Source organism: Canis lupus, chromosome 7 (genome assembly GCF_011100685.1).
Source record: "Canis lupus familiaris isolate Mischka breed German Shepherd chromosome 7, alternate assembly UU_Cfam_GSD_1.0, whole genome shotgun sequence".
NCBI classification, from domain to species: Eukaryota; Metazoa; Chordata; class Mammalia; order Carnivora; family Canidae; genus Canis; species Canis lupus.
In genome coordinates this window covers 11,597,154-11,856,620 of record NC_049228.1, presented here as the reverse complement: position 1 = coordinate 11,856,620, position 259,467 = coordinate 11,597,154, and the positions used below count along the sequence as shown (strand labels likewise).

General features: G+C 42.2%; 2 long non-coding RNA genes and 2 pseudogenes across 19 annotated transcripts; 2 read left to right on the top strand and 2 right to left on the bottom strand.

Moving 5' to 3' along the window:
- The first annotated feature begins 16,724 nt into the window (after positions 1–16,724).
- LOC119872500 lies at positions 16,725–146,548 on the top strand. Of its 5 annotated transcripts, XR_005361949.1 has the most exons (10): positions 16,725–17,237; positions 21,197–21,380; positions 30,218–30,329; positions 34,714–34,797; positions 103,472–103,546; positions 118,832–119,047; positions 119,161–119,266; positions 141,756–141,824; positions 142,805–142,988; positions 144,525–146,548. It is a non-coding gene; the product is annotated as an uncharacterized LOC119872500 (long non-coding RNA). The 5 variants fall into 5 exon arrangements; XR_005361952.1 differs by lacking the exon at positions 142,805–142,988; XR_005361948.1 differs by lacking the exon at positions 119,161–119,266 and having other exon boundaries at positions 16,727–17,237.
- Positions 106,025–106,590, bottom strand: LOC100856097 (annotated as a pseudogene).
- Positions 146,549–148,167: 1,619 nt separating the features above from the next.
- On the top strand, positions 148,168–174,754 carry LOC610143 (annotated as a pseudogene).
- Positions 174,755–225,208: 50,454 nt separating this feature from the next.
- Positions 225,209–259,213, bottom strand: LOC111096626. Of its 14 annotated transcripts, none has more exons than XR_005361598.1 (8): positions 259,077–259,194; positions 250,220–250,320; positions 242,622–242,730; positions 236,346–236,523; positions 233,447–233,597; positions 231,700–231,769; positions 229,786–229,943; positions 225,209–225,553 (listed from the first exon to the last, which is right to left on the bottom strand). It is a non-coding gene; the product is annotated as an uncharacterized LOC111096626 (long non-coding RNA). The 14 variants fall into 14 exon arrangements; XR_005361597.1 differs by having other exon boundaries at positions 233,497–233,597; XR_005361599.1 differs by lacking the exon at positions 250,220–250,320 and having other exon boundaries at positions 233,497–233,597; positions 259,077–259,213.
- Between the last annotated feature and the right edge of the window lie 254 nt (positions 259,214–259,467).

Genomic DNA, 259,467 nt, shown 5'->3' with positions numbered 1-259,467 from the left:
TAATGGGGCTCTTAAAGAGCTCCTTGGGGGTTTTGCAAGTTGCAAATGCTAAAGGGCATTTCTAGCCACAGCCACGACGTGTCTTTCACCGGGCACAGTAAACGGCTTTTAATAAAGCAACCGCGTTTATGACCTAAAGACCCTATAAAAGCCAGGACTTACAAGGTCTGCGAAGCAGAAACATTCATACCTAGTCGATTAGACACTCAGTTTTTAGGTAGGATGGGGACAAGTATCTTTCCTATGTTCCTCGAATTCAGGCAGATCAAAGGTTGAATGACGTTGGTTGGGACAACAGAGTGTTTGTGAGGTGTGTTACAAGTACACTGGCCGACAACTACCACCATCTTCTGCAATACATGCACGGGCGCACGCACGCACGCACGCGCGTGCACACACACACACACACACACCTTTCTTAGGACATTTACAATTTCAGCCTCACATTCGTCAAAATGTGAAGAAGTCTTCTCTTTGAATAAGAATAGAGATGATAACGTGCCTGAGACTAGACCCTGTAGGAAACTTTTGGCACGGAATTCAAACATTGAAAAGAAGAAAAAAAAAATCAAGCTGGCCAGGGTAGGTGTCAGGGATAAGAAAAGAGACTTGCTTGAGCATCCCCAGCCTTCATTCCTCCCTTTCCACCGCCCCCAGACACTCCCTCCACACCATCACGGAAACAACACAGAGGCATACAAACACACCACTCACACTTCCAGTGACCGGCTATTGTATCAAGTGTTATAATCGAGATGTGACAATTTAGGCTGGGAAGAGAAATAATCTAGCAACATGCCCATTAGATGCAGGATGGAATAATGCGTCTATTGGTTGGGTCCTTTCGAGGTAAGCGGGTGTATTGAGCGCAGAAATGTGGGTGCTGTTGAGAGGATCAAGGCTACTTCCTCTCTTCTTTCCCGTCCTATTATTTTCTTGAAGTAGCCTAGTTTGTACACATATTAGTGCCAGCCCACAGATGAACTGGTAGGAGGAAAGGATATATGCCCTCCACACCCTTAAACCATCTGCTCATTTTGACGTTTAAAAGGAAGGAGGGCAGGGAAGGACGAGGGGGACAAGGGGGCAGAAATGGAGCGAGAGAGCGAAAAGATTCAGAGTCTGGAAGGAAATGGCTTGAACTTTAAGCCCACAAGTTCTGTCAATTGCACCTAGCGCTCCGATGCACGTCTTGCACACTCTTCGCCCGGGAACTGGCGGCAGGAAAAGTTCCCTGCGAACCCCAGAAAGCCCTCTGTCACTCCCGGGGCGCGGTGGGGGTGGGGGGCGGGAAGGCAGGCCGGAGTGGAAGTCGGGGTAACCCGCTTGGCAGACAAGGAAGCTCCCCCACCCCCCACCCCCTCAGCCCCCCCAGCCAACGCAGCGGAGGCTCGCGGCTCGCCACGCTCTGCCGCGGCAGTTCGCAGCCCGCAATAGGGCGCAGGAGCGGCTGGTTGAAATAGGAGCGCGCGCGACGCCGGGCAGGCGAGCTCGGTCCGTAGTAGCCCAGCTCGGTGAGCTACGTACGCGGAGCCCTGTCCTGTCCCCTACTGTCGGGGACACGTACAGGCCGGGCTCCTGGCAACCTCTCTTGCCCAAGCCGCGGCGCTCTCCCAGGTCTCGGGCCGCCCTAGAGCCAGGCAGGAGGCCCGAGCCCCCTATCTCGGGCGACTCCCGGTTTGTTTTCTGATAGGGGAGAAGCGATCAGTCAGGTCGGAGCCGAGAAGTCGCCTAAGATATTGGCTCCATCTCTGAAACCAGCGGCCAAACCTAGGGTCAACCCCTTCTTCCGCCCATTGGCAACACAAGCCCTTTGGCAACATAACCCCAATAACTTAAAAGTTAACGCAAGTTCTGACCCGTCTTCCAACAAACCTCATCATCCATCCATGCAGACTTGCATGTACTTATTTATGGGAAGGGGGATCTGCTGTGAGTTCTTAGTCAAACTCTTGCAGATATCACTTATGCATCTGGTTCTGGGTTAAGCACACTTTGCTTTGACATCTCCTCGGTGTTATTTCAGGCCCCCTGCCCGCCCCGCCCCTCCACCGTTCTTTCTTAAAGCCCTTAGAGGAAGGTAGGAGGGAAGATTGCATGTAAGAAATCTAAAACCTTACAAAGAACCGTCGTCAGATCCGAAAACCAATTCTGGGAATTTCAACCAGATCCAGCAGACAGGCCAACATGGGCGTGGATTTCGGGAGAAAGATGCTGAAGATCCCTGCCTGGACACACAAACACACACAAAACCATGCACTCTCCACCACCACCACCACCACCACCCTGAAGAGGGGAAGAGAAAGAAATAAAAACCAACTCCAGGGTGCAGGCCGGCCTGCTTCCGGCTGTCTGGAGGCAGACTGACCGCCATTCTCTCATCCCCCACCCCCTACCCCCTGTGCCCAGTGTGACGCCAAGCCCAACCTGGATCTGTTCTGAAAAGGGGGGGGGGGGGGGTTGTGAAATGCCACAAGATCAGTAGCAAGTAGCAGCTGCGGCGTTTCTCTCCTGGGAACCCCACTGCTTAGAAGCCTCCCGAGTGATGTTTGTTTAACCAACAGCTTTCAAAGTAAACAGAGGCCAAGCGCTCCAAAGAAGTTGAAATATAACCCTTACAAGAATTTGGGGCCGCAGCGCTGGCGGAACAAGTAATTATTTTAAGCAATAAAGCTTCCATCCCCAATAAGGGTCCACCACGGTGCCCAAAGGAAACTAAAATCGCCCTAAAGATATAAATTCATCGAAAGGACTCATGACAATAAAGTGACCTCAAAGAGCATCACCCTTCGTCCACCCACACACCTGCGGGGTCGGTCGTCCGTGAGCGAAGGGGGCACACAACCGGCTCGATTTGTGGGAAGTGGGCGAAAACCATCGAAGGGAGGGTACATTCCCTGCCCCGGGAGTAGAAAAGAGTAGGCTGGGAGCTCTGCGCCGCCAACCCTGGCTTTGCCTCAGGCACCGAACTTTCCAATATCAAGATATTAACAGATGGCGGTGAGCACATGGAGGGCTGTTACTTACATAATCCAGCCACTCCGCCCGGCCGCGCCGAGCCCGGCAAGGCGTCCGCCAGGCCGCGCGCGCGCCTCCCGAGGGGGGCTCCTGCACCCCCCCACCCCAGATAACGTGTCCTTTCTCCATCCCCGCCCGGCTCTTCGGGGGCTTAGCATTTGGAGAGGTCGTGCTTTCAGAAAAACATTCGCATCGATCGGGTTGTGCTTTACCGTCTTCAGTGCACCGCGGTAAAGAAGCTGGGAGACCCAAGGGCAGAGGGGAGCGGAGCGAACGCTCTCGGGGAGAACCGGCCGCTCTCCCTCCGTATGGGGCGGGGTGGGGGGTGCCGGGCAGTGGAATGGATGTCCGCAGTTCCCATCCCTCCTTCTTTGGCTCGGAGGAGCAGGTCTTTCCCAGTCACTGAAATACAAAGGCCGGCTCGGGGCCGCGGCTGGGGGCGGAGGGGGGCGCGGGGCGGGGTGAGGGTGTGAGTGCGAGGGGACGCCTCTGCACGCGGGGGCGCAGTGGGCAAAGTTACGCGAAGCCTCCGGGCACCGCTCTGCTCCCGAGCTTCCGCGGGGCTTCAAGCACCGCTCCTCGCACGCGGGGAGTCCCTGGCGCGCGGCCTCCGCGGCCCCCGCCGCGCCCGCCCCGCCCCCGCGGCCCGGGCGCCCCCCGCCCCGCCACGCGGCGTGCCTGTGTACCTCCGCCCGCGTGTCGGGGGACGCGTGTGTTTGCAGAGCCTCTCCCTGACGGCGCCTCCGGCCGCCGAGACCCGTGAGGATACGCCTGCGTGGGGTGGAAAAGTTTCGGGTTGGGAGGGAAGGCTGGGAGTCGCCTCTCGGGGCCCCCGGCGGGAGCGGGGGCTGCCCGGCCGGCGGCTTCCTCCCGGTCTCCTTCCTCCTCGCTCCCGGCCCTTCCTTCCTCGCCGCGGCCCCGCGCTAGGTGTCGCGGCCTCTCGGCCCGGAGACCGCGGGCGCGAGATGCTGCGGCGGCGGCGGCGGCGGCGGCGGCGGCCCCGCGCTGCGAGCAGAGGGCACGCCCCTCCGGCCCGCGCGGCTCCCGGGGGTCCGGGTCGCCCCGCCGGGGCCCCACGGGCCTCGCCTCCTCCGGGGCCGCAGCCCTGCTCCACTGGCCCGCGCTGGGCACACGCCGCGCGCAGAGGGCAGCCACCTGCTCCCCGCGCTGCGCCGGCCCGGGGACCCCCGACGCCGCCGGGCCCTCGCCCCCGCCCTCGCGCACGCCCTCCCCGCCCCCCGCCCCCCGCCCCCCGCCCCCAGCCCGCCGCCCGCCTGTTGCTGCGGGGGCCTTTCCCGCGGCGGCGCGCCCGCACCCGGGACGCGCTCCACCTGCGCAAGGGGGGCCCTCCCCGGGGACCCGAGGGGGGCGTTGGAAGGGTTGCAAACCTCCCCTCCCCCTTCTTTTAATCTCAGGACATTTGGCCGTTACTCCAGCTTCTTTCTTTGGTCTTCCAAGTCCAGGGTGTGAATTCCCCTGGGGGGGGGGGGAGTGCTCCATGCGGGGTGGCTTTTGGTGATTTGGGGGTGATAGGACTTAAGTCATCCTTCCTGTCCTTCGTACTAGGGTTTTACTCGGGAGCGGGCTAGAGATAAATAGGTGTAGGCCTGGCAGCAGAGGAAAAAGAGAAGGAAACTCCCAGTTTGGATTTATTTGGTGGTGGTGGTGGTGGGGTGGTGGGGTGCGGGGGAGCGAGAGAGACTCTGGAAAGTTGCATTTTGTTTAAATTAGAGCAAGACAAAGTTGAAAGGCAGATTTCTGTAATTTTTCTGGTGATATTTCTTTTATGAAGTATCTAAGTGTCTGTTTGTCATCATTTTGAGATCAAAAGGAAAATCCATATGCTGCAGAGGTTTTTCGAAATTGCTATTTAAATATGTTTTAAATGTTTTATCCAACATGGAGAGGGCTGCTCAGCGGTAAGACCGGTGACAGGGATAGCAGGATGGTTTGATGTGGAGCTGTGGTTCCCGAGAGTGGCGAGTAATCAAGAATCACCAAGGGAGCTTTTAAAAAACAAAGATTTCTGGGCCCATCCCAGCCAGGCAATCCGTGGGAGGACCTGGGCATCTGGGGGTCATGCTGTGTTTCCAATTACTGCTCAGTGACTGACTTCTGGGACCTTAGGTGTGTTACTTAATCTGTTTGAGCCTCAGTTCTTTTCATCTGGTAAGTGGGGATAATATCCAACTTACAGAGTTGCAGCGAATTTTCTTTAAGTAAAATTGCTCAGCGCATGGCTGGTGCTCAGTGAACCTATTTTGTCTACAAGTATGTGCTCTACACACTCACACTGATCCATACTCCTTTTATACAAAACTCCCCCAAATATTTTGATGAAGCTAAAAGGATTGTCATTTGATATGTACACATATGCACATTTTAGCATATGCATAGGTGCTGCTTTGGGCTCTTTATGTATACACCTCTCACCTTTTAGGGTGCAAACCATAGGATTAGTGCCTGTTTGGCAGCTAGGCTCTGTGCTCTTGGACCTAGAACTGATCATCCTGGCAGACAGGAATCACTTACTGATCTGAAGTCTGCTTTTTTCTTTCTTTCTTGTTTTGGTCCTTTCACCTTCCCTGCTTTATAGATGGCAAACCTTTCCTCCAGAAGGAACCAATGAAACTGCAGGACAAAAAGTTCTATTCAAGAAGGGAACAAGAAGAAGGGGAAAAAAGATCAACAGTCCTAGGTAAAGCTAAAACAAATGTGTATCATCTGTGGTATATTTTTACATGTCTGAATGAACGACTGCCCCAAATCTCTGTAAACTACAACCCTTCATGAACTTCTGTTCAAACCAATGAACACAAGCACACCCCAACATCATTACGAGGGGGCCCAGCCAAAGACAGCTGTGAGAAGGCAAAGAAAGATAGGCGGGCAGGTGCCATCCCTGGCTGTGACTCTGCAGTAGTGTGAGAGGAAGAAAGCCAGAGAAAGGGAACACGCTCAACGAGCAGAGAAACATCAAGAAGGCTGACAGTTTTAGAACTGGAGATGGCTGTGAGTAGCTAATTATACATCCCCAAAAAGGTATTTGCTGGTACCCTCCACAAGCTTGAGATAAGTAATTAGGGTGTTTCTTGGGCCAGGATAAGGGACAGATTGCCAGCTTGGAGCATCTGCGGGACCAGTCCTTAGTGAATGAACCCAGGGGTTGGGAGGAGGCACTCCCTGAATGAGAGAGAGTTCAAGCATCGCCCCTCGATGCCTGTCCTCCTAGGGTTTGTGGATATCTTTGGGCAAGTGTGGAAGATTGCTGCTCTCTCCTGGGGGAAATGCCTGTGACTCTAGAGGACAAAACAAAAAACCTCAAGACAACAGTAGGGAAACATACATGTGGGGCCAAACTGTTGGGACACAGGTGACACTGACTTCTCACTCCCAGGGTAGAAGCAGCACTTTGGCCTATATTTGAGATCCAGATAGATAGATTGGGGGAGGTGGAAGGGTCGGCGGGGGTGGGGGGTGGGGGGTGGCAGAGGATGAGCAGGGTAGAATGGGGAGTGGAGGGCAGAGTTTGGAGCAGCAGGGGTTGGGTAGGAAGAGGTGTTGGTGGGGGTGGGAGTGGAGTGGGTGGGGGTGAGGAGAGAGTGTAGGTATATGCCCTGCAGAGTACAAGTCAGAGAGGCCCTGGGGTCCAAGGGAGCAGAATTAGGGAGAGACTGCAGTTGGGGGTGCCTGTGACTGGAAGGAGACCAGGAGCACCAGTTCCTCTGTGAGGTGGCTCACTGAGGGCTGACTGGGGGGTAGAAGTGTGTCTGGAGGGCCAACGGGGAGGCAACCGAAGAAAAGGTCATGAGGCTACATGGGACCTTTGCTCATGCCAGGTGAAGGGCGTAGTGACAAGACTTCCTCAGGCCCTCACTAGCCTGCTGAAACTTCGGAAGCCACTGGCTGGCTTGCTCCTCCTGGCTTGACAAGAAGGCCTGGGGCTGTACTTGGAAGCTGCTGCCTGGGCCCTGGGGCCATGAGGGCCAGCAGGTGTACAGCAGCAGCACCTGGCTCCCTGCTTCCCCCTCCCTCTGCAGACTGGGCTCTTCACCCCCAGCGGGGGCCTCCCCTGCAGGCCTCAATCCCTGCTCTAGGCCCTGTATGGCTCCCCTCACCCCAGGTCATCGGCCCTCTTCTTTTCCCTCAAAGCTAAGGCATCTCCTCTACGCTAATCTTCTGGTGGTGGTGCCTGGGAGCAGGTACCGGGCACGAGGGGGTGCGTAACCCAAAGTGGACTCAAAGAAAAACGGAATAATACAATTCAACAGATAACTAATGTTTGCAGCACATGGCTAAGAATGGCAGTGGGTGACCGTGTTGAGGGAGCAGAGCCAACTGGAAGACTTAGGGTCTTGGTCAGCACGAGTGGATAGTTATGTGTTTGATTTAGTTGGGTTTCTGAAACTTCAATTAGGAGCACAAGTGTGAAAGAATCCGGAGGAGGGGCAAAGTGTCCACACCTCCTCCTCTCAATATCCTGGTGTTCTTTCAGGGAGAATTGAGAAGGAGGCAAACGGACATAGCAACAAGCACTGATAGGTATTTCAGCACTTATTGAGCACCTCCAATGTGGTGACTGTGCCCCATGTGGGAGGCTCAGTGCCGCCATTTTCCTCATTCTAAAACGCCATTGATGATAGGACGCTCAGGCTATCTAAAAACGGCTTTTGACAGAAAAAGAAAACCTGAGGACTTTAAATGCACCATGGATTTATCTCAGTCTGAGAAAAAGTGAAACTTAGAAGTGAAGAAAGAAAGTATATTAAGTGTAGGTCTCTCCACAGCCCTGAGAAGAATCATCCCTACTGTACGGATGAGTAGACTGAGACGGGGGAAGGTTTCGCCACTTGCTCAAGGCCACAGAGCCAGGAAGTAGCAATCAGGATTGGCACCCAGGTTGGCCCTGCTCAGAGCTAGAACAGTTTCTCCTCGGGCACAAGACCCCTCCGCAAGACTGGGCTTTGTCAGCTTTCTCCTGGCCCCTGGTTCTGTCTCTACCCTTCGACCATCCACACCCCCTCCCCCACCCTCTAAGCTATGGAGATTTCCATGAGGAGAAAGTAATTCATGGGGGGAGAAAAGGTACAAAATAGTCAAATTACATTCTTCAGATTCAAATAGAGTCTTTAAAAGGGTAAAAACCATGCATGCCAGGTTTTGCTGTGCGCTGCAGGAAGTCGATGAATTCAAGGATCCCTGTATTGCTGAAAATAGAATTGTAAAAAATAAAAGGGGTGGGGGGAGAAAGTGAACGAAACTAATCCTATTAAACGTGGTAGCATGTTTTTGTGGCACGCAGGGAGAGATTAAGCACAGGAAAGGGGATAAGTGCGGCTTCAGTTTCACTAAACTAATGTGACAACTTGTCATTGGAAATCTTTGCAGCTTGTTAGTAGATGACTAGCTGATTCAGAAGTGTTTTCTATCATTCCCTTTGTGTCTCCCGTGAGGAGTTTTTTTTTTTTAAATTTTCTTTCTTTTCCTGTTTCTTTCTTACTCATGCTGCTCTATTTTGCTTTTTAATCCTTCGTGTCTCCTTCAAGTCAAAACATTTAGCTGGCTCTAATCAAGATTGGGTTTTGAAGATGCCCTTTGACCTCGAGTGGCCCGGAGAAGCCCCGGAGGGGGACTGCCCTCCAATCCCCAGCCCAGGGTCGGTCTTGCGGCTGGAAAACCCGAGCTTCTGGCTAACACTCGTATTTCAGATTTTATTTTTCAACGGCCCTTTCCCTTCCTCCCCCCTCCCCTTCCTTCTTATTCTAACCTCTTATTCTCTCCCATTTGCCTTGCATTTCCAGGCTTCTGGTTTGGTTTCCACCTAACCCCCTTGCTCACTTTCCCTTTCTTTTCTCTTTAGTAACTTCTTTCCCTCACCTGCTCACTTTCCCTCTTCTCTTTCATCTCTCTTAGAATTTCTTTTCCCTTTTCAGCGCACCCCAAAGAACTCTCTTAGTCTTTCTTTCCTTCTGGGAAGACAGCTGGATACGTAGAGAAACGTTGTGAATCCCTTACGGTAGTTTCCACGTTGAAGTAACCCCCACCGGAGGGGGCAGGATCCTGGGGGGCCCTCCTCCCCCAGGGCCTATCACAGATCTGCAGGGAACAAAAGGCTGATCTCAATCAAGAGGAAGCAAGAATTTTAGGCTCGGGCACTGTCTTTCCAAAGCAGGTGTCTAGCGTGTTTGGAAATACGGCTGACCGGCCCTCTGTCTCTGGCTTTGGCCTGGCTCCCTCCCCCGCTCTTACTTTCCCCACTGGCTGACCACCAGAGGCGAGATGTTGAGTCAATGGAAAAACAACATTCGCCAACATTAAAGGGAGACTGTTTGGAAAAGGAAGGCCCTGCAGAGGTGCAGAGGAAGCCTGTACATTAACACGGGCCACCTCTTATCTGGGGCAGCTGGGCCCAAGCCGCCCGTGCTGATTCCCTGGCTTTGCCAAGAGACCTTCAGCAGAGAGGCCAGGCCGCCTTGCAGGGGCGGGGTGGGGGGATGGGGGGGGGCTGATCCCTATCCAGAAGCAGAGCATCACCAGCACTTTTAGAGACAAAAAGGCCTTGCTTTTCTCCCAGGGGCTTAATGGGGGAAACCTGCATCAATAAGCAAAGTCTTGCAAAAGGCAGCAGTTCTCTGGGCCTTTGTCCCTGGATGCTGCTCACTGCTCCTCACCCGAAACCCAGCCCCTAGGCCCCTCTTCAGTCTTCAGTCCTTTTGAAGACTCTCAAGTGCTGTAAGGACCAACAATTCTGACCTGAATGTGAATTATAGGGAGAGACGAGCTAAAGTGACCCAAAGGAGAATTAGAAAGAGAGAGAGAGAGAAACAAACCAAAAACCACGTGGGTAGGTTCACCCTGGCTCTAAATTGCTTACCGTTAAGTCTTGAGCCAGCTCCTGATGGAAAGATAAGGTAAATCCTTAATCAGTCAATAATTAACCGAAGCTCCATTAATGGTCTAGTCAACCAAATCCTGCTGACACCTTCAGAACCCTGCTTCAGTGGGAGGGTTAGCTGGAACCTTTCAATAGACCCCACTCATAGATCACACATAGAAAGAGGTGTAAAGTTCTGTTTTTACCTGCCAGTGAAGTCTTTTCTTAGGCTCACTTCTTTGGATGACTTCTGCAGATTTCACTTTTGGAAATCTCGGTGTGTGTGTGTGTGTCTGTGTGTCTGTGTCTTGTCTGTGTTGTGTATGAAACAGCTTAGAGATCCATTCTGGTTCCAGGTCCGTTTGAGTCAAATCCCAGATGTGTTCTGATCGTTACTACCTCACTTTTCCTAGAGGACCATATTTTTTCTTTCCTGCTTTCCTCATCAGTTTGTAGTTTATTCCCACTGTCTGTGGATATTCCTATTCTTAGGTTCTCAATGTCAATGCCTCTTCAATTTGTGGTAAAAGCAGAAACGCATCTTAAGGGATAAACAACCACGTAGCCCTACCAAAGCATGAAAATAATTTTTTCGATTTTAAATAAGTAGAAGTTTAAGGGACTAATAAATATTGATTTTGGTCTTTCTGGTAGATCAAGTTATTTTTACTTCCTACAGAAGCAAAGTTTTAGGAAGAGGGGCTTAGGTCTTAAATTGTTTTTAATTTCATTTTTTTCTTTTGCTTTGCTTTGTTGTTCTGTACAGCATCTAGTGTGTTTTGATATGCTGTTAGTTATACTATTAGATGAGAAAAATCAGTATATTAAATGTGATTTGAATTTTTCCTAAGGTCAAGCTGTAGGTCACGACTGGATGCCAGTCCGTGAACTTTCTCTGTAATTTTGTCTACTTAAGGCATTTGAAAAACAAGTTCTTGGGGCTCCTGGGTGGCTCAGTTGGTTAAGTCCCTGCTTTCAGCTTAGGTCATGATCCTGGGGTCCCGGGATCGAGCCCCATGTCAGACTCCCTGCTCAGTGGGGAGTCTGCTCTCTCTCTCTCTCTCTCTCTCTCTCTCTCTCTCGTAGATAATAAAATCTTTCAAAAAAGAAAAAAGAAAAGAATAATATATTCTTTTAGATACTGAGGAAGTGGGGTACAAAAGTAGTGGTTTGATATGAACCCATCTCTGTCCCAGGAGAAAAATAACAAAAATTGAATGCTTGGTTACTAAGGTATCAGTGGTGTTATTCCTGCATGTCGGAGATGGTTCATCCATTTACACTTCTGTTGGTCCCACAGCTCAGCCTCTGTGATCACCAACACATCATTCTCCCCTCGTAATAGAACTCAGTAGTCTGGGTGCTCAATTAATCCTTGGCTGCTTGGGGGAGTTGCCAATGAGTGGAATTTCTGCCAATGATCTGTAACACCCTTTTCAACAAACATTAATTGAATGACATTTCTTTTTTCCTCAAACCATCCATCTGTCCTTTCTTATGCAACTTTTGAGTTTTAAAAGGGTAGAAGGCAAGCTTTCTTTTGGTCACAAGTTTGACTTAAGAAGATAATCTCTGAATTAAAAAATATGACCTACTACAGCCTTTTAAATAAGTCTAGAAGATTCACCAGCCCGAAGCAACATGTTAAATATAAAACTCATTAGATCCAGCCTTCTTTTTCTGTTTGCTCATTAAAACTTCCTGCTCCCATGAAGGAAGTTGGTAAATGGCTCGATTCAATGTTGCTATGATCATTTGGGGGTACAAGTGGGAATGGGAAAGGTAAAAAGAAAAACAGTGAGAAATTTTTAAAAAAACTAGTCATTTAATTTGCAGGTAAACAAATCTAGGACCCAGTTTTCTTGCGTTTTATGTTAACTTTCGATTGTTTTAAAATATCGAAAAGTATCTCACCTATAAGAGTGCTGTTAAGTAAAGCAGAGGACATACATCAACTTGTCTGTGTGGTCATGTTGCTTGGATATTAAAATGAGCTTTTTAAAAAATGGGACTAGAATCTATTTCCCAACAAGTTGAAAGGCTTCTATAATTACACTAATAATTTTTGGGTATCATATTAATGAGGATAGGGAGATGTAGACCTTGACATTGGCATGTTTAGTTACATTCACTATGAAAAAATGTTGTTTACCTCTCGAGAATTTCTTAAGAAAAAGAAAAATCAATCTCCATCAATGAGCAATATTTTTCTCCCCAAGGGATATTGATTTGAACATTGACTTCACAATGGGTGAGTTATTTCCCTCAGACCCCCTGTTATGAATTGTTAGGTGACATGTCTTTTATGAGCCAATAAACATGCTGTTTCTAGTATAGTAATCTTGTCGGGGAGATTCCAACTTCTGAGTTGTGGCTGGTTTGGAATATTTTGGCTTTTGTGTGTTTGCGTTAAGTATTTCTATGGGATGTAGTCCAAGTTTAAAAAGCAATATCTCTCATCTTCCTTCCTTTTTTAAATGGAATATAGCTTTTTTCGACATTCTGAGGGAAAATCAGATGCCAGTGAATAATTCTCTTTTTTGCTTGCTCCTCAACTACATGTCCTCTCAGCTTGTGCATGGCCCCGTGACTCATGTGTAGTCATAGAAATGTCTTCACGATTCCTTTTTCTCTCTTTATGTAATGGTACAATATTGGTATCTCTAATTTTGAAAATAAACCAGATTCTCAATTTACCAGAGAAACCAGTATGTAAAGGAACATTGTGGTGAATGGAAGCAGGGGAAAGGATAGGTGGGGTCAAATTTTTGTTAACATGAACGCTCATTCTTCAATTTATCTGTTAGGATTTGTGTATAATGTATTTCCTTAATGAGCTTCTTAAAGGGCGAATTTAGAATTTATATTAGATCGCCTTTGAGTTTATTCATCCATCCATTTATTCTTGAACAAATATTAATTTACACCCGTATCGTGTGCCAGACACCGTGCTCTGCATTGACAATAATGATAAGTAAGACCCATCTGAGGCAGTCACAGTGTGGTTGAGAAGACATTAGGTCTGATAGTTATGAATACATGTTGACAAAAAATACTTTAGGAGCCTCTAGACTTAGCTTCATGGAAGCTGGGAGTATCAAGGAAGCCTTCAGGGAGAAGGTGAGCATAAGCCTAGTTAATTAATCAGGCCACGGGCTTAGGAGAGGAACAGAAGTGCGGGTCCCTGTTGCATAGTGAGAGAAATCTTAAGCAAATCACTGTACCTCTCTGAGCCTTAGTTTCCTTGTCTGCCAACTGGGCATAATCACACTTGCCTAATGAGATTGTTGTAGAGATTAAATGAGAATGCATGGAAAGGCCTCAATACTGTGTACAAAGTAGGCACTCCATAAACGTTTGCTGCAGAGGTATAGTAAAGTGACATTATAGCACACCCTAATATCAATCCAACAGATATTTATTGGGCACTGACCTGGTGTCATGTCCTGGATGAGACACCAACAGCGTCAGGAGACACCATGAGGATGGAGTGAGGGATAGGAATGACAGGCAGCTCGTGTAGGGATGGGGGAGACACACTGCTTCTGTGCTTGGCAAGCCAGAGGAGGTCTCTTACTGTGGAGTTCAGAGTGCCAGAGGAGGCCTGGTGGAGGAAGAGGCAGCCAAAGTTTGTCCTGCTAGACCAGGAAGGGCCTGATGGAGCCATGATGGCCTCAACACAGGAAAGAGACAAGCAGAACTTGCTCATTTGTGATTTCTCAGTTTCCTTTAGGTTTTCCATGGGTAGTCATTGCCCTTCTGTAGCTAGATTACAATTTCTTAGGAACCCCCCCCCCCAAGATTCTCATCTGTTTGCTGTTGCCAGTTATAATGTGGTGCCTCTGGTATATGCCCAACAAACATGGCTAGATCTTTATACTTGCCTCTTCTCCACATGCTGCAATATTCTAGTCGGTTCTTACGCCCAGTCAGTTTCAGAATGCTCAGATTTAAAGGCTTGCTTTTGTGCTTATTAAAGAGATTCATGAATTGGGAATTGTGATCATGTCACTGCCTAAAACTCTTCATATTGCTCTTAGGATAAAGTCCAAAATCCTGAATGTGCCTGACAAGACTTTGCATAATCTGGCTCCTGTCCTGGGCTCCTGCCTCATCTCCTGGAACTGCCCATCCTCCCAGAATCTCTTGATCTTTTAGTGCCACTAGCGCCCTTATACGTATGTTGCTGCTGTGTGTGCAAGCTCTCCCCAAACCGCTCCTCCAGACGAGCTCCTTTCTTTAGGGTCCCACTTCAAAGTCCTTTGTGCAGGAAAGGCCTCCCTCATTTTTTAGGTTAGATGCTGGAAGAATACAGGCTCACATCACCTAAAGTTTTCTTTTATTCTGCTTACCACAAGTGAAATTAATTATTTGAATGTAAGACTTATTCATCCAACAGATATTCTCTGAGATCTTAATGTGGCCTACATGTTGGGACTACCACACAGGAAGACAGAGTCTCTGCCCATGGAACTTGTGAGTGAGGCAGTGAGCAAGAAGCAAATATAAGGATGCCTGGGTGGCTCAGCAGTTGAGCATCTGCCGTTGGCTCAGGGCGTGATCACGCGTTCCTGGGATCGAGTCCCACGTCAAGCTCCCTGCATGGGGCCTGCTTCTCCCTCTGCCTGTGTCTCTGCCTCTCTCTTTCTCTCTCTCATAAATAAGTGTCTCCCATGAATAAGTAAATAAAATCTCTTTTTATTTTTTTTATTTTTTTTATTTATTTTTTTTTTTACTTTCATTTTTTTTTATTGGTGTTCAATTTACTAACATACAGAAAATCTCTTTTTAAAAAAAGAAGGAAATATAGATGTGATATAATGTCAGACAGTGAGACTCGGGACAGTAGTTAAACTGGGTAAGGGGACAGAGAGGGCTGAAGATAAGTTGGGAATGATAAGAGGGAAAGCCTTTGGTCGTTTCATTTGGGGAGAATTCCTGATGCCCAACACAACGCCCCGCATCTACACAAGTACCTGACAAATATTTGCTGAATGAAAATCATGTTGGTTCAAGTAGATCTGAAGGAGCAAAGGGTTGAATAAGGCTAATCCAGTTATGCCTGCTTCTCCCCAAGTTCCCTGACTGTATCCAGGACAATGTCTGCCTGTGTGTTCACCCCACATTATGTAGGAATCCACGGCGAACCTAAGTCCCTGTTAGAGTTGACTATAATCACACCTTTTGTGTGGTAGTGTTGCACATTTTCTTCTTAATTGCCCTGGGCAAAAAGGCAACTGGTTGGTGAATGAAATACTTATGCTTTGAAGAATTGATGTTCTAATCAGTTCTATTTATACCAATGATCAACCATTTCTCAGTGAGGAGGAAGAGAAATTTTTCTGTGATCTCTGTGCGTCGAAGTGACTAATGAAGTCAATCTGGGCTTGGCAGATTTTGCCACAACTTGGACAGACATAGCCCTCATGATGTTGTGTTGCTTCTCAGCTTGCTGGTGCTCTGGTTCCCATTGCAATGATCTCATATTTTGGCATCTTCCTTTCAAAGTGTTATCTTCCCATTTTGCATGATGGCTCAGGCTTAAGGCACCACCTACCACTTTTCTTTCAACCAACCTTGTCTTCGTAACAAATATTCTGAAGACCAAACATACTCTATTAGTTTTATTGTTTCAATTTTGGTGGAATGGGGAAAGAGGGAAGTTCATGCTCTCACAATTTTCTTCTTTAGTCTGAATGTGAGAATTGGACATTGGGGCTCTGTGTGAATTGAGATTCAGACAAATCGGGTCCATTCTCTAGTCTTGGTTAAAAACAGTTTGCACAGCATGAAGGAGATGAGCAATAGGAATGGTTCCTATTCTCTTCTGTGGACCCTAGCACACCTTTCCTATTGGGCTGTCACCTGGCCCCACTTCTCCCATGAAGCAGTGTCTTTCCCTGCCCTGGGGGGGCCCTTTCTGGTTCTGCACTTTTATAGGAGTCTATTGCTTTGTTCACACCAGTCTTTGGACAGAAAAAAAAAAAAAACAATCAAAGTCCATACTCTAAGTTCATTTTGGCTCTAATCCCCGCTATTTTGTCTGTCCCACCCCTTTCTCTCTTATGTATCACACTGTTTATCTCCACAACCAGATCCCAGACTCCCCAACAGAAAATCACATAGTTTCTATCTACCCTTAACCAGCTCCCTCAACCACCTTGTGCACTAATCAGAGGTCTTCCAATCATTGCTGCTCAGGGCTTGGGTAAGAAAAAGATCAGAAAGAAACGGAATATATTTCCAGCTTCACACTCTTTCCTTCACTCTTACCAGTTTGTAATTATATATTTACTTATCTTTTTACATATTGACTGCTCTCCCTTCCCTCAAGCTATAAGCCTCATAAAGGCTGGAAAATGTGTCTGCTTTGTTGACCAAGGTATGCCTAATGCTGGCCAGAGTAAACATGTTTAATGAATCTCTGTGGAATATAGGAGTGAATATAGAGAAGAAGGAGTTCATTCAGGGTGGATTTTCATTTACCCTAAAGAAGTGAAATGAAAGCAAACTTTGGTGGTTTTGTTTAACTGTGGGCGAATTGGTATGGACCAAGAAATTCAATTAACTGTATTCATCAATTTTTGTTTCTGGGCTAGAATCATGAGACTAAAACTCCAGAATTCTTGGTTCTACCTCTTTTGTGGCATTAAAAAACAAAAACAAAAACAAAAAAACAACCCCCCAAGCCCAAACCTTGGCATATTACACCACCCAGATTTTTTTTCTTTGTCTCCAAGAAGGCTCAGCTGAACGGTAGATTCCTCACCCAGCGCAACAATCACAAACTCCGAAAACCTCAGCTGCCCCAGATGATGTCACAAAACCCTTAAGAATGCTCACTGCTGAGTTGGGCACAAGTCCAGCAAACACAATTCTTCCTGCCAGTTATTCAGGGTCTTTGACAGATTAGGTGGTCTTTTTTCTTCTTCTGCTGCGTCTTTTTTTTCCAACCTCTTAAAAGGCAGTTCAGTTTACCTCTAAGCAAGACATTAGCTCTGGCTGCCCCAAATAACATTTTAATTGAAGTCTCAGTCCAAACAAATGCCCAGCCTCTTTATTAACCCCAACAGTGTAATTTTTCAACCTAAGACTGATTCAGGGGCAAACTGTCTCACCGAGGCTGCCACGCAATGGGACATGGCAGTTTTCCTCAACCAGTCTCTTTTCTGACCTTGATTTGAACCTTAATCTCTTCTAACGATGTTTTCTTTATTAGCGTCTCACAGCCGTGGCACAAGACTAATTTTCCTGGTTTTAGACTATCAGTTTACAGAGGGATTTCATTCCCCTTTTTGCCCCACAAAGTAACCAAGATTTCACGGACCAATTTGGGAAAAGGAAGGTAATATCTATTCTTCACATTTGTTATGGTTTATTGGTTGGTTGGTTTTTTTTAGATATAGTCATTTAAGTGGCTGCTTTGCAAAACGTTCTGTAGAATTTTAGATTGTATTTTTGATGTACATTAAAGTTTAGGTACAAAGAAGTCATACCCTGAATTGTCAGAAAACCCCCCAAAAGAAACAAAACTCCTTTAAATGATTTCAAAAGAGTTTTCATCAATAGCCTGATCCACACTCATAAAGGTGAAAACTAATGCTATTATCTGAATAATTCAGGCAAAAACAATATGTTTTTATTAGAGACCTCTAATCTTTTAGGGGAGATCTGAATTATCCAGATAATTGCTGCAATTCCTTCCTTCATTTTTATGCTTAAACATAATCAATGAGTAATGACAGAGAAAATCATTTTTCTTCATTATACCTCCCCATTTTTTTGACATTGGTAAAATGATCCAAATTAGAAAGAAAAAATGCACATACTTTTCAATAACAGTGAAAAAAATGTGTTTCTCTATTTGGAGTATACCTTAATATAGCAGAACTATGTAGGTAGAAAAACAGTGCTTATGATCATGTGCTCAATTAGATTTATTATAGGTTTTTGTACTTTTTAGCATTAGCATGAAAGCATATTGGTTATTATTTTTTATAACCTAATTGGAGGCTTTGTATCTAGTTACCCCTCTGTTCTCAGCTTAATACAATAGTTTGTTGATTGCAAAAATTACATTTCTGTGACTTTAAAGTCCTAGAACTAGGATTGCCATTGAAAGTTGAGGATTCAGTCTGGTGTTTGGAGGGCAGGGACCATGTGCCCTCTGGGTGTGAGGAGGTAGGCAGCTGGGAACAATTGTCTGTCCCCTGCGGTGTTCAGTGGCATTAGCAGCATGTTGGCACGATAAACTTTGCCTTCATTTCACTGGCTCAAACAATTAGTGGGATTGAATCAGAGTTCTCCTAGATCATAGTTTATTATATGTTATTAAATTCCATTATTCAAGAAGTTGCTGCTATGATTATAAAACTTCCCAACATATCCTGCAAAGCCCTCATCTCCATTCCTGGTGCATTTCCTTTTACATTTATCTTTTGCTTCTCTGATAGACAAGTTTTTTTTTTTTTCTTTCCCCTTGGTGCTTATTTAAAGAGCTAAGAGCTAATTTGAAAATACATCTACGAAAGGACAACAGAAATGAGATGTGAAAAAAAACTGGACGAAGATTCTTAATTAGTCCATTATTTGACACGCACGATTTAACATGGTATGCTTAGCATTGTGCATTCCCCAAAAGAACAAGGCTCTTTTTTTTTTATCCCAAACTTTAACTCCCTCTCATTCATTATATCCCTTCTTGTCACTTTCCATTAGCTGATCATGACATCCTTTGCTGGAAGGGCGAGCAAGCAGATTACTTCCAAACTGGTGTAAGTGACACTCAAAAGACTGGCCTAAAGGGGCTTCTGTGGCAGCAACAAGCTCCTCAGCCCCTGGAGTTGGAGAATGTCATTTCAATAATATATTGGAGTCCGTTGTCACATCATTTCTGTAGCAACTTGGCAACTTCCCAGAAGTGGCAGGAATGGGTCTTCTACTGTGATAGAATCTGATGTTATCACGGTCACTGATGAGAGCAGTAATTTGTTAGTATAGTATAATAATATAATTAATAATTATTATTAATAGTATATACTATATATACTATATACCGTGTAATAATAATAATAATACTATATATACTATATACTATGTACTAATTATTATTAATAGCAAGTATACTGAATAATTAAAATTCATATTATTATTATGCTGAGCCAATCTAATCCTTCTAGCTAGTGTCTTGCATTTTACAGATGAGGAAACTGAGGACCATAGTAGTTAAATAAATTGTCCATGGTCACACAGCTGGTAAGTAGCAGAGCTAGGGTTTTAATCGAGGTCTGGCTGACTCCAAGCTATGCCTCTTTTTGTTAAAGCAAGTTATGCATAACACACCAACTTTTAGGAGACTTCACCTAATTTTATTGCAACTGAGAAATAACCCGTCATCAGGCACTTCTGAGCAGAGGTGGGGATAACTGAAAAAGACAGTCAGGGATTCAACACACGGGAACAAACAATGCCAAGGGAAGAAGTGCAGAATCTGACGCTCTGATCAGGTCAGCTCTGGGGGAGTGAACCATTCCCAGCTCATCATCCCTGCCTCCGTCCCCCCAGCCCACAAGCCCTCCTCTACTCTCAAAGGTCCAACCTCAGGAATCATCCTCAACCCTGGAAGGGCATCCACCTGGGAAGACCTGGATGGTTGCAGACAAAAGGTGTATCCTATTCATCCACAGCAGTGAAATCTGATCTGAACAGCCCTGGGACCAGTCCTGGCTGCCACTCAGACCCTCCTGCTGGCTTCTGGCCTCTCAAGCTCCTCTGTTCTTGAGAAAACAAGTCTTCTTCATTAACCAAATTTTACCTTTTTTCCTTCACATGAAGCACGTTTTAGCTTCTTTGCCCAGCAACCTTTGAAATATTTTGATTCTAGAGAACAGGGAAATACAGAGCAATCCATTAAGTACAAGTGACCTGCTTTTCTACTCCCAGGAGAAAATTCAAAGTCCCATGATATCTATCTTTTAGGTTTAAGCTACACATATATGCTGGGCTGTAAAACATGGTGGTAATAGGATAAACTCTGAAGTCGGACCACCCAGCTTTAAGTGTAGACACCCCCACCAACAGTGTGACCTAACCTCTCTGGATCCCAGTTTTCTCACGTGTCAAGTACCTCCGTCAGAGAGCTGTTGTGACAATGATCTAATGTGCATGAAGTAGCTGGCCCATGGGAATCACGTCCTGCATCTAGTTATCGTTCTGTATGTGCTGGTCAGTGTTCTCGTCTTAGCTGCTGTTTTTTTTTTTTTTAATTTTTATTTATTTATGATAGTCACAGAGAGAGAGAAGCAGAGACATAGGCAGAGGGAGAAGCAGGCTCCATGCACCGGGAGCCCGACGTGGGACTCGATCCCGGGTCTCCAGGATCGCGCCCTGGGCCAAAGGCAGGTGCTAAACCGCTGCGCCACCCAGGGATCCCTTAGCTGCTGTTTTTGATGATGCTCCAGACTCCTTGATTCCAAGCCTGTATTTAAGTTCATCCTCAGCCATACTTCTGTCCCTTCTCAGTCCGTGGGGCGTGATCAGCTTCCTGCTTACACCTCACTGGTGATTTTCCAGGTCTCAGTTCCTGTCCATTTAACCATAACTCTTAAGTAAGTGCCTCCAGCATCTTCTTTCCACGCCTGTGTGATGGACGCATTTCTGCCTGGATGCCCTGCTCGCCCTGCCTGAAACCGAGGCAAAGCCTGAGTGCAACCCTCCTTGTTCAAGGCTGGACGTCCTTGAAGTGAGTGCTGGTGGAGGCAGTATCACAAGGGTGTGATCATAAAGACAGCAGCAGTGTCACCCCACAATTTTGGGACCTCTGGAATGTCAATGAAAAACTAGCCTCCCGATATACAGATGTATACAATACCACAGCGAGTGCATTTGTTTAAATCATTTTAAATGTAAAAGAAATAATGATTAAAAAAGTCTTTTTAAAAAGCCCTCTGTCGTCAAGGCCACCTTCCCAATGATCTTTGTACCTCGGAGAAGGGGGGAAATTGTACATATGTATGTGTATTTTAACTGGGGGAGTGTGTGTGCTGGGAGAGTGGATGGCCAATGGCAGGAATGGGGAAGAGGGAATTATATTTAATGAAACTGGGAGTTCACATGGACCTTTCAGACTTAAAAAAAAAAAAAAATGTTGGTTTTACATGCCAAAGTCTTGAAAGGGACTTGACGGCTCACGGCTTTGGTGTATTTTTCCAGATGGCAGATGCCATTTTGTGTTTTGCATAAACTGACTAAATTTGCTTGCTCTTTGTACTTATTTCAGAGGCAACCATTCTTTTCTTTCAATAGGACAGAAGAGCTCCTTGGCACTGGAACCCTCCTGGTCTGGTGAGGGAGGGATGAGGGATGCTCTGAGGACACACAGCCATCATCCAAAACTTCCTGAGTTTGGAGCAAGGCAAGAGGTTGGACCAGAGCTTTGGATCCACGTTGCCTAAAGGATGGTTCAGACTGTGTGAGCGAGTCACAGAAGGTGAGCTATGCAAAGAACTTTCAAAAGTTATCTTTCCTGCCCATTTTTATCTCCACAGAGGACAAATAGGTTCGTGGCACTCTTATTTCAAGACCTCTACATCTTACTAATTGCCGGTTGTGTGATCCTGAAACTTAATCCCTCTGCACTTCAGTTTCTGAAAAAAAAAAATTAGGATGATAGGAATAAATAACACTCATCTCTTAGGATTGTTATGAGATTCCATGAGTTAATCCACATAAAGGATTTAGAACAGTGCCTGGCATCTAGCAAGTGTTCAAGAAATGTTGGTAATTATTATTTTTATGATTCATTTCTGTGGAAATTTGCATGTTTTCCCCTTATTTTCTGAGGATCGACCTGCCCGACTCCCGTTGTCATCATGCCAACTCTTTGGGTTGTTTTTATGGAAATAGACTGATAATAGAGTGGTTCAGCTGTCGGCTTTGCAGAACAGAATCAAGTTGAAGTTCTTGAAGGAACGATCAGTAGCTACATCTCAAGAGTGATTTAGTGTCTCCATGCCTCAGTTTCTCCATCTATAAAATAGGGATAATAATAACCATACCTGCTTCACAGCATTTTTGGGAAGAGTAAATGTGACAGTGCTTGCACAATATCTGGCAAGGATGTAAAGCATGTCAGTATTGTTATTGTTTTTGCTGCCCCAAATATACTGAATAGTGCTCTTATATTCAAAAGTACCCCTAGGAGCTTGTCAGGGCTCCAGGCCTCTAGCTTCATGTCAGCTACCTCACCAGAAAAGAGAGCAAACACAGAAATAGAAAGATGCTGTGAGGCCATGGCTTTACTGGGACTCTTTGCCAAATAATGACACAGAATTGACAGAGTTGAGTCTTGCTCAACATGGATGCCAATTAAAGTTAGAAAACTCAGATTTCTGAGCAGACCAATCCCCACTCATTACATTGGGGATTATTCCAAAGGACAGGAACTATTGGGATAGGAATTGTGGCCTTATTTTTCAGTCCTACACCCCCCAAAATACAGCATACAGTCAGGGAGGCTGTGAGGGAGCAATAGTCATCCGGGCTGGTCACCTCTCATGGAGGAATCTGGCATTTGCACATCATAAGTATTTACATTTCGCATTTTCAAAAACTGCTTATTTTTTTCCCCTTCAAACTGAAAATGGATAAAAGTTGCATCCGCGAGTGATAGAGGCCCCTCTCTGATCGTGTTATCGAACAGTTGAAAACTGTCTGTATCACATTCATCATTTTCATCCAGCGGTGATGAGTAGTCTCTATTAATAACTGAACAAAGAGGAAAAAAAGGAACTCTAGAAACTCTCACCCCAAAGCCAACACAAAACCTGAAAAAACCCCGAAGAACTTAGAAAAAGGGAGTGGGAAAAGGGGACACCTGGGTGGCTCAGTAGTTGAGTGGCTGCCTTTGGCTCAGGGCGTGATCCTGGGGTCCTGGAATTGAGTCCTGCATCCGGCTCCCTGCGGAGAGCCTGCTTCCCCTTCTGCCTATGTCTCTGCCTCTCTCTGTGTGTCTCTCATGAATAAATAAATACAATCTTTTCCAAAAAGGAAGTAGGAAAAGCATCACAAACCTTGCAGGTACCTTGTTTGCTCTGTTAGATCTTTCTGACCCCCCTTTCTTCTGCTGAGTTACTTCCCACAGTGAGAATAAGATGAGAATAAGACTTGAGTTGGGAGAAAAGATGCATCTTCTCCTTCTACCCTGGGATGCGAATGCTCAGCAGGAGACTACATTTCCCAGCCTCTCTTGCAGTGATGGGGGGGGCGGGGCACATGACTAGTTCTCATCAGAGGACCAGGAGCTGAATTGAAGAGATGTGTGTCACGTTGGGGCTCAGTTAAGACTGCACGTAGCCTGCTCCCTCTCTGTCTCTGTCTCTGTCTGTCCATCTTCTGGCTAGAAAATGCCTTGATATCATCCATGCATAGAAGACATAAAGTCATTACCTGGAAGGAACGTGAATTCCTGAATCACTCCTTGGAGAAGGGCAGCCCAGAACAGCTGCCCGACCAGGACTGTCCACATGAGACTGTTTCTGAGTGAAAAATAAATGTTCATTTGTTAAGCCCCTGAGTGTTGGGGAATTGCTTGTCTTATCCGCAGACATTACTTACTTTGACTGTTATAGAAATTGATAGCAGAAGGGAGCTCTAGAAGCAGTTACTTTTTCTTCTCACCTTCGCTTAAAAGGCAGTCAATTATTTCCTGATACCCTCTTCTTCTTCTATTATGTTGTCCAAAGCAGCCAATAATAACCAACACGTGCTACTTTTCACCTCTAAGCTCTAGAGTCACATGGTCTGATTTTCAAGTTACTGAAAGCAGCAGTTTTGCCAAGTATTTTTCCACTGCATGATATGGATCTCCAGCCATCCAGGGGAATGTATCTGCTTTTTGCCACTTGACCACGGAGTCAATGCCACATATTTTAGGGTTCTTTTGCAGGACACCGTACTGGTACTAAGTATAATAGTCGAGTTTAGTCAGAAAAATGTAAGCCTCTTGTGGCAGATGCAATGTAATGTGTTCACCAAAGGATCTATTTTCTATGGACACACGGGAAGATCATAATCCCCTCTCCTCTGCAATTTAATTGAGGCCATAGGACCAATTCTTTGTAACGAAGTGTAAACAGAAGTATTGTACTCACCTTTGATCCAGGGAGGTAAGAGTACGTGTATGTTTTCTTTTGCCCCCTCTTCCATGGAGATCTTGAAGGACACATGTTCCAGATGGTAGCCAGAAGATAGAAACCACTCAGCCCATGACCTGAACAAGAAATGACCTGTATTTTGTTATACTAGCCAGGGTTTGAGGGTTGTTTATTACTGATACATACTCATTCACATTCTGAAATACTCAGAGTATTTCATCAGGGAGGAATTCAGTGTAAGGAATTAGAAAATTATAAAACCAGAATCACTGGGATAGCCAGGGAATGAAGAGGAAGGGTGCTCTTGCTAACTTTCAGGATAGGTGAAAGTGAAGGCTCACCAGGACATCAAGTTGCCACCGATGATCTCAGCTGCCTACAGCACCGATGGGGGTGAGGCTAGGAGGATGCTCGGAAGCTGACACATAACCCCAGGTCTGCTTTCTGCCAATGCCCACACACCTGCTTGTAGCTACTGATAAGGAAAAATGGCTTTTTCCTTCCACTTTCCGATGATGGCAAGAGCATCTCTCAGTGGCACATGGTACCCAGAACCCCACTGCCAAAAGAACCTGGGAATTTGGTTGTCAGGCTTTCAGCCCTTATGGGACAGAAGGGAGCTTAGAAGGACAAAGATGGTACTTACTGAGTCTCGATGAAAGATGTCAGGCACAAATGCTTCTTGTCTTTCCCATAGGAAACCCAAACGGTCATCCCTCCATAACTCATTTCCTTTTCATTCTTGAGGACAGATGTTGATCAATTCTTTATTCCCGGGTACCAGACATTACCAGGAAAAAACCCGAGAAACTTGTGAATTGATTTGGATGGAATGACAACAGAATCAATAGCAAATAAGAAAGTTGTCCCCATATATTTAAGTTAGATTTCAAGGGTCCTGTTCATGGAATCTGATGATTCTCTCTAACGGCTGCCCTAGTTTCTTCCCCAGCTGAAGCGATTCTCCTTCCTCGTCTACTCAGAGTGACCATGTAGTGCTGCTACAAGTGACAAGTGACAAGCTTGAGCTCAGGTCCTGTCCACATAACCAAAAAGAGGAGGATTTGATAATGATCAAAGTATCATTTGATCATTAAATAACATCATTTAAATAACCATTATCACGGTTATTGGATCCATAGAGATTGCCAATAATGTGTGTGTGTGTGTGTATATAATGCAGTTTAAAACAAACATATATACATCAAATTGGTTGTGTAGAGTTAGTCAAAGTGTTTCTATATTTTATTCACTCGGCTTTGAGCATGGCTTTTGTGCTTTGGCAGAGCTGGGATTTCTTTGAGAAAATGGGGCTTATGAGTTCACATAGGGGCAGAGTGGGGAGTATTGTGTAAGTGAGGAGGGGATGAGGTAGACTCGGGTGTTAGAAAGGACCTGTTCAGCCAGAAGAAAAGGATACTCAGGAAAGGGAGGGCCAGACCCTGGTGTGGTTTCATCTAGAAAAGGCACAAAGTTAAAACCCCGTGGAAGATTAAAGACATCCTCTTGATATTTATTTTCCTCATCAAAAAAAGGTAAGACTATTGTGCCTATGGTAAAAATAATAGTAGAATGACTCAGACTTATTTACAACCATCAAAGAAATGAAAGATATGGATCATGTCACTAATTAATCTTATTATCATTATAAAGTGGTGACCATATCCAGCTGAAATGTTGTGTGCATAATAGCACAATTATGGGGGATGTGATGATGTAACAGTTGCCAGTGCCCAGTATTTAGCCTCTCTTTTCCATTCCCACCCACCCTGATCTATGGCTATATTTAGTTGTTTTACACAGTGTACCTGGACCAAAGTCTATTTTACAAAATTAAAAGAATAGAGAGAAGTTAGTCTTCATAGAAAAACCAAGCTCCCTAAAATCTATTTCCCTTGGTTACCCATGTTCCTTCTTGGTAAATGTATTTTCTCCTACTTTGCACCTAGAATCATGGATGGAACACAATCATGAGTTTATTTTGTGTAAAGGGAAGTAGAGCATTGAGCAATCATCTAATGAATGCAGTCAAGATGGTTAGTGAATCTGGAAAATTCCACTCTCAAAAAAAATTTACTTTCTCTACTCTGTAGCAGATTTCCTCTTGGCCTTAATTATCCACAGAGTTGTCCAATTTTCTGATAGTCTTTACCATTGTTGACATCACCTTAATAATTTATTTAATGGATTTCATGGGTTCATTTGGGAACCCTTTATTCTAAGGGCTGCTTTTATAAATTATTCAATAAGCATTGAACACTATTCCAGTTATCTGTTGCTGCGTAATAAACGACTCCAAAACCTAGTGACTTAGTGCAACAATTTATTATTATCACTCTTGGTTCTTAAGGTCGATGGCTTCTGCTGCTCTTACTTGAGTCCCTCATATGGTTGCAGTTCTATGGTAGCTGAGGCTGGAGCCAGTGAAAGGTTTCCTTATTCATATGTCTGGTGTGGGACTAGTCAGGAATCTTTTTCTCTTCACATAGTTAGCTTGGGCTCCCTCAGAGCCTGTTGCTCTCTTGGTAATCAGCCTTCTTGCATGGTGACCAGCTTCCCCCAGTGCAAATGCTCTAAAATCCACATACAAGTTGCAAAGCCTCTTAAGGCCTAGCCTTAGAAGTCATATAGGTCAGTTCTTCTACGTTTTGTTTCTCAAAGCAGTCACCAGCCAACCCAGATTCCAGGAGTTGGAGAAATAGAGTCCCTTTCACAGTAGGGGGATGGCTTGTGCATTTGAGGAAGGACAGAAATGATGGCGGCTAATGACAAGCTATTGAAAGTACCTACCATGTGACAGGCACTATGATAACGTGCCTGGGGAAACATGTTGAATTAAACAGGCATGGTCTCTGCCCTTGTGGGGATTAAAATCCATCTTAGCTTTAGTGTTTACTTGACAGTTTTCACAATCCACTGCTGAGCTAGATAAATCTCAAAAACAAGTATATTTGGCTATTAAACTGGTAAGCGGTAATATGATAATTTGTGGTCTAGTCATTTTGACTTCTTCAATAACCACATTGAATGAAATTTGTGATTATCTGATCCATAGCTTGTGTGATCCATTTGATGAGCTGATCGGTGCATGCATTCTCTAAAACACCTAAGCAAAACTGGGATGTCATCTGTTGCTTAACACATTGAGTTCCTGCTGTGAATGGAGGCTAAAACTAACATTTTAAACTTGTGGTGGGGAGTATCTAAGACACCGAAAAGGCAGATTTTTGTCCCTGGTGAGCTTCCATTCCTTTTGACCATGAGTAGGTGGAGCAAGCTGTGGCCATTACAAAGGAAAATGTGGAACCCAGAAAATGCAGAAGAAACGAGACAGGCCGTGTTTTCCATCTCCCTCTGGAGAATTCTCTTTTGGAGAGAGATAATAGACTATTCGCCTCAGTTTTCTTCCCTCCTATGTCATTAAAGGAAGGTGATCTAGGTTCGGTAAGTAAAAGGAGATTTCAGGACAGGAATGTTGACAGAAGAATTGGTGGTGCTCAGCAATCCTCAGGTCTTATCGTTTTTGGCATAGTTTAGGTCCATTTCACGGTAACAGCTCTGAGGGGCTGGGGGAGGGGGCTCATGATGACACAAGAGATCCCTTGACATTTCAGAAACAAAGGTCAAAGCCTGAAAAGGCCCCAAAGCAGGCAGAAATTCCTGCACACGCTTGTCAATTCCCTGCCATGAAGCTGGTATCATATTATGCCGCCTTAGATTACGTCTGTGCATCTATGTTATCTCACCTGCCATGAAAGGACATTACAGGGGATATTTTAGGTAAAACAACAACAATAATAATACATACTTTGCCTTAATTGCGTAGATATTTTGAGCAAAACTAAATTTTGGCTTAAGTGCCATATAACAAGGCTCCTCCATTAACTTTGACTTTGTGACTCGTACTTCATCAGATTGGATACTTTTCTCACACTACTGAATCTTGTGTCCCTTGGGTATCATTTGCTAAATTAAACTTCTTTCCACTTTTCATGCCAGTTTATTTATCTGTCTGAAATGCCTGTCCCTATGCCTCTGGAAATTCGTAATAAATTTTAATTATACCTTTCTCTTCATTTGGCCAGTGCATATTTATTTCAAGTGTTTTGGGCTATGTTGTTGTTGTGCGCCTGCTGATAGATGTATTGCTTTATAACTTTTTGTGGGCACCTGATTTGCCCACCTTCTTATCAGATGTTAAACTGAATGGCAGGAGCTTCCTTATATACAGAAGTATATGCACATGCGTATGTGTTGTATATGCATCCATACATGCAGAGGGCACAACATGCTCCATGCTCTACTTTCTTTCTGTTAAAATCAAGCATATTTTGTAATTACCTGATGAATTGGATTAATACATATGTGAAGTGGGATTATTCTGAGTTTTAAAGTACCTCAACTACATATTCACAAAGATGAAAATAATCTAAATTATTGCTCATCTTTTCTCTGGCGAAATTCTTTTCAGGAATTCACGATAAACCAAAGTACTTCAGCTATGTGAATAACTGTGATTGATTATTTGTGGCAAACATGATATTTTTTCTTGAATTATGGAAGTCTTACTCTTCAACTGAGGCTACCAAGCCTTTGACGTTTCATGTCAGCCTTATGGGAGTTTATCAAGGTTTTAAAAAATTGGAGAGGACTATGAGCATGACTTGGACGACTTAAACTCTTCCTTTATAATGTATAGCTATCTCCCTGTTCTGGCTCCTAAATGACATACAATATTTATTTATTTATTAGAGAGAGAGAGAGAGAGAGAGAGAGAGGCAAAGTCACAGGCAGAGGGAGAATGCCTGTCTCCATGCAGGGAGCCCGATGCAGGACCTGATCCTGGGACTCCAGGATCATGCACTGAGCTGAAGGCAGATGCTCAACTACTGAGCCACGCAGGCGTCCCAGTGACATACAGTTTAAGTAGAAACTTGTGCTTGGCCTCAGGAAAAATCTCCTAGCATGTGTCATCACCACTCTTCCCTTTTCTAACCAATTTGCTGTCCCTAAAACCTTTTCATATTACAAAGTTTGATGCTGCCACAGCCTATGTGCTAGGTCAGGGGCACTGCAAGTTGTCTGATTTTAGGGTCACCAAGAAGTATTTTCTATCCTTCAAAAATCATAAATTATCTTGACATCCCTGATATTACAGTAACATGAAATAAACCTTTCTTCTCCTAATTAGGCTTATACTGAAAATGCAAATCCTGCTGGAAGCATTCATATAATGATGGGTCCTCATTCACATAAGATGATCATGACTGATGGCAGATCTTTTTTTGAAAACAGGTTTTGATTAGGGCAAAGTAGTGATTGAGTTTGGGACAGTGGTAGGTCACTGCATTCTTAAAGCAGCTTGTTCAGAAGTAGAATATTGATACCCCGTGGAGAATCCAATATGATCCCTCGATGTGCAGAAAGGAGATATTAAGTCTTCTGTTTATTTTAAAATTTTCATCTTAGGGGGCACTTGGATGGCATAGTGGTTGAGCATCTGCCTTTGGCTCAGGGTATGATCCCTGTATCCTGGGATCAAGTCCCCCAGTGGGCTCCCCACGGGGAGCCTGCTTCTCCCTCTGTCTATATCTCTGCCTCTCCTCGGTGTCTCTCATGAATAAATAAATAAAATCTTTTTTAAAAAGATATATGTATCTTATATATATATAAGCTCACAGCCCAACATGGGGCTTGAACTCATGACCCTGAGATAGAGAGTTGCATGTATAGCAACTCTCTACCAACCAACCAGCCAACTGAGCCAGCCAGGTACCCCAGGGTTTGTATATTTTTGATGCACACAATAAAGTAATACACATGTAATTTATAAGTAAAAACAGACAAGTTGCATATACCTTAAGTATTTTTACTGATAGAACTGTGTGATCTGAAAGCTTAGCATCCACTGCTTATGCAGGGTAAATATGGGTAAGGTTATTGTGAATCTACATGGAAGAACAGGAAATAGTTACAGAACAAGTGTTTGCAACCTCAGAATCCTCACTGCAGTTATTAGTGATTTCAGTTATTGGATCAATAGGGAGTTTACTAACTCTCAACCTGACGCCAGTCCCTTTTAAGATGTCAAGAAATTGCTCAATTTTAGGATGTTGACCAAAGAAAGTAGATTTTAATCATGCTTTTTTCCCTCCTATTTTGTTTTCTCAAGGGTCTCATGGGAACAGAAAGTTTTGAGAGAGTTTACTGTTTGTGCAAGATGACTGGTTGGGTAAAGAAGTCCAAAGTTTATGATCTGCAGAACAAATAAAACCTGGGCAAAGGTAACTGAAACGAATGTCTCCCATCTTGTCCCTTCAGCCTGTCTAAGGGGATGTTTGCGCCAATGATTGCATAACTGAGAATCTAATCTATGTGTGTCAAATGGAGAGGAGGCACATTTTAGACTCCTACTGGTTAAAAATAGTCACTGCCAGTTATTCTTCTTGGTTTGATAGGCAATTGAATTGTGGTGTCTATACAGAAAGCATATGAAATATCTATTTGTTGATGGGATTATTTCTAAATATCCAGGTGTTGCTTGTCAGACAGCATCAGAGTAGCTAAAAATTCTAAAAAATTAGAATTTTTTTCTCCTTCTCCTAAAGTAGACACTGCAGAGCTCTTGGGAAATACTAAAGTAAGTTTACCAGTTCATGGCTACTCTGGACTTTTGTGGTGGTGATGATTAATGACATCAAGGACCATTGGCTTGTTCTTGTGATTACTCCACAATAATTATAAGTATTCGGACTGGATGACTTCCAGTCTAAAAGACTAGACAACTAGACAACTAGTCTTTTAGAAGATAACTTCCAATGCATAAATGTTGATGGAACAGTGGAAAGTTACTGAGTGGTTGAGGTTAAGAACTTACTATTGGAGAAAAAAAGAACAATGCTTTGGGTCTCAGAGATCCTTACTGATGAGATATTGACTGAAACATTTCTCTTTAGTTTGACTTTTCTGTTGTTGTTGCTTTTGTTGAAACTTGAAGTTTTTTAAGCCAAGTAAAGAGGCATTTTATATAGAACAATCATGAATTGTGATAAGGAATGAGCCAGAAGCCCGTTTTGGATAGAAGCTAAATAAATTAAAGAGGTGACCTCTAATTTTAAAATTAGGTACTGGAGAATTTTATAAACTTTTTACAAGTATATTTATCATTCAAGAATTACTTTCTCAAAGAAAATTTTAAGGAGGAGATTAAACATGAAGAACAAACCAATCAGAGTGAGATCCTCTGCCTAAATTTTGGATGGCTGAAGAAATCCTAATTGATTTGATAATGTGTTGCATGAAACCCACACAGAATTGTCTCTGCCTGTGTATGGTATACTGGTAGTTAAAACTAGTTAGTGTCCAGATTATCTGAATAACCATAAGTTTGTGGTTATAATTGTTTAAAAAGAAAAACCCCATAATTTTCCAGTGTGGAAAAGACAAATTCCAATTTCTAAGCCTAAGCCTTGCTATGACCTATTGTTTGGAATTTCACTCATGACCAACTATTCACATGGAAAAACTAATTACAGTATAAATTTAGCTTAGACATTTGGAGGTACTTCTGTAGACTGAGACACTGGGCTGAGTGGCAAATGGGTTGGTAGTTTCTGGACTCTTCCAAAGTCCAGAGTAGACAATTATCTTTTGGAGGTTATAAATTTGTCATTTTCCCCCCTGGAAATAATGACCTTTGGAGGGTCCATCAACTCTAGGATTTTCTCAGCTATCCATCCAGGGCTTACAACATCAAGTGTGTGAAATTATCTGTTCTGCCTTTAAGAGGAACTACTTACTGAGAAGCATTGGTGACTGGGGATAGGTGTATACTGAGATAATGTGAGTTGCAGGAGTAGAGATGATGGAACGGTTCATGATTCAAAAATGGGCTTTGATTACTGGGCATTTACCCCAAGGATAAAAATGTAGTGATCCAAAGGGACACCTGCACCCCAATGGTTATAGCAGCAATGTCCACAATAGCCAAACTATGGTAAGAGCCTAGATGTCCATTGACAGAAGAATGGATAAGGAAGATGTGGTATATATATATGTGTGTGTATATATATAACAGAATACTACTCAGCCATAAAAAAACGAAATTTTGCCATTTGCAATGACATGGAGGGAACTAGAGGATATTATGCTATGTGTAATAATCAATATGAGAAAGACAATTATCATTTGATCTCACTCAGATGTGGAATTTAAGAAACAAAATAGAGGATCATAGGGGAAGGGAGGGAAAGATAAAACAAGATGAAATCAGAGAGGAGACAAACCATAAGAGACTTAATCGAAGGAAACAAACTGAGGATTGCTGGAGGGGGTGGGGGGCAGGGGGATGGGGCAACTGGATGATGGGCATTAAGGAAGGCACGTGATGTGATGAGCACTGGGTGTTATATAACACTGACCTCTAGCTCTGAAACCAATACTACATTATATGTTAATTAATTGAATTTAAATCAAATTCAAAAAACAAAAATAGGCTTTGAAACCCATGGAGCCTATTAGATGGGTCAATGAATAATAATACAAACAGTACTTATAAACCCAAGAACGTGAAGGCATTTGATGAAGAAGATGACAGAATGGAAGAGGAAAAAAAAAAAAAAAGGGACAGCCAGAAGGACAGAGAGGGACAGGGACCAGAGGGCCCGAGCCCGAGCACGGCGGAGGCGCACGGCTGGCGGGCTGCACGCTCAGAGGGCCTGGTTTTCCAATCTGGCACTGGGCTTGATGAGTCTGTTTATTCAGCTATGGTATCAGACGTTCCCTTTTCCTGCCCGAAGAAGTCCCCTTTGAAGAACTGCTCTGCTGGGGAGTAGCTTCCCCTTGGACGGTGACTCCTGTTTGCAGACCTAAAGGGAAAGAACTGGAAAGGCCACGAGAATGTTCTTTAAAGCGATATTCCAGCGCCACGTGAGGGGAGGATGAAATGGCAGTAAAAGATTTATTTCCCGGTTGAGGTATTTTTTTCCCCTCTCAAGTGAATGTAGCACTGAACAAAGGTGTCACATGAATGCGACAGGGGTCAGATGTTCTTGGGGACCTCCGGGTCTGTGTAGTGGGGTGGGAGAGAGCACTGTGCGGAGCGGGAGCCCTTCCAGCTTCTGTAGGCCTGGAGAGAGTGGGGGGCACACCTGCTGGAGTCGAGAGAGAGTCGGAGCGAATTCAATAGGCCCCGACACCTAGTCTTGCAAGTCTGTCTCTGCAAAGGAATCGCTGGTGGTGACTTAATCAGAGCACCGGCCTATACTTTCAAAGCCAAGCAGCAGAGAGAACTTGAGTGAATTGGGAGACAATATTCATTACCAAATTGGGTAAATCAGAGGTCAAAAATTTCACTTGGGGGCTTTACTATTAATTTCTTACAGCTCAGCGGCACTTTTTACTTTTCAAAGTAGTTTTTCATCTAGCCCTCACATTAACCCTGTGAAGTAGCTCATGTTGATGTCAGGATCCTGAATTTTTTCTCTTTGGAAAAAGGATGGGGCCAAAGAAAAGGAGATGGTTCCCTAGCTCATCACTGACAGGGGCAGGACGACAACCCAGGTCTCCTGACTCCGGGACCAGGTCTCTTTTCTCTGTGTTCTTGCGACCTATACAAAGTGACGATGGGAGTTTCAGAAAAAAGGAAGGTGACATTCTCCATCTCCTCCCAGGCATGTAGAAAGTTGCTGTGACTTTGAAGCCACTGCTTTGCTGTGTCCAAATTCTCTCTCCGGGACTGGCCTTAGGGAGGAGATTCAAAGTGAAACCTTCAGAGGGGGAAGTCTCATTCTAGTCACTGTGGCTGCCCATGCCTCTGGTGGATTTGTTCAATCTTTGCCTGTACCACATAAAACAGGAGCTCTCCAGAATGAAAAGGGTTCTTTGTTCCATCTCTGAGATGAACCCTTTGAGTAAGAGATGCCACTTCACGGTGAGGCCTGGCTTTTCCAGGAGAGGGGATGGGACCCACATTCTCTTCTTGATTCCTGGCTGAGACTCGATGGCTCACATTGACTCTGGGGCCTGGAGGTAAGGTTCGTGCAAAAGGGAACTCGGGGCACCAGCAGTGCTTGCTTGAGGGGTCAGAGTGAACCAGAATTTCCTTCCAGGGAATACAGATTTATGTATGTCAGGGCTCCAGGGAGAAACTCAAAAGAGGTCTTACCTACTTGCTGCCTTTTCTGCTTTGACACACAGAGCCTTCTATTTTATCTATTTCTGGATGGTTGTCTTCTTTCTACATGTAGATCTGCAGTCGCCCAACATTAAGCTCTATCTTGTCATTATTTGTGTCCTCTAAGACTTCCTAGGGTTTAAAGTATCTGATGAATGAATGGGAAGCCATTTTCAGCCAAGTGCTTATTCCAGGCTCTCTCAGCCTATAGTTCAAATCCAAATCACCAGGGAAATAGGCATGTGTACTTTGAAATAAGTCTCAAGATGAATCTCATGTGCACCGAAGTTTGAGGATTATTGTTTTATCCCTTTTCTCCTTAGCTCGGACCCCTCTTGGTAATAGAACAACGCTATAAGCACAGTCTCAGATTTGTGTGATGTTTTCTAATTCACAAGGCTTTTTTCACACATTGGTCTAATTTAATACTAACGTGATGGGGCTGATTTAACAACAGCCCTCTGATTTGGATCCCTTTCCCATTCACTTTTCAGATGAGGAGACAGGAATGAGAGTCTTTGGATCACATGACAAGTTCCCGGCAAAGCCTGTGTTCATCCCAAGTTTTGTGATTCCAGGTACCATGCTTTTCCCCCCATTACCCCTGTGGCTCTATACCTTTGTGAGTGTTGCTGTTATTGGTGTGGGAAGTGTTATTCCTGATAATACTTACTGTCTACGTAGCTGGGGACAGCTACTGTGATACATGTATAAAGTCAGGAGGAGCTAACACTGTGTATTCCTAATGAAGTCTATGGTAGGATAAGTGGCTAAGACTAATAAGGAAGTGTCCTTTCACGCAGATATTACAGTATAACATTTTTGGTCAGTATCAACTTGGAAAAGCAGAATTGAGACCTAGTGAAGGATGAGGGTTCTTCGAGAGAAGGACATCTGGTTGTTCACCTGTGATTAAACCATATTCTCCTGACTTCATTTAACCAGGGATGGAGAAGGGATGGGACTCAGGCTGAGACCCTAGGAGTTGCTCTGTGACCTGGAGTCCCAGGGATGATCAGGCCAGCTCTACTGGCTGTAGAGGTTGGCTGTTTGAAATATCTGTGAGGTTCACAGCTAGGGCCAACCAAGACAATGAGGAAGTGGTGTGGACATACAGAATGTCATGAAGGGGAGTAGGTCTCATCTCATTTAATTCAAAATGTCCCGAATGCTCCAAAGTTCTAGAGAGCATGTAGTCATGCTTCAATGATGATTTAATGGTTGCTAGAATATTCTAAACAAAACTTTCTGGATGGCTGTTTACTCTCTGATTAGTTACAACATACAGACAGCCTTCAGAAATGGAGACTTGTCAACTAAAAGAAAAGGTGGGTCTGAAACTTCTGCTAGCACCCAATTCTCTCCCACTTAGCTGCGGAAGGACCTCTAATTTAATCATGGAGTAATAGATGATTGATATGACTGTACCCTGATTAAAAAAGGTTTCATTTTACTTGTGCATGGTACATGGAATTAGTTAAGGGTTGCATAGGAAAAGAAGTGATGGGCTATTGTTCACATTAAATTATAATGACAGCCTTCCTAACCACTGTGTATTTATTATGTAAGAAAAGAAAATGTCTAGTAAAATTCTGTATAGGTTAATAACACCTTCATAATATACTCCTTCTTTTCTATTGACTTGAATAGCCCTCCTACTGACTTTTAATGGATTATTAGAGTTAATTACATCAATTGCAATATAATTGATTCTTAAATACTATGTAGAAACCTCATACAATTATGGAAAAACAAAAGTTATCTAGACATCTCAGATCAAAAAAGATTTGGAATTCCTGCACATTTAATTTCTGATAATCACTAGTCAGTTTGGACATTAAGATTGCATGGTGTCCTGTTTTCCCTTTGCTAGGTTTTGACAGAATTGATAGTTTTAAAACATTTAACTCAATATGCATGGAAATATAAGATTAAAGCTGTGAATGCAATTTTTTTCTAAAAAAAAAAAAAGATCACTTCATGGCTTAAAAGCTGAAATGTGTTACCTGCCTAACATTGACAGAAACAAACTCAAGGGAAAATCAAAAGTGGATTTGATGTTGAGTTTTAGAAATCTCTTCTCCACGGGTGTAAAGATTCCTGTGGATCTTAGGGTTTGTTACCTGAGGGCTTTAAAATATGACAAGGGGATGAATTGTGCCTAAAGGGGCAAAAAACCCAAATTCCTTGCATTTTATTACCTAGTCACAGGCTATGTATTCTAATGTCAAAACCACTGGTTGAAAAGTGAAATATCATTAATATCTGCTATTTGATGTCATATATATCAAAAGACGTTCCTGTAATAGAGTTGTATGAATGTAACCTTTTCATTTTTAACTGATTTGGGGAAAGTAGTTTGTGGGTATTGACACAGTTATCAATGTGAGTTTTCTAAAAGACTCTGCTGCTTCACTGATACAGATTTCTAGATCATTCTAAAATGGTCAACAAAGAAATGTGTCAAAGCTTGATGCAGTGGGAAGGTCACTGGAATGGGAATCAGCAAACCTGATGTTTTCTGTTACTATTTAGCTTGATAATTTAACCTGAGTGGGCCTTAAAGTTCTCTTCCATAAGATGAGAGAGTGAGCAAGCCTCTAGGCTTTCCCTACTGTGAACTCTCTTGCCTTTGAACTCTTGGTAATCTTATTTTCTATAGTAATTCATTTGATTCTTAACATAAGCTAACTTATATCAATATGTATATTGTACAAATCAATATGCCCTATATATATATGGATATATGTCTCATCTGGTTAACTAGGGTATGCATTTCCAAGGACAGGGACCATGCCATATGTCATCTCTGTGTGCTTATCTTATAACATTTACTATGGTATCCTAGTAGAGAATGGCTACTGTTTGGTTGGCTGAGCGGCCAGTCAAAAGGAAGTATTTCCATTTTCCCCTGAAATTCTTGATATAAAAAGAATAATAACAAAATATCCTACTCATTATAATAGTTTAATTTTCAAAACTGTTGTAAAGTTTTATTTTATGAAATTTTCTGCTTTATTTTTTTAAAAGATTTTATTTATGTATTCATGAGAGACACCGAGAGAAAGGCAGAGACACAGGTGGAGGGAGAAGCAGGCTCCACACAGGGAGCCCCATGCGGGACCCAATCCCAGGACCCCAGGATTGCGCCCCAGGCCGAAGGCAGGCGCCAAACCGCTGAGCCACCCAGGGATTTCCAAATTTTGTGCTTTAAATCAGATGAATTTAAGATGTAAAATTTGATTTGCTGTTTTAAAAAATAAATTGCAATGCAATTCCAGTAATGGAACTTGAGCAGTCTATTCTAAAGTTCATCTGAAAGAGCGACGCATGACAATAGCTATGAAAAACAAACAAAAAATTTAAATGAGTGAGGACTTGCCCTGTAGTGGTGGTCAGAAGGAACTATTCATCTTAAGCAGTATACAGTTGTGATATAGTCCATGCACAAGTGTCATGATAGAGAAATCAAATAGTCAAAAAGATTACAATCCTAAGAATATAGGAGAGTTTAACAGATAATATGGAGGGATTTTGAATCAGTGGCTGAAGAGCGGACTGCTCAATAAATGGTGTTGGGACAACTGGCTCTCCATCTGGACTCCTACCATACACAAAAGTAAATTCCAGATGGAATAAAGCTCTAAACATAAAAATCAAATCTATACAAGTATTGGAAGAAAATATGAATGAACCTTTTTTCTTAAAAAAAAATCATCTTGGGTCAGACATTCTTTGTAAACAAGATGAGAAACCCAGGAGTCATTAAAGAAAACCTCACAGAGTTGACTTTATAAAAAAAAAAAAAAGTAATAAAGTTAAAAGAGAAATGACAGATTGGGACAAAACACTCGAATCATACATTACAGAATAAAGGGTGTTACAGTCCATTATTTAAAGAGTGCTCCCAAGTTAATGAGAAAAATAAATAACATACTTGAAAATGGCAAAAGATAAAATAAGCAATTCTCAGGCGAAATTGCAAGTGGCTAGCAAATGGCTGAAAAATATGTTCAACCTCATTAGTTGTAAAAAAAAAAGTACAATAAAAGGACATGAGCTGTCTTTTTTTTTTAACCTATCAGATTGGCAAAAAACTAAGGGACCTGATTTGCTATATCAGTTAAAATGAATGAATATACCATATAGGCCATGAAGGAGAGATGTCAGTAATATGTTGGTAGGTTAAAGAAGCAAGTTGTAGAAAATTGTACATTATATTATGTTACTTTCATAAAACTTCTTAAAAAACAAATTTAAGTAGAATTTATGTTAATAATTAATTATTTATGCATTACAAATACCCAACATTATCTTATATGGTAGCTATCTTTTGGAATAGCACTACAATGAGAGTAAGCATATATCTGTAATCTTTGGATTACTTTTTGGCTGGAAAACATTCCTTTTATTATGCTTTATTTAACACTCATCAGGCTGAATAACTGATCCTTAAGAGACAGTTACAAGTCATTAGTTCAGGGGTGTAATTGAATTGAGTATTTTATTAATACAGAGCAGTATTTTATGGCATTTCAGTCAGCTCTGATTAAATTCTTCAAATCAATCCTGTTGAATTGGGTCATTGAAAGAGGGTTCTGGCCCTAACCCATGGCTGGGGTTAGGATCTGGTCAGGACTCCTTTAATCTTTAGGTTCTTGGGTTTTGTGCAAGGACTGAGGTAGAACTGCGTCCTCTGTCAGCTGTGATTATCCTGTGTGACATCCAAGGACACTCCCCATCTGCCCCAGGAACATCCAGAGTGTTAACTAAATCACAATACCCTGGAACCCAGGCCATCAGCACTGTTGAACAAGTCAATGTAAATAAAGTCTTGTGATTAGTTTGAACTTGCTTTCAAGTTGTTTGTTAGCAAGGAGTTAACAAGTTCAGACCTTTGGCCATCTGGGTCTTTAAGGAAAGCTTTTTTCCCCATTCCAATGACTTCCTGTTCATGGGAAAATTAGAGGAAATGAACCTCTAACAGGAGGATGAACCCACCCTTTTCCAGTCGTGTGGCTTAATTTGTCAGGTGTAATATTGGCACCTGGTGGCTTGTATTGGCTTCCTGCCCACCCTTGCTGGGGAAGTATCCACATACTTGCAATAGGCGGTAGAAGACTTCAAAGCCATTTGTAAGAGAAAGGATATTGTCATTAAAGAACTTAATGGTGAATACTCCCATTTAGTGATGTCAAGATAAAAGGAAAATTTTAAAAACACATTATCTAGAATTTTTTTCTGATGTATCATATGACCTGTTAAAACAAAGTAATGTAGTTGATTTAGTAACAATACATTTTTAAGGATATGTATTTATTGACTGAGTGTTTAGCTTTCTTGCTTTTGAGAAATTAACAAAGGTGTCAATTATTTATAAGAAGATAATGAATTGCTTCTTTAAGGATATAATTCTCTTTGCTCAAATTCACCTTTAAATAGGTACTCTATTTGTGTTTACTAATGGAATTGTTTCTTTTGAGTCAAAAGGGAAGAACTACAACAATATCAAGTGGATCTGGTAAATGAAAAAGAATGATATGGGTTTTCAGAATTCATTAGGAATTTTGGATGGGTATAGCTGATTCAGTTCCATACCTCTCAATTTTCAGCTAGAAATAATTACTGCCTTTTGAACAATGGTATACTTAATTGTCCAGCAATTCAAGGTAAATTTATCTATGAAAGGGGATTAACCAAACTATAATCAGTGGTCATTAAACCATAATAAATTCTACATAACAAGGGAACTTATTTTAGTTTTTTTAATTAATGTAAACTATATTAGCTTAGTAGATCTAAAACTCCCATGGCAGAGTCAACATTCATAGATATGGACGACAATAATGGTTAATCCCCGTAAAGCATATGTTCATGGTGTCCTCATTGCAAACCTTAATCAGTAATTATCATCAAATGATTAACAAGTTTTTAGTGGCCTGACACAGTATCAAAAAAAGTTTTATAAATTATTAATTGAATAGATATTTGTTGAATATTTAGTCTTTGGAAAAGTGTAGAATTGGATTTGCTCTGGCAGAGGGGCAACACTAAGGACACATTACCAAGCCCCCTCAACCCTAAGCGTTGATGGCAACTTTCCACAGATCTTACCCTCTTTTACAATCTCCCTGGCTGGCAAACCTGAATGACATGAGCAATTAGAAATAATATGTTTTGTGATATAAACTGTAAAGGGGCTGGGGGTCCAGAAAGAGATCAATGTTGATTGAATAACCTTTGAGGAAGAGGTTAGTTTGCTAAATCTTAAGGATGAATAATGTTTAGATAACCAAATAGGAAAACAGTGGACATTTTAAAGTGAGTGGGGGCTAGGGATGAATGAGTAGGTCCTTTGAGCAAGTAAGGGCAGAGGACTCCAGCACTGGTTCCAGGTTCCTGTGTGGAAATAAGGGAGATGGGATTGGCAGCAATAATATGAAAGTTCTTGTAAGCTCAGCAGAGGAATTTGGGTTTTGAAGTATGAGATGGGGGTGGGGTAATGTGATTTGAATAGTAATTTAGGAAGATTTTTCTGGCAGTTATTTACAAGATGACTATAGCAGGGGACAGGCTGTCAGGAGGGAAGATTCGTAAGGGACTCTTGTGAGAGAGAGAGTTACAGGACAACTCCAGTTGGTGATGGTGGAAATGGAGAGAGAAACCAACTCAAGAGACATTTTGAAGGAGGGAAAGATGGGACAAGGTGGCATTGAACATTGATTATCTATATGGTTAAAGATAATCCCATAATTTCTACCCTAGAAGGCTGGATAATTGATAACACCACTGATCTCTGGATGAAGGAAAATGATGACTTCAATTTTTAGACAGATTATATCTGGGATTGATTGGGATGTTCCATAGAACCATCCTATAGGCAATTACAAACATGGGACTCACTCCCCAAGTATCTAATTATTAATGTCTTTCTGTGCATATCAAGACCAGCTCAGGCCTTTTCCATATGATGTTTTTCAAGAACTCCAATATACACTCTTCTTTCTCTTTGTCAAACTCCTGTAGCATTTGCAGCATGCACTATTTGTGAAGCACTCGATCATACACATATCTGTGTTCTTGTTTAATCAGGTCAAACATGAATACCTATCTTGTTTTGTCAGTAAAACTATAAATGCCTGGAGGGTAAGGATCAATGTTCCTCTTGCATCAGTTAGGAATTATATTGTACTGCTAAGAACAGAAGCTCCCAAACAGTGGCTTTAAAAAAATTAAGAGTTTGATTTTGCTCCTATATAAGAAGTATAAAGGCACGTAATCCCTTTTTAATAAAGATTTTATTTATTTATTCATGAGAGACACACAGAGAGATGCAAACACACAGGCAGAGGGAGAGGCAGGCTCCATGCAGGGAGCCTGATGTGGGACTCGATCCCAGGACCCTGGGATCACAACCTGAACCAGAGACAGACGCTCAACCACTGAGCCACCCAGGTGACCCTGAAGGCAGGTAATCCTAAAGTGATTTGGCAAATCTTGATAAAAACAAAGACCCAGCCTCCTCCTACCTTTCCACTGAGCCATCTTAGCATGGATTTGTCACTTCAGAATCACAAGCTGGCTGATCCTTTTCAAGTAAGGCATCAGTGTGCCGACAGGCAGAAGGGGAAAGGCAAAGAGCATATGGACTTTCCAACCTAATCAGCCCTCCTTTTTTTTTTTTAAAGATTTTTTATTTATTTATTAGAGAGAGGGAGAGGGAGAGGGAGAGGGAGAGAGAGAGAGAGAGAGAGAAACAGGCAGAGGGAGAAGCAGGCTCCATGCAGGGAGCCCGACGTGGAAACTGATCCGAGGTCTCCAGGATCACAACCTGGGCCGAAGGCAGCGCTAAACTGCTAAGTCCACCTGCGCTGCCCATCGTGTGTGTGTGTGTGTGTGTGTGTGTGTGTGTGTGTGTGTAGTGAAGTGGTTTGCATTCTTGCAAAACATTTATTTTTTTATTTTTTTAAATTTTTTTTATTGGAGTTCAATTTGCCAACATATAGCATAACACCCAGTGCTCATCCCACCAAGTACCCCCCTCAGTGACCATCATCCAGTCACCCCAACCCCCCACCCACCTCCCCTTCCACCACCCCCTTGTGCATTTCCCAGAGTTAGGTGTCTCTCATGTTTTGTCACCCTCACTGATATTTTCACTCCTTTCCCTGTATTCCCTTTCACTAATTTTTATATTCCCCAAATAAATGAGACCATATAATGTTTGTTCTTTTCTGATTGACTTATTTCACTCAGCATAATACCCTCCAGGTCCATCCACGTCGAAGCAAATGGTGGATATTTGTTGTTTCTACTGGCTGAGTAATATTCCATTGTATACATAGACCACATCTTCTTTATCCATTCATCTTTCGATGGACACTGAGGCTCCTTCCACAGTTTGACTATTGTGGACATTGCTGCTAGAAACATCGGGGTGCAGGTGTCCTGCTGTTTCACTGCATCTGTATCTTTGGGGTAAATCCCCAGCAGTGCAATTGCTGGGTCATAGGGTAGTTCTATTTTTAATTCTTTGAGGAACCTCCACACAGTTTTCCAGAGGGGCTGCACCAGTTCACATTCCCACCAACAGTGCAAGAGGGTTCCTCTTTCTCCACATCCTCTCCAACATTTGATGTTTCCTTCCTGTCTTGTTAATTTTCCCCATTCTCACTGGTGTGAGGTGGTATCTCATTGTGGTTTTGATTTGTATTTCCCTGATGGCCAGTGATGCAGAGCATTTTCTCATGTGCCTGTTGGCCATGTCTATGTCTTCCTCTTTGAGATTTCTCTTCATGTCTTTTGCCCATTTCATGACTGGATTGTTTGTTTCTTTGCTGTTGAGTTTAATAAGTTCTTTATAGATCTTGGATACTAGCCCTTTATCCAATAGGTCATTTGCAAATATCTTCTCCCATTCTGTAGGTTGTCTTTTAGTTTTGTTGACTGTTTCTTTTGCTGTACAGAAGCTTTATATCTTGATTAAGTTCCAATAATTCATTTTTGCTTTTGTTTCCCTTGCTTTCATAGATGTATCTTGCAAGAAGTTACTGTGGCCAAGTTCAAAAAGGGTGTTGCCTGTGTTCTCCTCTAGGATTTTGATGAAATCTTGTCTCACATTTAGATCTTTCATCCATTTTGAGTTTATCTTTGTGTATGGTGCAAGAGAGTGGTCTAGTTTCATTCTTCTGCATGTGGATGTCCAATTTTCCCAGCACCATCTATTGAAGAGACTGTCTTTCTTCCAGTGGATAGTCTTTCCTGCTTTGTCGAATATTAGTTGACCATAAAGTTGAGGGTCCACTTCTGGATTCTCTCTTCTGTTCCATTGATTTATGTGTTTGTTTTTGTGCCAGTACCACACTGTCTTGATGACCACAGCTTTGTAGTACAACCTGAAATCTGGCATTGTGATGCCCCCAGCTATGGTTTTCTTTTTTAATATTCCCCTGGCTATTTGGCTTCTTTTCTGATTCCACACAAATCTTAAGATGATTTGTTCCAACTCTCTGAAGAAAGCCCATGGTATTTTGATAGGGATTGTATTAAATGTGTAAATTGCCCTGGGTAACATTGACATTTTCACAATATTAATTCTTCCAATCCATGAGCATGGAATATTTTTCCATCTCTTTGGGTCTTCCTCAATTTCTTTCAGAAGTGTTCTATAGTTTTTAGGGTATAGATCCTTTACCTCTTTGGTTAGGTTTATTCCTAGGTATCTTATGCTTTTGGGTGCAATTGTAAATGGGATTGACTCCTTAATTTCTCTTTCTTCAGTCTCATTGTTAGTGTATAGAAATGCCACTGATTTCTGGATATTGATTTTCTATCCTGCCACACTGCCAAATTGCTGTATGAGTTCTAGCAATCTTGGGGTGGCGTCTTTTGGATTTTCTATGCACAGTATCACGTCATCTGCGAAGAGGGAGAGTTTGACTTCTTCTTTGCCAATCTGAATGCCTTTTATTTCTTTTTGTTGTCTGATTGCTGAGGCTAGGATTTCTAGTACTATGTTGAATAGTAGTGGTGAGAGTGGACATCCCTGTCATGTTTCTGATCTTAGGGGAAAGGATCCCAGTGCTTCCCCATTGAGAATGATATTTGCTGTGGGCTTTTCATAGATGGCTTTTAAGATCATCAGCCCTACTTTTAATGTGGTTCCCCGGATGCTCCAAGCCATTGTACTGCTTATATTTTGTTAGTCAACAGCTAGATATATAGCCATTCCTGTTTGCAAGTAATGCTACAAATACTGTTGTTTTTTTTCTTTTAGGTGAACATATTGCTTTCTCCAACAAAATCTGGGTTATTTTAATGAACAGAAGGGCTATTGACAACTTGTAGGCAACTAATTTTGTTTTCTGTCTTTGTCTGTCTGTCTGCCTGCTTTTCTCTTCCATTCTGTCTCTATCATTCTATATAAAATTTTGTTCAGACACACAGATGCACACATAAATGGAGGGAGAAAGATTATGCTCTATGTCTATATCTTTCTTTATATGTATTGGAACAATACAAATAAATGTATCTATATATAATAAATGTGCATATGTATATGCGTATACACACAGAGGCACATTTCATTTTATTGTGCTTTGGAGATATTGCATTTTTTACAAATTGAAAGTTTTTAGCAACTCCGTGTCAAAGAAGTCTACTGGCATCATTTTTCCAACAACATTTGTTGGCTTCATATCTCTGTGTCACATTTTTTTAAAAGATTTATTTATTTATTCATGAGAGACACACAGAGAGAGGCAGAGATGTAGACAAAGAGAGAAGCAGGCTCTGTGCAGGGAGCCTAATGCAGGACTCAATCCCAGAACCCCAGGATTACGACTTGAGCTGAAGGCAGATAGATGCTCAACCACTGAGCCACCCAGATGCCCTCTGAGTCACATTTTGGCAATTCTTGCAATAGGTCAAAATTGTTCATTATTATTATATTTGATATGGTGATTTGTGACTAGTGATCTTTAGTGTTACTATTCTAAGTATTTTGGGGCACCAGGAAACATGCCCATGTAAGTCAGTGAACTTGAGAAAAGTGTTTGTCTTCTGACTGCTCCACCAATTGGCTGTTCCTCATATCTCTCTCCTCTTGGGTCTGTTCCCTAGGACACAACAATACTGAAAATAGGCCAGTTAATAACCCTACAATGACCTCTAAGTGTTTAAATGAAAGGAAGAGTCACATATCTCTCACCTTAAATCAAAAGCTAGAAATGATTAAGCTCAGAGAAAAGCATGTCAAAAACCGAGAACAGTCAAAAGCTAGGGCTCTTGTGATGGTTAGCCAAGTTGTGAATGTGAAGGAAAAGGTCTTGGAGGAAATTAAAAGTGCTGCTCCAGTGAACACATGAATGAGAAGAAAGGGAAACAGCCTTATTGCTGATATGGAGAAAGTTCTAGTGGTCTGGAATGAAGATAAACCAGCCACAACCTTCCGTTAAGCCAAAGTCCCATCCAGGCCCTAACTTTCTTCGGTCCCACTCAGGCTGAGAGAGGTGAGGAAGCTTCAGAGGAAAAGTCTGAAGCTAGCAGAGATTGGTTCACGAGGTTTAAGGAGAGAAGCCATCTCCATGAAGTCAAAGTCCAGGGTGAAGTGACAAGTGCTGATGTAGAAGCTGCAAGAAGTCATTGAGAAGATCTAGTTAAGAGAATTCTTAAAGGTGGCCACGCTAAACAACAGATATTCAGTGTAGATGAAGAAGATGGAAGAAGTTGCCATCGCAGCTTTTACAGCTAGAGACAAGTCAGTGTCTGGCTTCAAAGCTTCAAAGGACAGGCTGACTCTCTTTGTTAGGAACTAATGCAGCTGATGGCTTTTTATTAAAGCCAATGTTTACTTACCATTCTAAAAATCCTGGGGCCCTTAAGAGTGATGCTAAACTGACTCTGCCCATGCTCTGGAAATCAAACAACAAATCCTGAGTGACGGTATATCTGTTTACAACATGGTTTACTGAATATTTTAAGTCCACTGTTGAGATCCACTGCTCAGGAAAAGATTCCTTTTAAAATATTACTGCTCATTGACAATGCACTTGCTCACCCAAGAGCTTTGATGGAGATGTACAACAAGATTAATGTTGTTTTCATGCCTGCTAACACAACATTTATTCTGCAGCCCATGGATCAAGGAGTTATTTGGACTTTCAAGTCTTATTATTCAAGAAATGCATTCTGTAAGGCTAGAGCTTCCATAGATAGCGATTCCTCTGATGGATCTGGGCAAAGTAAATTGAAAACCTTCTATACTTATTGGATCATATGGTATTTCTATTTTTAAGTTTTAGAGGAATTCTTCCATTCTGTTTTCCACAGTCAGTGGCTGCACTAATTTACATTCCCACCAACCGTGCGTGTCCCTTTTTCTCCACGTTCTTGTTATTTTTTTGTCTTTTTGATTTTAGCCATTCTGACAGGTGTGAGGTGATGGTTGAGGGGAGTAGGAGATACAGGCTTCCAATTATGGAATAAATAAGTCATGGGAATAAAAAGCACAGTACAAGGAATATAGTCAATGATATGTGATATAAATATACTTGTGGTGAGCATTCTATAGAGATACAGAATAATGCACTGTGCTGCACATCTAAAATTTTTTTTAAAAGATTTTATTTATTTATTCATGATAGACAGAGAGAGAGAGGCAGAGACACAGGCAGAGGGAGAAGCAGGCTCCACGCAGGGAGCCCAACACGGGACTCGATCCCGGGACTCCAGGATCACACCCTGGGCCAAAGGCAGGCGCTAAACCACTGAGCCACCCAGGGATCCCCCTGCACATCTAAAATTAATGTAACATCGTATGTCAACTATACTCATAAAAAATTTAAAAAAATATTAAATATCAGAAAAAATATATAAAAATATGAAAACCTTCTGGAGAGGATTCACCAATCTAGGTGCCATTAAGAACATTAATGATTCATGGGAAGAGGTAAATATATCAACATGAACTGGAGTTTGGAAGAAGTTGACTCCAACCTTCATGGATGACCTGAGGGGTTCTAGACTTTAGTAGAGGAAGTAACTGTGCATGTGGTAGAAATAGCAAGAGAACTAGCATGAGAAGTAGAGCTGAAGATGGGACTGAATTGCTGTGATCTGGTGATAAACTTTTAGTGGATGAGGAGCTGATTATTATGGAGGAGGAAAGAAAGTCGTTTCTTGATGGAATCTACTCCTGGTGAAGATGCTGTGAAGATGGTTGAAATGACAACCCAGGATTTAGAGTATTGCATAAAATTAGTTGATAAAGCCACAGCAGGGTTTGAGAGGATTGACTTCAATTTTGAAAGAAGTTCTTCTGTGGGTAAAATGCTGTCAAACAGCAGCACATGTTACAGAGAAATTATTCATGAAAGGAAGAGTCAATCAATGCAGCAAGCTCCATTGTTGTCTTGTTTTAAGAAATTGCCACAGCTGCCCTGACCTTCAGAAACCATTAGTCAGCAGCCATCAACACTGAAGCAGGACTCTCCACCAGCAAAGATTATAACTTAGTACTGTTTAGCAATAAAGTATTTTTAAAGGTATGTATATCGGGTTTTTTTTAGACATAACACTATAACACACTTAATAGACTAGAATGAAGTGCAAACATAACTCTTATATGTACTGGCAAAACAAAAAAAAATAATTTGACTTGTTTTGTTGTGATATTTGCTTTATTGCAGTAGTCCAGAGCCAAACCCGCAATATCTCTGAGGTGTGCCTGTTACATAGATCGATAGAGAGATTTGCTATATCTATCTCTATTTGAACATTCATACGTACACATTGTTAAAACTGTGCAAAATTGAATAGAAGTTACAATAAAAATAATCTGATATGTTAAATATGATGCTAATTACCATGCCTGTCGTAGTTACATACAAGTGGAGGTATTTTTATCTACTTATTGGTGTTATTTGTACAATAGTAAATTAAGTTATTTTCTGTTGTATGGCAGCTTTGATTAGTTTTGTTGTGCCTGTCAACAACATCACTGTTGATAAGAATGTCTCACCGACCATAGCCTCCCATTTCTTAGAAGTTAAATGTACTGATTTAGTAATGGCCCAGGGTTTAGTTTCTGCATTCTTATCTTTCCGCTTTTTTCTCTTCCACTTCTGTGATTTAACCAGTAGTTTTCAAACTGTGCAACATGTTTTTGAATCTTGTAAGTATCATCAGCACATAGGAAAAGATGAAGATTACACCAGATAACCTAAGAAGAAATCGGTGATAATTCCACACAGTTGTGGGCATCCTGGCAATGTCATAGAACCTATGGAAGTCTCCCCAAATTTTGGGTCTTCCAGTTGTCATAGCTCCTACTGTGTCACTCTTCACCACCCTGACTGTGCTCTCTTATATACTCCCAAGGCAATGACTTGATCATTTTATGAGCAGAGCTCTGACTAGGACTCAGGTCACAATTTCAGGTTCAAAGCTCTTTCTACTATGTTGTCCGTGACAACAGTAAAACAACGATGGCAATTTATGTTTTTGTAGAACTGTACAGAGTGCCTCACCAATCATGCATGGTAGACAGAGCAAATACTATTGATCACTTTTAGATAAGGATGCACTGTACAAAAATCATGACCAGTGGTGGATGATCGGTAATTGGGAGGCTGTCTCATACTCATTGGTCATTGGAGGAGCTTCCCCTCTCTGACTCAACTGGCAGCCATTAACCAGGCTAACAGATCAGAATGCCCCAACCTGAATCCCTTGTATTCATCAGTTGGGATAAGGTGACATTTACTTACAGTGCCATTTCCTAGCCACTTTCCCTATTTCCCTAGTCTTAGCTAGAGTAATTTTGTCTTGGTGGTGAAACAGCCAAATCAATAAGAAAAATAAAAATCCACTGTCCCCTCTTGTTACACATCATTGCTTTCAATATGGCACTTGAGATTTTAATTTTCTAAGACAACATTATCACTTAGGGTTTCGGCATCTCTTAATCTGCTGACTGATGGAGTGTGTGGCAGGCATTTTCACACCAGGACCATATGGGATATAATTACCTAAGCATTACAAAGGAGATAGATATAGGAGCAGTTGCGCATCTATTATGGGGACGACAACGCTTAGGATAAGAAGAGTGGTAGCTTAGATCGATGGCAGTGAAATAGTTAAAGGCAATCAGTATTAATTGAAACTCCCTTGTTTCCTTGTTTGTTTTCTTTTGAAACCTTAAAGTTATCCAAATGGAGTGTTAATTTAAAAAAAAACTGTTTTCTTGGGAGAAGACAATATTTTGAAATGTTTTTAATTTATGAGAGCCCGTTCCCTTCAGTCTCCCATTGCTGCACGAGGTTGAACAAATGTTAGCTGCAACTAATTAATTAAGTTTGCAGAAAGTAGCAGCAGGGGATTGGAAACTTGAAGTGGAAGTGAGCTTTTTGACTGTAAACATGTTGCCTGCCTAAGAGACAGTATCTGGACTGAGTGGTTGTTGAGTTATCCAAAGAAATGCAGTATCTCTGGGAAATTCAGGCTTGGCAAAGAGCAGCAAAGAACATTGGCTCTTACTGGTAAATCCATTCACTTCTGTCCTGGGTTCATCTCATGTGTTTTGCTGGGTTCTGGCCACACAGCATGACTATGCCATCCTCTCGGCGATGAAGGTGGCCCCACAGGACTTGTCCTCAGAAGAAAAGGAACTAATATTTGTGAGTACTTTTTCTCTGCCAGGCTCTTTATATATATTCTTTCCTTTCTTTCTGGAAAGCTGATCTAACTCTCTCATTTGACAGATAAGAAAAGTAAGATCAGAATTGAAGAACTCACTTGGGATCAGTTTATAGGCAATGAAACTGGGATTCGAACCCAGACTAAGCTGATGCTGGAGCTTTTTCACTGCCAGGATGCTCCACTGCAGGATAGGGTAGGCAAGGGCTGCAGGGAGCCCTAGCAGTCTCTTGCCTGGCTTCCCTTATGGCCGAGGGAAATGTAACTCAGGGGAAAGACATGGGGCCATGGAATGTGGAAGGGTGATTGTCTGACCTGAAGGTGATCTGTAGATCACACCGAAAAATACTGAGTTAGATTCCTGAGCAAGATTCCATGAACTTGGGTCCTCGTGGCCTTCAGATTACATTGAGCTAGTCACCTTCCTTCCCTCAAGAATTTGAACTCAGACATCATTTCGGAAAAGGTGAAGGGATTAAAGCTGAAAAGTGATGATACAGAGAGAGGGGCCATGGTGGTCATAATGGATTCTGAGAGATTTGAGCTTAGGATGGATTGGAATGAACATGATGAATCTACAGAAAGGGTTTTGTTTTTAATTAAAAACTCCATGCCCATCCTGGGGCTTGAACTCATGACCCTGAGATCAATAGTTGCTTGCTCTGCTAACTGAGCCAGCCAGGCACCCCTATAGGGAGCTTTTTGTAGAGAGGAGGCAAGAGCAGAGGCAGAGAGACAAGAAGGGACAAAACAAATTGACGTAGAGTCAACTCCCAGTCTTTGGAGCTGCTTCAGTTCCCAGGGTCTTCATGTTCCAATCATGATGCAAGGCATGGTGATCTCACCATTACCAGCCTACCTCTTCAATTTCATCATTTTGCTCTTTGAACTGCCAACACGGGGCACTATGACTATATAGATTAGAGACTTGTAGGAGAAATTTGTTAGAAATGCAATAGACCAATTCAGCATGATGAAAAATTTGTGGACTATCTGAGGAGAATTGCACATGGTTTTCTCAGAGATTAAATAATACTTAAATCATCAATCTTTTATTGAGTTTTTGATGGATAGTCCTGCTAAAAATAATCAATACAAAGTAAAAATTACACTACCTGGACCTGTACTTGGCAAAATCTATTAGAGTCTAAAGCATGCCTGAAAAAAAAAAAAAAAGGAATGTTCTTGACTAAGTTTAAACTGGCAAATTCTGAATGAGTGAAATTAAACTTGGTAGAAACTATGGTTGCAAGTGAAAACTCACAACAGCTGATGCTATGGATGATGTAATCTCATATGGACAAAAATATGGATCAAGAAATCAAATCTTGGTTGTAAATTTATGTGGAAAAATTGAACTAGGTAAAAATCATGTCAATAAATAAGAAAAATGGAAAATACTGGTAAAGCTTGCCTATTCTATATAGAAAATTATTTGTGGAATTAATTTGGGCTAATGGGAACTTCTGAGTAGTATGTTGTGGCAGGCTACTGGCTCCCACTGTAACAACTAAACAAAAATGGGATTAATTGCAAAATTATATTTTCAAAGACACTGGAGAACTAAGAAGCAAAAAGTGTTAGATAAATTGAAAACTCCAGAGGGAAGTTCCCTTCCTAGGTTAGCTGAGATTCCTGGCCATTTATTTTCCTGGGGACAATTGTACATATGGTCACAGGCTGAGGTCAGTGGGGCTTGGCCTAACAGAGGAATTCTGCAGGGCAGAAACAAACCTGCTGAGGAAGTTAACAAGCTAGGATCTAAAGGAGCACTAAATGTCTTAGTCGGTTTTCTTAAGGGACATCTGCTGAGTGCTGGAGTGGCTCAAGAGTCTGTGAGGCTAGGCTGGGAAAGCCAAGTCTTCATGCCTTAAAGCGCTTTGAAACTCGCTCCCATGATGGAAGGGCCTACAGCAAACAGTTGTCCTTGAGATTTTTGAAAACAGAGGTGGACTTTTTCTGATTGAAGCTTCAATCTGGCTCAAAGTCAGCTCAATTCCTCATTGGATGGAGGTGATCAGTTCCTCTCCCCATCTGCCTTTCAGAGGAATGCACAAACCCTCTGGGAGAAATAACAAAGACTTCAGTCTCTCAGGCTTTTTACACGTGATGCTGCCTATACAGTAAAATATTACGAGGCAGGTGAAGAAGCAGAAAAACAGGACTAGCAATTAAGAGAAAAGCAAGGAATAGAATTTAAACCCCAATAGATGATCCAGATATAGGAGTTCATTCAAAGGTTTTAAAATAGTGAATATATATATGCTAAAGAAAATGGAGGAAGTGATGTATGAAAGAGGTGAAAAGATGGGAGAAGAGCAAATGAGAGTTTGTATATAAAGGAATCAACCAGATGTTCTATAACCTAAAAATATTATGTCTGACACTAAGACTTCGCTGGGTGAGTCTAATAGCCAAGAGACAGCAGAAGACAGGATTGGTGTACTCAAAGGCAGGCCCCAAGATAATACCTTAACTTAATCACAAGAAAAAAAATGAAAATACTGAACAGAAGAGATAGATTAGTCATAGTGAAATATTTTCATACATATATAAATTGGTCCCAGGAGGGTAAGAGAGCGACAACGAGGAGAAATATTTGAAAAGATCATTGTCAAGTATTTTCCAAAAACTGGCAAAACACAGAAACCTATAGATTCAAGAGGCTCGGCAAACTCCAAGCAGGATAAAGTCCCCTACCTTTAGATACGCCATGGTGAGGATGGCAAACCAGAGATACACAGAACCCATGGAGTTTGCTCTAGAAAATAGCCTCTCAATGAAAATTCACTGATGTTGGTATTTCTTTGATTAAAATGTTTACATTTACAGATACAAAAGCAACATGGTCCTGTAGTCAGAATTGGAGGAGTAAGACTAAACGAAAACGAAAGGCAGGGTTAAGGAATTATCTTTTTCCTGGTATGAGTGAGTTTGTTCCTTGCAATCAAAGAGCCTGACTGAAATCCTTCTCTGAACATTTCTGCTTTACCAAGCCTCTTCTTCCCTTACATGATCATTTTAGCATTTTGGCTGCAGGCAGGGTTTTCAGTTTTGCTTTTTTGCTTAGTTGGCTCTCCTGAATCCTGGAATTCCTAGATTTTCAAAGTGGCATTTCTCTTGCTGTTGCTGTTTCACTGAGTGAGTGAGCAGCCTGGAGTGTTCTGGTGAGAGAACCGTCTTAGTCCCTGACCCTGAAAAGCAGTGTCCAGTAGTCAATCACTTTTGCCTTTGGGGTCTGTTTACTGTGGTTGGAGCAGACAGGCAGGAAGGAACAGTACAATGGATTGTACTTACTATTCTGGGTTTGCTCAAGTGATTTAAAAACTTTTTTTTAAAGATTTCATTCATTTATTTGACACAGACAGAGAGAGACCACAAGCAGGAGGAGCAGCAAGCAGAGGGAGAGGGACAAGCACACTCCCCCACTGAGTAGAGAGCCCAACATGGGGCTCAGTCCCAGGACCCTGGGATCATGACCTGAGACGAAGGCAAATGCTTAACCGACTGAGCCACCCAGGTGCTCCCTAAGGTGATTTTTAAAAACAGATACTACGTAAATATTACAAAACAAATACCCCTAACTTAGAGGCAGGTGGATAGGGGGAGCATACTTAAAACATCTGGAGAGAGATGGAGATCAACCAGTGTCCTATCTTCTGGTGCAGATGAAGAGATAGATGTGTCTTATGAATAATTGTCAGTGTTGACATATTTCCAGTTATGCCTTGCTGTAGGTCTTAAGGTGCCTTGCTTGCCTGCTTTCTTTTCCCTGTCCGGTCCTTTAGCTGATATTAGACAAAACTGGTACTAGATCGAGATCCTCATGACATAGCAAGTGCAGTCTAGAACTATGATCAGCTGCTCCAATCAAGAATCGAGTGTGCTCATATGTAGCCCTTGCACATAACCTCCCTCATTATTCCACTTCTCCCACAGATTCTGGGGGAGATTGTCAAGACTGTGGCCCTTTTATTTGGGTCCCAGATTTCCTTCCTAGCTCTTGCTATTCTCTCTCCCAAGAGATAGATCCTGGTCTGATGCTCCTGGCCGTTATCTGGGATTCATTTCCATGTACTCTGACTGTCATTCATTTGTTCATTATTTCCTTTAATGTTTTTATTGATCACTCACTATGTGTCTGCTACCCCACTAGGTGCTGAAAATGCAGTGGTGAACAAAATGGTGTAAACTTTGTTCTCAAAGTGTTTATTGTAGTGGGGAAGAAAGACATTAAATAAGTAACCAGACACATAAGTATCTGATTATACATTGTGATAAGCACTATGAAGGATGAGAACAAAATTCTGAAAGGAAATATCAAGCAGATCTAATGTAGATTGGGTTAGGGACCAGAGAAAACCTTCTGGAGTCAGCCAAGTGAAGATTATGAGGTAAAGTGCTCCAGATTGAGAAAAAGCAGGTGAGTGCCTCAGTGGTGGCACTGAGCTTGGCCTCTCTGATGGGCTTTCATAGTGGCCAGTGAGATTAGAGCAGTGGTCATCCAGCCAGGCTCTAGGAGTTTCCTGTGGCTGCCATAACTAATCCCCACAAACTTAGGGCTTCAAACAATAGAACTTATTTTCTCATAGATCTGGATGCCAGAAGTCCAAAATCAGGATCATTGAGCTGAAATCCAGGTGTCAGAAGGGCAGCATTCCTTCGAGAGGCTCTCCAAGGGATAATCCAGTCCTTACCTTTTTCAGTTTCTGATGGCTGCCAGCATTCTTGTGCTTGTGACCACATCACTCCAGTCTTCGATGCTGCAAGGCTCTAGATCTGCAAATCTCTCTGTCCCATCTTCATGTTACCTCTTCTGCTGTGTGTGTCCAATTTCCCTCTGCCTCTTTTTTTTTTTAAAGGCCACTCGTCATAGCATTTAGAGCCCACCTGAATAATATAGCGTTATCTCTTCATCTCAAGATTCTTAATCATATCTGCAAAATCCTCTTTTGGCATAGAGGGTATCATCTATGGGTTCCAGGGATTAGGACATGATACCTTTGGGGGCTGACATGCAGCCCACTACTCTAAAGTGTACTCGAATCTCTTTGGGAACTTTGAAATCTTCATTGCTTAGGCTCCACTTTAGACTAGTTTAGTCAGAATCTCTGGGTGAGGCTTAGGCATGGGTATTTTTTAAATGCTCCCCAGGTGACTCTAATGTGTAACTATGGCTGAGAGCTATGGATTAGAGTAGAACGAGGGAAGAGTGGTTAGGGTGGCAGGCAGGAAGCCATCACCGTTTGGCGAGCTCTGCTGCCCGTTAATAGGTAAGACCCCTTAGCTAGCAATGCTGTCTGAATGAAGCCCTCACTGGATGTGCCTTTTTGAAAGGTTTTGTGATTTACTTCCTAGTGGGTCTTGGTCCTGCCTCTTTCAGTTCTTCCTACTTTTGTCCATCAAGCTGACACCGAGTTTCTAGAGTGTATGACACCTGAATCAGTCCAAATTATGAAGAATATATAGAGCTAATAAACTGATGGAGATCGAATTTAGCTGGTCTCACACAAATGTAGAGTTAAGTGTGCTGGAGTTGTAAGTCCAAGTCTGGAAAGCACATACGGACGTACATTTGTAAATTTATAAAAACCATGTCAGTCTGCACTGCAAACCAGTGTTCAAGGCAGGCCCAGGATTGGGGAAACATACTGGGAGCCTGGGCCCTCCAGAGCTTACTACTTGTTTTAGTCATAAAAGAGAATTTTTTTCAGGCACTTGGGTGGCTCAGTTGGTTAAGTGTCTGCCTTCGACTCAGGTCATGATCTTGGGATCCTGGGATCGAGCCCCACATTGGGAGCCTGCTTCTCCCTCTCCCTCTGCCTACTGCTCTCCCTGCTTGTACTTGCCCTCTTTCTCTCTGTCAAATAAATAAATAAAATCTTTAAAAAAGAGGATTTTTTTAATTTCTCACTGTACTCACTTATCAACAAAAATATTCATTATTTTTCAATGAATATATTTGGGGGAAAATCAGAATTCGGCTTATGAAGATCCCCATAGCTATCACTAGCCTTGGCCCTAAGGACAAACCCAGTCTCACAAGCACATAGGCATGTCACTTGGGAGCTATGAGAATGTCCATGTAATCTGCTGAGAATTTGCTAATCTGAGAGAAAGGTCCAATTTAGGGAGTTCCTATAAAGCCTCCATAGCTATTTGCTGGTAGAGTGACATTTTCAAATGGCAGAGAGAAATTCCCAAGCCCAGCTCATTACTGGGCCACTGGGGATTAATCTGAGGGCAGCCATTTTTGCTTCTACAACCACTTAAATTGTCTCTGGGGAGGTAAAGATGCAATGATCTCACTTTGGAGGCTATGGTCTTTTCATGGTCAGATCTACTAATAGGCTTCATCCACAAGCAATGTTGGTCACGCCCGGAAAGCATGAGTTGCATTTTTAAGTACTGGGAATGTTTAACTGGAAATTCTTGGTGGACGAGTCCAAGGTCTATGTAGCATCATCCTCCTGACCCTGTGTCACACCATCTCTAGCACAGTGCCACCTTCAGTTTGTTCCTACTCGTTGGTGACAATCACCTTAACCAGAGCTGGACATCATGAAAAGATTCAATGAAAACATGGTGCTTCTTTTGGAAAGTCCATCTACCACCTTCTTCCTCCTAGCTACCCTCTCCTTGTTTCCATAACTATGTACACCAGATTATTTCATAACACTTGGTAAAGACATTAAAGTGTGTCTGTTTACTGGTGGGCTACTCTCTGGGTACTCTTTCAATTTAGGGGGACTGAGCGGTGTTGTTTTTTTTCCTGGATCCTTGGTGCTAAGCATGCTCAGTGTTCAATAAAAATATTTGAATTTCTGTTGGGCTCCCTTTCAGAGACCTTTCAAAACAATTTTTATTTAACATATCCTTCCTTTTCCCAAATGGCAGTTTTATGTCTTGTGAATATCTTGCCTTTTGTCTTGATTATCTCATCTAAGTGGAAACCTATGAGTCACATGTTAATCACAAAAAATTCTTTCCCACTAAGATCTGGCAGGTGGTCCCAGTAATACCTTTCTTATCTAGGAAGCAGTTCAATTATTTTCACCTATGACAAAATACTGAACTCACTCAGGAAGAGAGGATAGAGGGATTGAAATCGCTAGCTCCGCCACCCCCATGTGGGGTAAGGTGTCTGCAAACAGCCTTGCTCTCAAGCATAAATTCCCCTTTTCTCTGAAGAGGGGCACTGTCCGAGGCATTGGCATGCAAACACTTGCAAAGTGAAAATGGATACACTTCCACAGCTCCTCATCCCTGGCCTCCGGAGGACAGCTTGCCAACCGTGCATGCATGTTGGTTTGGCACCGAGACAAATGTTCCCTGGAGCATAGATTGAAACCACCAAGCTGATATCACATGGGACGCCAGCCAAATCCTGACCTTGTTCTCTGTAGGTGAGCGGCTGTGGAATTAACCTGTGATGGTCTCCTGCTCCCGCCCTGTCGGTGGCCTGGGTTTTTGTTTTTGGTTTTCTTTCTTTCTTTTTTTTTTTTTAATGACAATGTTTGAATCTTATTGCTCTCCTTGCTCCCCCGGGTATCTAGCAGCCACAAAAACACTCTCCTGGTCTTGGCTTGTGAACAGTGGGCAGCTTCTTGGCTCCAAGAAATGGGCAAAATGCACGATTTCTCCTTGCCCGGTGTCTTCTTGCCCTTTGAGAGAAAAAGGCCACTCATGGACTGTTCCAGAATCGTGCCTGGGTGGCAAGGCCTGTGGGCTGGCAGCGCGGGTGTCTGTGATTGGTGTCTGCTCCTTTCGCCTCCTCCTCCTCTGCATTTTCTCCCTCTGCTCCAACTCATCCCATCCCCTTTTTTTTTGTTTCCAACACTTATTTATTCAGAGCTTCCAATATTCTAAGTTTTTCATGAATTCAGGGCTTTAATTTAGCATGTGGGGTGCTGGCTCTTCCAGCAAGCTGCTTTGGTCATTATTTCCAACTTGAGGGAATAAAGAGGCAGCAGGGTGCAGTGGGAAGAGTGGGGGCTGGAAGCCAGCAGGCCCGGTACTAGTCCCAGCTCCACTGCTAACAGGCTGCGGGACCCTGGCCGGGACACACCCGGGCTGCTAGCCTCGGGGTCCTCTCTCCACAGTTGGGGTGAGGAGTTTGAACACACCGATTGCTGAGGCTCGTCCCATTTACTCCTCCTGGGGGGTTCACGGTCTATGTGAAACCCATATGGGGTTGTGCCAATCTCACTTCCTTCTTTCTTTTGAAAAACTTTATTGTTACATGAGTGAATGAAGAGATGTGAGCAGAGTCCCTAAGCTAGATTTCTCAAGTGTGGGATATGGTGGGGGGAATCTTTCTTTATATCAATGTCCAGAGGCTCAGAGCCTGGAAATGAAATTCAAGACGCTTCCTCTCTTGAAATGTGCAACTGTCTTTTCCACCCGGATAAGAAAAAGAGGTGAGCGGTATTTGCTGCTTTTCTTTTTTTAAAGAATCCAGTTTCCGTACTGTGGCATAAGCACATATAATTGTTCAAGAAAAATTGTACTTTTGGAAGGAAAAGGTTAAAGTTGGCTACTGATATTCATCAGGAGATGGATATTTAATCTTTAATCTCTTGTCCGAGGCCTCTACTTTGGATCAACTCATTATCCCGAATAAACGATGTGTCATTCCCATTATTTATGTTTCACTGCAGCCAAAGTATCTGGACCTCGTTTTAGTAAGCGCCATTCATTTCGACCCATTCAGTATTAATCTCCCTGCTAACATCTTTCCTGTCCTATGTGCTGTCCCCTATTTGCTTTTATGTTTTCTGCAGAGTGTTTATAAAAGGATAATCTTTTACAAAGCAGACAGAATTTTTGTGTATAAACTGCTCTGTTTGAATGCCTCATTGATATACCATCTAAAAACTGAAGTGTTCAGCAAGATTAGCAAAGCCCTGAGCTATTGAGCTCGGGAACACATGAGAACCAGTCCCTTCTCTACAGGAGGCAAAGGTGATGAAAGATGCCTTTGCTGTCGCGGTCGTAGCAAAAGCAGAGCCGTTGCCCATACAGGCCCTGATAGCCCTAGTTGCCCAGAAATTCAAGGCAAGCAGCTCAGAAGTCTCTCGGAAAGGGATAAAGAGTGCGGTGGTCCGATGACCTCTTTCCTGGAATTTTCTCGGCCAATGCCATGGCTGTACAATCGCTGAATTTGCATGGAGTCCCCACTTCAGTGAATCTCCTTTACCAATGTGCCTGTGCTATCTTCAGGCTGTTGCTCAAGTGCTCAGGGGGGTTTGATGATTTGTGTTCTTTGGGTCTACCTTGTAGAAAGGGCAGGAGGAGCTAAGCTAGGATCCGAAGTGGGGGGCGGTCTCTCCTGTCTCCTCCATCTTCTCTCTCCAGGGACTGGGATCTCATCCAAATGGCTCTCTTTTGCAGGGAGGAGAGAGAGATCACTGCATTTCACAATGGACAAAGAGGGTTCCTTTGTGGAATTTTGCATGGCATGGGGTCCCAAATATGCCACTGATAAAAAGACTTAACAGATGGACTCTGAGAATAGGAATATGTTCAAGAAAAAAAATTTTTTTTAAATCAGTGAAAGGGGGTTGTGAGTCTGGCCACTATGGGAGCCGAGCATGGGAAGCCGTACTGAGCACAAGCTTTGTACCTTAGATGGGGCAAGTGCTGCTGGTAGAGATGCATGCAAGCATCTGAAACACAGCCTGTGCTTGGGCTTTTTGTTGGCAATGCTATGGGGGGAAGAAACATCCCAAGATGCGCCATGCCAAAAAGTATACGTGCCTTCGAAGAGTAATTTTTCTAACAAATTGACCGCTTGCTCACTCAGTAGGAAGGTTTGTTATTTTCTAAGAAGCGTCCTTTGTAGACCTGAGATTTTTGCCTACCTTCCACATTTATTAGGGAAAAGTTCAAAACGGACATGTGGTCATGCCATTCTAATGGCATAAATGCTTAAATGCTAAGGGCCTGCCAAATGTCTTCTGAAGACCTGAGCTATTAAAAACACCCAGAGTGTATCCATCAAGACTCGGTCAACAGTTCAGCACTTTTTAGGATTTTGTTTTAGCTCACTACCACTCTGGTTGGCCACTGATCATGGCATTCACTGGGATGGCGCCCCTTGCCTTGATCTGCAATCCGCACCACAGGAGGGCTGACCGACACTTGGGGAAGATCTTGAAGCCTAGTTCTTTAGGGGCACTCTGCGTGGCCTGTGGGAAAACTGACTCCAAAGGACAGTTCTATCTCACCTTTGGCAAGAAAGCTCTGTATTTGGGGGTGATGGAGGGACTGGAGGAAATGGGAATTCTTACAGTGCGCCTGGCCACGTGTGATGACCAAGACAGTGATGAGGTTCTCCTGACAGGGACCGAAACTCTTGATGGTAGGGAAGCTCACTGTGTGGGCTTCTTTGGCTTTGAAGAGCCCCCTTAACAAGATACAAAGTGAGCTCCTCACACAGAGGGGCTGCTTCAGTTATTCAAAGCGTGGATCTCAATGGAGCATCGTTTGGAACTTCATTTCATCTACTTTCCATTCCTTTTTTTTTTTTTACACCACTCTTTTTCTTCTCTCCTTTTCTCTTTAATTTTCTTTGCTTCCTTCCCTCCTGCCCCCTCCCTCCCTTTCTTCCTCTTTCTCTCTGTCTTCTCCTGTCTCCATCTTGGAGCTACTGGGGATGATAGAGTTTAGAAACATGATCCTTGCTTTGAAAGGGTGACAGTTAAAATAGGTAAAACCAGCCAGCACAAAAAACGTCTCACATTAGGATGGCCAATCGAGCTCATTGGGCATTTTCACACCTGTCACTTATTAGCCGCTGCCTGGAGCCCTGTGCTGAGAAGATTCTGAGTTCAGAGCTGGGCTCAAAGGAAATGACTGTCCTGATCAACTGGATGTGACAGCAAAGGACATAAAGGGAGTGGGAAGGAGGAGCACTCATGGCAGACACTCGCCATCCTGGGTCTAGACCAGGGTTTATCAACCATGGCACCACTGATATTTGGACTGGGTAGTTCTTTGTTGTGGGGGCCTCCTGTGCACTGTAGGATGCTTGGCAGCATCCCTGTCGTCTATGCACTAGATGCCAGTGGCACCCCTATAGTCACGACAACTAAAACTGTCTCTAGGTATTGCCAGATGTCCCCTGGAGGGTAAAATTGCCCGTGCTGTAAAACCATGGGTCTAACTAATTACCACCGGACTAAATATAGGGAAGCAAATGAGAAAGGTAAAGGGTGCTGGAAGGATGTGGAGCCCTGTGGAGGCTGGCCGTGTGGGAGGTGTGGCATGTGTGTGCCGGCAGAGAACTTCTCACTCTTGTGGTCTGATCAGCTGTGTGCTGTATGCTGCATTTCCACAGTTCCAGGGTCGTATCCATGACTAGACCAGCACCTTGTGGAATAGAGCCTGAGATCACAGCAGTAAGGACTGAAGTCTACTCTAGATTATCAATCCTAAGATTGGTGGAACTCTGGATTCTACTCCTGCTGTCGGTGGAATGTTCTGTGCTAGAGATTTCAACAACTACTGATGTATTTGATACACCAAAGGCTTCAGGATTCATTCAAAGTGCCCAACTCGTTTCTAGACTCTGTTTCAATGTATGGCACTGAAATTTCAGCACGGGTCATTTCGGAGAATGTGATGCAGTAGAAAGGTCTGGGTTTGACTTTGAGTTCTGCTCATTGCTCAGAAGCTTGAGACAACAAGCAAGTCACCTCATCTCCCTGCCCCTCAGATTGGTATGTGTAAAGTGTGGATAGTATCTCCTGCGCAGCAAGGTTACCATGGGATGATGTAAACCAGAGGCTGTCTCAGGAATTGGCACAAATTAGAGAGTGAAAAAAAAAAGCATTAGTTGCCTTCCTTCTTGCCCTTCTTCCTCTGAATCTTGTCATTCTTCTAGGTTAAGATGGGGGAAAGGATAGGGACTTCTGGTTTCTGACAAAGGTTTCCTTGAAACTGCCTTGGAGCACATTCTACCCACTTTCAGAACACCAACTGATAATAAAACCTGTGTAAGCCTCAGATTGGACTGAAGGATTGAGTGAGTGTATGTATCCCTGTCCAGTATGCCCCCTGAGCATCGCTGGTACTTGAGAGCATCCTTCTTCATCCTGTGCAATGGGAGGGCGTGATGTGGGACCATTTCCCTAGCCCAGTAAGTTGTTGTTTGTTTGTTTTGGTAAATATTTTATTTATTTATTCATGAAAGACACAGAGAGGCAGAAACATAGGCAGAGGGAGAAGCAGGCCACTGCGGGGAGCCTGATGCAGGACTCGATCCTAGGGACCCGGGGTTCACAACCTGAGCCGAAGGCAGACGCTCAACCACTGAGCCACCCAGGTGCCCCCTACCTAGTCCAGTAAGTTTCTTAATAGTTAATAAAAAACAAAAGTCATCTCAAGGGACCAAAAGAGAGAATGTATCTATCATCCTAGACAGTTTCCTCCCAGAAGCCCATTGGATGGAACCATGAAATCCTCAGTATTTAGATGGGAAGGGACTTCTCCAAGGACGTGAAGCCCAGCTCGTTCTTTTCCCAGATGGGAAGGGACTTCTCCAAGGACGTGAAGCCCAGCTCGTTCTTTTCCCAGATGAGGTTTCCCAGATGAGGTTCCCCAGCAGGGGCTCACCTGACTAGCATGGCCATCTTATTAGAAGCAGTCTTGGGACCAAAGCTGGGGTCTCTTTGGATCTGAGAGCTTGGCCTGAGTTCACAGGGCCATCTTCTCTGCATTGAGCTGCTTGGCTTGTTCTGCCCTGTACCAAATGAAAGTTATTGATGGATTTCTGCCCTGCCTTATGGATTTAGTCCTTTATTCCTAAGCAGGCCAAGTTCACACATTTTTTTCAGTGCCGCTATGGTCATTTGCAGGTGTATTTACATCACAACCTTACCACTTACTGACTCTGAGGCACTGGGCAAGTTACTTAACCATATGAGCTTTGCATTAGTCAAAGTTCTCCAGAGAAACAGACCAATAGGAAACTATCTATCTACCATCTATTTATTCATCTATTTTTCTGTGAAATACATACATACGTATGTATGTATATATGTGTGTCTATATATATATATATATATATATATATAGGCACACATACATACGAAAAAGAATTGGCTCACAAGTCCCAAGATATGCAGTTGCCAAGCTAGAGACCCAGGAAGAACTAATGTTTTCATTTGAGTCTGAAGGCAGGAAAAAGCTGATGTTCCATTTTGAAGGCAGTGAGGCTCAGAGGAATTCCCCCTAACTCGAGGGAGAGTCAGCATTTTTGTTCTGTTCAGTACTTCAACTGATTGGATGAGGCCCACCCCATTAGGGAGGTTAGTCTGTTCAGTGTACCAATCAAACATTTCCTCCAGAAACACCTTCACAGACACCCCCAGAATAATGTTTAACCAAATATCTAGGCACCCTGTGGTATCTAGGCACCCTGTGGTCCAGTCAAGTTGACACGTAAGATTAACCATCACAAGCTTCTATCTCCTTCCTCATTTGAGGAATGTGGGCAATAATTACATTAATAAGGTTAATGAGGGAAACCTGGGTGGTGCAGTGGTTTAGCGTCTGCCTTTGGCCCAGGGCGTGATCCTGGAGACCCGGGATCGAATCCCATGTCGGGCTCCCGGTGCATGGAGCCTGCTTCTCCCTCTGCCTGTGTCTCTGCCTCTCTCTCTCTCTGTGTGACTATCATAAATAAATAAAAATTTAAAAAAATAACAAGGTTAATGATAACCTTTTCTTGATCTTATGAGTTAATAAAAATAAAAGTTAGTGAGTGCCTATTACAGTATTTCAGTAAATGCTATTGTTATTGCTATTGTTATTGGAAGCACTTATGGATAGGGACTAAGGTCCAGAGAGGAGATGCAGGTGCTGAGGGCTTCAGGACTCTTTGACCTGTGTCGTTGCACACATGGCCCATGCTTGGTTTAATGCACCATCATCACTGTCTCAAAATGCTTAATAATTGTAAATAAGGGGTCCTGCATTTTCCTTTTGCCCTAGACCTTGCAGATTATGTAGCTGGTCCTGGAGTGAGGGATAGGAAATCTTTAAAAAATGCCCAGTGAGATGTTAGGGAGCTATCTGGGCTTGGCCACATCCCGGATTCCTCTCCCTCCCCCGCTGAATTCTGCAGGCATGAAAACTGCCACAAGACATTCATTTTTAATGACTTGTTATGGGCTTCTTAGCAATATATCTTTGGGTATTAAGGTGTGGAGTCAGAGACTTAAAATGATTGATGTCTTTGCTCCACACAAGGGGTCTCCCACACTTACCTAGTGCCAGATATCCACTGGGGAAATTTATGGGAGCTCTTGGCAGCCTACGCGGCCATCAAATATTAATCAAAAATATGTAATAACTAATATATACTTAAAGAATTGAAGAAAATTAATATTCAAGGGAAGCATTCAGGGACCCATAAAAATAACAAATGCTAAAGAGACTCAGTCAAGGTTGGCAGGTTCAGAGCTCACCCTGTTCTCAGACTTGCTTGGAGACTCTGGGTTCGCTGGCTGATCCTCAGATGCTGAGATGGCAGGAAAGGGAACTTAGTGCTTATTCCATTGGATCTGGACTCTTACTAATGCAAGGAGTGAACTCCAACTTCAGGACACTGCATTTCTACCCCTACCTATCTTTTCTCTGTCCCTCTTTCACATAGCACCGACATACCATGGTGAATTCTCTATGGGATTCTCTTCCAGCAGGCCCTTGAGCATCGATGGACTGTGTCTCACCTCCTTATGCATTTTCAACACCTAGGGCAGTGGCTTGCACAAACTATTAAGTTGGACCATACGATATGTCCACTTGTGTGGGTCAAAAATGATACTTGTGTGGGCAAATGACAGTTTGACGTGTCTCAACTTTAAAAATCTTCAAACTAGGGACACTTCGGTGGCTCAGTCGGTTAGGTAGGTCCCACTCTTGGTTTTGGTTTAGGTCATGATCTCAGGGTTGTGAGAGCGAGCCTTGTGTCAGGCTCATGCTCAGGGCGGAGTCTGCTTGACCCTCTCCCTCTGCCTCTCCCCCTGCTCCTTCTCTCTCTCCGCCGCCTCTACATAAATAAATGAAATCTTTTTTTAAAGAAAGTTTTTAAAATTTATTTAAGAGAGAGAAAGAGAAAACATGAGCAGGGAGAAGAGGGAGAAGCAGGCTCCCTGCCGAAACCTGATGCGGGACTTGATCTCAGGACCCCGGGATCATGACCTGAGCTGAAGGCAGACGCTTAACTGACTGAGTCCCCCAAGTGCCCCTCATTTTTGTATGTCTAAATTAAGTTTTACAACTGGTGTGCACATTTAATGTGGTAGCAGAGGAGTTTTTTTTAATTCTCAAAAACCAATCAGTTTTTTAAACAGTAGTACCTTAGAACAGAGAACATGGTATAGGGATATGGGTGCGATGGAGTAGAAGGAGCACGTAACTGGCAGGCAGGGAACATGCTGTCATCTCGGCTCTGCCAGTACTGGCCACATGACCTCACGCAAGCCACTTGGCCTTCCTGAGCCTCCATCTCTTGTCTTAGAAAATGAGAGAATTGAGCTAAATGACACTGAAATGCCATGCATGTTCTACATCTCTACATGGAATCTACTGCAAGTAAATGTGTGCAGGATCATCCTCCACTAGCCTGGCTTGAGCCTCAGTAGCTCAGGGGAGATTAAAGGAGACACAGGCAAGACCTCAGCCCCAAGCATGCCGCACATCCCTCTCAATCCCAGACCCTCTCTGCAGCTCTCCAAAAACACAGACTGGATCCAAGGCGTCTGTTCCAACATCACTTCTGTTTACTCCACCATCAGGATGGTGTCATTTAGCCGGAGCCATCATTCATAGTCACACCAAATGGCCCATGGAAGAAAAGTTGGTTACACTCGAAGAACAGATGACAAGTGACAGGCTCCGCTCCTGATTTTCCATAATAACAGAAGAGACCAGCAACTGCCATGGTGGTCCAACACCCAAACCAACCACTCCCTTCCAAGCCGATGCGATCTGCCCATCTCTGCTCCTCTCTGGGAATAAAGAGTCTCCCTTGTCCCTGGTGAAGCGGGGCATCCTGTGTTTCCATGGACAATATTGGGAAAGCCACACACATGAGCAGCCCTGCTCATCTGAGTTCTGCTGCTAAATAAGGGGGTGAAGGGGCTGAAGACCAGAAACATGGGAGAGAAGAACGGACTGTAGAAGATCTCAACGAAAAGCAGCAATGGGAAACAGCTGAAATAACTTTGCCAGTGCCCAGGCAGATCTACTTTTACACCCCTTTATTTTGGCAGAAGGAAGGCAACATGAGACTTCCCCAGTAAATGACTGCAGAGTTGCTGCTGCCCATGGGATAATCAGAAGTTTCAGTCACTGAAACTGGGAATTAGGGGGACTCTCCCAGTATGCTCTGTGGAGGCCATTCAGTTCTAATAAAAGGTTCTCCTTAGGAAGGCCAGGTCCAGTTTGAGCATTTTTATTTTTTTATTTTTTAAGATATTATTTATTTCTGCAGGGAGCTTGCTTTTCCCTCTGCCTATATCTCTGCCTCTCTCTCTCTCTCTCTCATGAATAAATAAATAAAATCTTTAAAAAAAGAAATACTAAAATGAGAATGCAATGAGAGATAGTATGGAGTGGTGAGTAAAAATGTAAGTTGTGGATTTCAGAAATACTGGACTCCCTTTCTAGCTCCATCGCTTACCTCTGGTCTTGAGCAGGCTACTCTCTGCATCTCAGTTTTATCATCTTGGGGCTAAAAATAGTACCTACTTCCAACAGTTGGCACGATCTGTAGGTGAGATAATATATATAAAATGCTTGCCACAGTACCTGGCACATAGTCGGTGCATGATAAATTCGGACTCATCATTTGTATACGTGTTTGTGTACATATATTGTATCTGTGCGTGAAGGAGGTGGCGGAGGAGTACTTAAGAGATGATAGCAAATACAATTTTGGGGATGGCTGCTGGGTCTGTTTCAGTTTGCCTGTGAAGATATTTTCTGAGGCATGACATAGTGCCATACACCTTGGTTTCCAAAACCATTTTCTGTTAAGGCTCTAAGCAATGCTGAAATCTATCTATTAATAAGATATGCTGTTTCTCATGTTTTCTGTGTCCTTTTTAGCCTTCTCCCCCAGGGTTTAGTAAGAATTAAAGGAGATTATTCATGCAATGTGCTACAAAGTACATTTCATATATACATATTTGCTTTGCACATATCTGACATGTAGTAACTGCTCATTAAACATCCAGGCTATTGCTATGATATAGAGCCTACTGTGGAGTTGTATGAGAGAGGGGAGGACAAAATATAATTAATTTCACAAGCAACTTTTGGTTCATCTATCTGGATGGCATACAAATCTCCTAAGCATCCTCACAACCCATTTGGGAGAAATAGGATGTGTTCTTTCCATTGTACAGATGGAGTAACCGAGAGATTGAAAAGTGACATCACCAACAGGCGGTGACCTAAGGAGTCAGGGCCAGAACCAGGTCTGGAATACAGACTTCCTGGCTCCTGACCCAGGTTCCCTTCTGCCATCCAGCCTTCACCGGGAGGCTGGAGGGACCAGGGAAGTGTCTGTTTCAGGGCTCTCTCAGTTGCCCTTGGAAGTTTATCATCTATCAACTGAATGTTGACCAAAAACACACTAATTCCTGAGGAGACCTTACAGGATGTCCTGTTGAGACTTTTCCTCCTTTTTTGTCAGTGCTTTGCTGGCAGATTAAAATTCAGTGGACCCCATTTGTAGGAAGTCTGATAAAATATTCTCATCTCAATTGCAAACAATTTCTCCATCTGCCACTTGGCTGAAAGGATCAGACTCAAACACCCTCACGAGAGAGGAGTGATACCAACAGAGGAGGGTACAGGAAACAGCGAGGTTTTGTGTCTGAACACAATGTCTACCTGGTCTGTTGTCTGATGGAGCTGATTAGTCAGCTGTTCTGCAGCTGGTTTCTCTCTACCAAATTGACTGAATCTGCCTAAAATTACTTTTGTTTATTATTTAGTATCTTGTAGATGCAGCTCTATATATGCTGTGCATGGGTATTAAGAGAAAATAATAAATTTGGGGTTGGAGTATGGGCACGGATAGGCTAGGGGAGGAAAAGACTGGAGGACACATGAAGCAAGGTGAGCAAAGCTGGACTCCCCTTCTGATTTGGGACAGGTGATGCAGTTTGCAAAAGATATTGAAGGAAGTCAACATGATCCACTCAGGAAGGTATTCATAATACCTGCTATTTGCAAAAAAAAAGAAGAATGTTTGAGGGTGAATAGGATATGAAAAAGGTGCCTAGATTTGAAGTGTTGAGGGAAACATTCCTTCATTTGGTAATCCTTAGCAAATACCAGGCACTTTGCTGGATCCTGGAGATGTGCTGGTGAACAAGAAGAAACAGGGAGCCTACGTCTTGGAACTTTCGTCTTAGCGAGAGAAAGCAACAAGAAAAATGTGACCACTGTCATGAGTCTTGAGAAGGGAATAAGGAGGGTATGGTGATGGAGAGTATCAAGGTAGGGGACATGGTGCTATTTCAGATCAAGGAAGTCCTAGAGAAGAGGATTATAGGCAAAAGAACTTCAACTGCAAAGATAAGAAGAGACATTTGGGCACATTCTAGAAACTACCCGAAAGACTACATAGGGAGGAGAAGATGACAAAACTGAAATGGGAATCTAGATGAGGAATGACAGTGGTCAGACTGGGATGTGCAGTAGGATGGAGACAAGTGGGTAAATTTAAGATCTTTGGGATGAAGGGTGGGAGGTGATGAGATTAATGGTTTAGGTTGAAGGAGTGGATATGGGAGTCAAAAAACACCAAGAACTTGGTAGATGGTGGTGCCACTCACCATGATAGGAAGCACAAAGAGAGAATAACTTTGCAAAAGGCCGAATAGAGAATTTCATTTGGGGGCTGCATAATTTGAGGAAAATGTCCAAGTAGACGTGCTAAGTGTGTGTGTTAGATATCTTGGTCTGGAGCTCAAGAAAAACTTTGGGTTTATGACCTGCCAACTATTAATTTAAAAAGAAATAGACAAGTAAAGTATTATGTGTATTTAGAGAATGAAGCAATTAATTCAAGTGAAGGATATATAGATGCCCTTAGGGACATGTCAAGTCCTGCAAAGGCCGTAAGCTTTAAAAGATCAGAGAGCAGATAGAAAGAGAATTAGAGAAATGCTTTTCTTTGTATGGTGAAAAGGAAAAATTGATGATTAGTGATATCAAAATGACTATGCTTCTAAATCCTTTTCCAGAGAAGTTACCTGGGAGAAGGCACCAGGTAAGGTCCGCTTTTTCATTAAGAAGATGAATATTCAAGCCATAGATTGAGAAAAACCATTGCAATATAAATGTGATAATGATCTCATATTCATAATATGTAAAGAACTTCTACAAAACAGTAAGAAGACAAACAAAAAGAATGGGCAAAAATCTTGAACAGACATTTCACAAAGATCATGTACAAATAGCAAGAAGGAGATGAAAAGCTGTTACTCATCAGGGAAATGTCAATTAAAACCCTAGTGAGCTAATATTTCACACACACGAAAATGGCTAAAACCAAAAAGACTGTCAATACCAAATGTGTGCATGTGGAACAACCAGAACTTTCTTTGATATGTTTGCTGGTAGGAATGTAAAATGATGCAACCATTTTGGAGAAGTATTTGGTAGCTTCTTAAAAAATTGAACATACAGCTACTGTATGAGAAATACTACATTCTAAGTATTTACTCAAGAAAAGTGAAAATGTGTGCACAAAGTGACTTGTACAAAAACGGTAGCAATCTTAGTTATGCCCAAAACCTGGAAACAGCCCAAATTTCTATTGACAAGAGAATGGGTAAACAAGTAGTAGCTTATCCATACAATGGAATACTATTCAGCAGAACAAAGGCACAGACCACTGATTAATGCAACATCCACTACTTGTGTGAAAGAAGCCAGACAAAAAAGTACATGGTCTAAGATTCCATTTATATTAAGTTATAGAACAGACAAAATTAATCTGTGGTAATAGAAATCAGAAAGTGATTGCCTGGTAAGGGGGATAAGGAAGCTTACTGGGCTGATAAAAATGGTCTGTATCTTATTTAAGTGGTCGTTACATGGGTGGATACAGCTGCAAAACTCATTGAAACAAATGTTCAAAAGTTTTTATTTTTTGCATATTTTTATTGGCAAAATATTTTTTTAAAAAAATTTATTTGAGAAAGCGAGAAAGAGAGAGAGAGAGTGCATGTGAGTGGGGGGAGGGGCAAAGGAAGAGAGAGAGGGAGAGAATCTCAAGCAGGCTCTGTGCTGAGTGCAGAGCCTGACATGGGGCTCGATCTCACAACCCTGAGATCGTGACCTGAGCCCAAATCAAGAGTCAGACTCTTAACCAACTGAACCACCCATGCACCTTAAGATCTTGCATTTTACTGCATATAACTCATCCCTCAATTAAAAAAACATCCAGGTAAGTCTAGCTTCAAAGCCTGCATTCTATAAGTACTTCCCAATTTTAGGGGGCGAACAGAAAGCAACTATGTGGGGGAAATTAATTGAAATGAAATAGGTGAATTTAAATTAGCAGGGTCTAACAGTCTTGCTGTCTGAGTAACGCACATAGTCTCGGCCCACAGCTTCTCAAGTTGATCTGTATTGATATTAGATGAATATCATGTTGCTGAATTAGAGATCTGAAATTGTTTTTGTGGGTACAAGTCAGTACAGCCTACATTTATGTGGCACCTACTGAATGCTAGGCCCTGGGTATACTGTATTTCCTAAAGTCACCTGTTGGCTCTCCAAAGGATAGGTGTTTTGGCTTCTATTTCTCTGGCTTCTTCCATGGTAAGGCTTTGCTCCTCCCTTGATTGCTCACAGAATGATGTCTGCACAGAGTGGGTGCTGAATAAATATTTTGTGAATGAATGGATGAAGAAATCAATGGTGAATATCAAGTGTGTCATAATCTTTATGCATGTAAGAAGTCATGTTTAATTTCTCTGTTTAAAATAAATGTCACCATAGGGGCACCTAGGTGGTTCCATTGGTTAAATGTCCAACTGTTGATTTTGGCTCAAGCCATGATCTCAGGGTCACGAGATTGAGCCTTGTATTGTGCTCTGCACTCACCGTGCAGCCTGCTTCAGATTCTCCCTCTCCCTCTCCTCACCACCCCCACTGTCGTGCTCACTTGCGCTCTCTCTCTAAAAAATAAATAAAAAAGAAATAAATGTCACCATATATCTGGCATTAAAAACAAAACCAAAACCCTCACCAGTTTGTTTTTACTCTCTGTACATCAGAGTAGAACAAGTGAAGAGAGTACAGAAAACAAAATGCTCTCATTTTCTGTCCCCTTTGCTTCCGGTAATAAAGGCCAAACTGACAACTGGTCGAGTGACTGGACTTTGGATTATTAAAAAAATATTTTGCAAGAAATAAGCCTGGCGTATATGACCCAACAATGAGATAACCTACTTTCGTAAGAATGACAGCAACAGTTGATATTTCTGAGTGAAAACACTACCAAAACGAGAACCCAAAAAATCCCTCCCAATCTCAAAAGGTGATGGGATAAAGATGGGGTTGAATTGAGCTGCCGATGCCAATAGAGAGAGCCTTTGGAAGATGTGATTAGTGAGGATCTTTTATCAAAATTTAGTAACTGCCAATATTTTTTACATGGCATATAGAGTGGCCAAATAAATCACTTAATGATTTTAAATACAGAATATATTTATAGAAATAAAACAGAATTAACCTGGGTCAAATGCTCCATCCTCTGAATGCTTCTCTTAACACTATGAATTAGCTTAGTGATAAAAGAAAATAAGTTTAAATAAATCACTATGTTGAAAAATAGAATGTAATTGATAATTTATGAGTCAGCAACCTTAACTTAGAAAGAAAATCTATTCTAATTGTATACATTTGATTTCAGATGGCAGATGGAAGCTTGTTACATATTTGGAATTTTTTATGTGATTAAAATTTATGTTCTGATTCTAAGATTTAAAAGCCCGGGTGATATGTGTTTATTGAATATTTTAATAAAATTTTAAAATTCATTCCTCACAAATTTAATGAAGAAAAAGATGCATTCTATTTGTCTCTCTTTTCCCACGGGATTTATGATTTCTTGCAAGAGTAACCAAGTCTAACATAAAATGGAAAACAAATATTGTTGTCTTAAGAATAGAAATAATAAAAAGTGGGGGTGTGGTAAGAGGGCGAGTTTCAAAAGAGGGAGAGTTTGTTGATGCATAGACTTTCACACCGTATACTGTTCAACTGACATTGAACCACAAATTTGGATTTGAGTTTCCTGATGACCAAGGCAAAAAGGGAAACACAGCTTAGTGGCATGCTATATAACACAATTTATATTAACTATATTGACCTTAAGCAAAAGTATCCTGATCAGGAAAAAATCCACAATTATTAGGGCTAAAAGAGAGGGGCGTGTGTGTGTGTGTGTGTGTGTGTGTGTTGATTTCAGGAGACTGAATAACAAAATGGACAATGTTCTCAACACTATCCCTTTAGCAAGATTAATAGAGAATTTTGTTCTGAAATTTCTTCAGTGTCAACTTGGAGGAGGTAGTGCAGTGTATGAGGAGAGCTAGGACAAATGAGGATGGTTTGGGCTGCAAACTCTCTGCCAGGTGCTCCAGAGAACATGCTTCTCAGGTAAGTGGAGCTATAAAGAGTTTAAAGAGTTGGGGTTTTCTGGGAGGGTGTCAAGCAGTGATCAGTCAGCTTTAAACATCATCTTAGAGAAAGAGTATTGGGAGACGTCAGTGAAAATTGAGAGGCCGAACCAGGTGAGGTTGTGACACAGGGGGAAGGTGCGAAGTGGCTGATGACTGCAGGGAAGATGAAGTCCCTCCATACCAGAGAGTCAAGTTGCAGTGGTGACCCGGCATCTTTGAGCTTGGCAGTCCAAAGACTTGACATTACCTTTTGCTAATTGGGTGTCACAGTGAAATCTCTTCACCTTTCTCTGAGTTAGTTTCCTCATCTCAGCAACGATAATGGGGAGGAGGAGATTCCCCATGCCCCCCCATCACTTCCTCCCCCATGCCTGATGTTTCTTTCCATGTAGAAGATGTGTTATCCTGGATCCTGTCATTGCTTTGCATTATTCACTCCAGGGAAGTGCCTTATCTGATTGATACATTAAGGAAAAATAAACTGGACAAGTTGGACTCACCTTTCTCCTTTTCCTTCTTGGGAGCTATATCTGCCTGCCTGCAAGTAGAGTTTTCTTCCCTCTGTACGCTGTACAGGCCATCTGCCCGGTTCAACATGCCCTGTGCCTGGGAAGGCAGTTCAGCCAAGTTCTGTGCTCACTCTGAGCAGTGTCCTTCCATTTGGCCTTTATTGGTGGCAAAGATTTTATTTTGGCTTCTATCTGCCTCTCTTGTCTTATTTATCAATTTGTTCAGATTTTAGGTGGAAAGGGGTGTTATTTATTGGCCCCCTCTAGAGAACCCAGCAGGGTTAACTAATTTTTATTCTTTTATTATGTTTTTAGAAATCTCTCTGTCTCTCTCTAGATATGTATATACATATGTGTATGTAAGTGTGTATATACAAATATATAGAGAGAGTGCATGCACAAGGCAGGGAGGGGCAGAGAGAGGAGAAAGAAACTTAAGCAGGTTCCATGCTTAGCATGGAGCCTAACACAAGGCTCAATCCCACAACCCTGAGATCATGACCTGAACTGAAATCAAGAATTGGATTAACCAACTGAATCACCCAGGTGCCCCAGGGTTACTAGTTTTTAATCATACCCAATGTCATATTGAGTGTGAGGTCTGAACAAGATAATGTCACAGTGGTGGTATGGCATGCAGTAGTTGGCGTGGAGAGACCCTGTTGGTTATTGCTATATTGGCTGTTTTCCCCAGATCCCTTCAATCCAGAGGTATATTGAATAACACCAATCATAGTACCCATCATAAGACAACAGTCTCCAACACTGTAGGAGAATCGGTGGAGTCTTGGGCATTTTCCCACCAAATCCTTACATCCTGGTTCCAGCGGCCTGCAGATACCTGACAAGTACCCTTCTTGAACAGCTGCCCTTCTGGGGCTACCTACAGTGTCTTGCTTCTCGGGGTGACCCCATCTGTCTTGGCTGCAGATGTGGTTTCTACCTTAAGATTCTTTCCAATACCAACATCAAGCCAAAGGCTTATCAGGTGAAAAAGTCTCACTGGCCTCAGGGTGAAAAATACGGGGTCTCTAGAAGCAGGTGCCAAATCAATAAATACCAGGAAGGGCCAAATGTTAAAGGTCCTCTTGGACGCATGTGTGGGGTACAGAGGATGGTGGAGAAGGCTCCCCTGGGCAGCTCTTGTTGTTGAAGAACAGGGCTGACACAAACACCATTTCTGGAAACGTGGTTTCCCAGCGTGGCTTCATGCGCCTTCTCCATCTGCTCCAGAAGCATTATTCTGGGCATCTTGACAGGAGGCCTCCAAATGAAAAGAGAGAACAAAAAAGTGCATTTTTTATCGTCTCCAAATACCTACAGCTCAGGGATATGAATGAAAAACACTTATCTTGTGACCTTTCAGGCCCTATTGCAGGAGAAGGACAGGAAAAAAACCAAACCAAAACAAAACCCGACTATTAAAACAAACACAAAAGGCACCATCTTGTTTCTTTTCTATCCTTGTTTGCTCTTTATTTAAAAGGGAAGAAAAAAAGAAATCTGGTATTTAAACCAACCTGTTGACAGACTGTTTGCTTTTATTTGATTTGCACTTCATTTGCATGAGTAAAAAGTATAAGGACAGTGTTGTGACTTAACAGTGAGTTAGAAACTATTAGAGAGGACTTGATCATTAGCTTCTTTGTCATAGGGCAATTGTATCTTGCTTTCAATCACCAAATGTTATTTAAAACAAAGCTATGGAGATTGATAGAAAATACAGATTCTTTCACTTCAGGGCAGGCTGAATCAGCTACAGACCGTAGATAAAACTTACCAGATCCCAAAATGAAAAGGAAAGTGACTGCTAGGTAATTAGTGTCTACTTAGTCAAGGACAAAGGAGGAAGGCACCAATACCATCTATCAGCCAGAGGAAGAACACTGCCTTCCTTCTCCAAAAAGAAGCTCTTCTTGTCTTGTTACTTTCCCATGGATAAGACACAGAAGTTTGTGGAACTCACCTGATGATTCAAGTGATTCTTCCCCAGAGGTAATGCCTGGGTTCTGGAAGGAGTTCTGCCTAGAAGCTCCACTCTCCTTAAGGCCAGCCCCAAATGTAATTGGAGTATTAGGATGTAGCAGGCGTTCATGGTAGGGTTGCTTTGGCATTATTTTATCTGGGTCTATCCTCAGACTTCTAGGTTTCCCATAGGACCAAATTTTCATTGCGAGGGTATTTATATTTTAACGGGGATTGAAACCTTGGCTTTTTCTGAGAGTAAACATTCAGGAATCTTCAGGACTATGGATGGAGAAAGGTTTGAGGCAGGGAAGACAGGTCTACTTAGAAACCGCTGAAGTCCCACCACACACAGAGAATTTCCCAGCTTTCCAGGGGGCCAAAAATTTATGTTGATGATGAGAAAAGTGTCTGGATTTCAAGTTTGATTAGTAATATTTGCTAAGGTATGAATTTGTTGCATGTAACAGAAACTCAAAATAATAGTAGCTTAAATAAGGTACACATCTTTCCCATGGGACAGTGTGGAAGAAGCACTCCAGTACTCATATGGCAACTTTGCTCTTTGAGATTTTGCAGGGGCCAGGGCTTCTGCTAACTTTTTGCTTTGCCTTCCCAGGGTATGGCCCATTTCTTCTTGATCCAAGGTGGCTCAACCACCACATGCACAATTAAAACAATGGGAGTAAGGGAGGAAAGGGGAAAGGGATGCATGCCTCCCTTTAAAGACATGATTCAAAATTGCACTGATGACTTCCACTCACATCCCATGGGCCAGGCCCTTCACACATGGTCATACTCAACCACAAGGAAGGTTGGAAAATACCATCTTTATTGGTTCGACCATGTGCTGGGGTTTTGCCTCTGTGAGAGAGTAGGGAAGTGTACAGCTGTGATGAGCAGTTTGGGTTGAAACTGTTTTAAAGCAGAAGTTGCTCCCTTGGGAATACAAATAGGGATGTTTGTGTGAGGTTTAGGGGGCATCCAGGATAAGAAGTCTGGATCATCATTCTCTTGTGACTTCACTTCCAACATTTTGGTTTTATGTGTTTCCATGACTGCTTCCAATCTAATGTATAAACCTCTATGTTCCTTTGTATTTGTTTGCTTTGTTTTCAACTTTGAGTTTAAAAAAATATAGTCACTTTCTATTCAGATGATTCAACTGAATAATCACCAAGTGATCAAATACTCTGAACTATATGACATGTGAAGTATGGGAATATAATGCTCAATAAATTGTAATATCTGCCCTCAAGTATCTTAAAGTCTATAGTAGGTTTTCTCAGTGATGAAACTATTGATGTTTGGGGCTGGATAATTCAGTTTTTTTGGGGGTAGTGTCTCTACCCATAAGACATCAGTAGCCTCCCCCATCCTAGCTGCAGCAACAAAAAATGTCCTAAGACATTGCCCAATGTCCTCTGCAGGTAATAATCACCCCTAGGTGAGACTTCTTGATTTAAAGAGTGGATCAGATCACTGGATCTCAGCGTGTTGTTCCTTGGCCAGTAACATCAGTGAAATGTCAGAATCACCTGAAACTTGGTAGCAATGCAAATTTTCAGATGCTACTCCTGCAGGACTGAGTCAGAAACCCTAGGAATGGGGCTTAGGAGTCTGTGCTTTAACAAGCTCTCCTGGTGATTCTGAAGATTCTGATGCTAAGGCTTGAGAAAACTAAGCCAGATCACTCATCAACCTGAATTTCTTTCTTTTCTTTTTTTTTAATAAAGATTTTATTTATTTATTCATGAGAGACACACAGAGAGAGGCAGAGACACAGGCAGAGGGAGAAGCAGGCTCCATGCAGGGAGTCCGACGTGGGTCTCAATCCCGGGTCTCCAGGATCAGGCCCTGGACTGAAGGAGGCGTTAAACCGCTGAGCCACCCAGGCTGCCCATCAGCCTGAATTTCAATTCAGTGTAGGAAGTGGTGTAGAGAAGGCACATACTGAATGTCATGGGAACCCAGAGAAGGGCAGCTGATCCAACCTGTGGAGGTGAGAGGAAACTTGTCAGGGTAGACAGAAGTGTTATTTGCATCCTGAAGTGTTCTGTAGATTGTAAGCAGAGGTAGGAGTGGAGGAAGAAGGATAAATAGCATGAAATAAATCTACTTGGGAGCTGAAGGAGCTCCTTCAGGAGCACAGCGCATTAGAGAAGTAAGAACAGTTCAGTATTGCTAGATTGTGACATCCTAGGTCAGGAAGTCCTGGGCTTTGGGACTGGAGGGGCAGGCGGGAACTTGGTCACAGCGGGTCCAATAACGTATGTTGAACAATTGTTGTTTTTAAGCTGCTCAGCCTCTGAACCCCTTTCCAGGGTGTGGACACTACATTTATGCATGCACCTTGGTAGGAGGCTGAGCTCTTCCTGCAGTAGAAAAATTGAACTTCCAGAAGCCAACTTCCCGCTGCCCCAGAGCAGGTAGGGGGTGTGGGCACGTACCTTCGGCCTGCCAGGCAGATGCCCCCTTCCAAGCTTTGATCCTGAAATAAAGATGAAAAGACAGTGGGATACTCAAGCCAGTGGTGGTAGAGGTGTTGAGAGCAGTGTCCACTGTGACGTGCCCCTACCACTGTGACGTGTGGTAGGGACATTCTCTCTGGGTTGGTCTTCAGGCATGACTTGGCCCATGGTCCTGGTTCTCTGCATTCCTTTGGTTCCTGCATATTTCTTACCTGGTTCTACAGGCCTTCTGGTGAGTCTGCAAAGTACCTTTCAATAAATTCCTCTCCAGAGCATCACTAGCTAGAGGTGGTGTCCTCCAGAGATTGCTTGCAGGTGGAGAATGAAGAGCCTCTGCAGAAAGGGAAAAGAAATATCACCAAACATTTATTAAGCACTTTATCTAGATTATCTCCTAATTCCCCAACCAACCCTTGAGGAGATACCATTATTTCCATCTTTACTTTATACATGGAAAGCTGAGTTTTGAACCTGGGAATTCTGTCTCTATGGCCTGTTTCCCTGACCATCATGCCCAAAGCCCAATCTGAATCCGAATCTGAAATTCCCTTCAAGGCTTGTAGCAGTCATCAGATCCCCACCACAAAATGACATCCTTCATCAACCTTGCCTTGAGTCCCTGATGACTTTTCTGTGTGTTTTGAATTTTACTCAATACTGTGTCTACTCTCTGGCCCACATCATCAGTCATTTATTTTCATGTCATCCTAGAGTTAGTTTGTAGCTCTCTGTCTTCCTCTTCTGTCTGTATCATAGCCCCTTGAGGATTCTAATCGTAACTTTGCCACTCACTAAGAGATGGTCATAGGGCAGATACATTGACGAAATAAGTATGAGTTTGCAGCATTGCTGTGGGCAGGAGTGGTCTTCAAAATGCCACATTTAACAACTGGTTCACAAGGGTACTGGCCAATCAGAATAGTCAACGGCTATAAATATCTGGAGTCTGTGTACCACGCAAACAACTGAACGTTAGCTCTGATTGTAAAAAAAAAAAAAAAAAAAAAAAAAAAAAAAAAAGATGATTTTCTTCGTAAGTTGTACAGCATAACAGAAATCCCAGGCAGTATTATTTTGCCTGCTATGTCTCTGTTAGCTGCCACAAAGCCTAGTGTGTTCTTATATATTTGGTAGGTGCTTAATTCAGCTCTGAAGTGATGGCTGAATGACCGCTTTAATCACCATGGTACCCCAACCTCCCACAGGTGAGTATCAAAGCCAGTAATTCCCTATTTTGGTTCAATAATAATACCCAAGATGATCTCTTTGATTACATGGTAGTGAGGAGGTCATGAGATTTTCAAACAGTTCTCCCCCTCATCCCCCCCAACCCATACTTAACTTTGATTCACTGATTTGAACACCAAGTGATACATACTGAGCTGCACCCTCAGAGCAATGGAGACTGGGAACTAAGGAACAAAGTAAGAAAGCCGATGAGGTGAGTCTAGTCTCAACTTTCCTGGGTCACCTGGTTCAGGTGAGGTGATCAACAAGCATCCTACTCTGCAGCAGGACTGGCCTGCATTTCTCCAGGCAAGGCAGCAGCTCCTTGGATCACCCAGGGGATCGGCCTCAATTGCCCCAGAGCCCACCCACCTGCCTGGCACTCAGAGTCTGTTGCTGAACGTTCTTTTCATCCTTCTGTTCCGTCTTCCAGTGCTCTCACGCCGACAGCTGCAGGAACACATGGAGGTTGCTTGGCAGCTGCTAGACACAGATGCTGGGCTCTGTAATGTACTTTTCCCTCCTCTGCTGCCTGCTTCAGAGTGTTTCTCTGGCTTCCTGGATGTCTTCGTTCCTGCGTGTGGGTGGGGTGTGCTTCGAGGTGCTAGTGGGGTGTGAAACCTTGGGGGATTGGTGCTGCTGAGCAGGCAGGATGGCTGGGTCCTTAAGATTGTCTTTGCCTTTTTTTTTTTTTTTTTTTACACACCAGTGTCAGTTTTTAACTGTTCTGCATGCCTGAGAATAGTTTCAAGCTGGCCTGGAGGAAAATAATGCTGGGGTGTTCTTCTCTCCACCCGTGGAGCACCTGCTTCATCCAAGTCTTCATTATTTCCTAGTTGCCTTTCTACAAAAGTCTCCTGGCTTAACTGGCCTCTGTGCCTCTGACTTGTGCCTTTTCTTCTTTCCTGGCACTACCTTCCATGGTGCTACCAGGGTGATTTTCCTATAACCAGATCTGACTGCATCTCTCTTTCTCTCTCTCTTTTAATCCTCCTAGCTGGCAAGATAAAATATGAACTTAGTGTAACTAAAAGGCCCTTCATGACTCATCTCTGCTGCAGCCACATCTATTTCGACCAGAACAAATCAGCTGTTTTTATTTTTTTTTAAAGATTTTATTTACTTATTCATGAAAGACACAGAGAGGCAGAGACATAGGCAGAGGGAGAAGCAAGCTCCCTGTGGGGAGCCCCATGTGGGACTAGATCCCAGGACCCCAGGATCACGACCTGAACCAAAGGCAGTCCTTAACCATTGAGCCAAGTGCCCCCAAATCAGCTGTTTTTAAACTTGGTCTTGGCATTCACTAGGCCTAGAAATTCCTTCCTTCCTCTTCTTATCTGTTCATCGGGTTCACTCTGTCTGAGCCAGAGAGATTTCTAGGATACTCTCTTCTGGGGGTAGCCTCTCCCTCAGCCTGATCCTTGGTGGGACATGCTGGAGAGGTTGCCAACTGAGCCATCTCCATTTGGAGACGGTCATTCAGACAAAGCTGCTGATTAAGCACGCTACTTGGTGCCAGTTGCTGGGACACAAGTGTGAACAGGAGAGATGGCACCAGTCCCCAAGGAGTTAATCAACTGTTGGACAGATGAATGAGAAAGCACAGAATTAAATACAGAATGAAATGAGCTTGATGATAGAGGTGAGTATAGGATGTTCCAGGAATTAGGTAGCCTCCCTTCATGCCTCCTCCTATGAGCCCTACAATACAGTTGACCCTTGAACCACATGGGGATTAGGGATGCCAACCTACTGCATAGTCGCAAATCTGCATATGAGTTTTGACTCTCGCTAAACTTAACCACTAATAGCCTACTCTTGCCTGAAAGCCTTCCTGATAAAATAAGCAGTTGATTAACACCTATTTCGTGTACATTTTATATACCTCATTCCTGCAACAAAGTAGACTAGAGAAAATAAATTGTTATTAACAAGACCATAAGATGGGTAGCCCGGGTGGCTCAGCGGTTTAGCGCCACCTTCAGCCCAGGGCCTGTTCCTGGAGACCCAGGATCAAGTCCCACATCAGGCTCCCTGCATGGAGCCTGCTTCTCCCTCTGACACTCCGCTCTCCCTGTCTCTCTCTTTCCCTCTCTTTCTCTCTCTCTCTCTCTCTCTGTGTGTGTGTATGTCTCTCTCATTAATAAGTAAATAAAATCTTTAAAAAAAGAAGACCATAAGGAAGAGAAAATACATTGATAGGATTGTACCGTATTTATATTAAAAAAAAAATCCACGTTGAAAGCATACCTGTGAAGTTCAAACCCATGTTGTCCAATGGTCAACTGTACTTTGTATGCTTTCAGTTTGTCTCCCCAATAATCACCAAGTTTTTTGAAGGCAGAGACTGTTTCTTATTTAAATAGCACCCCTCGGGGATCCCTGGGTGGCTCAGTGGTTTAGCGCTGCCTTCAACCCAGGGCGTGATCCTGGAGACCCTGGATGGAGTCCCACATCGGGCTCCCTGCATGGAGCCTGCTTCTCCCTCTGCCTGTGTCTCTGCCTCTCTCTCTCTCTCTGTCTCTCATGAATGAATAAATAAATAAAATATTAAAAAATAAATAAATAGCACCCCTCATGGTCACCCCATGCCCAGCACAAAACTCAAGAAACAGTGGAAAATCAAGTTGGACAGTGGCACCTGCATCTGCCAGTAGTACCTGCATATCTCAGTAGATGCACACTGACCAGTATTGTATCTACATGGAGATGGCTCAGCAGGAGACCCTTTGTTTGGGGCCACTGTGTGCCTGTCCAGATCAGCGGCAGCCCCAAGGAAGTGTCCTGGAATCCTTTCGAGTTGAAGGACACAGGAAAGAACACATAGGAAGTTAGAGGGCTTGTAGGTTCTGGAATTTTTCTACCTTGTTTTGGGAAATGAAAATCTTATCTTTTTATAGGGCCATTGGTCCTGGGAATGGAGAACTAATGATCACTCCACTTAGTTCTCATCTTTTCTCTTTCCCTTAAGAACCCCTCCCCTCTGCTTTACTTTTCTTCAGCTTCTGGCCAGAGAAAGCATTTGTTAAAGGAAATTAAATGCTGTTTACAAGTATTATTTACATCCATTTAAAATAAATTAATTTTGAGAAAATGACAAGTGAGAAGGAAAAACAAAACCTTGTGTGATCCCACCACCCAGAGCTGTGTGATGCATTGCTGTTGATGCGTTGATGCCCATTTTCCCAGATTTTTCTCTACAGATATGTAGAGACAAGGGTTTGAATAAAGAATCTGGATTTGGGCTGCCTGACTCTGAAGCCAGGCACTTTCTTAGACAACATTTAACAGCTTATATTCTGGTCGAACCACCAAATGCATTACCTAGTTTTGTTATTACAAAGAGTATCATATTATGTGGCGTATGGAATCTGTTTTTCTCGTTTACAACATCTTGCTATGTATTATAACATTTTTCTAAGTCATGAAACTTGACATTATTCTTATAATAGACGTGCAGTATTTCATTGAATGGATATCACACTTTTTAAAATAATATAGTTGTGCTAGATATTAGGTACTTTTTAATTTTTTACTATTTTAAAGACCAGTATGATGAAAATCCCTACATAACACGTCTCTATGCACTTATATGGATATTCCATCAAGACAGACTTAGAAGTGGACTTACAAATCGAGGGTATGCTCATGTGCAGGGTTTTGGTGGATGTGGCCCCCTCTGAGGGTTACTCCTCATGCTGTGAAAAAGAGCCCTCTCCTTCACACTCCCATCTGAACCAATACTGAGCTCTTAAATTCTTTCTAAAATTTGCATAGTAGGGCAAACATGACATCATGTCATTTCTATTTGCATTGCCTTAACTTCCAGTGAGGCTGACTTAATATATATACATCATTGGCTATTCATATTTCTTATTTTCTGAGTTGCCTTTTTGTGTCCTTTAGAGCCTCCATTCTGACTTTGATGAGATGATCCTGAATGTTACTGAGATTGGATAGTTTTTCTCTGTGGAAGCCCTGGACCCAGGTTAGCTTTGTGAAGTAATAGTTTCAAGAGGCATTTGCCCAACCTTCTCTGCTATGTATATGCATTTTCCACTAAAAATGTCTAACAGGTTATAAATTCGACTTCTCTGCACTTTGCCAGGGACGCGGTTTTAATACTAATGAAGACTTTTGTACATCTCAGAGCAACGGCCACTTTTACAGACTAAAAATTGCTGAGTGATATCTGGTTGTATATATGGATCTACAACCTGATGCATTCCTAAATTTTCCTCTATGGTAGGTGTTGGCATAGCTGGGTACACATGTGTGCCTGTCTTTACATGTCTGGGTCTTGAGGTGAGTTTGGGAAACAGTGTGTGTTGTTTTGGGTCTCTGTGAACTATCAAGGTATCAGTGTGTGCTTATAACCTGAATCTATCTCCTAAGGGACATTTGGTTCAAAATTTACTTCTTTCAGGAAGACTGCCTTGATTATCTGCCCATCCTCAGGTTACTTCTCTAACTCTCAACTTCTTGAGCACATGCACCTCACAGCTAAACTTGCTAATGCGTTGCTAAAAATGTGCCCTCGATGTAATTCCTATGTAGTAGATCTCCCAGGAGAACCCTCTGCCTTTGGTTGTGACCGTTTTGAAGTGAGTCTCCAAGCTTTACCATATCCCCTCAAGACAGACCCAACCCCCCAGAGCATCAGTGAGTAATAGAAAACTGGCTGTGACTTTGGGGAGATGAAGGAGAATGCTACAAGATACAAAACCCAGCAATGATTAAAGACAGAGATGTTCACCTTCTCTTGGTAGGGTTTCCCTGGGTCTCCTTCTCCCACTCTCTGAAACTCTCTTTGAAACGGCCACTGCATATCTCTTCTTTTTCTTTTCAGAGAAATGTAGCTTTCGGGGCACCTGGGTGGCTCAGTGGTTGAGCATCTGCCTTTGCCTCAGGGCATGATCCTGGGGTCCCAGGATCGAGTCCCATATCAGGGTCCCCGCAGGGAGCCTGCTTCTTCCTCTGCCTGTCTCTCCCTCTCTCGCTGTGTCTCTCATGAACAAATAAATAAAATCTTTAAATTAAAAGAAAAAGAAATGTAGCTTTCTTCTTAGTCGAAGACATCAAGTGATCCTAATGCCTCGGAAGGCAGGCCAGCATCTTTTTCAACAAAGTGAGTCTCTTTCTATGGGAGAATGTGCTGCTAAAAAGAGCAAGGTTTTCTCTAAGTTGTTTTGCCAAGCTGTATCTCACAAGGATTTGTTTTGTCCCTGCAACCAGTTTGATGACCAGGAACATGTCTTCCATTCATTTTGTCTCCTGTCTTCGCCTCCATTCATCCTAGTGCTTCCTCCAAGGGCTGTGTACAACATATATTCTCAGTAGATGCACACTGACCAGTAGGGAATGTCTTATAGATTTTCATTACTTAGCACAGCACATGGTACTTAGAAGGGACACGAATACACAGGCAAATGAATGATGCAGGCTTGGTCTGGGTGCACCACAGTGCAGTGAGGAGGATGGCGTGACTAGCTGGACCCTATGCTGCTGTGGTACCCACTGCTTTCCGGGGGGCTTGGGCCATCAGCTCTACAAGGCCCATCCATTCGTTGCCTCCTGTTTTTCTTTCTTTTTTTTTTTTTTCCTCCTGTTTTTCTTTTTTTCCTGCAGAGTTCTGGCACAGTCTTCTTGTCTAATGCCTTTTGTATCTTCCTTTATAAAGGGTTGGGCCAAACCAGGTGGCAATTTCTGAGATCTGTTTCCCAGAAGATGGCCATCATGGCACACCACCTCCTACCTCTGCCATCAGTAATGTGGTTCCTCCCAGCCTTTCCTACATGGGACTTGAATTATCCGGGGCCTTTCTGAGGTCTTACTTCTCCCTGTTTCTCCACAGGCCTCTTTTGACCCCGCAAGCATCCAGGGGAGGAATACAGAGGGAGACAAAAGTAGAGATACATTGATTGCATAAAGGGCGAAAGGATCAGGACAGGGCTATGGGAAGGAAGAGAGGATTCCACAGGGAAGAAAGGTAGGCCTATTCTAACTGGAAATAAAGACAACTGGATGATTGGGTCAAATCCATCTCTTGTTTTTTTTTTTTTTTTTAATTTTTTGGTATGGCTACTTCCTCTGCGCTTCTTCTTGACTTCCTTGTTATTTTTTCGGAGACACACAGAATGAAAAGTGCCAAGCAAGTATGAAATGGTGGGAAGTGACTGGAAGTCAGAAAAGAATTTGGGTATATCATTATATCTAACACCTAAGGGAGTCTAGAGATCCACCTAGATAAAGAATCCATCACCCAGATAAAGAATCGAGCTAAAATCCCTGCACATAAAGAATGTGTCTTGGCTAATTCTCGCTCAGGAGACCCTGTGCTTTGCTTTGCTTCTGTCTCCACCAATAGTGGCATCTCTCGTGGGATCAAAGAGAGCATGAATGAATGCTAATTGAAGATTAAGGTTTTCTTTTACAACAGTTTTTAATGACCACCAGTGTTTTTGTCTTTTTCTCTGAGGGCCTCTGATTGTAGGGCTTGCAAGCCTGGTGCATCTGCTCTTGCCTGAATCAAACTCATCCTGTACATCTTTAGCAGAAATCCACGCTTTTCATAAAACTTATTTGATTGTGGTGAGAACTCTTGACATGTGTTGACATCTTAAATTTTAAAGTATACAATACAGTACTGTTAACTATAGGTATGATGCTGTATAGCAGGCCTCTAGAGCTTATTTATCTTCTTAACTGACACTTGATGTGGGTTTGTTGTAACCCTCTATTTCCCCCTCCCCTGGTGATTACCATGCCAGTCTTTGATTCTATGAACTTGACTATTTTAGTTACCTCACAGAAGAGAAGTCAACGTAAAAGACATATCTGTTCATCACTTGACAAATGTCTTCGAGGTTCTCAAACCCATACATTTAAGCCCCTGCCCATTCTTTTGTGACAGGGTACATGACAGAGCTCGGAGTCTTTGCCCATCTCTCTTTTGTCCATATTCTAGCCCCTTCTTGATCATTCACTGGCCTCCTGGGCCTTGGAGCCCTGTTCCCTAAACCCATGGTGCTCCTCTAATCTTTTCCCTGTGACCCCCTCCTTCCCCAAGGCCCTGCCTCCAGCCTGCCCGGCCCTATGAACTGCACCTGCTCCTGGAAGCTTGCCTGCCACCTCCCCACCTGGCTCTCCTGCCTCTCCAGGCACCCAACCTGCACTGCTGAGGCCCCTGCCCAGACCTGCCCTGCTGAGGCCCCTGCCTGGCGGGGCATGGTGCCTCTGAGGACTAAAAATAGGACTGGTATAAAAGAACGGTGGGACCCAAATAAAGTCTGAAGCAGGAAATATAATGATCCTCCAAAAATATGATTCTGGTGCTTCCACAGGAGCCCTGTATCGGCTTCAAAGCATGTGAACTATCTTTATTTTGCATTCAAACTATCTTTTGGGGCCAGGTTTCCTTCATAACACAGCTTATTGCAAAAACGGATCTGAAGCCCTAGGGAGTTTATCTGTAGTTAGGTGTTTTTTTTTTTTTTTCTTTCCAGTAACTGTGGGTCGGAGGTATTCCAGCCATTATTAACTAAAGGACTACTCTGTTTTATGACATCTAATCAGGTGGACATCCCACTGGGAGAACAGATTGTGTCCTTTTTTTCCCCTCTGAACTGAGGAGATAAAGAGATAAAACTCATACGTTGTTTTATTTTTTTTTTTAAATCAACAGCAGAGTCCCCTGTGAGATCTTCACGTGAGCCTGTTATGCATGTGAGCCTGGGTTTCATGGGGAAACCTAAGGGTTTGCGAGTAGGACATTTTGTTCTCTCAATGGCTGTGCTTGGTCTGGTCCCTTCTTGAAACACCTCTTAAGACCTTTTATTTGTCTTGAAACTTCCTCCTTCAAACCAGGAGATGTCTCTTGGTTTTAGAGCTTTGGGATTTGTCAACAAACTTGTGTTTCCTCTGCCTGCCCTTTTCATGATGGCGTAAAGTCTCTTCATATTCCCTCAGGGACTGCTTTTGGGGCCATGAGCAGGTCTAATTCCTTCAGGCTGTACTTACACAAAGGTTTCTCCATCTCCATGATCCTTTTAGAATCTGTCTGAATGCCTTCTGCCCATTGGCATTTCCATATGTGCATCTGCACCCGTCTTGTCTTCCTTAACTTCATGTCCCCAGAGGACAGGAAACACTTTCCTAGTAATATCTCAGCCCAGTGTCTGCCAAGGTGCTATGCCTTGATAAGCACTTAGAAAATTGATTTTGGTGAAGAATTTAGAGCTATGACTTTAAGGCAAGTTAGTCCGATTCAGTGACTCTGGCTCATCAGACCTCAGGCCTCAAGAAACTTCTAGGAAGAGACTCCATTAGTGACCAAGCTTTGATGGGAAAGTAGGAGAAAGATTTCAGAGTGAGATTTAAGGGACTCGGAAGGTTAGGTACTCTGTTTGCAGCTCTTTGATTTAAGGCATATTGTTTGTTAGAAGGAGGGCCCACCTATACCAGGTGGGTCATCACACAGGCTCTGGGGCTGGACCACGGTTTGCATCTTGGCTCTGCCGTTTCCTAGATGTGTGATTTGATCTCCTTGTGCCTCACTTTTCCTGTCTGTAAAATAGGGATTTTAATAGCTCCTACTTAACAGAATTGGGAAGATAAACTGAATTAATATTTCTAAAGTATGAGAAGATGCCTGGAAAGAGTCAGTGCCCAATAAACAGACAAGCATCATTCCTGGGCAGGACATAGATCGATGTCACACTCTGAAAAATACTAACGTGTGAACGAATGGCTCTTTCCCACCTCACGCAGGAGACAGTTAGTAGACAGCAAGAGCTCCTGGTAGCTCAGAGCAGTCAAAAACAGCCCCAGGGAGGGCTTTGTCTCAGAAATAAATAATACAAAGAACAAAGAACACTATCATGCACTGAGCACCTAGTCTAGGCAGGACCCTGTGACCAGGGACATTCAGTCTTACAGCAGCCTTGTGAGAAAGAGGCTGTTTCATTCTATAGATAAAAAAGCAGAGACTTGGAGAGTCTGGCTAACTTGCCCAACAGTACATAGTCAGCAGAGGATAGCACCAGGAGTCAGAGCTGGTGCTCTTACCCCGTGGATCCTCTATGTTTTCATCCGTGTATACCGCAGTGCAACTTCCGATTTAATTTCATTTCTCAAGTGAGTATCATCATCACTAGGATGCTGGAGTTCATATAACCAGTTAGGAATTTGGGTTAGGGAGAGGGTGCTAAGTTAGAAGTCAGGAGACCCCGCTGTTGGTCTAGCTCTGCCACCTACTATACCAACTGGGACAAGCTAGTTACCTCTGCTGGATCAGAGCACGGGAACTGAGAAAGCCTAACCTGCCTATCTCAGCAACTATGATGAGGAACAAAGGGCATCACTCACATTCCAATTCGTGAAACAATGAATGCTCACTATAGGCTCAATCCTACGCGAACTGCATTTACCCATATTTTTCATTATTATAAATTAACTTAGGAAACACTTAAAAAGTATGATAGCACACTGTCGTTGTGAATTAGGACAGCACGAACCACTTTTTCTTAAGGGCCCTATTGCCCCTCCCCAGGTAGGCTAACCATTAAGGCTCTGGAGCTGGGAGACCCAGGCGTCTATTTCAGAGAGCCCTCCTCACTCTCCAGACCTTCCCTGGCTTTCAGCCTGCGTTTCCCAACTCTTCAATGCACAATAAGCATGTTTAGAGTTGTTTCAGAACCAGGATGCCGGCAAAGCTGGGAGGCAAGCTGAAGACCCACCGTGAGGATCTCCATGAAGATGAGGTTCTCATATAGCACTGCTTTCTCTGCATCCATCCGCTTGCTGTGGTGGGCTGTTGGGTCAGTTCCTTGCTTCATTAAAAAGAAAGATGTCAAGATGGAGAAGGAAGAGTTTGGGAGTGAAAAGAAAAATACAAAATAAATCTAGGGTTTGTCCTGACTGTTCAGTGCCCATGGTGGGTGGTTTGTTAAATAGGTTGACTCTCCTCCCTGGATAAAGTTTGCCCGTGCTTGGTTTTGCAGAGGATCTCCTTGATTCTGTGCTCTGTCAGGAGCCAACTCTTTTCCCCTCGCCCCCTGGGAACAGAGTAGTAGCACAGTAAATAACATGTAGTCTCAGGGCTGACACGCTGCAGCTGACATCCGGGAGGACCTGAGGGAATGTCTCCATTCGACTGGCTGACCTCTGAGAACAGGAGCAGGATCCTCTTCAATTCTTCATCGATGGTCCTGTGCCGGGGTTTAGAAAAGGTGCTCAATCTGCGTTCAGGGACTGAGTGAGCCCAGCAGAGAGCATGCATGGAGTGCTGGGTTATCCAAGGGAGAGAGTGAAGTAAAAAGACTAACTCACGCCTCTCAGAGAATTTCAGCTTATGGCAGGTGATCCCATCCCTCCGTGACAAATGTAAAAGACAAACCGATTTTTATATGTGCAAACGGTGAGATTTTGATATAAAAAAAACTAAAGGTTGTCACTAAGTAAAAATGCAAGAACCAAGGGAAATGGAGGGCGAATAGAGATTTTTCTTGGATGTCAAGGCTGCGGGAGAAGCAAATTCCTCTGGAAAAGGCCCAAGCAAGTAGCATTTCCCATCCCTTCCTTTTTCAAAGGCCGGTTTTGTTGGGTTTTTAACTGAGAGCCTCAGGATGGAGGGAGAAGCTATCTTCTCAGCACAGTTTTCTCCCCCTTTTCCAGAGGGAAGGCAGATTTGGGAAACTGGCACTGCCCCTGCCCAGATGGCAGCCAGCAGCTGGCTCTGGCAAGGGGAAGTTCTCACTCTGGGCTGCTGGCTGCCCGGCCTCTCCCGTTTCCCCAGCAATGCCGCCCAGGCCATTGGAAACGGGAGAGCGGGAGAGGCCGGCCGTGCCAGCAGCTCCTCTGTGCCCTGACCTGCCGGTTCTGGCTCCGACCCCCAGGCCTGCAGCCGGGGAGCAGGGGGGGCGGCGCCCCGGGCACTAGCCCGCAGCCTTGGCCGCTGGGACCACGCTGAGCCCCAAGGTGGCTCCTGATGTCCAGGGGCCTGCAGCACGGGGGACCCGGGGTGGCGCAGTTCCAGAGAGTGTGGCCTGGCCACGTGGCCATGGCTGATTTGGGGTCCAGGGGCTCCAGAGGATCCCCTAGTCCCCTGCTGCTCCATCTCACGCCAGACTCTGCCCCTCCCCTAGTAGCCCCTGTGGGCCCTTGATTCCTTCACTGTAGGCACATTTTCCCTTTAATCCTTCCCACTCACATCCATCTCTTTCTCCCCTCCCTCCCTCCCTTCCCTCTCTCCCACCCCCCTTCCTCCCCTCTCCCTCTCTCCCTCCCATCCCTCCCTTCTTTCCCTTCCCTCCCTCTCTCCCACCCCCTTCCTTTCCTCCCTTCTACCCCCCTCCTCTTTCCCTCCCTTCCTCCCTCCCTCCCATCACTCCCTGTCTTCCTCCCATCCTTCCATTCTTTCCCTCCCCTCCCTTTCTTTCTTCCCTCTCACCCCCTTCCTTTCTCCCTCCCTCCCTCCCATCCCTCCCTTCCTTCCATCCCCTCCCTTCTTTCCTTCACTCCCATTCCTCTCTTCCTTCCCTCCTTCCTTTTCTCTTACTCTCTTCCCTTCCCTTTCTCCTCACAATGTCTGTCCCATCTTTTCTTGCTTTCCTCCTCCTGTCTTTCACTCTTCCAGCAAGTACTGACACCGCGTTCCGGATCACACTGGGTTCTGGGTTCTGAGGGTGCATGGATATAATCACACTTGGCCCTGCCCCTCGAGGGGGGCTCACAACCCATGAGGACATTTGTGCACGAGATGGGATGAGCTCAAGACAATTAACGACAATAAAGTGTGTCAAGTACTATAAAAGCACACAAATTACTAGGAAAGAGCCATTAATGTCTACCTGACCCATTTTGGGGGAAAAGTTAGCTGAGGTGCTGCCATTTTTTCAATTTACTTGCTCATGCTTCTTCTTATGTTCCTGAGAAGAGGTTTTATGTCGCGAAGTCTCGTTGGAAAAAAATAAGAGGTTTCCTTTTTGTTTTGGTTCCTGCGTATGACTCAGGTCCTGAGGTTTTGAATTTTTATCAAGTCGAATTTTATCCATTTTTTTCTTTTATGGATAACACTTTTGCAGCTGTATCTAAGAACTTTCTGTCGACCCCAAATGTTGCAAAGGTTTTCTATATTTTCTCATAGAAATTGATAATTTTGTAATTCCATTTACATTTATGATCCATTTTTGTTAACCTTCCTATAAGGTATGTATTGAGGTTTTTCTTCTATTTTATTTATTTGGACTTATTTATTTTAGAGAGAGAGAGAGAGAGAAGAAGAGCACGTGGGGGGAATGGGTAGAGGGAAAGAGAAAGAGAATCTTAAGCTCTGAACTGAGCATGGAGCCTGACTCGGGACTCTCTCTCATGACCCTGAGATCATGACCTGAGCCAAAACCAAGAGTCGGATACGTAACTGACTGCACCACCCAGGAGCCCCTTCTTTTTTTAACATTAAAAAATAGTGTTTCCAGCACCAATTTTTCCAGTGCTATTTGTTTATACTATCCCTTCTCTATTGAATTGTCTTTGCACCTTTGTCAAAAGTAAGTTGACCATATTTGTGTGGGTCTATTGCTGGATTCTTCAAGAGAGTGTTTTTTTTTTAAGTTTTTTTTTCTTTGTGTGAGAGAGAGAGAGAGCAAACAGGGGGAGGAGCAAAGGAAGAGGGACAAGCAGACTGTGCCGAGTGCCCAGCCTGATCCGAGGCTTGATCTCAGGGCCCTGAGATTGTGACCTGAGCCAAAACCAAGAGTTGGATGCTTAACTGACTGAGCCACCCAGGTGCCCCCAAGAGGAGTATTTTTATGTCCAATATATTATTTCATGCACACTCTCTGTCTCTGTCAGAATAAAGGCATTCCTACCATGCAAATAACACAGTATATATGAACTAGAGCTATGACTTGACTGGGCTGAAGAAAAGAAGTTTGGCAAACTAAGACTAGAATTCACTTTGCCACTGATCTCTGTGTGACTTTTGCATTCAGGACTTTTTGATCTTGAAAAATACAGGTGAGGCTTGATAAGGAGTGTCCTAAAGATTAATGAGGGGGAGAAAAGCTGGGATTTGTCTCTTCAGCATCGAGATACTCGTGTAATTCCTTCTGTCCTGTTTTAGGGTGAAAATATTTGGGGGTGGATGGGTGGGGAGCTGCAGTGAGCCTGTGATAATAAGTGTATCGTTAGATTTCAAGCACTTTAAAGGAAGGGCTGTCTTCTTTTGTAAAAGTGAAGCTTTTCTTTTTGCCCCCTACAGTAGACAGCAAACAGGTCTTGAGGGTCCCCTGTTAACCTTCTGCTGCACGAGGTCAAATACAAGAATTACCCAGGAGAGCCTTATCCCCTGTTACATTTCTTTGGCTCCCCTTTACCCGTAGAATTATTCTTTTACAACTTTGGAATGAAAAGCATGCAAAATGGTGTCTTCATGTTGCTTAAATGCTTTCCACCCATGCCACTCATTTCTGATTTTTCATGGCCTTAAACCACCATCTGCTGGGAGGGTGGGAAGGACACTTGCAAGGTTGTCACGCCCTTCCCTCCAGCCTCTGCCCGGCTGCACTTGGTCCATCACATGAAAAGCGTTGTTTGTCTTTCCCTGCATGGTTTTCGGGATTTAATTCCCATCCTTAGAAGTTTCCTCTTTGGGCCCCGCCCAGTTCTCACTCCAAGGACTATGCTCGCGGGTGATGGACGAGGAGCCTTCATTCATGCCAAACACCCTGGGAAGCTCACACCGTGGTAATCATTTGGCATCTTTGATTAACTTGGCTTTCTTTTCCTTCATAAATTGTTCAAACACTGAAAGTCCAAACACTAACACTGAGGACAGCCTGTGATTAACCTCCCTCCACTCCAAGAAGTAGCCAACATCAGTGATTCTTCCTTTGAAAATAGCTTAACAAGTTTTTAATACACCAAAAAGACTTTTGCCTGTAGCCCTCTGGTCATCTATTTTCCTTAATAGCCTTTTATGAGGGACCTTATCAAAAGCTTGCAAGGAAATCCAAGTAAATTATGTTCCTTGGTTCACCTTTACCTACTATTTCATTAACTTTTTCAAAAACAATATGACATAGTTTTCAACATAATTAAAGGGGTTGGGAAAAAGGGAACTTTGCTTAGGCCTTGACAGTTCCCATAGTTGCTCAGGGGAGCTGGGTCACTGCTCACGTTCTGCCTCTGCTTAAGGACACTAATTCATTTCCCAGGCTGTCTGGCGAGGTCAGCCACTAGTTCAAGGTGGAAATGACAAGTTTTTAGGCTTTCAAGTGTGCAGGACTCAGCTCTCCAGAGAGCGCAAAGGAAGGAAACCACAAGTTTATCCAGGTCTGGCCCAGAGAAAGAGGAAATGATGGGGAAAATCAAGACGAGGGCAGGGGGGTGGTGTCTCTGTGGAGGAGAGAGCTGGCCTGGGAGAGTCTCTGATATTCCCAGACAACTCTTTATTGTTTGCATGAGAAAGGGAGGGGCTGCGGAACATAGAATCTCAGAAGACGCTCAGGGCTCAGTGTTGGGGGCTCAGTGTTAGGGGCGTGGGGAGAGCAGGGATGGAAGGCCAGAATGATGCAACGGTGTGTAGAGGCAGGTAGAACGAGGGAAGATTTAGAGATGAAAGAACAAGTCGTAGCACTATTCAAAATGATGGCTATCATCATCCTCAGAACTGCGGTTGTATTTGTTGAGTGTTTCCGCGTGCAAAGATGTGCTGGGCACAGGCCCGTGCCTATCATGTGTAAGTACCACAAGTGGGGAGGGAAGATATCATTACCCTCATTTATAAATGAGAAAAATAAGGCACAGAGAGTTCAAAGGCCTGGAAGTTCACACAGTTAATAAATGATCACATTTGGGAGGCCACATCATCCCTCTATTTCTGAACGACATGGATTTTCAGGATACCAGCTAGTCAATTCTTAGCCCATTCCAGAGCAAAATTCTCCCATGAGTCAGATATTCTGGTTAAATCAATGTTCCTAACATTCTTTTTTTTTTTTTTTAAGATTTTATTTATTTATTCATGAGAGACAGAGAAAGAGGCAGAGACACAGACAGGGAGAAGCAGGTTCCCTGCTGGGAGCCCAATGTGGGGCTCGATCCTAGGACCCGGGATCACGATCTGAGCCAAAGGCAGATGCTCAACCACTGAGCGACCCAGGTGCCCCTCTAAATATTCTAATTATGAATTGCCAGTTTCATAAAGTATCATTACTCAATTGTTTCAAAAAGGGCAGCCACTCTTTAATTTGTACTAAGATTCACAAAGGCAGGTAAAGTTACAGTCCTCCAAACAGCTTTATGAATCTTCATTTTCAATGGCCTGGGAATTTGGGAAATGTTTGTTTACAAAGGACTCTGGCTGACAAAAATGCTAGTAAAATTGGCTTTTAACGTAGAAAGGAATAGTAAGGAAAAGCTAGAAAAGCTTTCATTTCTTTCTGGCTTCTTTCTTGGTTTCCACTGGCTCAAGGCCTATTTTTCCTTATGTCCTGAGGAACTGGCCATTTTTATTCTTTTCCACAACTGCAGAAAGCCCACCATAATTGTCCTACCACATGCTTCAGACTCCACAGGATGTGATGTCTGCATCTTGTCTTACAAGCCTTTCTCTGAGTGTCTTCTGAAGACCTGCATGCTCACCCCAGATGCTCCTGTAGGCTGGGTTTCCAAGTGATCGTGGCACCTCACTTTGTGGCTTGTGCATGCTCCTTATGGCATGTCCAGTGTCTAAGGGAATAGGCAGGTATCTGAAGGCACCTGGGAGAGGCTTAGCCACCCAGCTAATAAGCTCCCCACTGCTGTTTCTGATTTATCAAGACAATGGTCCTTAAGACCAGGAGCCTGAAAAGCTGAGGAACCAGAAAGGCAACTTGGCCTTTTCTTTAGAGAATTGAATGCGTTAATTGGAGTGAATGCAAATGTGGCAGCCAGAGAGAAAAAATAATTCTTTCCATCTAGTGTCAAAATCAGGAAACTGAGGGAAAAGGAAGACACCTCCTGAGTGAGGAGAGGAGATGATGTGAGCTGCTGGGTCTCAGTAAAGTCAAATAAAGTCTGAGGGTGGCAGTTTTGATGGGACATTTTGGTGTCCATTTCCAGGCAACAGGAGGCATCAGCTTGGTGTGTTCATCAGGGGCGCAGTCATTAGGCAAGTCTCTGTGTGAAATGCTGGGCCATGAGAGGCAACAGAAAGGGTCCTACCAAAGTCGTGTTGGTGCATTCCAATGCAAGTTCCAGTACTTTCTCTCTTCGGTGAACTTGGAAAAGTAAATCTTGATTTATTAATCAGAGTTTGAGTTTCCTCGTCTAGAATGTAAGAATAATGCCTGATTTACCTGGTAAGTTTGAAGAATACTTAAGATAGTATATGCAAAGTTTCTGTAGCAAATTATTTATTTCCCAGGAATTTCTGGAATTAAAAAAAATTATCTCTTTGAGAGAGAGAGAGAGAGAGAGAGAGAACGCACACAAGCAGGGGGAGGAGCAGAGAGAGAGGGAGAGAAGCTGACACTCCACTGAACGGGGAGCCTGAAGATTGACCTCACAACCCTGAGATCGTGATTTGAATCGAAACCAAGAGTCAGATGCCTAACCGACTGAGCCACCCAAGTGCCCCTTTGCCAGAAATTTCTGATGTGTTATTTTTATAAATGACAAATATAGATTCATAGCACAACTACATGCATGACTTTGTGTTTTTTTTTTTATCACAGGTATATCTAGGAGATACTGTGGGCTCTGTGATAGACCATTATAATAAAGCAAATATTGCAATAAAGTGAGTCAAATAAATTTTTTGGTTTCCCAGTACCTATAGAAGTTATATTTATGCTATACTGTAGTCTATTAAGTGTGCAATAGCATTATGGCTAAAAAACCAATATAAATACCTTGATTTAAAATTACTTTATTGCTTAAAAAACACAAACCATCATCTGAGCTTTCAGTAGGTTATAATAATTGCTGGCAGAGGGTCTTGCCTCGATGTTGCTGGCTGCTGACTGATCATGGTGATGGTTGCTGAAGGCTGGAGTGGCTGTGGCCATTTTGCAAAATAAGCCAGCAATAATGTTTGCCGGATCTATTGACTCTTCCTCTCATGAATGATTTCTCTGTAGCATGTGATGCTGTTTGATAGTATTTTGCCCACAGGAGAACTTCTCTCAAATTTGGAATCAATCTTCTCCAATCCTGCTGTTTCTTTATCAACTAAGTTTTTGTAATATTCTAAATTCTTGGTTGTCATTTCAACAATCTTTATAGCATCTTCACCAGGAGTAGATTCCATTTCAAGAACTGACTTTCATTGCTCACCCTTAAGAAGAGCACATCATCTCTTAAAGTTTTATTGTGAGATTGTAGCAATTCAGTCCCATCTTCAGGCTCTGCTTCTGATTCTAATTCTCTTAGTATTCCCACCACATCTACAGTTGCTTCTTCTACTGAGGTCTTGAATTCCTCAAAGTCAGGGTTGGAATCAACTTCTTCCAAACTCCTGTTTATGTTGACATTTGGGTCTCTTCCCATGAATCATAGATGTTCTTAATGGCATCCACAACGGTGAGTCCTTTCAATTAACTTTGCCCAAATTCATCAGAGGAGTCATCATCAATGGCAGCTACAACCTTACAAAATGTATTTCTTAAATGATAAGACTTGAAAGGTGAAATCGCTCCTTGATCTGTGGCCTTCTTCCAACTTCAGATCCCTGCATTCTCTTGCCTCTGCAGAATGGATGTTGTGTTGAAAACAACATTAATGAAAACAACATTAATCCTATTGTACATCTCCATCACAGCTCTTGGGTGAGCAGGTGCATTGACAATGAGCAGTAATCTTTTGAAAGGAATCTTTTTTTTTTTTTTTCTGGGCAGTAGGTCTCAACAGTGGGCTTAAAATATTCAGTAAAACCATATTGTAATCCTGCTGTCATGCAGGATTTGTTGCTCCATTTCTAGAGCACAGGTGGAGTAGATTTCACATCATTCTTAAGGGCCCTAGGATTTTCAGAATAGTAGATAAGCAGTGGCTTTAAGAGAAAGGCACCAGCTGCACTAGCTCCCAACAAGAATCAGCCTGTGCTTTGAAGCTTTGAAGCCAGGCAATGTTTTTTCTCTGTAGCTATGAAAGTTCTAGAGGGCATCTTCTTCTAAGAGAAGGCTATTATGTCAACCTTGAATGTCTGTTGTTTAGCATAGCCACCTTCATGAGTTCTCTTAGCTAGATCTACTGGGTAATTTGCTGCAGCTTCTACATCAGCACTTGCTGCTTCATCTGGCACTTCTATGTTACGGAGATGGTGTCTCTCCTTAAACCTCATGAACCAATCTCTGCTGGCTTCAGACTTTTCTTTCACAGCTTCCTCACCTCTCGTGGCCTCCATAGAATTAAAGAGATTGGAAGCATTGCTCTGAATTAGGCTTTGGCTTAAGGGAATGTTGTGGCTAGTTTGATCTCCTATCCAGACCACTAACACTTTTTCCATATCAGCAATAAGACTGTTTCACTTTCTTATCATTTGTGTGTTCACTGGAGCAGCACTTTTAATTTCCTTCAAGAACTTCTTTGCATTCACATCTTGGCTAACTGTTCAGTGCAAGAGGCCTAGCTCTCAGCCCATCTCAGCTTTCGACATGCCTCCCTCACTAAGCTTCATCATTTCTACCCTTTGATTTAAAAGGAGAGACCTGTGAATCTTCCTTTCACTTAAATACTTAGGGACCTTTCAATACTGTCATGGCTCTGGGAGTAAGGAGGCCTGAGGAGAAGGAGAGGATGGGGAATGGCTGGTTGGTGGAACATCAGAACACCACAAGATTTGTCTAGTAGATTTACTATCTTATATGGAAGTGGATCATGTTACTCCAAGACAATTATAATAGTAATGTCACAGATCACTGATCACAGATCGCCATATCAAAGGTAAGGATGATGAAACAGTTTGAAATATTGTGAGAATAACCAAAATGTGGCACAGAGACACAAAGTGAGTGAACACGGTTGGAAAATTGGTACTGATAGATTTGCTCTATATAGGATTGGCACTAACTCTTAATCTGTAAAGGATGAAATGTTTGTGAAGTGCGGTAGGATGAGGAATGCCTCTGTTCTCTCCACCAATGGTAAGGAAAAAACATTTTTAAGTGGAAAAGTAGTGATTGAATTTCTTCCCTCCAATTGGACCTATGATGTAAATCCCTCAAAATTGTATAATTTAATAATAGATGAAAAGCCATACAAAACTATATAATTTAGATGACATTACATGTATTTCTGTTCACTAGCACTGTATCACTTAAAGCATGGGTAGAGCTTCTGGGCATTTTGACCAGCAACTTTGCATCATTAAGAGTCAGGGTTAGAAATCACATGCACTACACTCAGCTGAACTAAAAGCATAGAGCATGTTACTTTTTTATGTAATTTTTCATTTTGCTGTGATCCCTTGTCCCTTTCCTATGGGGAGGTGGAGATGCACAAGATGGGACTTAACCTTGACAACTAAAGGAACCCTTTCTCACATTAACAAGAGCCTCTTTGGGGTAAATGTCAGTCTTTTGGGGCTGTTCTTCCCTCCCACCTGGCAGCTATAGACAGCATTTGGTCTTGGGAGGATGCTGTCATGGTGGGTGGGGATAGAAGCTTGGATTGGCTTGTTGCCTCTAAGTCCTTGCTAGTCTTTACTGCCTGATAGGTTTCATCTGTTCCCTGGGAACCCTGGGCTGGTGGCCACAAAGGAGTGGCTCTTTCATCTGGTCTTTTGGGGTTTCTGTTTAATCCTGCTTGTGGTCCTGGCCATTTGCTTCTGATGGTGGAGTCCTTGCACTCTGTGGTGTGTTGTTCCAGCTCCAGATCCCTACATGTCCTCTGACCTCTCAGCACTGTATCCTCTCACAGGACCATAGGGGAACTTCTGGATTCCATGTATACCAAGTACAAGCCTTGGGAAGCCAGAAGGTCTACTTCAGGACATCTCAACAATTCCCTCAGCCAGGTTAACCTATCCAGGCAATGGTACCATTGCTGAGGGTTTAGTACCCATGCAGACGCTGGGAAGGGGAGAGCAGGATTGAAATTCTCCTGGTATGTTCACAGGAAGGCAAAGAACAAGCCCTATTGCTCTGGGGAATTCCTAGTGCGGGTAGCCTCAGAAGTCAGGCTATGTACCTAGCTCCTAGTTTCCTTTTCTTTCCTTTTCTTTTTTCTTTTTTTTTTTTCACATTTTCCATTTCTTCCTCCTCCTTGGTCCAGAATACCTTCAAATTTTCTCCCCAAGCAGGTAAGAATGCCCCTTATATTCTAAATTCTCTACTCCTGTAAAATTCCATATTTTTACTCAAAGTACTGCTTTGCTTCCATACATAGAGGAAACTTCTGAAATTTAGAAGTCCCTTTCTCTCAAAGCTTAGCTTTCAAGATGATCATTTTACGAAGCACTCACACACAAAAAGCAATACTAATTTGATGATAAATGTTGGCCAATAACTTCCTTTTTTTCGCTGATATTTTGCCTATCACTTAAAAACTGGGAATCATAGATTTATGGTTGGAAACTATAAGGAATCATGATTTAAAGGAAGAGGAAAATTATATCACTTCAACTTAAAAAATGATACTTGATACGTATGGGTTGGAGATGACCCACCCTGGTTGTTTTAAGCCATTCCACTATTTTAGTGGAACTTAGAGGAAACATTAGGGAAGGAAGGTGCTTTGCTGAAGGACCCATCAAAACTGTGAGCATATTAACCAGTGTGTGCTGAGCTTGGAAAAGTGGACACTAGACAATGAGTATGCTAAAATTTCCAAAGATGGGCTTTTCCTGGGCTGTCTGCCTTTCTCATCAACTAGATATAATCTACTCATTTACTTACATATTCTTTTCAACTCATTGTAAGAGTGTATCAGCAGTCTTCTTTGTCTCTTTCTCTCTCTCTCTTTTTATATTTTATTTATTTATTTGAGAGAGAGAGAGAGAGAGGGAACACAACCAGGGGGGAACGGCAGAGGGAGAGGGAGAAGCAGGCTCTCTGATGAGCAGGGAGCCTGATGTGGAACTCTATCCCAGGATCCTGAGATAATGACCTGAGTTGAAGGCAGACACTTAACTGACTGAACCACCCAGGTGTCCCTTCTTTGTCTCTTTTTTAAGGAGGTGACCTATTCACCTTGCCTGATTTGAAGACTACAAAGTGCTGCAATTCTGCTGGGAAAAACTTATTCAGAACTTTGTTAAACAAATTAATATTTAACAAATATTCATTAGGCACCTGCTTTGTGCCAACCCACTGTCCTAGATACTTGCCATGTCTCTGTTGTAGTATCACATATGGAGTAGAAAAAGAGAACATTTGAAAAAGGAAATAGAAAGACAAGGATTATTGCATTGGAAAAACACAAAATACACCGTACCTTATCAAAATCATACAAAAGATATACATTTAAAAATTTTCCTCTATGTACATATTTTTGCAATTAGTAGAATCCATTATAATAGTGTCTGTATCAGTACCCTCTGGAAACACAGTGTTCCCTTTGGGAATGGGGTTTTTGCCCTTTTTCATCGAAGGATTAAGTATCATTTTACTCAGAATGAATGTGTAGCCCTGGTGATAACATTCATTTTTCCTTAGTTGCTCTCCTCTCCTGTCTGACTGTCTCCTCAGTATTCTTTACTTAACCAAGCTTTATGGAGAAACATCTCCCTTCCTCTGGCATCCGCCAAACTCATAGAGTTACCTTCTTCATGGAACCTTCTTTGACTCATCCAGCCAATGCTCACAGAAATTCCCTCTTTGAATTCAAAGAGGGAATTCCTGTCACATTCCTGTCATGTCAACCTTATATAGTTGGCCTCTAAACTAGAGGTCTGGATCTATCTTATATTAAATTTCTTTTTATCTTTCATAATGCCTAGAAAAATTATAGGCCCATTGCAGGCACAAATAAATAAATAGGTGTAGACTAATTTAGTACACTCAGGGATATTAAAATTGTCAATACCTAGTATGACATGAACACTGACCATTAAGGATACTGCTGTCAATTTATATTGAGTGAAAATCAGCACGCTCTGTATGTGTGTGTGTGTGTGTGTGTGTGTGTATCTCAGATGTTCACACTATTATACAGGTTAGATATATTATCCTCTATTTTACAGATGAGAAATGAGGCAACTGAGCTTCAGAGATGTTCAAATTACTTGCTCAAGACATATAACCAATGCAAGACCCTAGATCTCTTTTACTCAAAACTTTGCTTTTTCCACTGTACTACTACACTGCTTACTACTTGTTGGTAAATCAGGTCCTCTGTCCCCTTGTATTGTGGTGTGCCTTTCAAAGGAGAGGGGATTGGTGGCTGGTGAGTCTGACTAGAGCATGTGGATAACCAGCTCACTTACATGAAGCCATCTCCATTGTGGGGACCTGCATGGTCATGACAAATTGCAATTTACATAGTAATCGCTTGTGTTATACAGATTTGGTTGGAGAAGGTCATCTTTTGAAGCCAAAGTTCTGGTAACTTGTTGGATGAATCACAGTGGGTCCCGTGATACCTCTTACTGTTTTAATTTTATATTATTTGCTAAGTGGGAAGAAAATTATACTGGCCTTAAATTCTTCATAAGTAATTTCAAAGGGTTTTGAACCTGCATTTTTAATATAAAAATAAGATATCATTATTGTCCAATAATGGACATCTTGTTGATGACTGAGAAAAGTAATCTCTTCTCAGCATGGTCAGTCATCAGTAAGGAGTCAATGACACATTACAAATCATGACACATTATAATACAGGAAGGAGAGCTCTAAGCTCATCAATCCCATTTCCTATTCCTGAGCACACAGGAACATTTTATTTCCTCCTTGCTAGGTTGGGGTCATGTGACAGGGTTCTGGCCAAAAACTTGGGACAGAAGAATATAAACTACTTCTAGTCCTGCCCCTAAAAACATCTTAAATGGTATTCCGGCTTCACTTCCCCTTCTACAGTGTTCAGTTGCCACTGGTTTAAGATTCTAATATCACAGAGTGGAAGGAGTTTGGGTTCCTGAATCATTACTTGGAAGAAAACCTCCAAAGAGAACTACCAGAGTTGCATTCACAGTGGCATGAGGGAGAAATGAAGTACTGTGTAGACCACTGAGATTGTCGTTATAGTAACAGGGATTTATGGCTGTAATACAGAAACTGGTACCAGAAGTGGGGTGTTGACATAACCAAATCATATTCCTTGACTGTCATACTATGTTAAATATATATTTTTGGTTTAGTAGTTCAGTGTCAGGCAGAAAGGCAACTAATACCAGAAAATGGAAGATAGAACTTCAGGTTATGCTGTGACAAATCATATAACTATTGCCTGCTATTAATTGGAAGGCAGCCACATGCACAGTTTATACCTTTAGGGGAAATGGTTAAAAACACAGAATTTCAGCAGTGTTTTTAGTATCACAAGAAATCTAGATGTGTATTGAAAGAAAGAGGTGACTCAGGAAAGCATCATGAGTTTGCAAGCAGAAATAGAATACAGAATACAGAAATTTGGGCTGTACTATTGGAAGAAATAAATTTATTTTAGACTCACTCAGTAAGACATGGTACCAAAAAGGGCTTTAAGTGACAAATATCTAGTAAGAGTTCTCAATTGAATGGAATTTTTTGAGACAAAAATCAAATCAATAGATGGTCTTCCCATCTATTCTTTCTGAGAGCCTCAATATCTTTAGGTAATTATGCTGAGAGAAAGAAAGGCATGGATGAGAAGGGGCAAAGAAAAAAGGTAGATTTAGTAGCAATGTCTAGAAAACAACTGGGTGTGGCTGCTGGCACCTGGACCTGACTGGAAGCAGATATATCCTGTGCCTTCCAAGTTTTTGAGGACTGCATTACCAAAGAACCCAAGGGCCTAGACCTAAAAATTCCTTCTTTGTTCAAGGCTTAAATAATTCTTGAGTTCCCAACCCATTCCAGACTGAGCAGAAGTCAAGCTTTTAGAGTGGCACTGTTCCTAATGAAGGGTGTTCTTCCACACTTCATGCGTGGCCAAGGAGAAGAACAAAAGAAGGGAGTCCTTTCTAGAGCAAACTCTACACACATCCTCCATGTCCAGAGGATATGGACTTCACAGTGCTGACCCAGAAGGGTTTTAGCTTGGCTATGGCCCATAATGCTGCACACCATCCATTCTTTCCCTTTTCAATTGGATTATTTGTTGTTCTTTTCTATCATTATAAATGGGTTGTGATGGTGGGGAAGTTGAGAAACAGATAACTTGTCTTTTTAATATGTAGTACTATATAGTACTAGAGGTACTATATCAGACTGATGGTGAAGATGGTGCATCACTCAAGTATTCTGGACATGATGTAAAGGTGGTGACTGGATGGAACCTTGACCTGTGAGGTGAGTGAAAGGAAGAGTATAATGGATATTAGATGTCCAGAAGAGCAGACTATGGCAAAAGTCTTTCAGTGTTCACCACTTTGGTTTTTTATTGGGTATAAGGAAGGTTACATCTCCCAGGCTGCCTTGAAATTAGATGGGCCATGTGATCCTGAGCTTTGCCCAGTTGTATATGGGCAGATGATGTTATTTTGAGGCCACCTATATTAAAACCTGGTATGTCTTGTTTTTCTTTCATCTGAAGAGCTGGAAGCGAAGGACTCCAAGATGGAAAAAAACACACAATGGAAGGAGTCCAACCTACACCAGATGTTCGTGAGTAAGTAATAGCCTTGTACTGGGTTCTAGTAGTCATATTTGGAAACTGTATTTTATAGCAGCCTACACTGATTACCTTAGCTAATATACTAAAAGCTGGAAGAGCTCTTCATTTCTCTTGAAAGGAGTGAAATTATCCTCCTACCACATCATCGACATCACCATCATCATCATTGTTCAAAAATACTTTTTGAGTATCTTTAACTTGTCAGGCACCGCAACAGAGGCTGGAAAGCAAAGAGAAATGAAACATTGTTCCTGGTCTTATCCGTAATCTGGTGCAGGAACATACAGATAAACAGATAATGACATCAAGAATTATATCCTAAGTGTAACACCATTAACATATGATATAGTTCCTTCTGTGTGGAGGTGGGGTGGGGCAGTGCGAGGTACAGACCTCATAGAAGTTACATACATATCAGATTCTAAGGGATGGAGAGGGATTTTCTAGGCAAATAGGTCAGGTGGAAGGCATTCTAAGTAGAAGTAACTATTGGTGTGAAGGCCTGCAGATGTGCAAGGAAGTCTTGCTTGCTTGCAAGCAAGTCAGGAAAATGAAATTGATGTCTACACTTGGAGGCAGAAAACATTCATCATTCTCATCATCATCATCAAATGTATCATTTTACCATCAAAATTATTTATTAATTTCCATACAGAGTGACCACATGGATTTGATTCTGTTCTTCAGAGTATCTTAGGCCAAGGGAGTGTAGGTAGAGTTGCCCTATAGTATGCTCTATTATTTACTTGCCATGTAATAATGGCCAAGTCACTTAACTTTTCTAGATCTTACTTGTACTGTTGTACCAGAGAACTCATATTTGTCCTTTCTGACTTGTGGAATTGTTATGCAAATCTGGTAAATAAAATATGAGAAACCTGATTTGAAAAAACATATCAATACCATAATATATGCATATATATATATGTATATATATTTATTTATTTAACAGAGAGCGAGAACAAGCAGGGGGAGTGGCAGGCAGAGGGAAAGAGAGAAGCAGACTCCCTACTGAGCAGGGAGCTTGACGCGGGGCTCAATCCCAGGACTCCAGGATCATGACCTGATCTGGAGGCAGACCTCTAACTGACTGAGCCACCCAGGTGCTCTATATGTATATATGTTTAAAAGACAGTTAATGAAGGAGGGTTGGGTGGTATGGGCCATGGTCCATAGCAATTTCTATTGCCATCACATTAAAGGACCCATTTTACTTCTGTCTGGTGGCCATTGACTGGTATCCTCAACAGACCCTACCTATTGGCGCAACTGCGGTACACCGGGAGGGAGAGCCTCTCTCCCGGCGGGGGGGGGGGGGGGAGGGGGGGTGAGGGCACACTGACATAGAGAGGTCCGTGTGGCAGTCCAGACCAGGTGGAGATGTTTGTTCAGTATGCACGAAGGCAGTACTGCCGGAGCAGGAATAGGGATCAAAGTTTAAGAAGGAAATAAACATTTTAGTCAGAGGGTGGCTGCTTTGGAGGGTGAGTGGGTAAGGCTTGAGAAAGGAAAAACAAACAACCTGACCTGAGGCCCAGTCAGGATGTGAAACATAAGCGAATAAGGACAAGGGGTTCAGAACTAAGGTTTCAAACAGTGAAGGCATTGGCGGACCACCTATAATAGCTGTCCCTTTTCTATGGCCTGGATAGCACATTTTTTGCATCGCACCTGTCTCTGTGGCAGGATAGCACATTTTCGTTTGTACATAATCATCTGGGACGTGACAGAGTTACGAACCTCGATCCTTACACTGAGAGCTCCAAGTGAAATAAACACTTGGTCAGTTGCTTTCTGCCATCTGCCTTCCTCCCCATTTCTACCTGTGGAACACACTTTAAAGCTTCAGCTTGGCAGTGACTCTCCATCTACTAAGGAGGCCGTGCAGCAGGCATGGGGATGCCATCAGCCCCCTTGATTGGAAAGAAATGCCTCAAATACCCCATTTTCTCCCAGTGGTCCATCACAGAGCTGTGCTGCATGGAGTTCTCTAAAACCTTCTTAAGCCTATAGAGATTATTCTAATCTATAACCTTGCAAGGACACAAGTCCCACGTAGGCAGCCACTTTGTAAAGTAGTACTTCCATGTCTTTGAGATCCTAAACCTGCTTCATGGAAACGTGAATGCATCTGTCTAGTGTTTTGTTTTATAATTACACTAGACATTTATTTAAAGTAATACAGTGGTGCCTGAGTAGCTCAGTCAGTTAAGCATCTGCCTTCGGCTCAGGTCATGATCCCAGGACCCTTGGATCGAGCCTCACATGGGGCTCCCCACTCAGTGAGGAGTCTGTTTCCCCCTCTGCCTCTCCTCTTTGCTCATGCTCTCTCTCTCTCTCAAGTAAAATTAGAAAGAGTCTTTTAAAGTAATCCATTTGCAGCTCAAATAGTTCTAAATTGTACATTTCAAATTTACCCAACCTTTTAAACATATTTTAGGGCAGCTGCAACCACAGATTTCAATTCTGTGATTATTTCTTTGCCCATTCTTCTCTCTCCTTTCTTTCATGAATGACTTCTTTCAGATATTTCTTCTTCTTTCAGATAATTCTACTTTTTTTAAAAAAATTTTATTTATTTATTTATGATAGTCACACACAGAGAGAGAGAGAGAGAGGCAGAGACACAGGCAGAGGGAGAAGCAGGCTCCATGCACCAGGAGCCCGACGTGGGACTCGATCCCGGGTCTCCAGGATCGCGCCCTGGGCCAAAGGCAGGCGCCAAACCGCTGCACCACCCAGGGATCCCCTAATTCTACTTTTCAAAATAGAATTTATCCTTCTCATATTTTGTCCACTGCTGTTAAAGAGCAGATCTGCTGCTTCATGGTCAGGTCCAGTGCTCTCTTAATGTGAAACATCCTGTCGTTATAAAGGTTCTCAGGAAGGCTTCGTGCAGTCTCTTTCACATCATCATTCTCATATACTGTATCATCTCGCATTAACCCCAGTTTATGGAACCCTGCAGCATTGTAATAGCATTTTCAAATACGCTCTAGCCATCGGCTTGATGCTGCAACAGCAGGCCTGCTCACCATTTTGACCTGAGGCTGCAGCATTGAATGCTTCTAGTATTTTGAGATTGAGTAAACCATTTCATTTTTATCTATTGAGATCTTAAAGATTGTGGCTGAGGTCTAGAGCTTTGTCTTTGTAATCTAGGCCTATATGACATTATCTAACAAAAAGTCACTAGCAATGCATCTGAGAAGCTTGTGCCAAACACAACCCAGCCTAGGGACTTGGGTGACGTTGTGTCCCATCCAACCCATCGATAAATCCTTGAAGCTCTAACCCTACCCTCCTCCTCCCCCCACTTTACAATGCCCTCTCTTTTACTTTGCATTGGAATTAATGGTATAAAGAGCTACCTCCTCATCTGAGTAATGCTAATTCACCTCCATCCCTGGTCATTTGCTACCTATTAGAAATATCCTGACAGCCTGCATCTCATTACCATCGCACCAGGTCTGGCTCCCAAGAATAACCTTCTAAGGAGGATGAAATGTACGCCAGTGGCATCTAATACCAGGGCATTCACATTCATATTTTTAGCAGCATATATCACTGAGCCCAACCTTTAGTGTACTCTATGTACTTTTAATAATCTCCATAAAAGCCTGATTTCCAATCCCTAGGCTCAAGCTGACAGTGTAAATAAAATCACCCAAATCCACAGGGTAAGAGAAATGAAAATGACAAGGATTAAAATTTGGTCAAACCTCTTTCTTTTTAAAAATTCTGCTTCCCTTCCAATTGGATCACGACCCTCTGTGTGCTCAGCTTAAGACCAGACGGTATGCTTTCACTTTTATTCCTCTCTGCAGCAGGCTTACAGTATTTAGTGAGAGTCTGTAAAGAATGTGTGCTGGGTAGAGAGTTAATACCATAATCCCCTATCGTTGGGGTCAAATGCTGAATAGAGCAAAAGAATTAGAAAACATGTTACATACAATGGCAGGAAAAAATGCATCAGCACGCTGTTCTGTGAACGCGAGCATCCATCACCCGCAAGTAATGGCCACGAGGTAACAGTGCGTGAGAGATGCGGGCTTGGAGTCTACTTGTGCACAGAAGCCGGTTGGAGACTTGAGTGCAAGTCTTAATCCCCGTATACTCTGGGAGATGTTGGTCACCAGTTTGAATTGCTTCTTTCCAAGTACCTGCTTGGATTCAGTTCCTAAGTAACACATTTAGCCGCTAAATTGTTTCTCAGAGCCCAACCTTCAGCTATCTCTTTTCACTCTCCAGCAGTGGGTATGAATATTGTTCTCAAAGTGCTGTAATACATCTGTCTCCGGAGGATTCTCTCAACGAACAAGTAGAAATTTGAGGCACCGCAGGCAAAAAGAGTTGAACAGCCACCTTCCATTGTATCTTGGGAAAGTCAACCGAACTCCCCCGGAGTAAGATTACAAGCAAATAAATAACTTTGTCTGGAAGTTCTACACAGAGAAGTGTGTGTGTATGTGTGTGTGTTTGTGTGTAAATGGTTTAACCAAAAAGTGACAAGTTGACTTTATTTTGAATAACACCTTTTGAAGTAGTCACTATTATAGATCAGCGTTTTACAATTTTTGTTTATTTGTACACTTATGTATAGTTAAATTTTGGAGGCATCAAGTTCTATAGTTTTGACAAATGGCAGAGTTGTGGAAGCATCACCACAATCAAGATACCACATGGTTCCATCACCCTCAATGATCCCTTGTGCTGTTTCTTTGCAGTCAAACCTTTCACCCCCAACCCTACAAATCTTAAATCCTTATATATAATTTTACATATGTATAGCTTGTGCAATACCCAGAATGATGCCCTGAAATCATGTTTTTGTACATTTGTTTGTGATAAAATAACCCAAAACAGCATCATCTGCACATTGTAAACAAGGTCTTGTCTTTTCTTTTCTTTTTTCTTTTCTTTTCTTTTCTTTTCTTTTCTTTTCTTTTCTTTTTTTTCTTTTCCTTTTTCTTTTTCTTTTTTTCTTTCTTTCTTTCTTTCTTTCTTTCTTTCTTTCTTTCTTTCTTTCTTTCTTTCTTTCTTTCTTTCTTTCTTTCTTTCTTTCTTTCTTTCTTTCTTTCTTTCTTTCTTTCTTTCTTTCTTTCTCTTTTATATATACATCAATAACTAGAGAGCCAATGTTCTCTGGTCCGAAAAGGCTTACTTATTGCTCAACAAGTTCAGTGAGTACAGGGACAGTAATCTCACTATTGTGTCAGTATGAACAAAGGTGCTTATTAAATGTATATTGAATTGGTTTTTAAACCATGGATTGAGTAATGATTTTTACTTAAAGTTTTAAAAGCTCATAACAACTGTAACTAGAAATGTGACGTTCATAGTGTTGTAATTGTACCTTAGAGACAGCCAAGAAGGAGAAGTGAGGTATAAGGAAGGGGGGAAAGATAGTGCGTGTTTGTGCATGTGTCTACATGTATGTGAGATGACATCATACATTTGCTAGCTCATTAATGATAAAAATCGTTTTGTTTTGCACATAACCAATGCTGTATATGTATATGACTCAGTGATTAAAAGCTAATGACCTTAGGAAAAAACTGATAGAAACATTATTCACTAGGGTTTTGAGTTATATTTGTGATTTTTAATCTTTGTTTACTTAAATAAGACACCAGGATTTATATGAAAATACTGAGCAAGATTGGGTTCTAACTAGGAAGTATAAGACATGTTATGAGTAACTCAGCATATCTGCTGAGCATATCAGCATACAGCATATCTTTCCTGGAGGGGCATATTGATGAAATTACTAAAGACATCTTATTTCAAGCAAATAAGTCATTATTGTTTAAAACAGAAAGATTAACGTGTCCTTAATTTTATGCATTATCTTATCAATCTTTCTATTAGCCCAAAATCAGCTTTATTGGCTATTCCTCCTCCACTTGACATTCCTTTCCCCATACTTCACCCCCATACTTCACTCGTTTTCATCGAGAAATCATTTATACCCAGAATTAGATACTCTCAATCTACATCTCCAACCCAGGTTTTCCTCCTGAGTTACAGACACATATTTCCAACTTTCTACTTGATATTTCTCCCTGGATATTCCACAACTTAAATTGTCCAAAATGGAGCTAAATATCAGTCAAACCAAATGGTTCCTCCCCCATAGAATTTTCCATATGCTTCCATTAGCTCTTATCTCACTTCCTGTTTCTTTCACTGGACTGAAGGCAATGAACGTGTGTCTTTTCCCTAGTGCCTGGCACAGTGCCTGGCATCTGGTAGGCATTTATAAATATTTGTGGAAGGAATGAGCGCACATGACACTCATATGCATATAAATAGGGATTTATTTCCACCCTAAACCCCAATGTTTATGAATGGTTTTTAAATGGATGAGTAGCTCTGATATACATATAGATATAAGCATTTGTTCTCACATCAACCACCAACTACCATATCTACATAAGTCTGGAGATCAAATAATGTCTGTTTTATGCAGCAGAGGAAATAATTAGCACATTTCAGGTTTTTTCTACTTTTTCTCATTGGAATCATGTTCTTTTTATTTTTTTTTAAGATTTATTTATTTATTCATGATAGATATAGAGAGAGAAAGAAAGAGGCAGAGACACAGGAGGAGGGAGAAGTAGGCTCCATGCCGGGAGCCTGACGTGGGACTCAATCCTGGGACTCCAGGATCGTGCCCTGGGCCAAAGGCAGGCGCCAAACTGCTGAGCCACCCAGGGATCCCAATCATGTTCTTTTTAAATTCAATATTATAACATAAGCATTTTTTATGTGTCTTAGAAAGTTTTACATATTATTTTCTCTGATTGAATAATAGTGCCTTGGAGAGAAGTTCCTCCTGCTTTCTCCAAAAGATTAGTTTGAAGCATCATGATGACCTCCTGTGGAACCTATTCCTGTTCAACAGTCTCTACTCTCCATCAGTGATTCTCAAAGTGTGGTCCCTGGACCAGCAGTATCAGTAGCATTAGGAACTTGTTAGAGTTGAAAGTACTTGGGCTCCATCCCACACCTTCTGAATCAGAATCTCAGGCATGGAGCCCAACAATCTGCTTTAACAAGCTCTCCAGGTGATTTCAATGTACAAAAAAAGTTTAAGGACTGCTGTCCTACACTTTCCAGTGAAGGAACCCTGAACTTTTTTTTTCCCACCCATCTCCCCCTATTCAGTTATGTCCTTTATTAATTTCATATTTAAAAAAGGCTTCTATGATTGATAATGAGTCTTTAGAACAGGGCCAGGCTTCTTTTGCCTAAAATGTAATTATAAATGTGGTGTAAGGCAATTTTTTTAACAGTTTTAGCAACAGAAATTTTCTTCAGAGGAAATACTATACAGAATCCCTGTGTGTGCACATGTCAGATAAATAGGAATTATTGTGGTTGAATATGGTTGAAGGGGTGGGGGAAATAGTCCATCCACTTCACCTGGCTTCTGCCCACCCAAGCCTTTCCCCCATGACACCTCCAGGGAACAGAACTTGAAAATCACAGAGGCAGTGGAAAAGCAACAAGATGAGGAGTCAGGAGACCTGGGCTCTAACTTATTTCTTTGGGCAATTGATTTTTCATCTCTGAGCCACATTTGCATCATCTGAACATGACGGGTAATCTGTAATTCTTCATCTAGTTGGAAGTTTGTTTTTTATTTTTCATTGTTTAGCTTCTGATAGAAAGAGACCTGGACTGTCTTGAAAGTTCTCCCTTCCTTGGAAACACAGGAATAAATGTTGGCTTTGCCATTTGCTAGTCTTCTGTCTTCTACTTCAGTATTGACTTCCAGGCATTAATGAATAAACAGGGCCAGGCTGCCACCATTAGGAGTGCCAATAAAGAGAAGAAAATCTTCCACCAGAGTCACATTAACATTGAACAGATTTTCAACCCCAGCATTTGACGGGGGATGTGGGCCGATGATAAGGGCATATGTGAGGAATTTAGAGAAAAGCAAAACATAGTTGCATGAGCATTTTCCTCCGCCTCCCCTCCACCTTCTCTTTTGTTCCTCCCCTCTCTTCTTGCTTCTTCCCTTCTTTCCTCTCTTCCATGGAGACCTTGCAAAGTACTGTCCTACAGTCACTCTCCCCACATCGCATAAACCAACTCTCTGCATGTCCTTGTTACTCCCAAGGCCAACATTTACAAGGGTAGCAAAACATCTAGGTGTACTCAAGTATCACAAGTGTTACATTCATGCTCCCTGTTGAAGGGATCTCTCTATTGCCATCTTTTTCTTTTTCTTTTTCTTTTTTTTTAAGATTCATTCATTCATTCATTCATTCATTCATGAGAGACACACAGAGAGAGGCAGAGACATAGGCAGAAGGAGAAGCAGACTTGATCCCAGAACCCTAGATTATGACCTGAGCAAAAGGCAGATGCTCTGCCTGAGAGCATCTCTGAGCTCTCACTCAGAGCATCACTGAGCCACCCAGGCACCCCTCTTTGCCGTCTTCTTTCTCTCTGAACTTCTCTTGCTCCATTCACGCTTCCATCTCTTTCTCCTTTCAGTTCCCCTGACTCTGCCTGAGTCAGTGAGAAGTGAAGCCACTTCTTAGAGACAGCTCTGAGCTTCCTGGTGGCTATCAGAGTCAGGGTGAGAGGTGAGCCTGGGTCAGACTGTGCTATCATTGCTATAGACTGAAATGTTTGAGTCCCTTCAAAATTCATATGTCAAAACCTAATGCCCTGTGTGTTGGTGTTTAGGGGTGGAGCATTTGGGGAGTGATTTGTCAGGAGAGCAGAGCCCTCGTGAATGGCATCAGTGACCTTCTCAGGGACCCCAGACAGAACCCTCATCCCTCCTGCCATGGGAAGATGCAGTGTGAGAAGTCCGCCATCTCTGAACCAGTAAGTGGGTCCTCACCAGACACCAAATCTGCCAGTGCCTTGGTCTTGGACTCCCACCTCCAGAGCTGTGAAAACCAAATCTCTGTTGCTTTGATGCCACCCAGTCTGTGGGATTGTGTAGCCAGGACAGACTAAAATACCTGTCCCATTGTAAAGTAGGATTTTCATGTGTGTGGAAGGGAGGTGGTGATGGGAGAGCAGGGGAGACCTGAAGGGGCAGGGTGGGCATGGTCTTATACTCTTGAAATTTTACTCCCATAGTCTCTTCCTTTTTAAAAAAAGAAATTTATTTATTTATTCATGAGAGAGACAGAGAGAGGTAGAGACCTAGACAGAGAGAGAAGCAGGCTCCCTGCAGGGAGCCCAATGTGGGACTCGATCCCAGGACCCCGGGATCATGACCTGAGCCAAAGGCAGACACTCAATCACTGAGCCACCCAGGGCTGTTTCCACAAAGTGTCCTATGACACCTCTGGAAAGAAAGCCATTGTGGCCTCTGCTCAGCAAATGGTGAGGGGCTCATCTTCTGAGATGCAGAGAACCTTGCTCCATCCGTCATTCCCTGGTGTGTCAGAGGTTTTGACAGAAATACCAGACGCACTTTAATTGAATTTGTGAACCAAAAATGGCCTGACAGGGAAAGCATATTGATAAAATCTATGTTACAGCTTACATTTTACATTCGACTGTACTACTTAGGCACATACACTTAATTTTTAAATGGGATTTAAAAAATGGGACCTACATGTCTGGGCTTTTGCTTGTGTTTATCATACGGAAACTAAAGTACTAAACTGCTTGGTATGGACAGCTGGCAGCCTTATCCACCCCCTTTCCCTCTCTCTCCTATATTTTTAGCTCCTCACCCTCCAAGCTTAGTCTCCTTTTTTTTTTCTTTCTGCATGTCAATGGGTACAAATCTCACCTCATCCATTCTTTGCCCTTGTGCTTCTTGTTATTTCCTGGTCTACTTCTTTCCTCTCAGTCAGATAAGAGTTAATACTTGGGGTTCACAGTGGTGCTCCTGCTGTCTTGCTCACAAGCACGTATGAATCCCCAAGCTTCCCTTACCCCCCACACCCACTCTGCTGAAACTGCTCTTGCTGGGTCACCCACCTGCAGTCAGGATGACCTTTGGCCTCCTTAAGAAAAATTGATTTCCTTCTTGAGTCCCTTCCTTCAGAGCCCATGGCCCTACTCTCTTCAGAGTTTTCTTCAGAGCTCATTCATTCCTACTCCCTGGCCTTTGCATGCCAGTGCTCCCTGCAGTACTACTGTCTGCTGTCCACTGCCTTTCTCTGCTCTTTACTTATCCTGGGCAAAACCATCCACGCCCAGGGATTCAGCCCTCACCTACGTGCTGACACCTTCCAGACCTATATGTGCAGCCCAGGTCTGCCTTTCTTGGGCTCCAGACATATTTATTTTAGAATGTCTCCAATTAATAGGTACATCAAACTTGGTCCTGTTAATGAAGTAAAATTATCACCATAAGTTTTAAACCGTGATCCTTTTGCTTGGTGACGGGCACCATCCAGATACAGAGACTCATCCTAGACTCAGCTGAAGCTATGTTCCATCAGTCAGACCCTCCTAACACTATATTTGATCATTTTCTCTGCTGTCTCCACCAGCTGCTATCACTCCCACCCAGGTTTTAGTTTAGACTGTGTCCACTTTTCATCTGGGCCAATGCATTCTGGGCATCCTGCCTTCAATTTCTCACACTTTGAAGTCACCTTCTATCAAATCTCTAGATGATCCTTCTAAAACAGTGTTGTCCAATATGGTAGCCTCTGGGCACATATAACTGTTTAATTAAAGTTAAGTAAAATTTAAAATCTAGTTCCTGGGGTGCCTGGGTGGCTCAGTCAGTTAAGCATCCAACTCTTGGTTTCGGCTCAGGTTGTGATCTCAGGGTGTGATCTCAGATCGAGCTCTGCATTGGGCTCCATGCTCAGTGGGATGTCTGCTTAAGTCCCCCTCTCCCTCTCCCTCTGCTCCTCCCACCTCCCTCTTCCCTCGAGTTCTCTCTCTCAATCTAAAAATAAGTAAATAAATCTTTGAAAAAATAAAATTTAGTTCCTCAGTTATGCTAGCCACATTTTAAGTACTTAATAATTAGCCCAAGTGGCTAATGGTTACCTATTAAGCAATACAGAGAGAGCATTTCCATCACTGCAAAAAGTTCAATTAGACAGTGCTGTTCTAGAATGTGATGTAACCATGTCTTATCCCTGCTTGCTTCCATGCTGATTCCCCACATACTTCATTTTTTTAAAGATTTTATTTATTCATGACAGACAGAGAGAGAGGCAGAGACACAGGCAGAGGGAGAAGCGGGCTCCATGCAGGGACCCTGGCGTGGGACTCGAACTTGAGTCTCCAGAATCACACCCCAGGCCGAAGGTGGCACTAAACCACTGGGCCACCGAGGCTGCGCCCCCACATACTTTAGATGAAACTCCAAACTCATTAGCTTGGCAGGTAGGCTCCTTCCTTTGGCCCAATCTCTCTCCTACTAAGGGAGCGATAGGCCCTCCCCTTGAACCTGTGCTTCACTCATGTCACCCCACTCCTCCCATCCTTATGCCTCTGTGCTTTGAATAATGCTGTTTCTGCCCCTTAGAAGGGCTGCCTTTTTCTGTTCCTTTAGAACTCCTGTATATTCTTCAAACTCAGCTCAAGCATCATTCCCACTGTGACGCTTTTCCTTGCCTTTCTGGGCAGAGTTTAGACTTGGCTTTCTGTAAATTTCCACTGGTAGCTTATGCTGCTATAACACTCATCACTAAAAAGAAAATTCTATTGATTCACCTTGATAGTCTAAATAATGCCCCCTGACTCCGACCTAACAGACAACCATGTCTGAATCTCCCAAACTTGTGAATATGTTGCCTTACATGACAAAAAGGGACTTTGCATGTGTGATTGAGTTAAGGACCTTGAGATGGGGGAGAGTATCATGGATTACCCCTCTGGGCCCAATAATTTAATCACAGAGGTCCTTCTGAGAGGGATGCAGGGATGTCGAAGTCTGAGATAGAAAAAGGATATGGGATGAGGGAAAGCAGAGTTTGCAGTGATGTGCTTTGAGTATGGAGGAAGGGGCCATAAGCCAACAAATGAAGGTAACCTTTGGAAGCTCTATGAGTCAAGAAAACAGATTCTTCCCCAGAGCCTCCAGAAGACACACAGCCCTGCTGACCCATTTTGGACTTCTGACTTCCAGAATATAATAGAATAACTTTGGGTTGTTTTCAACCAATAAGTTGGTAGCAGCAAGAGGAAACCAATATATTTACTCTTTCATCTATTCGTTGATGCATCTATACCACGTGTCATTTCATACAGATTTCCTAAGTGCCTGCCTTGTGCCAGACCTGGTATTATATGCTAAGAATACAATAATGAATAAGATCCAATTATTGTCGGAGGAGGTATGATGGGGCCCGGGAGAAAGCAGGAGTCCTGAAACTTGGAATTGTGAAGGGCTGCCGTCTGAAGTTGAGGCTGTTTTCTGCAGATGGCACAGGGCCATTGAAGGTCTTTGCCTTATTAGTTCATGATCAGATCTTTGGCTGCCGTGGTGTGGAAGTGAACTGATGCCGTAGCAAGAAGACACACCAGGCTGCTTGCAATAGCGAGGTGAGAAATGATGAAGGCCAGAACCATGGGAGGGCGGTAGCAAAGTGGGTCTGGCAGTATTTGGGTGCTATTTCAGAGGTAGAATTGATGGTATTTTGTAATCAATTAGATACTGTGCCTGAGGCAGAATCCAAGATGACTCTGCTCCAAGATGACTCTGAGAACGGGTGACTCTAAGCTCAGTGCCTGGCACACAGTGGATAAGAAACAATTGTCTTGAATTGAATTGTGTGGCAAGAAGACAATGGAGTAGATCATCACTGGGAGAGAAGGATGATGCCAATGAATCTGAATAGTGGAGGAAAATAAATAGAAGAATAAGTGTGTGTGTGTGTGTGTGTGTGTGTGTGCGTGAGGCGCAGGGAAAAGGATGTGAAATATGTGCCCTGTTACCCTGTATGATTTTTACTGCTCAATTTAAGCTTTTGTTCTTTAAACTAGAACCATGTTTAGAGACAGAATTTAGAAAACTGTATACCCACCCTGAAGATGTCAGATTTCTCTCAATGCCAAGTTTAGCTACTGTTGTGATCTGAAATGGTTTGGGGCAGGGGAAGGAGAACAAGTAGTTTGGGTTGATTTTTGGTGCATTTGCTGTAGCATTCTGGAATGAGGGCAATGTCTCTGTTTCCTTCCCTTACCCATTCCCCTTTGCTATGGGCAAGCCTCGTGTCTACACCCAGAAGCGGAATGTGCTCTGGCCCTGTGTGGGGTTATTTGCACCCTACCCTCGCCCAAGACCGCCTGCAGTGACCACATGGTGGTGAATGTTCACTATATTGAAAGGGCATTTGTGATTTCTGCTCCTCCAAGTGGCATCCTGGTTCCACCACCCTGATGGGAGGATATATACAATTATTTAGCAAAGACCCTGAAGCCCTTGTTTCCCATCAGCCTGGCTCTGTGGCATATTGACTGTGTCCCCAAACAGTCAAGTAAGGCCCTTGGTGGGTGGGCCAATCTCTTCTTAGATTTGTGTTCACATAGAATATTATTCTAAGAGATATTAATTGTGACTCTGTAGACTGAGGAAAGGGGAAGAGACCTATGGTCTAATTAGTTTGGAAGATTCTGGGTTTAACAAATGTACTTAAGTCTGGAGAACTTCCCAGAGTCTTTACTTTACAAATATACTCTGTAAATGTCTAAGAATGAGGTAAAGATGTTCCTTAATGTATTTGACTCCAGAGCACTAAAAACATTATGTGACAAAGCATTCCACGCAACAGAGTTTAGAAAGTGTTGTCCTACTGAAGCAGTGGATGTCCATGATGTTCTTGTATGCCAGGCACACTCGGCAGGAGGCCACAATGATGACAGTTAGCTATTATCCAACTTCACAAAGTCTCCAATGGGCTTGAATCACTAAAGATAGACTGAAATGGTAATTGGACCAATCTTTTTGTTCTGACACTTTTGGTTTGGATTTGAACTCACTTTGCTGATGAGCCAGGATACAGTTATAAATCAGAGCCACTACTATCATCATTCCATAGCCTTTTAAAAAAAAGATTTATTTATTTATTTGAGAGAGAGAGAGAGAGAGAGAGAGAGAGCAAGCAGGGGGAAGGGCAGAGGGAGAGGGAGAGGGAGAGTGAGAATCCTCAAGTAGACTCCCTGCTGAGCTCAGGGCTCGATCCCAGGACCCTGAGATCATGACCTGAGCTGAAACCAAGAGTTATATGCATACCCACGTGACTAAGCCATGCAGACACTCCTCATCATTCCATATCTTTTCACACTTCTCATTTCCTTCCCCTACCCCCCAAAGCTCTTCTTATAATAAAACAATCCATGCTGGTTTCCTTCCTAAAGATTGTTTTAAAAATACCTTGGAAACACTAGGTAATTTACTTTGGATATTAGAGCACAGTACAATAGTATCTTGTTATTTATGTTCTGCTTTTCTTAATCCCATGTGACTACAAATGCACAGTATTTTGCAGTTTTCAGAGATTTTTATCATCTAGTATTTCATTTGATCCTTAAAACAACTTTATAAGGAAGAGATGATGAAATCACATTGCCTTAGTCTGTTTGGGCTATACTATAACAAAACACCACAGAATGGACGGCTCATAAACAGCAGAAGTTTATCGCTCACTGTTCTGGAGACTAGAAGTCCAAGATCAGGATGCCAGCAGGGCAGGGGTTCTGGTGAGAGCTCTTTTCTAGACTGGAGATGGCTGACTATTTGCTTTGTCCCCAAACAGTGGAATAGGCTAGGGATCTCTCTGGAGCCCCCTATATAGGAACACTGATCCTATTTATGAGAGTTCTACCCTCCTGACCTTATCACCTCCCAAAGGCCCTACCTCCTAACACCACCACAGCAGGCATTAGGTTTCAACATATGAAATTTGGGAGGACACAAATATTCTGTTTATAGCACCCATTTTATATAGAAAAAGTGAAGCAAATCTATTTGGGTACTTAGCTTGTGCCAGGGATTGCGCTAAGTGTTTTACATATACGAACTCATTTAAAACTCTTATCAATTTTCTGTATTTAGGACATGTTGTGCTCATGTCAGAAATAAAGAAGGTGGTGGTAAGAGAGTAAAGAACTTCTCCAAGGTCACATCACTTATACCAGGAGGTCTGGTGTTTAAACATGTTTGTTTAGCCCCCAAATCCACTCTCTTTCCACTGTGCCATCCTGAAAGACGAAGCTGTGACCAAGGGCAGGGAAAGATTGCCCACATTCACACAGGGAGTTGGGGAAAGTGCTAATTCACTTGACTTTTAGTCCAAGGACCTCTCTTCTACATATTTTTGCCAGGTCACTGGAGGGCATTTTCAAGAATAAGTAATGACCTGTGAAATGTCACTGACAGCAGCAACAATAACAACCCAAAGACAGCAATGGGAAGGAGGGAGAATGCTGGGGCTCGCAGTCTCCTACCCGCCCCTGGACAGCCTCAGCATGGCCAAGTAGAACTGATCCTGCATTTCTGAGAAAAATGCCACCCAGACTTCCTCCTCTCGTGTCACATAGGTAAGGGGCTGGATAGCTGTGGTATAAATAAGGGGTTTGGGCTCTCCTCACCTATTCTTGTCATGACCAAAAAGTAAATAGAGCATATTCTACTCCCCACTCTCCCTCTCCAGGATTACCCACTGTTTCCACTCATCAGATGCCCGCAATTTGGGGACATTTAGTGGGTCCCTCCTTCCGGCAAATCCCCTTGCTGGTGTGGTAGGAGCAGTGGTAGAGGTGAGTGGGGCACATGTTCTCAGGGCCTGCAGTCTCGATGGAGAGGCTGGGTGTGAAAAGCACTACTGAAGAGGTACAGACTGCCAGGGAAGCAGGAGTTGAGGCCCTTCAGGGGATGAAGAGGTAGTTCTGGGCATTTAGCACATGGAATGTCCACCATAATCACTCAGAACAATTGCTGAGGGCGCCCTGCTTACATTTACCATGTACTGGGTTTGTGTGGGGGGGGGCAGGGATGTTGATTGTGTAGCCCCTGAAACACAACCACAGTAGGGCACATTTTTGTTGCCACCTTCCCCAACCCACAGCCCTCCGAAAGGTTTCCTTGAAACCCGGTTGGAACAAAAAAGGTAGTGCTGTTTCCATACCCTGCTTGCACCCCAAGAGCTCCTTGACCCACACACCACAGGAGACTGAGTTGTGGACCGAAAAAGAGAAGGAGACTGGTGTGTATGGTGTTTCTGAGTTCCTGCCCTCCTCCCCAGGGCCTGGGGGTATCCGTGTTCATCTTCTGCCTCTGTTTCCCAACTGTTCCTTTCCCCTAATGCGGTGGTGGGCAGGGTCTGAGCTTGGGCCCCGTGCAAGATCACTGCTGTTGGGAATGAGAGGGGGGAGACCCTTGTGCTTCCTTCCATGATCATTCAGGCCCTGTGGGCTGTGCAGAGATAGAGTGGTCCAAAGGGAAGTCTACTGGATGGAGCAAAAGCTAAGAGGAGCCAAGGTAGTGGAATCTGTCTCTACCTTTTTGGATTATTTTGTCATTCGTGTATTAGCGTCTTCACTATTGAAGGAGGATCTGTAGGTCAGGACTGACTTTGGCGATTAATGAAAACTCAGAGGATAATGAGGGAAATTAAAAAAAAAAGGGGGGGTTTAGGCTTCTCAAAGAAGAAAAGGCACTTTATAAATCCAAGGCAATTACCGTCTCTTGGGTGGGAAATTCCAATGGGCTCATCCACATTGGCCGCACTTGTGTGTGCCAGTGCCCAGCGATTCCCCCTCTTGCACATTTAGGCTTTCAGATCATTAGGCTGCGAGAAGCAAGCACTTCCCTTGAGGAAACACAGAGTCGCTACCCTCACCATTCTCCCAGCCTTGCCACTGAATCAGGGAATCTCTGAGAATCTCTGGAAGGGACTTCAAAAATCATTTAGTACAGCTGCCAGTGTATTCCCTCGATAAAGCAGACGAGTGGGAATAGAAAGTAAAAGTGCAGTTAATTCTCAATTATTTGGATGTAGATTCTCTGCAGGCATAGAGTGCAAAATTTGTGTCTTTGGAGATAGTGATCGGGTATCTTCTTATCTGTTCCTTTTCCAAGCTAAACAATCACAGATCATGTTAGTGGTCCTTAGAGGACTGATTTCAAACTTTGGGAATCACAGAAATTGAAGCTATCTTCATCTAACTAGGTTGGTGCTGCCTTCATTTTCATTCCAGAAACTTTTGGCTGTGCCCCATTCAGAGGGGATTGACTGCATTTGAAATGGGATGACAGAGGAATTACTCTCACTGAGATTACCCTTCAGCTCCATCCCAGAACTGAGAGACTCTGCTAACTGCTATTGCCATAATGACTAGCAATCACGGCACAATCACGGAAATGAATTAAATTATTAATTTCAATAGCACCCCATGGTGCATTTATAAATTCCACCATCTGGGGAACATAAATATGGAGGTCCACATTCTATACTTGGAGGCATGGTGCTCAGTGCCAAGGGCTGCATCTTTGAAGGCAGTAAAGATTTTTCAAGATACTATATGTGGAGCGGCAAGCTGTGCATTTGAGAGGAGGCTCTGTCCCTGGGTCTCTATTAGCTTTACCATTTATTTAAGGCTCTCTTCTCTCTTAATTTTTAACCAGTTCTTATCTTATAGACCCAGTGTGTAAAAATCCACAGGATGGGAAATAAAATAAACCTCAGAGCTGAACTATTTAGTTCCTCACCCCCTTTTCTCTTCATTGAATTTCCTTTTGTCCTCCCCCAAAGTCTCTTATTGACTAGCTTCAAATATGTAAATCTCTCTGCTAATAAGTTCTTCGTACTGAGACAGCTCTTCTTGGTTTTGAATGTTTTCAAAATCCATTTAAAGCTTTAAGATAATTGTTTCTGAAGCACAAGGGATAGAGGTCCTGGAGTGGTGTGTAACCTACTCCAATAAAAGAGATTTAACTTCCCTTCCTTATGTGGAACCATTTGACCAGATGTTGGGGTTCAGCAAGCCTTCCCTGTTTGCCATCTGTGACATCCCCAAGGGCTAGTGAGAGAGGGGCACTTCTAAAGAGCATATGTAAATGATTTCCATGGAGCCCTGCGGGGGCACGGTAGGCCACCTTCTTCCTACTATGGATTACCAACTCAAAGCCAAGAAACCTCCCATACCTCTGTCTCTATGTCACAATTTCCTAATATACACAACTGGATTTCTAAGTAATGAGTTCATGTAAGAAGCAGAAGAAGAATGTATAGCCTTCTATAGGATAAATAATTCTATGGCACCAGTGGTGGTGTGCAGCTCTTGATCTTTTAGCTCTCTGTGCATACAGGACTTTGAAATAATTTGGGAATCTCTAGCTGATAATGAAGAGGACTATTGAACAGTAGAGCTGCTCATTTCAGTGCTTCTACCTGGGCACATAGACCCAGATAGAGCTTAGTCCGTTCTGTAAATTAAGGTAGGCTTGTAGGCCAGTGATTTCCAGTCAAATCTGAGCGTTTCCCCCTGACCCCACGCTGCCACCACCAGTTGCTGATGTTCACTAGCTTTGATATGTGAGGTTATGTGAAAGTATTTTGGGACGGGATGTTTTTGCAACTGTCTTGTAGGTTGGTTCCCTTTAATTCCCTGTGGCATCACACATCAGGGTAGTTGGGGATATGGTGATCTGAAGCTTTGGGAATAGGTGGTTTGTGCCTAATTAGATTTTCATTTCTTCATTGTTTCAGATGCCATTCTCAAAACATAGCCAAATTAGCTTATTATTTGCCATTTACAACAAGAGAATAAACAGAACCGGCGATCACAGTGGATTTGCATAAAACTGCTGATCTTCATGACCAGGTCCTTGCCAATAGTTTCCCTTTCTGTCCCTGGATTGTAGACATTAACGTTCATCAAATTTGAGGAGCTAGATCTCTAGGGACTCCCATGTCCTGAGTTCATTAATGGCAACGAAGGACCCCAAATCAGTCATGTCTGCTGTTGAGCCCCAGGATCCCCCACCTCAGTAGAAGTGAGTAGACTGGGGTAATTACAGACGAAGTAGTGATATAAGGAGGAAATGTAGTGTGGTTGGAGTTAGTGGCCTGAGGAAAACAACATACATGGCCTCTGGAGTGTCTATTTGCTGTTATAAAGGGGAAGTGTTGAGGCAGAGACCTTCCCCTGATCTGTAAGAGTTTAGTAGCTGGGAAAAACTACACAAAGTTATCATTAAAAAAAAAAAAAAGACATAATAAACACCAAGACTCTTCAGCATCTTGCTCCCTGCGTCCAGCAATGGGAAGACAGTTGGCACTGTTTCTGAGGTGAAAATCTTGAACAGCCCTGCTTTGCTATCAGAGCCAATGCTGTTGAGCCTGGAGGAGCCAGTGTAACTTTGCTTTGAGCCTAAATTTGCTTCTGACTCAAACATCAGAGGAAACCTCTCTCACACAGAATTGAGAAGCTTTCTGTCTTAAGGTGAGCCTGTCACAGCTCTTAGTAACTGCAACTCTTCTTTTCTCTCTGGGTGTCAGAGTAGCTCACCCTAAACCACCAGAAGCTTTACATTAATGAGCTGAACTCCTCTGAGGCCCAGGTCAAGTGGCCTGCCCAAGGCCATGATGGAGGGCCCGTGTAGACTGCAGGCCCAGCAAGCATGGCTTCCTGCCAGACAATGCCTCTCCCCCACAGTCTCCTTGAATCTCGCTACCTGGATAGACACACCATCTGACACTGCCCCGCAGTGAATAAAGGAAAAGAAGAAACCAGTGTTTCTTTCTGAGATGAAAGCATATGGTGCCATCAAGGCGATCAAGGCGGGGAGGCGGGGAGAAGGAGGCCTGGGAAGATTCAAAAGTATGTTGGTTATATCTGTAAGGACAAGTTGTATAAGAGAGAAGAAAATGTTTTCTTGCTTCTTGGGAAATGTCTAAATAGCCCTTCACCCCAGGAAGGGAAAATAACTGCCTGAGTGAGGACCAGCTCTATTGACTGGCACTTCTTATTCAAAGGTAATTGCTTACCCACGTGACAACTTTCAGTTGAATTTTTCCTTATAATAAGATTTGATGGCCAATTTAATTGGTTTCTTGGGCTACAGGATAGGGAAGCTGTATAGCCCTATGAAAAATTATTTAGGGAAATCTAAAGAAAATTCAGACATTGATCCATTCTAAGAGGAAATTGACAATCATCAAAACAAGATCTTTGTAGGACTCACCTGGCTTCTCACACCACTCTTCTACTCATATGCTTCCTGAGTTTTTCATGAGGGAAGCATTATCAGATTTTGCTTCTTGCTTCTTTAGGGAGCTTTTCTGAGGAGGTCTGAAGAGGTACCATTCATTTGCAAGGGGGTGGAGTGAGGGTAGGGGAGGGAACCCTGGTTGCTCCAGGCCCTGCCCAGCTGCCCTGCAGGCTGAGTGCAGTATCTCCTGGCACACCTGTAACTCATTCATGGAACCTGGGTGTGTTGTAACACACCTATGAGGGAATGCTATTCTTCTCTACTTAGATGTGCTTATTGGGAGGCTCTGGAAGGAATAGTGGCCCTGCTTTACTCATACCTCTGAATGTCCAATGACAAGTTTGTCCCTGACACTGAAACTTTAGGGCTGTCTCCAAAGCTCCCAAGAAACTAATCATTGGAGTCTTCTTCTTTAGGGAAATTGAGTTGCGTGTGGATTTCTCAGGGACTTGCCTGGGTGATTCTATGTGGTCATTATTGGATATTATTGGGTATCACAGGACATTACTGGGAATCATTGGATAATCTATGTGATTATCGTGTGACTAGATCAGACCCACTCCTACCTCAAGGCCCTCTCTGGACCCTAATAGGGAAAGGGCTAATCTGCTTATGAAGAAGGATGGCACAATATGGAGCTGTCCAGAATCAGGTCTAGACCCTATGCTCCAGTTACCCACATGTTTTGTGTTTGTTTGGGTTTATGATGCTGGCTCCCTGACCCTTTCAGGTGAGGGGATGTACTCTAGGGAATGTACTCTCAGTCAGAGATTTGTGTGTATGCACTTTACTGGGGAGTAGTCTCAGAAACAACATACTACAAGGGACCAAAGGAAGACAGATTGGGTAAAGGGGCAAGTGGAACTGTGATACAGTTATAACAGAGGCTTGGCCAACTTCACAGTGAGCTCTAGAGCTGAGATGGCCTTTCAAAGTTGTCCCAAATGGAAGCATGTGTGCCAGGAATTTTTGTACTTCCTGATCCTGAGTGAGCTAGAGGAGTTCTCCAGAAGTTGGTCAGTATGGCAGCTCTTGACAATAGAGAGGGGCAGCTGCGGAAGGGTTGCATTTTAAGTGAGGTGGAGCCCTTCAGTTGAGGGAAATTTCCAGAGAGGAACTCAGCTGTGAACTCTCAGGAATCACCTCACAATAGCTGGTGGAATAAGTGTCTTGGTTCTTTAAAAGAGAGAGAGAGAGAGAGAGACTCCCGTGTGTGTGTGTGTGTGTGTGTGTGTGTGTGTGTGTGTGTATGTGGCTGGGTGGCACACCATGGCAAACACTAGAGCCACCCCTGAGCCACTCAGATACACTTCATTTGCCTAGTAAATTTGCCCATTCTGGGAATATCTCCTCTAGGATTTTGGATGGCCTCTTTGAGAAAATTTACAAGATTAAGATTAATGTGACCAATTACAGTTTCTACTATCATTGCTGGTCTTCAGACCACAACTGGCACTCATCATCTTTTTCCTCTACTACTGATTTCCTATTTTCCCTTAACATCTGTGCCTCTGCCCTCAGTTGGTACCTAAGTCTAGGTGGCTTACCTGATAGAATGATCTAGAATCTCATTTCTGAGGGATATGAACCCCTAGTCACCATGTCCTCATCAGACCATGACTTGCTGGCCTTATCTATTTGCCATCAAGATTAGGCAGGAGAGTACCAAAAAAGTTCTCCAGTGAATCAACTATGTTCCATGTGTTTTTTATTTTGTTTTTGTTTTGTCCATAATATAAGAGTCCACCTCATGATCAAGGTCAGTTATCCCTACCAGTATACATTTTCTTGCCTGCTTGTCCCTGGGTATAAGGATCCTGAAGTGACCAGTTGGCAGCTGTAGCCTTAAGCCTCAATGATATTTTTATTGTGTTCTTAATAAAAACATCCCCACTCTGGCAACCAGGACCTCTAGACCCATAGAGTTTAAAGCTGTGGGGATGGAAAATTCCGATTTCTCAAATGGGCCACTAGCAGTGATGGTGAGCAGGGCTATTTCTACTTCCATTTTTTGGTCTACAGTTCCATGAAGTCTCCCTATCAGGGTACAGCACCATATAACAGTTGTTGATTTAAGACGTATATCTCATCCTGGAGAATAGTGTCCTGTTTTTGCAGGTATCACCAAGCAAGCACTTCCATTGTGCCCTCAAAAAAACATTTCATTGCTTTTTTCACATCTACAGATTCTGTGTGTTGTGATATTTCATAGGACCACTGGATCTTTTGATTGTATACCCATGGCCACACCTCCTTTTCTATAAACTGGGTCCCCTAATCAGAGGTAACATTAAGTGAAATATTAAGTGGGTAGTAAGTGACATAATAAGCGTCATATTAAGTGGATGTCAGTAGATTAAACATCTGTGGTCCAGCTGGCCAAAGCCTTGCAAGCAATATAGGTGTTGGCTTCAGTCAAGAAGAAATGTTACCTAATCCAGGGTGAAAGGGATCCATTTTTATCAATTTACCACAAGTGGCTGGTTGGTCTTCATGAAGGATAATGCCATGTAAGGGGTTCAATGCTGGTCTTTGTGAATATCGAGTTGGACATTTGGCAGTGACAATTGCGTTAGCTTTCGAGAGTGGGAGCCCATACTTTAGAGCATATGCATGCTTTCTATTCCTGTCACAATGGCTGTCTCATTCGTGAATCCATCATACCAGGATTAGGGTGACTAGTGATAGTGGCTGGCTGATATCAGCTGGCCTAGTTATTATGTTCAGTTAATTATTTAGTTGGCTATTTATTCCATGATGTTTACTCTCTGATGGGCATTAACACACTATAAAAATATTTTCATATTTCATGCCCACTCCTATAGACTCATGTTTCTCAGATTTTCTTGTCTCTAATCTTCTAAACTCTTCATTTTAGATCTCCATCTATCCAAGTCATTCACCACTATTCATGAGTCTAGGTATATTCTACAGATGATATAGAAATTAGATGAATTTTCTTTTCATATATAATTTATGATCACACATACCACCTAAAGTTTTGCATTTTGGAAGGCCTTCCCCTTATTGCTGATGGCCACCAGTTAATGGAGTTGTATAGTTCATCAGGAGTACATTTTCAGATTGTACTTGCATACTAAGCCATCCATAAACCAAGTTTGTTTTTTTTCTCACTTCCATTAGGTGGTCATAAGGTGCCTCTCATGTGGTCATAGATGTGAGGTGAAGACAAATGCAACAATAGTGGATGACATGGATTTCTGGGGCACCTGCTTTTGCAGTTTGTACTGTCTGACTCTACTCATATCTGACCCTGAATATTCTACTTTCATCTTACAATTGATGGCTTTTGTGTCTGATCAAACTTTTATGACTTGGTGGATCTGATAAAACCTCAGATACCTCTGAGGGTACCTTTGGCTGCATGGTCACATGATGTCTTACGGTCAATGCTTCATCTCTACAGGGCCCAATAGCATGCAAGGAACTCTTTTTTGAATGGTGTCTAGTTCTTTGCTATAGATGGTATATCCTTGCTTCAGAAACTTAGGGTTCTACATTCTGATTCTTCTTCTAGGGTTTGCCATATACTCTGCACAACATCTTTTTGTACCATAAGATCCAACAGGTTATATAGAACAACTGGCAGCTTGCTTGTACCACAGTCTGAACCTGCTGCACGGTCTTTTCCTTCTCTGTGCCCCACTCAAAGTTTGTGAATTATGCTGTGGATTTCTAATTTCTATATCAGCAAGTTTCAACCACTTGTTTGCCAAGTTTTGTTACATTTTAGATGACCTGCCTGCCTCAAATTATTACTGATGAATACCCAGATTCTCTCATTGGCTGGCCTTGTGCCATCTAACATGACTGTCACCCCTTACTTCAAGGCCTTTACTTATTGTATTTCTCTTGTCAGATTGACCCTTGTTAGCTTTATCCAATTTCTCACCTTTCTACATAAAACCCTACTTTCACTATGAAGACTTTTTTACTTTTTCTGGTAGGTCATAGCTCTTCTTTCTGCAATCCTAGGCACATCAATACAAGTTGACACTAACATACCTATTATTGAACAATGCTTGCCCTGTGCTTCACGTTCATTAACTATTTTTACTCTGAAATTAAGATCTCTTAAGGAAGGGGTCCAAATATTCCTACATTTTTGTAAACACAGAGATAGTATTCTTTGTGAGCTCTAGCTGATGGAACTATTCTCTCTTTATCCCAAGGCGAAAACCATCGAGGCTAGTAGCACCGCACCACCCAACATATACCATGAGGGCTAAGGATATACTAGAGTCTACACTTATCTTCTCTATACCCAATCCAGAAAGATTCTATGCATTGATAAACTTGTCAGCATTTGTGCAAGCTCATGAATTATTAGTTGTCCCATCAAATTGTTTCAATTTGGAAATTTTGCCCTTTTGCTAGGCACAGTGGTCTGATTGTGCTGCCAATGTGCTTCTCTTAAGAAGACCGTCAGAACCTGAGTCTGGCTCTCAGCCCCTTTGACTCATGTCAGGTGTCCTAGGCACCATTTACCAGGCAATCCCCTCTCTCAGACTCTAGATCAAACCTTAAGTTTACCCATGAAAGATTTAAGGAACTACAGCAATTATTGTGATTCAAATCCTCAGACTTTGGACTAGAAAGCTGAGACCTTGGCCTGATTTCTGAGGTGTTTGCCCTGGGTCTGAAAGCAGGATCCTCTTGTGTTATCTATCTCAGAAATGCAACCAATACTCCAGGATCTGTCTTATTGAGAGTTTATATCATCTTACACATTGCCTGATTCTGCCTAAATCTCTGGGCCTCCTGGTGTTGACCTCAACTGGATTTACCAAGTAAAAGTTTCCTCCGTATGTTATATGAAGTCTCTTGACACCAATCTTTTGCCTAATTTTCACGTAAGTCCACAGTCTACCTGTTGGATTCAATTTCTTTCAAGCCTATTTTAGAATCTGGCCTTTGCCTACTCAGGTATGGAAATGGGGTTTGTCCTGAACTTCATCCTTCTCAGGTTGCTCTGGACTCTTATATAATTGAGACATATCCTAAGACATGATGAGAACAAGTGTTGTTAAATTCAGATGGTTCAACATGAGGTCTATTGGCAACATCACAGCTAAGGCATGAAGAGAGAGGACAAGCAGAGGGAGTTGAAGCCTGTGGCTAAATCCAGGGAGAGCAGCACAATGAAAAGGCAGTGTGACAGGCAGTATGGCACACCAGGAGCAGTTCAGATGGGGACAGTTCAGGTGGCAGGGCATGGTGTCAAGTACAGATGGAGACAGGAGATGGCAAAAACTACATTAATGCTGATGTTTTCGGAGATGTGGGGAGTGCTAGGTGAGTGTAGGCTCAAGTCCCAACTCAGAAAACGGAGGGATGGACCCAGTTACATAGTCAAGGCCAGTATTGTAGAGCGTGCCATAGTGAGCACTCAGGTTCCCAGGACTCTTGCCAAGACTTCAGGTACCTGATCTCCACTGTTTGAGAAACTGAGATACTGAAATACTTTCTTTTCTGATAAGGCAGTTAGGATAGACTATGGAAAGAAACAAGCCCAAACTCTCCATGGTTAAAATGATAAAGGTTGATTTCCTGCTTACTCTGTCATTAAGAGGTGATAGCCTAAGGTCAGGAGCAACTGTCATCCACATAGACATCACTCAAGATCCTAGGCTGATGAGGTGCCATCGTTCCTATGCTGACATATTATTTGGAGGCTCAGGTTTGCCTCTGAATTTATCACTGTAAAAGCTAGAGAATTGAATATAAACAATCAAATGTTTTAGACTCTTCTGATCACATTTTACTGGCCAGAATGACTCACATGGGCACACTTCAAAGGTAAGGACTCTGTAATCTTCCTATACCTGAAAGTAGAGGAGAATGGGATATCGGAAGATTAGCAATGCCTATCAAATTGAGTCAGAATCAACTGATAAACTGGACTTTGCTATGGCTATGAATTGCATGTATATGCTTGATGGAAGCTGGGAGACACTTCATTGTTGTCTCATACTGGGAAGAGTAGAAAAGTGGGAAAGGACAGGGTAGCTGTAAAATCCACAGAATTAAAAATCCTTTATAAGTAAAATATATTCTGAAATATAGCCACAGTTTGTATTCTGGAACTGATTCACCTTTGGATGGACCAGCTCTACTTCTGGGCATGTGTCTTCTCATTCACTGCTCTTAGTATATAAGGACAATAGAAACTAAACCCAGCCATCAAAATTGGCTATTATTCTCCAGAGGAGATGTTTCTACAATGAACTGTCCATGTTATATTTCTACTTGTTCTCATTATGTAAATAACATCATATGTGAGCTAGGTGGCCCTGCCTAGGTTTGCAGCCCATGGCTATAGACAAGCTCCATAACTGGTCTGGGAACTGAGCTATCTTCTTTTCTTTATTAACACCATGCATTGACTGACCAACTCACTTATTGTATCCTGAGAACTTACTGAAACCACTTCAGCCTTCAAAAAAAAAAAAAAAAAAAAAAAAGGAATACAACTAATTAGATGTAATTCAACCTATTTCTTTTAAATCTTTAAAAAGTATATACATACAACAACATGCACAGAGACATATATACAAATTTGCTGCCTTTCAGAACAAGAAAGTTGTACTTCACAGTTTAAGAACCACTTTGAAGAACCTCTTGGGTGTCCTAGAGTAACAACAGTCATTTCAATTGTAAAATCCATTGTGGAAATCTCTCTGCCATAGATCCCTCAGCAGACACTCAAAAAGAAGTGCTCTGTTCGTCAACAGAGCTTCAAGTGTCAGGACTAACGGTGTGGAAGGGTTTCAAAGAGGAGTCTAGGGATGGCGATTCACAACTGCAGAAGATTCAAGTTGGCTCTGATATGAGAGTCTTTGTGAGAAGCACACTCCAGCACACTCTAGCAGATCCATCCTGGGACAATGCTTCCAAAGCCCGCATCACCTTCCAGCTTGGAAACCACACTGACAGCAATTCTTGTTAGACACAACCAACCATACAAGGAAGGAAGATTCTTAGAAATTGCTTGTGGATGTTCATACTGTATTTATTTGACTAGAGAAGTATTTGCTTCTTAACAACCAGCAGTTGTGGGCTTTTCTTGGCTCCAGGTGAAGAGGTGACTTCCGTCTTTGATTCAGTGTTCATAATTGGGCTGTCTGTTAGCAGAGGTGGAAAGAAAACAATGCTAATGAGGTCAAGGGTTCAATGCCCACGTGGGTCAGTTAGCTTTCCTTTGTTCTTTGGCCAAAAAGTCTGTACGGGCATGCCTTGTTTTATTGAGCTTCATTATACTTCATGACACTTCTCAGATATTGTGGGGTTTGTTTGTTTGTTTTTTAACATATTGAAGGTTCAAGACTTTAGTGGAGGAAGTTATTGCAGATGTGGTAGAAATAGCAAGAGAATTAGAATTGGAAATGGAGTCTGAAGACGGAACTGGATTGTTGCAGTCTCATGATCAAACTTGAACAGATGAAGAGTCGCTTCTCATGGATGAGCAAAGACAGCAGTTGCTTGAGTTGGAACTTACTCCTGGTAAAGGTGCTGTGAAAATTGTTGAAATGACAACAAAGGATTTAGACTATCATATAAACTTAGTTGATAAAGCAGCAGTAGAGGAGTTGGTGAGGACTGACTCCAAATTTGAAAGAAGTTCTACTGTGCGTAAAATGCTATCAAACACCACTACCTGCTGCAGAGAAGTCATTTGTGAGAGGGAGAGTCAATAATGTGGCAAACTCCATTGTCTTATTTTAAGAATTTGCCACAGCCACCCCAGCCTTCCTGATCAATCAGCAGTCATCACCTCAAGGCAAGACCGTTGGCAGCAAAAAGATTACAACTTGCTGAAAGCTCGGATTATGGTTCCTTTTTTTTTTTTAGCAATAAAGTATTTTTTAATTAAAGTATATACATTATTTTAGACATGATGCTATTGTACACTTATTACACTACAGTATAGTGTAAACATAAGTTTTATGTGCACTGGGCAACCAAAAATGTCATTTGACTCACTTTACTGTGATATTTGCTTTATTGAGGTGGTCTGTAACCAACCCCCCAATATCTCCAAGGTTAGCCTGTAGCCTCTGTGTCCAGCTACTATGAAGACAATAGTGATTGGGAGAGAGAAAGGGAAAGTAGATGACTCTCTAATCTTAGACTTCCTGCAATGAACAACAACTCCAAGTTCATGTCCTTTTGCAAAAAAAGTCACCTTCAGAGTTGGAGGACTACCTGTTAAGAAGAAGCAAGGAAAATGAAGGGTATAGTTCCATAGTGGTGTTACGGAGTCTGAAGCTACAGAATCAATGCTTGCAGCTAGAGCATCAGCTTGGTCATTTAAGCCCATAAAATGAAAACAGCAACAGACATATCATGATTTACAGCCAATTTTCAATTTCTTATTAGCCAAAGTTTCAAAATTTTCTTTTTTTAAAAAAGATTTTATTTATTTATTCATGATAGAGAGAAAGAGAGGCAGAGACACAGGCAAAGGGAGAAGCAGCCTCCACGCAAGGAGCCTGATGTGGGACCAGATCCCGCGACTCCGGGATCACACCCTGAGCCGAAGGCAGACTCTCAACCGCTGAACCACCCAGGCATCTCAGTTTCAAAATTTTCTAGACATTTATGTATGGAGTCAAAGCGAACTGGTATGAGTTTTGTGCCTTCTTTTCTTTCTCAGTCACTGTCAATTGGAGAGTCAAATGAATGATGACATGCTCATAGATAGCTGGAAAGAGGTTTGAATATTCCCACAAGTAAGGCTCAGCCCTGGAGTGACTTAAATCTGGCTTTGTAATCACAATTCACGATTCCCCCTGCTATGCAGTTTTCTCAGAATTACTGTATCTTCTGTAATGCTGTGTAGCAACATAAATCAGAGTAGGCACTAAACCAAGCATGGGAAAAACTATGGGCTTCTAAGTTGACCTCATGACTCCTTCACTGTGTGTGTGTGTGTGTGTGCGTGCACATGTGCATCTTTGGGAAAGCAAATTAATTGCTTTGAGCCTCAGTTCCCTTGCTTGTAAAATGGGGATATTAACATTTATCTTATAGGACTGTTGGAAGAATTGTATGATAGAATATGAAGAGGTCTGGCAAGTTCAGTGTGGTACCCGGCATATTGCAAGTGTTTTCCTTAATGACAAGCGTTCTTATTATCAACATTGCATATGTTTATTTTAATTGTTTGGCAAATTTCCCCCACTTCTTTTGCAAAACCAAACGTGTAGAGCATCCATTAACAATACCTTACTAGCAAATGCTACTGATCGCCTTCCCATATCACTCAGCTCACCTGAGCGATTCACCAGCAGCTACGATAGAGAGTCCACATCTTTCCACCTCAGGAACCTGGGTCTTTCCTCTTTGCCTGAGGACTTTCAAAGGCACTTAGAAAATCTAGAAGCCTGAGAGCTTGTGCTCCTAGAAGCAACCTCACTCTCCACCAAATGAAAGATGCCTGCTGTTGGAGTGATTCTGAGATAGATTCCATATGATTTCTCCAAAGATTCTCAGCAGGACTGACCCGAAGTTGTCCACAGGGCAAACCCCCTCATTAATGCACTTTTTTTTTGCATTTACTTTACTCCTTTCTCTGACTCACTGTCCCTGCTTCTTCACTTGTGATTCCTGGATTCATTTTGCAAATGAATTCCTAGCCCCCAGTTTCTTATCTTGGGATTGTTTTTGAGAGAACCCAAACTAGAACATGTACCTCATGGTGTTTTTATTGTTATTTATTTATTTATTTTTGATATTTTATTTATTTGAGAGAGCACAAGCAGGGAGAGGGGTAGGGATAAGCAGGCCCCTGCCCCTGCTGAATGGGGAACCCCAGGATCATGATCAGAGCCGAAGGCAGACACTTAACTGACTGACCCACCCAGGCACCCCTATTTTTATTTTTAAACTTATATGCAGTATACTTCATTTTTTTGTGTGCAGTTCTATGAATTTCAACAATGTATATGTTCATGTACATACCACCACAATTAGCATACAGAACTGTGTCCTCACCCTAAAAATTCCATCCTTTTGCCTCTTTTTTTTTTTTTCTCCTTTTGCCTCTTTGAAGTAAAACCATCCCCCACCACAACCCAAGGCAACAATCCCTTATAGGTTTCCTTTCCCAGAATGTCATGCAGTGTGATACCTTTCACAACTGTCTTCTTTCCTCAACATAATGCCTTTGGGATTCAGCCATGGTGCATGTGTCTCATTAGGTTATTCCTTTTCGTGGCTGAGTAGTATTCCATTGTACAGGTGTAAGACAGCTTGTCACTTCATTGTCGAAGGACATTTGGATTGTTTCCAGTTTTCTAGGATTGTAAGTAATGCTCCTCTAAATATTCATGTAGATTTTCATCTCTCTAGGGTAAATACCTAGGAGTGGATTTTTTTGAGTCACATGGTAAGTGTACATTTCACTTTATAAGAAACTGCCAAAGTTTTCCAGAATGGCTATCCAATCTTGCATGCCCACCAGCAATCTGTGAGAGTTCTAGTTACTCCACATTTTTGCTAACACTTTGGTTGGCATTATTTTTATTATTTTAGCCATTTGCATAGAGATGTAGTGGGATTTCTTTGTGCTTTTATTTTTTTTATTTTTTTATTTTTTATAAATTTGTATTTATTTATGATAGTCACACAGAGAGAGAGAGGCAGAGACACAGGCAGAGGGAGAAGCAGGCTCCATGCACCGGGAGCCCGACGTGGGATTTGATCCCGGGTCTCCAGGATCGCGCCCTGAGCCAAAGGCAGGCCCCAAACCTCTGCGCCACCCAGGGATCCCTTCTTTGTGCTTTTAATTTACATTTCCCTAATGACTAATGATTTTTGGCACTTTTTTTTTCATGTGCTTATTTGCCATAATATTTCTTCTTTGGTGAAGTGTCTGTTTAAATCTTTTGCTTACTTCTTTGGGTGATTTACTTTCTTACTCTTGGGTTTTGAGAGTTCCTTATATATTCTGGATATAAGTTCTTTATCACATATGTGATTTATAGATAATTTCTCTCAGTCTGCACCTTGCTTTTTCATTATCTTAATCATAGGGTTTTTAGAAGGACTGGATTTATATTTGTAGTTCTTTGAAGGTAGAATAAACATGTTACATACATGTCAATTTGGGCATATAATATGGAGAAGTTTGACTTGGCATTCAGATACCCTGGGGTTTGAATCCTGGGTCAGTCGCCCACTAACTCTTCTGCCATGAACCATGCTGTGAGTTTCCTCATCAGTAAATGAAATAATACATGTCAGAAGCCTAGCCCCAGGCCAGAACATTGTGAACATTCAATAATTATAAAGATTCTATTCATAGCACAACATTCTTTTTCCTCTCTCAGCCTTTGCATAAGCTTTTTTTTTTTTTTTTCTAAGATGACTCCTATTTTAGGGGCTTTGCTTGACACGCCCAATGGGGGCCAGACATCTCTTCCTGGCACTCCCACCACCTTTTAACCACTTTCCCTCACTGTGTTTTAAGCAGAGTGAGATATGAGCAACTTAAGGCCCAGGCTAATGTCTTTATCCTCAAAAAATAATTCCAGGTTGTGTCTGATGAATGAATGAATAAATGAACAAATTTATCTTATGCTTTGTCTGAGAGTTCCCAGTAGACATCCCTCTGAATGTTGCCAAATTCAGCCCCTTTAAGACAGCCTTAAACACCCGACAGGGATGTCTGTGACTTACACTAGGACGCTGCTCACGCTCCGCCAGACACTGTATCTTTGACAAGTTGGATGCCGAATGGAGAAACTTGAATGCTCTGCATCTATTTACTTTTACCACATGCCATAAAAATTAAAAATACATTGTACCACAAGTGCAGTATTTAGTGTTTCACTTTAATTACATTCAAGTGTGTTGCTAAATAGTCTTGAGAAAACCTTAATGACCAGCTGTTCTACCCTTTTCCCATATGTCAGAAATGGTTTCTGAAATCACATTCTGGGACAGTAAGGTTGTATAATTAGACAGTGTATAGTTAACACTTCTAGATTTTCCCCTTAAACTGTGGACCCTTTACGCTAACATATTGCGTGATTCTGCTAGTTTGGCGCAATGCAATTAAATGACGTGCCAAACAGCAACCGAGATCTGCAAACTCCATCAGACTTGTTATCATTGCATCATTATTTCTTTATATCTTTTTCATCGTCAGGATGGCGTTCTTTTGTGTGTGTGTGTGTGTGTGTGTGTGTGTGTGTGTGCTATGCAATATTCAGCATGTTTGGCTGACAAATAAACTTAGTAGAGGGCTGTAAATTTTTAATATTCCCTCTATAATGCCATTTATCTTGCTAGAATTAGATGTAAGAGTGGCTTTTGCATCCTTTTGAACAAAGAGCTATCGCTCAAATACACAGCAACCATTTAAGAAAACAAAACTAAACTAAAATTCCCCAAGGTCATAATAAAAGCCAATACTTTACATCGCTTTTGGTGAGGAAATGGGGATTTTATGTACCCCCAAACTGGATTTGGGAGGTAGAAGATGTTGAATTTAGACAATTGGTTATTGTGAAATAAAGTCATTACTTACTTGCAGTTGCTGGACTCTGAGCTTACTGAGTTGTTTTGAAACCATAGTAATATTTTATTTGATTAAATTCAGGCTAATTCTTTGATTTTTTGAGTTTAGGCAAGAGACTGAAATAGAAATACAAAATAAGGAAATGAAAAAATTCTATCAACTAATAATATTCTTTGACTTCCCTTCTTCTCCCCTAAAGAAAATGCCATTCACATCATCCCAAATCCCAAGTCAGAAGTAACTCTGATTTCTGATTGAGAATTACGCAGATAAATACATTAAAACCAAGTCACAGCTGAAGCTTTCTTGAGTCCTTAAGCAGAGTGAGATAAATTCATTAAAAAAAAAAAAAGGCTAAGAGAGATCTTTGCTGTTCTAAGACAGACTTCCAACATTTTTTCCTTCTAAGCCTGAATTTCCAGACTTATTTAGATGTAAGCACTGACAGCTGTAATCATGTTTTAAATCTTGCTTTGTATTCTTAGTTATAATGTTGTTCAATTAATATTCAGAATAATGGAAGTGATGTGCCGTTTTGAAAAAGACTTGAATACAGTCCAATGCTTTGGGAAACTGACTCTCGAGAGGATTAATCAGCATTTAAAACTTGCATTAATAAAAATCTGATCTTCCCCCATGCGGCACGCATAATACTTTTCGTTTTTAAACATTTAGTTTAATAATACAACATCCTTTGTCCTGATTTTTAAAGGGATTTTAAAATTGAGCTCCTTCAGATCAATTCTGCCTTGACCCTTGTACATAATTGGACACTTGCAATTTAAAAATATAAGGATGCTCTTTTGCATGGTGCACTAAACTGAATTTCCATTATTGAAGAGAAGGGCAATAGTGGATGACAACTTTGTACTTAACATTTCAGTTTTTCCCCTCTTTTTATATCCAAAGAATTTTCAATCTTTCTTTAAAGCTCAATTATCCCAGCCCAGTCCTCAAGAGAAAAAGAGATAAAACTATCTTTAAATAATGAAAAATGAGCACAAGGAATAGGATCTTTTGCTGGAAATGGTATATGTCAAACAATATTGATAATTAGTGGTCTCTTTTTATTTGTTTTTAAATAAGCATAAATAACACTGAGTTATTTACATGGAAACAAGGATTGGGATTCTAAATTTAAAATAAAATAACATGATGGAGAATGAACTGGGACACAGTGGACTAAGGGCTCTGTTTGGCTTCTAGCTAAATGGGAATGAAATCAATTTTAGAAACAGGGAAGAAAGATTATTGTGAAAGCAGAATAGGCAAAAAACAAAAATCAAACAACCCCCCCCACCCCAACCCAAACTGTTGTTTTATCCTAGTCAGATAATTGGTTGCTTTACGACCAGAAATCAAGTCAGGTGAGCATATGCTTTTGCCCGTTTTCTCTCTCTTTAGACCAACGGCTTGCTCTCTGGCCTGGGGCCAGCTGCTTTTCCTCTGCTGAGACCCTGTCTGACACTGCTGATCAGAGGGAGAGAGCAAGGTCTCCTTCATGGTGCTAACGGGGGCTTGGAAGGATTTTAGTCTTCCCCTTGCCTGATTTTAGAAAGATCTCTTAGCTTCTATAATGAAGTAGTAGACACTGCAGAGCAAATTCTTATCTTATTAGGCAAATAGTCAATAAATGCTTATTGAAAGAATCTCTTTAAGAGCCCTAATTAAGTGCCTGCTGGCCTGCCATGATTGGACTCGTTTCTGCTCAGGAGAGTTTTGCTCACCTGGCCACCTTTCCAACAGAGGGGGCACTGCTTTTCCTTGAGCAGCAGCTTCCTCTGGTCTCCTTGAAGTCAGGCCACTGCTCTGAGTTGGGGAGTGGGGGCGGGGGGTCACTCACAGAAAGCAGCAAGGCCAAAGGAAAGGCCGGGGTTGCTGCCCCTGGAGGAAGCACTAGGTATGATAGGGAAACGTGTGAGCATTGGAGGCCAATGCATTTTATCCACAGACCGAGGACATTTGTGCAGGTGATGGAGAGCTGGTCTGAATGGAGAGCATGAGGGCCCAGCTCTGTCTTTTGAATAGGAAAGGGCCTGTGTTTCAAAAGTCTAGTTTGCAGACTATTGAAATGATTTTTGTTTGTTGGTTTGTTTTTCTTGCTCTGTAGCATTTTTTTCTCCACCTGTGGCTATCAGGGAGGTAGGTGACAAAGCTGGGCCCCAGACCCCAATGGGTATCCTGCCCCAAAGGGTATCCATACCCCAACGGGTAGCTAGAAGGAGTGGGGCAACGAGGACCTGCCCCCTGCATACACTTTCCCAGATCCTGGCATTTGAGGAATTTGTTTAGCTTCTGCGGGTGGGAGTGGGGGTGGGGGCAGATTTTACTACCCCTGTTTTGTGGTCAGATTTTGAATATTTTAACAGGCTCAAGGCTCACTCTGCTCTTAGCTCAGGATGACTGTTCTAAAATTCAGACAAGATTAGGTCAGTTCCTTGCTTTAAAATGTAAACGACTTCCCTTAGCCTAGAAAAGAAATCTCTGAGCTTTAGCATTACCTTGCCTTCATTATCTGACCCCAGACCTCCCCTTAGGCCGTATCATTTCTTTTTCTTCCACTATCCCCAGACATCTTGCACTCAGATCCATTGCCTAGGCATCATTCATTAAACATGAGTGCTTTTCCTGACTCAGTGCCCTTGCTCAAATAAAACCCCCTCCTCTGTGCTTTTCCCAGAGAGCTCCTGCTTTACTGTCAGTGCCCAACCCAAATGCTGCCTCTTCTCCATAGCTCTTCCTGGGCTCCCCTGATGCTCTCTTCTGCTTCTGCCTCCTTCACCCCACCCCCCGCTCAAAGACAATTAGTCACTCCTATGGCTGTGTTCCCCTGATGATAGCATTTATCACTTAGGCTATAGGTACTTTTTGTCATTGTTTCTCCCACAAAACTGTGTGTCATGCAAGAATTGGAATACTCATTCTAAAGTTGTTATTTCATAAACGTTTGATGAAGTGAATTTGTCTTCGATGAGCACAAAGTGTATTTCCAAATCTTAGAACTAAGAGAATATCAAATAGTTTATAGTTAAAAGTTGGTTTATTTTCCTTAAATCTATCGAATATAATAATATATGAATTAAGAGCCTAGACATACCTTAGAATTTAAAAACTGTCTTTAAAAAGCTATGTATTTCTTTGTTACACCAGATCCTAAGATGTAGTGGTACATAACATAATCATGGACATATCTATTTTTTTTTTCTGATCTCAGAAATACTTAGAAAGCAGGTAGATTAATTTCTTAGGGTAGACTGGATATCTAGGAAAACTCCCTACCTTCCATAAGAACGGAACTTGAATATGGATCTCTGCAAAGTATTTGATCAGATTCAATGTTTTTTTTTTAAGATTTTATTTATTCATGAATGATAGAAAGAGAGGCAGAGACACAGGCAGAGGGAAAAGCAGGCTCCCTGCAGGGAGCCTCAGGTGGGACTCAATCGCAGGACACCAGGACCCCAGGATCATGACCCGAGCCAAGAGCAGACACTCAACCACTGAGCCACTGAGGTGTCCCAATCAGATTCAACGTTAAGCATTGTATTGCTTGCAACAGAAGGTGAGATTGCATTGAAGGAAGTTTTTTGCACTATCATGTGGATGGGAAAACCGTATTCCTTCTGTTTTTATCTGTGGTGGTGTTGATCCCACACCCTCCAAAGTCACGATATTTTCCAGGCAAGTAGATTTCAAGCCTAGTTGCCTATAAGAGTCATTTAGAACAGGACATGGAAAACTATAGCCCACAGGCTAAATCCAGCATGCTGTCTGTTTTTGCAACAATAAAGTTCTATTGGAACACAGCTACACCCTCTTATTCTCATGTTATCTATGGCTACTTTCATGCTACAATGGCAGGGATGAATAATGGCAACAAAAGCTGTAAAACCCACAAAACTGAATATATTTGCTATGCGGCTCTTTACAAAACAATGTTTGCCGACCCTTGACCTACAAGTTTCATTTTCATTTTGTTTTTTAAATAATATAGATGCCTGAGCCCTGCTATAGATCAATTAGTAATTTTTTTTTTTTTAGATCAATTAGTAATTGAAGGGTTATATTCTGGTCATTTGTATTTTTAAGAAGCTCCATCCACATGTGATTCGGATTATAGACTCCTAATTTTTATTCCTCAAGAAGTTATCCATAGATCATGCCAAACAAATTCTCACAGCACAAGGAATAGCTCCCTAGGTGAGCACCTTATTTTACCTATCTTTGTATCCATAACACCTAAGACAGCTCCCGCCATAATTAGATTCTGATAAGGCTTCTCGTAAGTGAATGAGTGAAGGACCAGGGGAGCCGCCTTAGATTGCAGATGCAACTAGAACCCACTAAAAATCACAATCAACTGCAAGTACCCTCTTAGGCCCTGGATATGCACCCTATTCTTTTCTAGTGAGCTTTCTTTCTTTCGTCCATCTCCAAGCTAACCCAGAAAGATACAAATGCTACTGATTCTCTGTGGATCTGAAATCTAAAAAAAATTTCCAAGAGTATCAAATGATGCATGCTTTGGTCTGCATAAACATGGTCATCTTCTCATTGCTTGGGACATTCAGGGAAAAAAAAATCAACTCATCATGAGAAATGGTGCAGATGGTATATTTGGCATCACCAGCCTGCATAGATCAGAGATGCATTTATTTACATGAGTTTGTTTGCATTGTGACCATTTATCTGGGCCTTTGCTCACATTTAACCTTTTGAAGGGTCGGGAAGGAGTGAGCCATTTTGCCCTTGGGATTGGATGGAGCAAGCCCCTTATACAGATGATGTTTGCATTTCCTCCTACCTGCAAAACACTCATTTCTTACAGCATCAGAAAACATTTGGTTATGTTATCTCGTGGGTCCAGGAGGAGTGTGGAGTGTGCCAAATTTAAGAGCCATTGCCAAATGCCATGGTTTGCATTATGTAGACAGCATGCCAGTGGAACTGGCGCTAACTAGTTGTAGATTCAAGCTCTGGCCTCAGAGGCAAAGGATCCCTGTTAGTCATTTCCAACTGGGATCATGCCCTTTGCCTTTGGTTATGAGATATCTTTGTGTCTGTGCACAAAGCATGGCCTGTAGGCATAGCAGATTGACCACTGTGACTGACCTCTTCTAGGCTGGGACAGTGAGCCCCCCAAAGTGATGCTAAAAAGGCCTCAGACCTCATGGGTGACTTGGAGATGCTGAAAAACAGTGCCTTAGAAAGGGCCTCAGAGAACTTGGTGCTAGAGCTGGGAATACCATGTGCTGGGGCGAGTCACTGGAGCTCTCATCTGCAAATGGGCACAAAGTTACTGTCTCGAGCTTTGGTTTCCTCATCTTTCAACAGGGATACTCAGAGTTGTTAATGACAGCCCAGCTAGTCATACAACACACCAGGCTCAGTAACTGGCACCAAGTAAACTCGGTGAATGTTTTAATTATTACTATTATTATTATCGTTATTACTGGTAGAAGCAGCTTGCTTATTACACATTGTAGATGTGAAGATGGAGCAGATGATGTCCTCTGTGAACGTGCAGAACTCGGCAATTGCTTCAGGAAGGAAGGGTAAGTGCTTCTAAAGCTTACTTACTCGTCAAAGCACATTTCAACATGACTCCTTGGACAAGCATCGGAAATTTTTTTTAAGATTTTAATTTAATTCCAGTTAACATACAGTGTTCTGTTAGTTTTAGGTGTAGTCCATACATCATCGGGTGCTCATCACAAGTGCACTGCTTCATCCCCTTCACTTGTTTCCCCCTTCCCCCCCCTCCTGCCTCCCTCTCCTCTCCTCTCCCCATCCGTTCTCTACAGTGAAGAGTTTGTTTATTGATTTGTCTCTCTCACTCTCTTTTTTCCCCTTTGCTCATTTGTTTTATATCTCAAATTCCACATGTGAGTGAAATCATATGGTATTTGTCTTTCTCTGACTTACTTATTTTGCTTCGCATAATACTCTCTAGCTGCATCCATGTTGTTGCAAATGGCCCAGTATTTTTGAAATAAGAAACTCCTGTTTATTTTTCTAAACTCTTGAGAGATGCTATCCGTGGGCAAGCGATTGTTCTGACGTGCAGTGTATGAGTGAGGAGGTAGTCGATGTGCTGGCGGGAATGTTCCTGAGCGGAACCAGGGCTGCTCTGGGCTGCACTTCCATCTATGTGTGAGGTGGTCACAGAGGGAACGCGAGAGAAGTCATACCGGAGAAGGCAAGTGTGCAAGCCATCTACCTGGAGGAGCATCAGGACAGAGAAACAATTCCCTGATTTGCTTAAAAATGTGTTACTTCATTTGAGCTTCATGGTTCCATTCAACAGTTGTCTGTTGCTCTCACACTGTATCTAAAGGCATACAAAAGGGGCTGTGCTTTGAAGAAGCAGAGTAAAGTTCTCTCTCTCCCAGTTGAAACATGAAAAGATAGAAGGAATCAAGGCTGCCCTTGAAAATGATGAGAGGATATGGATATATTAGAGCCTGGTATTTTTTCTAAGCACATTGCAATGTTGCTTCATGGGGAGAGATCATTGCCTGGTGTTGTCTATCAGGTCTTCATGAGGAGTCTTAAATGCAACTGGAAGAAATTCCAGATGTTCAAAATGACAGCCACTGGTCATGACAGTTGTGTCTCTGAAACTCTGGTGCCACACGCCTCACGGTTGGGATGCCCCCAGATGCTCTGCAAGGCCTTGATCACACCATCTGAAACACTTGCCTGGGTCAAACAATTTGGTAAGTCAGGCCAGTCAACAATAACTAGCCTGTTCTCTCACAGCTCACCTGGCTAGTGAAATTCTAGGTGGATAATAGGTGCTCCATAAAAACTTAAGACTAATTTAATAATGATATATAATATTTGTTAAAGACTTACTAGACCCCAGGCCCTTTCATATTATGTACATTGCATGTGTTGATTAATAATATCCTCCCAACAGTCTAATGAGATAGTTAGCATTATTATCACCATGTTTAGAGGTGAAGAAATGTAGCCTTTGAGAACCTAAGCAACTTGGCCAAGGGTACACAGAAATGGCAGGGTTGGGCAGACTCTATGCCCATTAAACCATACGCCAACAGCCCTACAAATTTGATTTAAAAGTAACATACATGGTGCTGGGGTGGCCATGCATGTTAAGCGTCAGGCTTTGGCTCAGGTCATGATCCCAGGGATCATGGGATTCAGCCCTACACTGTGATCCCTGCTCGGTGGGAAGCCTGCTTCTCCCCTGCTTGTGCTCTCTGTCGTTCTCTGTCTCTCAAAGAAATACATAAGATCTTTTAAAAAAAAGTAACATGCAGCTCTCTTTCTTTCTTTCTTTCTTCTTTCTTTCTTTCTTTCTTTCTTCCTTCCTTCCTTCCTTCCTTCCTTCCTTCTTCCTTCCTTCCTTCCTTCCTTCCTTCCTTCCTTCCTTCCTTCCTTCCTTCCTTCCTTCCTTCCTTTCTTTCTTCTTTCTTCTTTCTTCTTTCTAGATCTTATTTATTAGAGAGAGAGAGAGGGAGGGAGTACGAGCAGGGGGAGGAGCAGAGGGACAAGCAGACTCCCCACTGAGTGAGAAGCCCACTGAGGGGCTCAATCCTAGGACCCTGAGATCATGACCTGAGCTGAAGTCAGGTCATGCTTAACAGATTGACCAATCATGCACCCCAAAAGTAATATGCAGCTTTCAAAAGAAACAAAATGTTGAATTAGGAGAGTATCTGCTTAAGGTGTCTCTTTAACTGATTGCATTTAATTTTTGGCCTGACAGATTTTTTTTTATGGGTATAACTTTTGTAAAAACCTAGTAAAATTATGCAAAATAAATATTACAGCATGTCAAGCAGGTGCTCAATGATTGGCCCGAGGCCATGGAAAGAAGGAAGGAAGGAAGGCAGGATGGAGGGAGAGAGGTAGAGGGAAGGAAGGAAGAGGCAGTAGAAAGGAAAGATATGAGACTGACTTGATGGTATAAATAGAAATTGTGTGCATCATTATAAGTTCTCCGATTTTCTTTCTTTATGCTTTCTGCTTCTTTATAGTGGGCTCTTCTCAGAGAAGGGGCTAACAGTGACCCAACACTGGGCATAGTCTGTGTCCTCCAATGTGGGGGATGAGGTAGTGCAGAATTATGGTAAAGAAGGAATGATGTCTCCATTCACTCCGTGTGCAACTGCGCCTCAGGCACCAAAGGGAAAGCTCCGATAGGCATTCCCTTAAGCCTGGGAACAGGAGTGAATGATGGCTAAACTTGTCATCCAGTCACATCTCCGGGGTTCTGATTTTCTCAGCTCGCTGCCATCCTCTGCTCTGGCAGACAGGAGGCCTGGAGAAGATGGGGAGTTTGGGGCACTGCCTGTATCCACACCAGCCACCACCACTCAGCAGTAGCAGTGGATGTAGAAGATCACACCAAGGTGGAGAACCCCTCCTGAACCGGAGCTGATTTCAGCTCCACCAGCAGAGCAGACCACACAGAGGGAGACAAGGCTGCGACCCTTGCCAGCGGAAGCTGCTGGTGGATGTACTACACAGAGCTGAGAGGCTGAGGAGTGGTGATGTTGGGGGGGCCTGGGGAGCGGGCTCTTGGATAGCACTTTGCAGAGGGATTGGATGGTCTCCAGCATCTAGAAGGGTTGCAAGTGAGATGAAAGGAGAGATTTCTGCCTGAGAGGAAGAAGCATGGCACACACAGGTCCCTGGAGAAGAGAGAGAAAATGGAAGGCACCCAAGGACAGATGCTTCTCATGAAGAGGTGTTTAGCTCTTCCAGTGGAGAGGGAGGTGTGTGTTGTGAGCAGAAGAAGCACATCTCATCTGTGTAAAAGTGCCCAGAGTTAGAACTCTCCTAAAGTGCTTTGGAACACAAAAGAAAAGAGTATATACCTTCCAAGTGACAGAAGAGGGACTGGTGGGTGACGCAACTTGCTAAATCTTTTTCACTGTTCATGGCTGCCACTGCTGGGGAATTGACTTAAAGAAATGGATGGCTTCTGTGTGTTTTTGTCCATTTTGACTTGTAGTACAAGTTTTTCTTTTTTTTCAGGGGTACTGTGGACTAACTTGTGTCCTCCTAAAACTCATGTTAAGCCCTAATCCCCAATGTGACTGTATTTGGAGTAAAAGTAAGTAATTAAGGTTAAATAGGGTCCTAGGGGTGGCACCTTGCTCTAATAAGATTAGCGTCCTAATGAGAAGAGATACCAGGGAGCTCCTACTCCCTTGCCATCACGTGAGAACACACAGCGAGAAGGCTGCCATCTGCAAGCTGGGAGAGGGCTCTCTCCAGAAACAGGACCTGCTGGCACCTTGATCTGGAATGCCCCGTCTTCAGAACCATAAGAAAATAAATTCCTGTGTTTAAGCATGGTCTGTGGTATTTGGGTATGTCAGTCTGAGCAGACTAAGAAAGGAGAAAAAAAAAAAAGAAATGTTCTAAATATCTGTAAGCTCAGTCTCCCATAAGCTGTGCTCAGAGAAGATTGTAAAGTGGAAGACTGTAAAACTTTGGCTTTCTTTATGGAGGCTGAGGGATTATCCTCAACTGCTCCAACTAAGCCCCAGTGTTTGTATTTGGGAGGTCAAAATTTATTATGAAAAGCCTGGATACGTTTTTGAAAATAAAAAATTGCTGTACGGAAAGTAGCACTGTAAAAGTAGAGAGTGAATAAAAGATGAGAGAAGGAACCTACGGGGGGAAAAATCCTATAGCTAGTAAAGAGTAGAATGCTTGGGCCAACGTTAGTACTGAGTATTGCCTTAAAAAAAAAAAAAATCCATGTTTTCTAAAACCAACTCCAAATGGAATCATATAAACCCAAATACTAGAATCAGGGGAATTTTCTAGTGAGGGAGAACATTTTGATAATATTAGTAATTTAGTTTTCTCATAAGGAAATAAAAAGGAAATTAATTCAATGATTTGTTATGAATAGTTACAAAAATGTACAGTTCCAGAGATTAGTGGGGAATACAGTTCCTGCTGGAGGCAGCAATTCTCTGTTCTGCTGAAGGGGATGAGTGATAATGTTTTATTTGTGTTTGAGGTGGAAGAGGGGAATGGGAAGCTCTCTGGCTCCTGTCCCCTTGTCCTGGAAAAAGTACACACATATGTGGAATATATTTCCTGCTTTCTTGCCTTATTGATTTTCTGTTTTCTTCTTTTATTCCTTTGGTAATATTTGCTTGAAAATTTTTCCATCTTTATTGAGATATAATTGACATGTAATATTGTGTTCTTAATGTACGATGTGATGATTTGATCTGTATATATTGCAATGTGATTACAGCAATAAAGTTAGTTAATACATCCATCACCTCACATAATTACTTCTTGTGTGTGTGTGTGTGTGTGTACTGAGAACTTTTTTTGTTTTTAAAGATTTTATTTATTTATTTAAGAGAGGAAAAGAGAAAGGAGGAGGGGCAGAAGGAGAGTGAGAAGCAGATTCCTGCTGAGTATCAGGGACCCTGATGCGGGGCTCGATCCCAGAACCTTGGCATCATGATCTGACCCAAAGGCAGACATTTAACCAACTGAGCCACCCAGGTGCCCCCTGAGAATGTTTAAGATCTACTCTCTTAGTAAATTTCAAGTATATAGTATAATATTGTTAACTATTGTCACCATGTAGGATTTAATGTACATTAGAGCCCAGATATTATTCATCTCAAAGCTGAAGGTTTGTGTCCTTGGACAACCTTTACCCATCCTTCCCACCACCCCCGCCCCCTGTGCAATCACCAATCTACTGTTTCTATGAGTTAAGGTTTTTTTTGGATTCTGCATATAAATAAGATCATACAGTGTTTGTCTTTCTCTGGCTTATTTCATTTAGCATAATGCCCTCAAGGTTCATCTATGTTGTTGCAAATGGCAGGACTTCCTTCTTTTTATGGCTGAATAATATTCTGGTATATGAGTGGATTATATATAGATATCTCACATTTTCTTTTCATTCATCTGTTGATAGACACATTGTTGTTTTCACATCTTGGCTGTTATAAATAACGCTAAAATGAACCTGGGGCACAGATATCTCTTCAAGATAGTGATTTCATTTTCTTCTGATATATATCCAAAATAGAATTGATGAATCATATGGTAGTTTATTTTTAAGTCGTTTTTTCTTTTTTTTTTTTTTAAAGAAATCTCCGTACTGTTTTCCATAATGGTCATTACCATTTATATTTCCACCAGGAAATGTATTCCACCAAGAAATGTATTCCCTTTTCTTTATATCCTGGCTAGCACTTGTTATTTGTTGTCTTTTTGATAATAGCCATTCTGATCTATGTGAGGTGATGTTGCCTTGTGGTTTTGATTTGCATTTCCCTGATGATTAGTATGATAAACGTGGAAGATCTTTCCACGTACCCGTTGGCCATTTGTAAATATTCCTTGGGAAAGTATCTATCCAGGTCCTTTAACCATTTTTAATTGGCTAATTTGGGTTTTGTTTGTTTGTTTGTTGGATTTTGTATTGAGTTTGACGTTCTTATGTATTTTGGACATTAACGTCTTACCAGATACACGGTTTACCAATATTTTCTTCCATTCCATAGATTGCCTTTTCATTTTTTTATTACTTCTTTGACTGTGCCAAAGTTTTTTAGTCTGATGTAGTACCACTTGTTTATTTTTGCTTTTGTTACTTGTGCTTTTGGTGCCAAATTCCAAAAAAAAAAAAATCATTGCTACTGCCATTGTCAGGGAGCTTACCCCTCTATGTTTTCTTCTAGAACCTTTAGTTTCAGGTCTTACATTTAAGTTTTAATCCATCTCTAGTTACTTTTTTGTGAGTAGTGTAAGATAAGGGTCTAGTTCATTCTTCTGCATGTGACTATCTAGTTTTCCCAACTCCATTTATTGAAGAGACTTTCTTTTCTCCATTGAGTATTATTAGCTCCTTTGTCAAATACTAGTTGATTATATATGCGTGGGTTTATTTCTGAGTCCTAAATTCTGTTCCAGTGGTCTATGTATCTGTTTTTATGCCTATTTATTTTTATTACCCTAGCTTTGTGATAAAATTTGAAATCAGGAAGTGTAATAAGTTCAGCTTAGTTCTCTTTCTCAAGATTGCTTTGGTTATTTAGGGTCTTTCATGTTTCCATATCAATTTTAGGACTTTTTTTTTCTATTTCCATAAATAATGCCATCCAAATCTTAATGGGGATTGCACTGAATCTGTAGATCACTTCGACTTGTATGGACATTTTAACAGTGTTTTAGATCTTCTAATCCATGAATACAGAATATCTTTTCATTTACTTGTGTTTTCTTTAGTTTCTTTCATCTATGTTTTATAGTTTGAAAGAATGCAGATATTTTACCTCCTTGGTTAAATTTATTCCTAAGATACTATTCTTTTTAATGCTATTCTACATGCTGAGGTGGGGAGATGGTGTCTTTATTTCATTTTAAAATAGTTCCTTGTTAGTGTATAGAAATGCAACTGATTTTTGTATGTTGATCTTGTTGATTAGAAAGGGAAATGAGAGCTGCAGATAGGCAAATAAGAGATATCCAAAGAGAAAACGAGAAAAAGAAAGAATGAAATAATCTGTGAAAGATGCTGCCAAGAAGGGCCAGAAGGATGTCTGTGTGGTTCTGGCTAATGAGAGGATAGGTCAAGGAAGGCTGTGAGCAGGCTTTATGCATCCAAAGCTCACATGAACTCTGTGCTTGTGCAGATGAAGAACCAGCTGGTGGTTTGAAAGTGGCTGAATCTTTCCCTGCAAAAGAGCACAGAAGTGACAAAGGCCATTCAGAGTCTTGTGAAGATCTCGTCAATCCAGGGCACCAGACAGGAATTGTCCAAAGAGATTATGAAGGCTGGTATCATGGAAGAGACAGAAGAGGACACTTTTGAAAGCATGGATGATCTGGAAGAAATGGTAGAAGCAGCAGACATGCAATTGATAAAATTTTGTTTGAAATTACAGCAAGAGCCTTTGGCAAAACAGCTAGTAATGTGACCAATATACTTCTGGAGATCAAACCTCCAGGAGGAATAGCCACCTCAGAAGATAAGGAGTAAGAAGAGGCCTTGGAGGCCATGCAGTCCTAGCTGGCCATGCCCCACAGTGTGGGTCTGCCCATCAGGCTCTACATGGCCCACCTGTCAGATCACATACACTCCTCTGACAGCCAGTTTTTTTTTTTTAAGATTTTATGTATTTATTCATGAGAGACACAGAGAGAGGCAGAGACCTAGGCAGAGGGAGAAGCAGGCTCCTGGCAGGGAGCCTGATGTGGGACTTGATCCCAGAACTCCAGGATCATGCCCCAAGCCAAAAGCAGACAGACACCCAACCACTGAGCCACCCAGGCATCCCTGACAGCCACCTTTTTATGTGTTTCCTACATTACACCTCTGTGATAAAGCATTGCATTCTGGAGGAGGTTCTTTGCTAAGATCTCTTCACTCTCTGTACAGGTTTTGGGATCTCAGTGGGATTGTTCTTATAAGAGGTGATGTAATAAATGCATCATTTTCAGGAGTATAAACAGAATTTTTTTTTTTTTAGGAGAAAGGCAGAGAAATCTGTCTTCTCTCAAAGCACTTCTTTTTGTTGATGGTTTCTTTTTTAAATTTAATTTTATTTAAATTCAGATAATTAACATAGAGTGTTTTATTAGTTTTAGAGTTCAGTGATTCATCAGTTGTATCTAACACTCAGTACTCATTATATCACATGCCCTCCTTCATGCCCATCACTTAGTTACCCCTTCCCCTACTCCTCTCCTCTCCAGAAACCCTCAGTTTATTTTCCAAGAGTTAAGTGTCTCTTATTCATCTTATTTTATTTTTCCCTCCCTTCCCCTATGATCCTCTGTTTTGTTTCTTAAATTCCACATATGAGCGAAATCATATGATTGTCTTTCTCTGATCCACTTATTTTACTTAGCGTAATACCCTTTAGTCCCATCCATATCCTTGAAAATGATAAGATTTTTTTTCTGATAGCTGAGTAATATTCTGTTGTATATATATTCCACATCTTTTTTTATCCATTCATCTGTCATCTGGACTCTTTCCATAGTTCAACTATCATGGATATTGCTGCTATAAACATAGGGGTGCAGGTGTCCCTTCAGATCACATTTGTATCTTTGGGGTATTTACCTATATTTCTGTATTTTAATTTCTTGAGGAACCTCCATACTGTTTTCCAGAGTGGCCACACCAGCTTGCATTCCCACCAGCAGTGTAAGAGGGTTCCCCTTTCTCAGCATCCTTGCCAACATTTGTTGTTTCCTGACTTCTTAATTTTAGCCATTCTGACTGGTGTGAGGTGGTATCTCATTGTGGTTTTGATTTGTATTTCCCTGATGCCAAGTGATGTTGAGCATTTTTTTCATGTGTCTGTTGGCCATTGTATCTCAAAGCACTTCTGAGAATAGGGTTGATGGCCGAATGATGAGGACTGTGTACATTTTTTGTTGTTTGTAAAACACTATATAAATAGATTTTAATAAATTTCTGCTTTAACTCAGAAAAAATTTTTAGAGTTTTTTATATATAAGATCATGTCATGTGCAAAGAGAGACAATTTTACTTCTTCTTTTCTGTTGGATGCTTTTTATTTCTTTTTCTGCCCGATTGTTCTGGCCATCACCTTAATACCAAAGGTAGATAAGTCCTCTGGCTAGGACTTCCAGTACTGTGTTGAATAGGAGTGGGCACCCTTGTCCTGTTTCTGATCTTAGAGGATAAACTTTCAACCTTTCACCATTGAGTAGCTGTGAGCTTGTTATATATGGCCTTCATTATGTTGAGGTATATTCCTTCCATACCTAATTTGTTAAGAGTTTTTATCATGAAAGGATGTTGAATTTTTTTTTTAAATGATCCCCCCATCTATTGAGATGATTATCTTAATTTTATTTTTTATTCTATTAATGTGATATATCACATTTATTGATTTGCATATGTTGAACCATCCTTGCTGGAATGTGTGTGATCCTTTCAGTATGCTGTTGAATTCTGTTTACTTGTATTTTGCATCTATATTCACCAGGGATATTGGCCTATAGTTTTTCTTCCTTTTATTGTCCTTATCTGGTTTTGGTATCAAGATACTGTAAGTAGCACCAATGGAATGAATTTGAGAGAGTTCCTGGTCTTTAGTTTTTTGGAGAGTTTGAGAAGGACTGGTGTTAATCTTCTTTAAATGTTAGGTAGAATTCACTAGTAAAGTAATCTGGTCTTAGCTTTTCTTGGAGATTTTAAATTACTGGTTCAATCTCCTCACTTATTACTGAGTGTAAAGATTTTCTATTTCTTTATGATTTAGTTACACCAGTTGTATATTTCTAGTGATAAATCTATTTCTTCTAGGTGATCCAATTTGTGGCATAAATTGTTCATAGTAGTCTATTATGATCCTTCGTATTTCTGTGGTATCAGTTGCAATTTTATTTGAACTCGCTCTCTTTTTCTTGGTTAGTCTAACTAAATATTTGTCAACTTTATCTTTTCAGAGAACTATTAGGTTAAAAAAATCTTTTCTTTTGTTTTCCTATTCTCTATTTCATTTGTTCCTTCTCTAATCCTTAAAATTTTCTTTCTTCTGCTTACTTTGGGCCTAGTTTTCTTTTTTCTTTTTCTAGTTCCTCATAATGTTATATTGTTTCTTGAGAACTATATTTTCTTAGTGTATGCATTTATAGCTATACATTCTCTTAGAATTATTTTATCTGCATCCCCTAACTTATAATACGTTGGATTTCCATTTTTGTTTGTCTCGAGATATATTTTGATTTCCCTTTTGATTTTTTTCTTTGACTCATTGGTTGTTCAAGAGTGTGTTGTTTAATCTAACTGAATTAAACACTTTTTCTTTGTGCCCATGAGATAAATAAATGGTGAATGTCACTATCAGGATACTTGCTATGCTGTATGTGTACATGCTGTATGGATATATTTCTCTACATGTGCTTGGAGCAAAGAGTCTGTGTTATTAATCTTTATGTTGCCAATGGTTGCACAATGCTTAAAAATGGGTTCTGGATGGCCATATTGGTTTTTGGATAAAGAAATAAAGGAAAGAGTATAATAAGTTTGTTATTACAGGGAGACCAATAGATTTGAAAACAAATACGTTCATTTAAGGCATTGTAAGAAGTCCACATAGGAGTGCAAAAAAAGAAAGATGATCAGTTTTAAGTGACAGGGTGGTGGCATGAAAAAGATTCAAAGGGTAGGTGATTTTTGAGATCATTTAAAAAAGATAAAATAATGTTGGTTTGCTTGACAGGGATAGGGGAGGAGGTATTAGATACATTGTAGGTAGATAAAAAAGCTGAGCAGAGATCTGAATCATAGTGGCATGGAACAGTATTGTGAATGGCAGAGAAGTTTGCTGTGATGAGAACAAAAGGGCTGCACAGAAGTTTGGTGAGAGAAAAGTCTAGAGAAGAATATCTGTATGCCATGCTAAGGAGTTTGGACTTTATCTCAAGGGCAGTGGAAGCCTGTGAGAGGTTTTTTAAGCACAAGTGATTTATTTATTTATTTATTTATCTAACTTTGATTTGCCAACATAGAGTATAACACCTAGTGCTCATCCTGTCAAGTGCCCCCTCAATGCCTGTCACCCAGTCACTCCATCCCCCCGCCACCTCCCGTTCTATTACCCCTTGTTCATTTCCCAGAGTTAGGAGTCTCATGTTTTGTACTCCCTCTAATTTTTCCCACTCATTTTCTCTTCTTTCCCTTATAATCCCTTTCACTATTTTTTATATTCCCCATATGAGTGAAACCATGTAATGATTGTCCTTCTCTGATTGACTTACTTCACTCAGCATAATAACCCTCTAGTTCCATCCACATCGAAGCAAATGGTGGGTATTCATTGTGTGTAATGACTGAGTAATATTCCATTGTATATATACACCACATCTTCTTTATCCAGTCACCTTTTGAGGGAACACTGAGGCTCCTTCCACAGTTTGGCTATTGTGGATGTTGCTGCTTTAAAGATTGGGGTACAGGTGCCTTGGCTTTTCACTACATCTGTATCTTTGGGGTAAACCCCCAGTAGTGCAATTGCTGGATCGTAGGGTAGCTCTATTTTTAACTCTTTGAGGAAACTCCACACAGTTTTCCAGAGTGGCTGCACCAGTTCACATTCCTACCAACAGTACAAGAAGGTTCCCCTTTCTCCACATCCTCTCCAACATTTGATGTTTCCTTCCTGTCTTGTTAATATTCACCATTCTCACTGGTGTGAGGTGGTATCTCATTGTGGTTTTGATTTGTATTTCCCTGATGGCAAGTGATGTGGAGCATTTTCTCATGTGCTTGTTGGCCATGTGTATGTCTTCTTTGGTGAGATTTCTGTTCGTGCCTTTTGCCCATTTCATGATTGGGTTGTTTGTTTCTTTGCTGTTGAGTTTAATAAGTTCTTTATAGATCTTGGATTCTAGCCCTTTCTCTGATATGTCATTTGCAAATATCTTCTCCCATTCTGTAGGTTGTTTTTTAGTTTTGTTGACTGTTTCTTTTGCTGTGCAGAAGATTTTTATCTTGATTAAGTTCCAATAATTCATTTTTGCTTTTGTTTCCCTTGCTTTCATAGATTGCACTCAAAACTGTTTAAATTTGTGTCACCCCAAAGTTATAGCCTGCAAACCTATCTTGCTACCAGGATCTATCTACTCTTAGGCTTGGAGTAGTTTTTATTTATTTGTTTTTTTGTCTGTTAGTTAGGGGGGAGTGTGCCATAACAATGATTTTTATGCTAGTTGTGTCTCTCATTCTTGATCTATATAAAATGTTTACTACATGCCAGAATTTTAGCAATTAAAAAGCATAATAATATCTGCAAGAAGTTACTGTGGCCAAGTTCAAAAAGGGTGTTGCCTGTGTTCTCCTCTAGGATTCTGATGGATTCTTGTCTCACGTTTAGATCTTTCATCCATTTTGAGTTTATCTTTGTGTATGGTGTAAGAGAATGGTCTCATTTCATTCCTCTGCATGTGGCTGTCCAATTTTCCCAGCACCATTTATTCATCAACAAGAGAAAAAACAAGAACCATATGATCTTCTCAATAGATGCAGAGAAAGCATTTGACAAAAGACAGCATCCATTCCTGATCAAAATCCTTCAGAGTGTAGGGATAGAGGAAACATTCCTCAGCATCTTAAAAGCCATCTGTGAAAAGTCCACAGCAAATATCATTCTCAATGGGGAAAAACTGAGAGCCTTTCCCCTAAGATCAGAAACATGACAGGGATGTCCACTCTTACCACTGTTATTCAACATAGTACTAGAAGTCCTAGCCTCAGCAATCAGACAACAAAAAGAATAAAAAGCATTCAAACTGGCAAAGAAATCAAACTCTCCCTCTTCACAGATGACATGATGCAGTATGTAGAAAACCCAAAAGACTCCACCCCAAGATTGCTAGAACTCATACAGCAATTCAGCAATGTGGCAGGATACAAAATCAATGCCCAGAAATCAGTGGCATTTCTATACACTGACAATGAGACAGAAGACAGAGAAATTAGAGAGTCAATCCCATTTACAATTGCACCCAAAGCATAAGATACCTGGGAATAAACCTAACCAAAGAGGTAAAAGATCTATACCCTAAAAACTACAGAACACTTCTGAAAGAAATTGAGGAAGACACAAAGAGATGGAAAAATATTCCATGCTTATGGATTGGAAGAATTAATATTGTGAAAATGTCAATATTACCCAGGGCAAGTTACACATTTACTGCAATCCCTATCAAAATACCATGGACTTTCTTTAGAGAGTTGGAACAAATCATCTTAAGATTTGTGTGGAATCAGAAAAGAAGCCAAATAGCCAGGGGAATATTAAAAAAGAAAACCATAGCTGGGGACATCACAATGCCAGATTTCAGGTTGTACTACAAAGCTGTGATCATGAAGACAGTGTGGTATCAGCACAAAAACAGACACATGCACACCTATCTTGCTTCAATGGAACAGAGTAGAGAATCCAGAAGTGGACTCTCAACTCTATGGTCAACTAATATTCGACAAAGGAGGAAAGACTATGCACTGGTAAAAGGACAGTCTATTCAGCATAAGTGATTTAAATAGAACTACATTTTGTTTTTTGTGAAGGAAGAGCTCAGTTGATGATTGTGTTCAGGAGTGTTTGACAAGGTTAATATCAGAATAGATGAGTGTTTTAGGGTGAGGGAATAGTGGGAAGAATGTGGAAAATCTAGCGATCAGAAAAAGCTTGGTTCATGAAGCAAAACAAAACAAAAAACATTCAGAGCAGAGATACTGTACAAGATGCTCCAAAGAGAAATGATTAGGGTCATGCTGCAGCAGGGAGCACAGAAGAGAAGAGAATGACACAGGGGAACTTAAAGAGAAAAGACAGCGTGTGGCACTGACTGGATATGCAGACAGTAGACGGGGCTCAGGTGACCCCTGGTATGGCTTGGGTAACTTGGGTGGACAGTTATGACACTTAAGACAATAAAAGAGCAGATCTGGGGAGGAGTTTGATCAGTGGGGCTTTGTACATCCTGTTTGGAGGTGCTTGTGGAATACCAGGTTGAGATGCCTCAACAGGCAGTATGTAATTTAGGAGTGGGGTTTGAAACAGAAATGACAACATTGGTGTCAGCAGTGTATAGACCACTAGAAGTTCAGGGAGTGAAAACGATTACCTAGGGGGGATCTCATTCAATGTATTATGAAATAAAAACACTACTAAAAATAAAACCCTGGGTGGAGGGAGGATTTAAGAAACAGGCAGAAGGAACCAGAGAAGGAACTGGTGTATTTTGATATTTCTGACTGGGAAGGAGAGAGATAGAATAATAGGAAATCAGAGAGATTTAAAACCAAAATGAAGACCTGAAGGAGTTTAGAGTTTACGAATCAACAAAGGAGAGAGGTGGCAAATGGAGCAGAGGTAAATACTTTATCTGAAGAGAGATGATGGAATTGGATGAAAATGGGTAAAGGGGTTGATCCCATACTGAAGGGTAAATGGAGAATCCCATGAAGCTGGAGGAAAGGGAATAAACTGGGGAGACAATAAGGAAGACTCCAGAATTAGCTATAGATTAAAGGATGGGGGTTCCTACCTACTAACCTGTATTTTCTCAGTAAAGTAAGAGTTAAGTTCACTTGCTGAGAGAAGGAGGGCTGATGATTAGAAAGAAATAAGAAAATTGGAAAAAAGGCAAAAGAGAAACTTTGGAAATTGGGAGAGGACCTGATCAGGTATAAACATACATGTGGATTGGAGGGGTCCAATGGAATCCCATGTACTTCCTCACTTCCCTGATGGAAAACACAGTTCTATCAGAAAAAGGATAGAAATTTCCAGAGCACATGAAAGCTTCTAAATAACTGATGAAACAGAAACTATGTATTCTATCTTAATAAAGTATAAAAAGCCACAAAGGTTTTATGTCAAAATGAAAAAGAAAAGCCAAGCAAAGTAACAATTGGGCTGTGTTGGGATTGGGATCACTAGTGTCCAAAGATCAAGGATGAGAGACACAACTAGCATAAAAATCATTGTTATGGCACACTCCCCCCTAACTAACAGACAAAAAAACAAATAAATAAAAACTACTCCAAGCCTAAGAGTAGATAGATGCTGGTAGCAAGATAGGTTTGCAGGCTATAACTTTGGGGTGACACAAATTTAAACAGTTTTGAGTGCTTAGCAACTCAGCCCTAAGAGCAGTGTCAGATGGTAGATGGCCAATCTGACCCAAAGCTGAGGGTTTTTGTATCCTATGCAGCAGAAGGACAGAGCAGAGGGTCCTTCCCTGGAGAAGCAGCTGAGTCCTAAGTGGAAGGCCAGTGTCCAATTAAAAAGAGCATTGGATCAAAAGCTTCAGCCTCCTGTCCCAGTAAAACAGACAATGTTCTGGTCAGTCTAATCAAAACAAAAAGATATAAATTAAACATTAATCATCAATTTAAAAAGCTGTTCACAATCGAGCAATAGAAATGTTCTATCTTGATATGATTTAAAATTCTCTCTGAGACAAACAGTCAATATGATATTTAAAAGTAAAGTAGCAGGAATATTTTTTTTAAAGAGCATTCTTACTAAAGGTAAGAGCAAGATAAAAGATGACATCACAGTTATTCACTTTACACTCTTCTGAAGTTATAGCCAATGAAGAAGGGCAAAAAAGAGAAATAAGAAATATAATTGTTGGAGAAGAAAGAAAAAATTATTATTGACAGACAATATGATTGTCTACCTAGAAAACCCATGAGACTAAACTGAAAAATTATTTGAACTAGTTAGGAGTTTAGAAACATGGTTAGTTATAAAATTAATATATAAAATGTTTACTACATGCCAGAATTTTAGCAATTAAAAAGCATAATAAAAGAATTCCTGCTCACTGGAGTACTTAATTTAAAATATCTAGGAATAAATTTACTAAAAGTTCTGCAGAAGCTACATGAAAAACAATTGGAAAATTTTACTGAAGGACATTAAAAAGAAAACCGAAATAAGTTGACTGACACTGCTGCTGTATTCATCAATGGTGGAAAATGGCAGTATAAAAATATTGTTAGTCCCCAAACACGTGTATTAATTTAATGTGATTTATATACAAATCCCCAACTGTTTTATGAAACTAGTTAAAATTATTATGATTTTACCTACACATGTGAGCTTATTCTCATAAAAGCCAAGAAAAAAACTGAAAAAAAAAGAAATTTGTACCGTCAGAGAGCTATAAATTATTATAAATGTACATTGGTACATCATCTAGATGTATAGAACCAATATAGAACCAAAAGTAAACCCTCGTATAATGAAGAACTTAGACTATGGTAATGTTGAAATTTAAATTGGTAGAAAAAAAAAGGATTGATTATCCATTATGTGGAGCTACAGAAAATGGTTAGCTATTAAAATCACATGCTCTACTAGACCAGTGTAAGTGCCTGTCTGGATTTGCCAGGCTCCACCAGCCTCCAGAGCACAGCCTCCATTGCTCCTGTCTGTCACATAGGATGTACAGCAGCTCCAGCACCCGAGCTGTACACAGCTGATTCCATGGAGTCCACCCTTCCCTAGCAGTACTGGGGTAAAACACCTCAGAAGCATAAACTTTTTCCTTAAAAGAAAGGATACAGAGAATTGACAGATCACTTCCTCCCTCCTCATCCTCTCTCTGCTCCATTGGACTCAGGCACTGGCTCTGTCAGCCTGTCTGCTGACACCCTGCATGACTGAGCAATGGCTGTGTTTTCCCGTGAAGCCATGGCCAAGCGTGACAATAATGCACCACCTTTGATTTTCTTTCCTGCTGCCCTTCCTCATTTTCCCTTTCTTCTCACTCTTGATACCTTGGGATCCCTCTCCCCCAATACTCTTACCATGTAAGCTTTTCCTCAGGTTCTGCTTTCCAAGGAACAGGGGCTAAGACACGGTCTTTCTTTGCACTGTATGCTAAAATACATCATAGATCTATGAGAACATTACAATGTAAAAACAATGCATAAAATATGAAAAATAAAATATTAGTTTGTCTATAAATATGTATGTTAATGAGGTGTGGAAAATATATCATTTAAATTATTTATTTATTTATTTATTATTTATTTATTTATGAGAGACCCCCAGAGAGAGGCAGAGACATAGGCAGAGGGAGAAGCAGGCTCCCTGTAGGGACCTCTATGTAGGACTTGATCCCAGGATGCTAGGATCGTGACCTGAGCCGAAGGCAGGTGCTCAACCACTGAGCCATCCATGTGCCCCTGGAAAATAATTTTAATGCAAAAATTTGATAGGTTTAACTTTCCAAATTTTAAAAATCTACAGATTAGAAATATCATAAACAAAATTAAATAACAAGAAACAAAAAATATGTGGAATACCTTTGGTTGAAATAGATTAACATAATATATTGGTGTAGGCTTATATATAAAGAGTTTTCATAAATCAATAAAACATGTCTCATTAGAAAAATAGACTAAGGTTTGAACAAGTGATTCACAAAAAAGAAACACAAATGATCCAAAAACATATGAAAAAATATTCAGGCTTACTATAACCTAGGAAATACAAATGAAAACAACAATGATTTGTCTGAGAAGATTTGCTAAGATTAAAACCAAAGATAGTGTCACAAATCAGAGACGGTGCATCTGTACTTTTGCAAACTACTGGGAGGTCTGTAAATTGCTACATTCTTTCTGGCAATATGTATCAAAAGTTTAAAAAATGTTCTTATCCTTTATTTTTTTTGATTTTTATTTATTTATGATAGTCACAGAGAGAGAAAGAGAGAGAGGCAGAGACATAGGCAGAGGGAGAAGCAGGCTCCATGCACCGGGAGCCCGATGTGGGATTTGATCCTGGGTCTCCAGGATCACGCCCTGGGCCAAAGGCAGGCGCCAAACTGCTGCGCCACCCAGGGATCCTCTGTTCTTATCCTTTAAACCAATAAATCCACATATAAAAATTTATGCTAAGGAAATAACCAGAGATCTAAGACTTATATGGAAGTACATTCTAAGCCACATTTATAATAAACATTCGGAATCAAGATAAATACCAAAGAAAGGAACTGTCTAAATACATTTTTGTGTATTAATAAGATGGGATTCTCTGCACCTACTTCAAATTATGGTTTTGAAAATATGGAAGGTTATGGGAAAATGTTCTCAATATAGGCTGGAATATAAAAAATGCTTATAAAACTAGTGCAAAATAAACTTTTAATTAAAAAGAAAACAAAGGGTTTACACAATATGTATAACTCTTTTCACATCTTCTCCAAGACAAAACTTAACTAAACTCAACAAAAATTAGAAGCACAAACATTAAAAAAAATAATGGCAAATCACTCAGTGGTTTTATTTTTCTAGAATAGTTTTTGCTCTCATAACTGTAAGATATTATTTTAAAATGATTTGGACCATAGACCTAAATGTGAAAGACGATATAAAAATGCTAGAATAAAACATAAAATCAAACCTTTGGGACCTTGCAGCAGGCAAAGATTCCCTTAGGATATAAAAAGCTCAAACCATTAAAGAAAAAAAAAAGGTGGCAATTAGACTTTATCAAAATTTAAAATTTTGCTTTCAAAAGATATTATTAAGAAATGAAAAAGCAAGCCAGATGAAACATATTTTCAATACATGTATTTAACAAAGAAATTGAATCGAGATTATATGAAGAATCCTTACAACTCAAGAAGAAAACTTGACTTTGAAAATAGACAAAAGATTTGAACATGTGCTTTACAAAAGAAGATCTGCAAATGGCTAATAAGCACATGAAAAGATGGTCAAAATCATTTAGTTATCAAGGAAGTACAAATTAAAACCACAATGAGACTTCACTACATAGTTGAAATTTAAATGGCTAATAATACTGAATGTTGACAAGGATGTGGAACAAACAGAGCTCTCACATATAGCTGTGGGGATGTAAAATGGTGCCACTACTTTGGAAAGCTGTTATTTTCTTTAAAAGTTAAACATATTCCTATCATACCACCAGCTGTTCTCTTCCTAGGTATTTACCCCAAAGAAATAAAAACATATGCACACACAAAATATTGTGCACAATGTTCATGACCATGTATTTGAAATAGCCTCAAACTGTAAATGATATGTGTTCATCAACAGGTGAATAAATAAGCAATAAGTACACTTATACAATCGACTATTACTCAGCAATAATAAAGTGAATTGCTGATATATATATATATATATGGATGAATGATACCAATATGAATGAATCTCAAAGTAATTTAACTAAGTGAAAGAAATCAGATACAAAAGACCACAAACTGTGTGATTATATTTATATAATATATTTATATATTATAATATCAGTATATTTATATAATATACTGAGGGATGCAAATTGGTCCAAATTGTCAAGAAACATCAGCAGCTGCCTATGGCCAGGAGTAGAGGGAGGGATGGAGGGTTAAGGGACACAAGGGGGGGATTATGAAAGTGTTCTACTTTTATTTTTTTATTTTTTAAAAAAATTATTTATTCATGAGAGACACAGAGAGTGAGAGAGGCAGAGACACAGGCAGAAGAAGAAGAAGGCTCCACACAGGGAGCCCGACGTGGGACTCGATCCCAGGACTCCAGGATCATGCCCTGGGCCAAAGGTGGGTGCTATACCGCTGAGCCACCCAGGGATCCCCATGAAAGTGTTCTATATCTTGAAGATAAGGACATTTGTCAAAACTCACTGAATTGTACACTTTAAATGGATACAGTTAATATATAATTATGTAAAAAGAAAGTTAATTAAAATTTTTTTCATGTGTTCCTTGCTGGATGAAATCTATCAAATCTTGATTACTCCTTTGCTTATTGTCTTTTCTCCCATTTAATTTATATTATTATAATAGACTTAGAGACACAACTATAATTGCTTCTGTGTGTGTATATGAGAGAGACAGGGAGAGAGAGGGGTGGAACTGAGGAAGAAGAAATTGAAGATTCCAAAATGCTAGAGGATTTTGAAGAAATTCTAGAAGCATAGAATCCAAAATCCAGGTGGAGGTATGGGAGCTGGAGTCAGGGGGGGATCTAAGGTAGACGCATGAGAGTCAGAAGTAGCCATGTCCTATGACCTCAGATGTTCTACAACTTGAAGTAACATGAGAGTCCTGAATGTGCAGGTAGTTGGGGAGAAGGGGGGTGTACTATAGAAGTCACTGAGAGATAAATAAAGGGTTCAGTTGGAACAGGAGGGGGTCAAGGGATGAGCAGGAAATTCCAGACCAAGAGGAGCCCTCTCCATGTTCTTAGGGGGTGTTCAAGCCGTGTCTTCTAGGATCTACTTGAAGGACAGCATGCTGCTGACCACTGTTTATCATCCCCACTTCTATTGCTCACCAAAATCTCACAAACTTTTGACAAATGTCTAGACTTTCACTGTGGAGAAATTAGAAAATGGAGCTGCTTCTGACCTGATTATCGATAGATCTTTTTCTGGCTTTCTCAAGCATCACTGATGAAATCGTGATACTCATGATGGAGGTCCACCTCCAGCAAGCAACAACCCCGGTCTTCTCTTACTGAAGGATTATGTTATTTTGCCTATAATATGTCCGTTAAAAAGAGCCTTTGCTTTTTACTGGCATGGTCAAAATGTAGTCCCGCTAAGGAGAATTCTTTGTGCCTACTAAGTGGATTGTGAAGTTGGAACAGTGACTGAGAAGAGCCATGCCAAATAAATTTTATTTTAATGACTTCGGTCTGTATCATCAGTCTTAGATAATTGTACTGCAGCAGACATGACTTTCTTCCAGAGGCAGACTGTTAGAATGCATGACATAATAATGCCATGATCAATCTGACCTAGCCCTCACCAAGGGCAAAGAGGTACAGGTTCACAGACTCCTATCACTACTGTTGAATGATACATCAACACGGTGTTTGGAGGTGATCTATCAATCCCAAAATATATTGTTAAAAATAACACCCAATGAAAACAAGTATTTGGATCCTTGGGCTCCTATAAAGAAGGCAATTAACAGATTATAAATGGTATAGACTTCTGATGTTTTGATTTGGGGCTTCGGAATTTGAACTTAGGTTGCTGAATCATCATTGCATCATTATTGAGACTATAGCAAAATTCCCCTCCCACCTTACCCTTACTTCTATTTTTTTTAAAACCAGGTAGAAAATGTATATATGGTACTTTCCAAATATTAGTATCTGATCTCTCTGTGATTAATTGCGCACTTGATTAACCTTAATTGCCAAGATAGCAAGAAAGCGCTCTCTTAACTATTTTTTGATGTTTTGTGTTTGATCATGGTTGTGGAACAACTAAAAAATATTGGTTTCAGGAGAGAATAATTAGCCAATTAATTAATTGAGGTCTGTTTATATTTTTATTTTCAAGGCATTTATTGGTCTTGACTAAAATAATTCCATTTTCATTCAAGTCATTAAAGCCCATAAAGGGGCAGTGAGGCTATTACGTTGAGGCATAGTGTGTAGCTGGGAGAGCATGGAGTCATGCAGAACTGGCTCCATTTTTAAAGCTAAAAATGGTATTGAAAATTCCAAAATACTAAGGATTATTACGTGGAGAGAAATATACCTAGGGCTTCTAGAGGCATAGGATCCAGGATACCAATTGGGCCTGAAAAGCTGTTCTGAGGGTTTTTGTGTGTATTACATTTAATCCTTAACAATAGCTCCCTGAGGTAGGTCTTATTATTGTCCCTATTTTTCAGAGGCGAAAACTGAGGCATAGTGAGATTAAGTAATATGTGCATATTCACAGAGCAAGTCACCGGGTAAATAAGGATTTTTATCCCTATGATGTGGGCTGCTATTCTTATTGGTGTATTATCATTAGGATAGCAAAAGTAGCTGGCATGATGTCCTTCGTGTAATAGGTGCTTAATAGGTGCAGAAATATGTTAGGTAGTATTAATTTATTTCGATTTCATAGTAAGACAAAGCCAACTGATGTTTACAGATTTCAAGGTCTCAAGCCAATAGGAAGTGGTAATCCTTAAACACAGTAAAGACAAGAAACTGAAAGACATGCTTTGTTCTTCCCCGCTGTCGTCGGCGTGGTTGATAGAGGACCCCTACTCTGTAACCAGAGTTGCACCAGAGTGTGTGGTGATGAGGTAGGGAGGAGGGTAGCCTGCTCCCATTGGTCACATAGAGGTGGGACCTCAGTTCTTTGGTTTGCCCCTGCAATTTTAAAACAACCAGTTAAACCAGTCGTTTTGGAGTAGAAGTGGACAGATTCATACCTATTAGGCAACACGTGGCAAAAAGCAACCACATCACTTGGCTGATGGCTTTCAGTCAAGGCTCCCCAAATTAAGAAAGCCACTGAACTGGCTATTTACTTACTTTGAGACCCTAAACTCCCAGCTATTTTGTTAAAGGAGTATGACCTAAGGACAGGAGTATAATGTAAGGCCGAGGCTTGGCCCATTAATTTTCCTGTGTTACTGGGGAGAGTGGGGTGGTGGAATGGGGTGTGGTGTGTGGCAGTGAGTAAGGTGCACAACTGACTTGATACTTTTTGTTTTTTTCAAGGTACACCTCGCTGAACTAATCTCTAAAGAACCGTACTTAGTAGTGTATTTACTTAAAAACTAGCAGATTTATAGCTTCCATTCATGTAACAATGAAAGATTTTTAGCCGTTCTTTTATTTGAATTTGATACCTTATATGCCGTCATTACATACATAAGGTCTGTGATATTTAAGTAGATTTTTATTTAAATTTCATTTTGCTTTTTAGCGATTTTTGTCTCTTGTTTTTACCTTTGAAAGGGCCATATCAGGGCTTACACAGTTAATAAAAGCGAACTAAAGCAAATAATCACCTTCTAATACTTCTTTCAGCATATTCTAATTTTTTAATGGAGAAAATGCATTCTTAAATTAAATATGCATAATAAGGAATACTAATAATAAGAATAAAGTGGAATATGTGAGAATGAATCTAGTGTTGTAAGCAAATGCATTTGATTTGCTAAGGATAAAAGCTGGCTCGAATCAGTAAGAATCCGTGCAAAAAAGAAAAGCCTCATAATGTTCATAAATTGTCCATAATTGTATGGATTTTAAATATAAAAGTTGGCAGTGGCAAAAGCTAAAAGCCATTAGGAAATATACCATTGTGCCGTGCACTTGGAGCAGTAAGTCACAATCGTATGAAAAAAAATCCCTAGCTAGAGTTTTCTAAAATTTTGATAACCACACTTGAAACTTATCTTGATGTTTACTACAATGCATGCATTGTTCAGCATGGCATGGCCTAATGCATATATGAATCATATTTGAAAAGAGCTACTAATTAACATGAATAGTCTTCTTCTGTGAAGGTCGTTTATTGCAAAGTTCTATTTTTTTTTTCAGCTGAATATTGCTAGAGGAGCCCTCAACAACAGCCATTAGTTTAAGAGACTAGTCTGTTTTCTGCCTGGCATTGAGTTATAGTTTTAAAGAGTCTTTTTCTCCTGCAAAGAAGCCATAAAAATAATATTTAAAAATAAGAGAAAGAAGAAAAGAAAAAAAGAGGGAGAGAGAAGAGAGATCTTTCTCTTCTTGAGCAGTACGTCCACTCATGAAGTTTTATCCTGTCATCAACTGTGTTCCCGAATGAACTTCTTGTTATAGTATTTAAGACTTATTTGTTTAAATTATTAGACTTCAAAAGGGATTGATCAGGAGTTTTTCTTTGAAAACCTCCCAAGGATTCACTGGGAATGTCCCTGAGATTTTTGCCACAGAAGTAAAAGTGCTTTGGGGTTAGGTTCTACTACTTTGCACTGAAGGAACTTCCAGAACCTTCCACGGTTTCAATTTGGGATGCGTAGGTTTTTTTGGCTTAGATGTTTTAAGGAACTCAGCCAGGATGAAGGGATTTCTAAGGACTGTTGGGAAACAATATTACTCTGTGCTAAAAACCTCTCTTAGCTAAAGATCTTCAGTCAGAGTTTTGTCTCCATTTGTCATAGTTAATTTTATGTGTCAAATTGGCTAGGTTACGGTGTCCAGTTGTTTAGTCAAACTAAACAGACTGGGCCAGTCTAAATGTTGCTGTGAAGATGGTTTTTAGATGTGATTAACATTTAAATCAGCAGACTTTGAGTAAAGCAGATTACCCTCAATAATGTGAGTGGGCCTCATCCAATCAGTTGAAAGCCTGAAGTAGAAAAAAAAAGTTTTCCCAAAGAAAAAAGAAATTCTGTCTCAGGGCTGCAGGGGGGAAACCCTGCCCGAGTTTCCAGCTGGATTTTGGACTCAAAACTACAATGCCAACTCTATCCTGAATTTCCCACCTGACAGCCTGCTCTGTAGACTTGCCAGACCCCACGATCCTGTGAGCTAATTCCTTAAAATAATCTTTTAATCTCTTTATCTATCATCTATCTATCTAATATCTATCTATCTATCTATCTATCTATCTATCTATCTATCTATCATCTATCATCATCTCTATCCTGTTGGTTCTGTTTCTCTGGAGAACACTGACTAATCCAATATACCATTTAAGTAAAATTGGAGTAAGTTTATTGGACAAAACATGCTCTTGACCTCCCAGAAGAGAACTGGGTTTGGGGCCGGGTTTGCTGGGGACAACAAAAGGACTGAAGAGCCAATCACTTTGTGGTTATTGCCTACATAATACCAGATAACCTATTTGATAAATACATACATTACTTTTACTGGTCAATCTGGTTAGAATAAGTCCCTGGAATTTGTCAATTAAATGCATTTTTTGATATCTGAAGACTGTGGAAGTGCTGAGTGGCTATTATGGGAATGGAATGAATCACCCCAGCAAGGCTTGGCTTTTGGAAATATCAAGCAGCAGTTCTCACTGTGACTTTGTAATGTATACCTTCTTAAGTTTTGTACCATGCAAATGCTTTAAAAGACAAAATTAAATAAAAAGCATCTAAGAGGCCCTTTAGCTTGTACCCACTTGCCCCAAATGTCTCACATTGCTAGTTAGTTATGAAAGGGGCACAAATATGGTAGGAGAGGGGGCCAAACCCCTCAGATATCACCTCTGTCATCTTCCTGATACCCACCCCCTTCATGAAGTCAATGTATAAAATCGGTATTTATTGATGGTTGATAATGTACAAGTGCCTTACTCAGCTCCACCCCTGCCGTAAAAAATACCATAGACTGTGCCTTAAACAACACTTAATTATTTTCTGGAGACTGGGAAGTCCACAGTCAAGATTTCTTTTGAGGGGTTTCTTCCTGGCTTACAGACAGCCACCTATTTTGCTGTGTCCTCACGTGGCCTTTCAGTGCGTGAATGTGGAGAGAAAGACTCCATCCTTATGATCTCATTTAACCTTAATTACCTCCTAAAAGCCCTGTCTCCAAATACAGTCCCATTGGGAGTCAGGGCTTTAACACATGAATTTATGGGGGTGGGGACACAATTCAGTCCATGACAACAAGACACTTATTTTGTACTCAAGACATTTCTTTATTGGGTACACTCCTGGAGACTGCAGTATTATAGGGGGTACTGGACAAGAGGACAAATGCTATACCATGAAGCAGAGTGAGATAATTGTTACAAGCCAGGGTCAACAGGACTGTAAGGAATGGAGTGGTTGCATACAGCTGGGTGATCAGGAGAAGCACCCAAAGAAGAAGTCCTTGTATTAGACACTAAAAGGAGGAGGGACTTTGGCTAGTGACAGGATGGAGATGATCAGCAGAGTGAAGATTGACATAAGACAAGCAGCAGGAGAAGAACACAGGATGGAAATGGTCAGGGAAGACGAGTTGTTCCAGATTGTCTGGAGTTCACTTAAGTGTGGCAGGGATTGTAGTAAGAAAGGTAGACTGAGGTCAGAGAACACAGGGACCAACATTCCAAGGGACTTATTGGAAGGGTATTGGTGAGTCACCAAAAAATTTTGCCCAGGGAGGTGCTGGTTATTTTATAAACTTCCTTTTACTGCTACTGAACACACTGCTTGAAACATCTTTACTGGAAAAGTCTGATTTTACCATTAAGAAACTGATTCCTTCAAAATTGGGCCATTCCCTTTCCAGATGGAATCTCGCCCTCTCACAGAAACATGTCTGTGGGGGTAACCTGACAGGGGCTGGGCAGACAGTCAGGGGCAGGAAGTGGTAAGGCTCTTGAATGAAGGAGTTTTCTCAAATGAATAGCAGAAAGGATGTTGCAGTGCGTTTTCCTGTTGGGGAAGTTTAATTCTTCATGGTTTGCTTGGCTGTCAGAACGCTTCACATTTTTATTTGTGAACATACATGGTGATCATCCTTAAGACAAAAAAATCTGATGGCAGGTCCCTCGATGCCCTTGTTCAGAGCAGATGTTGCAATCAGAGCTGGGCTTTCAATTCTCACCTCTGAGATGTTGCAAATTGCATTAAGAAGCATCTCTCCTGGTCTTCATGTTTTACATATAACTTAGTAAGGTAATGTTGGGGAAAGGGGTTGAGATAGACAAACTTAACAGATTTGTAGATCACTAAGACAGAGCCATCATCTGTACTGATGTAATTACTCACAGCTCATGTGACAATCAAAATATGTCAACTCAACAGGGGAATCGAAAAAAAAAAGATACATGCTCAGTTCATCAATATGGTACAGTTTTGCAATCCCAGAAGGTTCAGAAAAATTTAAAAATTACTTTGTGTGTGTGTGTGTGTAGTGGGAGGGCAGAAATAAAGAGATGGCAGAAGCAGAGAGGGGCAGCCCAAAGAATGTCTTCCCTTAGAAAATGGTAGGGCTCAGAGGATTAGGGATCCCGAGCTGGGGAAGTGGGAAATGAAGTTCTCTTGTCCTGCTTCTCTTCACGATGAGTTCTTCTCTCCGGCATCCCTGATGTGGGGCCATCTCACCTCTCCTTGAACCCTTCCCCAGGCTGAAGTTCGAACATTCCAACTTGTTGTTTGGACTCTGTTGGACATAACCTAAGTCTGCATGGCAGGGTGAAAATTGGATAAACAGCCATGCTGACTCCAGGGAGATTTTTTTTTTATGCAAACATCTGTTTCTTGAATTTGGCCAAGGTAAGGCCTAGGGGAAGGCGGAATTTCGATCGATGAAATAAGATCAAGAAGATGCTGCCTCATTTTTTTTTTCCTCTTTCAGGGAGTATAAACCCTGTCTCTTTCCAGCATTACAGAGGGAGGAAGCCCTTTCCAAGTTTCCCCTGATATTGGCTTTATGTCCAATTCTAGTTTAGATGAGATCATGTGGTAGCTTTTTCTGGTACTTTGTTGTACTACAGATGTAACCTGCACTGAAAGAAATCCCATGCATGCATATAAAAATATGAATTTAGAATAAAAATAAATAGAGCAATCAAAAAATAATTATGATGCACTTCCCCTGTGCCCAGCACTGGGCAAGACACTAAAACATATTACAAGTGTGGAGGACTGAACCCTCCCACGTAGGCAACCCAGAGTTTTAAGAGGGAATTGAAGTGATAAAGAACAATGAAATACAATCTATGATTTAGTACTAAATTGTAAGGGACTAATGTTAGTAGCTTAGTAGCTGTGGTTGCCTGTAATAGGAGAAGACAGGGTGGGCCGCCCAAGCTGGAGAAGGCTTCAAAAGGGAAGCTTGAATTATGCAGGATCTTTAAGGGGCTGAGAAGCTCTGAACAGGCGGAACCCGGGAGAGGATCATTTCCGCGGGAGGAAATTTCAGGAGCTGGCGAAGTCAATTATCCTGTCAATCGATTGTCTGCTGGCTAAGAGCTAATTGGGTAGGACATTGTTACCCTCATTTACCAATGGGGAGAAGAAACTGGGTGACAGATAAATAACAACACCAACAATAACTAATACTCATTTAGCACTTACTATGTTGCAGGAACTGTTCTCGGCACTTTGTGTGTTTTGAATTATGTATGGCTTATAACAAGCCCAATGTTGTCCAGCCTTGGGTAGTTAGGCCAGCATGGGTCAAGGGGCCAGCATGGGTGGTCATAGCTTTGTAGAGGGATGGCTGGAAGTGTGGTCGCAGGGACCTCTCCCCAGGCTCCAAGTTCTCTTTAGGCTAGCTGACTGGCCAGAGGATAATAGGTAGGTACTTCTCTTATTCCTTCTTTAGACATGATGAAACTGAAGCACAGAGAAATTAAGAGACTAGCCCAAGGTCACACAGGCAGTAAGTGGCTGAGCTGGGATGAAACCAAAGCCTCTCCAGTTCCAATCCCACAGTCTAAGATGCTAAATAAAGAAGGAGAGCAGAAGCATGGTGAGCAAAATATTATTGACCTTGCAGGATGGATGGGTGCTACATGGGGGAGAGGTTGCATATAAGGGGGAAGGGGAGGCAGACAGGCACTGTTTCACTCTCAAACAATTGTTTCTGTGAACTTGTGAGAACCCATAATGAATTTAAGGTGTGAGTTTGAACACCAACATTCAGGCTTTGCAAAAGATTTCGGGACACCAGTGTTATATAAGGTACACACTGAGCCCTTCCAGTAAAGAAGAAAACTTATCAGAACATTGGTCTCAAGATTCCCCACCCATTCAGTCTTCAGGGATAGGGCCGCTGGAGAAGAGACACACAAAAGCAAATCCATGCCACCTTACCTCCATGCAGGTTCTTCTCTTACTTGTTATTAATTTTAAAACATTCCTTAGGTCTCTAAATTTACCTTGTACATGGGTTTTGGTCCCTGGAATCCAGTGAAGACATAGGATCGTATGGGCCCTCTTTGTATCTCGTGATAGAACCACCAACCAACCAGCCAATCAACCAACCAACTAACCAAACAACCAACCTAATTGGGAAAAAAAAAAAAAAATCAATGATGTCAGGTTGGTACTCAGAACTGGCTAACAGGCTACACGGGGAAAAGAGAGAAAGTGCTAACTCTGGGAAACGAACTAGGGGTGGTAGAAGGGGAGGAGGGCGGGGGGTGGGAGTGAATGGGTGACGGGCACTGGGTGTTATTCTGTATGTTAGTAAATTGAACACCAATAAAAAAAAAAATAAAATAAAAAAAAAAAAAAAAAAAAAAAGAGAGAAAGTGATGTAGTCAGAGGGGATCCAGGCCAGTTTTTCCTTATCCAAATGCCCTTCCTTTTACAGATACCATATTGCTAAAATTCCCTTAGTAATGATTCATTTCTTTGGGCCTCTTTTCCGTAATAAAGCCAACAAATCTTCCAATGGAAAAAAACACCTAGCCCCGTAGTTTTAAACAGCATCTTAAACAGAACAATTTATTTTTCTTAAATGAATTCTTTTTTCTTTAATTTTTAAAATATTTTATTTATTTATTTGAGAGAGGGAGTGAGCGAGCAAGTGAGCATGAGCAGGGGGAGGGGCAGAGGGAAAGGGAGAAGCAGGTTCCCCACTGAGCAGGGAGCCTGATGTGGAGCTGGATCCCAGGCCCCTGGATCATGACCTGAGCTGAAGGCAGACGCTTAACTGACTGAGCCACCCAGGCATCCCTTAAATGAATTCTTAATAATAAACTTGAAATACAAGACAAAAGATGAGCTAGTCTGGGGAAATCAGGTGCCAGAAAGAAGTGGGAAGTTCCTCTGGCTGACTTAGCCCCTGCCTTATCCTCCACGGTAGCTCCTGAGGCACTACCTTGGTGTCGTGGACTGTGGAACTTCATATGAAATCCTTCATGCACCTTGTTCAGGACACAAGCAATGGCCTACCCAACTAACCAATGGCTTAGCCAAATCAGGTTTCATTTTTCTCACAAAAATAAAGGTCTGAAGGGATTGAGCTGTCAGTTTGGGTTCAGTGGCTCAGAGATCTCAGAGCAAATGTCTTTGTGATTTTCTTGCCTTTTGTTTGTTTGTTTGTTTGTTTGTTTTTGTTTTTTTTTTTTTGCTTGCTTGGTTTGGTTTGGTTTGGTTTGGTTGTTGTTGCTGTTTTTGGCTCATGATCTAAAGAAAAGGAGGTTACTTTGGCTCCAGCCATCACCCATTTGCTCAGGGCAGGAAGAAGATGGGAGGGCAGTGCCAGCCGTATCTGTTCCTTAAAATCAAGAAACTAAAGGCTTTCCTGAAAACTTCCAGTAGACTTCTGTTGAGGTAGTTTTGGCCTGAACTATGTCACATGGCCTCTCTAAGATGCAAAAGATTCTGGGAAAAGAAATATTTAATTAGCCCCATTGCCACTAGAATATTGGGGTCCTATTGTCAAGGAAGAATACAGGTGTGGCTATTGAACCAGTGGTGTGAGCCGCAGCCTGGCTATTCTCTTTATGGACTTCATAAGGAAAAGGTGAGACTTGAAAGTTTTGTTGTAGAGATTGCACAAAAAAAGAACTTATACTGGGGAACTAGTGACTTCCCTTTGGATGGGAGCAAGCAAGTTTAGTTCCCTGTAGGTTGTTGATGGAGAAAGGGTACTAAGAGGAGTAAAGAAAGTGATAGAGAAGCATTGAAGATAAATTATTGGGAATATGTGGGGCACTCCATGCAATTTGGATGGAATGTAATAATTTATCAAGTAGGATATCAGATATTCTGGAACAATGAGCCTAATAACTAACTTCTTTAAAAATATAGTATTTTTTTAAATATAGTATTTTGTTTCAAGTGTAAGCAGTTGTTGGGTTGCTCAACCAGATACATTCACTTGATTTTTTAAAAAGATCTTATTTATTTATTCATGACACACACACACATACACACGTACACACACAGAGGCAGAGGCAGAGGGAGAAGCAGGCTCCTTTCGAGGAGCCTGATGTGGGACTCGATCCCAGGACCTGGGGATCACGACCTGAGCCAAAGGCAGACGCTCAACCACTGAGCCAACCAGGTGCCCTGATACATTCACCTGATTATCCAGAAAATTGCTTTGTGGAGGCACAACTGAACTTATTAGTGAATGACAGAATGGAGGTAAATGTCAGTAAAACAGGTTTCAGAATGCACACTCACACACACTCACACACACAGCAATAAAGAAAAAGACCAGTATGGGGTGCTTACTCTATCAATAACTTTCTGCTAAAAAGTGAATTTTGCTCCCAGGTCTCTCCCATCCTGCTAAGCAGATAATCAGGGGACAGTTTATCATATCTGTTTTGGGGTAGAGCTATGAAACATTTTCAGTGGAGAGCATGAGTGAGCAGGGACTTGCCCTGAAAAACAGAACAAAAAGAAATTATTAATCATGTTTCCCTTTGTATATTTACTGTTTTGCTTCTGAAGGGGGTATTAGTCCACTAAGAGATATGCCAGATGGGTAATCAATGTGATTTTAAATTTTTATAGAGATAGAACAGAGCTGCAGCTTGGATTTTTTTTTTTAGAAGGTACTTTAGCTCTGCGCATTTAAAAACAAACATCTTCGCATTAGAAGGTTACTGTCTTCCATGCGATGATGTTGAATATGTTCTTAAATCCTTTTATTTTTTAAAAACTGGCCTGATGGAATAGAAGAGCTGAAAGGCCTACCAAATGGACGAGAAAAGCTAACCCGCAGAGATGGAAACTGGGGTCCCCTGCAAGGAACGGCTGAGAGCTTTATTTAATCGTAATCATTATTATATCAAATGAACAAACAGATCATAAATTTTACTTCCCTTTCCTTGCTTCGCAGTCAAGGGAGATTTACTTTGTTCTTGCAATTCTTGGGCTAGAAGGAAATTGAAAGGAAGCACTTTCTGAATCTCTTATTTAAGCAAAGCAAGTGAGATCTTCAGCTAAAGTGGCTGCTTGGCCAAAGAGACAGGCTTGGGAATGAGATCACCTTATGGGACCAGGCAGCAGAGCCAACGCCCCAAAGGACAGTGTTTTTAAAACTGTGGGTCCTAAAAAAAAATAATTAAAAAAAAAATAAAACTGTGGGTCCTGACACATTAGGGAACCATGAAATCAATTAAGAAGGTTCTGACTGCTTATTATTTCTTAATCCGATAGAGTTGCACAGAAGAGAACAATGTTGAATAAAAAATATAAATGTGAGTCACATGTAAGGATATGCATTATTTATGGAATTTTTGTTCTGATAATAAATGTGTGTCCTCATATAAATCATATTTCTTTACATGGGTCACAGTCAAAATAGTTTGGAGAATACTGTGGCAGAGTTAAGTGTAAGAGGACAGCTGTCCTTTAGCTGACAACCTCAGCTGGAAGGGACGGGGGTGATGGAGTGTCTGGGGTCCTCATGTCCCTGCGAACACCTGCCAGGGCTAGTAACACAGTTAGCTGTGGGTGTATGCTTTCCCAGGATTCTCACACAAATATTCTTCCACACGAAATTGAGAACATTTTTGCCAAGTTACCCATCCAGAAACACCATTGGGAATTTGATTGGGATTGCATTACATTTATAACAGAACCTGGGAGAGAATTGACATCTTTACTTAGTCGAATCTGCTAACCCAACTGTGTGGGGCCTTGTCCGCACTTACTCTAGTCTTTTCCTGTATCCCTTGGCTCCGTTTATGTTATGTTATGTAATTTTATTTATTTATTTATTTATTTATTTATTTACTTAATTTTTACAAACGCTCTTCATTTTTTACTTGTTGACTCCCATGTATCTGGGATATTTTTTTCCCTTATGAATATACATATGTATTTTTCTGTCCTGATACCATTTTCTTCAAATGTACTGACCTCTCCAGCTCATTGAACTTGTGGATGTCTTGCATGCATTCCTGCTTCTGCTCATGCTGTTCCATTGTGCAGAAAGCCTTTCCTCACACTGCCTGAGGAATGTCTGCACCCTAGCAGAGCTGTCTCTCAGGAGGCCTGCTGCAATAACCCACTAACGAGTCTCTCAGTGTCTCCTCTTACCCGACTGCTGTTCGCCACATAGCCATTGGGTTGGTCTTTGAAAATATAAATCAAGATCCTGTCACTTTCACTTTCCTCTCTAAGACATCTGCTGGCTTTTATTGCCTTTGCAAACATCCAAACGCCATTCAAGACCCTCAAGGCTTCCCATGATGTGGCTCCTGCCCACTTCTCCGACCTCATCCCCTGGACTTTTTTCCTCGTCATTTGTGATGATTCAGCCACACTAGCTTTGCTTTAGGCCCTCACATCCCAAGCTCGTGCTTCCTTTGGCACCTTGGCTATTGCCTATTCCTGTGATTCCAGGATGCTCCTGCTCCTGACGTTCATGTGGCTAGATCCTCTGGTCATGTAGGCACCATGTACATTTTTAACTTTTGATTTTGAGAGGCCTTTTCTGAACCCCAATAGTAAATGGTACTCTCCACACATCTACTCTCTATGTATCATCTTCTTTTTTTAAAAGACTCTTTAGTATCTGTGATTTTCTTATTTCCTTTCTTTTTTATCTGTTTCCCACTCCCCCACCCACCACCTCACACAAGAATGAAAACTTCTCTTGAGTGGAGACTCTATCAGTGATGGCTATCTCTCCAGCTCCACAAAGGCACTAAATAAATGTTTGTTGAATTAGTGGATAGTCCTATAAAGTAGGTACTATACCAAATACAGAGCACAGAAAATATTCGGTCCTTATCTTTAGAAAGTCTACACTTGGAAGGTGACACTGAAAATTGCCTCTCACTTTTCTGAAGTCATCTTATTGTGTATATGTATGTGTATAATCAGGGTTCTTTTTTCTGGGTCACAGCTTCCCACTGTGGGGTTCTGTGAATCTAACACACAGCCTCGGATGTGTCATCTGGTCCTCCCTCTTCTCAGCCGTCCCTGAAGCTTGGGTGAAAAAGACTGGAGAGCTCTTCCCTGCTCTATTCCCCCCCTCCCCAGTTCTAATATTTCCATTACCGTTCTGTCAAGCAGTGGCCCAGCCAGGACTTCACAAGAAAGGGAATTCTATGAGAAGGCCTGAGTTTGTGGTGGCCTCTACCTTGTCACTGCAGGCAGCTCTCTGGGCATAATTTTTACCAGACTGAGTCTATTCTGTGGTAAACCTAACTCCAAAAGCATCACTAGAAAAGTCACCTTAATGCAAATAAGAATAACCCTGGGCCCCTTGATTGTTATCTGGGGAGGGGTTTTCAAGTGTTCCCTCTGTGTGGTGGTTCCAGCATGCCCCAGGAATTTTTTGATTAGTAATTATCATGGAGCCTTCACGAGAGAGCTCACGATGTACTAGCCACACTGTGTCAAGATGGCTCAGAAGATTATCCCTCTGAAATATATTGCTTTTATAAGGCAGGTGCTGTGCTCTATAAGAAAGAGTAGAACTTAATGAAAATAATGATGTGCAAAAATCTTTGTTGAGCATCTGCCATTTTGGAATCACTTATTTGGCCCTCTATCCTCACCCTATGGTCATAGGCCCTCTGTGGTGATACACCAGTTAAACTTGTCCTGTGATAGCTTTACACTCACTGCCTACTTAACTCTTACTGTATTGTGTGCTATTATACCAGATTATCAAAATAGTCGACATACTGAACAATTCACATTAAGGTATAAATACATGTCTAGTTACAAATTTATGTGCTATCCAGGGTGATGTAAGGAAGTGTTGAATCCTTATATTATATACCTGAAACTAATATAACACCATATGTTAACTAACTGGAATTAAAATTAAAAAGATAAATACAGTAAAAATAAAAAAATAAGTAATAAATAAATAAAGTTATGTACTATCTCTCCCAATGGCAAACCTGAAATTTTATGAAGCTCCCCAAGTGTTAATTAAGGTGAGCTGAATGATAGGAATTTCAGCTACTAAGAAAGGTGTTTTCCAGATCTGTTTTGGACATTGCTTACCTACAGTGTGTATACACAGACATCACTTTTACTGGTAAGCTATCCAAATCCTCTTGAAAAAGGTTAAAATTGAACTGCATATGGTTTTCGCGAATTGTCTTTGGCAAAGCTTCTAAGTGGTGATTACAGAAATTCTTGTGCAAAGTCAGAGAGACTAGACTTCAGATTTGCTAATGAGACAGCTCTGCGTCTAGCTGTGTGTGGCTGTATTTATCACCCCACACACCCGAGCCATACTCACATGGCACCAAGACAGAGAAGGAGGATTATTATTCTTACTAGTTTTCAACAACTAAAGGCAGTCAACTCTGCAACAGGGGTTTTATGTTTACGAGCAACAAAGCCAGATAAAGAGGATCTCTCTTTCGGCAATATTACACTAAATATGTAACTTCTGTTAATTTCAGTGCACTTTCTCTATCAAATTTTGAATTTGACCTTCTATATGTCTAAGGAAATGGGGAAAGTCCACAGGGTTAGTTTCATGGTCAAGTTTTCAAGTAATTCAACTAATAGTGTCTTATTCTGTTTCTCAGCAAACAGCATTCTGTTAAGTTGGACCATATGAAACTGCTGCTTTTGTAGGTCAAAACAGTTGAATATTAGTAATTTCACATGGTTAGCCTAATCTGTTGTTGCATACCCTAAGAATAATGTAAAGTATCCTGCCAAGCATGAATCCTGTTGAGCCAGGGGAAGCTATTCAGTTGCAATTCATGCCAGGATTCCTATACAAAATAGAATAATGTTAAAGAAATGAATCTTCTTCTTCTAAATACTGCTTTTTAATAAATGTCTCTAATGAAATGAATTTCCAAGTCAATGTTTAAGCCAGGCCAAAGTTTTCTCTTTGGCCTTTCTTTTAATACAGGCATACCTTATTATTATTATTATTATTATTATTATTATTATTATTATTCTCCCCTTTTTGTGCTTCCCAGATACTTCTTCTTTTTTTTTTTTTTTTACAAATTGAAGGTTTGTGGCAAATTTGTGTTGAGCAAGGCTATCGGCACCAGTTTTCCAACAGCCTTCGATACTTTATGTCACCGCATTACATTTTGGTACTTCTTGCAATATTTCAAACTTTTTATTATTAGTATCTTTCTTATGGTGATCTGTGATCAGTGGTCTTAGATGTTACTATTATAACTATTAATCAATAAATATTATATGTGTCCTGACTGTTCCACTAACTGGCTGTTCCCCACTCCATCTCCTCAGAACTCTCTAGTCTCTGAGACACAACAGTATTGAAGTTAGGCCAGTGAGTAAGAGGCCTAACTTCAATAGGCCCTGCAATGGCCTCTAAGTGCTCAAGTGAAGGGAAGAGCTGCACATCTCTCACTTTAAGTCAAAAACTAGAAAAGATGAAGCTTGTGAGGAAGGAATGTTGAAAGCTGAGATGGGCTGAGAGCTAGGCCTCTTGTGCCAAACAGTCAGGTTGTGTGAATGCAAAGGACAAGTTCTTGGAGGAAATTAAAAGTGCTGCTCCAGTGAACACATGAATGAGAAGAAAGGAAAACAGCCTTATTGCTCATATGGAGAAAGTTCTAGTGTTCTGGAATGAAGATTAAACCAGCCACAACCTTCCCTTAAGCCAAAGCCTAATTCAGGGCAAGGCCTTAACTCTCTTCAGTTCTCTGCAGGCTGAGAGGTGAGGAAGCTGCAGAAGAAAAGTCTGAAACTAGCAGAGATTAGTTCATGAGTTTTAAGGAGAGAAGCTGTCTCCATAACATAACAGCGAAGGTGAAGTAGCAAATGCTGATTTAGAAGCTGCAACAAGCAATTGAGAAGATCCTAGCTAAGAGAATTCCTAAGGGGGCTATGCTAAACAACAGATTTCCGATGTAGATGAAACAGGCTCCATTTGGAAGAAGATGCTACCTAGGCCTTTCACATCTAGAGAGGAGAAGTCAGTGCCTGTATTCAAAGCTTCGAAGTATAGGTTGAGTCTCTTATTAGGGGCTAATGCAACTGACAACTTTCTTTTAAAACCAACGTTCATTTACCATTCTGAGAATCCTAGGGCCCTCAAGAATGATGTTAAATCTACTCTGCCTATGCTCTATCAGAGAAACAAGTCTGTATGGCAACACATTTGTTTGCAACATGGTTTACTGAATATTTTAAGCCCACTTTTGAGCACTACCAACTCAAAAAAAAAAAAAAAAGATTTCCTTTCAAAATGTTACTGCTCATTGACAATACAGCTGCTCACCCAAGAGCTCTGATGAAGATGTACAACAAGATTAATGTTGTTTTCATGCCTCCTAACACAATATTCATTCTGTAGTCCATGGATCAAGGAGCAATTTTGACTCTCAACTCTTATTATTTAAGAAACTTATTTTGAAAGCTGTAGCTGCCATAGATAGTGTGATTCCTTTGATGGATATGGGCAAAGTAAATTGAAAATCTTCCAAAAAGGACTTACCATTGTAGATGTCATTGAGAACTTTCATGATTCATGGGAAGAAATCCAATATCACCATGAACAGGAGTTTGGAAGAAGTTGATTCCAACCTTCATGGATGACTTGCAGAGGTTTGAGACTTCAGTGGAAGAAGTAATAGCCAAAATGGTAGAAATAGCAAGAGAATAAGAATTAGAAGTGGAACCTGAAGATGTGAGTAAATTGCTACAATTTTGTGAAAAAATTTGAATGGATGAGGAGTTGCTTCTTATAGATGAGCAAAGAACATGGATTCTTGAGGTAGAATCTACTCCTGGTGAAGGTGTTTTGAAGACTGTCGAATTGACAACCTGGGGTTTAGAATATGACTCCAACTTTGCTAATTGAGCAGCAGTAGAGTTTGAGAGGTTGGATTCCAATTCTGAAAGAAATTCTCCTATAGATAAAATCCTATTGAATAGCATTACCTGCTACAAATTGCTCATGAAAGGAGAGTCAATGGATGCTGCAAACTTCACTGTTGTCTTATTTTAAGAAATTGCCGCAGGGATACCCGGGTGGCTCAGTGGATGAGTGTCCGCCTTCAGCTCAAGGCATGATCCTGGGGTCCTGGGATGGAGTCCCGCAGCAGGGCCCCTGGAGGGAGACTGGTTCTCTCTCTGCCTATGTCTCTGCCTCTCGCTCTGTGTCTCTCATGAATAAATAAATAAAATCTTTAAAAAACAAAAGAAATTGCTACAGCCACCCCAGCCTTCAGCCAGCCACCACCCTGAACAGTCAGCAGCCATCAGCATTGAGGCATGACATCCACCAGCAAAAAGACTATGACTCACTGAAAGCTGAGTTATATAAAGAGTTAGCATTTTTTAGCAATTAAGTATTTTTAAATTAAGGTTTATGGATTGTATTTTTTAGACATAATACTCTTACACACTTAATAGACCATAATGTAGTATAAACTTTTATATGTACTTTTTTAATTAAAAAATTCATTTGACTGGCTTTTTTTGTGACATTTACTTTATTGCAGGTGTCTAGAACCAAATCCACAATATCTCGAGGTATGCATGTAATTAGACGTCAGAGTCGCCATTAGAATGTGCTGATGGCAATCTAGAACATGAGGAACATGAACATCCAGGGTGGGAACTTCCTTATCTGGAGGAAATCTGCTACCCAGACAGGTATGAAGAGGACAGGTTAGTGGTCCAGGAACACCGAGTATAAGCACCTCAGTCCTCATTCTGAACAATGTTGGGCTCAAAGTATCTGATCAGTTGCTTGGCATATAATAACAAGGTATTAAGGTATGAGTCAAATCCTGTAAATTAAGCTAGATTTTGGTTTTCATCCAGGAATCTTTCCAGGGGTGACTGATGTATGTAGTTAAATTCAGGGGTAGAGGGGAAGGATACGAGCCCAAAAAGGAATAGTTATGTAAGGACTAGGTGGGGTCTATGCCCTTATGTTAGCAGATTGGGTTAAGGGCATGGCTTCAGGTCCTAGACAGGAGTCCTTAGCAGGGTAAGCAAATAGAATTAAAGCTTCTTATTTGTAAGGTTGAGGTGCAGTTTAGGTGGATACTTAATCCCAAAATGAAGCCAACATACTAGCAGGTTCAGCTAGAACTTTGGAACTACTCAAGCACCATGATTTTCCTCATCAGATTTGGGATCCACATAATTTTTGGCTGATAAAGATAGCTTCTGTGAGACCAGAGATCTGGGTCTGGGTCACGGAACTCAGAGCTTAAGAGTAGGTCAAGTTCAAATTCACTGGACACAGACTATTGCTTCCTGCCATTCAGGAACAGAAAGGCTGGAACATGCATGTGGAGACCATCAGTAGATCCGGTTATGAGGATCTGGGGATGAAAAATATGGAACAACCAAGTAGGGGCTGACACTCTTGGTTCATATTCACCCTAAGACTCAGTTTTGGGTTGCATTTGTCAACTTTTTATTGAGTATCTGCCATGTTCCACATATCAAATTAGATTCTTTAATTCCCTTAATTCTCATAATAACTTCAGGAGGACAGTGTATTATTTCAATCTGAGAAAGCAGGGAGTATAATACTTTATCCATGATTATGGGAATAATAGTTACTGGAACACAAACCCAAATCTTTATGTTTCCTTAGGAGAAGGTGTATTCATTTCCTATTGCTGCTGTAACAAATTATCACCAATGTAGTGGCTTAAAATGGTACACACTTATTCTCCTATGGTTTGGAGGTTAGAGGTCTAAAATCAAGGTGTTGATTTCTCCTGAAGACTTAAGGGCAGAATATGTTGTCTGGCTTTTTTTTTTTTTTTTTTTTTTGGCTTCCGGAGACCACTTGCATCCCTCGGCTTGTGACCTCTTCTTGTATCACTCCAACCTTTTGCTTCTGTCTTCACACCTGCTACTGGTTCTCATCTCTTGCTTCCCTCTTATAAGGACTTTTGTATTGGATAGGGTCCACCTAGATAGTCTGTCCATCTCAAGATCCTTAATATATCACATCTGCAAATTCCTTTTTACTGTGTAAGATAACATATTTGCAGGTTTTGGGAATTGGGAGGTAGACTTGGGAGGTGGGGGGCATTATTCTGCTTACCACAGGAGGGAATGGAAAGAGGGGCTTTGAACTGGAGAGGCAAAAGTGGCCAGACAGAAGGGAAACTATTCTATCCCTCTGAGGTTGATGTGGGGCAGGGAGAAAGAGCAAAGACAAGAGTCCCTCAGCATGCAGGAACTTCAGTGCAGCAGAGCTGCAGGAGAGTGGTTCTCCGTAGGGAAGGTCCATTGATAGATGGGTCTCTGGGCTGCTCTTTCCCAGAGCAGCAGAATCTAGAAACAGGTGGCAGGACCAGTTCTCTGCAGCAGCATCTTGTAGCTAAAGAAAAAGTCCTAAAGGTGATGATCATCATGTAGAAAGGCACATCTACTCCCCTTGGCTTTCTGGAAACACACAGGCCAGGTCTCTTGTGTGATCTCATAGAGTAGGAGAACGGATCCCCTCAAAAGACTGAGATTGAATATGTGGTTGAACTGACCAGTGGAGATTGAAACAAGGTGAAATACCATCATATTTGGGAGTTTTTAAAGGAATATGGCATCAAACCTTAGCATTGTGATTTTAAACTCCTACCTCTTGGAGTTGCAAACTTTGGTCACAGCCATAGCAGGTAGAGGGGCCGCTGAGGGCAGAGAACAAAGCATTTTCAGCAGGTGTGCTCCAAGCAACCTCCATTGCTAGGACTAAAGATGCAGAGTATCTCACTTCGAAATGCTCCTTAACTCTGGGTCTAACCCTAAACCCAACAACCAGCTAGTTAGTCGGGCTCCTTCGATGGCGGATCTTATCTGAATAACAATAACCAAATTAATAAGTATACCCAGCAGGGGTGCTAAAAAGGTGGTCGGGTATTCCCAAGAGGAAAATTAATTTCTTTTTATAATCCGCCGTAGTTTATTTCACATATTCATGACCCGCCCAGTATGTTTTTTCTTTATGACGAGCCATAAAAATGACAAAATACATTAGCCAAGTTCTTCGTTTCTGCTAAAATGACCATATTCAAAAATAATAACAGAGACTTGTATCAGCGATGCAAAAGATGCATGAAGTAATTGGGGCTTAATTTGTACACAAACTGTCAAGGCAGTTTTCCTCACGGCCTGCATCTTCTGAATTCATTAGTCTCTAATTACGGCCAGTGGGGACCAGCAGTTAGAAGGTTAAAGAGGTTCTGACAGGCCTAATCATTGCTCAGGAAGCTGAAAATGTATGCAAAGTCTCAGCAGATGGGGTGAGAGCGGCTTCTGCCAAGTGATAACTGTTATTCCTTTGCACCTCCAAAGCTGTCATCCTAATAGGCACATTTTAAATTTATTAATGCTCTAGTTACAATGCATACACAGTCTCTAATGGTATGTCATTCTGAGTATATAAACTGAGCAATTAACACATATTACCTGGTAATGGTAAAATTATTTGTTGCCTGTTTGATTTTTTTTTTTTTTTTTTGGTTGTCTCCTATTCCAGGAAGGATTGCCCCAGGAAAAGCTTCCCTTTGTTAAAATAGAAGCAAAGCCACATTGTAGATGGGTTTCTCTTTTTACTTGGATAATACAATCAATCTGAAGGCCTTCGGTCCAGGTTTTCTGTACTTGGACCTGTATCATCTGTCATGGACTTGGGGCCTCCTGCATCAGAATCTAAGAGTTAAAGACAATGCAAGTGAGATGCTTCGTCAGACTTCTCGGGAGTGGCAGAGAACTCCAAGTTGGGAGGAAATGACCCTTGAAAGTGAGAAAAGGCCCAGGGTCCTGGTTCTTGTTTGTGACTCTACATTAAGTCATAAAAGGAGAGGTAGCGTGCACTTTGCAATTTCCAACTCAAGAGTCATCAATATCTTACCCTTCATTGGTGGCCTCCCAGACTTCAATCCTGATTGCTTTAAAGCTAACTAATCACCAGCAAGAAGAGTGTGTGTGTGTGTGTGTGTGTGTGTGCTTTAAACAAACGAGGTCTCTTGTCTTTTCTGTGACTATAGCCATGACATGGGAAGGGCCTTTAATTAAATGCAGCACTTAGTGCAACAATTGTTTGCGTGTAGGAGGCCACAGAAATGGAGACAGCTGGAATGGATAGTCTCTAAATTGTAGGCTTTGTCAGGACTACAAGATTCATAAGCAGTCCTAATAGCATGATAAGGTGTTAATCTCAGCAACAGAGCAATTATCTGTCCAGTGACTGACCGCCACTCTCTGTACCCACTAGCCCGTTTCAGTTAATTGATTTACACTGTATGGAAGTAATATAACAACAACAAAAAAAAATGTCGCAGAGACTTTATGTTAATTAAAAACTGTGATTACATTTCCCTACTAGGTGATGTGTTTGAGATTTTCGTACCACCCAGAAAAGATATCCAACTATTAGATAATAAGTTTTCTTTGCCTGAGACCAAATAACCCATCCATTGCAGTTTCTTCAATGGCTAAAAGAATAGCCTCGGGTTGATTAACAGACTTGAGTTGTGTGACCTCGGACAAGTGTCCTCATTTCTCTGAGCCTCAGTTTGCATCGTCCCCAAGGTGAGAAGTTGGCCCAGACCGTCTCTGACCTCGAAGATCTTTCTTGGTTCTCAGAGTCCATACTTCTCTGAGTTTGAGTGCTGCGTAGCCAGGGCAGGAGGACATCATTGAGCAGGAGCAATAGTTCTGAGTAGGTCAGCTCTTTTATCTTCTACTTCCTATTTTCACCTTGGAAGTTTAATCTGCTTTCTGACCATCCTGTTTATTTATAACTTTTTTTTATATGTGCACAGTGGATTTTTCCGGCCCCTTTGCTATATATTTTTGCTATACGATATAGGTATTTATTTCCAGAGAAAAAAACTGTCTCAGCATCTCTTTAATGGGAAATCCAATGAAGAGAGTCTAGACATGCCCTGCAGTGTCCGCTGACTTGGTGTGATGTAGCTCTGTAGGGAGAAGGGACATCCTGGGGCCTCTGTGGGCTGTAAATATCTGGGGTCTGCTCGTGTGGCCTCACCTATGCCTGTGAGAGTAGACCCCAGTTTGTGTCACTGGTTTCCCCATCTACAGAGTGGGTGCACTGGGCTGACTGTTCCCTCATGTCTGTTTCAGTGGCAACTGTTGGTGACTCTTGTTCTTTCTGAGAAAAATAACTTTTCTTGAAATTAGGACCTTAGAAGGTAAAAGGATTTGAGAGAAACCAGCAGGTTGAGAGAGAAAGAGCAGCCTTGAAAGCCATTTACAGGAGCAGAGTTTGCCTGAGAAAGCCTATAATGTTGTGGATGGCAAGTCATGGTGTGGGCCATGAGTTATTCTTCAGTGAGAAGAAAAATAATGGTTAAGAGTAGTAGCCAAAGAAAGCTAAACTTGGTCTTGGTATCTACCATCCCATACCCATCCTACCTCTGCCTTGTCCTTCCAGGTGCACCAGCAGACCTACCTCAACTCTCCTAGGAGTGTCACCATAGCATGCTCTGCCCTTAAGGTGAATGAGTTGTGGTCAGGAGGCATTGTTTTTACACAAAGCCTTGGTCGTCAGGTATCAGGAGGCTTCCACTAGTGGGTGTCAGTAACATGTAGGGTGTCTGGGGAAACAAATCCCAGCTCCCTGCACTTACAGTCACTTTGTCCACATACACCCAGTGACACACATGCAAAAGACCCTAGTCATGGCAGGTCCCTGGAGCTGTGACTACTTCAGAGTCATGCAAGCCCAGAGTTAATCTTAGCAGAGAAGAAAGTTAAGACTGCAGAGTGGAAATCTATTCGTGTAATTTCCAGACTCAGTTCTGGAAAATGGATACTAGAAGCAGTATAGAACCCGGATCTGGTCTGCCTCAGTGCTGGCCCTGGCCCTGCCTCATGTCTGTGTATCCATGAGCAGGACCCTTCACTTGCCTGTACCTCTATTTGCCCTCTTATAGGGAGAATAATTGCATTTCCCCCCTAAAGCTGTTCTGAGGATTAAAGGAGTTAATGGATGGAAAGTTCTTGGAAAGCACTGGTTTAATGTTCACGATTGATTCTGGTTCTGTTAATCCAATGTTAATTCTGGATCATCTATGAGCAGGCTATGTATAGGTATGTGATCTGTGCAGTAGCAAAAGGCATATTTAATACTCTGTTGTTGTTATCTTGAAAGTCTTAGTCATTTTTGAACAAGGAACCTTCCATTTTCATTTTGCACTGGATTCTACAAATTATGTAGCTGGTTCTGTCTATAAGACTGTGGTGCTAAAATCTAAAGTCTATGTAATGTTGATACCAAAATGGCCAACCTTAGCGCTGAGAAAGGTCAGATGTTCCCTTGAGAGAATTTGATACTTGAGCTAAAGTAAATATTTTATGCACATTTGCATGAAGCCAGTGATTACTTGTCTTTACTGATATAATTTGATATTAATATTGTTCATTTCTATTTGTCCTTCAGAGGTAGAATTAGACTTCTATGGTTGCCCAGTATTAAAATGAGCAGTCATGAGATCTTAAACTTTGAAAATTAAAGTATGCTTCTGGGGCACCTGGGTGGTTCAGTTGGTTAAGCATCTGAGTCTTGATTTTGGCTCAGATCATGAGATTGAGTCCCATGTTGGGCACCACACTCACTGGGGGAATCTGCTTGGGATTCTCTCTCTCCCATTCCCTCTGCTCCTTTCCCCCCATTCTCTCTCTCTCTCTCAAATAAATAAATCTTTAAAAAATAAAAAGTATGATCCTAAATTTCTTGTATTAATTTCTAGTTGTGTCTTATAGATTCATTATTTTTTCTCCTAAAGATGGAGATAATAGAAGTTCTCTACATCCTCTAAAGTGCCCATCATAGTCTTGGCAATTAGTCACTAGTTAGGAAGTGATTTTAAAGTTGTCCAATAAGATGGTCACTTACCTCATGAGGGATGGTGAATGTATCTGGGTAACAATGAAGTGAATATGTGATCAGCCCCTCCGCTATCACATATGTGGACTGTGCTCAGTTTGTGAGCTTTGATTAAAATTTAAAAGCCAGGCTGGGGGAGGGAGGATGCTGCTGGTTATTTTTGTGGAAATTGCCAGCAACCATTCCATGAAGAGCAAAGGCTCTTCCTGATGATATTCCACTATCGGCCCTTATTAATCTCCAGCATATGGGAGTTGAAACGTGCGACTTAAGAATTATTTCCTTGTTGCCTCATTTTGCAGTTGAGGAGACTGATACCAACAAAAGTAGAGCTATCTGAAAGTCACACAGCTCACTGGTGCTTAGCAAAGGCTTCACAGTGTCCTAGATCATTGGATGAAGGATGGCCCATGCAGTGGGGCGGAGTCCCAGGACCCAGACGAGTTACCTTGGACTGCCCAGTGATGATGGGCTGGGTGGTACGTAGGGCTGGCATTGACTACTTCATGGAACAATGACAAGGACGTCTCATTCCCAACTCAGTTTCCATCTCTCACCCGGGAGAGGCCAGAGATTTCTTAAGCTAACATTTTCTCTCTCCCGGCTCTTATCTTCATCCTAGCCATACCATTTTTCTGGGAGACCTGCATACAAGTACGCCTTCGAATCTTTCTGTATTAACATTTAGACTAGCAGCCTTTGCACATAATATTTGAGTATCGGCAGTCTTTGTTTCTGGTGCTGTGAAAGGTGAGGCCTGTCTAGCTGTGAGAAGGGGACCTGGGGGTTATCCCTGAAAGCATTTGATGAGTCCAAAAGAAGGGGAGCATGGATGTCAAGCATATTATTGATGCTTCAGAGCCTTAACTATAACCCAGGAGTCTTACTTCCCCAGATGCCCTGTAACTCCTTTTGAAATTGGTTCCATTTATCTTTTTACTTGTTCTCTTACTTGGAGAGACATCCCTCCCCTTCCCCTACTTCTTCACTGGTCTGGCACTGCCTGGAGGGGGCAGGGGCCTGCTGGGAACAGGGTCCCAGTGTCTCCTGTCAGTTCTTCCCTTGAGAAAAGCAGCAGGCCTCCAGGCAGCCTGTTTGTACCATTGCCAGCATAGCAGGAGACAGGCATCAACACACAGGCCTGGGGAGGGGTCCTCATTTCTTGGCAGAGTAGATGCTGTGATTTTTTTTCATAAGGCACATGGCTTTAGGTGCTACCTGTCAGGTGAAGGGGGTTGAGAACCTGGGGCATCAGGATTCTGTTTACCAGATGGTGCTGAACTAACAAGTGAGGTCAAGGTCGGCGGAGGTGGGGTGTAAATCAGTTGCTGCATGGATTTGGTTGTTCACTTGAGGGTGTGAGGCAGACACAGCCCTACAACTGGGCTAGGAGAGAGGGTGCATCATGAGGGAGGCAGAGGGCCCTCACAGGATCAATGAGGGAACAGAGCCTCATGGTGTGACTTGATGACAGCTTTGGTGCGATTGCATTCCTATAGTAGGCATGGGGATCCAGGATCTTTCTCACTGAGATATCAGATGTCTGTAATGCTTGTTGCCTTTGTGCTTATGATAGTCTTCAGAGATTTGAGCAATTGGAGCTAAATCTTGACAGGAATGAGGGTGAGGGGGTGAGACATTCGATGGGTAAGTATCTTCTAAAAGTCCTTTCCCAAAACTAAAATTTCAGAGGTATCTGGACTTTTCTCTTACCAGGTTTGTGAACTCTGAAGCTACTTAGTTTCTTTTGTACCTCAGTTTCCTCATCTGAGTGTGATGATGGGGGCACTTGATGGGATGAGCACTGGGTGATATGCTATATGTTGGCAAACTGAACTCCAATTAAAAAAAAGTAAAAATAAAAATTTAAAAAGAGGAAATTGATGCCTGCTTTACAGAGCTATTAAGTCATCTAGACATGAGATAATATATGTAGCAGAGTTTAGAATAGTGCTTGGTGCTTCATAAGATCTTAATGAAAGTCTATGATTGTTTTTATCATTATTGGCGTGTGTGTGTGTGTGTGTGTGTGTGTGTGTGTGTGTGTTTGTGTGTGTGTGTATGATAGCCAGAACCATAGATGCCATAGTCCCTGCATGAAGAGCAAAGTCTTAATGCTTTGGATAGAAAGAGTGGAAGTAGAGAAATTGATCCCTGCTCTGGAATTCTCCATCCTGATAGGTAAAGGAGGTAGAAGTTATCATATTTCAGGAAAATGTTCCAAGAACAACAAACTCACACAGAAGCACAATCTTAGTCCCATATCATTACTAAACTGTTGGCCCAGCTTGTCACCAAGTGTCTATTGGAGTCTCATAGGATACAGAGCTAAGGGCCTTTGCATGTTTACTCATCAATTCATTCATTCATTTAACAAATTTTTATTGAGTGTCTACTATGCACCAGACACTAGGACAGGGCACTGACCAAACCAACAAAAATCCTTGCCCTCAGAGAATTTAGATTCTAGTTGAAATATAGACAGTAAACACGCATGTGATTATATAATGTAGTGTTGTGTGGTAAGCACATGAAATAAAGCAAGATGAGAGGATAAGTATTGCCTGAGAATGGGATAGTCTGGGAAAGCCTTTCCAGAAGGGGTGATATGGGAATAGAGATGGGAATAAGTGGAGTGAGTGTTAGAGCAGAGGAAATTGGACATATGAGGGCCCTGGTGTATGGCTGAATAAAGAAAGCACAGGAGATGAAAGTAGAGCCAGGCAGAGGTTAGAATTAGGGTGAGCTGAGATTTTGTTGTGGGTGTTACAGGAAGACATTGGAAGACTTGTGGAGCGGACGGTGGCATGATACAACTAATGGTTTGGAAAGATCCCAGTGACTTCTGTACAGAGAATAAATTATAGAGTCCAAGAGACAAAGCAGGAACCAGTAAGGATGCTGTTACACTAATCTGGGCGACAGCCCCAGGAGGAACGGGGTGAGGATGTGAGAAGGGAGCTAGCACCAACAGACTGCCTTCTGTAGCTCAGGGGAGAGAGGGGGAGCAAGGACTGCAAGGGTTTTGATCCACACAACTGGAAGAGTTAAAATTTCCTGAATAGAGACAGGGAAGACGAGAGTGGAGCGCATGTGGCACGGAAGCCTAGTTCCCTGCTCTGAGCTGCTCGGGTTCATCTGGAGATGCTGATTGGACACAGAGATGGAGGCAGCTGGATAAGTGAGTACGGATCTCAAGGAGGTCAGGGGGTAGAGACATGGATTTGGGAGTTAGCACAGACATAGCATTAGATGCAACCATGGAAATAGCTATTTCATAGATGAAAATATTGAATAGCGGATGTTTCTATGATTCAATATGATATTTAAATCTTGAGTGAAAGAGATGACAATGAGAGGTGGAATAGTAGAGAAAAGGTCCCAAAGACTGAGCCCCCAAGTTACTCCATCTATTGGGAATTTGAAAGAGAAGGAAGACCCAGCAAAGGAGCGTTCTATAGAAGACCAGGAGTTCATGGTCCCTGGAAACCAAATAAAGAACATGCTTCAAGGTTAGTCAGAGTATATATTGTGTCTGATGCTACCGAGGGGCCTGGGGAGGGCACAGAGGGGATGATGGGACACTGGTCCCTGTCCCCCAGTGAAAGTTCCTGACCTCAAGGAACTGTCAGACCAACTTCCTGCAAGCAGCAGTTCCTGGGTGCCTGAATGCAATCTTGATGCTTCAGTTTTGGGGGGTGATAATTCCTCAGGAGCACAACATACCTATCATGAAGAGGCTCCTCCTCAAGGGACAGTGAGTGGTATGTCTTATTTTTTTCCAAATGATAATGTCAAAACTAATGAGATTCTCCATCCACAGCAACCCCTTCCCAGATCCTTGCTGAGTGAAGTGACTAAACTCCATCTCTCCCACCCATCTGGTTGGAAGCCGAAAGCCAGAAGCCCCATGTCCCCAGCAGCAGCAGGTATGTACTTCCTGTTCTGGGTAATTTCACCTCTTGGAGGATGAATGATAGAGACAATGAGATCTGAGTGGGTCCCAGGAACAGTGGACTCCTTAACCCACTGCCCTGGAAGGACCAGCTGAGCCAGGGAAGGAGAGGGAAGGACAAAGTGCCTTTGCAGGGTATGGAGACCACAGTGTTTGGCTAAGTTGTTTGGGTATGTGAGGGAAGGAGATGATAGAGATGGACACAGGGAAGAAGGCAGGAAAATAAAGACTGAAACCTAGAGGGGGTCTTGAATTTTTTTTATGTAACAGGCAGCAGATCCCAGGCAAATATGTGGTTTCCCACACTGACCGCCAACAGTGAGTGTACGCGAGGAGCATCACTGTGGAGCCAGGCTGTGGGTAAAAGAGGAAGAGTCATTGTTCTCTCCGCACTGTCTCTTTCCTTCGGGGAAGGAGGACTGGAGATGATGAGCCTGCTCCCCTCACCCTCAGGGGCCCTCCCGTGCCCCTGCACTGCTTCCTTCTTGCATCCGTCAGTGACTTCTCAGGGACGAAGTCCGTGGCATGCCCAGCGCTGAGCCTGGCTGCATGGGATTCAGAGAGGGACAAAGTCACAGGGGACAGGTGACAGAGACAAATGCAGGTCATGAAGGACAAACAGCTGACAAGGAAGGGGAAATTAAAAGGGGAGGATTCTGGAGAAGAGGTTAGAGCAGGGCTGACCTCTGTTCCCTGTTTCTGCAGCCTTTCTCCCCATTGTGGTGAGCCTTCTGCCCATGGGGGACCCCAGCAGGGGGGTAGGGGGTGCTCAGAGAGGAAGGCTAGGGAGTAATCTGCTGGACCCATCTCCCTGGGCACTGGAGACAGAAATACTTGCTCCAGGGAAGAGGGTTTGGGAGATGGAGTTTTCTTTTCTTTAAAAAAAAACTTTTTTTAATTTATTCATGAGACAGAGAGGCGGAGACACAAGCATAGGGAGAAGCAGGCTCCCTCTGGGGAGCCCGATGTGGGACTCAATCCTAGGACCCTGGGATCACAACCTGAGCCCAAGGCAAATGCTCAACCACTGAGCCATCCAGCCGCCCCAAGGGGTCGACCAATTTCTATGGTGCAGGTAGCTGACTGCATGACTCTCTGGAGTAGTTTGCTTTCACTCCAAAGGGATTCAAGTCTCCCAAGGAAGGGCCAGGGTATGAGTCTCTCACCTGGGCTTGAGGGATACCGCTCTCCTGCAACTGGGTGTGGACGTACTAAAGTTCCTCTCTCTGTGCACATTCCCTGGGGTATGCCAGGATATGCACCCAAGGGTGTCTGTGGGCTTCTTTAAGCCAGAAATTTGGTTTCATGTGTCTAATTGGCCACAACCAAGTGTGGGAGGGAAGTGGCCTGAGCAAAGTGACAAACTTCAAGGAGACTCTGATGAAGTCCAGGCCTCCAACCGGAGGCAAATAAGCTGTGGTGTCCTTGATGACACAGTCACTCCGTATTCCACCAAGACCCTCTGCCAAATTCTAAAGGGAAGAGAGAGAGAGAAAGAGAGAGAGAGAGAGAGAGAGAGAGAGAGAGAGAGAGAATGAGAGAGTCCACCACAGATCATCTGTAGACTATCTATTTAGTGCCATTTGTTTTAATTCTGATATTTTGCTCTCCCTTTACCCTGAGAGACCAGGGAAACAGTCCTAAAGCAGTCTCAAGGCAGACTTTTTTCCAGGAAGAAGCCAAAGTCCCTCTCCACTCAGCTAGGAGACCTGTTGGAGATTCGGATTCGGATACACTTGCCAAAGTGCAGGGAGGTTGGAACTGGGCATCAGTGGGCGTGTGTTCTCACATCCTCGTCTACATCAGTGCTGTCTGCCGATGCTTTTGTCGTACAGATCACATCAACTTAAAGGCAGTTATCAAGAAGCCCCCCTTGGCATACCCACCAACTGCCTGCCTTTCCTACCATTAATCAGTGTCTGCTAATTGGAGAACAGTTGTTTATCTACCAACACCCTACCCCCAAGGCAGTTAAAATGAATCACTCTTATTAAAAAATGATTTGTTTATCAAATCCTACTTATGTCTCTTTTATACCTCAATTTTCTGTAGATTTAATGACTCCAAGTGATAAGGTAGGAATTTATCCCTTGAGTCACGCAGAGCTTGGCTATATTTCTGTATTAAGACAACAGCGGTAATGCTAATAACTACTAACCTACCGGAGCATTTTCAATGTGCCAGGCACTGTGCTCAGAGCCTTGCATGCATTATCTTATTGAATTCTCACAAAAATCCTTTGAAAGTCAATTATTGTTATCTTCATTTGCAGTTAAGGAAACTAATATTCAAGAAAGTTTAAGTCAATCAACTGAGGTCATGCAGGCGGGATCTCAGACATCTCCACTGCCCATCCTATGTTTTCTTAGTCCAGAACCTTTCACAGTGTAGACTTGGAACCACTGAAATCAGAAAACCCTGAGCACGTTCTAACCTTCAGATCCCAGGACCCTCCCTGAGACTCAGGGAATGGGAAGCCCTGGATGTGGTCCTGGAATCTGCATTTTAAAAACACATTCCCCAGGAGACTTGTACAAACACCAAATTCTGAGAATCACTATCACTGGCTTTTGAGATGTTTTATTTTTTTATTTATTTTTTATTTATTTATTTTTTAAGGATTTTATTTATTAATCCATGAGAGGCACACAGAAAGAGAGAGAGAGAGAGGCAGAGACACAGGCAGAGGGAGAAACAGGCTCCATGCAGGGAGCCCAACGTGGGACTCGATCCCGGGTTTCCAGGATCACACCCCGGGCTGAAGGCAGCGCTAAACTGCTGAGCCACTGGGGCTGCCCTTTTGAGATGATTTAAACAAACTCTCTGATGCCAGAGGCCAAGGAGTTGGACCTTGGGAGGGAGTGCATGGTTAATCCTAATCCTTTATTCCTTGATTGAGCTTATGCTCTTTATTTAATCTCTTTTAGCTTCTATTTCCTCATTTGTAAACCAGGAGTGGTACTTTTCTAGGTGGTGGAGATGATGTGCTGCAAGTAAAAGAAAATGTTAGATGCAGAAAACTCCCTGCAAGTGCATGGGATATTTGTCGTGGGCTTGCCCAGGCACTGATGATGAAACCAGGTAGTGAGCACAGTGCTGGGTGCTTTGTGTGAAAGGGAAGAGCAGAGAACACCCCCCCCCCCAAGAGCTGGATATCTTGGAGATCTGTCCAACTTTCTTGGGAGAAGTCACATCCTCCACAACTCAAAAGAAATCACTCCTATTCGGCCCAGGAGGTACATTTTTTATCTGATTACTTATTACACTATTTCACAGGAGACCGAAGTGTGCTTTCTGCCTCAGTTTCCCCGTCTGTTCAGGGAAGACAAAAGCGCCTGCTCCTCCTCAGCCACACTCGCTATTGGCGCCATCTCCTTAAGCCATTATTCCAATTTCCCTGCGTGCCAGGGTTATTATCTTTGGTTTAATGCTCACAAAAGCATTGAGGTCCACACTTCAGTTAGACCCACGTTATAGCCGAAGGGACAGACTCAGGGGGTTTGAGTGGTCTGCCCAAGCGAGTAAGTGGTGGTACTCCAGGACTCGAGTTCTCATCGTCTACACCATACTCCGGAGAGAGGCGTTAGGAAAAGGTTGGGACTGAGTGTGTTCTGCTGTTCTGAAGCCTCTGAAGGAACATCCAGGTTTGAAGCAAACTCCTTTCCCCTGCCCCTCTACAGTGCGGCCTAAGTTATTCAATTAGGGAGCGAAATAATTGGCAGTGGAGAACGCCTCTAGCAGTGGTAATTACCTCCAGCGCCTTGTTGGAATAGTCAAGCTACATTTCAGTTTCTGCTGTAAAACCTTAATTATAATATAAACAGCTGCCCTAAAGCCCTCTGGGGCAGCCTCTCCCCCCCTACCTCCCTTCTCTGGCCTCAGAACGGTGCCTTTCTCATGAGTGGTCAGGGAGAGCCAGGAGTGGGAAGGGGCTTTTCAGGAGGAGGGAAGCTAATACCTGTGTGTTTAATGGGGTTTGAAAGACTAAGCCACAGGGAGTCCCTGTCAAAGCCCCATCTTCAAATGAGAAAGCCAAAGACACATCCACATCTCTATATTACTTAGAGTCTCTTCTGGATGTGGGGACACAGAAGTTCATAGGTAGCCTAGCACCATTTGGCTTAGATGGGCTTTAGGAGGACATGGTATAGTTTTGAGGTATTATGTCTTTCTTTTACTCTCCTATAAGGGAAAGCAGTCTTCTTTCTAGCTTCTGACTCCATGGCCCTGGACGGAGCCATACTGAGTGTCCAGAGCTCTCTAGGTAGTGTGCTAGGTCAAAAGTGATTCCCTATTTAAATCTTACAGGGGGATTAACATCCCTATTTGGCTGTTGAGGAAAATGAGCCTTTGAAAATTTAATCAGAGATTAGGCTCAAAATGCAAATAACCCTGTGAAATACTGAAGTCCAGGTAGGCTGATGGAAATGAGCTACTTCTGCTTAGGAAGGGAGAGGTGGAGGGAGGCGTGGGTCAGCACAGGGCATCTGAGAGGGCCCAGGAGCAGGGGCTGCTGAGGAGAGAAGGGCATCATAACAAGAGAAGCCGAAGATGCTGCTTCGCTGGGCTTATAGGTTTGCCAATGACCAGTCCTGGTGTCCCACAAGGGAATGATTGGGTTTAGGGCCTAACCTGATAGGGTAAGGAGTCAATGTGGTGAGGCAGGGTCATCTGATGGACTTAGCTGGCTCTTCAGTTTTTGTTGGTCAAATGGAACCATGTGAGTTCCTAAGTGGTCTTCAAAGTGGAGTAAACAAGAGAATGCCCTGAAGAGCAGGGATAATTATTTGAACTTCTGGTTTTTATCATCCCTTCCTTGATATTTTTGATTTCCATATGTTTTATAATGGGCATATATACAACAGGATATTTATCTAAGTTATGTATAACTAAATATATGTCCATCTATGGGAGATATATTCCCATGCTCAAGAATGTTTCAAAACTTGAGATATATGATCACGAATTTGAAGTCTACTGGGCTAGATGCTAACATGGTTCCCTGGATTTCTAGCTTTAAGAAAACCAATGATTAAGGGGTAATGACTTATTGGCTATGTTGATGACTTGAAGCAGCAATAATTATTACTCATGGAGTACTTCTTTCTAATCCTGCAGAAGCAAAGCAATGTGTCCAGAGCATGGATGCTGATACCAGACTACCTGGGTTCAAATCACTGCTCAGTCATCTGCTGTGTGACTTGGGATAAGTAAGCCTTTCTGTGCTTCAGTGTCTTCATTTGTAGAATGCAGCTCATGGAGTCTAGTCTAAAATCATAGGGTAGCTGTGAAGATTACACGAGTGAATATGTATCAAGAGCTTCTGACAGTGCTTGAGTAACCATCTAGTAAGACTTTATGAGGTGGGGTAAGGAAAGATAAAGAAATGGAGATTCAGGAAAGTGAGTGCAGGAGCTGCCATCCTGGCTCTGTGTGGCTGATTCCAAAGCCCCTGTATGAGGATCCACAGTGGAAACTATCCTGAGCTTTTACCAACAACCAAATGGAGCTGAGAAGATGTATCTGCTTCTGCTTCTGCGAATCTCTGCCTCTGAACCTCCCAGCTGCACCTGCCCTCTCCATTCCCCCAGCTGACGCAGAAAGAGAACAATGGCATCTTTGGGTGCTATCCTCCCTGCAAGTTGGCCCTCACTGTCATCAACCCTAATGGTTGTGCTGCTCTATCTCTCTATGCTCCTCCAGAAACTCCCCCAAATCCCTCTAGTGTCTTTGCTCCAAGGGGGGATTCTAGGGCCTTCAAGAACAGCAGACAAGTAGGAGTGTTACTGAAAAGAAGGTGCTGCAAAGGAGTCAGCAAAGAGTGTGCTCTTGCTGGCACCCTGGGGAAGATGTCTGGGTGGAGGGATTCGTCTGGACCTCACATGAGTGCCTCTTCCTTCTGGCATCCCTTGATGGTCCTTGAGTATCATGCCCACATGTTCTGATTCTGTATACAATCCAGGAGCAGGATGTCTTTGCTGTAAAAACCTTGAACAACTGAGGGAGGTTTTAACGATTTAATAGGTATCTCAGGTTGCTTCAACCCTGGCTTCTTGCCCTGACAGCAGCTTCTGGGTGAGTCTGAGGTTCATTCAATCTGTAAAGTGCTTTATATACAGCACTTCAAGGAAGGGAGAGGTGTTCCCCAGGGAAAGAGTAGGAGACTGTGGTGAGCTGTGGCATCCTTTGCTATAGATACCTAGAAACAATCTTGCTGGTCTCAGGCCAACTCTGCACCTTCTAACCCCCCACTCCCCTCCCCCCAGGGACTGGTGGTCCTGTTCCCTGCTTCTGGCACCATCTATTGCTCCATTTCCCATAAACCCTGGAGAATAGATTGCGTTCCTCCCTCCCCCTGAAGAACTTAGCCTTTAGGAGAGTTTCTTTCTTTCTTTTTAAATTTTTAATTTAAATTCAATTTGCCAACATATTGTATAACACCCAGTGCTCATCCCATCAAATGCCTTCCTTAGTGCCTGTTGCCCAGTCTCCCCATCCCCCCACCCTTTAGGGGAGTTTTTTCTTTTTTTTTTTTTTTTAAGATTTTATTTATTTATTCATAGAGACACAGAGAGAGAGAGGCAGAGACACAGGCAGAGGGAGAAGCAGGCTCCATGCAGGGAGCCCGATGTGGGACTCAATCCCAGGTCTCCAGGATCACGCCCTGGGCTGACGGTGGCACTAAACCGCTAAGCCCCTGGGGCTGCCCTTTAGGGGAGTTTCTAAGGGGGTTGAGTGTAACTAGCCATCAGAAAGCAACAGTAAGTACAGTTTTCAGAAATAAAGGGAAACTTTTAGTGTTTCAAGACACTTAAATGATGCACTGGAAACAAAAGTCTTGCATTAGGATTTAAATTCAATTCCTTAAGTGGCTTTTTGCATTTTTTCCATCTCATGTTAATCTGACTACAACCTTATCTTCTCTGTCCACTTCTAAGAAGTCTTCTGTGCAGAGTGGAAGGATGAAGCCCATGCCTGCTTGGCGTGGGACAGGCTCACCAGCTTCATCTCTCTGGATATCTCTTGCAGCTGATGGGATGAGGCAAGCCTCTCAAGAGACGATTAAAACGGTGTTTAAGAAATCCTCAGCCAATAAAAAGTTGCTTATAGACTTATAAAGCCTCTCTCTGTGTCAGTTTTCTTAACCTCCTGATCTCAACTGTCCAATTATAGGTTTACAAACCCTTGGGGACTGCTGTATTAAGTAAATGTAAGAGGAATGGTCACATTCGGTGTGAACTAAAATCCCCAAGGCTAGTAGTAGGAAAAGGAGCTATGTATTAGGTTTTTCATAAAACTAGTCCCTAAAGTACAAAGAATAGTTCCCTTAAGACTTGCCCTATGGACTGCCTTTCACGGCCTGGTTCATATTTATAAGCCAATTTGTCTGGAAATAAATCTCTTTAACACACTCAACTAACTCGAAGAGGTGTGTCCCAGGAGGACCAATCTTCCTAAATGAACTGTCTCAGGAAGGGATATAACAGCTGTGTTGTCAATCCTGGAACTTCCAACTTCAGGGGAAGAAATTTCATGTATATATAATTTATATATTTATGCATATAGGTATATCTATCAACCATACCCGGCTTGGAGACAGGGAACACATGAAATTTAAGGGACTCCCAGATTGAATCCACCTAAAAAAAAAAAAAATCTTCATAGACCTAATTTAAGGAGATGGCAAGAAACTGATGCTTGTTACACAAGCCTGAAGCTCAGTAATGGTCCATCTGACCTGGGATTAGTTTGGACAGCAGTAGGACCGATTGCCCACCACAGTTTCTTCCCATATGGCCAGAAAAGAGGGTGTGAAAATATGAGGGTTTTTTCCCTTCCTTCTCTCCTTCCCTTCTCTTCTCCTCTCCTTCCTTCTGTGTGTGTGGGTGTGTGTGTGAGTCTCTCTCTCTTGAGAGTAAAAAGAGGGTATCCCATCAAAGTTAAAAAGAAGCTTTAGGGAAAAAACTGGTTTTTTGGTTTTGGTTGGTTGTGTGGGTTTTCTGGAGCTTGTACAACCTCCTCTCAAAACTGAAGGTGTTTTTATTACCTATTTTTATTGAGATATAATTAACATACTATAAAGCTCTCTAAATTTACAGCATGGCTTTGAGTCATAACTTAAAAGAATACATGAAAGTGCCTTTTGTGCCAGGCTCAACATTGATTGCGTTATAAATGTGACATGACCACTGAAGCCACTTTTTTTATTTAAAAACTCTCAGTAGCTCATTTCCTACAGAACACTCTAAAATCTAAAAGCTCAAAAATTTAAGGCTCCTAATAATTCAATCCCACTCTTCTTTCTAGCCGGATCTGCTGCTACCATCTCTTACACACACCACTCATCAGATAAAACCGACAATGAGGAACTTTCTTGTCTCTCAGATTTTCTCCTGCAGGGCCCGTACTAGTCTATCAATGAATGTCCTCTCCGTTCTTGGAGGTCAGAAGCCATTTCTTCCATGGAGCCTTCCCAGAGCCCTCCTGGAGCCCTCCTGACCATACTAGCTGGTACTAATTTGTTCTTTTCCCATGTCCTATCTCATTATACTGGGTTGCTTCTAAGGTGATTGCCACATTCTGTTTCATATTAACTACCTGTGACTAGCTCCCTTCTTTTATATAATTTTGATAAACAGTTATTATTGAGCATTTGTGGGCAGTGAGCTAGGCATGGGGAGGAGCTGGGTGGAGGTACAGAGATGAGTGACACTGACACGGTGTTTGCTTTGAAAAAGCTCATGGCGTGGTGGGATCCTTGAGGGTAGAAGCCTCACTGGGCTCCGTTCTGGCTGTATCTCCAGCAGTGTCTAAAATGTTCCATGCAGAGGGCACCTGGGTGGCTGAGTCAGTTAGGCATCTGCCTTTGGCTCAGGTCATTATCCCAGGGTCCAGGAATTGAGCCCTGCATCGGGCTCCCTACTCAGTGCGGAGCCTGCTTCGCCCTCTCCCTCTGCTCCCCCACTCCTGCTGTCTCTCTCGCTTACTCTCTCTATCTCAAATAAATAAAATATTTATAAAAAATAAAATAATAAAATATACCATGTATATCAGATAAAGTTGCTAATATAATCAGAGTATTAAGGGTAAAAAAGATCAGAGTGTTAAATGTGATTTCCGCATTTCACTACAGACAGAATTAAGACTTGAGCAAGTTAAATAACATGTTCAAGATCATCAATGACTCCAGAATTGTAAGTAGAGTGCTACAAACAGGCACAGCAAAACCAGGGCAAGTCCAGGTGGGAAAATCAGGCATGGAGACCGATGGTGCTGTTTACCCTAAAATTTAAAAGAAATTCTCTTGGTCACAAGAAGCCCATTTTTTGCCCATGTAAATAAATATCATCTCCTTTGAAATCATCTCCTTTGGTCAATACTCTTGTGTTAATACTGATAATGCAGCTATATTCTAGACAAGCTAGCAGCTGAAATTTCAAAACTACTTTCACCTCTACTTTTATCAAAGGAGGTAGAAAAGACAAGGGAATATACTGGAAATCAGAATTCGTTACAAAAAATTATTCTAGAGAATGTGTTAGAGTGAAAGCAGATTCAGATCCAGCTCACGTACCCTCTCTGTGGACAGCCTGACTGCACCATGGTCTCTGGTGTCCAGATTGCTACCATATTACGGAAGGATCGCCCAGGTGCCTTCTGAATCAAAAACCACAAGCCATTATATTGTAATGAGTATACTTTTGATATTGAAAATCCTGCACTTATCCCTAGTTCCTTGAAAATCGGTTATTTGTGAAGATGTACGGTAACTTTGGCCAACTCGAATATTCAGTTGACCTGAATACTTGCATAATTTGAAGCTGGAAGGCTTTATTGAGCCATTTTATTGTATGCCAGCTCTTTGTTAGACACTCTGAGCCAGAATTCTTAGCCGATGTCTGTGGAGTCCTGAGAGGCTTATGAAAAAGCTGAGGAAGCCTGTGAACCCACTGAACTCGTGTGCAAAATTTGATATCTGTTCATGTGTGTTCATTTTTCTATGAGAGAGTCCACAGCCTTCATCAGCACTGTTATAAGCAGACTTTATGTCAGGACCCTAGATGAATAGGTGTTTTTACCACGGTGTGTGCAGCATGTCACAGATTTTTAAAATGTTCCCAGGCATCAGCTAAATTCCTCCCGGGACATTGTCGACCCAGGGTTGGATTTCTGGCTCTAATGAAATCCCTCCAAAAATGATTCCCTTCTTTTTGTTGTTGTTTTGTTTTATTTCATTGGATGAGAGAGCTCGCTCCGACCCTGGAACGGTAGAGCGTCGCCATTCTCCTGCTCCCCCAGGATGCAAATTCCTTTTCTCATGTCTTTCCTCCACCACCTGAAATTTTCCTTCTTGACTCTTCCACTTGTGTGCTCCAAATCCTCCCTGTCTGTCCCCTCCCTTTGCTTCTCTCATTCCCTCTCAATTCCTTCCCCCTCGACCTTGGCTGCAAACCTGTTCTGTAATTCACAAGAGAGCAGCTGTCGTTGGCTGGGAGAGCCGGGCTCCTTGGTTTTAGAAGGCCCCAGAACAAGGCAACGACTTTGGTCTCTGGGCTCCCCGATAGACTGAACAACAAAGCTGTGGTGAAAGAAGGTGTCTTCTAAGAAGTTCACATTACGGCCTGTAGTGAAAGAGAATGGTGATGTTGTTACAGCCGCCAGTTTCTTCCCATTGTCTTCCTTGTCTAAAACATGCCCCCTCCAAAGGGATGGGATGCGTTTCAGTACAATTTGAGAATGTTCAGTAACCCAATATTATCTTCATTTCCCTCCTTGTTTCATGTTACTTTCTGATCCTTGAGTTCTCCCAAGTTCACAGCGGTCCATGACATTACGGTGACTCGCTAACTTTCCCATTATACTTACAGTCAATGGGAGAACAATAGATTGTGTTATTCTGTATTTCGCTTCCCTGTCACTCAGTGTTTTATCTCCGCTGATACCCCGGTACCAGACACAGAAACCAAAGTAGGTTGTCTTGTCTTCAGCGAATCTTGAATGCCTTTTGTTCAGAGAGGCGTTTTGTATTCATCAGTCAACTGAGGACTCATCCCGAGGAAGCCCTCAGTCAGCACACGGCCCCAAGTGAAAAGGGGATACTCGGGTTGTAAAATATTCATAGCAAAAGGTACCTCAATCATGTTCACCTTTTGGCCCCCCGAGCCCTGAAGGATCGCCAACTGTAACCTGCAAATCTTGTGGACGTGAACATTTCCTGGATGAAAGAACCTGCCACGTCTCATATCCACGTTTGATATTAAACCTATTCACACAGGCCCATTTATCTTCCTACTCGATCTGCCAACACGGCTGTGTCAAACAGTTTTAATAAAAGTCCAAAGGTGAAATGATAGTGATCAAAGTTTAACCCGATTTCTTCCCCCTCATCCTCCAAAGAGGTAATAGATAGCCTCCCCCCCTCCTCCCCACCCCGTGACTGCCTCTTTAACTGCCTCTCTCATGGTACTTAGAGACAGTACTGCAGCTGAATTAAATGGCATGTTGTTTATGTTTCTGAAGAATAAAATCTCACCAAATCAATAAACTCATGTCCAAACAGAAAGGAACTAGAGAATATAATGGCTGTTAATTGAATGCAATTACTTGATGACTATTAGGTGTTAAATTCAACCAGGAAATAGAAGAATCTATAGCGATGCAGAGACAGAAGGAATAGGGGAGGGATGGGGACAGATGGCGGGGAGGGGGGGTACTTAAAATATCACTTCTAATAAGATCTGCTTTCTCAGATCCCTGATAAAATAAGAGCAAAAAGAGTCAAGATTCCAGGGAAGTTCTGTTTTCGTGTGGGTCTAGATTTCAATGGTGAGGAGGACCCACCTCCATGATAAAGAATATAGATGGGTTACAACAAGGAAAAAAGAAAGATTATGCATCCCATGCTCATCACAGCTAGTTTATACCTAGTTCGCTTAATGCCTGTAGTGTGTCAGATACCGCACAAGGCATTTTACATGCAGATCCAACAGGGTTAAAACAAAGTCCAAAACCGTATTCACAGATGGGACTTCAGTGCACACACTATCAACATACTCCCCAGTGTATGAATATCTGAAGTAGACTCTGGCCGAGTCTTTCTGCACAGGAGAAGGCACTAAGAAATAGTTTGTTACAACTTCCCAGTGCCTTTGGAAATGAGAAGGATTTTGGTGAAGAATGGCAAAGAGAATCCAACTCCAACGGCCTCCAGCACTGCAGTAAGGATTCTGAGACTGGGTCTAGACTCAGGAGGAGAAAACAAAACAAGACGAATCTATACTGAAATCGCAACTTCTGCCAAGAGCACAGGTGGAAACGTTGGTAGTCTCTGTCATTCAGAGCTGAGACCTAGGTATTCTTGGTTTCTGAATCTGTTTAAACCACGGAACACAAGAAGAGCCGCGAAGGATCACAAAGCAGTTGACTTTGTTAGGAAATGTGGATGCTAGCTACATGTTAGACACCTGGAGCCCTCTAGAGAGAAGGCTTCTCCCAATCCAACGAATAAATAAAATACAAATAAAGCTTCACCTCCGTTCAAGCCTGTGTGCCCCAGGGAGAGTCTCTTGGAATGCAGCGATCAAGATGCCTGGAACTGTGTGCTGGACCCATCCCGGGGAGTGGGTTGCATCAGTGCCCGGACTCCCAGAGCCTATCAGCGGCAAATCTGGCCCCAGAGAAGCAAATAATTAAGCAGGTCATTAGGAAGCCTATAAAAGTACGGATGTGCAGCTACGCCCTGCCGTTAACTTCAAAAGGTGACCAAAAGGCAGAGATTCTTTGTAGCAAAGGAAAAAGCAATGGAAAAAGTGAAGTCTCATGACACCCAAGAGCTACTCTGGTAGAAGTTTATTCTACAAAAATCTGCACCAGCCCAGGCCGGCCAAGTGGCTTCCCTATTTGCTTAGGTCTGTGCTCTCAGAACGCACCCTGGCTTAGGCTGGCACTGAGATCCGCTCTGCCCGGCCTGGAGGTGGGCAGGGTTCCTCCTAGGAGGCCAGCAGACCTGGGCGTCTCAGAGCCTGCCCTTTGGCCTTGGCCGCAGCAAAGCTGTGAAGTGTGGTTTCTTTCATTTCCTTCCTTTGGGGCCCTTCCCACTTAAATGCCCAGTGACCGCAAACTGCCCAGTGTCTTGTTTGGGTCGGGAAGGAGAATCAATTAAATTTGCTCGCACTCGAATGTAGATGACCCAAATAGCCTATGGAGGTTTATTCAACATTTCAATGGTGCTCCAGAAAGAGGGCAATATTTAATATTGGAATTGCAGGCTGTGTGGCCCTTACATGGGTACAGTGTTTTCAGCTCGTAGAAAGTCTATTTTTTCTTGTCCCCCTGAGTCGTATTTCTCATTCAAATAAAGGTAAAGCCACTTGTATCTGCCCTGATATAATGCAGGTCCACGGCCTCAGGCCAGTGCTTGATTCTTTGGGCTTTTATGTTCAGGGCCTAAAGTGGACTCTCATGGTTAGGCTAGAGGACACGGGTCCCAGAACATCCCCCAGTCCCTCCTAATTCTTATTATTCCCCAACAGGTTTGGTGATGGTAAAAAAAGAAGAAGAAGAAGAAGAAGAAGAAGAAGAAGAAGAAGAAGAAGAAGGAGAAGGAGAAGGAGAAGGAGAAGGAGAAGGAGAAGGAGAAGGAGAAGGAGAAGGAGAAGGAGAAGGAGAAGGAGAAGGAGAAGGAGAAGAAGAAGAAGAAGAAGAAGAAGAAGAAGAAGAAGAAGAAGAAGAAGAAGAAGAAGAAGAAGAAAGATAAAGAAAAGTTTGCAATGCCAATATACAGAATGAATTTGGCTGAGGTAAGACTGTTCTAAGTGTTCATTTGGGAAAGTAGTCAGAATATTTTCATTAATTCTTCCTTCCCCCCTGTCCGCCCTCCTGCCATCAACTGGAAATAACATTTTATTGGGTACAGTTTTTCATTTTTAGAAGACCTGAGTTCCTTCACTAAATTTATTTATCTAGTAGAGCCCTGATGTGATGTAATTTTGAGGAAGGACAACACTGAGTTGGTGTAATTATTTCTTAATATTTAAAAGCTCCCTTGGTTAATGTATTTCAGGAACAAGCTGTTAAATCATTAGGGATGGTGCCCTTTTTCTAAGCAACGGCTAATGCTGGCTGGATCTGTCGGGCTTCGAAACCACCCCACCCGAGCTCCCCATTAGCACGTTGGTAATGGGTTGGTCACCACCTAACAAGTCTGATTACTACAACTGTACTTTGATGGATGTGATCATAATTGAAAATTTTTATTTAAAAAAAGAAAACTAGGGGAAGTTTCCCTGTCAGATTTTATGGTGTACTCTAGGGGCTGAGGGAAGGAAAGGAAACTTCTGGAAGCCAGAATCCATATATGACCTATGGGCTCTTTCAGATGTGCTCATTTGTTGCAAAAAATAAATAAATAAATGGTGGCATGAGAGCAGTTTGAGAAGGAAGAACAGAATGAGAATTATTCTATTGTGGTTCCAGAGAACAGAACCAGGAGTAAGTCCCTAAAGGCACTTACTGTGAGAGGACTTTATGCTTCATTTAAGGATAACTTTCTTTCTTTTTCTTTCTTTCTTTCTTCTTTCTTTCTTTCTTTCTTTCTTTCTTTCTTTCTTTCTTTCTTCTTTCTTCTTCTTCTTCTTCTTCTTCTTCTTCTTCTTCTTCTTCTTCTTCTCTTTTTTTTTAGAGAGCATTCACTCAACATAAGCAGAGAAGAAGGAGAGAGAGAATCTTAAGCAGGCCACTGGTCCAGTGCAGAGCCTGATATGGAGCTTGATTTCATAATCCTGGGATCGTGACCTGAGCTGAAATCTAAAGTCAGACGCTTAACTCTCTGAGCCATCAAGGCACCCCTAAGAATACCTTTTCTAACAGGACTACCAAAGGACAGAAGGAGGGATCCTACAGTAAAGGAATTCTATATTACTAGTCGTCTTCAAGAAAAGTCAGGAAAGCACAGTTCTTGTGGAAGAAATTCCCATATTGAATAGGAAGTAGGAGTGGTTTATCTGCAAGTTCTTTTCCTCACCTAATGTCCCCTTGATTATTCTGTGATTCAATATGAAACTGGGACAAATAGGAGCCAAGGATTCAAGTTGAGTTATTGGTAGAGGGAGGGTTCAGGATCATGGATGGTGTTTATTAGTCAGGTTGGACAGATCTGTTGAAGGGAAAGGGGATCATAATCTCACTGTGCTGTCCATATGTGGGTCATCTGGGTTCTGCGAGCAAAGAACTGTTCTCCTGGTGGGCTAGCATGGCTGAACTAGACAGGAACCACAAGCCCAGAAGTAACCCTAGCCTGGTCAGAAGTGTCACGAGTCTTCTTAACAGACACTAAACCATTTCAGAGTCTTTGTTCTTTTCTCTTTTAATCTGGGAGCAGCAAATTTCCTTTAAAGATTCAGCCTCTGTGATGGTGGGAGGTGACTTCAACTTTTATTAAAGTTATACCTGTCCACCATCTCATTTTGATGAGAATTGAGCTAATCTTTCCAGACCAATGATAGTGGATCTCAGCTGATGGGACATGGTGGTTTCATAAAACTCACCATGAATCTCAGCCTGGCCATTGTTGCCCAAGGTTCTAATCCCTCCCAGGTCTGGTATTCTGGCTATTTCAGTCTCCACTCCCTTGATCTGAGGAGCTAATGTGGACTGCAAGGACTTCGGCTGAGCCGGATGTCTCTTCATCACCTGGTTTCTCTCTTGAAATGGCTGTCATTTTGTCATCTCAGTGATATCTTCATGGAGCCCCATCTGCATGGACTGGTGACAATGATGTGCTTATGATATTCTTCCAAGAGGTCAAATCATACGCAAGGGACAAAGAAGGCAGCCTTAGCTCTAAAGAAATGTACACATACTTGGCAAAAGAAGCAAGTTTTTAAAATTTCAGTTTATTTTCCTTTTACTTCTTTTCTAAGGCATGATTACGGTTCTATCTCCTCTTCCATAAAATGTTTTAAATGAAGTCTTGATTATATTTATAACTACATATATATTTTTTACATATATATATATATAAAATGCATATGCATTACAAAGTAAACATATGTAAATACATATGAAAAAAGAAAAAGAGCAAGGATGAAACTCACCAGAAACAACTTGCTTTGTTAAGGAGCAGCAAATGACATGAGCAGCAAAACGCATGTCAGTTAATACTATGTGCTTGGGATTTTTGGAGCCCATCTTTGTCTGGGACAGCCTTCTTGGAGCTGGGACAGGAAGACAATGAGACAAATTAGAGAGGGGAAAGGGCTTTTAGTTAAAGGCTACTTGGCTGAGGTGTCATGTTGAAGAAAGTGTGTCCTGAAGATAACTACCCAATAGATTACTGATCCCAAATGCAGTTTTCAAACAAGTTATGTGACATGAACGAGAATGCCGTGTGTGAAGTTCAGTGTCTTTTGTGATATTGGCAATCATAGTTATTCCATCAGACCACACCAAGCCTCAAACTGGGAATTTGAATACAGAATAGAGGTGCTGCTTCCACCTACGATCGTCCTTAACCTATTAAGCAGGACCAGTTGTACCTCTCTGACATAGTCTAAGAAACACAACTAAGCAAATGAGTGGGAGAGATGACTCCTGTACCAACTGTAGTGGGAATGACCCTAATGGAACAGAGCACATCAGGCTTGGGGCAACAACTGCCCCATTTAACTCCATTTAACTGCCGCCACTCTTTATATATTTTTAAATCATCTCCTACTGGAAAAAGCAAATGCCACACACTCAGAAAAGTCCAATTTGTTGCTACTTTGTAAAGCTAAACATGAATAATTTTTGAACTATTTACTGTTAGAGATGCCCTGTGCCAGGAAGCCTTCCAAAGATTTTGGTAATAGAAAGTGGACTTGACTTCCTCGGTAGAGATACTCCTTTCCCTATCAGGGAAAATGTGAGCACTCACCTCCCTGGCTGGAAGATCTGTATCTCATTTTTATAGTGTAGTTTTTTGCATTTAGAGAGTATTATTTGACACTTGTTAGGTGCAAATCGTTACTATGATGATCTAGGAAAAGAAGGCATTTCCACGACCTTCATAACAATGTGATACTTTCCCTCAAAAGATCTCAAAGACATTCTGTTGATTATTATGGCAGTTCCACTTAAAAAACAGGATTTAGACTTGGAAACATAGAATGTTAAGAGAGCACATTGGCAACCTCCTACCCCCTCGGTCTCTGTTTCCTGTGATGCTTGGGGTATTGGGGGGCAACCCAACCTCTAGTCTGCTATTCACAGCCACTGTCTATGTCAGAAAGAGCTGAGGCTGTTTAGTGTGGAGAAGAGAGGATGCCAGAGAGACGTGGCTACTACCATCTCCATCCATGAGAGAAACTATGGAAGAGGGCAGTCAAGGGAGCTCACTTTTCCTGAGTAACCGTACATGGCAGGCGCTCGGTCCGGCATTCTGACACATCTTACACATCTTACAGAGCCGTCACAACAACCTTCAGAGGCAGATCATTTAGATAAGGAAACTAAAAATCAGAGTCTTGGTAATTTCCCAGCTAGTAGCTAAGTGGCGAAGACAGATTTAATTCTATAGGGCTAAAACTCTTAAAGTCCTTCTATGACCGAGGATTATTCTGTACCATCTTATGGATAAAACTAGGGTCAGTGGGCAGATACAGCAAGGCAGTGGATTTTATCCCATTTAGTATAAAGAGGGAATTCTGAATTTCAGAGTGGTCCAGGAATGGTAGGGTCAGGGTGGTTGAGTAGAGGGCTGTCTTTCTGGAAGCTGTGCTGGATACTAACTCAGTGTGGGGTCATCATTCTCCAGTGTGTGTTCTACAGAATATTCTGTTTGAGGAGTGCCAAAGGCGTAGAGAAAGAATGGGCGTGGAGAGAAGAAAGAGGCTGTGTGGTTGAATAAATGCTAAGTTAAAACATGCCATTTCCCGGAGAATTTCTCTGAGGCTTTCACATGCTAATTGTGATTTTTGAAATCTACTAAATGAGATCTACAAAATGTAGAACTTCTTTCGCCTTGGAACTTGTTTCTCCTGGAAAATCTTCAGGGACTAATGTTCCAAAGGATGCAATCAGGAAATGCCATTGTGGAGTGTGCCAGAACACTGCAGGAGAGTGGGGTCAGGGGATCTTACAGCTTTTGCGTTTCTTTCATGTAGTCACTCATTCATCCACAGACCAGGAATCACTGAGTATTTACTGGGTGCCAGCCTCTAAGGGAGGCAATGGGGACACAAAGTAAGATCTCATCTCTGTCTCTTCTGTCTCCCAACCCAGGAGATTTCCCTCCATTCCCCCAAGCCATCACTTCACTCCAGCTACTCAGGCCCCCTTCCTATTCATGTATATGTATATGTATATGTATATGTATATGTATATGTATATGTATATATGTATATGTCTATATGTCTATATACATATATAGACATAAATTTCTGAGTTTTAAAAATTATTTTGATATTCAATTCAATATACGTATCCAGGTATATATATATATATATATATATATATATATATATAATCCCAGTCAATATGTGTATATATATATATAAACATATCAAAATAATTTTAAATATTTAGATAACATTCCAAGTAATCCAAGTAATAGATTCAAAACATTTGAAAAACAGATACTAAGGACCACCTGTGTGCTGGAGGAGCATCCCTAAACTTTATACATGATGCCCCTTTATGCCCCAAACTTGCTGACCTCGTCACCAGAGTCCAAGTCTTTTCTGGAAGTGCATTTATCACCTACTTATATTTTAATATTTGAGAGGTCAAATCAGGTGACAGTGAGTTGAGTCCTAAGAATTTCAGGATGCTACTTACTCAAAGGTTTCAATTAAATATTAAACAATCATATGCCACATTCTAGGTGCTGAAAGGACCCTAAAAGGGTACCATCAGACACAAATTAGACTTTACCCTGTCTTTTTGCCAACAGAGCCAGCTGCTTATACATTTCAGAAATCCACCATTGTCATCAGACAAGCAAAAAAGGGCAGATCGTAAAATGGAATTTTTATTTAGACCAACCTGGGTTTCAATACAGGAAAGATTTATTTTCCTTCTCTTTTAAGGAGGAGTAAAGCTGTGTCTCGAGTTGCAAAATTGCTATCATACCTTGAACCAGTACCTGCTGAATGCCGACTGCCACCCAAACCTCTTCTGGTTGGGTTTCCAGATTCCTATCCTCTTAATTATTGTTCTCAGCTTCTGAGAAGAGAAAGGGCAGAGAGGTGAAGGTTTCATTCCAAATATGGGGGAAAGTCATGCATTGTGAGAAACAGCACCTTCATTGTTATTTTTACCTTTACATCTATGGAATGCTTATATTTTGTTTTATGTATACATGGCAATTTTTTAAAAATGTTAAGGAACAGGCGTTAAGCTAATTAGAATTAGAATACTTAATATGGGTTTTGAACTTCTGCCAGGAGTAGACTCCAAAGCCAGTTCTTCCTATTTGCATTGTTGCATTTATCCATTTCCAAACATTAGAAGATCCATCTATCAGATTCTGTGTAAATCCAGCACACAGATAATTTGTAAAAAAGCCTTCTTTCAAAATGTTCTGCGGTTTTTCTAATCTCGTCGCTTTTCTAATTTTCTGATCACATAACCTTGAAGTCGAAAGACACAGCCTGTGATAATCTGTGTACACTGTCTTCGTTATTATCACAGACATTTCTGGAAAAAAAAAAAAGAAAACACACACACAAAACACACACACACAAAAACCCCTTTCCACCCCCCGCACATTCAAAGCTGCCTTTAAAGTCCCACTTTGGTCACAGTTCAATCAGATCCACATTAGTCCTACTCATCAGACAGAAAAGTGTTCATGAGCATAAGGGGGATATTGACTTTAAAAATTTACTGGCGAGGCGTTCAGAGCCTGCAGGAATGTCAAAACTCCAACCTGCATTTTGATGTTTTTGCCTCCGGTTAGTCTTGACTGACATGCTTGGAGCACTTTGGTCTGTGCTCTGGCATCCATTAACTGTCCTTGACTCAATGTTACACAGGCCGTTATGGGCAGCTCGGTGCCTAATGGTTTCAGTGGATTAGACGCCCCAAGGTGTAAGGAAAACTCACGCCCCATTTTAAGGGCTCACATTGGCTATTCTTGGCTTCATTAGGGGGGCATTGTTTGATCCTAAATAATGAGAGCCTGTTAATTATTATTCTGATAATTGGGCCTCATGTGGGAGCATGGCAGAGCGGGAGGTGTTTTACAAGGAAGCAAGTTTGGAAAAGGGAGAAAGAAATGTCAAGGTTGAGGCGTCTTTGAGAGGAGTTTGTTTATATGCAAAGTGTTTTCACCTAGGTGGGGACGTGGTGCTCAATGGACGAGAGGGGAGCAGGCTTGGAGCGAGCTCAGGTCTATACTTACTTCAGCTACAGCAGATTACAAAATTACTACCTTGGGCGAGCCATTCAAAAAGGCTCACCAATCCCACGACCGAACCTGTAATTCCGCACAAAGAGATAGGGAATTGGTTTCTCCTGGAGGAGAAAGAGATCATAGGGAGAAGAGGAGTCCTGGTTGAATCCTATCTGCTCCCCAGGGAAAACTGTGAGCTTGGTTTCTTTCTGTGCTGCTGCTTTTGCTTTATTCCCCCATCTATGAAATGACAACCAAGTCCATGAAGGGTATGGCGATAAGACTGCTGCCCAGTCTCAGAAGGGGTGGCTGTCTGTCCAGGATGCACAGATGTCAGGAGTGACTGAGGTGTGTGGGGAGCAGATGATCTTTGTGCAGTAGGAAGTGGTGGTGATTGCTGGGGGTGGGGGGAGTTGGGGGGTGGGGGTGGCGGAGAGGAGAGCATATTTCCCTGAGTAAGTTAGCCTCAAATGAACCTCTGAGATGCTGTAAACATTTTGCCTTTTCAGACTATCTGTAAGTCAAAAGGAGTGCTTTAACAGTATTAAATCTGGATTGGTCTCTCTTTCCTTGGTGTGTGCTGCTTTACAGTAGTCACATTCATTTTCAATTACGTTTCTGCCACTCGTGGGATTGCGGGAGAGAAAAATCCAGAATCTGTGAATCCACACAATATTGCCTCTTTCCTGGAATCCAAATAAGAGCCCGCATTGTTTCTATTCACTTGAAGGAAGGGTGGGGTTTCAACCAATGTCTCAATTTGAAAGGAGGAGGGAGGGTTTGGGGGAAGGTAAACTTGCATTTGAAGCTTTAACCGGGGGTTTTTGTCAGACTTAAACATACTTCAGGTAGAGCTGGCCAGCTGAGATGAGAGCTGGCCTGCCTGTCGACCAGGTGACAGTGACCGACAGGAAGAGAAGAAATAGAGAGAAGGACCCTACTCATTTTGAGTTCCAGTGCTATGTTCACATGACTTCGCTTGGTTCTAAATCCCACTCTTCCAATTAAACTGGAGAGACTATCAGAAGTACGTGTTCAAAACAGTTCCATAGCCTGGAGCTTTGGACTTGCCGGAGCCTTCTTCATACAGCTCTGTGATTCTCTTTTGTATGTGTGAATGTTCTTTGAGATGCACCATGGGAGTTAGAGCAGGAGGAAAGGGTGGGAGGGCCAGGGCCAGTGTTGGGGAATTGAAGAGTTAGTGGCCAAAACAGGTGATCCTGTCTGTGATCTCTCAGCTGTTCCTAACAGCTTCAATGCACCTCATAGGTTCATCAAAATGACACTGCACTTCACTAGAACATGGCATCCTAAGAGCACAGTTATTAGAAAGCAGAGCCATCTTGGATCCTGTGCACAGGGAAGTATTGAAGTCAGACTTGGCCAAGAGAGGTAGGCAGGTAGCGCCAACAGGCAAGTGGAGACCTAGACCTCACTTGACCACTCATTCATTAGGTGACCTTGAACTTAACTAAGATTCTTGGTCTGATTCTTCATCTGTGAAATGAGGTTATATATGCCAGCCTTTGAAACTGATAGGGATGCTATGATGCCAGAGTAAGGATGTAATCACAAAGTGATTTGGAAAAGTGGAAAACTATGTAAACATAAGGCATGCTATTATTTCCACAAAAGTTAGGGCAGTAGGAACTCTTAACACTCTCCCTGCCTTCCCTCTCTACCTCCCATCTTGCTGCTTTTTTTAAAAAAGTAAGCTATATGCCCAACATGGTGCTTGAACTCAAGATCCCAAGATCAAGAGTTGCATGCACGACCCACTGAGCCAGCCAGGCACCCGCGATCTTGTCATTTTGCATTTCTTCTTATTGCTGAGAGGATCAGCCCCGTACTCAAATTCCCATAAGAAGATCAGAGATATCTTCCCTTGGAACAGACTAATGACTCTTTAGAAATAGCACATATTATAGTGGCCTATATACTCATATCTGTTAGATTTCATGTAAATCATTGAAGCTATTGTTTTGTTGGTGTCTGAACACAGCGAGTTTGATAGCAAAGAATATGTCACTTTTCTGCCCAAGATTCTTACAGGTGAAGAACATAAGGCTGACTAGGCCAACTGATCTTTAAACCAGGTTCCATAAGAGTTATTGAAATTCTTTTTCTATCTTTTTAGATTTTCATCCCATATCATTTCTTGAAATTTCAAGTTCTGGTTTTTATTTAGCCATTTTCTCTTTTATCTGTGTTGGAAAAGTTGCTTCATGTTTCCATGATGGGCAATGAAGCATGTCTTCCTGAGACTGCTGAATAGGTGTGACATTACTTTCCAAATCTTTACATTTTATAGACTTATTACCATGGTTCTGCAAGGCCTTGCCTTTTGCATCTGATGGCTCCTAATCTTTTTAGTTTGTTTTCTCACAGAAGCCTCTCTCTCTCCTTGGCCTGAAGTTCCAATTGCCAATTTTATGAGATGTTTTACTACCTTACAATTATTACAGAAACCATAGTCCCTCTCTGGAGAGCTCACAGTTTGCTAAATTAGAAGAATGATATATCATCAAGGGCTATGGGTCAGAGACACTCCTGGATGAAAACACTATTTTATAAAAAGGAAGAAAGCTTGGTTTATCCCCAGAACTTTTCTATTCCAAATAGGAAATCTTCCCCAGGTTTACTAGTTTACAGTGATGTCATCTTATGTCTTGACATTCACTAGGGCAGATGATTGCCAAGGTCTTTGGTGCCTTTGAACTTGTACAAATAGTTCCACTTCAGTGACTGTGACTCAGAAGGCAATCTCACAGCTGCTGCTCTGTCCTCTGGATGGCAGGGCATTTGTGTTTCGTGGATGAACCCTGGATAGTGGATTTTATGGCAAAACATATATTCATATTCTCTCTGTCTTGCTCGCTTTCAGAATCATTATAGAATGCTTCCTCTACTTTTTAGCTGAGGTTACATTGGCAACTCTTCTAAACTTAGCATTTCCTGTAACACAGAAAATATCTGTAGTTCAAAATAGCATGCTCTTTTTCAATGGCATGTTCCCTAAGAAAAGGACTTTGTCTTGTCTATCGGGCCTCTCTTCCAGCTCCCTGTCTTACTCACTAATGATGATGGAGGAAAAGTTGTAAATACCATAGATCACAGATTCTGTCAAGGTAAAGATCACTCAATGATCAAGTGACCACGGGGTGGATTAAAAGCTGAAGGAAATATTTAGAATTAGGCATTTTAACTGAATAGGAATCCAGGATAAGCCAATGTGGAGTGTGGTTTAGAAACACATCCAACCCCACCTCACCTCTCCCATCATCCATTTATGGGTTCACTGTGAGGGTAGATTATCTGTGGTGATTTGGGAATGCTGGGCCAGCTCAAACTTCCTAGAAACCCTCCTCCTCTCTTCTGCTTTGTGTCCTGAGGAAAAGTGATTGCAGAAGGAAGATTTTTAGGTTATTGTGCTTTGGATTATTCATCACATCAAGTTAATTGAAAGTTGTTAATTTAGGAGAAAATATTTTTTTTTCTGACCAGGAATAAAGAAACTTTCATTCAATAGTCACAAATAACAAAAGCCTACCCAACTCAACTTGTTCAAAAACTTCTAGTAGGAAAAAAAAAAAAAAAAAAAAAAAAACTTCTAGTAGGGAATGGTGTGGGAGGCATTAGACAAATTTGTGAAGACATTTTCATGAATTCATTTCTCATTTTTCTTGTCACTGTTTTCTTGTCACTGTTCTGGTAGATATAAGACTTAAAGCAATTGGTCACACCACACTATCAAATATACTTGACAGAATCACCTTATTGTTTCAAAGTAAGTATTCTTATCCCATCATCTGGGCCAGGATGGTTTTCTAGAGCCTTGCGAATAAATTTGTCTAAGATCAGGAAGGACTAAACAGGCACAGCAGGCTATGTGCACACCTGGTGAAATAGACTAGTCAAGACAAGTCACCTGAGTTACGGCTGTTAAACCCCGGTATGGGGTCTTTGGTTCAATTTGAGTTACCTGGCAGGTATTTATGAAGAGAGCTCAGGCTTACTTCTCCAGAATTCTCTAATGCTAAACTCTTTCAGAGGCTATGGCTATGACACAAACATTTCCATCAGTTCAACTAATACTGCACAACTGATCAGAATGTACCAGGCACTATCCTAGATGCTGGAGATGGCTAGCTGAACAATATAGACATAATCCTTGCTCGTTTTGGCTTTTATAGTCTAGAAGGGAAGAAAAACATTATTAATAATGTACAACGGAAGAAAAAATATATAATTGCTATTGATCAAACTCTAACCTTCTTTTCTCAAGTAAACTAGTTCAAATGAATACTACTTTTCTCTCTGTCATTTTTTTTTTAACCTTACTTCCCCATGGATTCTTTTTCACTGAGTAAGGAAGGGCCAAGTAGCTGTCCCAAAGGAAACTGGTCAAGTCTCAGGCTTTCCAACTTCTATAGAGATATGTTGTCAGCCCCTGCTTTCTTCCTCTGTACCTTTAAAAAGTTATTTAAGATGGAAAAGGTTTTAACGTCTATCCCCCAAAAAGGAAATTTCTGTGTGTATCTATATGTCTATACACAGAGAATGGAAATCTTAGAGATTATCTCTAGGACTCTATTTTCCAAATCCATGAATCTCAGTGGTTCAACTGAAATCAAGTTGCCTACATCCCCAAACCCAGAAAATTCCTTAGCAGACTGGTTAGGGAGTCAGACCCAGGAATGTAAGAGAGAATTTGTAGCTTGGAAGATCTGTGTGGTGTCAGATGAGTAACCAGAATGGCCTTCTTTTGAGAACTTGTTGCCATTTGGCATGATTAACTCTAAGTGTCCTGTAGTTCTCATTTCCAGCCCAATTGCTGCACGGCCCTGATAAGTGTGCGTACAGGGGTGTGGGAAGGGAATCCACAGAGGAATGGAATTTTTGTGGTTTTCGTTTGTATTTACTTTGCGATTTTCAAATTCAAGAGAAGTGCACAATAAGAAATGGGTCAAGTTTAGGGGTGCCTGGGCAGCTCAGTCGGTTGAGCATCTGACTCTTGATTTTGGCTCAGGTCATGATCTCAGAGTTGTGAGACTGAGCCCTGTATTGGGCTCTGCACTGGGCATGGAGCCTGCTTGAGATTCTCCCTCTCCCTCTCCCTCTCCCTCTGCCCCTTACCCTGTCACATACTCACAAAAAGAAATATATCAAGTTTAGCAGAACTTTGTAGTAGACGTAGAAGGCTTTGATATACATCCAAGTAGATGGTAAATAATAGCTTCTAACGTTGTTAGCTATTGTACCTAATAAAATTTTTGACATAGATTTATTGCACCACAGAAGAGCAGAAACCATTTATCTTTTGGTAAGATGCATTTTGCACTGATTTAGAACAAGCATGTTCCCTAACCTGCATCTGCAGCACCAAGTGAAGGAAAGTTGGGTGGTCACTACACATCATTTCCATATCCTGAGCCAAAGGAAGTCTTCATGATTCATAAAGTGCTAAATCATTCGATTGAAGAAGAAAATAAAGACAATGTTTTTACAGAATGAACCATTTGATCTGGTAGTCCTCTATAAATGGCCCCTCTGTTTTCCACCATGCCCATAGGGTGGATTGAATGCAGAGTTGTGAAGCATTCAAATTATTCTTCAATTCCTTCTTGCTTCTCCCTCTTAAACTTGATTCCCTTCTACCTGTGTCTTGGCCTCCACTCTGTCCTCATTGTCTAGTTTCTTGACCATAAAAGAACCACCTCGTCCCACAACTTGATTTGACATTTCTGTTCATTGTTTTATATAAATACAATTTATTGAGCACTTGCTCCACACTAGATTCTCTCCTAGGCTCTTTGATTATCTCAAACACCAATAGATAGGTACTGTTATGATCTCCACTTGTCAGATTTTTCTAAATATTGCAAAAATGTTATATATATATTATGTCTAAAGCAGAATTCTTGCCCCCCCCCAATAAATTCCCTCTTCTTCATTCACCTTGTGTTCAAACCAACTCCCCAGAGTCATTTTTTATTTCTCTCCTTCCCTCATCCCCATATCTAATCTTCCGGTGAGTATTGCCAACTGCACTTTTAATATTGATCACAAATCCAACCATTTCTTAGAAGATTTATTTATATTCTCCAAATTTAAAAACTTTGAGTTGGTATTTCCTCTCCCTTGAATATTCCTCCCTCAGATTTTTCCTCTGGCTGATATTATCTCTTCATTAAAATTTAAGTAAAATGTCACCTCCTCAAAGAGTTTTCCTTGCCTACCCGATGCCCCCTTCTCAGATTCTTTTATTTTGATTTAGTTAGTTTTATGTTAGCTTTCACTACATCTTCTTAGCTCTCACTCTACTGTGTTTCTATGTTTATATTCTAGCTTTGCTGATAAAATGTAAGCTTCATTAGGGTAAAGAATTTGACTCTCTGACTACTTATAAGTAGTATAGGCCAGACATAGAATAGACACAGAATAGACAATAATACTCATCAGTGAGTAAACAGACAAGGAAACACAAACCAACGAAAATTGAGTAAACTTGCCCAAGGTTACACAGCTAGTAAGTGTGCAAGTCTTTGTCAGTCTGTCTCTAAAATGCTATGCTAAGTTGCATCCTCTCTTCCTCCCCATCAAATCACCCCTCCATCCTAGACTCTTCATTATGGTTTCCCAAGAAATCCAATGTCTAGCCTAATTCTTGCCAAGTAAGCATCTTCCTTCTCATAGAAAAATAAACTTCTTTAAAAAGATGCCTCAGGATGGTAATATGGTTATGCAATGGAATGAATCTCTGCTTCCAATTAGAATTCCAATCATGAAGGAAGAAGAATTGGGAGATATTTTAGAAGGCTATATATTTTTTGGGTGGGTGGGAGGGGAGTTTTGAGAAAATGAAGACTGTTCTGTCCTCAAACCATATCAAGAAGATGGATCCATCTATGCAAAGACTACACTAGTATTATCATCCCTTCACACACGCAACAAATATACACAAGATGTAGTTGCAAAGGCGTTTCATGCATATTATCTTTTTGCCATCCTCAAAATAAGTAAGCGAGGTTCCTTATTCTTACTTTACAAAAAAGGAGGCCAAGTCTCAGATGGCTAGCTGCCTGTCCAAGGACACCTAGCCAGTAGAGCAGGAGAAGATGTCTGTAAATTCTGAGTCCTCTTAGAAGGTCTCTACTCATTGCCTTGTAACATAATTTCCTTTCCGTGTTGTTCCTCTGACAGTGTGAAGCATGGTGATAAGAATTCTATATTAACAAAGGGAAATAGTTATGAAGTCTGGTATACTGGGGAGGGGATCATCTTTTCATCAAAATAGAACAATTTTATTATAGACTTGAATGCTGATGCTCTGTTTTAAAAAAGGGGTGGGGGGACTTTTTATGTTTCGGAATTTCTGATACTTTGTCCCAGTCCTGGTCTCCCCACTGACTTCCTATTCTCTCTGCCCATCTTCTAGTCCATTACTGAATCTTTCTTTCCTCCTTCATTCTTAGTCTCCTTCCCTCCTTCTCCCACTCCTTCCTTTCTTCCCTTCTTCCTTCCTTCCCTCATTTCTTCCTTCATTTCTCACTTAATTGTTGGACAAAGTGGAGTAAAGGTAGAAATACTTTCTTGGCTCTAAGTTCTTTGGTCTCATCCTTATAGAATGATCCCAATTACTTGTGTTTATCCATAGAGACTCAACCTCAGGCTAGTAGGTTTGTTCCCTCCATCATCATCATCATCATCATCATCATCATCATCATGTCAATTTTATTAAGCACCTACTATATGGCATACAGTGTGATGATGGCTTTACATTTATGGTATCACTCAAATACTGAAACATAGAATGAGGTATTCCATGCATTGTACAGATAAGAAAACTAAATCTGAGTAATTTATCCAAAAGCGCATAGTTTGTAAGTATAGAACTAGGTTCTAAAATCATGGATGATTTCAAAACGTGTTTTAACCACTCTATCAGCTGTTGACATTACACACATATCTAGGTATCCTCATCCCTGGCAGATATCGCTAATCATTCATGATAGCTTTACTACTGAGCCCAGAGTCTTTCTTAATCCAGCCCTTCAGGCTACCCCTAGCACGTGTTTAGAGTTGGCATGGAGATAAAACTATTCTCATCGCTGGTTTTATCTCAACAAAGTATTTCTGATCTGCAGGGCTAGAGACCTCATGATTTTGTTTTGGGTTTATTTTCTTGTTTTATAAAGTTGTCATAGTCCTGGTATTCCCAGAGCAGACCTCCTGACAGCTCCAAACATTATCTCCTTCATTTTCAGACTTAACCGCTCCCCTTTCTATTCTGAAAGCCTATGAGGCTTCCAGGCACCTTCCCCTTCCTCCAGCTGTAAGCAGACCACTTAGGATCCATTGGTCAAAACCCAAAGCTACTTGGCAATCATCCACAGCCAAGTTGATGTAACTCTCTCTGTAAAAAGAGGTCCAATGCATAGGGGTTTTGACACGACCTCTGACAATGCTACATCATTATGTACCAGGTTTGGGTTCCTAGATCATTAAAGAGAAACAGACGGTCAAATATATTCGACTGGTTTCAAGGATGAGGCATAGGACATCACACACAAGTGTAATGTTTTGCACTGGACCACATCTAAATGAACAGCTTCACTTTTTAAATATTTTTTACTTCCATAAAGTATGTCAAGGATTAGTAATTATTTCCTCCATGCTAGTATCTCAAGGCCCTGGGGGGACATGGGAGAGGGAGGAGGAGAGAAACCCATCACTAGATGGTATCAGGAAGTTTCCGTAGGAAGCATGGTGCTGACTAGCTAGGAAAACGGTAGGGAAGAAGGCGACTGACTGCTCTGTGAGGACCCTGTGAGCAGAGGAAGGCACACAACAGTGAATGTTGGGTTGGTAGAGGCTGCTCTGGTGCTAAAGTGGTATTTGCTTTTCAGTATAGAACAACTTCAGTATTTTCCCTGCACACATTAAAAAAGAAAGGGCGAGGCCAGCGGCAGGAATCTGCAGGACTGTCACTTGCATCTTTGGAAGCCAGTGCTCACCCCTCCCTGCTGGGAAGCCCCATCTACTTTTCACTCTCAGGCTTTTCCATTTGCTGAGCGCTGTTCCGGGCTCTCATCACTGAGTCTCCATCCAGCTGTTCAACACACTTGCTGTGCGACTTTTGACAAGTGAGAAGTCCTCCAAATCTCAGCAGGCTCAGTACTATAAGGGTTTATCCTTAACCCTCTTTGGAAATTGGAATCCTCCAGAGAACTTTTAAAAATATAGGTGTCTCTAAACCAACCTCTGCATATTGGCCTCAGGTATTGTGGGAAGGAGCTCAGGGAGGCATCAATATCTTTACAGGGGTTCTAGGGGGAGTCAAAACCACTGGACTGTGCAATCTTAAGGTCTCTTGTGGCCCTGACCAAGTCCATGTCTCTAAGGTTCCAAGCAGGGAGCAGGGTTCATCAGTGAGCTAGCGCTGGTGGACCGAGCTCTAACCCATCCACGGAGGGGCCGTTAGGTCATGGGGGTTGGGTTGGAAAGCTCAGAGCTGCCAGTCCTTAGGAAAGAGCAGAATGCAAGACCACCCCCTCCTTGTGGAGTTTGCAGTGTTTATCTAGCTGTCCGCATCAAGTGGGTGCTCAAAGTATTAGAAAGTCAGTGAAAGTGAGCTGGTAATTAGCTGAGTGGCTGCTCTGGGAGAGGTCATTTCAACCCCTCCAGGACAGCAGAGCTTCCTCTTCTCCGCAGCAGAGTAGCGGTCGCAGCCTTGTAGCAGCGGCCTGAGCTGTTTTCCTCCCCGCCAGCCCTAACAACAAAAAGGAACTTCTCAAGGAAACTCTCCAGTGGAATTCAAAAGGAACAATAGACTCAGATTTGATTTGTTTAATTCTGAAATCAAGGTCACTGAAAAGTACTACAGCTCTTATCTGTGTGGTTTGGGTGGATTTTGTTTTGTTTTGTTTTGTTGTTTTTCTGTTGTTTTTGGTTGTTTTTTTTTTCTCTTTCTTTCTTTCTTTTTTTTTTTTTTTTTACAACATCCTTCTTTTCATTTGCTGGTCCTGTCATCTCCAGAACTGTGTCTGTTACTGATCCTGCCTGTATTCAAAGCTGTTATTAAGTGGAGTCTTTTAGATTTTAGAGAAATGATAATGGTTCCAAAGATGACAGAAAGTGGCAGCTGGTGACAAAAAAACCCCTTGATAAGACGACAACAGTAAATCAAACTACCGCCACTTTTTCGTTTCATGTTTGTTAATACCACCTCGCCTTTTGAAGTTTAAAGCAAGGTTCAAAAAAGCCAGGTGCTGAATCATAATATTAAAGCAAGGAAGGAGCTCCATGAAAGCGAGGAGATCTGAGGGGGGAAAGCAACAAACACAGCTTTCAACTGCCTTTTGTCGGCCTTTCTGCAGATGTCACCAGTGGTTATCCCAGCAGAGGGTTCGGCTTGTAGCAGCGCCTCTGGCTGATTCCCGCTCTGCGTTTCAAGTGTCAATCAAAAAGGAAGGACGCAGCTTAGGTCCTGGTCATTGTCCTGTGAAAAGAGCCAAGCATTTAACATTGATTTAGCTCCCTCAATATACAAAGATAGAGCCAGCTTTGTGCATCGAAAAGGGCCTTTGGCAAGGTTGCTTGTAGAGCAATTCCATTGCATCCGATGCGCCTTGGTTTAGCTGTCACACTGCGGTGTCTGGAGCCCTCTGAAAAGTTATTCAGGATTGAGTGAGCAAATTAAAAAGAAATAACAAATTCCGCGCAAGAGCAGTGCTGGTTGTGGAAAAGGCCCGTTAGTGTCTCTGGGTCTTGAGAACATTTTAAACAATAACAATAAATATCCAGCACTTTGGAAATGGCAAGTTGGAGCAAGCAAGAGAGGAAACCAGACGCGACCCGAGAACCCTGATGGGCCCTCAGAGGGGGCAGCTGGGCTCACAACGTTCATTCTTCCAAATTCATTCTAGATTGTTTGCATCCCGTGCAGCCTTCCAGGCTGCAAGTTCAGACAGGTTTTTGTTGCACCTTACCTTTATTTATGTATCCATTTCCTGGGAGCAGACTCCAATTTGGCCAAACTGGGTGGGTAGGGGTACGGAGAGGGACACAATTATAACAACAGAACAACAGCCGAGATTTACTAGATGCCTAGTGGCTGCTGTTGCTCTTTTTCTTTTTTCTTTTCTTTTCTTCTTTTCTTCTTTTCTTTTTTTCTTTTCTTTTCTTTTCTTTCTTTTCTTTTCTTTTCTTTTCTTTTCTTTTCTTTTCTTTTCTTTTCTTCTTTTCTTTTCTTTTCTTCTTTTCTTCTTTTCTTTTCTTTTTCTTTCTTTTCTTTTCTTTTAATTCATTAGGTGAGTAATTATTTTCTGGACTAGAGTTGGCACACACTGCTACATTAGTTTCAGGTGCACGACATAGGGGTTGGATAAGTCTATACATGATGCTGCATTCACCACAGGTGTAGCTACCAACCGTCACCGCATTGTGGACCGGACCGCATTCCGGACCATATTCCCTCTAATCTCTATACTCATTTTTCTCTTCCTCCTCTTCGTTCTTCTTTTTGCCTTTGTTTTCCGACATAATATGTGATTACAGGATTATATTCTGGCTTGGGTTTTTACTTTTTTGACTGCTTGGTCCGGTGCCATGTGGACCCAGACGGTCCCAGGTATGGTTACATTTCTCATCTTGCAAATCTTCTCCTGATCACTTAAGAGTCAAGCTCCCTGAAACTTCCTAAAGTGCAGGTCTTGGGATACTTGGTGGTTTAATGTCTGTGATTGATGCTTCTTTGAGTATCCGGGTGCTCTCCTTCATTTTCCAGCTTTCTCTGCAGGTAGATTGGAGTCCTGGGATGAGTTTGAGCTCATGGAAACGTGAACAAAGTGGTGTATCACTTCTGCTTTGAGATACTAATAATCAGTATACCTCATCTACCCTTTTTTTTTTAAATGATTTATTAATTTGAGAGAGAGAGAGAGAGAGAAAGAAAGAAGTGAGTAGGGGGAGGGGTGAGAGATTATCCTAAGCAGACTCCCTTACTGAGCACAGAGCTGATGTGGGGCTCAATCCCACAACCCTGAGACCATGACCTGAGCCGAAAGCCAGAGTCGGATGCTTCACGGACTGAGCCACCCACGTGCCCCTCATCTATTCTTTCTGCCCCTTGAAAGGCTGCATGTTGAGATAGCAGAGCCCTAAAATAGAAGCAACTCTTATCCCTGAGTAAAGGCAAGTGACCCTGGAGAGTCACCTGCCCCAGTGGATTTCTCATGAGCAAGAAGAAATAAGCCTTTTTTTTTTTTTTTTTTTTAGTTAAACCACTAAAGTAGAGTCTCACCCGTCATGTCTGATATACTCAGTTTAGCCAGAAGAATCCTGATTAGGCACTCATCGAAAAGGGGTGGTTCTGAAATTTTGGCTAGACATAGAGCTTTTCCCAGTAGCTGATCTTACTTGTGCAAACATTGCCAGATGATAGATGGAAACACAACAACACAAAAATGGTTCACTTTCCAGTTAGTCAAAGTTCTGAGTCCTTCATGATGAATAGTCTGTCATACCGAGGGATCCCCTCTTCATTTATGCCCACCCATACCCTCAATTCCTTTGCCAAATTGTCCTTTAGCTGCATCTGCCTGTCAACGTCTTGACTAAGGATAAACCAAACCATCTGCCTTTTTCACTCTTGAACCCAGTGTGACTTACAGGAAACAAATCAACCACGCTGATGAGTGTCACTGCTGATATTTGGTCTCCAGTCTCAGCTGCTCCTCAATGCCAGTTGGCAGTTTCATCACATGCCCTTAGTTTCATCTATGGTCCTCTTAGCAGATTATAATCCTTTCATTTTCACAGCAAAACAACAAGGGTAATTGACATGGTTTCCCTAAAATTTCCACCCACCCCTCACAGGCTTTTGTATTCCTCTCTCCACTGTCTCAAAAGATTCCTCCTTCTATCCAAGGACAAGCAACACACCCGTCTTCCAGAACCCATCTCCTAGGACTCTGCTCTATGAATTACCTCTTCTATTGCTGGCATTTCCTACTCCAATGGCCCCTTCTTGCCAGCATAGAAACCAAGCCCTCTCTACATGTTTTTGGATTGAATGACCTTCACCCATATTTCTCCTTTGTCTCATTCCTTGGCTTTTCCCAGACCCACATAATCTGTTTTCTGTCTTCTCTGTTTCAACCAAAGACCTCCATATTACTGCACAAGAACATTTAGATAGTTGTCTTGCCTACACCTGTCTGTTCCATGGAGACCTTTCACCTAATGCCCTCTCCCCGCTTTCTCCACCCTTTGCTCCCATCGTGCTATTTTCTCCCAGCTTCCCACCCTTTTCTCTGGCATCTCTTTTGCAGTTTCTTTTGCTATATTCCTGTCCCTCTGAATGCCAGCCCTCTCTGAATGCCATCACTTGAGCTCTGACTGTGGCCCTTTTTCTTTTCCAATGTATGGTTTTTGATATAGCTTTTATGATGCTGCCTGGAATCTGGGAAAGAATTGGGCTAAAAAAACTCAAAGTAATCTATTTGCTAATGGAAGAGTCGTTTTGGCCCAGATTATGGCTCTGTAATAGACTAGTAATTCCCCCAATACAATTGGATTTTAATTTTCCAAATATGTGACTCAGATTGCACCAATGACTGGATCTCCATCTATTTTTATCTCTGCACAGAGCTTCTATAGGTAAAGTGTCTTAGGTTTGGGATATCCCTTGTGCTATCTTGTGGTGATAGGGGACAGTGGGCCAACCGGTTATTGCTTCTTGCCCCAATGCATTGAAAAATGCACTTGTTCACCTGTGAACTTCTGAACTTAAGTACCTACCTCAGGATCAAGCTCTATTTCTATGAGAAATAAAACCATATACCTTTTTTTTTTGCTTTGTTCCAAAGATGTATCTCTAAAGAATAGCTTGCTTGACTGTCCTTTCTGCTTTACATCTTTTGAATGGAAAAATTATTTCTTGCTATCTATCTATTATCTATCTATCTATCTATCTATCTATCTATCTATCTATCTACTATCTAAAGTAGGATCCACATGCAACATGGGGCTTGAACTCATGCCCCTGAGATTGAGAGTCTCATGTCCTACCAAGTGAGCCAGCTAGGTGCCCCCCAAATTCTCTACTGCTTTTTAATGCTTACTAACATTACTCAATAGTTTTACATGTGAATGTTTTGCTTCAATTTGACTTTAAACTCCTTGAGTCAGAGAGTATGTTCTCTGTTCCTTATAGCCTTATGCCCCATTCCTAGACACCCTCATGGACATATACCCATACTTACAATTAGACCTTATATTAAGGACATAGAGACAATCTCTTCTTCAATCCTTTCCTTCTTACTCTAGACACAAAATGCTTCTTTACTATAAGGATAATCTGATGCCTTTCTTTCTTTTTCTTTCCATCTTTCTTTCTTTCTTTCTTTCTTTCTTTCTTTCTTTCTTTCTTTCTTTCTTTCATTCTAGAGAGCATGCATGAGCCAGGGGGTGGGGGTGAGGGGCAGAAGGAGAGGAAGAGAGAGAATCTTAAGCAGGCTCCACGCCCAGTGTGGAGCCCAACATGGGGCTTGATCTCACAATCCTGAGATCATGACCTGAACTGAAATCAAGAGTCAGACGCTTAATCGACTGAGCCACCCCGGTGCCCCTGATGCCTTTATTCTTGAAGAAAATAAGCATGTTCGTTCTTTCAGAAGCTGAACTTCTCTGGGTGTCCCCATGTAGCAACTGGTTCAAGCCTTTTGACTGAAACTGTTAGTCTGGTATAGCAAGTCATCAACTTGAAGTGATTGATTCTTGTGGGTTACATACAAACACACACTGGTTTTGTGACTTCCTCCCAGCTTCCTAGCCATGATGACAACTCAGCTTTGAGTCTTACGCTGTGATTCATCTTCAAGCTTTTACTAAGTTGTTAAACCACCACAGACAGCAAAGGCAGTAAGTCTGCAGTCTGAAAAAGGTGAAGTCACAGGACCTTAAAAGGCAAAGAAAGAAAACTACTATGATTCCACAGACAAGCCAAGGATAATGTCATATACCACACAACTTTGTTTATCCTGCCTGTGTATGTCAGCTCTGAGGACTGGGGGCCAGGCAATCAGGAGGGTGAGAGAGACTTGTTTGGGACAGGAACCATCTACACATTGAATTTATTAAAGATTTAAGGGGCCCTTTGGGACTTTCCATCCAAAGACTATTGTCTCCCTCCAGCTGCTTGGTTGCTGTGCCTGCTTGGGGCACTCAGGGCCACAGTATAATGAAAATCTGATTTTATCACATCCCCGACCTTCAGTTACAACTTCTCACCCTCCAGTGGGTTCCTGAAAGGGGGAATATTTATTGCAATTTTTAACAGCAATTGAGACCTATCCCTATCCTCCATACTCTTTCCTCAAGTGTCTGGGGTACAACCTCTGAGTTTCCAAAGAATCATAGATCAAGAAGGGAATGGAGGTCACCACTCTCTTGATCCCTCCAAACAAACCCTGGAGGGCTAGGGAAAGTGCCTGGAGCCTCCAGACCCCCCAAAACGGTGTTAAAACTCAATGTGGAATGAGTGGGGGCAGCCCCACAGGGACAGTCTCGCTATGGGTCTCTCAGCAACTGGAGACTGAATCTAACCCTGCATCTTTCCCTTAGGACAACGATCCCTTTGCTCAGAAGACACCAAGTCACAGCAAAGCCACTGCTTGCCCTTCTCATTGTTCACCCTCCGTCGGTCTGTTTTTGTCTGAGCCATGCTTCATGGATCTCTGCTGCTGGGAGAGCTCACTTCACTCTGTGTCTCCAGCATGTATTGGTCTTGTGCCTCTTTGACTCATGAACAACCAGGAAGTTTGTGTTTACCTTCTGTCACCCAAATAGCCAAAGGAAAGTGAAAGATAGACAAAGAGAGAATGAGAGAGAGAGAGAGAGAGAGAGAAGAAAACAAACAAAAAGAATAAGATCACATAGTTGGAGTTTTGTAAATTAAAAAAAATCTTCCTCTAGCATTCTGACTGAATCCAATTTTTAGTGTCCTTTGAAAGGATATTTGATGTGTGGGTGGAGAAGCAGAGTGTGGAGTGGAAAAGAGAAAACTGCATTTCAGTACAAGCCTGTGTGGGCTGTGTCCACTAGTATCAAGACCTGGCCTTGCGGTTACTTGATCTATTGCAATTCATCAGACAGTCAAAATTGGTATGAAATTCTGCATTCCACCTGGTCTGGAATAAACTAGCCACCAGGGAAGTGGGCAAACCAAATATTTCCATTCTGCTTCCATCTGGCCTTTGCTGTATCAATAGCAGACACAGATATGTCACTGAGACAGTTTGATTCAAATTCATGGATGGCTTCTTCCACACCCCACCTCTGAGAATCAATTAAAATGAAGACTCTGGAGCTGCCATCCTGGCTTTTCAGGGAGCAGCAGTGGCACAGGGTTCCAGCTGGGACTGTGGGTTCGGATGGCCTGGGAGTAGCCCTGGCTCCAGGGCCCACTAGCTGAGTGGTCTGGGGCAATCTTCACCCACGTACCTCAGCAACCTCAGCAGTAGAAGGACAATAGTGGTGGTGATGCACCTGCCTCACATGCTGTTGTGCTGATTAACTTAGATGATACACACAGAAAGCACTTGAAACAGTAACCGGTGCATACTGAATGGGCATTTGATATAACCATTACCACTATTTTACAGCAGCTTATAATAAAAGCACTCCATTCTCAATAAACAACTATTTCATTTGGGAGATTGAGAAGGGCAATTAGTATATGATTTAAAAAAAAATGTCAAGCAGGTTTGCTGTATAAAATAGGGGAGATGGAGATCAGAGAAGAAAATTAAATTATTAAGTTCACCTATAATCTCATTGCCCAGAGATAACTCATGTCAATATCTGGGTACTATATATATATATATATATATTGCAATCCATCAGAGCAGTCAAAATTGGTATGAAATTCTTCTGCATTCCACCTGGTCCAGAGTAAACTAGCCACCAGGGAAGTGGGCAGACCAAATACTTCCGTTCTGCTTCCATCCGGCCTTTGCTGTATCAATAGCAGACACAGATATGTCACTGAGGCAGTTTGATTATATTATATTATATTATATTATATTATATTATATTATAAATATATATTTATATAGACTGCAAATATTTACATTTATGTTTATAAATACTTTTATTTTGTACACACACACAAATAAGATACATACATATACATATGTATCTTATCTCACAGGGACTATATAATACCTATTATTTGTTAGGACCTGTCCTTGTCATTTTAAGAAAGAGGGTACACTAAGAACACTGTTGGGGCCCCGATTTTCTCAACTCCCTTCTCTCAAGTCCTATTAGCAGTCCTCTCTGGCTACCCTAAATAAGACAGCTCCCCCCCCCAAGCCAAAAAACCTTCTGTCCCTTGGCCCTGCTTTATTTTATAAGAGGCACTCCTGTAGTTTGTCATCTTTCTTTCCCACAAGAGTCACTTCAGTTACCACCACATGTCCTGCTCCTAGTCTCACACAGTCGTGGTCCTGGCTCCCTGTGTACTTCTCCCTCTGCTACTCACACTTGCCTAGCTACTCTGGGACAGGTTTCCTTAGTCACCAGCTAATGCATTCCGAGGAAATGCAAACTCATGCTCATCCTCTCCCAAGCAAAGCATGAGAGAGAAGGTAACTGCTCATAAATGCACACAGGGAATAGTTCACAGTGAAGTGCAAATGATTCTTTAGTGCCTGTAATTTTCAAGTTTATTGTATAAGGTATATGATCTCCATCACCTGTGAACAGGTAAACACTTGGTTTATACTTCTGTTTCATCACTTGTTTGGGTCTCCCTTGTGTTTCCGGTGTTCTCTTTACCTGCCCATTATATCATCGATATGCCAGTCCATAGGGGCCAGCCTGGGAGCTCTTTCAGGGCCTTTCCCCAGATCTAGTACACAGCCTTCTTTCAGGAAAGAGCTGAGCAGAAGGGTGCATGGATGAGGGAACTGTACCCGCTCTTCCATTTTTGTTCTTAAATCACTGAGAATCAGTCCTCAGATGGCACCAAAGAGGACTGGAAATGGACGGAGAGTTGATGTTTGGGAGTCAGGAGTTAATTCCCTGACAAGTGACATCTGTCTTACGTCTAACCTCAAATCTCCTTCTCTCCAAGTAGAAAAAAGAGCTACTCTGTAATTGATTTACCATAGCCAAGGTTATAAAATATTAATTATGGTTCTTACTCTGATAACTTGCTGAAAGGACAATGAATTGTTTCTGGGAGATGAGAACCTGACGTCACTTCCACGGGGCACAGTGCAGGGGGTGCGGTTTGAAAGCCAAGATGTGTGTGTCTGGAGGAAGCGTATGCACGTCGAGAACATACAGAGTGAGAGAAAAATAGTGAGCAGCCCCTTGGAAAGTTTTACCCAGGAGGTGGGCTCGGGGAGTCATCCAGGGAAGGATCATGTGATGTTTGGGCTTCGTGTCAACCTGGCTAAGCTGAGTCCCCACTTATTTAACCAAATGTTAATACAGGCATTGCGGCGAAGGTATTCTTATAATGTGGTTAACATCTACAATCAGCTCACTTTAAGTGAAGGAAATTACCTTCAATTATGTGGGGGTGGGCCTTACCTAATCAGTTGAAGGCTTTAAGAACTGAGATTTTTCTAGGGAGAAGAAATCCTACCTCGTGACTGCAGCATCAACTCCGGCCTGAGTCGCCAGCCTTCCCACCTGCCCTACCTATTTCGGACTTGGCAGCCCCCTCAATCATGTGAACCAACTCCCTAAAATAAATTCTGTTAATTCTGTTCCCCTGGAGAACCACGATTGCCACCGTTGGGAGGCAGGGGCTACTCACAAGGAGAGTCAGGTGGGGGACCGCCGAGGAAAAAGCAGAAAGAACTCAAAGACACTGCTGTCGCTGCTGTCAGAGAGGAAGGACATGCCAAGTAAAAGTGCATTTGAGACAGGCCTGGGATGCGATGTGAATAAAGAACAGTGCACTTGCCTCGAGACCAGAAACCACTTGGACCTCAGTGAGTGTCAGGATGGGTGTCATGGTCACCAGCATGGGCTTTACGCCTTCCCAAAGCTGTCCCGCTTGCCCTCCCAGTCGGCAAGGGCAGGGATTCACATGCCCACTTCACAGATCAGAAAATAAAGAGCCCCGGGGTATCCCAAGGCTGGGGCCTTGTGGACGCAACAGTGGAGTTTTACCTTGAGGAGACGGAATGATGCTTCAAGGCCGAGGTGAGGCAGGAGGCTGGCGCCAACCCCTTCGACATCCACCTTGGACCGAGATGGCTCTGCACGCCGAGAAAGGACATCCTGAACGTTAGAAATGATCTACCTGAGAATGGTCTCGAAGGCCGTCCCTGTGGATGAGGAGACATTTCGCAGGAGAACTGAAGCGGAAAGGCTTTGGAGGACAGAGTCTTTTCAAGGGGACGTTGAGTGGTGGCGACAAAAGTTACCCATTGGCAAAAACAGCTGGGGAGCCATCTGTCCGGGAGAAGCCTCGGGCCCGTTTCATTACCCCCTTTCCTGCATGTGTGAGAGGCCTGGCCGCCGTCGGGAGGCGGTTTATAGCACAGGGAACAGAAGGAAACCAGTTGGCCCTTGTATAACCTTGGCCTCATTAGCATCAACCCGAAGCCCACTGCACTATTGACTTCTAGTAAACATCCATCCAGCAAGAAGATTTCCCCGAGCCCTGCCTCAGGGGTGTTCAGACACCAGACAGGGCCTTGTCGCTTCTCCATCACCAGCTTTGTGACCCAGGAGTGGCTCCTCCCCACCCACAGCAATCCTGTGCTCAGAAACCACTCAGAAAGTTGGGGGGTGGGGGTAGGAAACCTCCCTGGTCCCCTCTCTGAAAAAGTCTCCCTTCACTCACTCCAAAGGGCCAAGCAAATAAACCCTAGAAAGGTGGTTGGGGAAGTGAAGTGTGCACAATTATATTTCCAACTGTTTTGCAAAGTTTTATTTCTGTACAGCAAGTGACACATTATCTTTCCGGAGGTCAGGGAATAATGCAGTCAGATTCTCGCAACATTGTGCGAGTTAATGTTTCTATTTGCCATTGTGTCCTGTGCAAAGAAAGGCAGCCGGTCACCTAGGGTTACCACAACACAGCACGGAGATGGTCCAATCCACCAGAAGTGCTTTGATAATGTTGGACACTATTGTGCCGACAGGCTCCTTCCTGGCCCACGCTGCATAATGGACCTCCGAGCGCTAAGGAGATAAATGATCCTATCCTTGGAGTGTCAGAGGTAGAGCTCTCCAGAAGCTGCATTCATAATTTCCTCGAACTTAAGGACTTCGATTTTTTAATAGTAATTGAAACATATAATTCAATAGAAGTGTCACTCTAATGTAATAATTGCCAAGGAAATTGAACCGCAAAGAAGTACCATAAATTGCAATTTACCTTTATTAGAGTACTTGGAGCTGGTAATGTTTTCTCATCAAGAAAGCCGCCCCCACCCCCAGATGTCTTCCCCTTCCATCTTTCGAATGTTCATCCTCATTCAGGCTGCCCTCTTCAGCAATACCTTCGCTTCGTCTTAGATTTCCAGTCGGTGGATTTGGCCCCTCTTAAAATGCTTATCATTGCAGAGTGTTTATATTAACTGCTCTGGTGAAAGCTTCATAATATAAACTTCAGTGAAACTCCATTGTCAAATGTCAGCTTCCTCACAATCCACCCAAAACGTTTTCTTTGCTTTTGTGGATATAAGTGATATAATGGTCTTTGTGAATTTAAAGGGCCGTGTGAATAGCAGTTGTGATTCTGCACATCTTTTTAAAGATGAAAATGATCTTCTCCTAGGTCGTCTTCGAACACCACTGAACTAACTCCAGGACTTCGAGTAGCACAAAACAAGAAGCCTTAGTCGCCCTCCTCAGGAGGCGTTGCTTGGAGCCATCTGAATGATTATCATCATTATTCTTCCTAATTGTTGATAGGCAGTGAAGCACTTCATCTCCTAGCGCTGCGGGAATGCACAACCTGCTCACTTCCTATCCCACCCCCGCAATCACTGAGCCATTGTGTCCCCCTCCCGTTTGTGCCGGATTCTGACCCATTGTCATAACCTCCCTCTCCCCTTCTTCCACTCAACTTACCGTGATTTACTTGGAGGAAACATCTGGCCTGAGACTGACCCAAGACAGGAGGCTCTTTGGAACTTGATGCCTGGAAGTTTAGAAAGCAGGTGTCAGAACTCAGTCAGCACCCAGGCAGGACTCAGAAGTGTCATCATTCCCATGACTCCCGGAAGCCTATGGCAGGCTTCAGGTTTGATGAAATGAGAAAAACACAGAGGGGAGGGGATCCCTGGGTGGCTCAGTGGTTGAGCGCCTGCCTTCGGCCCAGGGCCTGATTCTGGAGTCCCAGGATCGATTCCCACATCAGGCTCCCTGCATGGAGCCTGCTTCTCTCTCTCTGTGTGTCTCTCATTAATAAATAAATAAAACCTTTTTTTAAAAAAGCACACAGAGGGGAGAGAGACTAAGCGACAAGGAAAGAATAGGGTGGGAGCAGCGAATAAAAGGAAGGGAAGAGAAGCCTTAGGGAGGAAAACAGGCTAACCGCACACCTCCTGGAGAAAGTCTATGACATAGAGTTAAATGGGGGATGGGGGGGTGTGGTAAGATACAAAGTACATGCCATTATGACTATAACTATTAGAGTCTATATTTATGAAAGTAGAGAAGGGGAATAGAATTTGCCAAAATGATGGATGAGTATATATACGTATATATATAAACACACACTTGGAGCTGGTAATGTGTATATATATAGGTGGTCAGGATCATATATTATTTCTCCATTTTCTGGAATTTCTATTACGTACCATCTTTATAATAGGAAAGCAGGTACAAATGTGGTGTTAGGGAGCCGAATGTAGGGGCCCAGCCAGAGCCACCCTTTCAGGCCCTTGCAAGCCCAGCCCCAGCCTATGTTGTGTTGAAGTCCATAGGCCTGGAGCAGGGAAGGGCAGTTTGAAGTTTTACCCACAGCTGGGTGTTCTCTGCTGTCTCTGCTCAGAGCCTACCAGGCTTGAAGGATGAGCTGACTAAAAGTGGAAATTGGTGCTTTATGTAGGGATGTGCTCATCCCAAAGGACCAGTTTAGAATTCTTTCTAAGGCAGGAGCAGTGCATGGCAATAAGTGATTCTCTCTAGATGTTTGAATTCAGTTTTTCTTTAATGGAAATGTATTCTCATTATTTTTTCCTTCCTTCCTTCCTTCCTTCCTTCCTTCCTTCCTTCCTTCCTTCCTTCCTTCCTTCCTTCCTTCCTTTCTTTCTTTCTTTCTTTCTTTCTTTCTTTCTTTCTTTCTTTCTTTCTTTCTTTCTTTCTTTTTCTTTCTTTCTTCAGCCATCCCCCATGGCAGCACATATACTGGAACTGGCACCAAAAGAAGTGAGTCTTCCTGCAAAGGATGGCATAAAAAGCCAGAAACATCCCATCGTAAATATGTACAAAATGTTCTGACGTCACCCAGACTTGAATTGTCACCCTCCTTTGGCAATCTAGTTAATCGTGCAGGGCCTCAGTAATCTCCATGGCTAAATGAGGGTCATTTATCCTGCTTCACCAGGTTGCTGTAAGAAGGTGTAGAGAGTGTAGCATGTGTCACCTACTTGGAGCATGGAAGCAGTCAACAGGTGGAGTTCCCACTTCCTTCCGACCCAAGGATTCCTGTTCATTCCTCTGCACTTCAGTGGACCTCCTCTACTTCAAAAGAACTTTGAATAACACTCTGGGAGGACCTTACCCATTATTAAGTGCATTTAGACATGCTACTGATTGAATCATGACCATAAAATGTTCCAACCAGATAGAACGACACACTTGTAAAACACACTTGCTTGACAAGTTCCTGTGTCTAAAGGCTGTGGCTGGAGAAATGCTCACTGGACTAGGAACAAGGAGTTCCAGGCGTAGGTCCAAATTGCCACAAACGTGTGGAGTGACTTTGGGCAATATGCTGCTTCTCACACCCTTAGTTTCCTCATCTGTAAAATGAGAAGAAATGGTCAAAAACAGGAATTTTAGCATTTATTCATTTATCGTTTAATATCTATGTATTTACTTTAGAGAGAGAGACAGTGTGAGTGGGGGTGGGGGAGAGGGAGAAGGAGAGAGAGAGAATCCTCAAGCAGACTCCTCTCTGTGCAGGGAGCCCAACATGGGGCTTAATCACATAGCTCTGAGATCATGACCTGAGTTGAAATCAAGAGTCAGATGCTCAACCAAGTGAGCCACCCAGGAGCCTTCAAAATCAAGAATCTTAAAACACGCTATAGCAATACTCATCTGTTCAAGTTCAGTCTTGGCCAAAACAGAGATACTCTGGTTGTGGCAGTGAATGTCTGGTGACCCTCCCCTCCCCCAGCTCCACCATGTTGGTGGCTCTCACTCCCTGGTGGTTGACCTTGAGGCCTATCTTCAAGGCCACAGTGCTAAGCTGCAAGCGACAGATTTTCACACTCTCTTGAACCACTTAGCAACCTGCCCCATCCACAATACCACATATTTCTATTCCATTTTATTAACACCTAGTCACAAGACATGACTACCTATTTTTAAAAATATTGTCAATATGTGCAACACATATTGTCATATGGCTTTGTCCACTTCCATTTCTGGACATTGAAAGAATATTTAGCTTATATTTTGCTTTCCTGTGTCTGTCACTTTCTTTTCCCTCCTCTTCTTCTTCTGTTTTTTCCCTCATTGGCTTACTTTGTTTCCTTCCTGCCTTCTTCCAGAAGGAATCATCTTTCTTGCTGACACTCTCCTGAACCCCTCAGCTGACTCCCTTCTGGGGATTGCCTTGTGTACTTAAGAGTGAGGAGAGAGAGGGGCAGGAAAGTTAGCTGCTGGATGCCTGTCATTTGGGAACACTTTTCTCTCCCTCCTTCCCCGGTTGTTTTTCTCCGATTTATGTTCCAAGCCTTTCCCATCTTCCTCCAGACATCCCCTAAACCATCCCAAGGAACCATTGGTGGCAGCATTACCTTGAAGGCTTTTTAAAAATCCCAGTTCTCGAGTCTTATCCTCTATCTCCGAGGCATGAGTTGAGGAAATAGATGATAAACTTAACTCTCAAAGTGATTTTTCATATCCTTCAAATCTGAAAACGAACTACTTTTCAAATCGCTTTACCCATGCCCCCCATCTCCCAATCTCTTGCTCCTCGGCTTCTTTCCCCTCTGTTTTCATCCTAATTACCAGCTAACTGGTGGATGTCACTGCTACTTCAGCGCGCTCCCACTCTGGATCCCTAATCATGCCCATTGTGCTCCTCAAAGCTAAGTCAAGAATTGCTGCCTTTTTATTTCGCTCTCTCTATATATTGTAGAAGGAAGCAGGTCCTTGCCTCTTTTGTTGTCCCTACTTCTGGGCTGAGCTCCATTTGCTGGTGAACGGGGCTTATCTTCACTCCCCCCTCTAAATACTGTAACATTCAGCATCCTTTCATGTCTGTGCTTTTAAAGTAAATCTTTGGACAATTAAAGATATGAAATGGCTAAATAGAGTTTCTGCACACGTTGTTCTCTGCTTTTTAAAGGTTTAATCACACTTAATGGCTCTCTTCAAAACTTGAATTTTCCATTTTGGTGTTTTGACTCCATTGAAAGAGTTTACTAATATTCTTTCAAAAGTATTCTCTGCTCAAATGAGCTATTCAATAAAGTTTTATGCCATGCTATAGGATTTACGCTAAATGGAAAATAATTTAAAGGGAAATCAGAGTTGGGAATGCCATCCCTCTCTACAGGTTTTGTTAGTTAAACCGTAATTGTCAATATAGAGTCCATTAAAAGTTGGTATAAAGGAACAAGAATTATCATTTAGGTATAAGGGAGACTGTTTCAAGTGTCATCTTAATACCCTTTTTCCTTGAAGATAGTTTATTGCTCGGCCTTGTGATTCTATAAATAGAAACTTATGATAAATTCTTCTTCTTCCCTCCCTCCATCACATTTCCCTTCACCTCCCCTCTCTATTTTTTCTTCCTGAGGAGTAGTGAGCGAAGGATTAGGGAAAAGTAAAAGGAATCCATTTTATGACCAATCTTCTATTAAAGATCGTTTTAAACAAATCATCTTGACTCTTCCGAGTCATGGTCCTGCTAGGTTGTAGTTTGCTCTTACTTGTCACCCTCAGGAGTAGGAAGCCAGCTGGACACGGAGTCCCCCCTGGGTCATACTCACAGTCCAAATGATAGAGTTTGCCACTCGCAAGGGAAATTTAGTGGAAAATAAAAGCCAGTCCTCCCTGACAGCATCTTTACTAACCCCGAGACTCTCTGGTAGGCTGGGTAATATGGATATGCACATGACACTAATGAGGTACATCAACTCAGAGAAGGAAAATGAATGTTATGGATCCGTGACCTATAGGAATGACACCACTTCTCCCTAAGGCCTTCTTCTTTGCCTGCTTTCTCCTTTTCTTAATTCTTTCTTCTTACAGGTAAGCATGGAGTACTTGCAAAATGCCCAGTAGCATGCTGAGTACTAGAACAAGTTTGAGAAACTTGTGACCTGACCTTGAAATGCTAACAGTGGGCTAAAGGAGCAAGAAGTAATGTAGGTAATGGAAAGAAAAACAAAAGTCATGATCCATGATCTAGGAATTGTCAATCGCTTACTACCTGACCACTGAGAAAGCCTTTGACTTCTCTGCGATTCAGTACTTCTCTTTCATTAAGGGGGTTCTGAAGTCAAGTAATAGTCATTGCTATCTGAACGTACCTCATTATTTATTTATTGTTTTATGTCTCCTCTTCCTCCCTAGTGTGTAAACTCCATGAGAACAGGAACCTGTGCTGATTATTCTTCTCTGTATCCCGTGCCTAGAACAGAGGCTGGGCTAGAGCAAATGCTCTATAAGTGTGCCCCTTGGAGATGTTGCAGGTTCAGTTCTAGACAACTGTAACACAGCAAAGAGTGCAATATAGTGAGTCCAGTAAATGTTTTGGTTTTCCAATGCATATAAAAGTTATGTTTACACTAATTTATTAAATGTATAATAACCGCATGTCCACGAATTGGACATACCTAAATTTGAAAATACTTTGTTACTAAAAAATGAATGCTAATCATCATCTGAGCTTTAAGTCAGTCGTAATTGTTTTGCTGGTGGAGGGTCTTGCCTCAATGTTACTGGCCACTGACTGATCGAGGGGACAATTGTTGAAGGCTAGGGTGGCTATGGCAATTTCTTAAAATAAGATAATAATGAAGTTTGCTGTATCCATTGACTCTTGCTTTCATGAATGATTTCTCTGCAGCATTTTTGTTCCTTCTCTGATTAAGTTTTATCTTGATATTGCAGCCATTCACTCACAGTCGTCAGGCGTTAGTTCTCATTCTCGTTCTCTCGCTTTTTCTGCCACACCTTCTATTATTTCCTCCCCTGAAGTCTTGAACCCCTCAAAGTCATCCATGAGAGTTGGAATCACTTCTTCCAAACTCCCCTTAATCTAAAATGGTAAATCTTTTCCATAAAGTTTTCATTTTACTTTGCACAGATTAATTAGAGGACTCACTAGCTATGGCAGCTCTAGCCTTACAAAATGTATTTCTTAAATAATAGAACTTGAAAGTCAAAATTACTTCTTGATCCTCATGGGCTGCAGAATAAATGTTGTGTTAGCAGACTTGAAAACATTAATCTCATTGTACATCCCCATCGGAGCTCCTAGGTAACCAGGTGCATTGTCAATAAGCAATAATCTTTTGAAAGGAATCTTTTATTTTGAGCAGTAGGTCTCAACAGTGGGCTTAAAATATTCAGTAAATGATGATGTAAACAGATGTGCTGTCATCCAGGCTTTGTTTTTCCATTTCTAGAGAACAGATTTGGCATCATTCTTAAGGGCCCTAGGATTCTCAGAATGGTAAATGAGCATTGGCTTTAAGAGAAAGTCACCATCTGCGTTAGCCCCTAAGAAGAACATCAACTTATCCTTTGAAGATGTAAAGCCAGGCATTTACTTCTGTCTCTAGCTAGAAAATACTGGATGGCATCTTTTTCCCCCCAAAAAGGCTGTTTCTTCTACATTGAAAATCTGTTGTTGAGTATAGCCACTTTCATTAATTCTCTTTAGCTAGATCTTCTGGATGACTTGCTATAGTTTCTACATCAGCACTTGCTGCTTCAACTTGCACTCGTATGTTACGGAGATGGTTTCTTTCCTTAAAACTTGTGAATCAATCTCTGGTGGCTTCAAATCTTCCTTCTGCAGCTTCCTCACCTCTCTTAGTCTGCATAGAATTGAAGAGAGTTAGGGCCTTGCTCTGGATTGCACTTTGGCTTAAGGGAATGCTGTGGCTGGTTAGATCTTCTCTCCAGACCTTTCGAATTTTCTCCATATCAGCAATGAGGCTGTTTCAATTTCTTATCATTTGTGTGTTCACTGGAGTAGCACTTTTAATTTCCTCCAAGAACTTGTCCTTTGCATTCACAACTTGGCTAACTGGCACAAGAGGCCAAGCTTTCAGCCTATCTTGGCTTTTGACATGCCTTCCTCACTAAGGTTAATCATTTCTAGCTTTTGATTTAAAGTGAGAAACATGTGACTCTTCCTTTTACTTCAACACTTAAAGGCCATTGTGGGGTTACTAACTGGCCTAATTTCAATATTGTGTCTCAGGGAATAGGAAGGCTTAAGGAGAGGGAGAGAGATGGAGGAACAGTTAGTTAGTTAATAGAGCCATCAGAACACACACATTTGTCTGCTAAGTTTGTTGTATCATATAGGCGCTGTTCATGGTGTCCCAAAACAATTACAAAAGTAACATCAAAGATCACTGGTCACATACCACCAAATATAATATAATAATATTTCAAATATTATTAATATTGCAAATATAATAATATTGCAAAAGCCTGAAGTATTATGGGAATTTCCAAAATGGGACCCAAAGTAAGCAAATGCTGTTGGAAAAATGGCTTTTTGAGGACCAAACTACTAAAGTCCAAGCATGTAGACTTGGTAAGATTTGCATTAGATGGAAGACAAGAGGAATATCATAAAAAGATAGTAACAGAATGAGCAAAATTATGTAAAGCAAGTTTTTCAAAAGTACTGAAAGAGGGGCACCTGGGTGGTTCAGTTTGTTAGGTATCTGACTCTTGATTTCAGCTCAGATCATGATCTCAGGGTTGTGGCATTGAGCCCCCCCAGGCTCTCTTCTGGACAAGGAAACTACTTAAGATTCTCTCTCCCTCTCCCTCTGCTCCTTTCCCACTTCTCAATTGTGTTCTCTCTCTAGCTTTAAAGAAAAAAAAAAAAGATACTGAAGAGACCAATTTGCACTCAGGGGTCATGGATTTGCTCTGGGAAAAGTTGATATGGGCTAGCTTCTGGAAAGTCTTACATGCCAATAGTAAGCCAGTGAGGAGATCAGGAAGGATTTTGATTAGGATGTTACTTCAAGGAAGTAATGTTTTAGGGAGATTAATCAGGCAGCAAAGTATGAGACTGAAGGTGGCAGAGAGATCAATCAAGAGAACACGAAACTAACTGAAGCATTCAGTGACAAAGCCCAAGTTACAATCATGGGAGTGGAATCTGAAGGAAAGGAGCCCTGACAAAGTAAGACTCCATGGAACTGAGATGCTGAGGAACTATGAAGAGATGAAGAAGAAAGCATTTAAGGTAGATGAAGACTAGAGTTCTGGTACAATCAGTAGAAATGGGGAAATGGGGAGGGAGGCCATTTTTGAGAGAAATATAGCAAACTTGTTTTCAGTTATTTTGAGGTGTTGGTGGAACACCTAGGTGGAAATGTCCAGCAGGCAGTGGAAAATGTAGGGCTGGGAAAAGTAATGTGGGTGAGAGCCAAAGATAACAAATGTGAAAGTCATTCCCTCTGAGGTAACAGAAAATCATGGGAGGAGATGGCTTCTTTGAAGAAGAGAAAGAAGAGCAGAGACCCAAGAGCGGAGCCCAAGTGAATGAGTCAGTTGATGGTGAAAAGAGGAGGATGAGGGATAGGTACAGACACTCAGGAAGGGGCAGGACCTACAACCAAGCCAAGAGAGGGAAGACTATAAGTCATTGTAGGCAAATGAGGTACAATATATGAAATGCTTAGCACCACAGCTAAGGCATGATATATAATGAGTATAGGGATCATGACAATGAAAATCCTTGTTAAGTATGAGGGAAGAGTCACTCATATCAGGTGCTATGGAGACATCAAGGAAAATGAAAATTTGGAAAGGCCTTTAGATCTGCCCATTAGGAGGTCACTGAGGAGAACAGGAGGGAGGCAGAAAAGTTGTTCTCCATGCAAACCTATTCCCCAAGGTAATTTTATACATTTTCAGCCTTTCTGGAAGAGCACATGCTGGAAAAATCCTATGTTACTGTATCATCTCCAATCCACATGGAATGTCACATGGGGAAGTCTTTATAAGCCATGTGATGGCAGCCTAGTTTGTGTTCTTGATTATGAGCAGGTCAACCATTCCTGATTAATTTTACCCAATAGAAGAGGAGAGACTGGTTTTCTGTCCCTGACACCTGACATCATCACTTCTTTGTTTTGCTATCTTCTAGAACCAAGCTCTCAAATAGCATGTGTTCAAGATTCAGGGGAGGATAAAGTAATAACATGTTAAACAAGGCTTTGTCAAGTCTCGAGCTTCTACAAATTTCTTTCCATTCCAGAAAGACATGTTAGGAGACCGGATCTCATTAGCTATGGAGCTGATCTGACACTTAAATGTGCTAGGTTGCTGGCTGGCTGCTTGCTAACATTTTGGGTTGCATTTTAAAATATCCTATCTCCAACATACATTTCCCAATCTGTCTATTTAGACTTGTCCTTTAAAGGTGGCAAAGGCATGAATCTGCAAGAAGAGGTCAAGCTTAAAATACAGAAACTATACTGTGTCCCCACTCCTATCACCAATGGGTTTCAATTAATCCTAAAGAACAAATGGCTTACAACAAAAAATTGTAAAACCATGATTTCACTTTATAAGGTTTATCATACTGTCCCTAAAAGCTGGTGATAGGGATTGATTTCAAGTTTCTTAGGGCAGCTGACTTGGATTACCTGTTCTGATAAAGGTCAGGGCTGGGGTGGGAAAGGGGGTTGGGCATAGGTGTCTGAGTTTCATTCATTTGTTTAGTTAGGAAAGTTTCTTCAGTTCAACAAATAGCGAGAGTCTAGACAGGCTGTACTGGGGGCTGGGGATGCAGTGGTGAAAGCAGTAGCTTTGTCCTTAAAAGACTCTAATCCGTTGTCTGGACAGACTGGGGCAGATCATTACAAATCAGAGGGAAGTGCTGGGGCAGAGAAGAATTAGCAGTAGCAGTACCCTCACATCAGAGGAATCCCTAGCCCTGACCTCGCAAAGTCTTTATGAGGTGAGTTAAAGGGACTTTAGAAATGCAATTTCCCTTTTATCCTGAAGAGGGATTTGAGCAGAGATGCCTTGTCAGGGTCACTGCAAGAATGTTCTATCTTGGTCTCTCCGCTTTCCTATTCTCTCTTCTCTCAGGGGAAGTGAAGAAAATCCAGTCATTACCAGAGAAGCCTAACGAAGCTTCACTGTGCTTGTTAATACTTTCAGGCTAGCTCCCCCATCTAAACTAAACAGAGAACAGATTAAGACCTTCCCGGGGTTGGAATCCACCCAACTCCCTGGTGGGAACCTGGTGTATTGGAACTACGACTCCAACAGGGTGGCAGTGGAGGAGGGTGTCCAGGGGCTGGTGGCTTAGAGCCTGTCACGGTGGCCTGGGGGCTTGTTGGAATGGACCAGAAGAAAGAAACGGAGAGCAGGGGCAAGAGGCATCCACTCCAGAGGGAACTTTCATGGGACGAAAGGGCCTACTTCTGACTGGCCTCTTGAGGAAAGCAAGAAAGTGGTAGGGAGTGACAGACCCGAAGTGACCAAGACTGGCATAAAGACACTCCCTCCACCTGTGATTTTCCACAGCCTTACAGACGGGCAAGCTTTTCAGCTTCAGGTTTGACTTGGGTCCCTCCCACTCTCCTGCTCCAACATGTGACCTTGGGAGGAACCAACGCTCTCCCATGCATCTAGGGTTGCAGCGTGCAAGGCTTTAGCACTGACTCCCCATTCCCTGCCCCCCCCCCCTGCTGTCAGAGGGACCCATACAGGGGTCCAGGAGAGCTTGGGCAATATTGAACCAGACCTTGTGCATTTGCTGGGGCTCCAGAGATGCTGGGAAAAGACAGGGATGGTCATTGGGGTCCTTTTGACTTGATCGCCCTTTCACTTTTCGTTCCTCAAACTCTGATAGCAGAGACTGGCCCATAAGAGGATTTGACAGGCTGGCAAGCAGGCTGATCTTGGACCCTTGGGTCTTAGGGGAGGAGGTGCCCCAGAATGGGAAGGAGAAGGACAGGCAAGGCGGGAGTGCTGGAAATAAACCTCACCGGCAGCACTGCAGTTGCTCCAGGTTAGCCCTTCTTGGCTCTGGGAGATTTGGAGTCTAAGACAGCCTCCCACCTCCCCCTCCGGGGTTCTCATTTCCAGGAGAAATAGCTTCTGTCTCTGCACGTCTCCCTCAACTCTCAGCAAGACCGGAACAAGCACATGAAGGTTGTAAACCTGCTACTTCACTGGGGCTGTTTATTTCCAGTCGACAAATATTGTGCCAACGTTCACTTCAATTAGGAGACACATTTGACAATTTGACTACTCCATCTGATGCCTCAAGGGCAAATTTCAGCTCTTTCAGGAAGGGATAGGCCAATACCGGATCCATATGAATAAAATATACAGACAAGGAACATTTGCAGCAGTTTGGGGAACCACCTTCTACAGCAAGGAGAGTAACATGTCTACATGAAAACAAAATTCACATAAATAAAGCATGGGGCTTAAACTGGCGTGAGGCAGAGAATTCAGAGTGAAGGCTATGGTGCCTGCTTGCCCATCACCTGTCCCGAGGTGGGAATTAAGCGAGAATCAGGCCTAAGAAGGTTAAGACATTTGTAATTCTATGGGAGAAATCACCGCAGCAGAGTTCAACTCACTAAGACGCCTGCTAATTTCTTCCAGCTTCTACTGCATCCTAGCAACGGGAAGTTCTTCTTGGAGTCTAATGTCAATCCTCCTGTTTCATCCTTTCTCTGCTTTTTAACCCTGAAGACAAGCAGAAAAGCAGCTTAGCATCCTCCTTTCTACAGCTTTCCAAGTTCTGGATGGTGTAAATCAAGGACCGGGTCCTGAGAATAAAGCACATCCTGCTTAGCACCAACACGGGGGCAATAGGGGCCCAGGGGGGTGACGGGTTTGACCCTCAGCTGCACCCTACCCCTTCTCCAGCTGCCCAGGGCAAGTACCATGAGCCCACTGGGCTCCTATCTCCCCATCAGGGAAGGGGGAAGTCAGTTTCTTCCTCATCTTACAAGGACCTCCTGGGAATAAAGTGAGGTGATAAGACTGTCAGGAAGTGAAAGTTGGATAGAAACGGAGGGACCCTTGTTACTTTGTTCCTGTTTTCTGAGCTGACCCGATCTCAGGTGCAGTGAACTCACAGGGAAGCTCCGTCACTGAGATAGGAAAGCAAAACTGCTTTTAAGTTCACGTGTCTCAGACTTACAACTCGTGTAGTTTCCTTGATGATTAAGCCTGGGTCATCTTAACTCCTTATATGTACAGTTGTTCAAAAAAGGACATCACTCAGCTCCTAAATAAGCTTGTTAATAATCGTAATGGCTTTTTTGGGGGTAAAACTCTAGATTCCTCAATTCTCTCATTCTCATTCATTCATTCATCTCTTGTTCTTTCATTCATTCAGCAAACATTTATGGAAAGCTAGGATTTATGGAGAGCATGGGAAGCTATGAAGTAGAGATGTTTCCTCCCTGGGGGAGACAGAAATGCAGAGCCAGCCTCATGAATGAGGAGGAATGAAACAGGGTGGGAAAGAAGACACTCAATTCTGTACTGAGGAGCAGGATGGCTTGATCTAGACCCAGAACATGATTCATGAGTCAGAGCTTGTGGAGGACAGAAGGGGGAAAGGACATCAGGCAGAGGGCACCGTTTGTGCAAAAACCCAGAGGACAGCGGGACAGCACAGCTCTGCATTTGAGAGCTGGCTTTGGGTTTCCTCTCCCTACCCTCCCTTCCTCTTCCCTCTCTTTGTATCCTTCCTTTCTCCTCTCCCTTTCTCCCTGCTATCATTTTCCTCTTCCTTCCCTTCCCTTTTTTGTCCTCATGATTCTAACAATAATTTTGGTCTCATCTCCAATCCAGATACATCTGAATAGAAATTAAGAAAACAACCAAATACCTAAAGTTCAGGCATGGTTTCATTCTCTCTATAACCACTGTGCTGAGAGGTGAGGACTCATGCTGGTCACCTTACCACTGAGATCTGCTCTGAGACACCCCTTCCTCCCACTTGGTCTCCCTGGGTGGATCCATCATTCTTGTCTTCATTCCTGCCCCCTGGCTGCATTTTTTTCTACACGCTTGAAAAGCTCATTTGAAGAACTCGGGGACCTGGCCGGACGTGGAGAGGATGCCTGAGTGAGCAAAGGGGCCACCGAGCCGTTGGAAGTTCATCAAGGACCCAAAGGCAGAGAGACGTGGGCAGAAGTCATTTACATGTTCACCATTCCCAGCATTAACCAGAATGTGTGTGGATGGTCCAACCATCTTGGTAGCCTTTACACAGATACAATATTGACAGGAAAATTACTACAAAAGTCTTATTAGAACAAAGTCCCATTTAAATTATTTGGATTCCTGATATCTGATCCACCCAGATAGCTCCAGGTAGCAGAGATTATTAAAACTATACCCTCCTGGTCTGATTGTTAAAAGTTTGTGAAAGACAAATTGACCTGATATTGGCCGTGCTGGCCATGTAGCAGTCCCTCTCACCCAAATTCATCTGGCTGTGCTTTTGAGCTAAACAACACGCATCCTCAGACTTCATAAATTGTCATTCCTCTGCCCATCCAGAGAGCAGAAATTCATGACTTGATCTCAATCAAACAGTGTAAAAACCCAAACAAAAATACATCTGGACAGACAAACAGGATGCCAGGTTTTTGCTTGATGAGAAGGGAAATAGCTCAACCCTGGCCCCTTGAAATGAAGGCTTTATCTCAAAAAATGCTCATGGAACCTTAACAGAGTCGCTGAGACCAGCTTCCCTTATAATATACAACATAAACTAGATATGGAGCTCATTTTGCTCAGTGCTTTGTGACCTGGAAAACATTTTGTTGGAGCCTTAAAAAAAAATTAGCCCACATTCATTTTTTTTTTCCCCAAATGCGATGATCATCATTTTCTGTTCCTGTAGCCCAGGTGAACAGCAGCCAGTGAGCTGGGGAAAAAAAAAAAAAAAAAAAAGAAAGAAAGAAAAAAAGAAAAAGTGGACTTACAATTTCCTGACACAGTTAACAAGCCGTTAAAATTCTGTCCTGTTCAACCTTAACATCAGTGTTCAGGGAATCAGAAGGCTAGAACTACAAAGGAAAAATAGATGCTCATCACTCTGGCTGGTATCTGTGCACAAAGTAGACCGAAGAGCAAACAACAACAAAGCACTGCCTACTGGTCAATTAAATAACCCATGATCCACAAAATGGTTACTAAGGCAAAATTTGTCTGAATACACATTTTCCTCAAGAAAAAAAAAATTATCTTGTGTTTTGTAGTTACAAGTGTGGTGTATTTTCTAATAGAGGGAGATCCATCTGGAATGTCCCCGCTGAACACAAAAGCAAAAGAAATGTGACTTGAGCCGAGAGCCTCCCGGACCAAGAGGAAAACCTAAATTGTTGCTCTATATTGCTTCTACTTTCTGCTCCCCCCCACCCCGCTCCTCTCTCCACGCTGACCTGGGGAGGGTGTCTCTGGACAAGAACAGCAGCAGGCTATATGCAAATGTTTTCTTAATTGTGTCCTAGCCATTACCCCATTGTGGAGGCTTTTAAGATAATTTATTAATATTCTCTTTAACCGCTGTGGATGAAGCAGTGGGCTGCTGTGGGTTTTTATGGTATGTGTGTCTGTGTGTGTGCCTGTGTGTGTGTGTGATTTTTTTCCTGAGTTATTTATTTGATAATGATATTAAATATTAGAAACTCTAACAGCTGGTGTGTTTATCCTGACTTGAGTGTATTAACCTCTTTAGCCCTTTTTTCCAGAAGAAGGATTCAGCATCACAGATTTGACTGTCAGCTGTGGTGCCTGGCGGCCCCGCCGATTGGCACTCTGACAAAATCTAAAGTCCAGAGCAGCAAGTAAACATGGATGACATTGCAGTGAGAGAGGGGGAAAGAGAGCAGATGATGACTTGAGGCACCTGCAGCTGCTTGCACCCAAATCAAAGTAAAGGCTGAGCTCACTGGAATGGAAAAACACTGAATTTACCGGGAGTGAGTTGGCTCTGTGCTAGGTGAGGGAGGAGGGGGCTCGATGGAGGGCACGGGAGGGAAGATGGAGCCCTGAGCACTGGCATTTTGCCCACTGACAATACTCAGCTAAAGTACCTTGGGGGAAATCCCTGGGTCCTAAGGCCCCTGTCTCCCATATGGCGGGTGAGGATTGGCAGGAGCCAGCACTGGGCTGCTGGGTCAGTGGACTGGAGGACCAGCCTGCGTAGGCTGAACCTCTGGGTAGGACAAAGGTGACATTCACTTCCAAAACATGGTTGGAGCCCTCGAAATACCTTTCACAGGCTCTGTGACCTTCACCAAGTGATTTAATCCCTTGGCCTCAGTTTCCACATCTGTAACATGGACATAAGAACATGTGGTCATGGTCGCGGTGAACCATAGCCAAATGACATAATGGATGGACGAAACACAAATATACAAAACTAGTAATTTCTTGTTTCTATTTTTTTTCTCTTCTTGTTTCTGACCTATAAGAATTTACTTCAGACCCTTCTCTTCTGACAGTCCCCAGATTTGAAGACACTGAGGCATGCCAGGCCTCTGTAGGAGTCTCCTCCTATAGAGTAGGTCCTCCTACTCTCCTCCTGGAGTCTGAGTTAACAATTCAAGGTCCCACTGTGGAATGCTGGAGCTCCTCACCCCATGCCCTGGGCCTGAGTGTTTATAGAATGATGACTTGGGAAGGAGGGTAAGTAGCAGTGTTCAGGTTTACAGGAAAGATTTTTTTTCCTTGGAAGAGACACATTCTCTTCTAGGGCCACCTGCTGCCTTAGGGCCCTACAGCATGAGTCTTTTGGGCAACTTAACACTTCCAAGTAAAACTAAGGGGATGATTGGTCCAAGTAGGTGGGGCACAGCCTCAGGAGGACCAGCCAGAGAGGCAGGCTGGGGTTGCTTTCAAATCATAGATGAGGTGCTTCCATTGCTCCAGAAAGACAGAGCTGTTATACTATTCATCACAGTGTTTGGCATACAGGGGGCGAATTGGTTAATGAAGGAAGGAAGAAATGAATTGTTGAATAAGACTGAAGTCCATCTCTGCAAGAGACCACAGCTAGAAAGTACATGTCAGTGAGTCCCACACCCAAGGCAGGACATTTCAGTATGTTGGACAGCTCTCATGTCTCATCTTATCTTAGATCCTTTTGCACTCACCAGTACCCAAGGCCTCAGGCCCCTTGTTCTGGTCTAGCTGCCACGCAAGACCAACAAGAGCCCAACCTGACCACATCCCTGTAGGCCAGCACTGCATGCCTCTCACCTTTCCACTGGGGATCCCTGTTGCCACTGCAGTTTGACTCACTGTGGGAATTTCTTGGTGCCACACATGGGCAGCTGTGAAGTATGGAGTAGTCAATACCCCACTGGGGTCAAGATCTGGTGGATACCTTCCTCTCCTGGATGGAGAAGATGGTGGATTCTCCTGAGACAGTAGTTCATAAGGCCTCTGGGAAATGAATGCTAAGACATGGAATTTTCAGTTGTTCATGGCTCCAAGCATGACGAGTGTGCTAGTGCCCCCATTTAGGCTCTCCCTCCTGTCCTGCCTCACTCCACCTACCCCCACCACCACCACCACCACCACTCCTTACTCCCAGTGACTGTACTCCTTCAAGAAGAAGTACTCCTTAATGAAGACTTTTGCCTTAAATGTCATGGAAGACTCCTAGAACATTCTTCCATTCCTTAACTTGGGTACAGGAGGATTGATGCATTCTTAGCACACATTTGTACCATGGAGTTACAAAGCTAAGTTAAGCAAGATAGTTAAAGTGGGTTTGTTGGGTCATCTCCATTTCCATTCAAACCAAGTTCAAATGTCTGATGGATTTCTAAGCTACATGGGCTAGGGGCAGCCATGAGTGGGATAAAAAAAAAAGGCATGTAGAAGGATTTGGGCTCCCAGGAGGCTAGATGGATGTGGACTTGTTCCTCTTCCCACCGTTCACCATCCTCACAGGGCACAGGGGTGGAGTGGGGCAAGGAGATATTAGTGGTTAGTACAGAGTCTTCTCTCCCTGTGTTAACACTGGACAAGGTGATGTGAGCATTGAAGTTGTCAATTGTGAATTAATTCTTACAAACATTAATCAGGCACTTGCGAATGCTTTGGTGTTGGGTAATATTCTGGGGTGCTGGTGGTCATGGTAAGGATAGATTCATAGAAGTATACATGCCTTGCAGTTGCTTGAGGTCCCTGCAAATATGTCAGAGGTGAATCTCATTTGGGCAACCAGTGGCTGTAGATTAATATTTGCAGTATGGAGACTGGCAGGAAGTAGAGATGTGATGGGGTAGCAAAGGTGTCTATTTGTGGAAATCACTTGGTCCAAAAAACTGTAATAGATTTCACTTCCAAGGGCAGCTATAGATAAAATCCTGTCTGTAGAATAAGAAAGCCATTCCCAGGGTTCCACCAGATTGCTTGGCTCTGTGTCCCCAGATGGCCCCACCTCATTCCATCACAGAATTGTCACTCACCATTTTCCCAATGTCATGCACCCTCTGGGTCTCCATACCTGCAGCTTCCTCTTTTACTCATCTTTCCAAGACTGCTTGACCCCTCAGGGGAGCTGCTTCTCTAAGCCCTGCCAGCACTCACATCTATGACCTCAGGCTTTAGGAACTATTATTGAAAGCAGCCAGCCACTGCCTCAGAAAGAGGCAAGGAAGGATTCCACTCTTTGGTTTGCTCTGTATCATGAAGAAATCTAGCTGGAAGTGGGGATGGAATGCGGAAGGGGAAGGAGTCTAAGTGGAGACATTCAATTTGGAAGATCTCAGAGAAAGTCCTAGTCAAACCTATTCCCTTTTTGGTTCCTTCTACCCGTTTTTAATTCTCCTCCTTCCAGATGCTTAGTGACACCCAGCAAAGTCAAGGCCAGTCAGTTCAAGAGTTACACACTATTACAATTAAAATTAAAGCTTAAGGGTTGCCTGAATGGCTCAGTGGTTGAACGTCTGCGTTCACCCTGCCTTCGGCTCAGGGTGTGGTCCCAGAGTACCGGGATCAAGTCCCACGTTGGGCTCCCCTTGAGGGAGCCTGCTTCTCTCTCTGCCTATGTCTTTGCCTCTCTCTGTGTGTGTCTCTCATGAATAGATAAACAAAATCTTTAAAATAATTAAAGCTTAATCTTCACTTATTATTCTCTTTATTTCCATTTTGACAGGCACCTCTCCTTTCTGTATGGATCAATGCTTAATTCAAAAGAATGGCTTTCTAATAGTGGAATTTCTAGTATTTGGCATCTGCTTTTCTTTTAACCTTGACTCATCAGCAAGCACCTACATGTGAGGTGAGCTCTATGTGTATTTGTCTAAGTCAGGAGTCAACAAACTATGTTTATGGGCTAAATTGGGCCAATTGCCTGTTTTTGTAAATCAAGTTTCATTAGATCACAGCCACATTGTTGGTTTACGTATTGTTTATGGCTGCTTTCAGCCCTACAAATGGTAGAGTGGAGGATTTGGGACAGAGACTATATGGCCCACAAAGTCTGAAATATTTATACTCTTTCTGGCCCTTTATGGAGAATCTCAGTTTAAGTTAACACCTAGGTTAAATTCACAGTAGTGTTGAGATGCGGGTATGGTCCCAGAGGAATCTGCTTTTGACTCTGTCAAGGGGCATTTTTCTCCAGAAATGTGAAGCATGAAAAGAGCCCTATGATCAGATATTTCCAAAAATAATACTAATGCTACCTCAAATTAAAGCCTTTTACTTACTTCATCTGATCTTAAGGCTCAACAATGGCCTCGGGGTAGATACTGTTGACCCAGTTTTAGAGATTGTAAAACCAATGGCTCTGGGGAGTTACTGACATGGCCTATGTCTCAGAGCTTGCATGGGATAGAGCTGAGACTCAAATCCTGGTCTGAAGTGTGATCATAGCGACATCCCCAAATGCCTCAAATGATAAGTACTACCATCTATTAAATACTAGGTACTATGTAGTACAACTTCTCTCTACTTCCTTATTTAACCTCCAAGCCAACTTCATCAGAGATGGGAATGTGCAGCACTATTGCATTAAAGAAAGTCCTCGTGGCTTTTATAAAGGGTTCCTCCAAGTCATAAACTGCTACCACCGCTGTGACCAGTGATGGCCTTTCATAAATGCTTTGGCTCTCTGAGGGGAAGGCAGTTCCCTTTTCCTCCCTAGAAGTGAATTCTGCTCATTTTCTAGGGGACTCCATTGCTCTTTTACCTTCCTCCAGGCTGGAGAACTCATCCTTCATCATACCTCTCCCACACCAGGCAGCTGGACCCATCTTGCAGTGTGGCAGGTGGTAGAGGGGCTCCGGGTGTCTAATTGGGAGACAAGAGTAACAGAACAGACCAACTCATGGTTTGGCTGAAAAGACAAGAGAAGTGTGGTTTCTCAGCTGCTGGCGTGCTCTGGCTCAGGAAAGGAATCAACACTGGTGTTTCCAGCTTTCTAGCTTCCTGATACTTTGGAGCCACTGGGTCACAGAGAAGCACCACTCCGGGCAACTACACTACCAGTGCGGTGTGCTCTGTGCATGCCCTCTCGCCGGTCCAACCCATCCTAACTGCCAGGACGATTTTATCATCTGTCAGATGACTCTGGTGTTAACTCATTATACCACCACAGGCACTTTGGGCCAGATGCTCTATGATGAGCTATTGTCCATGTAGAAAATTCATGCTCATGTGCTAAGTTGTTAAAACTGCTATCTGCTCCTTCCAAGAACTTCAAGATACCCTGTTCTGCCAGAAGATCAACTAGAAAAGCCAATAGCTGTTCTGAGTGGCTGTGGTACTCAGCAGTGTGGATGTATTCTTACTTGCTTCCTTTATGTACTTTGCTTCTTCCAGTTCCATATTATTTCTCAGTCTGTCTCTGGCAGAAAAGATGAAAGGAAGGATTTGAGAAACTGACATCAAAATAAATATGTTTCCTTGATGTGGATTGCAACTCCTGTGTGACCTTGCAAACTTCTGATTTTTGAGGGGGTGGGATGAATTGGATGGAACTCTATCATATATGAAAATAAGTGCAGATGGAATCACCTCTTTGGTGCTGTCATTCTCACTCTTGAATTCTAAACCTGCATAAGCAGCTGTGTGTTAAATATCCACCTGGATGTTTTTCACATACCTTCCACCAAATAGATTCAAAAGAGCTACTTTTTCTCCTGTGTTGGTTCTGGGCCTTACCTGCCACCAAGTCCCCCAAGCTAGCAACTTGGGGCGGGGGGTGGGGGGACCTTGGACATTCCCTTTTCAGCCCACATATCCACCCCCACTCAGTATCCTGGCTTGAGCCCTCGCCAGCTCCCCTAGATTGTTACCATAGCCTCCTAACATCCCTTCCAGCTTGTGTTAAACTGTAGACTCTTTGCCAAGCAAGGACACATACAGATAAAGATGTCAGTCAAGAAAATAAGTAAATAGGGAGAAGGATAGTACCAACAAAGAACTGAAAAAGAAGATTTGTCCTCTGTTTACCAGTACAACAAATGTTTCAAAACCAGTATATGAAGCAGAAGATTCAGAAGACGTGGAAGTGTAACACATTGCCCTTTGGGAGTTGAAAGCATGCCACGTATCAGCTGTGCTGTGCTTCCTTAGAGTCATTCATTGCTAAATTGTCACTAACCCCATAAACAAAGTAAGCTCCAAACAGAAAATAGGCTTGTGAATTTAACTGAGTCTGTTGTCAAATTTCAAAAAATATTGCCTGTGACTAAAAAGGCTATTTTCATTTAACATGTGTCTTACCTAGCATTTCATGTTTGGAAAGATAAAGCAGGCTTTGTCTATGCAGCTCCCAGAGAGAATTTTGAAGTCAGGTAAACAAATAAATAGTGACCATGGGGATGTCCACCCTAGTGGTCTCCGTGACTCAGTCCTCCAGCATCAGATGCCGCCACTCATCTCTCCGGTTTATTGCATTTGCTGTCCTCATAACACCATTATGATTCCAACAGCAAGTCTCGGATGCCCACAGAGCCCTCTCCTGAAGTTGCCCCTGAATAGAGATGGTGACAATGAAAGCAGTGCTGACAGTAGCTGCTTTCACAAGACACTGTATTGAAATGTTGTGCAAAGTGGGCAGGAGATGGGAGCTTGGGAGCTGATGGTGTTCCCAGGGAATGTGGGGTCCTCAGGCCCCTGCAGCTCCTTCTTCATTGTGAGATGAGAGAAGGACTCAGACTCAATTCCAGTTTGCCTCTGTCATCACTTCTAATCTAAAGAACACCTGGCAAGTGGGTAAAGATCCAAGAGGCAAACCTCTGCAGGAGCAGGGGCACGTGCCTGGTGGTAGTAGCCCTCTGTCTTTGGCTACCATTCCCTCCACCTAGAATTCCTTCTCCCCTCGATCACCACGCCTTCCATCCCATAATTCTGGACCCAGAAATCTCCTGTTCACCATCCACATCTCAATCCTAGGGCCTCTGCTCTGTTCTGACTGAAGGAGAATTGACCACAGGCTCCTTTGCTTTCCTGAGTCATCCATGCATATGGCTGCCTTGCCACCTCAAATGTTCTCATGAGAGATGTTCACTTCTGAGCCTAGGTGCCTGCCTAGACCATCCAGCCTCTGCTGGATTTGTTCTTGTATCCCAAACACCTTGCATAGTGCTCAGCATCTATTAAGGACTTTCCTCTGATATAAATTAATTCTGTGGAATATCCCAGGAGCAGAGGACTGTAATACTTGTATTTTTCTAGGGAAGAAAGCAAATCTTGAAAATCTGCAGCTTGTCCAGCCTGGTAGGTATTTTCATAGCTGATACTGTGGAACTTCGGGTTTATTCTCTGGACAATAACTAAAGCCACTGCCTACGTGAGCTCTTCAAAGAGTTTCTGTCAGGAGATCCAAAACTCAGCGTGTTGTCAGTAAACGTGTTAGTCAGAGGAAAAGGGGACACAATTCTGCTCGGGCTGGTGTAAAGCATCAGTCTGAAGGCTGAAACATCTCTCCTGCTTAGAACAGGCTGTGGAGCTTTGTGATAATGTTATTAGGAAAATGAACATTTCTCCAGTACTTCCTGAGCTGACCTCTATACCACGGCATCATTATTTGGTTTGCTCCGTCTTTCGATTCTAGAATAGCAACTAAACTAGTTTTTGCCAGAAACCCTGAGATACCTTCCAAGGTCCAGTAGAAATAACTGACATCCAGGGACACCTGGGTGGCTCAGTGGATGAGCATCTACCTTCTGCTTAAGTCGTGATCCCGAGGTCCTGGGATCGAGTCCCGTATCGGGCTCCCTGCAGGGGAGCAGGCTCCCTGCTTCTCCCTCTGCCTGTGTCTCTGCCTCAATCTTTGTGTCTCTCATGGGTAAATAAATAAAATCTTAAAAAAAAAAAAAGAAGGAACTGACATCCACATCTGGGATTACTTGTGCTTCTGTCTGTCAGGAGGCTTCGTCGAAGATTTTCCATTACAATGGAGATATCAGAGGGCTAAAGAGAGTTGTAACTAATTCATTAGCTATAGAACTATTCTGGTCATAGTGGCTTATGATGCAAAGTCATTCCAAGTATCCTGGATAATGTCTAAGGGACCCCATTCCAGTCCAGCTCCTCATAAGCCCTCAAAACTTACGTTCCTTTGTATCTACTTCTTTACGAAGTTGTGTCTAGACACAAGCTCAAAAGGGAAAAGAGAGCCTAGATGTACCATGGTACTTTTGGAGATGCCTTTCTCAGGTTAACTCAGGGGAAGCAGTGGGAAGAAGGTCTGACTGTGAGCTGATTCCAGGAGGAAGAGTGTGGGAGGCCAACTTCTCCCATCCTGGATCCTCCAGCTGTGAATGCACTGTCAGCATCTCTGATGACCTTGCCTTGCCTTTCCTTCTAGGCCATAAAAGGAAGAGACGGATTTGGGCATCTTTGTAACCCATGTGGCTCCTCATACACAGTACATGCTGTCAATAGATCAGAATTCATTATTACCTTATCACCTGGACTATGAACATGCATATGGAACAATCAAAATTCTCCAGTGAGGTCGCACTATTGTCTTTAAAGTAACTGAGCATTTGCCATGTACCAGACCCTGAGTCTGGGATATGTAAATAAATCCCAGGAAGTATAAAAATAAAGAAGATTCAGTCTATGCCTTCTAGGAGCTCAAACACTAGCAAGGCAGTCAGCCAGGTAAATGGATCATTTCAATATGATATTGCCATTTTTTTAAAGTAGTTAATAGACAAATGCTTGTTATGTTCTTAACACTTGCTTTATCTCCTAGAGTTATTTTCGCCATCTTAGAATTCACACAGGTTGGGTAAACTGAAATAGGCCCTAATGTGACAGAGCTGGTGAGGCAGTCTGATGCCCGTGTGAGCCCCTCATGTACCACTAAGATAGAGGTGCAAACATCAGATACTTATTTCCTTTCCTTCTTATAAGGCCTAGAGAAGTAGGCACCCTGTTAGACACTTTGTAGTTGATAAACATTTTCACTGAATTTGACTAAATACTGTCTCCATTTCTCTCTTTGTTCTGAGCTCCCGTATCACCAGAGTCTATACACCATCTACTTTCATTCCCATCTATGGACCTTTCTACTGGTATGCCAACAGCTCCATTATTTTCTTTCCTAAATGATTTTTATGACCCTAACTTGGCTGTAAAGTCCTTGAAGACAAGGATCTAGTTTCTATTTCTATGTCTCCATCAGCACCTGGCACAGTGTTGACATACGGCAAATATTCCACATATTGGCTAAAAGTTGACGATTACTGCTGTATTTTCCAATGGCACAACTAAGCCAAACCCACTCTAATGTTCTTTGAAGAACTGTTAAATAAACTTTAAATAAACAAGATGTGGAAAAAACCTAGATGTCAAGCAGCAAATAAAAGGGTAAAAAAAAAAAACCCCACAAAATGGCATATATATATATATGGAATGGAGTATTATTCAGCCCTAAAAAAGAAGGAAACCGTGCAATATGTGACAACAAGGATAAGAGTTGAAGATATGATGCTAACTGAAATAAGCCAGCCATAGAAGGACAAACACTACAGGATTCCACTTAGATATGAGGTATCAAATATAGTCAAGTTCATAAATACCAAGAATAAAATGGTGTTCATCAGGAGCTGGGGGTAGGGGGATGAGGGAGGTTGCTGATTAGGGTGTATAACAATTTAGTTATGCAAGATGAGTAAGTTCTAGAGGTCTGTTGTGCCTGAAGACAACAAGACCATATTGTATACCTAAAAAGCTAAGAAGATACATTTCATGTTAAGTGTTCCTAACACACACACACACTTAATCTCTCTCTCTCTCTCATATAATCCTTAATGCCTTTAAATAAAAAATAAACAATAAACTAAATTAAACCAAACCAAAACTTACCTTGGTCCTATTTCCACTGCCCTTTGCTGTTCCATTGCTTTGTTCCCTCTACAGAAAAACTTTTTAAAGGAGCTTTTTGTCTCCCAGTTTGATTGAGATATAATTGACATATAATATTGTATTAGATTAATGCACACAGAATAATGATTTGATATATGCATATATTATGAAAGGATCACAATAAGTTAACATCCATCACCTCAAATAGTTACATTTTTTTCTTGTGATGAGAACTTTTAATATCTACTCAGCAATTTTCAAATATACAGTACAGTATTATGAACTATAGCCACCATTCTGTATATTACACCCCCAAGACTTACCCATCTTATAACTGGAGGTTTATACTTTTTTATCACTCTCAGCCATTTCCACCATCCCTCACCTTCCACTTCTGGCAAACACTAATCTGTTTGGCTTTTTGAGGTTCCACAGATAAGTGAAATCATATGATATTTATCTTTCTCTGTCAGATTTATTTCACTTTCCATAATGCCCTCAAGGTCCACCCATATTGTCACAAATGCCAATATTCCCTCATGTTTTACGGCTGGATAATATTGTATGTAGAGGCTACAACTTCTTTATCCATTTATCTGTCAATGGACACTTAAATTGTTTCCAAGACATGGCTATTGTAAGCAAGGCTGCAATGAATATGGGGATGCAGATATCTCTCTGAGATAGTGATTTTGTTTCCTTCAGATATATTCCCAGAAGTGGGATTGTGGGATCATATGAAAATTCTATTTTTAATTTTGTGAGGAATCTCCCTATTGTTTTCCAGAGTGGCTGTGCCAGTTTACATTCCCACGTACACAAGGGTTTCCTTTTCTCTCTAACTTCACCAGCACTTAGACTCTTATGAGGGTCTCTTAGATGACAGTCATTCTAACAGATGTGAGGTGGTATCTCATTGTGGTTTTAATTGGCATTTCCCTGATGATTAGTGAGGTCAAGCACCTTTTCATATTGGCCATTTGTATGTCTTCTTTGGAAAAACTTCTACTCACTTCCTCTGATCATTTTTTTAAATTGAATTATTTGGTCTTTTTTATTATTGAGTTGTATGAGTTCTATATATATTTTAGATATTAACCCCTTATCAGACATAAGATTTGCAAATATTTTCTCTCTCTTTCTTCTAATATATATTTTAGATATTAACCCCTTATCAGACATAAGATTTGCAAATATTTTCTCTCTTCTTTCTTTCTCTTTTCTCTTGCCTTTTCATTTTATTGATGGTTTTCTTTGCTTCTAGTGGAGAAGCCTTTTAGTTCTATTTAGTCCGACTTATTTATTTTTTGCTTTTGTTGTCAAATCCTAAAAATTATTACCAAGATAGATGTCAAGAAGCTTATCCCCCCTTTTTTCTTCTAGGATTTTTATGGCTTCAGGTCTCATGTTCAAGTCAAATCAAGTTGATTTTTGTGCAAAGGAATGTTCTATATTGTTAGCAATTTGCCTCCTCTCCTTTTCTTTTAGACCTGATCCAGTTGAGTGGTTACCTCCATTACTTTTCCAAAACTGCTATTGTCCAGGTCATCACTGACCTCCACATTGTGAAAAAGAATGACAACATCTCAGTGTTCATCTTTCTTCACTTCCCCACAGCACTTGAACCAGTTGATTTTGATATGTTCCTCTCCTTGGCTCCAAGAACCCCATATACTCCTACTTCTTGACTTTCTCTTTCTCAGATCCTTTCCTGGTCTTCTCCTTGCCCAAATCTCTTAATATTGGAGTGTCCCAAGGTCCTGTTCCCAAGAGTGCCCTTTGTCTGATTCCCTTCTTCCTTGATGATCACATCCAGTCTCGTGGCATTTAAACATCAGATCTATGCAAATAGCCTCCAGATTTATATTTAAAGCTCAGATATCTCCCACCAGAACAACTTCAGACTTATACTCAGCATTCTGTTTGGATATTTGTTAACAGATATCTTAGATTCAACATGCATAACCCAACTTGCATTCTCCCCTGCAAAACCTCCCTTCCATTTGAGTTATGAGAAACGCAGCTCTTTCAGTGCTCAAGCCCAAAACCTCAGACTACCACCAAATCTATCAGGAAATCTCCAAACTTATATTTGGAAACAGAACACTTCTTCCTACCTCCACCTCTGCTGCTTCTATTCTCTCCTCCTATCCATCTCTCTGATCTACCCTTGCCTTCTATTCTCAATAGAGCAACCAGAGTGATCTTTAGAAAATCTAAGTCAGATCATGCCATTCCTCTGCTTAAAATTCTCAAGTGAGTCTCCATTTATCTTAAAATAAAAGGCAAAGATCTTACAATGGCCAATAATACCCTATAGGATTTAGACCCCAGGACCCCTCCAACCTTATCCATCACCCAGCATTGGCCACCCACATGCAGTACACCCTGAGCTAGTCACACTGGCCTCCTGATGTTCCTCAGATCCCAAGTAGTCCACCCCCTGTGGCCATTGCACTTAGCAATTCCTTTGCCTGGAAGCTTTAGCTCTGGATACCTGCACAGATGGGTCCCTCCCATCCCTGTAGCCTTTACTCAAGTGTCAACTTCCTAAAGTTCTCACTCTGACCAGCTGAGAGCACCCCCTACTCTGTTTCCCAATTTCTTTTACCCAAATGTACTTTGCCTATTTCATAGTATTCATCACCCTAGAACATATGATAATGTGGTATTTCTTATTTTTACTATTATTTATTTCTTATTGTTTATTATCCATCTTCCCCCACTGGCATAGAAGCTTCATGAAGCAAAGATCCATCTATTTCGTTCAATGAGTCATCCCAAGCTCCTGGCACATAGTAGACACTCATGAATATTTGTTGAATGAATTAACAATTCATTAGCCTACTATTCTGGAACCAGGTAGGCAGAGTGAGTACCTACAGTGGATCTTCACAGACCAAGAAACCTAGTGGATACAGGGTCCTGGGTATAGGAGGGAGGGAGGATTAATCATTTATCCACATGCCCCTCTCCTGGTGGTGGTGTAAATAGAGATTTAACCTGAGCGTCCTTCAAAGCACTGAGCCTTCCCAGGAGAAAAGTGTTGACAAAGTACAGGAGGGTGGGAGTTGCTGAGGGTGAGACTTTGATTTTCAGAATTTCAGTTTATTGGGAGAGCATGTTGGGGTCCTTCCCTCCTCATGGGACTGGCCCCCTTTGTCCTTCCTCTTCCATCCGGGCTTCACAGCTACATCTTGTGATCAATCCCCTTCCCCTGGGGGACAAGGAGGGGCTTGGAGCTCAGACACCATCAGCAACACAACCCCAATCAATGCTGAGATCAATGCCGGTGTTTGAAATCCAAATCCGTGGCATTCACTTCATCCAGCAGCATTTTCCTCAGCCGAGTGGGGACTCCAGGAGCTATAGCCTTTTTCCCTCTAAATTGAAAGTGGTTTTTTTTAGTCACAGTAGTGGGTTTCAGAACTGCAAACCAGAGAGGCGTTTTGATTCCACAAACAGCCCCCAGAGGAAACCATTTCAAGCCTGACATTTTTCTTCTTTAGCCAAGGGACCCAATAGCATCATCTCAAAACTCTCCTTCCCCCAGGCCTCCCCCATCTTTTGCACACACACACACACACACACACACAGAAAAATTTACCTCCCATTGAACTAACTTAAATGGGAAATAAAATCACTTCCTCCAGCCTATTTTTACTCCATCAGAATGAAGAGGGAAAAAAATGTATTATAAAGAAGGGTTCTAATGACCTTACCTGCTTAGAGCTACAGACACCAGAGGATCTTATTAGCTGAAAAGTCTCTTTTGTGTTCGCATCTGTCTAGGTAGGGACACTACTGCCTTCGTGTTTGTGTTTGGACAGGGCCGCCCAGCCTCCCGATGTCCTGTGGAGAGGGACACCTTGAAGTGCCTCATGCCGACATCACAGAGCCCCGGGTCTGCTTATCTGGGTCAGCAGAGAGCCTGCTCCCCACAGGCAGCCAAGCACTTCTGGGGAAATAGAGGATTTGTTAAGAACTGTATGTTTGTTCCTGTGCTTTTGTGAAGCCTCTACATTGATGAGCAGCTCTCACCTTCCCTTCCCTAGAAAGACAGAGAAATTTATCTGGAAAGGAGAAGGGGTACCTCCTAGAAAGCTTGAAGCT